This window comes from Podarcis raffonei, chromosome 17, assembly GCF_027172205.1.
Source record: "Podarcis raffonei isolate rPodRaf1 chromosome 17, rPodRaf1.pri, whole genome shotgun sequence".
Taxonomy (NCBI): domain Eukaryota; kingdom Metazoa; phylum Chordata; class Lepidosauria; order Squamata; family Lacertidae; genus Podarcis; species Podarcis raffonei.
In genome coordinates this window covers 30,535,756-30,772,594 of record NC_070618.1, presented here as the reverse complement: position 1 = coordinate 30,772,594, position 236,839 = coordinate 30,535,756, and the positions used below count along the sequence as shown (strand labels likewise).

The window sequence follows — 236,839 nt, the reverse complement described above, 5'->3', positions numbered from 1 at the left end:
TTTGAAGATTTCTGGTAGGACTGATGTCCAAAAGTGTTGAATTTTGAGACATTCCCACCACATGTAGATATATGTGCCTGTACTGGTGCAACCTCTCCAGCATTTAGTTGAGTTTCCTGGGTTTATCATTGCCAGCTTTCAGGGTGTTAGGAACCATCTATAAGTTTCAAAGTGAGTTCCCTTCTTTTGGCAGAGATGGATTCAAAAAGTAGCTTAGACCACAGTTTATAGACACAAAGGTGTAATTTTAAAGAAGAGAGTATAATTCACCTTTCAGACTATTGCAAATAATTAAGCAGCATGGCAGGGATATCTTTGGGGTTGCGGCGCTCATCTCGCTTTATTGGCCGGAGCAGGGACCCAGCAACGGGAGCTTGCAGGGATTCGAACCTCCAAACTTCTGATCAGCAAGCCCTAGGCTCTGTGGTTTACAATAGACAAAATGCTCCAGTACTGGGAAGGGTGCAATAGGCTTCTCTATGAGTGAGTGAAGGCTGCATTATTATTATTATTATTATTATTATTATTATTATTATTATTATTATTGGCATGAAGATAACTAGTTTTCAGCCTCAGGTAACCTTAATCCAAGCTGCTCTGAGCAATATATGAAATCATCGGGAAATGTAAATCAGAGCCTGTTTCAGTTAAAGAAAGTCTATGGGCATCATGGCTAATTGGGGGTCTTAAATGGGTTTCCTGAACCTCAACAAAACTAATATTGGTTGGCTAGCAACATTTCTCCTAGGGCAACAAGGTTATGTACTTATCACAAGGTTCTTGTACGATAACAGCTGCAAATACTTGCCAGTGGCTTATTTAAACAAAACAAAAAAGCTAAACAGAAACACGGTTATCAGGATGCACTTTTACTAACCAATCATAACACCAATGCCTTATGCAGATTAAAAATGAGACAGCAATATAGTAAACACTGTTAACTAGAAAGCAGGTGTGTTCTGTATGCAAACACATGAACCACGAGAATATGAAACACTAAAAACATTTGGCAAGTCCATTAACTCTCCCCTCATTCCAAAAGAAAATCTAATCTAGGCAGTTAGGCAGCTGCTAAGCAGGTAGGTCCACAGTATGGCTGGATAGGAGGCAGAAGTTTCCTCCCTCTTCCAGTAATCACTACATAGTAAGACTTAAAAAGCAAGGCTAGCCAGAGGAAAAATCAACAGTGTCCTGCAGTGTCATATTAAAAAAGCACACAAGCCACCATCTTTTCTGGCCCCTACAGTAGATCCCCTATGACGATAGGTCTTGTCATATTGGCGAATGAAATATTTTATAATAAAATTGGGGTGTGTGTAATACTAAGTTCCAAGTTGGCCATCAGCAACCAAGCCCTACCTAAGAGAGCCTTTGGCTAGAGGGTTACTGTGGGATTGTTTATGCAGTCCTTCCAGGACTGATCAAAGAGAACCTGCAGAGGTCATCCCTTGCTATTGCCTGAAGATTTGTGGTGCAAGGGGAAACAAAGAGCCCCCTACAGTGTTTCCTGCCAAAATAAAGAAAACCTCACTTTTCACCTTGATTATATCTGGCTCTGTCCATTATGTTTTGGAGTGAAGAGTGAAGAGTGTTTCAAGTGAAGAGATGAAGTAGAGGACAGGTTCAATAGCAGCAGGTTGTCATATAGGTCAGAAAGGCAACCCCTTTGCTTCCATGTAGTGGCTGTACCTTAAACCAGAAGTTCTGTCCTCTACCCCCAAGTCATCCTACTCTTAACAGATAGGCAGTTGAAGCAAGAGTAAATGCTCTCTTGTTAGGAAAGAAACAATATCTTTCATGAAAGATCAAAGAGAATGGGGAAAGAAACAAAACGAGTCCATTTTTTTAAAGAGTAGAAGCTGCCTTCAAATTGGGTTGGGGAGGGGCAGCCAAATTTTGAGCTCTTGAGGAAGTGACTCACACAGCAGACAACCAAGGGGAGATGGGAGCACGGTTAATTCTAACATTTGCAGATTCCTCTTCGTGAACATGGTTTTCCATACACATCGAGTGCCTTTTCCTGGAGCCAGCCAGGATGAACTGATGAAAGCCAAGTTCAGAGCTGCACATGCAACACACACACACACACACACACACACACACACACACACACACAGCCCCCTGAGTCAGAAGACAACAATAAAACTGCCCATTTTCTGTTGTTTTTTTCCAAGTGCCAAGATCCCTCACAGATGCCAGTGAAGGAGGTGGGACAATAGGAGCGGGACTCCTATTTGCAGCAAGAGAATCTGAAGAGAAAGCAGTAAAAGAATGAGAGCCCTGGGTGGCAGGGAGAGAACCTAAAGTCTGGGAATTAGAGCTGCTCTGGTGTCCTTGGGTTTGCAAGAGGGTCTGTCTGATAATGTTGCAGGACAGAGGTGCCTGGTGCAGTGGCAGATACACTGGGAAAAGGATATCCACCCTCCATCTTCACAGCAGCATACTCCAGGCTTGCAGAGAAACCGTGACAGAAGTTCATCCTTTGCTGGCCGATGTACCCGATTGCCTGTTGGCCATAACAGGGCCCAGCAGCCTTCCCAAAGAAGCCTCCATCCTCTCCTTCTCCCACTACTGGACACAGACCCTGGGGGCTGCCGTAGATCTGGCTGTGATCGCTGCTATAGTTCTGGTTGTTGACGCCGACGGGATTGCTGGCATAGTTCTCGTGGGCATTGGCCAATGAATGGATATTCCTAGCATCGTTGATGGCGTATCCTTGGTGATAGCTGGGGTTTATGTCCAGGTAACCGTTCTGTAAAGAGAAAAATAGCAATGTTTCAACACACACCCAAATAGCAACACTTAGAATTGAGACATCACCTGTCTACAGAAGCACATTGCATCCCAGTACGTTTCCAAGCATAATTCAAAGTGTTCGTGCTGACCTTTAAAGCCCTAAACAGCCTCGGTCCAGTATACCTGAAGGAGCATCTCCACCCCCATTGTTCAGCCCAGACACAGAGATCCAGCTTTGAGGGCCTTCTGGTGGTTCCCCCCCTGCGAGAAGGGAGGTTACAGGGAACCAGGCAGAGGGCCTTCTTGGTAGTGGCACCTGCCATGTGGAATGCCCTCCCATCAGATGTCAAGGATAATGTTTTTAATTTTCTGTTCGGAGCAGTCCAGAGTGGCTAGGGAAACCCAGCCAGATGGGCGGGCTATAAATAATAATTTATTATTATAAAATTATTATCCGTTATCTCAGTTGTCCTTCAGGCAACTTTAGAAGTTAGGCAAAAATCATTCCCATCTGGAGTTTGAGGGTGGAGACCAGTATTGGTGTGCCCGATGCCACCCTGTGTGTTCATGGCAGAGGATAGTTCAATGTAAGACAGACCCTTTTGACCTAACTGAACTCCCACCTTTTTATATTAAATTGTACAAATTTTCTATTAAAATATTGTCCTGAATTGTAAACGCTCCATAAGACCATTCATCCCGGCTCTGAAGGAATAGGGTGTTTGTTTTCAAACTTACATACACTCCACATTAAAGTAATGATTAAAAATGGTGTGTCTAGACAGATAAGATGTCTTTACTTTGTGTCAGGTCTGTCTGAGGCCACTGTGGGTGTAGTCCCAACAGATAGCCTAAGGTTTAAAATCTCCCAGTTTGTTTAGTTATTTTCATGCCCCCAGAAGTCACCCAGGAATAGATGGGTGTGTGAGACTCACTCTCCTGGACTTTTAGGAACAGGCCTTTTCATGGAATCATACAGTGCCGGATTTACGTACAGTATAAGCTAAACAAGCTCTAGCTTAGGGCCCCACTCTCTTGGCCCCCTCCCCCAAAAAAGTTAAAGGAAAAACACCTGGATGTACATTTCCAAAATATAAGATAAAAAACAAATAAAATAAAACCTACATACAGCAACAGTGTTTTGTGTTGCATAGGCTCCTATGATGTAAGTAATGGGCCCTGCCTACTAGCCTGCTCCCTAAAATATCACTGGTTTGCTCATTTCTTTATACAGTTGTACCTCGGTTTACGAACTTAATCTGTTCCTGAAGTCCGTTCTTAAACCAAATCCATTCTTAAACAGAGGCGCGCTTTCCCTAATGAAGCCTTCCACCATTGGTTTCTGTTTGTAGACTGAGGTAAACCGAATAGTTCGTTAACAAGGCTGTTTGTAAACCGAGCTACCACTGTACAGTGGTATCTTGGTTCTCAAACTTAATCCGTTCTGGATTTCAGTTCAACAATTACTTTGAAAAAATACATTTTTTTGTTATATGCCATTGGCTTTAGATACCTATTAGGTCCATAAATTACCATATAGCATATATTCAACACACAAAAACAGTGACAATTTGTACTTGACAAAGGAAAGCTGGACATATGAAGGGTCCCATTACCTTCAGTAGATTAGGGCCTCATCAAACCTCAGTCTGGCCCTGGAATCATAGAATCTTAAGAGTTGGAAGGGACCACCCCCCAGTCATCTGGTCCAACCCCCTGCAATGCAGGAATCTCATCTAAAGCATCCATGACAGCTGCTGAGGGGGGGGGGTCCTATTTTGATCACATGTCCATGTCAGGATATCTGCCACCGCCCCTCCCTATGTAACAGACGCGCTCCCTCGACCAATATTTCAAAGCTCCATTGTCATACTGAGGCCTGCTTTGTATTTTTTTGTGATATATATATATATTAGGACATTATACTTGTTTGTTAATGCCGACACCCATGTCAGTGAAGAACCCAATATATGAAAGGTGGAGAAGTACCTGTGTCCTCTCTCCCCATGCTTAGAAATGGAGGCTTAGCTCAAGCTGGGATAGTTCAGTCTGTACAGCTTGGGACTCTTAATCTCAATGTTGTGGGTTGAAGCCCCGTGTTTGGCAAAAGGTTCTCGACTTGCAGGGGGTGAGGCTAGATGACTCTTGTGGTCCCTTTCAACTCTACAATTCTATGGTTCTAGGTTGGATTTAGAAAGCCTTGTTTATTTGGGGACAAAACCATAAGGAGCTGCCTTATATAGATAAATGAGCTAAGGCTCTCAATATCAGTCATCGTCTAGACTACCTGGCAGCAGCACTTTCAGGATTTCACAGGGATTTTTCCCAGCCCTACTAGAGATGCCAAGGATTGAATCTACAACCCTTTGCACACGTTGTGGGCCAGGCCCTACTATAAAGGTAACACACTGGAGCATCTTAATGAGTCAGAAGCTGGAGAAGTTCTGCTCCATCAGATGGGCCGCCTTATTACCTGAGGTTGGCATATTCCTCTTCTCATCCACACAGCTTCCTTCTGGGTTCGTTTAAATTTCATCCGCTGATTCTGAAACCAGGTTTTTATCTGAAATACACAGTACAAGATAAGCAACTTCCTTCATTCGTAGTCAATCCATGCAAAGGTGTATTTGCACCACTTACACTCAGATCTTTACGTTGTCAGCCACGAAGGCAAAAAAGCTCACTCAGTGAGCATGTTTATACAACAGGCTTAGAATGAACTTGGTATTCCTTCTTCTCAAGAGATCTCTGGGAGTTCTGTGCAGGTGAGTAGAGTCAGCCATTCCCTCCATTTCAATGTGCAGGTGGAGATTTATTACCAAATTGGCACTACTTGCATGCAATTTCATTTCATTTTTAATTTGTATACCGCTTTTCTATATTACTATACACAAGACGGTATACATGCAGAAGAAACAAAGACTGCACAACTTATAACAATTTGACCCAATACAAAAATGTTGTAATAATAAAAACGTAACTTTAAAATAAACAACTTGAATCAGATGTAATATTCAATAACCCATTAGAATATAATAGTACCCAATAAAATTAAATCAGAAAACAAACAAACTGCAAAGTCACAGTGCATAAAATAGGAAGGACCTCAAAAACAGCCTAATGAGAACTGAAAGTGTGCCATGGAATTTTGACTAGTGTGTTGCGATGGAGAAGCAAAAGATTAAATGATTAATTAAGATAACCCCGCACTGCAGCATTTTGTTGCAGTTCAAACTTGTAGATGTTTTATGGAAATCTCACCACCAGCACCAAACTAGAACTCCCAGGGAAGCTCAGAGAAGCCATGGCAGTTAAAGCACAAGCAAACAAATACAATTCTGCATGCCACCAAGGAAGAATAAAGCAAGCTATGTAAGAAAGGAAGCTGTAGAAGGAGAGAAAGAAGGAAGGCTCAAATAATCGAGGCATACACAGTCAGAAGTGCCTCCTGTGTGGCAGACAAATATTAAAGGTGGATCTCAAGACAGAAAAGGTACTGTTCTGCAGGACAGCTTATGCAAGAGCCGCCACCAGTTAGAACAACTGGAATTCTGACAACTGGAATTCTGACTTGACTGGAAGTCAAGTGCAACAAGAGCAAATCTTTAAAAAATTCTGGCCAAAGGTCTCCCGGCCTGACCCTGCCCTGCTTCAGCAAAACACTTACTTGTTTGTAGGTGAGTCCCAAGGCAGAGGCCAGTTCTCGGATCTGTTGTGGACTGAGATATTTCTGCATCTGGAATCTGTGGTGCAAGACCTGCAGCTGCCTTTGAGAGAAAGCCGTGCGGTTCTTGCTCTTCTTGCCTCCTTTACTTTCCTCCTTGCACCGCTGGGGAGTAGAAGTCAGGTCTGGGGAGGGGGGCGGCTTGTTGGGGCTGGTTGCAGAATCTGGTGTATAATAAGTGAATATCCCAGAGCTGGAAGACCTTGGGGAGAGATCTAGGAATCAAGCAGAGACAGTATGCAAAGGATAAATAGGGCAGAAAGGGGCCTAAAAAGCCAGAATGCAAAAAGTGTTTGATAAATAAGTTTTATAAAACAGTACACAAACTTTCTATACAGAACCCTTGCATCAGGCAAGATCAAACTATCTACTTCTCAGACCTCCTGTGATATTTGAAAGTTTGCACACTCTGAACATAGAAACATAAAAGGAAACCTTCAATAGGCTGCAAATCCTAACTCCACCAATATGGGACTAAACCCAAGTGAATTAAATAGTACTTACACCTGAGTAAACACTGCTAGGATTGCATTGCTCATCTCCAGGACCAACAGACCACGCCCACCAATTAACAGTTATCATTAGCATCACTAGACTGCAGAACACTAATGAACTAGATGTAAGCAATGCTTTAATTCTTGCTTAAGACGATCATACCTTAAATGACTCTGCAAAACACTGTTTGGTATGTAACCGGCTTGCAAAATGTTTCGGCGAAATTCACGTTCATAACAAGAGGGAAGGGCAGGATTAACGAGTTGACACCCAGATCGCGCTCACATTTCGAGTCCGCAAAATGTTGGGAACTGAGCAATTGGTGCCCAGTAATAATCCAGGTTAAGAGATAAGGGTAGCCACTTTCTGGACACCTCCACAACATAGATTTAAAGCACAGGACTTCCCACTAAGAATCTCGGGAACTGTCCTTTACCTTTCAGAGAGCTACAATTCCTAGCACCCTTGGCGAACTACAGTTCCCAGGAGTCTTGGGGCGGGGAGGAGGAAAAAGTGGTGCTGATGTGAGCGCCTTCTTCTCCGTCCAGAAAGCTGTTTCTTTGGCTAGGCAGCAACTCCCAGCACTGACTCTGTTTTGTTCCCTAGTTAAGGGGCAGTTTCAAACCCAGACCATTGTTCCTTGAATATCTCCTCTCCACCGGGTGCTGGGCTTTTGCGCTGGCGTGGAAATCCAGATCCATAACTTTTTTTAGCCCAATTAGGCGCCGCGCACCTAACTTTGCATAGGATCCGGCTGCGCACCTGCAACCTGCTCCTTGCGCAGTCAGCAAAATGGGCTCCCTAGGAAACATTCCTATTTCTTTATCTACTGCGTTTCTATTCTGGCTTTCCTCCAAAGCGTTCTAGGTGGTCACATGGCTCCCCCCACCCCCACCTCCCCATTTTATCCTTCAAAACAACCCTGTGAAGTAGGCAGAGTCCGGGGATGAAACCCAGAGCTTCATGGCTAAGCGAGCCTTTGAACCCCGGTCTCCCGGGTTCAACCCCCTCTACCCACTACGCCCTACTGCCGTGCACACCACTCAAGCCTATCATGGAAAAGGCCACAATCCAAATTCGGTTAAAGGACCCCCATCGAAATTATCGTCATTATTATTACTTACTAAATTTGTTAGTCGCTTTATCTTGCCCAAGGCAACCCCAAGCGACTTCCGAACAAGCAACCCCGCTTAGGTGCATTAAAACCAAGCGAGGGAGGAAATGCCCAACTTTTGCATTTAAAAGGGTTCTGTATATTTTTCTGCTTCACAGTTTGCGAATTCCAAGCTTTGCATTCGCTGCAATAAGCTCCCAATGCTTGCTTAACTGAGAAAGGGATTTTCTGTACAGTAAATGCAGGGGTCCCCAAACTTGAGTCTCCAGCTGTTTTTTTGGACTACAAGTCCCATCCTCCCTAGCTAGCAGGACCAGTGGTCAGGGATGATGGGAACTGTACCCCAAGAACAGCTAGAGACCCATGCTTGGGGTAACCCTGGTGCAATGGAGTCAGCTTTCCTGGGTGAAGGGACTTTAAGAGACTTAAGCAAAGAGGGCTGCAACCTCCTTTGCGCGTTTTCCTAGGAGATCCGCTTACCTGGGTTATTGCTGGGGCCCTTCCCTTCCGGGCCGTTAACAGCCTCGGGGGCAGGGAACCCCCCGGAGCAGCTCCCCGGCTCCATCTCCTCCTTCACCGAGGGCCAGTAGTAACCGTCGTAGCCCATGTCAGCGGGGGCCACCACCCCTGTAGGGTAGACCCGGTAAGAGGCATTGAGGGCCAGTGGGATGCTCATGGATGGAGGAGCCGGCGGGACCCTTCGGAAGCGTGGCTGGATCACCGAAGCGACCGCGATCCCCTGGGGGATCTTTTATGGGCTGCAGGCAGGACTTCCCCAGTCATTATCATGTTAAAAGGGGGTCCAATTTGCTGGGCGGGGCGGGAGGGAGGGGCGGGAGGTCGGAGGATGGAGACCCTCGCTCGCAATTTATTTCCTAACTTCTAAATAATAATTATTATTATTTATAAAATTTGTATGCTGCCCTAGACCCGCAGTAACATAAAAGCACACTGTAAAAACAGGAAATATATGAGATAAATAAAAACAAAAACAACCCAATAAACCCCCTCTCTCCTCACCACATTTAAAAAAGAGCATTGAATATCAATTTATTCAGTATTTTATTTATTAAATTTGTATGTCGATGGGCATCATATAAATATATTATTATTGTTAGTTACAGGTAGGTAGCCGCGTTGGTCTGTCGTAGTGGAAACAAAATTTTAAAATTCCTTCTTCTTATTAATTAGTCCTTCACCTGTAGATTTCAGGGCAGTTCACAACATAAAAATACAAGATAAAAAATACATAATAAAAACAAGAACTAAAACAAACCAGTAACTTGTTTGTTTTTAACCCTCAAAGCAGTTTGTTATTCTTATATTAATTCAGATATACTGGGGGCAGATTAATCCAGGGAAGACCAGTCGATCAACAGCTAGGAACCTAAGCCAAGAGAGCTGAAGGGAGCCTCCATGTATAGGGGCAGTATATCTCTAAGGAGCAGGTGCTGGGAGCAATCAATGGGGAAATGCCATTAGTTTCACACCTTTCCTTTAGTTTTCCAGAGGGATATGGCTGGCAGGCCAGTTCTTATTACTTTGAACGCAAGTCAGCAAAGAAAGTACTATATAAATACTATGCTTTATAAGATAAATACAGTGGTACCTCGGGTTACATACGCTTCAGGTTACATACACTTCAGGTCACAGACTCTGCTAACCCAGAAATAGTACCTCAGGTTAAGAACTTTGCTTCAGGATGAGAACAGAAATCGTGCTCCAGCAGCACGGCAGCAGCAGGAGGCCCCATTAGCTAAAGTGGTGCTTCAGGTTAAGAACAGTTTCAGGTTAAGAACAGGCCTCCATAACAAATTAAGTACTTAACCTGAGGTACCACTGTACTACGCTTTATAGTAACTATTGTCAAAATAAAGCACATTTGAGGGATGCAAAGCCAAGGCCAAGTCATTACCAAACAGCCCTTGTGGTTGTTGCTAAGATTGGGTTGGCACAGAAACCGGGATGGTGGAAAAGTGCTAAAAGGATGTGATGACAGGCTTGGTATCTAGGCTCCTTTATCTTCCATGTGTTTACTCAGAAGTAAGCCCACTGAATTCAGAGGAGGCCTAGCAGAGGATCTGCAGCATGACTGTGAGACCTTCTGATACCAAGAGGTGGAGCTTAGACTGCAGAAGAGCTGATTAAACCCTCAGCTCAGCTGTGACCCTGAGGAAGGACTTCTTGAGGAAGCCCTTGCTTTCCCAGCCACAGCTCCTTGTCTCTAAAATGGGAATTGCCTCTCAGAGGAGCCAATAAGACCAAAAGATGCATAAACCTATAAAGTTATTATATCTGGATGGGTATTTTAATGCGGCAGCTCCTAGTGGTGTGTGGGCCTGGGCAAAGTTCCATGGGGAGAGAGGATTTTTAACACACACATTTTATTGGAATTTTCTCTCTCTCTCCAAACAAGGAATTTCTAAATGCAACATGAAGATTTGAGCCCTCTCCACCTCACTGCCAACACCTGCTTCCAATTAAAAGAGTCAAGGCACAAGGGAGGAACTCCAGGGAGAGGCGAAAATCTGCCTCCCACCACCTTCAGTTGACCCTTGAGCTCTCTGGTGAGTTACCTTATGGGCAATACAAATGCAAGGTTGCCTGTGTGTGTTAGAAACGTAGAATTGTAGAGTTGGGACACCAAGGGTCATCTAGTCCAACCCCCTGCAATGTCCATGTGGAGTGGAATGTAGGGAGCTGAACTGGGTTGTCCTGGAGGGCAGAAGAAGGGTGGATGGAAGAGCAAGTTTGTGAAAGGCTCATCTCAGAGGCGGACTTCAGTCTTCCAGATTTCAGCGGCGCCCTGTGCAAGGCCATATTTTGCCCCCCACCTGGACCTTTTGCTTTGTGGTCTGCACATGCTCTGTGTCACCTGCAGCGCCCCCTTGGTTTCGCACCCAGAGCCAGGCTGCACTGAATCTGGTTGGTTCTGCTCAGTCACTTCCTGCTATGGTCAATGGATGAACACATTAGTAATTCATTCAAGGCTCAGCCACAGCACATTCCCAATGGCAATCTAGGGATCATAATAGTGACCTGTCTTTCATAACAACAACAACAACAACAACAACAATAATAAATTATTATTATTATTATTTATACCCCGCCCATCTGGCTGAGTTTCCCCAGCTGCTCTGGGCGGCTTCCAATCAAGTGTTAAAAACAATACAGCATTAAATATTAAAAACTTCCCTAAACAGGGCTGCCTTCAGATGTCTTTTAAAAAGAAGATAGCTGCTTATTTCCTTCACATCTGAAGGGAGGGCGTTCCACAGGGCGGGCGCCACTACCAAGAAGGCCTTCTGTCTGGTTCCCTGTAACCTCACTTCTCGCAATGAGGGAGCCGCCAGAAGGCCCTTGGCGCTGGATCTCAGTGTCTGGGCTGAACGATGGGGGTGGAGACGCTCCTTCAGGTATAATGGACCGAGGCCGTTTAGGGCTTTAAAGGTCAGCACCAACACTTTGAATTGTGCTCGGAAACGTACTGGGAGCCAATGCAGATCTCTCAGGACCAGTGTTATGTGGTCCCGCCGGCCACTCCCAGTCACCAGTCTAGCTGCCGCATTCTGGATTAATTGCAGTTTCCGGGTCACCTTCAAAGGTAGCCCCACATAGAGCACATTGCAGTAGTCCAAGCAGGAGATAACTAGAGCATGCACCACTCTGGCAAGACAGTCCACAGGCAGGTAGGGTCTCAGCCTGCATACCAGATGGAGCTGGTAGACAGCTGCCCTGGACACAGAATTAACCTGCACCTCCATGGACAGCTGTGAGTCCAAAATGACTCCCAGGCTGCGCACCTGGTCCTTCAGGGGCACAGTTACCACATTCAGGACCAGGGAGTCCTCCACACCCTCCCGTCTCCTGTCCCTCAAAAACAGTACTTCTGTCTTGTCAGGATTCAACCTCAATCTGCAAATAGTTTCCCATGAACTTGCTTATCTGGGCTAGTTGCTCCTTGCATGGAAGAAACAACTCAGGCAAAGCATGTATGGCTTCCAAACCAGGGGTTGTGTTTTGTTTTACTGCAGCAAACTTAAGAGTTTCCATTTGGCATCTAGCTGGTCACTGTAAGAATGGAGAGCCTTTGGTCTGATCTAGTGTTCCACCAAAGCCTGCTCTCCAGTTTCTCCAGTTTTCTACACCTGTGAAAGAGTCTCCCATTTTTCTGACTGTTTCACAGGCTGCTTCACAATTTGAGATTGATCTTGTATTATCCTTGCAAATGGGTTGTGCAGGGCCAGATTTAGGTTTGATGATGCCCTAAGCTATTGAAGGTAATGGGGCCCTTTATATATCCAGCTGTCTTTTGTCAACAACAAATTGTTGCTGGCTTTTTTTGTGTTGAATGTATGCTACATGGTAATTTATGGACCTAATAGGTATCTAAAGCCATTTGCAAATAACAACATTTGTATTTTATCAAAGTAATTGTTGAACTGAAATACAATTAAGAAGTATATTAATAGTGAAATACAATTAAGAAGAAGTATATTAATAGTGAAATACAATTAAGAAGAAGTATATTAATAGTGAAATACAATTAAGAAGAAGTATATTAATAGTGAAATAATTATCAAGCTCTAACTTAAAATGATTTTTTATTCATAACAAACTTAATAATGCAAACACATTGGCATTTGGCAATAACAAAAGTTCCTTTAGAAACACAACTTACAAAGACTCATAATCTAGTCTCTAGAAACTTGTTTCCGCAGTGAGGGAACCACCAGAAAACCCTCAGAGGAGGTCCTTAGTGTCCGGGCTGGATGATGGAGGTGGAGATGCTCTTTCAGGTAATTAATGGACACCAATCAGAACTCAAATTAGGCAAGTTGAATAGAGGCAACATTAGCCAAATCTAATGGAATCAGCTTTTTGTGTATTACTGTTCCAAGCAAACACATGCAACAGCATGATGAAATTAGTGTGTTGTAGCCTACTTAAGTTATACTCAGAGTAGACCTATTGAAATGAATGAACATGGCTAATTTAATGCCAATGGGTCTACTTTGGCTAGAATTTAGTTGAATACCACCCCTTACTTCTGAGTAGACATACGAAGAATTGCACTGTTAGTCATGATGATGATGATAGTATCACCACCACTTACTGATGGGTTTTAATTTAATTATTACATTGTTTCCACTTTCATTGCCATTTAACCCCACCTTTTACTATTATTTCCCCTATGCTCCTCTGTATAGATGGATAGATAGAGAGGCGATTGATAGATAAATACCAAATAAGTAAAGCTGCATATAGAATCATAAAACTGTAGAGTTGGAAGGGAACCCAAAGGTCATCTAGCCCAACCCTCTGCAATGCAGGAATCTCGACTGAAGAATCTCCTGGTTTCAAGTTACAAGAAAGGAGATTCCAACTAATCATTCAAAAAAAACGTTCTGACATTAAGAGCTGTTCAGCAGTGGAACAGACTCCCACGAAAGGTGATGGACTCTTCTTCCTTGGAGGTTTTTAAGCAGAGGTTGGGTGGCCATCTGTTATGGATGCTTTAGCTGAGATTCCTGCATTGCAGGGGGTTGAGCTAGATGACCCTTGGGGTCCCTTCCAACTCTAAGATTCTATGATTTTGAGATCAGGAAGCCCTGGCAGGTGGGGAGGCTGCAGCCTGCTGGAGAAACGTTTAATGCAAAGAAGAAAAACCACCCACAACCCCAGTGCCAGATTTACGTATAAGCTACACAAGCTATAGCTTAGGGCCCCACTCTCTTGGTCCCCCCCCCAAAAAAAAATATTAAAGAAAAGAAAACCTGGATGTACATTTCCAAAATATAAGAGAAAAAACAAATAAAATAAAACCTACTTACAGCAACAGTGTTTTGTGTTGTGTAGGCTCCTGTGATGTAAGTCATTGGCCCTGCCTGCTAGCCTGCTCCCTAAAATATCACTGGTTTGCTATTATTATTTCATGTTATAGGTGAAGTTACAGGGAACCAGGCAGAGGGCCTTCCCTTTCCTGTGGAATGCCCTGCCATCAGATGTCAAGGAGATAAAGAACTATACAACTTTTAGAAGACATCTGAAAGCAGGGAGGTTTTTAATGTTTGACGTTTTGTTATGTTCTTATATGTGCTTGGAGCCACCCAGAGTTGCTGGCGAAACCCAGCCCTATAGGCGGGGTATGACAACAACATGACAAATTCATTTCATGGAGTAATAACAACAACAACAACAACAACAACAACAACAACAACAACAACAACAACAACAACAACATATTTATACCCCACCCATCTGGCTGGGTTTCCCCATACACTCTGGGCGGCTCCCAACAGAATATTAAAAACATGACAAAACATCAAGCATTAAAAACTTCCCTAAACAGGGCTGCCTTCAGATGTCTTCTAAAAGTCAGATAGTTGTTTATTTCCTTGACATCTGAAGGGAGGGAGTTCCACAGGGCGGATGCCACCACCGAGAAGGCCCTCTGCCTGGTTCCCTGTAACCTCACTTCTTGCAGTGAGGGAACCGCCAGAAGGCCCTTGGAGCTGGACCTCAGTGTCCGGGCTGAACAATTGGGGTAGAGATGCTCCTTCAGTGCATTGCTAAAAGTGGAAACATTTAAGTGGAAAAATACAGTGATGGATTTTCCCCCTTCCTCATCTCACATTGCTGTGTAGAACACTTGGAAGTCCCAGGTATCTGTGGTGGAGGGAGTCATGACAGTAGCATGGATACTTCTCACCTGGTCTGATGGACAGCCTTCAAAATAGCTTTATTCATCATTTCTGCAGTGAAGTTCCTTCACCTGCATTTTTAAGGCACCAGATCAAAACAAAAAAGTTGTTGTTTTTCTTAACCCCCCCCCCCTAATTTTTAAGTTTTAAGGAAACCAGGTAATCCTTTCCCTGGATGAATACAACTACCAGGCCAAACCAGTCCTGGCGGTTCTCCCATTGCTCTCCCCTGCAGCAGTTTTCCTGGCAAAGGAATTTTTATGCATATGAACAGTTGCTTTCCATTTGTCCCTGGGGCTGTCAGGTCACTGAGAGGACAAGCTTCCCCTGCCATTAAAGCCTCAGACTCCTGATTATCTGAACATCACAGAACCATTAAGGCTTTTGTTGGCATTGGAGATGCAGGGTCAAAATCTAGCCTGGGGCACAAGACTTTGGCTGGGCAAGTGTGAAAAGAGAGTGAAAGGGGAAAGCACAGGTTGGCAGAGCAGCTAATGGGCAAAGGATGAAGCACCCTGCTCTTCCATGCCCCCTTCCTGCCCTGTGCTTCAGTGCAGAGAGACTTTATGGCATGAAACTCAAAAAATTAGAATATTGTGGAAAAGTTCATTTATTTCAGTAATTCAACTTAAAAGGTGAAACTAATATATGAGATAGACTCATGACATGCAAAGCAAGATATGTCAAGCCTTTATTTGTTATAATTGTGATGATTATAGCGTACAGCTGATTAAAACCCCAAATTAACAATCTCAGAAAATTAGAATATTGTGTAAAGGTGCAGTAGCTATTCAATCCATAGCACCTGCAATGGGTTCCTGAGCCTTTAAATGGTCTCTCAGTCTGGTTCAGTAGGAAGCACAATCATGGGGAAGGCTGCTGACCTGACAGTTGTGCAGAAAGCCATCACTGAGACCCTCCATGAGGAGGGAAAGCCTCAAAAGGTAATTGCAGAAGAAGTTGGATGTTCCCAAAGTGCTGTATCGAAGCACATTAATGGAAAGTTATGCGGAAGGGAGAAGTGTAGAAGAAAAAGGTGCACAAGCAGCAGGGGTGACCGCAGCCTGGAGAGGATTGTCAGGAAAATACCATTCAAACGTGTTGGGGACTTTCACAAGGAGTGGACTGAGGCTGGAGTTAGTGCATCAAGAGCTACCACACACAGACGGATCCTGGAGATGGGCTTCAAATGTCACATTCCTCTTGTCAAGCCGCTCCTGAACAATAAACAACATCAGAAGCGTCTTAGCTGGACTAAAGAAAAAAAGAACTGGTCTGTTGCTCAGTGGTCCCAAGTCCTCTTTTTTGATGAGAGCAACTTTTGCATCTCATTTGGAAACCAAGGACCCAGAGTCTGGAGGAAGAATGGGGAGGCACACAATGCCAGATGTTTGAAGTCCAGTGTGAAGTTTCCACAGTCTGTGTTGATTTGGGGAGCCATGTCATCAACTGGTGTTGGTCCACTGTACTTCATTAAGTCCAGGGTCCACACAGCCGTCTACCAGGAGATTTTGGAGCACTTCATGCTTCCTTCCGCAGACGAGCTTTATGGCGATGCTGACTTCATTTTCCAGCAGGACTTTGGCATCTGCCCACACTGCCAAAAGTACCAAAACCTGGTTCAATGCCCATGCGATTACTATGCTTGATTGGCCAGCAAACTTGCCTGACCTGAACCCCATAGAGAATCTATGGGGCATTGCCAAGAGAAAGATGAGCCGAAGGCTCCTATTGAAACATCCTGGTTTTCCATAACACCTCAGCAGTGCCACAGGCTGATAGCATCTATGCCACACCGCATTGAGGCAGTAATTGATGCAAAAGGGGCCCAAACCAAGCACTGAAGACATATGCATGCTTCTACTTCTCAGAGGTCCAATATTGCTCTATTTGCAAACCTTGTTTTGCTGATTTCATTTAATATTCTAATTTTCTGAGATTGTTAATTTGGGGCTTTCATCAGCTGTACACCATAATCATCACAATTATAACAAAAAAGGGCTTGACATATCTCACTTTGCATGTTATGAGTCATATATTAGTTTACCTTTTAAGCTGAATTACTGAAATAAATAAACTTTTCCACGATATTCTAATTTTTCAAGTTTCACCTGTACAGATGTTGCAAAAGCAACGGGGAAGGTAACGTGTCCTGCAGAACATGTCCCCAATCCACAAGTTGCACAGCTCTCCATGCATGTGTTGTTATGGGAGTCATCTGGTATGCAGGCTGAGACCCTACCTGCCCGTTGACTGTCTCGCCAGAGTGGTGCATTCCCTAGTTATCTCTGGCGTGGACTACTGCCATGCGCTCTACGTGGGGACCCGGAAACTGCAACTAATCCAGAATGTGGCAGCTAGACTGGTGACTGGGAGTGGCTGCCAAGACCATATAACATTGGTCCTGAAAGACCTACATTGGCTCCCAGTATGTTTCTGAGTATAATTCAAAGTGTTGGTACTAACCTTTGAAGCCCTAAATGGCCTCGGCCCAGTATACCTGAAGGAGTGTCTCCGCCCCCATCGTCCAGCCCAGACACTGAGGTCCAGCTCCAAGGACCTTCTGGTGTTTCCTTCACTTCGGGAAGTGAGGTTTCAGGGAACCAGGCAGAGGGTCTTCTCGGTAGTGGCCCCTGCCCTGTGGAACGCCCTCCCTTCAGATGTCAAGGAAATAAACAGCTATCTGACTTTTAGAAGACATCTGAAGGCAGTCCTGTTTAGGGAAGTTTTTAATGTTTGATGTTTTGTCATGTTTCAATATTCTGTTGGGAGCCTCCCAGAGTGTCTGGGGAAACCCAGACATATGGGTGGGGTAATAATAATAATAATAATAATAATAATAATAATAATAATAATAATAATTATTATTATTATTATTATTTCACTGTTAGCTTACCTTTGTAGTGAAAGGTTACATCATACTTTTTGCCAATTTCTGCACTTGTTTGTGGACCTATTATATATGGCCTTGATACTGTTGATTAAGAAGGAACTGGAACTTCTCTGATTACATTTTCATAGGGCACCCAGCACTAGTCATTCTTAGTTGGCCAAAAATATGTTGGTGAACGACTTGGTGGATGCATGAACTGAACTTTAGCATCCCTTTCCTCTACTCAGGTGTTTAGCAGAAGTGTTTTACACAATAAAATGAAGAAGGGTTCTGATACGTATTTTGTTTTTATTAATTAATAAAACTTACTTTTAAAAATATTTTATAACCACAAAGAATGCCTTCTTATTTTAAAACATAGCAAGCACATGGTTAGCCCGTTCTACTAAAAAAGTATGATACATGTGTTAGTTTTGGTTTGCGTGCTATGGCTAATCAAACCAACCAAGGTAGAAAATGACTAAAATTCACTTTTAATAGTTGGTGACCCTTTTCTGTGGCACTTAATACCATTTTTATACCTTATTTTGAAAGAGACAAAAAAATAGCTTTATTTTGATACCAAAATAAGCCCAGTTGGTTGAAAAATAAGCGGAACAGGAGGTTTTTTCTAAACTGACACAGAAATTGCATTTGCCTAAATCGCACGAAAATCAAAATTTTAAAAAAATTCTCCTGCACCCAATTTTGGACCAAAAACTCTTTAAAAAATAATTTGAGGTTATCTCATTGGTATGTACACACACAAAAATTTTGAACAAAATCTGAGATGGGGCTCCCTCAGGGTGAACCCCCCACCTTCCAGCTTTCACCCCCAACCCCAGGGTGTGGGGGGCATCCTTCAAAGCCACCATAGCCTCATACTCCTTCCAGTATTGGAGGCAGCCTAGCTTACCTCAGAGGGTTATTGCCAGGATAAGTTGGACAGGGATAGCACACCATGTATACCGCCTTGAGTTCCTTGCAGGAAAGGTGGGGTGTTCAAGTGAAAGTAAAGCACCAAGGAAGACCCCCTGAGAGTGTGTTTTTGAAAGCACCTAGATGTGGTGAGTTAGCCAGGCGGAGAGAGAAGGTGTAGCCCACACCCTAAAATGAAAAGGCAAGAACTTTCAAACCACAGGAACCAATAATACACAATGACTAAAGGAGGAAGATGTGGCCAGCCAACACCTTGGGCAGGGAGGTGAGTTTTCATGAGGTGGTGGAAACCGGATCACAGTCAGGGCCCACTTTATTCCCTTTGATTCCCACAGCGATGTGAGGCTGGGGGTGCAAAACTGTAAGGGAAGCCCAGATCCAGATGCCCTGGCCCTCCTGGTGAGGGGTAAATTAAGGGGCAGGGCAGGTGCTTGGAAGCTGGATGAGGATACCAAGTGTTGACATGGGACTGAGATGGAGAGAGAGAGAGAGAGCCCACAGTCCATTGGGTGAGGCCTTGGCCAAATCTGACTTCACAATGGGCTGCAGAATGGTTTGTTTCCCAGGAAACCAGGTGAGTTGTTTGAAAGGAGATCAGTTAAAAGCTCATTCAACTGTCTCCTTCAGATCAGTTGACATGGCAGATGTCTGTCTGCTTCGGGGACCTGTCTTTTTTTGGATCAGTTGGCATCAGAAACATGTGTCTCCTTCGGACAACTATCTTTGGCTCAGTTGAAAGCCCAGAGAATGGTCTTCTGCCTCCCCTGCTGCCACAGAAGGTAAGGTAAAAGGCGAAGAGGGGAGACATTCTGAAGCCTTGTTCTTCTCCCCCCACCCCATGGGCAGTTTTTAAAGATGCTCCTTGGTTATTTGACCTTCATAAATCCCATGCTCCCAGGGAGTGTTCTGGTTAATTTTCTGATTCCCTCCCCCATTTGTCTCCATTCAAATGGCAGGAGAATTGCCACCTCCCCCCCAAAAAAATCAGTAAAATCCTCCCCCTGCCCCCAATTTCACCACCCACAAATAGGAATTTCTAGGAGCTCATTTTTCACGCAGTCCTAAAATACACACCCCACCTCTGCAGGGCTCACACCCGCACCCTTAAGTTCTCCCTCCCTCGGCTGCATTTCCAGCATCTTGAATTAGTTTCTCAACCCCCAACTCCTATCTGGGGGATGTAAAGGTGCAGTCAAGTGCAACATACTGACAGAGGACTAACGGCCTCCATGTTCTAACCGGTTGCTGTGACAACCAGTTTGTCGGTTGCTGGTAGTTTTGAAAAATAACTGCTCAGTTGCAGTCACCTCAGGACCAACTTCTCTCTCGTATAGTTTATTTGCTTGCTATGTAGTCTAAGCCTGCCTTCAGGTACAGTTCTGTAAACCTGAATGAATCTGAGAGTAAAATAGTTTTATATTAACATGAATCAGATTTGTGTGTGTGTTCTTTAAGAGGGATTCAAAGGGGTTTTTAACCAGGAAGGCATCTTTATTAGTAGAACTCAGACGACTCAGCAACAAGCTGATCGCTGCATAAACTTATAAAGGGGATTGTTTAACTCTGCTAAAGTAAACCTTCCCACACTATCAGCCCTAGACAGCAGATCCGGGATGTCAGATGTCATGGAGTAGGGGGAGGAGGGCAGTTGGAATCTAGCAGCAACATCTGGAGCGTTAGACACATAAAACAAGGTGATTAGCATCATAACATTGGGTAACTAGTCAGGAATTTGGCCTGACCCTGATTATGAATGGCCAGAACTAGCCACTCACTGTCTAGTGTGGAAAGTGGAGCAAAGGACCTTTTTAGGAGAGAAGACCCTGGGATCAGTTCTGCACACAAAATGAAAAAATTATGTCACTGTGTGGAAAGAGAAGTACAGTGGTACCTCGGGTTACATACGCTTCAGGTTACATACACTTCAGGTCACAGACTCTGCTAACCCAGAAATAGTACCTCAGGTTAAGAACTTTGCTTCAGGATGAGAACAGAAATCGTGCTCCGGCGGCGCGGCAGCAGCAGGAGGCCCCATTAGCTAAAGTGGTGCTTCAGGTTAAGAACAGTTTTAGGTTAAGTACAGACCTCTGGAGCGAATTAAGTACTTAACCCGAGGTACTACTGTAGAAGAACAAGTCTTGCCCAAGGAGAACGAGCATGGCTTCTACAGGTTGCTGGGGAAGGACCCAGGTGAGAAGTCTTAGAAAACGGTCGAAAGGTGGGGATCTTCAGTCCTCGCAACTGCCCTGTTGGGGCAAGACCTACTGGGAAGAGTTGCTGTGACCACTAGGCCTGAGCTGTTTTGGTTCCTTTGAATAAAGAATTAACTTTGCTAACACTGGGTGTTTTCTTGCTGACCTGCTCCTGACTCCCAGCTCCTGAAAGCAGTTTACAAGAGCCTAGTGCTTTGCAGCAATAACAGGCTCCATGATCTTTATGCCAAGCTCACACCTCTCAGGGACCTGCTGCTCTCTTTTGCCAAAGAAGGACAGTTCAGTACAGCTTCTTTAATGGAATCGGAGAACATTTCACAAAGTTCAGATACGGCTTCTACAAGGCTACGTTCTGTCTCACAAATCTTTATTTGAGATTGTCAATAAGTACATAGATAGAGGTGATCCTATGAATATTGTATACTTAGAGTTTCAAAAAGCTTTTGACAAAGTACCTACCCCCTTGAAGGATTTGTTATCAAGCATTGCTACCTCCTTGCTCACTCCTATTTTGAGAATATTTCCTCAAAGATAAGTCCTGCTGATTTCAAAGGGACTTATCAAAGTAAGTGTGTGGAGGATTATAAACTGATCTCTTTCAAATTCACTGTAGCGTATGAAATTAAATCAAAATTAAAGGCAAAAATTAAAGTAACCAAGTACAATATTTTAACTTAAATTGAAAATGTTAAGAGCACCTTAAAGACCAACTAAGTTAGTTCTTGGTATGAGCTTTCATGTGCATGCACACTTCTTCAGATACCTGCACACGAGCATGCACACGAAAGCTCATACCAAGAACTAACTTAGTTGGTCTTTAAGGTGCTACTGGAAGGAAATTTTTTTTTTGAAAATGTTAAGAAATCATTATGAGGAAGAAATAGGAATCTGTTATATGTTTTTACCATGTTTCCAAGCATCTGAAATGGGCAAAGTGATTGAATTGTATGATGTGACTGTAGGGTTAATTTAGCTTCTAACAAAGTAGTTTCTACATCCCAGAATGGTTATTGTATTTGTATTTGTTTAAAAACCAATAAAACTTTGTTTTTGTTTTTTTAAAAAACAGTGTAACGCTGTGGTATGTTTACATCTTACAATGTTCAATGGAACGTACCCATTGGTAAGTATATATAGGGGGCTGCACTGCAAATTGCTTTTATAAATTAGCACCTAACTTCCCAGTGGTGTACAGCAGTAGATTGTATAATACAGACCCTACTGAGATGCTTTTTAAAGAAATTATGAAATATTATGTCACATGATTAATTTTAAGCAAGAGCACTGCTTGGCAATGAATTGGTCTTTTGCTTTGCATCCCTCAGATGTGCTTTATTTTGACAATAGTTACTATAAAGCTTAGTATTTATCTTATAAAGCATAGTATTTATATGGCACTTTCCCTACGTTTAAGTTAAAATATGATTACTTCCTTTATTTTGCCTCTAATTTTGATTTAGAAGACATCTGAAGGCAGTCCTGTTTAGGGAAGTTTTTAATGTGTGACATTTTAATGTATTTTTAAACTTTGTTGGAAGCCGCCCAGAGTGGCTGGGGAAACCCAGCCAGATGGGCGGGGTACAAATAATAAATTATTATTATTATTATTATTATTATTATTATTATTATTATTATTATTTTAATTCAATAAGTTGCAATGTGTTTGAAAGAGATCAGGCTGCATGCCTCTGCACACTTATTTGACAAGTCCCTTTGAAATAAAGAGGACTTACTTTTGAGTAAATGTGCATAAGATAGTGCCTTCATGCTGCATTCTTTTTCTCCACCGAATTCAGTGGCTGAAAAAGGATTCAGACTTCAACCTGCTGTCCCTTTCACCAGGTGCCTTTGGGCTTCTCACTCAAGCATATAATAAAATAAAGATTCCCAATATTATGCAGCCCCCCCCTCGTGTTTGGTGGAACCCCAAATCCCAGCCTGAGTTCTTCTGACCCAAGCATCATTCATAGCCGATTAGCAAGTACTTGAGCCTCAGGCTCCTTGGCCAAATAGCTCCTCTCCATCTGAATGGAGGTTTGGAAAAGTTCTCCCCTGTGGAATGGAAGTGGTGGGGGAATGTCTGGGACTGAAGGAAGAAGGCAGTTTACCTGCTTTTGTTGGAGGAGATAAAAAGATAAAGCGAGGGGAAGCCATGGAGAGAAGGCTGCTCCTTGGCTTTCTGTTGTTGTTGTTGTTGTTTGTTTTTTGTATTGACCTTGCTTACTGTATGTTTCTTTAACAGCTGCAAGGCAGGTAGAAGTTCATCTGGAGAGCAGTTTTCCTCATGCTTATTTTCTGCGTGTTTATGGGCTGCTGCCGCTAATATTGTTCCCTTGTGTTCATAGTGTAGACATTTTTTTTATTGTAACTTGTATGTTTTGCTACACTGTTCCTTAAGGTGTCATCTGTTTTCCTGGCGCTATGTTTTGATTGTAGTAGAAATAATAACAATAGTAATAACACTTTTTAAAAATGAATACATTTTATTAAGTTGCACCATTTTTAACATATACAATCCAATGCACAATTACGTTTTTTCTCTTATTTTTGTGGACTACCCACCCTGTTTCCCATGGAGTTGTAGTTTCTCCCCTTCTTCTGCACCTGATCTCATCACTGTTGCTCATAGCTCAAATCCTGCTCGTGAGTTCATCGTACTATAATATTTCTCCCGCTTGGACTACTGCAATGCGCTCTACGTGGGGCTGCCTTTGAAGGTGACTTGGAAACTACAACTAATACAGAATGCGGCAGCTAGACTGGGGACTGGGAGCGGCCGCCACATAACACCGGTCTTGAAAGACCTACATTGGCTCCCAGTACGTTTCCGAGCACAATTCAAAGTGTTGGTCTGACCTTTAAAGCCCTAAGTGGCCTCGGCCCAGTATACCTGAAGGAGCGTCTCCACCCCCATTGTTCTGCCCAGACGCTGAGGTCCAGCGCCGAGGGCCTTCTGGCGGTTCCCTCATTGTGAGAAGCAAAGCTACAGGGAACCAAGCAGAGGGCCTTCTCGGTAGTGGCGCCCGCCCTGTGGAACGCCCTCCCATCAGATGTCAAAGCGATAAATAACTACCTGACATTCAGAAGACATCTGAAGGCAGCCCTGTTCAGGGAAGTTTTTAATCTGTGATATTTTACTGTATCTTTGGTTTCTATGGAAGCCGCCCAGAGTGGCTGGGGAAACCCAGCCAGATGGGCGGGGTACAAATAATAAATTATTATTATTATTATTATTATTATTATTATTATTATTATTATTATTATTGTCTGGCAGCCATTGTTCCCTAAAGCAATAACACTTGTATAACACTTGCAAGTGTCCAAAGTTAAACTAGTTGAAGGAAAGTAGAAAATTTGAAAATAATCCTCCCATCAGATGTCAAGGAAATTAACCACAATCTGACTTTCAGAAGACACCTGAAGGCAGCCCTGTTTAGGGAAGTTTTTAATGTCTGATGTTTTATTGTATTTTTAATATTTTGTTGGAAGCCACCCAGAGTGGCTGGGGAAACCCAGCCAGATGGGCGGGGTATGAATGAATGAATGATTGATGAATGAATGAATGAATAAATAAATAAATTATTCCCACCAAGCCAATGTACTGCTGCCCTCTGTGGCCAGAAATGAATGGTCAATAAATAATAATATACAAACTTCTCTGGTAGTGGGAATCATAGAACTGTAGAGTTGGAAGGGACCCCAAGTCATCTAGTCCAACCCCCTGCAGTGTAGGAAACTTGGCTAAAACAACCATGACATGGCCCTGTGAGTTGTTTGTGTCTGAAGTTACTTTGCTTAGCCAGAGCTCCAAGCAGTTTCCTTGAAGGAAATAATGGGGGGAAACAAAACCTGTATCAAAAACCTGTATGTGCTTCTGAGGAACCCATAAGTGGGACATGGTTCCATTTCACTTTTGACAACTGCTATCTGCGGATGGCGCTGTGGTGTAAACCACTGAGCCTTGGGTTTGCCGATCGGAGAGTTGGCGGTTCGAATCCCCGTGATGGAATGAGCTCCCGTTGCTCTGTCCCAGCTCCTGCCAACCTAGCAGTTCGAAAGCACATCAAAGTGCAAGTACCTTCCGGTGGGAAGGTAAACAGTGTTTCTGTGCGCTGCTCTGGTTTCGCCAGAAGCGGCTTAGTCATGCTGGCCACGTGACCCGGAAAAACTGTCTGCGGACTAACGCCAGCTCCCTTGGCCAATAAAGTGAGATGAGCGCCGCAACCCCAGAGTCGTTCACGACTGGACTTAATTGTCAGGGGTCCTTTACCTTTACCCTTTTATCTGCAAAAAAAGGAAAAATGTGCAATGCACCCGCATGCCAGTTAGAGGAGCACAATTCACTTCTGTGCGCAGTTGAGCCCTGAATTCGTGGCTGGAAGGGCAATTTAAGCAGATTGACATTTGCTGCCATTTAAGATGGCAAAAAGGCCTTGGTTGGAATTGCGGAAATGCTTACCACAGCCCAAACAGACCCAGAAGCAGACAGCGCCAGCAAAGAGGAGCCCCGCACACCTTGCTGGGCCTTCTCGCGAGGTCTATTCTCCTTCGGCCAGCTCTGACAATAGCAGAGGATCTGCCAGGTTGCGAGGGAGTGGCCAGCATCTGACAGGGGTTTGGATGTGGCAGAACTGCACCCACCCCTTGCCATGGCCTTTCCCTGTCCATGGGATGCCCCTTTTTTGGCCTTTTCCTGGCCCAATAGCTGGAGGATGTCTCAGCTGCCTGCTGGTCTGTCCATGGGCAGGAGGATGAGTTCTTGCTGTTAAGGAGCACCTGCCAGGTCCTCTCTGCCAGAGGGTTCTTTTTTTTAAAAAAAGTTTTTATTTATATTTTTCAAATTTATACGTTTCATTAGTTTTACAATCAATTTAACATTTCAAAGTTTGACTTCCTCCCTCCTCTTTCTGCTGTTCCTTCAATTTATTTTTTAATATTTTCTGCATATCCAAATTCATTTAATTTGCTCATTTAATTATCTAGAAATATATACTCTTATGAAACTGCAGGTTATGACAATTATCCTGCCAATGTTTTTATCTGTTTCCAATTTATCTGTAAATATTCAATAAACCATTTCCATTCTTTTATTACAAAAATTGATTTCTTATTCTTCCAGTAAGTTTCGCCATTTCTGCACATTCCCTAAGTTCTTGTATCCATTCTTCCTTTGCTGGGACTTTTGCTCCTTTCCACTTTGGGGCAAGTTACATTCTTGCTATTTTTCAAAATTTCTGTACAAGTTAGGTAGCTTTGTCCCTATAATTCCCAAAAGAAAAGCTTCTGTATTTTGTTGCTTTTTTACAAAAGTTGTTTTGAACATCCTTTTCAATTCATTATATATCATTTCCCAGTAAGCTTTAACCTTACTACAAGACCACCACATATGATAAAAAAACCTTTCTCTTCACATTTCCAACACTTGTTTGATTTAGATTTATACATTTTTGCTAGTTTACTTGGTGTTAGATACCAATGATATATCATTTTCATATAATTTTCTCTTAAACCACAACACGTTGAAAATTTTACATCTATATTCCACAGTCGTTCCATGCTTCCATATCTATATTATTACCGATATCTATTGCCCAGTGTATCATTGAGGATTTTACTTGCTCATCCTTTGTCTCCCTTTCCAATAATAGTTTATACATTTTAGACACTTTTACATTACATTCCAACAGGTCTCTCTCTAGTTGTGATATTTGTTCCCTAAACCCTCGTGTCCTATCTTTCTTAAATACTTTGTTCAAATGATGATATTGTAAGTATGTTGTTAATTTTCCACATAATTCCTTAAATTCTTTTAATTTATACTCTCCTCCCTCTTGCTTATTAAATTTCTATTAAGTTGTCCACTGCCAGAAGGTTCTTGCCTTATCCATACTTACCCCAGTCCAGAGCATCAGAATGGGGTTTGGATCTCACTCTTAGGACTCAATTTCAAGCACACTTAACTTTGAAATGAGCCCCATTGAATCCAGCAGGATTAACATCCAAGGAAACAGCCATAGGACTGAGTAACCCTGTTCACCATTGCTTTGTGAATTTAAGGAGGCTTCTCACATAATCGGGAACCCAGGGGAGATTTGAGTGGATAATCTTTGCTACAGCTTGAGGGGTGTTTTGTGTGATAGTGCCCTATCCAACAATCCAACATAACCAACAATGGATGCGCTTACTTGCCAGTAAAGCACGGAACTTTTACTATAGTTGGTCTAATGGTATTAAGCGATGTTACGCTATCACGGGAGGATCTAGTTTTTGAGGATACGCAGCTCCAAAACAGATCAGTACGGGAGGGGGGCTTTGGTTTGGCTCTGGGCAACCGGAAAATCAGGCCCATGCCCGGTTAAGGATACCAGGCGTTTCTTATTTCTGAGGACTAATTCAGCAGCGCCACTATTGATCCATGCAGATGGCTTACCCCTGACACGGCACCAGTTCACTCGTGTCATGCGCTTAACAGTGGCAGCATGCGGCTTACCCCCCGCGGAGTTTGCGGCGCACTCTTTTAGGATAGGAGCGGCCACCACAGCAATGCACCTGGGCCTCACTGCTGAGAGGATTAAGGACCTGGGCCGTTGGAAATCGGATGCTTACAAGCGCTATGTTAGAAAAAACTTATGACTGCTTACCTGGGGTTACCTGACCTTGGCCTGTTCTTTCAATTTTCTTGCAGGAGCTATGAGGGCATGCATTTGGATAATCGGGCACTGCATTGGGCCAGGGTCCGTGCCATCAATTCCGGTCTCGGGCTGCACCTTGACTTACCTCCTGGCATCAATATATCCTGGATCTCTCGGAGGGGAATGCCCTGGGCCGAAATGTTGCCCGCAATTAAGGCCAGAGCGGCAGCAGAGGGCCCCCCCGATGCTTATCCAATTAGGACAAAATGACCTAGCTTACCGAAAGGCAGTCGACTTGATGTGGCACATCTTTAGTGACTTTGAGGAGCTTAAGGCCTCTTATCCAAACATCACCATTATTTGGGCCTCGTTGATGGAAAGGCGGAGAGATTGCAGGTGCCCGATAGCCATAAATAGAGCTAGGAAAGCCTTGGATCAGGCGGTGGTGCGTAGAGTGGCAGCCCTGGGTGGAAGGGTCATTGACCACCGGGCATACGTTTCAACTGCGAGGCCCTCTACCGGTTTGATGGCATGCATCTTTTGGATGCGGGAAATGATATTTGGCTGACTGACATAGCAAAGGGAATAAGGGATTGGTTTCAGGCATGAGAGTATTGGCGGCGAGCGATTGCTCGTGTGGCGGTTAGGCATTGGTAAGAAGGGGTTAAGAGGATGTGTGTGTGGGGGGGCCATCACCTCTCCCCAGTGAACAAAGGGTGGTCCGATAAAGGACTCTGGGGGCGTGGCCCTGTCCGAAGCCTATGGAGGTGTGGGCCTAAGGCATGCCCCCCGAGCGGTGACCCGGGTTGACATGCCTCAGCAGGAGACTCCCCCTCTATGGTGTTAACCCTTCCCGGTCTTCAGCAAATGGGCTGGAGCCAGATAGTCGATAGGACCAATGCCTAAGCCAATGCCTCTCATTCCTGAATTCAATAAAGTTGTGGCCTAATTCGCCCATTTAACCTTAAATTATGGTGTCTGGTGTCTTTATTTATCCTTGGTGGGGGGCGGGAACTCGCCACGCAATCGGGAACCCAGGGGAGATTTGAGTGGATAATCTTTGCTGCAGCTTGAGGGGTGTTTTGTGTGATAGTGCCCTATCCAACAATCCATCATAACCAACAATGGATGCGCTTACTTGCCAGTAAAGCACAGAACTTTTACTATAGTTGGTCTAATGGTAGAAAATTATGATCTTAGCTGGTATGCTTGTTATTGCATTAGGATGGAAAGAAAAGGATAAATGGACAATGGAAAAATGGAATGACTGTTTTCGAATATATACAATCTGATATATTTGAACCGGTAACGACGGAAGATTTTGAATAAGTTATAGGAATTGGATAGTGGGGGGGGGGGGGAAGGAGCCAACCCAAGCATCCAAATTTGAATAAATAATCTGCGCACATGGTTAAAGATCTGAAGAGAGAACAAGTTTTGGGGGGAGGGGTTAAAGGGGAGGGAGGAAGGGGGAAAATTAGGATAAATGAGTAGGGACAAAAGTATATACTGTTATGTATAACTAATAGGGATGCGGGTGGCGCTGTGGGTAAAACCTCAGTGCCTAGGACTTGCCGATCGCATGGTCGGCGGTTCGAATCCCTGCGGCAGGGTGCGCTCCCGTCGTTCGGTCCCAGCGCCTGCCAACCTAGCAGTTCGAAAGCACCCCCGGGTGCAAGTAGATAAATAGGGACCGCTTACCAGCGGGAAGGAAAACGGCGTTCCGTGTGCTGCGCTGGCTCGCCAGATGCAGCTTGTCACGCTGGCCACGTGACCTGGAAGTGTCTTCGGACAGCGCTGGCTCCCGGCCTATAGAGTGAGATGAGCGCACAACCCTAGAGTCTGGCAAGACTGGCCCGTACGGGCAGGGGTACCTTTATAACTAATAGGAGGATGATTTTGATGCATGTTATTGTTAGATTTTCGACTGAATGGTTTTTTTTTGTAAGTTATTTGACATCCCTGGATGAAAGTGTGATTATAAAGAATTGGGGGGAGGGGCAATAATGGTACCAACTCAGCAGCCAGGGAAGATCAGTATCTAGTCCAGTTGGTCTTGCAAGGCAAAGCTGTAAGGAAGTTGGGTTTGAGAGCAAGGATGAAGCTTCAGGAGTCTAAAATTCATAGCCAGAGTTCCAAGACTGCTTGGGGCCTGCAAAGCTGTTCCAGCGGGTTTCACCATCTGCCTGCCAAGAGCAGAAGCAGAGGACACTCAGCAGCTCTTGAGAATCCTTGTCTCTGCAGAAATCCCAGCAGGCGGATGCTCCACCTGGGGGCCTGAATCGCCTCTTTTCTTTCTTCCTCTCCTGGGAAACAGCACTGGACCCACACAACTCTCTAAACTTCCCCTCTCTGTCAGAGCAGGTGGTGCTCCTAAGCCCTTCTCACCCTCCACAAGTGGGAAAGGGGCAGCCCCTAGCGGTGGTAAGGTGGGGGCACACTAAGAAGGCTCTGTTGCAGAGTCTTACCTCACCCTTCCCCTTCTGAGCCCTTGCCACTAAGTGCATCCCTCTCCTGGTGCAACAGACTGCTTGGAGGGAACCTTGCCAGGTCTCTGTTTTGCTGCACATGCTGCCCACACTATAATAATAATAATAATAATAATAATAATAATAATAATAATAATAGTAATAATTAATAATAATAATTTATTTATACTCCGCCCATCTGGCTGGGTTTCCCCAGCCACTCTGGGCAGCTTCCAACTGACTATTAAAAACAAGACAGTGTCAGACATTAAAAACATCCCTAAACAGGGCTGCCTTCAGTTGTCTTTTATTTTTTTTTATTAAATATTTATTAGCATTTTCAAGAAACAAACAAGAACAAAAAATAAACAAAACAAAAGAAAAATACAAAAATACATAACAAAATTAAACAACAAAAGAAAAATAGAAAAAACACATAAAGTTACTAATACTTATTGTTCTTAACCTTATTTCTCAGACCTCCTCACACCTCCCCTTCTTGTATTCCAATTGAAATTGTCAGTTCAGCAAGTCCTTAACTTATTTCTTTACCTTAACTTATACATTTATTCTAACATACCATTATTTTACTTTGCTTCTTTTTTCCATTTCCTCCATTTATTTTTAACAATCTTATTTTCAATTAATTTAAAAAAAGAAGAAACCAATTTTACCTTATTAAAAACACACATCAATACTTATACCTCATTAGTTGTTCTTAAACCTTTTTCCTAAAGTCGACCAAAATTTCCCTTCCACGATTTACCCAATTTCCTTACCACTAATTAAAAATAAAAAAAAAACAAATTATCCTTATGTGCCCTTTGGATTCCCAACCTCTACCCACCCTTTTCCCGGTTCCAGTCCCCGACCAATGTCCATCAGTCTTTATGTTATTTATTTAGCCTGGAGACCTCACATCTGAGGCCCTTTTATCTCTCTCAGTTCCTTTCTGCCGGTCTCTTTGATGGTCCTTAATGTTAAACCCCAAGTCTCGGAGGGGCTCCGGCCCAGCAGAATCCTTGTTGCTTCCAGCCAGTCTTCCATACTTAAAAGCAAAGCCTATGGGGGGCTCCAACTCTTGTTTCAAATTTCTTACAGATCCAGATGTCCCCAAGGCTCCAGCTTTCACCTTCCGCAGATTTGTAATCCTCAGGTCTTCAGATCTCCTCCAAGGGAGATCTCTCCATTTTCCAGACTCCCATTCAGACCAGGCTTTCCACATCCAATTTTTATTGTCCTTTTTTATCATCATGTCAGGCCTCATATTGTAACTCTCCTTTAACTCCTGCACATCTCCTGCTTCTCCTTCATTTTCTTCAAAAACAGCACCTTGCTCCATCATTTCTGCACTTTCAGTTTCATTCATTTGTTCAGTTAAGTAGGCTTCCTGTTTCAAGTCCTTATCAGGCTCAAAACTGTTGTTTACTGTCCAGTGTAGTAGTGATACCTTTGTAGACATAACATTGTATTCATCTTTCAAGTTTCCCAAGAGAACGAGTGTTCTGTCCAGTTCTGCTTGGAATTCACGTACTCCAGTCATTTTTGTAATGTAGTATCCCTATTACCCCTCTAGGGGGATTTTAGTTCCTTAATGTTCCTTTCAGCTCAAAACCAAAAGTCCAGTTATTTTGTATCAGCCCTCGTTATTTTCAACAAAGTTATACCAAATAAACCAACAAAAACAGCAGAAACAATGTTCTCTTTTTCCAGCTGGCAACTAGCTGACTAGCAGCTCTCTTGACAGCTGTCAAAATCTTCCATGCAACAGACTTTCTCTTAGGACGTTCCCGGGTCTCGGGGGGGGGTGTGAAATTTCAGTCCCCAAATTCTTTTTATCCTCCAGTAAATCCTTATAGTGTCAAAACCGTGAAATCAAGATCTTTTCACTAAAAAACAGGTTCTCTCGACCTTAGTTGCCCAGTCCTTTGCTTTAAATTGTTTACAAAGAGGGGGGGGTGACTTCCTTTTTAGCCCCTTCCCGCTCGTTCCAGATCCAAAATTAAATTTTTTAACGTTCCAATCTCCGTATTACTCACGGGTTTATATTTTAGAGTCCAATCGGTCTTGGAAGAAGTTGGCGCTCTCTGTCAATGGCTTGCGGCTTCACTCCGTAGGCGAGGGAGTACTCTCAGCACCACGCCTCACCCTGCCTCCGTTCCGAAGCCTTTAAAAAGGCTCCGTCGCGGATTGGGGGGGCGCAAATGGTGCCCGCCGAGTCTCTGTGTTCACAGGCATCCGCGCCTGTGATTTTAAGGGTCCCCGCTTCGCCGCAGCGGCCAGACCCAGACGCTACGGAGCCGATTCCCTCCGGAGCTCGGAGGGAATCCGCCATTAAACAATGGCGCCAACCCGGAAGTCCTGCCTTCAGTTGTCTTTTAAAAGCAAAATAGTTGTATATTGCCTTGACATCTGCTGGTAGGACGTTCCACAGGGCAGGCACCACTACCGAGAAGGCCCTCTGCTTGGTTCCCTGTAACCTCACTTCTCGCAGTGAGGGAACTGCCAGAAGGCCCTCAGAGCTGGACCTCAGTGTCCGGGCTGAACGATGGAGGTGGAGACACTCCTTCAGGTATACTGGACCGAGGCCATTTAGGGCTTTAAAGGTCAGCACCAACACTTTGAATTGTGCTCGGAAACGTACTGATTCTTCCAGACCTTTGTGCTCAGTGCAGAAAAAGCTGGAGTTTGAGCTGATGAGGATGTTGCAGGCCTGGCTGGCATTTCTCCCTCCACAACCTCTGCATGCGTTGGCATAGTATAGAACAGAGATCAGGCCAATCCCAACTTTAGCAGGAATTCAGTTTAGTTTTCTGTTTTTACAAAGTTCACTAGGTGGACAGGGGAGGGAAAGAGGGAGCAATGGTCACCTGTGGGAGGTTATAGAGGAGAGTGGAATAAATTATTTGTCCAAAGGCTTGTGGCAAGAACGGCCTTTGTGCTTTTTGGCAAGTCACGCAGATAAACTGAGAGTAGCTCCTTTGGTCACGTATGAGAAGAGCTATGATTTCTCCTGTGTGGATCCTGTTCAGTTCTGTTCTGGCCTGTGAATAAACAAGAGCTGTTTGAAGAATCGCTGTGTTGTCTGATATGTTCACCCACAACTTAACAGAAGTGCTATTTTTAAAAGTTTAAAAGGCGCAAGGAGATAGGATAATATTATATTAAGGATGGAATAACAAATAAAATGAGTAACGCAACAATAACAAAAATAATAGTAGGCAAAGAAGATCACACACGGGTGAAGTACTGGGTTGTGGGGGAGGGAGGGGGAGGGATTAATTGAAATTGTTAAAGATTGGTATAGGATTTAAGAGATTTAAATTTCCATAAAGATTCTATAAGGAAAGCAGAAAGCAGCAAGAAATATCAAGTAAAGGTATTGGAAAGGAGATCAGCGTAAATGAAAACATGAGACTTATGGTTTTGCTATATATGATTTTATTTTGGAATTGTCTGTTGTAAAGAATGTATATTATGTGAATAAAATAATAAAAAATTAGAAAAAGAAGAAGTGCTTTTGTGCTTGCACACAGTGATCTTTGGAGCCAAGACATCATCTGTACAGGACCTAACAAAGCAGACTCAAAACAATGACCTAAGATGGGAGATCTCCTGCAGCAATTGTGCTGTTCATCTGGGTTTGCTTCACGCCTCGGATGCAAAGCTAGTGGTGGTCTTTCTTTGTGCTCTCTGTTGGAAGAAATACGAAGAATATAAGGCACCATATATTAAGCCTTTGTGGGTCCAGGCCAGCCACCCATCATGATGTGGAGGGAGGCGAGTTCTCCTTGCACAGTGGATTCCTGCATGATTCCACCTAAAGCCCACCAGCGGCCATTATGGGCTGCTGTGACTCTCCTTTCTGACCTGTGCCCAAGCCTCTTTCCATCCTCACCTGTGCTGCAGGGAGCGTTATATTCAACTTCCGCACTGTCTTCTGTGTATGAGAGAGAACAATTCATGAGACAGAGATCAAGCCCCAGAGCAAACCTCTCTGCCACCCCCAGGTTACTGAATGTCCCTGGCAGAGTTCTTTGGAGCGCGTATGCTTAGGGAGAAGGGGATTGGGAGACAGGCAGGGTTGTGGTGATCTATAAATGCACTTTGTGATGAATGGTACCCATTTCCAGCAATGAGATGCTTACCTGGATGGTAATAACCATACACTTTTACTATTGCTGGCTTTAGATCCATCACTTCTGTTTCTTGTTCCACAGACACACTGTAGTTTTGAACTTTGCTATCCAGCTGAAGACAGGAAAGAGGGGTAGGAGATAAACATGGCAGGAAGTCCATCAGAAGGGCTGGGGTGGCAGACAACAGCAGGAGGACTGAGGAGAGAAGCATATTTTGCAGCTGGAGAAGATACCAGAGCAACCATCCAAAATTGTGACCCTCTTCCCCCCCAGGTAATAGGGAAACAAGATCAAAAATTCTTCCCTTTATTATCCACACACAAAAGCCTTCTTTGCTTCCCTCTCTGCCCAGACACACTGTGGTTTGTTCCTCCATCCTTGTCTCTGCCACCCCATTTCCTCCCCACCCCGCTTCGCTTTCCCCTCTTCCTCCCAAGTTGTTCATACAGTCTCTCCCTCTTCTGTTACGCGAATCCTTCCAGTGATCAGAAGGAAGGAATGGTTGGAAGCAGCGGCAAAGACTTACGGGTGGTTCTTGTAGTTCCACTGGCTTCTTCCTGGGAACAAAGACTGGGACCTAAAGAGAAAGAAACTGATTGGTGGACGAAAAAGAAGGGAGAAAAGTAAAATTCACACAGAACTTCACCTGTGCCATAGAATCATAGAATTGTAGAGTTGGCAGAGACACCAAGGGTCACCTAGTCCAGCCCCCTGCAATGCAGGAATCACAACTATTGAACCTTAATCATATTACCGCAATCTAATTCAAAAATGCACCTAAATAAAATTCTAATACAGTGGTACCTCGGGTTACATACGCTTCAGGTTACATATGCTGCAGGTTACAGACTCCACTAACCCAGAAATAGTGCTTCAGGTTAAGAACTTTGCTTCAGGATAAGAACAGAAATCGTGCTCCGGCAGCGCAGCGGCAGCAGGAGGCCCCATTAGCTAAAGTGGTGCTTCAGGTTAAGAACAGTTTCAGGTTAAGTACAGACCTCCGGAACGAATTAAGTACTTAACCCGAGGTACCACTGTACATTACTTGTCAGCGTTGGTTTTATTTTTAAAGGTACTGTACGCACAGCTATTTTTGACCTCAGAACACGTTCAGATTGGTCCACAATAAATACATCCACATGAAACAGGCTTGTAGACAGGAACTTGACTATTTGCCTGGAAGTGGTTCTGAGGATGTGTAACAATTACCATTTACTCTGGCTCCAACATGCTCTCGCCACTAGTGTTTGAAACCGAGTACACATGGCGTGAGCAGCAATCCATCTAAACCCTGTAATTCCTGAGAAATACTGCTGGTTGGTTTCCTTTCCCTCAAACCCGCTTCCGTCCAATTTAAAAAACATAAGCAACAGCTAAGCTGAGGGGTGTAGATTTTCAACATCCATTTTGAATGTAGAAATAGATGATGGCTTCACTACATAGGAATTCACAGGTGGCTAGTCAGAGCTTTTCCCGTCCTTCCTCTTTCGGGCTATGGGTGTTTGCCCCAAACAACTTACACTGATATTTCATTTATTGAATTTATATCCCATCCTTCCTCCTGAAACAGCAAACACGTCCACATTTTTTAAAGCATCCTAAAACAGTTGGAACATTCTAAGACCCGTTGCAGTTAAAGACATGTAAAACATCTGTGTGGGCAGATGAGCTCATAACAATTGTCATGGGTTCAAAGCATTTGCAAACTTACTTGCAATAATAGCATAATATTCATAATATTCCCAGTACGTTTCTGAGCCCAGTTCAAAGTGTTGGTGCCGACCTTTAAAGCCCTAAACAGCCTCGGTCCAGTATACCTGAAGGAGCGTCTTCCCCCCCATTGTTCTGCCCCGACACTGAGGTCCAGCTCTGAGGGCCTTCTGGCGGTTCCCCCGCTGTGAGAAGTGAGGTTACAGGAAACCTTCTCGGTAGTGGCACCCGCCCCGTGGAACGCCCTCCCATCAGATGTCAAGGAAATAAACAACTATCTGACTTTTAGAAGACACCTGAAGACAACCCTGTATCGGGAAAATTTAAATGTCTAATGTTTTACAATTTTTTATGTATTGTAAGCTGCCCAGAGTGGCTGGGGAAACCCAGCTAGATGGACAGGGTATACATTAAAAAATTATGATTATGATTATGATTATTAGATTGCTGGACCCTCGACCCTCGACTGATATGACTATTTCCACAGATAAACTGTTGCCCCTGCAATATTATCTCTCACCTACCCTGCCCCCACTTCTTGCCATAGGTTTACATGGGTTGGACTGGGGCAACTCGCCATACGATCATGGCACCAACTCACGTGGTGTGTTGTACTAAGCCTTAGGAGGGTTCACTGCAGCGATGGCAATCTCTACCACAGCTAGTGTGCTGCCTTCTTCCGTCCTTCACTGTGACCGGCTGCTCTTATCTAGCTAAGAAGCGAGAGCATCTTCTACTGAGTGGCTTGCAATGGATGAAACTTGCCTGGAAGCTGATGCATTCGTGGGTCCCTGGCTTCTCCACAACCTTCTCCAGCAGGGTGTGGTTCTGCAACGTCATCTCTAATGTTACCACCACGTGGGCCGTCTGTGGCAGGGACATCAGTTGCACACAAAACCTTTCTGTATTGGGATGGCGGATGATTGCAGGGAAGGCCACCAGATAGCGGCTGCGAGAGAAAAGAGAGGGGGCCATCCTATGATCTGTAAGGCCTTTCCTGACAGTTTTGGAGAAATTGTACTTTAGCAGTTGTTGCAAAGTTGCTCTGTGGGATCCAGGCAATTTTAATTAAGTTATTTTATTTTTAAAAGAATTATTAGTTTTACATTAATTTATACATATAATTTATACCACAGAGCGTAGGACTTGCCGATCAGAAGGTCGGCAGTTCGAATCCCTGTGACTGGATGAGCTCCCGTTGCTCGGTCCCAGCTCCTGCCAACCTAGCAGTTTGAAAGCACGTCAAAGTGCAAGTAGATAAATAGGTACCGCTCTGGCGGGAAGGTAAACGGCATTTCCTTGTGCTGCTCTGGTTCGCCAGAAACAGCTTAGTCATGCTGGCCACATGACCCGGAAGCTGTACGCCGGCTCCTTCGGCCAATAAAGTGAGATCAGCGCCGCAACCCCAGAGTCGGCCACGACTGGACCTAATGGTCAGGGGTCCCTTTACCTTTATACATAATAACTTTAACAATTTCAAATCATAAAAATAAAAGGTTCTTTCGAACCTTCAGACCTCCTCCCTTCCCTCCATGGGTTCCATTTCCCCCAAAGAATATTTTTTTTTTTTACCGTTATCCATCTGTTATATAATCATGGATACCAAAGTTCATTTCACATTACAAGTGTCATTGTATAACTGGCAAGATTTTAATTAAGTTATAGTCCCTTATCGGGGGGGGGGGGGAGAGAGATTACTCAGCAATTGCTAAGGCCTTTGGCCAAACAAAAAACTGAAGCAAACAAACAAAACAACCTAAAATAAAAAAAACTTTTTTTGTCATTGGGTGAGGGATGCAATTCTCCTGGGCAGCTGCAGGGTTTGGCAGATAAATTAGAATTATAGAATTGGAATTAGAGTTGGAAGAATTAGAGTTGGAAGGGACCCTGATGATCATCTAGACCAGGAGTAGTCAACCTTTTTATACCTACTGCCTACTAATCCATCTTTCCTGATGGTAAAATTTCCTTACTGCCCACCAGCACTCGATGGAAGGAGGATTCAGCTTGTGCCGTAGAGAACCCCCAATCGCCCACCTAGAATCCTGAAACACCCACTAGTGGGCGGTAGGGACCAAGTGGACAACCCCTGATCTAGACTAACTCCCCAAAATGCAGGAATACACAGCTGTCCCGTACAGGGATCAAACCTGCAACCCTGGTGTTATCAGCATCGTGCCCTAACCACCTGAGCTCAGCTTAAAGGTTAGGCATGAGGGAAAGTTACAAAATTGGGGCAGGAGATTAGTTTAGATTATGTATGGTGTGGGTAAAGTTTTCTCCCTCTCTCCTAGAACCCAGCGGAGCTGAATGTTGCAGGAAATAACTCCCCACAGCATACAGTTAAGCTATGGAATTAGCTCCAGCAACAAGCAGACTTCTATGTCATTCAATGGAAATTGTTTCTGAGTAAACGTGCATAAAACAGAGCTGCATGCCTGGGAGCAGAATACCTGGAGGTTCTCCATTCAAAGCAATTCAACAAGTCAATTTAACCCCGGTGCCTGAAAGTGCTCTAAAATCTGCCTCCGTGCAGAAGATAACCTGAGCCAATGCGACCCACATATGAAAGGGAGCTCAGAATTGTCGCTCTCTGCCCCATGCGCCCATCTGCATTCTTTTTAAAAAGTTTTTTTTATACTTTCCAAATTTATACATCTCATTAACTTTACAATCCATTTAACACTTCAAAATTTGACTTCCCTCCCCGCTTTCTGCGGTTCCTTAAATTTATTTTTACATATCTTCTGCATATCCAAATTCATTTAAGTTACTCATGTAATTATCTGCTATAAATATATACTCTCATGAAACTGCAGATTACAATAACCCTGCTAATGTTTTTATCTGTTTACAATTTATCTGTAAATATTCAAGAAACCATTTCCAATTCATTTATAAAGAGTTTGTTATCTTGATTTCTTATTCTTCAGGTGAGTTTCACCATTTCCTCATATTCCGTAGGTTTTTGTGCCCGTCTGCACTCCTATTCCACTATGAAACTGGCTGAGCAAAGAGAAATGGAAAATTAAAATCTTACGGATCCGATATGACTGGAGCTGTGAGTTAGAGTACAGTCAAGGCACAGAGGAGTGGGGCTGCCCCCATGGCTGAGCTGTGATGGGCAGCAGGAGCTGGTTCTCCAGACACCCAGCACTGGAAATGCAGAGATCTAAATAACCTCCTAGTAATCCCTTCGTGGGTCCACCCCTGTATTTACTGTATTTACTTTGCTAAGTTGTCAACGTCCTCTCCAATGTCTCCTGCCCCTGCTATGACTATGTGACAGGGCAGCATAATGCAGCTAATACAGCCGATAATTTCTTGTCAATAGGACATCGTGAAAAATTCGGTGCAGTTTGACTTTGAGATGCATCTGAATTGAGCCATGCAAAGGGCAGCATGCAGAGAGACTCATGGAATATCTGTGACACGGATACGCCATTTACCTTCCTGCTGCAGCAGTACCTATTTATCTACTTGCACTAGCGTGCTTTCGAACTGCTACGTTGGCAGGAGCTGGGACAGAGCAACAGGAGCTCACCCCATCATGGGGATTTGAACCACTGACCTTCCAACTGGCAAGCCCAAGAGGCTCAGTGGTTTAGACCACAGTGCCACCTACTTGCTAGAATACGGCAAAAATAGTGTTGGAGCAGAACAAACAATGTACAGTATTTGACAAGAAGAGAAAATGCAGAGATCTAAATACCCTCCTAGTGATCCCTTTGTGGGTCCACCCCTGTATTTACTGTATTTACTTTGCAAAGTAATCAAAGTCCTCTCCAATGTCTCCTGCCCCCGCTGTGACTATGTGACAGGGCAGCATAATGCAGCTAATACAGCCGATAATTTCTTGTCAATAGGACATTGCGAAAAATTTGCTGCAGTTTGACTTTGAGATGCATCTGAATTGAGCCATGCAAAGGGCAGCATGCAGAGAGACTCATGGAATATCTGTGACACGGATATGCCGTTTACCTTCCTGCCGCAGCTGCACCTATTTAACTACTTGCACTGGCATGCTTTCGAACTGCTACGTTGGCAGGAGCTGGGACAGAGCAACAGGAGCTCACCCCATCACGGGGATTTGAACCACTGACCTTCCAACTGGCAAGCCCAAGAGGCTCAGTGGTTTAGACCACAGCGCCACCCACTTGCTAGTGTTGGAGCAGAACAAACAATGTACAGTATTTGACGAGAAGAGAAGAAAAAGATTTTGGACTTGATATCCCGCTTTATCACTACCCTAAGAAGTCTCAAAGTGGCTCACAATCTCCTTTCCCTTCCTCCCCCACAACAAACACTCTGTGAGGTGAGTGAGGCTGAGAGACTTCAGAGAAGTGTGATCAGCCCAAGGTCACCCAGCAGCTGCATGTGGAGGAACAGAGATGCGATCCCGGTTCACCAGATTAGGAGACTACCACTCTTAACCACCACACCACCCTGGCAAGGAGCAGCCCCTCTCAAGCCCTTATTTAGAACTAAGAGAGAGGGTGTCTGTACAGTTAAACTGGGCTGTTGTAGTTCAAGGGACCTAGAGATTTATTTTTCCCTTTGTTACATGCTTTCCTGAGAACTACCAGTTTCAGAGTTCCTTATGCAAAGGAGGAGGGAGGGGGAAAGAGTCACGAATGCAGATCCCAGGGACAATGGAAGCCAGTGCTGCTGGAAGGACTTACAGGATAGATGATAGATATAGATAGATAGATGATAGATGATAGATAGATAGATGATAGATAGATGATAGATGATAGATAGATAGATAGATGATAGATAGATAGATAGACAGATAGATGATAGATAGATAGATGATAGATAGAGATAGAGATAGATAGATGATAGATAGATAGATGATAGATAGATGATAGATAGATAGATAGATAGATATAGATAGATAGAGATAGATGATAGATAGATGATAGATAGATAGAGATATAGATAGATACGTAGATAGATACGTAGATAGATGATAGATGATAGATAGATAGATAGATAGAGATATAGATAGATTCTATTTTCAGTTATGTGTACATAAGGATGTGCTGTTTTGAGGAACAACAGAAAAGCCACCAGTAGTTATTTCAGATATAGCATATTTACTTGAGTCTAATGTACACCTTTTTTGCCAAATTAGGCTGCGAAAAATCGGGTGAACATTAGATTTGATAGTGCATTAGACTTGAGTAAATATAGGACTTGCACCTGAATAAACATGGCTGGGATTGCGCATTGCTGTCCTTCTGGAAATATGTTATGTCCTTTCAACTCCAGAATGTAAGGGAACCTCTGCCTGAAAACTACCTACCGTACTTTTCCGTGTATAAGACTAGGTTTTTTTCAATAAAGATCACGCTAAAAAGTGGAGGTCGTCTTATACATGGGTAGTGCATAGCGTAGACGTTTGATTGGTTGCTGCCATGGCTGTCAGCGGCTATTGTGTGTGCTATGGGTTGCTGTGTGGGTGGTGCTGATTGGGCGATGGTGTGGCAATTTGCAGCCTCTGCTGGCTTGGGGACAGATGAGAGGCGGATTTAGCGGTGCGTGTGTCCTCCGCAAAAAAGATCAACAAGTTTGCACCATCTCCCCCCATTTTCTAAATTTGAGTCCCCCAACATAGGGGGCATCTTATACATGGGGGCGTGTTATACACGGAAAAGTACGGTACATTTCCGGTTTGGGAATCAAAATCAATGGATAAAAATGTTGGGGTGCAGGAAAATCCAGCACTTGACATAACTTCCTGAGCTGTGCATTTCATCCCACAAAAATCAGCAGTAACATCAGGCTCGTTTACTCTCAGACTGCTGTTTATGGAAGTTTAAATAATGATCCAGGATCTATATGACTGTATGTCTTGGAACAGATTTAGAAATGTGAACTTTATACTGGCTGAGAAGTTCAGTTAAACATAGCTGGAAAGTACAATGGGTCAGTGACTCCCAGTCACTATATCAAGATTGGCATCAAGGTGAAGCCTTCAGGTTCAATCCCCCATAGATGTTTCAAAAAGCTTTGATAAAGTCCCTCACAGCAGGCTCCTATAGAAACATTAGCATTTATAGACTGAGGGCCAGTCTTCTGACAGACAGGAAGCTGGTTGGGGATCCAGAAACAGATGGTCGGAAGAGTTAAAATGGAACAAACGGTTGTGTTCCAAGCAAGGGTACCAACTTGAATAAAATATTCAGTGGAGCCAGGAAAGCCCTGCCCTGCATAATCAATCACAGATGCACACCACTTGAATGGCAATGCCCATCAACTTTTTTGTGGGGGCAGCCCCTTCAACTATTTTATTGGGTGGGAGCAAAGGGACCTTGGCCCCCTAGGAGTCAGCTCCTATGGTTCCAAGGAAATAAAGATAGTCAGAAGGCAGAACAGGGAATAGGGATTGATCCTGGGCTGGATAGGGGGGGGGTCACACTGCAGACACAGGTTTGCAGTTTGGGTGTGCTCCTAAATGCCCAGGTCTCTGTGGTGGCCAGGAGGGCATTTGCACAGTTATAAAGCTAGTGTGGCAACTGCGCCCCTTCCTTGAGATGTCTGATTTGGCCCAGTAAAACACACTTTAATTGCATCCCATTTGGAGTACAGCAGTACCTCGGTTTTCAAACATCTCGGAAGCCGAGAGCTTTGGTATCTGAATGCCGAAACCTGGAAGTAAATGCTTCGGTTTTCAAACATTTTGGAAGTCGAAGAGTCTTTTGGAATGGATTACAGTGGTACCTTGGTTTACAACCATAATCCATTCCGGAGGTCCGGTTGTAAACCAAAACAGGTTGTAACCCAAGGCGCACTTTCGCCAGTGGGGCCTCCCCCCAAAAATTGGTTGTAATCCAAAAAAAGGGACACACACTTCTGGGTTTGACGTGGTTGTAATCCACAACAGTTGTAATCCAAAACGGTTGCAAACCAAGGTACCACTGTGCGAGATTCCAGGTGCATACCCGGGATTCTTGTTTCCTTTTGAAAATGAGGCACAACAGAGACTGTGGTGTCTTTATGGCATATGGTTTATTTACACATATAGACAACCTGAGCCTATGATGGAGGGGCTCCAAGAGGGTCTTGTTTCTCTCATAGTTGCAGCCTTGGATTCAAACAGGAATCAAACATTGTGCTCCGCTTCTCTGGCTTTCCAGCTTGCAGGGTTTGTTGTTGTCGCATCCAGCTGCTAGCTCACATAACCCATAACCCTCTAAGCCCTAGTTCTTCACATTGCTCCCTGACTTACTCTCTCTCTGTAGGTCACATCACTGATTCCCTAAACTCTGGCTTTATCTGTTGATCCCTTGACCCTTTGTTCTCTTAATGGCTCCATCTCCCAGGTGATTACCATAACATAGGAAGGTTGTTGTTTATTGTTGTTTAGTCATGTCCAACTCTTCATGACCCCATGGAGTAGAGCACACCAGGCACTCCTATCTTCCACTGCCTCCCGCAGTTTTGTCAAACTCAGATTAGTAGCTTCAAGAACACTGTCCAACCATCTCGTCCTCTGTCGTCCCCTTCTCCTTGTGCCCTCAATCTTTCCCAACATCAGGGTCTTTTCCAGGGAGTCTTCTCTTCTCATGAGGTAGCCAAAGTATTGGAGCCTCAGCTTCAGGATCTCTCCTTCCAAATAGGAAGGTAGCCTGGCTTACATAGCTTTGTTTAGATTTTAGCACCTGCTGGATCCAGGGATCCACAAACTCATAACATTATGGTAGGGTGAAACAAGCCACAATCTTGAGTTCAGACTAAGGCTGTGTACACATGTCTGTTTACTCCAGCTAGCCCTGGTGTCTGAAGCCGATGTCAGCTACAATCCATTGCTATCCTACAGTTCCTTGAGAACTACCTTGTCTGATGTGTTTCCCTCAAACCAGCTTCCATCTGATTTGAAAACATTAGCCACATGCATTTCAGAAAAGCTGAGGTGTGTTCATTGGAGACTGCCATTGCATATGAGTTGGTGGGTTTGGAAGTATGGGGAAAACAAAAAAGTAAGGTAAATTGGATTAAGACATCTGTACATGCAAATTTGACTTGAAGGTGAGGGAAAACGATCTCACTGTGTTCTAAGCTGGTAATGCGTACAGAGCCTTGGGTTGGCCCTTCATGATTTGTTTACCACAGGTCATCTACCTTTCTGGGTAAATTTGCAAACCAGAGAAACTGTCTTGGGCCCCACACAACACTGCAGCCAACAACACACCACAAACTATTATTCTGGCCACAACAAAATGCTTCTTTCAAGCCTAGTTTCAGTGAGGGGAATTGTGTGAGGGGAAATGCAGCCATGACAAGCTGCACCTGCAGAAATTCCCTCTTCTACACAACTGTCAAAGGTGCAGGGGGAGGGGCCTGTCCTGTTCTGCACCTGACCACCCTACTTTTGATCCCAAAATTGATTAATTTTTATACCCTGCCTTTTCCCCTGACAGGGACTCAAGGCAGCTTACAGATCAAAATAAGAACTGCTTTAAAAACTGTCTAAGCATAATTAAAACTATCTATCGATATGTAAAACCTATGAAAAAACCATACAATAGTTACAATAAAAACAGCTTGGTACCAGCCCTTTCATTAAAAGCAATCAGTTCCACAAAACCTGCTGGAGAAAGGAAGTCTTCATCTGTCAGTGGAAGGACCTCAAGGAAGGAGCCAGTCTAGTTTCTGTAGGGAGGGAGTTTCTCAGCCTGGGAGCAGCCACCGAGGAGGCCCTCTCTCACTTCCCCACCAAGTGTACCTGTGAGGGTGGCAGTACTGAGAGAAAGGCCTCCCCTGAGGATCTCAGGACCCAGGCAGGTTTGTGTGAGGGAATACGGCCTGAGAGCTTGGATGGCTACATAGGTCATAACCTTTGAATTGAGCCTGAAAACAAACCTGTAGCCAGTGGAGCTATTGTAACAAGAGAGCTGTCTGCTCCCTACAACTTGTTCTTCTTGTTGTTGTTTAGTCGTTTAGTCGTGTCCGACTCTTCGTGACCCCATGGACCAGAGAACGCCAGGCACCTCTGTCCTCCACTGCCTCCCACAGTTTGGTCAAACTCATGCTGGTAACCTCGAAAACACTATCCAACCATCTCGTCCTCTGTCGCCCCCTTCTCCTTGTGCCCTCCATCTTTCCCAACATCAGGGTCTTCTCCAGGGAGTCTTCTCTTCTCATGAGGTGGCCAAAGTACTGGAGCCTCAGCTTCACAATCTGTCCTTCCAGTGAGCACTCAGGGCTGATTTCCTTCAGAATGGAGAGGTTTGAGCTTCTTGCAGTCCATGGGACTCTCAAGAGTCTCCTCCAGCACCATAATTCAAAAGCATCAATTCTTCGGCGATCAGCCTTCTTTATGGTCCAGCTCTCACTTCCATACATCACTACTGGGAAAACCATAGCTTTAACTATACAAACCTTTGTTGGCAAGGTGATGTCTCTACTTCTCAAGATGCTGTCTAGGCCTGTCATTGCCCTTCTCCCAAGAAGCAGGCGTCTTTTAATTTCATGACTGCTGTCACCATCTGCAGTGATCATGGAGCCCAAGAAAGTAAAATCTCTCACTGCCTCCATTTCTTCCCCTTCTATTTGCCAGGAGGTGATGGGACCAGTGGCCATGATCTTCGTTTTTTTTGATGTTGAGCTTCAGACCATATTTTGCTCCCTACAACTAGCCCTGGTCAACACTTTGGCTGCAGCTCTTTTCAAACTTTTCAAAATTCAGCCCCACACAGAGTGCAATTCAGTACAGTGGTACTTCGGTTTTCGAACCTACAGTGGTACCTTGGTTTGCAACCGTTTTGGATTACAACTGTTTTGGATTACAACCACGTCAAACCCGGAAGTGCGTGTCCCTTTTTTTGGATTCCAACCCATTTTTTAAAATTGCAACCCATTTTTTTTTTTGGAGGGTTATGGTTGTAAACCAAGTTACCACTGTAATCCATTCCGAAAGACCGTTTGACTTCCAAAAATGTTTGAAAACCGAAGCATTTACTTCCGGAAACATTTACTTCCGGAATACTCAATACGGAAGCCACATGGCACGTTTGACTTCCGAAAAGTGTTTGAAAACCAAAGCAGGTACTGCCACAAACCGAAACTACTTCCACAAACCGAAACTCTCAGCTTCCGAGACGTTTGAAAACCGAGGTACCGCTGTACTCCAAATGGGATGCAATTAAAGTGTGTTTTACTGGGCCAAATCAGACATCTCAAGGAAGGGGCGCAGTTGCCACACTAGCTTTATAACTGTGCAAATGCCCTCCTGGCCACCACAGAGACCTGGGCATCTAGGAGCACACCCAAACTGCAAACCTGTGTCTACAGTGTGACCCCCCCCCATCCAGCCCAGGCTCAATCCCTATTCCCTGTTCTGCCTTCTGACTATCTTTATTTCCTTGGAACCATAGGAGCTGACTCCTAGGGGGCCAAGGTCCCTTTGCTCCCACCCAATAAAATAGTTGAAGGGGCTGCCCCCACAAAAAAGTTGATGGGCATTGCCATTCAAGTGGTGTGCATCTGTGATTGATTATGCAGGGCAGGGCTTTCCTGGCTCCACTGAATATTTTATTCAAGTTGGTACCCTTGCTTGGAACACAACCGTTTGTTCCATTTTAACACTTCCGACCATCTGTTTCTGGATCCCCAACCAGCTTCCTGTCTGTCAGAAGACTGGTCCTCAGTCTATAAATGCTAATGTTTCTATAGGAGCCTGCTGTGAGCGACTTTATCAAAGCTTTTTGAAACATCTATGGGGGATTGAACCTGAAGGCTTCACCTTGATGCCAATCTTGATATAGTGACTGGGAGTCACTGACCCATTGTACTTTCCAGCTATGTTTAACTGAACTTCTCAGCAAGTATAAAGTTCACATTTCTAAATCTGTTCCAAGACATACAGTCATATAGATCCCGGATCCTTATTTAACCTTCCATAAGCAGCAGTCTGAGAGTAAACGAGCCTGATGTTACTGCTGATTTTTGTGGGATGAAATGCACAGCTATGTCAAGTGCTGGATTTTCCTGCACCCCAACATTTTTATCCATTGATTTTGATTCCCAAACCGGAAATGTACCATACTTTTCCGTGTATAACACGCCCCCATGTATAAGATGCCCCCTATGTTGGGGGACTCAAATTTAGAAAATGGGGGGAGATGGTGCAAACTTGTTGATCTTTTTTGCGGAGGACACACGCACCGCTAAATCCGCCTCTCATCTGTCCCCAAGCCAGCAGAGGCTGCAAATTGCCACACCATCGCCCAATCAGCACCACCCACACAGCAACCCATAGCACACACAATAGCCGCTGACAGCCATGGCAGCAACCAATCAAACGTCTACGCTATGCACTACCCATGTATAAGACGACCTCCACTTTTTAGCGTGATCTTTATTGAAAAAAACCTAGTCTTATACACGGAAAAGTACGGTAGGTAGTTTTCAGGCAGAGGTTCCCTTACATTCTGGAGTTGAAAGGACATAACATATTTCCAGAAGGACAGCAATGCGCAATCCCAGCCATGTTTATTCAGGTGCAAGTCCTATATTTACTCAAGTCTAATGCACTATCAAATCTAATGTTCACCCGATTTTTCGCAGCCTAATTTGGCAAAAAAGGTGTACATTAGACTCAAGTAAATATGCTATATCTGAAATAACTACTGGTGGCTTTTCTGTTGTTCCTCAAAACAGCACATCCTTATGTACACATAACTGAAAATAGAATCTATCTATATCTCTATCATCTATCTATCTATCTATCTATCTATCTATCTATCTCTATCTATCTATCTATCTATCTATATCTATCTATCTATCATCTATCATCTATCTACGTATCTATCTACGTATCTATCTATCTATATCTCTATCATCTATCTATCTATCATCTATCTATCTATCTATCTATCTATCTATCTATCTATCATCTATCTATCTCTATCTATCTATCATCTATCTATCATCTATCTATCTATCTATCTATCTATCTATCTATCTATCTATCATCATCTATCTCTATCTATCTATCTATCATCTATCTATCTATGTCTCTCTCTCTCTCTCTCTCTCTCTCTCTCTCTCTATCTATCTCTCTATCTATCTCTCTATCTATCTATCTATCTATCTATCTATCTATCTATCTATCATCTATCTATCTATCATCTATCATCTATCTATCTATATCTATCATCTATCCTGTAAGTCCTTCCAGCAGCCCTGGCTTCCATTGTCCCTGGGATCTGCATTCGTGACTCTTTCCCCCTCCCTCCTCCTTTGCATAAGGAACTCTGAGACTGGTAGTTCTCAGGAAAGCATGTAACACAGGGAAAAATAAATCTCTATGTCCCTTGAACTACAACAGCCCAGTTTAACTGTACAGACACCCTCTCTCTTGGTTCTAAATAAGGGCTTGGGAGGGGCTGCTCCTTGCCAGGGTGGTGTGGTGGTTAAGAGTGGTAGTCTCCTAATCTGGTGAACCGGGATCGCATCTCCACTCCTCCACATGCAGCTGCTGGGTGACCTTGGGCTAGTCACACTTCTTTGAAGTCTCTCAGCCTCACTCACCTCACAGAGTGTTTGTTGTGGGGGAGGAAGGGAAAGGAGATTGTGAGCCACTTTGAGACTTCTTAGGGTAGTGATAAAGCGGGATATCAAGTCCAAAATCTTTTTCTTCTCTTCTCGTCAAATACTGTACATTGTTTGTTCTGCTCCAACACTAGCAAGTGGGTGGCGCTGTGGTCTAAACCACTGAGCCTCTTGGGCTTGCCAGTTGGAAGGTCAGTGGTTCAAATCCCCGTGATGGGGTGAGCTCCTGTTGCTCTGTCCCAGCTCCTGCCAACGTAGCAGTTCGAAAGCATGCCAGTGCAAGTAGTTAAATAGGTGCAGCTGCGGCAGGAAGGTAAATGGCATATCCGTGTCACAGATATTCCATGAGTCTGTCTGCATGCTGCCCTTTGCATGGCTCAATTCAGATGCATCTCAAAGTCAAACTGCAGCAAATTTTTCGCAATGCCCTATTGACAAGAAATTATCGGCTGTATTAGCTGCATTATGCTGCCCTGTCGTCACGTAGTCACAGCGGGGGCAGGAGACATTGGAGAGGACTTTGATTACTTTGCAAAGTAAATACAGTAAATACAGGGGTGGACCCACGAAGGGATCACTAGGAGGGTATTTAGATCTCTGCATTTCCAGTGCTGGGTGTCTGGAGAACCAGCTTCTGCTGCCCATCACAGCTCAGCCATGGGGGCAGCCCCACTCCTCTGTGCCTTGACTATACTCTCACTCACAGCTCCAGCTATATTGGATCCGTAAGATTTTAATTTTCCATTTCTCTTTGCTCAGCCAGTTTCATAGTGGAATAGGAGTGCAGACGGGCACAAAAACCTACGGAATATGAGAAAATGGCGAAAGTTACCTGAAGAATAAGAAATCAAGATAACTAACTCTTTATAAATGAATGGAAATGGTTTATTGAATATTTGCAGATAAATTGTAAAGAGATAAAAACATTAGCAGGGTTATTGTAATAACCTGCAGTTTCATGAGAGTATCTATTTATAGTAGATAATTAAATGAGTAACTTAAATGAATTTGGATATGCAGAAGATATGAAAAAAATAAATTTAAGGAACCGCAGAAAGGGGGGGAGGGAAGTCAAATTTTGAAATGTGAAATGGATTGTAAAGTTAATGAGATGTATAAATTTGGAAAGTATAAAAAAAACTTCTAAAAAAGAATGCAGATGGGCGCATGGGGCAGAGAGTGACAATTCTGAGCTCCCTTTGCATATGTGGGTCGCATTGGCTCAGGTTATCTTCTGCACGGAGGCAGATTTTAGAGCACTTTCACGGACTGGGTTTAAATTGACTTGTTGAATTGCTTTGAATGGAGAACCTTCAGGTATTCTATTCCCAGGCATGCAGCTCTGTTTTATGCACGTTTACTCAGAAACAATTTCCATTGAATGACATAGAAGTCTGCTTTTTGCTGGAGCTAATTCTATAGCTTAACTGTATGCTGTGGGGAGTTATTTCTTGCAACGTTCAGCTCCGCTGGGTTCTAGGAGAGAGGGAAAAAACTTTACCCACACCATACATAATCTAAACTAATCTCCTGCCCCAATTTTGTAACTTTCCCTCATGCCTAACCTTTAAGCTGAGCTCAGGTGGTTAGGGCACGATGCTGATAACACCAGGGTTGCAGGTTTGATCCCTGTACGGGACAGCTGTGTATTCCTGCATTTTGGGGAGTTAGTCTAGATCAGGGGTTGTCCACTTGGTCCCTACCGCCCACTAGTGGGTGTTTCAGGATTCTAGGTGGGCGGTTGGGGGTTCTCTACGGCACAAGCTGAATCCTCCTTCCATTGAGTGCTGGTGGGCAGTAAGGAAATTTTACCATCAGGAAAGATGGATTAGTAGGCAGTAGGTATAAAAAGGTTGACTACTCCTGGTCTAGATGATCATCAGGGTCCCTTCCAACTCTAATTCTTCCAACTCTAATTCCAATTCTATAATTCTAATTTATCTGCCACACCCTGCAGCTGCCCAGGAGAATTGCATCCCTCACCCAATGACAAAAAAAGTTTTTTATTTTAGGTTGTTTTGTTTGTTTGCTTCAGTTTTTTGTTTGGCCAAAGGCCTTAGCAATTGCTGAGTAATCTCCCCCCCCCCCGATAAGGGACTATAACTTAATTAAAATCTTGCCAGTTATACAATGACACTTGTAATGTGAAATGAACTTTGGTATCCATGATTATATAACAGATGGATAATGGTAAAAGAAAAATAATATTTTGGTTGGGGAAATGGAACCCATGGAGGGAAGGGAGGAGGTCTGAAGGTTCAAAAGAACCTTTTCTTTTTATGATTTGAAATTGTTAAAGTTATTATGTATAAAGGTAAAGGGACCCCTGACCATTAGGTCCAGTCGTGGACGACTCTGGGGTTGCGGCGCTGATCTCACTTTATTGGCCGAGGGAGCCGGCGTACAGCTTCCGGGTCATGTGGCCAGCATGACTTAAGCCACTTCTGGCGAACCAGAGCAGCGCACGGAAACGTCATTTACCTTCCCGCCGGAGCGGTACCTATTTATCTACTTGCACTTTGACGTGCTTTCGAACCACTAGGTTGACAGGAGCAGGAACCGAGCAACGGGAGCTCATCCAGTCACAGGGATTTGAACTGCCGACCTTCTGATCGGCAAGTCCTAGGCTCTGTGGTTTTACCTACAGTGCCACCCACGTTATGTATAAATTAATGTAAAACTAATATTTTTTAAAAAAATAAAATAACTTAATTAAAATTGTCTGGATCCCACAGAGCAACTTTGCAACAACTGCTAAAGTACAATTTCTCCAAAACTGTCAGGAAAGGCCTTACAGATCATAGGATGGCCCCCTCTCTTTTCTCTCGCAGCCGCTATCTGGTGGCCTTCCCTGCAATCATCCGCCATCCCAATACAGAAAGGTTTTGTGTGCAACTGATGTCCCTGCCACAGACGGCCCACGTGGTGGTAACATTAGAGATGACGTTGCAGAACCACACCCTGCTGGAGAAGGTTGTGGAGAAGCCAGGGACCCACGAATGCATCAGCTTCCAGGCAAGTTTCATCCAATGCAAGCCACTCAGTAGAAGATGCTCTCGCTTCTTAGCTAGATAAGAGCAGCTGGTCACAGTGAAGGATGGAACAAGACAGCACACTAGCTGTGGTAGAGATTGCCATCGCTGCAGTGAACCCTCCTAAGGCTTAGTACAACACACCATGTGAGTTGGTGCCATGATCGTATGGCGAGTTGCCCCAGCCTAACCCATGTAAACCTATGGCAAGAAGTGGGGGCAGGGTAGGTGAGAGATAATATTGCAGGGGCAACAGTTTATCTGTGGAAATAGTCATATCAGTGTCCGGTCGAGGGTCCAGCAATATAATAATCATAATCATAATCATAATTTTTTTATGTATACCCTGTCCATCTAGCTGGGTTTCCCCAGCCACTCTGGGCGGCTTACAACACATAAAAAATTGTAAAATATTAGACATTAAAATTTTCCCAATACAGGGTTGCTTTCAGGTATCTTCTAAAAGTGAGATAGTTGTTTATTTCTTGACATCTGATGAGAGGGCGTTCCACAGGGCAGGCGCCACTACCGAGAAGGCCCTCTGCCTGGTTCCCTGTAACTTCACTTCTCGCAGTGAGGGAACCGTCAGATGGACCTTGGTGTTGGACCTCAGGGTCCGGGCAGAACAATGGGGGTGGAGAAGCTCCTTCAGGTATACTTTGCCGAGGCTGTTTAGGGCTTTAAAGGTCGGCACCAACACTTTGAATTGGGCTCAGAAACGTACTGGGAATATTATGAATATTATGCTATTATTGCAAGTAAGTTCGCAAATGCTTTGAACCCATGACAATTGTTATGAGCTCATCTGCCCTCACAGATGTTTTACATATCTTTAACTGCAACGGCTGTTAGAATGTTCCAACTGTTTTAGGATGCTTTAAAAAATGTGGACGTGTTTGCTGTTTCAGGAGGAAGGATGGGATATAAATTCAATAAATGAAATATCAGTGTAAGTTGTTTGGGGCAAACACCCATGGCCCGAAAGAGAAAGGACGGGAAAAGCTCTGACTAGCCACCTGTGAATTCCTGTGTAGTGAAACCATCATCTATTTCTGCATTCAGAATGGATGTTGAAAATCTACACCCCTCAGCTTAGCTGTTGCTTATGTTTTTTAAATTGGATGGAAGCGGGTTTGAGGGAAAGGAAACCAACCAGCAGTATTTCTCAGGAATTACAGGGTTCAGATGGATTGCTGCTCACGCCATGTGTACTCGGTTTCAAACACTAGTGGCGAGAGCATGTTGGAGCCAGAGTAAATGGTAATTGTTACACATCCTCAGAACCACTTCCAGGCAAATAGGCAGGTTCCTGTTTACAAGCCTGTTTCATGTGGATGTATTTATTGTGGACCAATCTGAACGTATTCTGAGGTCAAAAATAGCTGTGCGTACCTTTAAAAATAAAACCAACGCTGACAAGTAATGTACAGTGGTACCTCGGGTTAAGTACTTAATTCGTTCCGGAGGTCCGTACTTAACCTGAAACTGTTCTTAACCTGAAGCACCATTTTAGCTAATGGGGCCTCCTGCTGCCGCTGCGCTGCCAGAGCACGATTTCTGTTCTTATCCTGAAGCAAAGTTCTTAACCTGAAGCACTATTTCTGGGTTAGCGGAGTCTGTAACGTGAAGCATATGTAACCCGAGGTACCACTATATTAGAATTTTATTCAGGTGCGTTTTTGAATTAGATTGCGGTAATATGATTAAGGTTCAGTAGTTGTGATTCCTGCATTGCAGGGGGCTGAACTAGATGACCCTTGGTGTTCCAGCCAACTCTACAATTCTTTTTTTTTTTAAAAAATGATATTAATTAAGAAATTTTAAAATTACAAAGAAGTAGAGAGAAAAAGAAGGCAAGAGAAAAAAAAATAAAAACAATAGAAAGACAAACGGCAGTCAAACCATACAAATCAAAAGCAAAAAGCAAAAACAAAACACATAACACATCAAAATCACAAAACACCACAAAAATTTAAAAACAGATCCAATATTCCCAAATCCTTAACTGTCATAACCTTATTTCATCGACCTCCTCACACCTCCCTTTTTTGTATTCTAGTTATTAATTATAACAGCAAATCCCTTCCATTTTTCATAATATCCTGTCATTAAATTACCTTGATCTATTTTAACCTATATTACATGAAAAACCCTTAAATTTAAAATTTAAATCTTATTTATACCAATTTCTCCTAACCTTAACATATTCTTGCAAAGCTCTTTTTAACATTTCTGCTAAAGCCAAATAATTTCATTCCAACATTTTTCTAGTATTCATTAATTTTTCAAAACAGTCCTAAATAATTTTTTCCCCAATCTTCCTCCAACGTCTCTTCCTCCTGGTCCCAAGTTTAGTCAGTCCTTTCTATCCCATCCATCTAGTGATTAACCTGGCAATCTTATGTCCGAGGCCCTTAAGTCTCTTCCATGTCCCTTCCGCAGATCTTCTTCATATTTATACCTGTACCTTACTTTGTCTCCTGCTCCTTTCACTCGTGGAAACTCCAACTTAGCAATATTTTTGTCCCTTCTCGACAGATCAGCCCCTTTTCCATAGTCCACATCGAACTCCATGTAATTTCTAAAAACATGTTTCAAACCCCCTCCAAAGTTGAGGACCCCCACATCCCCAAACTCCTCATGGCCCATTGCCAGACTTGAAAAGTCAAAACATCCCTGCATAGGGGGGTCTATCCAGCCCCCCATCTCCAAGCCGAATACAACTCTATCTCTCCAAATCTGGCTTTTTCCAAGTTCATTTGTCAGATCCAACCACTCATGTTCCTGCTGGGCCACAGCTCCCTCCATCTCTGCCACCCGAGGTCCAACAACAACCTCCTCCCTCATCTGATCTGTCAAAGCACAAGTTGGTTCCTGAGTGGGTTCTATATAGATACCCACTGCCTGTCCAGAATTTCTGGTCGCAACAGTCATCAAATCCATCTTCTCATGTAACTGTTCCAGTAAGGCACTTGTCAAATCCATCTTCTCATGTAACTGTTCCAGTAAAACACTTGTCTTGCAAAAAGCACGCACCAGAGCCTCTGAGTACATTGTTATGCAAGGTCAGAAGTCTGTTCCCACGGTCTTAATCTAATTGCAGCTGCAAGACTCCCCAGTTCAAATTCAATAACAGTTTCACAAGCTCCCTCTAGGGGAAAAACTTCTATTTGTATCCATCTCTTTTCTCCCCCCCCCCCCCAAAGCAGCTCTAACAACAAAGTTTCCTTTTTCAGATATTTTGTCAATATTTGTTCCTTTAAAATGCGAAGGAGAACAATGGAATCACTATGTTTCTCTTCTTTTAACTGTCTGTCAAAGACGTTTGTCCATGGTCAATGAACTTCCCAAAAGCTTCTGTCCTGACACCCCACTCCCAGGTTCAAGATGGTGGAAAATTACTTTTCTTTACACTCTCTTCTGCAGGTTTAAACAATCCAGAAAAAATCCCCTCTCTTCTCCTGCCTCCGAAGGGGGTTCAGTACTTTTAAATGGTGAAAGTTGATCCTTTGCAAACTCTAGTTTACCTTTTTTAACTTTTAAACTCTAGTTTACCATGTCTTTGCTTTAATCTATCTACAAGAAACGGAAGGCTGACTTCCTGTTTAGACCTTCCCGCTTCACTACCAATTTAAGAAGAATTTCTCAATCCAATTTTCCGTTCTACTCACTGGTCGTTGTTTAAAGTCCAATTGTCCAAATTTAATCTACTCACGGGTAGTTGTTTTTGTAGCCAAATTGTCCCAGGAAAAAGGTAGCGCTCTCCGGCAACGGCTGTGCGGCTTCACTCCATGGAAGAAGCAGTTGACTCTCAGCACTGCGCCACTGCCCCTCTTTGCTCCGGAGCCCGTAATTGGGTTCCTTTATGGATTGGGGGGGCGCGAAAGGTGCCCGCCGAGTCCTATGGTCACAGGCTTCATCCGCCTGTGATTTTTAAAGGGTCCCCACTTCGCCGTAGCGGAACAGACCCGCTTTCCGTGGAGCCAGTCCCTCCGGATCAGAGGGAATCTGCCATTATCGATGGCACCACCCCGGAAGTCCCCAGCCAACTCTACAATTCTATGATTCTATGGCACAGGTGAAGTTCTGTGTGAATTTTACTTTTCTCCCTTCTTTTTCATCCACCAATCAGTTTCTTTCTCTTTAGGTCCCAGTCTTTGTTCCCAGGAAGATGCCAGTGGATCTACAAGAACCACCCGTAAGTCTTTGCCGCTGCTTCCAACCATTCCTTCATTCTGATCACTGGAAGGATTTGCGTAACAGAAGAGGGAGAGACTGTATGAACAACTCGGGAGGAAGAAGGGAAAGTGAAGCGGGGTGGGGAGGAAATGGGGTGGCAGAGACAAGGATGGAGGAACAAACCACAGTGTGTCTGGGCAGAGAGGGAAGCAAAGAAGGCTTTTGTGTGTGGATAATAAAGGGAAGAATTTTTGATCTTGTTTCCCTATTTCCTGGGAAAAAGAGGGTCACAATTTTGGATGGATGCTCTGGTATCTTCTCCAGCTGCAAAATATGCTTCTCTTCTCAGTCCTCCTGCTGTTGAAACAGTCCCCCCCCCCTTTATGTTGTTAAGGAAGAATTGGCCAGTGTGCATGTCCTAATACGAGCGGGTGACACCATCTTTATCGAAAGGAAGAAGGTGCTGGTTCAGGACGCTTATGTCAGGCATATTATAGAGCCAGACAAGCCCTATTACAAGCCTGGAGAGACAGGTAGGCATGACCATACCCCCCAACATTTCTCTGATGAAAATAGGGATGTCCTATTCCATAATAAAGGGACGCGGGTGGTGCTGTGGTCTAAACCACTGAGCCTAGGGCTTGCCGATCAAAAGGTCGGTGGTTCGAATCCCCGTGACGGGATGAGCTCCCATTGCTTGGTCCCAGCTCCTGCCAACCTAGCAGTTTGAAAGCATGCCAAAAAGTGCAATGTCGGTGTTCCGTTGCGCCAGAAGCGGCTTAGTCAAGCTGGCCACATGACCCGGAAAAACTGTCTGCGGAGCGGACAAACGCCAGCTCCTTTAGCCTGTAAAGTGAGATGAGCGCCGCAACCCCAGAGTCATTTGCAACTGGACTTACCGTATTTTTTGCCCTATAGGATGCACTTTTTCCCCTCCAAAAATGAAGGGGAAATGTGTGTGTGTCCTATGGGGCGAATGCAGGCTTTCACTGAAGTCAGGAGAGCGAGAGGGGTCGGTGCGCACCGACCCCTCTCGCTCTCCAGGCTTCAGGAGAGCCCCAGCGCCAGCCCCACAAGGTCAGGGGACAGAGGGAGGCGGAACGCCGCCATCCCGCTGTCTCCCAAAGTGGTTTGGAGGCTGACGGCGGGGAGACCCCGCCGCGATCCCCGCAGCGTGTCTTCCTGCTGTCCCCAGACCTGATCTGAAGGCAGGCGGCGGGGAGAAGAGCGCTTCTCTCCGCTGCCTGCCCCGCAAGCTCCGGGGACAGCAGGGAGACGCAGCGCGTCTTCCTGCTGTCCCCGGACCTGATCTGAAGGTGGGCGGCGGGGAGAAGAGCGCTTCTCCCCGCTGCCTGCCCCGCAAGCTCCGAGGACAGCTGGGAGACGCAGCGCGTCTTCCTGCTGTCCCCGGACCTGATCTGAAGGCGGGCGGCGGGGAGAAGAGCGCTTCTCCCCGCTGCCTGCCCCGCAAGCTCCGGGGACAGCTGGGAGCCCCTCTCGCTCTCCTTTTTAAAAAATTCTTTTCAATAGCAAATAACATGCATGCATTTGCTTTTTTTAGTCAGGTTTCGCATTGTGAGGCTTGATGAAGAATTTAAGGCCATTGATGAAACGGTGAGTATTACTCCCGGTATCACAAGGAGCGAAGGCTTTCCATTCAAGGTCTGTGCAGAAACATTCATACCAGAAGGGTCTTGTCATTGCCTCTCTGGTCCAAGGCATTATGGCACCTGAGGCCAAAGTGGCGTCTCCTTCTTTACCAAGGAAGAAAGCGTGAGGGGAGATCTACAACAGGAACAATGGGGGGGGGGAGAAATATCAACATTGGGATCTGCTGTCCTGGTGGATTCTGTCACCCGAGGCAGTCACCTCGCTTCATGGGTAGGCTGGCCTTGCTAGGGATGATGGGAATTGTAGTCCAAAATGTATGGAGGGCAGCAGGTCAGAGACAACTGGTTTACGCAAGGCAGGTTCATTTGATCTAAATTATTTTGCTGGCTTTGCAGAATTTTGCGGGAACTGGGGGCTATTCTTTTCCTCACGAGGCTGATTTTGTGCTCTTTCTGACTCTTGTCTCTCTCCTTCATTCTTTGCAGATCCCTTTGATACAGTTGACTGTAAGTACAGGCAGTTGCCGTTTTAGGCGTGACCGTTTGGTGCACAATCGTGCACACGCGCACAGTGCCAAATCCAGAAGTGACTTGGAAATGTCATAAAAGATGTCACGGAAAGGGTGGGGCGGGGGTGGAATGGGGGTGGAAAGGAGCGTTTCACTTTCACGCACATGCACACTGACCCAGAACGCAACCTCCATGCCTTTTGAGACCTCTTTGCATGTCTAGACAATAAAATGTAAGATGGCGGGGGGGGGGGGGAGAGCAGTTGAATCATAAATTACAAAATTTATATACAGATCCCAATAATTGTAGCTATATGAGAGACTGAGAATTATTTGTTATAGTAACAAACCATGCGGAAGTGCTGTATTTAATCACATCCAAGTCACCACCCGGTAATAGTCGCTCCCTCCTTTTTCTGACCCCAAAAATGGTCCCAGAATAGTCCCCTTATAATAGTTGCAGGGCTACTTTCACCGCGCATGCTCTTACTGGCCGAAGGCAACAGGTGGAGGTGGACAGGCAGAGAGGCAAGCAAGAGGGGAAAGTGAGGCACAAGAGACTCACAAGACTTGCTTCTTCCCACGAGATCTAAACTGTACGGTGGATACATTAACGCATGGACAGTGCTGGATTTACATATAAGCTAAACAAGCCATAGCTAGGGGCTCCACTCTCTTGGGGGCTCCAAAAAAATTTGAAGGAAGAAAACCCCTGGAGGTACTTTGATAAAATACCTATTAGGTCCATAAATTACCATATAGCATATATTCAACCCGCAACAATTTGTTGTTGACAAAGGACAGCTGGACATATAAAGGGCCCCACTACCTTCAATAGCTTAGGGCCTCATCAAACAAAAATCCAGCTCTGGGGATGGATCAACTTGTTTCCTCACCCCATCATGTAGGGTTGCCATATTTCAAAAGGTGAAAATCCAGACACAAAAGTTGGTTTTGGCAAAGCTTTTTGTTGTTAAAGGAAATTTGCCAAAATCTACACTCCTGACATGGGCTGTCATATGTTTCCTGGATATTTCAGCACAGTTTCCTTTTTTAAAAAAATAGTTTTTCTTAAGTTTTTCTAATTTGCATATCAAGATAATCATTTGGACAACCTTAAATTAATGACTTCCCTTCTTCTCTTTCCATGGTTCATTTTGCACACCATACACCCCTGCATATTTTAACATGAACTAAACCATTCAGTAATACATTGTTACACCATCAAAACATATTTACACTGCTGAATTTATCTTAACGCTACCAGTGTTTTTAAATGTACTTAACTTTCACCCAAATAATCAGTAAACACTTTCCAGTCTTCTTTAAACGTATATTCTTCTTCTTCTCTTATTCTGTATGTTAAATCTGCAAGCTGCGCATATTCCATCAATTTAAGTTGATTAAATTCTTCTTTGATTGGGACCTCACTTCTATTCCATCAGCACTGTTTCCAACGGCCAAATCCAGGCTATGTCCAGGAAATTCCAGACATATGGCAACCCAACATGGTCACCAGGTTTTTCCTCATGTAATGGTTGCACAGGAAAAATCAGCACAAAAAATGTGAACATTATGCGGTGAAATACGGTATGCAATACTGTCCCTTCCATGTTGTTGTTTTTTTTGCATTACCATGTACATAGCAGGAAGCTAATGGATTGGGTTCGTGAGAATAACTTGAGTTAAGCAATCCAGTCTGGCTAGTCCGGATTGGATTTGTTCCTGGTAAATCCCCTTTTGTTCCCTCTTAAAACGACGACGATTACTATCTTCTTTTAAAGTAATGATAAGGTTTGCTCACATTCAGTCCACAGTGTGATCCTGAAGGCAGACTTTATAGCTTGTAGTTACAGATACAGAGAAAAGTGTGGGTTCATCCTCTTGTGAGGAATGAGCCTATGTGCTGCTGGCCGAGAGCCAGCACACAGCAAAAAGTATTAAGATAGTACAAGAGGAAGAGCATCAAGGGAAAGAGGGCTGTGTGACCAGCCCTTTTATGGGGTCTCAGAAGGTCACACCCATCTACCTGGTCACATACAGGGAGAGGATGTGACAGGAAGTCCTCCTGGCTGGAGCAACATTCCCCTGTGTGTCCGCTCTGGGCAAACAGGAAATGTTGTATTTGACGGCTTTTGTGATGTTACAAACCACACAAACATCACAGTCTTTTTGGTCTTATCCCTGTGCCCAGGATCCTAATGAAAACCGAATAGGTCAGTGGGTGGATGTGAAGCCTCAAAATGGCTTTGTGGACCTGTCTTTTCCTCTGGCCTCCGAAGCAGTCGAGGGACAGTACATGATAGCAGTTGGAAGTTTACTTTTTGCACGTGAGGATTCAAGAAGAGAGATCTTTGTGGCAGAATATGGTGAGATTTCAAAGGGAGACCACTTTGGTTGCAGTTTGTGTGTGTGTGTGCGCTCACGCATGTGCTAACAAGAAAAGGAATGCAGGCTATTACATTATTGTTATTCCTTCCTTTCACTCTGCTTGGTATAATATGTAGCGATAGGGATACAGTATTTTTGTTTTTGATTGAATTTACAGCATACCTGTCCTGGCTAGGAATCCTAGTTGCCTTAGATGTTTGGATTTTTAAATTTTATTTTATTAAATAAAAAGTGAAAGAAAGGCAAGCTCCTTAATTAGACTCCCATCTTAAAAACTGTTATTCTTATATGTGAGTTGGCACACAAAAGCACAAGAGATGGTGGTGTAAAACTGAAATCACTCAGTGCCATTGCTTGACGTTTCTCCTCTCATTGCCACGTGGGCAGAGAGATGAAGGGAGAAGCTCCCTTCACCAACATCTGTTTATAATCTGAACCCAGATTATAACTCCCGGCGCGAGGGGCGCTCTGCAGGGCAACTCCCGCAGGGCTGCCTAGGCTGCGGATGTCTTCCTGAAGCCTGGAGAGCGAGAGGGGTCAGTGCGCACCGACCCCTCTCGCTCTCCAAGCTTCAGCGAAAGCCTGCATTCGCCCCATAGGACGCACCCAGATTTCCCCTTCATTTTTGGAGGGGAAAAAGTGCGTCCTATAGGGCGAAAAATACGGTATTTTGATGGAATTGGTTTATTGTACATTTTATTTATGTATGATTTTTTAAAAAGATGTTTTGTTACTTTCAAATCACTTAGAAGCCAGTTTATCAGAGAAGTGGTATATAAATAAAATAATAAAAATAATTTAAAGTGCAGAAGGATCATTGTTCAGTTTTGGTGATGCAGCTGCTGCATGTGGAACTTTTTATCCACTCACCTTCTTCTCCGTCTCTCTTCCTGGCTCATTACAGAGCTGCCTAAATTTGAAGTTGAGATTGAGTTTCCGAAACTGGTCACCACAGCGGATGAAGAATTCCAGGTCAAAGTGTATGGCAAGTAAGTAAAATTTCATGGTAAACAATGTTCCTAAAATGGGACCTTTCCAGACCCAGTTTTACTGTGTTGACATGTGTTTCTTCATCCCTTTGGGTCTATTTGTTTTTCTCCTTCTCTGTCTCAATGCACATGTATAATGCAGGGACAAGCTTGTTTAACTGCTATTCCTTCCCTGTAGGGAACCACAAGAAAGAAGCAATCTGCTAGAGAATGCTTAGCACCTGAGCCAAATTATGATTTTCAGGCTTTTTTTTTTGGAAGAGAGGGTAAAACTATGACTGTCAAATCAGAGTAGAACCAATATAAATTTGTAAGGTAGCACCAGTATATTGTTTGCTCTTGTCCCCTCTCACCCCCATTTTTGTACTTCTAAAAATGAAAATAAAATTATGTGCTATGGCGCCCAAACTTCCAAGATTTCCCCCTCTGTATTAAAATGGTTATTTTGGCTCACTTCATTCTGTTTATGGAAGCAGCTGTTCATTTGCATTTGTGCTCCCCCCCTAGCTTTTTACATTCAGAGAACCCTTCCGCACATCAAATTGTCTATCAGGGAATTCTTCCTTGCACATTGACAATGATTTCTGTGGGTAGCATAGCATGGGTTGCTCGTGCCCGGGGCTACGTGAAGGGGATGTGTGGGAGGGAAACGGATGGAGTATGCATGTGCATTCAACTGTCTAACAGCATCCGCATCATCCAGGAGATCACAGTTGCAGAGATACGAAAAGAAGCGTCTTCCATTGTCTGGAAAAGTCACTTCCTGATTTGCATGGAGAAGCTGTTTTCAACGGAGCCCAGCAACGGAAGCGTGTAGCTGTACTGAGGCAGCACCGGGTGTTGATGTTTTGTTCCCCTAACAATTTTGTGCCCCGGGCAACTGCCCCCCCCGCTATGCCACTGGTGATAATCTTATTGAATGACCTCTAGTGAGCTCCTGAAGACAAATTGCTTTAGACTAAAACATATTTTTTTATCGGTATTCTCTCTCTCTCTCTCTCTCTCTCTCTCTCTCTCTCCATCTCCCTCCACTCCCTCTCTCCTGTGCCTTAGGTACACATATGGGAAGCGTGTTCAAGGAACTGTGCAGCTCCGCGTCACTAGAGGATTATCATTTTTTTTTCATATGCGTAATGCAAATGAAACATTATCGGACATTGAACATGAGTACACAGCTCAGGTGAGATAAATGGGAGGGGGCTGTCTTTGGACAGAATGGAGGCTGGGATGAGTTATCTGCCCCTACCCTTTGGTTCAGAGACTGGAGGCCTCATCCTGTTGCGCTCGCCTTCCATTTCTCTATGTCCACGAAGAAGGTGGATGGAGAGGATCAGAAACATCTGCCTTGTGCCAGATTGATCTATAGGGAGAATGCCTCAGTATCTTATTTTGTCCATTTGGTAGTAGCATTCAGTGCTCCTCATACAAAAACAGTCCCTATTTTGCTAGGTGTGGTTCATACCTCTAATCATGTGAATCTGTAACAGATGCAAGATGCCATTTCTAAAGGTGAGGACCATGATTATTGCACCTTGCATATTGTTGTTTAGTCGTTTAGTCATGTCCGACTTTTTATGACCCCATGGACCAGAGCACACCAGGCTCTCCTGCCTTCACTGCCTCCCGTAGTTTGGTCAAACTCATGCTGGTAGCTTTGAGAACACTGTCCAAACATCTCGTCCTCTGTCATCCCCTTTTCCTTGTGCCCTCAATCTTTCCCAACATCAGGGTCTTTTCCAGGGAGTCTTCTCTTCTCATGAGGTGGCCAAAGTATTGGAGCCTCAGCTTCATGATCTGTCCTTCCAGTGAGCACTCGGGGCTGATTTCCTTCAAATGGAGAGGTTTGATCTTCTTGCAGTCCATGGGACTCTCAAGAGTCTCCTCCAGCACCATAATTCAAAAGCATCAATTCTTCGGCAATCAGCCTTCTTTATGGTCCAGCTCTCACTTCCATATATCACTACAGGGAAAACCATAGCTTTCATTATACGGACCTTTGTCGGCAAGGTGATGTCTCTGCTTTAATACATATTGTAAATTGTAAACTGCCCTGTGATCCTCGGATGAAGGGCAGTATAGAAATTTAATTTAATTTAATAGGTAATAATAATAATAGCAATAATAGCTTAGGTGGATGTGGTGATAACACGTTAATGTCATAGCAAGAGAAGGGAGAACAAGATGCACAGCTGCTGCTTTCGGGGCAAATGAGCATTTGCCACAACAGAGCCTGACTCGTGCTTCTTGTTTTGCATGGCTAGTACAAGTCTGAAAAAATAATGTGCAAGGCTAAGGCACTCCAGATCTAGAAACCAGCCAACCAAGTTTTGCCGCATGATGCCTTATGGAATGTTACCCTGGCTGCAGACAACCAGGGAGGGCTATTTTATTTATTTTCTTGTGTTGCGTTTATATCCCACCACCAGACTCAGACCTGCTCAGCTTCAGCCGGGGAATGGCCTCCTGTGCCTTCAGATCACCTTTTATTTGCAATTCCTCTGCTCCATCCCATCCAGATAGTGTATAGGCTGACTTGATTGACAGCGGGTGCAGCAGCTCAGTATCTCAGAATCTACACGTACAGCTTTGCTAACGTACTTTCTTTTTAAACAATATTTATTAAATTTTCCATTTTAGCAATCCAATAAAAACCACATTAAAAATATTCCCAATTATAATGCAATCAAAAAGACCAAGTTTTATGCTGATTTTTGTATCTTTGGGTGGCTTCCCATGCTCTGAAGTTCAGGGAGTGATGATCTCACATTGCGCTGCGTTCGTTAAATAACCCAGGTAGTCCCAATAAAACATTCCCGATGTTGATCCTTCATTTATTTTTAACAGCCTCTGAATTCATTTTGGGAGCGGATTAGTCCTATGTAGTTCTGTGTGAAATTAGTTTTTCTTCTTTATTTTCTTTATCTTCTTGTTGTGATCCAACATTTCTCTTTGGCGACCCTCACTTTGGAGAGTTGCCAATAACGTACGGTACATTGCACCCAGCGCCCCCTGCCCCTTCTTCCTTCCGGATGGGCAGCAGGTGTTGGATGATCAGTGGGTGGAGCTGCCGCCCCAGCCGGGGGGTTGGGGAGGATAATTACTCCCATATTATCCTTGAACTCTGCATGAAATGGACGCAGCTGTTCGCCATGGCAGGCAAACAGGAAGTCTCTAATGTACTTTCTTTTATTTGTATCTCCAGACAGATGAGACCGGCTTTGCTTATTTTACTATCAATGGGTCTGATTTAAATCTTTCTCAAAGTGGCTATAATGAGTATGTCAACTTTGTGACAGAACTGGAGGAGAAAGGAACAGGTACAAAGGAAATAACAAGAAATAACAAGAAATGGGAACATACAATTTTCACCTTTGGCCTTTCTGATTTTTTCCAGTCAACTGTTTTCAAACCCTTAGGCTATTGAAAGTTGCTTTTGTATCAGGCTATTTACAGGGCTTGGGTTCATTCCTCCATTTCATCTGATTTTTCAAGGCACACATGACCTGCCTTGCAGATACCTAGGGATCCTCTGCAGCTCACACAACAAATTTTGTCCTGGTGGTACAGTTTCCTCAAGAGAAATGGCATTTCTCACAAGTCGTTATATCTGACTCAGTGAGCTGTGACACCAGTTTTTTGTTTAAGAGAATGGAAGTGCTGGAAGCCTCCCTGTAGACATGCTCACGAGAGTGACGTCCTTGCAGTTTTGTGTAAGGTCTAGTTGACAATGTGTCTAGGACTTTTGCAGAAATGTCAAACCTACCGCTGTCCTTTTTGTAGCATTCCAGTTGCTGTGCTAAACCAACCCGCCTGTTCTCTATGCAGGAGTGATTCAGACAGGATACGGTGTCTTGCCTATTGCCGCAAAGGAAGTCAAGGTGGAGTTTAGCAAACTCAATCCATTCTACAAACAAGGTTTCCCATACACAGGAGAGGTAACATGCTATCCTTTCTGTTTAATAAAGCAGTCTTTAGGATAGATTTGCTCTTACTTTTGAAGTAGGCACTGAAACGATACCTTTGTGACATAGCCCTCCTATGAAAGTTTACCTTCCCAAAAAATACATTGAAAAGCAGCCTTTCTCTGATGAAGTATCTTAGAATCATAGAGCTGTAGAGTTGGAAGGGACCAGTGCTGTTTTTCTAGAAAAAGAAGTGCCGGAACTCACTATGAATGTTTCCCTTGTTTTCTTGCACAGTCGTACCTTGGTTCTCAAACAGAATCCATTCCGGAAGTCCATTCGACTTCCGAAAATGTTCGAACACCAAGGCGCGGTTTCCGATTGGCTGCGGTACCTTCCTGCACTCAATTGGAAGCTGCGGAAGCCACGCCAGATGTTTGGGTTCCAAAAAAAGTTCACAAACTGGAACACTCGCTTCCGGGTTTGCGGCCTTCGGGAGCCAAAACGTTCGAGTCGCCAGGTGTTTGGGATCCAAGGTACAACTTTAATGGCAAGGGCACCCACTTGAAAGCACTGTCGGAGGAAGAGGAGTGCAGGGGGAGCGCACTGCCCCCGGCAGTGTGATTCCGGCGGGGTGCCATCACGGCTGCCCCCCCCGTGCTGGGTGCCATGCCCTCACAGGCGGCATGCCACGCCCCCAGGGTGCACATCACGCCCCTGTGGGCGGCGCGCCCCGCCCCACCTGCTCCACACACCCCAGGGCTGGAGCATGAAGTTCCACCACTGCTTGAGAGGTGCCAGAACTGAGTTCTGGTGAGTCCTGGCTTGAAAAAAGCCCTGGAAGGGACCCCCTGAGGGTTATCTAAACCAGTCCCCTGCAATGTGGGAATTCGGGGGTGGACTTGAACCAGCAACCTTTTGGTTAACAGCCAGATGCACTGAGCCATTTCACCACTGTAAGCAGTGCCAAATTTACATATAAGCTAAACAAGCTATAGCTTAGGGCACCACTCTCTTGGGGCCCCCAAAAAACTTTAAAGGAAAAAAACTGGATGTACTTTGATAAAATACATATTTTGTTATGTGCAAATGGCTTTAGATACCTGTTAGGTCCATAAATTACCATATAGCTTATATTCAACACAAAAAAAACAGCAACAATTTGTTGTTGACAAAGGACAGCTGGACATATAAAGGGCCCCATTACCTTCAGTAGCTTAGGGTCTCATCAAAGCTAAATTCGGCCCTGACTGTAAGCTTTTAATTCTTCACGGGGAGGAACTATTTGATATAAACAGAGCTCTGCATGAGAACAAGGTAGTAATGTCAGCCTTTACACTCAGGCTTTACAACTTCCAAAATAAATGTGTGAATCAGCCACACATGATGCCTCTTCCTTCATATTGTATGTTGTGGTAGGGAAGCAGAATAGGGAAGAGGGCTAGCAGCAGTGGCAGAATTTGGGCTTTCAGATTTCAGTGGTGCCCTGTGCCACGCTAAAATTCAGCACCCCCTGCCCTATAGCATTAGTGGGGTGCCCCCTGCAGCCACACTGGTTGCACTGCCCTAGAACTGCCTCAGCTAGCAGCAGAAATGCCAGTCAGAAATCTTTCAGTCCATGACAGACAGACAGACAGACAGACAGACAGACAGACAGACAGACTACCAGGAGGAGAGCATTCATATCCTAAGATAGCTCAGCCCCTCTCCTTGTCATTAGACCTTGAGGGGCAATATCTGAATAGTGTTGTTGTGCTCTTGCCCACAGGAGTGAACAAATACCTCAGCATATATATATATTTGTGTGTGTGAGAACAATTGGCTGTAAAGAAGTTAGGCGGTTGGCTTATTTCCCTTTTATTCACGCAGATGATGGTTTCAGTCAATAAAGTGCCTGTCAAGAACAGGACTGTCTATCTCACAGTTGATGTTGATGATGTGGAGACAACCACTTCCTATGTCACAGATGAGAATGGTGAAGTCTCCTTCTCCCTGGACACAACTAAGTGGCACGACATGGTTTCCATAAGGGTGAGTTAAATATTTGGACATGTCTTAAGGAAGAGGTGGGGCGAGGAGATGCTTTTTCCTGTGCATCCCCCCCACCTTTGATTTTCCGATAGGTGGTTATTATTATTATTATTATTATTATTATTATTATTATTATTATTTACTTCTGGAACTTAGGGCTTGTCCACACTTCTGCTTATTCTGTCACGTCAATAGGTGAGTTCCAAAGTGCTACCACACTAAAAGGTTGGTGTTTTGCAAATGCTGCATGAATACTGTGTGGCACATCATCATCATAAACTTTATTGCACTAGCCAAAGGCCATGGCACCATTCGCAAAGGAAACAAAAAGAAAAACAACAATAACCATAAAAACCACCAAAACATCAGGCACTGCAAATACAATAGACCACGGTCACATCTCCTAGAAATTATTTGTTGCATATGATAGAATAGCAGGGGGTTCTCAGATAGAATGTGCCAGCTTAAATGTCCGAATCACCTTTGCAATTGACCACTATTTTATCCAGTTCTTTTGTCCTGGTCTTCTTAGCGTGTGGCACATGGAACTGTGCCAGTTCCACAGATCACATCAGTTGAGTGGGCATATATGAAACAGGACGATCTCACAGGGAAACTGGATCCAAGCTTTTGATGGTTTCATTTACCAAAAGTAGAATCTTGAAGTTGGTGCTGAAATGCCTTGGGGCACCCGTGTTCTAACCACAGTACCTGAACTTTAGTGACAAAGCTGGGTCCAGAAGCCCCACAGTAAATCTGCTCCCTCGGGCAGAGTACAACACCATTGAGGGTAGGCAATTGGCCAATTTCTTGGGCATGGGAGCATTTGTGGTATATATAGTTACAGTGGTCTAAACCACTGAGCCTCTTGGGCTTGCTGAACGGAAGGTCAGCGGTTCGAATCGCCGCAATGGTCAGCGGTTCGAATCCCGTTGCTCTGTCCCAGCTCCTGCCAATCTGGCAGTTCAAAAGCATGCCAGTTCAAGTAGCTAGATAGGTACTGCTGCGGCAGGAAGGTAAACAGCGTTTCTGTGCACTCTGGTTTCCATCACGGTGTCCCGTTGTGCCAGAAGCGGTTTAGTCATGCTGGCACATGACCTGGAAGGCTGTCTGTGGACAAACACCTGCTCCCTCGGCCTGAAAGCGAGATGAGCGCCACAACCCCATAGTCGCCTTTGACCGTACAGGGTTCCTTTACCTTTACCTTTTACATAGTTAAAGGATTTCCGTAGGAAGCTTAGGAGCATGTAGTAGTTGCAAACAAAGCAGCATGTCTGCCCCAAAACACTGGGCAGGTACAGATAATATCGAAAGCAGGATCGTGCAGAACTGCCTCAATGCCATTGCAAGCACAAATCACCACAATGAAAAGGAAGTCCTTGAAGAGATTGTTACTTTCTTCTATGATTCTTAGCTGGGAGCCACGACAGTTACAAAGATGTGAAGACTGGTTTACATGTGTAGTATATACTGTGCCCTAATGTTAGGTTCACATGCCTTGTATTGCCACTCAGTCGTCTCTTGTTGATTGTCACCCCAAACACCCTAAATTAATTATGATCCTTGCTGTTCTCTTTTTGCTCCATAGGGTAGATACACCCTTGAGAATGTGACTGGCTTTGAGAGTCTTATGATGTCGGAATCCGAAAGTTTCATGTGGCTGCAGCCCTTCTACTCTGAGAGCAATAGTTTCCTGGAGATACAGCATGTGGAGGAAGAGCTGCCCTGTGGAAAAGACCAGGAAGTCCTGGTGGATTACATCATAGACCGGAAAGAACTGGGCCCTGATGCTGACCATGTCGATTTCTATTATTTGGTGAGCATCTGGTCTAGGGAAAGTCAAGGACTATATTATTTGGGGGCCAGAGCCAGAATTGAATCATAGAATTGTAGAGCTGGAAGGGACCCCGAGGGTCTAATCCAACCCCCTGGCATGCAGGAATCTCAGCTAAAGCATCCATGACAGATGGCCATCCAACCTCTGCTTAAAAACCTCCAAGGAAGGAGAGTCCACAACCTCCCAAGGGAGTCTGTGAGTGAGGTACAGGGGCATAGTGGAGCACAATTTTGTGAGGGGGTGCAAACAGGCACCTATCCACAGCAGGCTCCTTCATTGGAGTCTGGCTCCAAATAAGAAGACACAGCACTTAGGCTGCGGCACTCATGCTTGGCAGTAGCTCTGTCCCCAGGTCACGCTTGACCCAGGGTGTGCGTGTGGGAATGTTAATGGTGACAGGAGAGGATATATTGTTTATTTATATCCTTCCTAACTTGTGTTAGCAAGTTCCTTTACTTAGCAGAGTGCCTTCCCCTTTACAAAGCACAGCCGATAGCTGGTTGCAGGCTCGTGTGAGCCTCTGACGATTATACAGTTCAGTCTGTCTCAGATTGAATTGTAAGTTCCTGGTAAGTTCCCTTGAATCCCTCTTAAAAGAATAAAGACGCCACAATCTTATTTAAGGTCAATAAAAGAAGTTTACTTACATCGGTTCACAGTTGGATCCCTGAAGGCAGACTTAGTTACAAATATGTACATGTGGATCTACCCCATATGGGGGAATAATCCCAGTGACTGCAAGCTAGAAGTCCGGCAGTTCACACGATGAAAGGAAGATGGAAAAGAGAGAGAGAGGTGCTGCGTGACTCGTCCTTTTGTTACCTGGGCAGGTTAGGTCACACCCACCTGCTGTCACATGCAAAAGGAAGGATGTTCCAGCCAGGAGGAACAGGAAGTTTCGACTGGCTGGACCAAACATTCCCTCGCATGTCTGCTCTAGCATTACAAGGAATGTTATACTTGACTGCTCCCAGTGGATTACATCAGCTCTCCTTGGTCATGGCGATGTGCACCCAGCTGCAGCAGCTCCACCATCGGGTCAGGCCTTGCCTAGCGGTGGAGGGCAGGAGGAGAGTGGGCAGCAGCTTCCCTGCTCTTTTCCTCCCCTGGACTGTGGCACACAGGAGGGTGCCCTCCATGCCTGCATGTCTCAAGCACCGTGGGCATATGCTCTGCCGATGGTGAGGTATACCTTTCCTTCTTTCTCTCTGTTTCTCTCCAGCCCCTCTCCTTGCTGAAATTAGACTGAGGTTATGGATTGGGCTGTATCTGGGCCACCCCCTTCTAATTCTTTGTGGACAGTGGAGAACTGTGTGAGAGAGAAAAGAATGAATGGCGCATATGGAGGAATAATGGGTACATGCAAAAGGAAAGGGGAGTGCAAAAGGAAAAAAGAGAGAGAGAAAAATGGGAATAAAATTAAATGATTAGTGAGGGCAACACAATAGAAATGGTTGAAATGGAGAAATGAAAATGGAACAATATAACAAGAAGACGGAAAAGGGCAGAATTGAGAATAGTATTTGTGTTGCAGTGTGTACCGGTATTTCTGTTTCTCTTGCTCATTGTGAATCTGTTTGGATCCAAACAGCAGGGACCTTCCAGTGGCCTTTGTGGCTCCTGTATGGGTTGTCCAGCCATCAGCAGAGATATGGCAGAAGCTGAGCTGAGATAGATCAGCCTCAGTGGTTCATTCCATCCATGGCTTGTTGCGTGGAAAGCTTTGCTGAGATCTCAAATAAAAGTGAAGGGCTTCACACGCAACAGTTGCTGTTGTGCCCAGTGCGCAGAAGACAGGGAGCTGCAGGCTTTCCTGCTTATTGCCCCCAATTTCATGTTCGGAAGTAGCAAGTGAGGTTTCTATCAAGCTATGAGCCTCCCCTAGCAAAACCCATCTCACAGTCTCTGCAGGCTGCTTCCTGTCCCACATTTCTCTCTCCCTTTCCTGTATTTCTACTGCCAAAGAGGGTGGGGAGGCTTTTCCTTTAGCCCCTGGCCTAACAAACCATCTCCCTGCAGATTGTGTCCAAAGGGAAGATTGTCTCCAGTGGACAGAAGACCGTTCCTGTTGGCCAGGATGAGAGTAAGTGAGAGATCCATCGGAGAAGCACCACACTTGGCCAAGCTGATAATGTTTGGGGGGCCTAATCTGTGTAGTCTGGTGTGTCTTTCAAGAATGAGGAGATGGCCACGAATTTTAGTAGCACCCAGGACATGGTATGAGAGTCTTGAACCAATTGGAGATACCACTGTGCCTGGTGGACCATCACCAAGCAATCCTAGCACAGTCATGTTTGACTTCAAAAGAGGAAACTTTTCAAATGTATTAACCACTCAGCTTACATTACCCAGCTGTCTGTCTCCCCATCTGGTTCAACACCTCAGATCGGGCCCAGTCTGAACTGGGGTCTTCCACAACTCCAAGTTTGATTCAGATGTGAAACCAGAATTAAACATGCAGTTACCACAAGTGGGAGACTCTCACCTGCACCATCTGCGTCCCCTGCCAACCGCGTGGTTCATGAAGGTTGCATGCAACTAATTTTTACCCACTGAAATGAATGGACCTAAGTTAGTCATAACCCTTGATTGCAGTGGGTGCACTCTGAGTAAAAGTGAATTGAATGCAACCCTCAGGGTTTAAAGCCCAGATTAAACAGACGATTGCTTGGCTACCCTCCTCCCCTGTTTTTGACAGCCCCAACATCCAGAATTTGTCAGGAGTCAATGCACATCCAATGTGTGTGTCTCTGTCTCTCATACACACATATCCTGGGCACAACTTTCTGACACTGAACAGATTTAAATCTCATGAATGACTCCTGAGTTTTTTTCACTTGGCAAAGAATCTCATTCTAAAGTGCTTGTTGGCATACGATTCACAGTCAGTGTCTTCCAAGTAAGGTGAATTACCATAGCGGACTGATAGATGGAAATAGGATTTTGTTTTTTTAAAAAAAGAACTTGCTGTGTAGTGCAGAATGGAATTGGTTATTAGCAATAAATCAGTTATTAAGTTCAAGACATGAGGGTTAGAATACTCTGCAACGCACAGGTGGGCTGGCTGCGTTTGGGGTGGGTCTTCTTGATTTTCTTTGCTTTACCACCATCTAGAAGAAGTGAGATGCACAGGGATGTTTTTTTCTCATGTTGTAAGTCATGAATGCTCTCTCTCTTTCTCTCTCTCTCCCCCTCCCTCCCTCCCTCCCTCTCTCCTTCCCCTCCATTCTCCCTTTCCCCTGATCCAGCTCTGAAAGGCACCTTCTCCCTCACCTTGTCTACGAGCTCTGACCTGGCACCCACAGTCAGGATTCTTCTGTACACTGTGTTTCTGGATGGCGAGGTGGCGGCTGACGTGGATCAGTTTGAGATACAGAAGTGCTTCAAACATAAGGTGGGTAAGGAAGCAAGTGGCGCAGGGTGAGGCCTTGCATCCTGCAAATCTTCAGATCCTTTTTGCTGTTCACAATACTCGCTCTTTCTCCACCATCCTCCATGACATTCTTGCCCTGGTGCTGCCTGTTATCCACTCTCATCACCGCAGGTTTCCTAACTGACCATTCCTGTTTTGTTCGCATCCTTCCACAGGTGAATTTGGACTTCTCTGCGGCGGAGGAGCTTCCAGGATCAAAAGTCAGTCTGCAAATCGAGGCTGCTCCTGGTGCTCTGTGCTCTCTCCATGCTGTCGATAAGAGTGTCCTCCTGATGGAAGATGATACGCTGACACCAAAGAAAGTAAGGATGCTCATCCTTCTCAGTTATTATTAGTTTATTAAAGGTAAAGGTAAAGGTACCCCTGCCCGTATGGGCCAGTCGTGTCCGACTCTAGGGTTGTGCACCCATCTCACTTAAGAGGCCGGGGGCAGCACTGTCCGGAGACAGTTCCGGGTCACGTGGCCAGCGTGATTCTGATTCACAGTGGCGTAGCGTGGGTTAGCAGCTGCCGGGGCCGTGCAGAGGTGGGTGGAGGGTGGGAGGGAGGGAAACGGAAATGGACGGAGTACATATGCACATTCAACTGCTTAAAGCATCCGCATCACCCAGGAGATCGCAGCCATAGAGTTGATTTGTTGTCTGGAGATGTAACTTCCTAGTTTGCATGGAGAAGCCGTTTGCAGTGGAGCCCAGTGACGAAAGCACGTGGCTGTATTGATGCAGCTCTGTGTGTTGGAATTTTGCACCCGAAACAAATTTTGCACCCAGGGCAACTGCCTCTGTGGCCTCCCTTTTGTCAGCAGACAAAAAGGGGCTTCAGTCTGGCCTGGGGCTCAACCAGTATGATATGGCTTTATCAACACTGAATACAGTGGTACCTCGGGTTAAGTACTTAATTCGTTCCAGAACCTGAAACTGTTCTTAACCTGAAGCACCACTTTAGCTAATGGGGCCTCCCGCTGCTGCCACGTTGCTGGAGCCCGATTTCTGTTCTCATCCTGAAGCAAAGTTCTTAACCTGAAGCACTATTTCTGGGTTAGCGGAGTCTGTAACCTGAAGCGTATGTAACCTGAGGTACCACTGTATAGTTATGTGTTTCCTCCCTTCCAACTCTCTGCTTTCAGGTGTTCGGTCATTTTAGTTACGATTACGTGTATTTAACTTCTGGAAGAGGATTTCCCTATCGCTTGGAAGACTTTGAGCCATATCCTTGCCTGCCTCCTCTGGCTCCAAGCCAAAAGCAAAAGAGAGCCCTGAAGGGAGCCCATTGGGCTCAGAGTGAGGCCGATGTTTTTAGCCTGTTCAAGGTGAGTAGAATTTGCCCCCGAGTTTAGCTTCTCCCAAAGGTGCCTTGCTCATTTCCATGAGATGCACCCTACAGACCCTCCCAGTGCCCCTATTTTCCAGGGATGGTCCCAGATTTAAAGAAACCACGTCTGATGGGTGGCCCTGACTCCTTTCTCTCATCCTCTCACCCCTCTGCCCATTGAAATCTGCTCTAGGCAAATAGGCAGGACTTCCTTCCCCCACGAGGGAGAATGGGAGAACCCCAGCAGAAGCAGGGGCGGTATCATGACTGGGAGGGAGGTGGAACTGGTGCCAGACTGGACCATCTCCTAATGCTGGGTCTTTCACACCTTACTTTTCCTTTTTTTGTATCATTTTTTATTAGCCTTGCAATGCAAATTTACATTCAAACACAAAATAAAATCATAAATTGTAGAATTTTTCTGAATTCACGGACTTCCATTCTCCCCTCCCAGGAGTCCTCTTATTAACATTTTCACTGCATATCATATCTTCCTCCAGATTTTCATAATACTCTATTTAAATCCATAGTTCTTCTCACATTACAAGTGTTATTTCAACCCTGCTAATGTTTTTAATTGTTTACATTGTGCTCTCAAATATATTACAAACTTTCCCCAGTTTTTATTGAAGTTTTTATTGTCTTGGTTCCTGACTTTTCCAGTGATTTTGGCCATCTATGCATAGTCCATCAGCTTTGTTGTCCAGTCTTCTTCTGTAGATATTTTGACTTCTTTCCATCTTTGGCCTAGGACTATCCAGGCTGCTGTCGTTGCATACATAAAAAGTCTTTTGTGCTCCCTTGGGTTTCTCTGCGCCTGCTGTTCCCAATAAAAAGGCTTCTGTTTTTTTTTAATGAAGGTTATTTTAAACATCTTTTTCAACTTATTATATATTATTTACCAATATGCTTTTATCTCCTTACAAGTCCACCACATATGATAAAAGGTGCCTTCTTTTTCTTTGCACTTCCAACACATATTTGAAGCACGGTGGTACCTCGGGTTAAGAACTTGTTCTGGAGGTCTGTTCTTAACCTGAAACTGTTCTTAACCTGAGGTACCACTTTAGCTAATGGGGCCTCCCACTGTTGCGGTGCTGCCGGAGCACAATTTCTGTTCTCATCCTGAAGCAAAGTTCGTAACCCAAGGTACTATTTCTGGGTTAGTGGAGTCTGTAACCTGAAGCGTATGTAACCTGAAGCGTATGTAACCTGAGGTACCATTGTATAGTTACGTGTTTCCTCCCTTCCAACTCTCTGCTTTCAGGTGTCTGTAACCTGAAGTGGTCTGTATTCTTATACATCTTTGCTAATTTACTGGGAGTCAAATACTCACACCTCACCTTTCCACTCTCCTGGTTTCCCACAGCTTATGCGAATGAAAGTTTTCACCAACATGCAAATTAAAAAGCCTGTTTCCTGTGACCTGCCAGTAACAAGACGTTTAAAAAGTGGCTTTGAAACAGGTGAGAATCACAGTCATTTGCTTGTTTCGCTGCTGGAAAGTCCCCAAGTAGAGAAATCAGTTTTTGTTGTTTCTGCCTTTCAAGGCTTTTATTTCCGCTGATTCCTGCAGGATCTCCCTCTCGACATCCCATCCCTTGAGTCAATGGTTTCGTTGCTGGGTGCAGTGCATCGCTGCATCACTGCCATCATAATCTCCCTCAGAAATTTGGCCACACTGCTGCGGATTCATCTTTACTGATGGACTTGACATCTTTTTCTCCTATCTCCAGGCCTGCTCACAAGTGCTCAGCATGAGAATGTGATTTCCGAGAAGCCTCAGGCTGTTGATTCTACAGAAAGCAAGAAGGAAGAGAAAGTTAAACCCAGGACACACTTCCCAGAGACCTGGGTCTGGGATTTAGTATCAGTGAAGTAAGTGAACCGTGCTAGGGAAGGACGATAACCGCTGAGATGATGCCATCTACCTGGGATATCAGTAGCGCGGGGGGGGGGGAGTGAGGTGTGGGGGGTGAACCCTTTGAGATCCAAGCTCTTCTTCAGTATAAGGATCAGACAGAATTATTTTCCACAGATCCCTGTCTGGACTAGCCTGGGCTTTCTCATAGCCTGGAGTCTGGTTTTCCCTTGGAAATGTAACTTCAGCCTTCAGAAAACCGATCCATAGTTTTGTTGTCACTGAGGGAGTGACCTCTCTTCCTGTTCTTCAGTGAGGAGGGGAAAGCAACTTACCCGGTCACCGCTCCAGACACGATCACGGAGTGGAACGCTGATGCCTTCTGTCTGGCTGACATTGGCTTTGGACTCTCCCAACGAGCCAAGTTCCGGGTCTTCCAGCCGTTTTTTGTGGATATGAGCCTGCCGTATTCTGTGGTCCGTGGGGAGACCTTGCTGCTAAAGTCCACTGTCTTCAATTACATGAAGGAATGTATCCAGGTTAGTGTCCATTGAGAACAAGCAAACAAGCTTCCCTTATATGTGTATCCAGAAAGAAAGGCGTGGAAGGAACCCCACAAGATAGAGATAGAGGCTGGGGGGCTGGACCTCACCAGGGCCTTGCTCTTCCTACACCTGCACTCACCTGTCTCTCCCAAGGGACAGGTCAGTACTTCCCCCACACACACTCTGCATTCAGTGTTGAGGGGACAGCTTGCATTTCTTCCTGTGGGTGAGGAACCAGAAGCTCCACTTTGGATGTGCCACAGAAGTGTGGACAACAGGAAGCGCAAGGCAGCCCCATCCCTTTCATGGCAGAAGAGGTCCATAGAGCACATTCCCTCCTCGCCCCCCCCCGGTCCTGGGAACCTGCAGTTCTCCTCCCACAGCAACCCCTGAGTGTGCTTTAAATGTGTGGTGTGTGCACAGCCCCATATGCAACACAGCCTTATTGCTGCAAGAGGCCAGAAGAGGCCAGAAAGCCACCCAGTCTGATCTGCTGCCAAGGCCTAGGGGTGCCCATCTGCTGCCCCCTTCCTCTTCCCCACAGCCGCAATCCAGGCCACCAGCTGAAGAGCTTCATGAGGGGCTCACAGAACAACAGCCATGAGGGGTTTGTGTGAGGAAGCCAAGCCACCCACTCGAATCCCAAAGGTTTTTGATTAGAGGTCTTCCTGTAAACTTTGTTGAGTGAATAAATCTCGCCAGTCTAATCTGGGGTGGCATTCCTCACAGATGCTAATATGGTGCCCCAAAAGCACGAGGAGACCCCACTTACTGAGGTCTTACTGGGCACAGTCTACGGCCTACTCAACTTCTCAGTGTGGGGCACCCCTAGGCATGTGGTCTGGCTCTTGCTTCTGGCATAGGCCCACCTCCTGTGCCTCTTCTCTGAATGTTTGCCCCTTGCTTTGGACTCACTGCTCTACCTGCTTCACGAGGGTCATTTTGCTGCATCTCCCAGGTGAGAGTGAAGCTGCTGGAGTCGCAGGAGGTGGACGTGAAGCCATGCCCGGCCTGCCAGTTCAGCACCTGCCTCTGTGCTGAGGAGGCCCACACCTTCTCCTGGAACGTGACGGCGACTCAGCTGGGTGAGGTTGAGGCGCCTGAGTGGGTGGGAGGAGACCTGTGTTGTTGAGGCTGCCAAGGGTCCCTCTGTTTCTTCCCCAAAGACCTTGTCATCTGAGGACACTTGGCAGAACCAACGGATTCTTCTGTTTGGAAGCCAACCGGGCATTAAGTGGAATATGGAAAATAATAACAGTGCCCCTGTTGCATGTGCTATGGGTTTGTTTCCTCCCCATCCAAGATGGTGTCCGTCGCCAATTTCTGCTAATGGCAGCTGTGCATCAGGGCAGATTTGGGGACTAGGCTACAAAGGAGAGGTTGGGGGTCCATCTCCATTCAAGAACCCCCTATGCTCCGACCTCTGTCCCTTACATCCTTCTTCAGACTGAAGGCACAGTGGGCATGTTGGCGGATGTGGTGCTGGACTGGGGCTCTGGCCCCCAAGCAGCCTCTTGCCCTCCCTGAGCTCCTGGCACTCATCATGGGTCTGTGCCAATTTTGCCTTTCTCTAGGGCACGTCAATCTCTCGGTCACCGCCGAGGCAGAGGAGACGCATGAGCTGTGTGGCAATAAGATTTCAACCACACCTGCGCGAGGCCGGTCAGACACAGTGATCAAATCCCTGCTGGTCAAGGTCAGTGTCTATGTGGCCTTCAGCCCCTGATGTCCAACTTTGGCTCACAGCTATCAAGTGCCAGCAACTGATTCAGAACTCTGGGTCTCCCCTAAGCAGATGTTTTTTTGAGGGGGGGAATTGTATTCATTGGGTGCTGGGCAGGAGAAGCCTTTGGATTTTTGCACAGCCTCCCTGTTTCCAGGTCTAAGGTAATGTCAGCCAGGGGCTGTGATCAGTTGGAAGGCCTGGCAATTGCGAGAGCTCTTACACAGAGCAGGGGAAAGGCAGAGAAGGTAGAAGGAGATTATTCCCCTGAGAGAGCAGCCCCACTCACCCTCCCATTCTCTTTTCCTCCCACAGCCAGAAGGCGTCCTTGAAGAAGAGACCCACAATGCCTTCCTCTGCTCTTCAGGTGTGCTTAGGCTGCATCCCTTGCTCAGGGCAGCTTGGCTTGTGATGGGGCCCCAGAGAACGCAAGTTGGAGAGAAGATGAAGTGTTGCTCTGGTTGTCATTGGGCTGGAGACGTGTCTCTTCCCTAGGGCAGTAGCGGGATGCAAAAGAAACCCAAGACACACACTCTGTCTCTCTGCTTGCCAAGGGGAGTAGGGATGGGATGGAGAGGGGGTGGAAAGATAACTGAGAGAACAGAGTGGCTAAAAACAGACTCACTGAGCTAGCAAGCTCCTAGTCCCATCTTCGCTGTGTGCAAGTTCTACTGCAGATTATGACCACTTGGTTAGTGTTTTCAACTGCATTAATTCCTGTTCTTCATCTCCTTTCAGGGGACCCAGTTCACGATGAGGTTTCTCTAAAGCTGCCTGAAGCTGTTGTGGAGGGCTCTGGCCGAGCTACCGTCTCCTGCATTGGTGAGGAAATTTGCCCCCACATTTCTTCCCCATCTCTGCCCATATGAGAGATCTGGAGAGGAGGAGACTTTTCTTTCCACTACATCATAATGCAAGTTACCCATGTGCAATTCTGGCTGCCATTGATTCCTTTCCTCATATGGTCCACGGAGCAGGAGAAAATGAGCTTGCTCCATCTTCCATGTGACAGCTCTTTAAGGATTTGAAGATGGCCACCAGACCTCCTCTCAGCCATCTCTTATCCAGGCTAAACATACCCAACTCCTGCAGCATTTCCTCAAAAGACGGTTTCCAGATGATGATGATGGTGGTGGTAATGATAACAATCTTCTCAACATCTAGGGGACATTATGGGCACATCAATACAACATATAGACCTTCTGATTCAGCTACCCCTGGGCTGTGGTGAGCAGAACTTGATGAAGTTTGTTCCTAACATTCACATACTCCGGTACTTGGAGAAGACGAACCAGGCAACCCCCACCTTCAAAGAGGACGTAATAAAGTATATACAGAGTGGTGAGTAAGTCCTCTTTCCTCCTCGGAATGTGGCTTAAGGCAGGTGTTCATTGGCAAGAACTGTGCGAAAAGTAAAAGTCTGGAAGATCACTGGCCAAATGAGAAGGGAAGTTGAGGAGACTGTTGTGAATTTGTTCATGCAAATGGAAGGTGCTCTTGAGAAGACATTGGAAGCCTTGGAGAAAGGAATTTCAGTTTTATCTGTAGGATGTATTTATGATTGTTCTTCATAGATCAAAAAGTGTTTGCTGGGAGTGGAGATTTCATGGTGAATTTGCAATCACAATCCATTGTGTTTTTTGTGGTTCTTTTCACCATTTAATAGATACTGACGTAGTCCTATAATTTCCCCAGCCCACAACCACTTTATCCCTTGGTCCACTTTTTGGGTATTAATATTTTATTGAAGGAATTTCAGTTATAAAGAGGTAAAGTGATACAGAAAAAAGAAAAACAAGGAAAGGGGAAAAGGGGGAAATGATTCAAGTTTTATGAGCAGAAAACAAATAATGATACCTCTAAGTTGTTGAATAGCATTATGTGCATGTCCAGCACGGGATTATCTTCCTACTAAATTAAAATAACTCTAAACAGACCTAAAATCAGAGGTCTCTCACTCCCCACAGCCTGCATTACAGCCTGGAGCTGTTTCCTCTTTATGAGCCCTATGTAGTATAAACAGCCAAATATAACCAGCCAAATCTTTCACTGCAAATGTCTCATAGACACTTAATACAAGGTTTGCCCTAACAAAACCTTGCCTGTGCGGCGCATGATGTCTTTTCGGCACCGGAAGAACACTTCTTTCTATTTTGTTTTCCCAGGCCTTTTAAGATGCTGAGCTGCCTATGTAACTGGTTTATAATCATCTTCCCACTGCTGCAGTCCTAACATTGTTTTCTGTGCTGATTGTTGTTTTGTTTTAACTTCGTCAGCCACTTAGTCAGGTGGTTTTTAAAAAAAACTGTAAATCCCTTAAATATATAAGCGGGTAAAATCAGGGTCCCTCCTAGCCTTGCCAGTGCTACTTTGTTCTTCTCTTCTGCCAGGGTATCAACGCCAACTGCTCTACAAGCGCGATAACGGCTCTTACAGTGCCTTTGGGATGCATGATGCTGAGGGGAATACTTGGTGAGTTAGCAGCAGAGCTAGAACCAGCCAGCCCAAGCTGTCAGGGTGGGCGTTCAGGCTGAGCAATTTGCTGTCACGAGCAATTGGAGAAGGAGGTGATACAGGCAACTCTGCAGCCTGCGATCTGCCAGCCCTTGTTCCCAGTTAGCACCTTTTTTGGCCTCAGGGTGATGTTGCTTGTTAAAGAGGCAGAAGCCTACCATCAATTTGTGGGTGGGTGGGTGGGTGGTGGTCTTGGGTGTCCCCTAAGAGGCAAAATCAAACTACTACTACTTCTGGAATCAGGTGGAATGGGAATTAAAATTGAGGTTTAGTGTAGCATTTTATTGCGCAGCATTGCCTAACCTTATGACCAACATGTTTCTTCTTCTTCTTCTTCTTCTATTATTATTATTATTATTATTATTATTATTATTATTATTATTATTATTAATTCCATCTCTATACCACTTTAAATTTTAAAGAAAAAATCTCCAAACGCTCCATTAACACATGAAACAAAACAATCCAGAATAAAACAATTTAAAGCTTCAAGGAAACTATTTCAGATTCTTCTTTAAGTGACATTTTGCTTTCCCCACATTGATTTACCTATTTAATTTAAGTCAGTGCCACGATGGAAGGAAATCCCCATGGAACATCAGTTAGTAGCTTTCTCCTTACGGCTTCTGTCACTTTTGTTGTTTTCTGTTCAGTGCTGCAGGAGAAAAGCTGAGATGAAAAATAGTGGGGCATGATCCCTTGTAGTTCAGAAGCTGCCCCTCATTTTTAAATTTATTCTTGCTTCAATCCCACAGGCTGACGGCTGCTGTGGTTAAGGGTTTTGGCCATGCCAAGACTTATGTCTATGTTGATGAGAAGCACATTCAGGATGCTGTGCGCTGGTTGGGGCAGCACCAACTTCCCAGTGGCTGCTTTGAAAGTGTGGGAAGAGTCTTCAACAATGCCATAAAGGTACCTTCACTGAGCATTCATTTGCTTGCGGGGAGGTTATACAACATGAGATCAAGCAATTGCTATCCCACACTTCCCAATATATTTTCCTGTTACTTTCCTGATCACAAAAGGTCCAGTTTGGGGAGAGGTGGGGAGAAGCTTTGCTGTCTCGAATCTGATTCAATTGCACAACTTCCATTTTCTGTTATGTCATGGAATCCCACTCAAAACAGAAGAAGAAGAAGAGTTTGGATTGATATCCCGCCTTTCACTCCCTTTAAGGAGTCTCAAAGCGGCTAACATTCTCCTTTCCCTTCCTCCCCCACAACAAACACTCTGTGAGGTGAGTGGGGGTGAGAGACTTCAGAGAAGTGTGACTGGCCCAAGGTCACCCAGCAGCTGCATGTGGAGGAGCGGAGACGCGAACCCGGTTCCCCAGATTCCTCGCTCTTAACCACTACACCACACTGGCTCTGTGGGAGTCTGGAAGCGCCTTGACTTTTCTCTTATGTTTCCCCTGACATCCTTAGGGTGGCGTGGATGATGAGATTTCACTAACAGCTTACGTTGCTGCCTCACTGCTGGAGCTCAACATGAAGGAGAATGTAAGTCCTTCCTTAGGATTTCCACAAGTTTTTGTGATCTCCCCATCAATCCTTGTACAACTCTGATGCTCAGGGCAGAACTACCAGCTCAGTATTTGCACTATTTCTAAGGCTTTGTTAGCATTTGGGTCCATGCCCCATATAGCTACCCCATGAAGCATCTGGGAAACCACTTTACTGGCAAAGATTTTCAACACAGGTTCTAGTAACTGGCCACCCACCCGTCTGGTGTGCCTTCAGCTTGTCTGGATGGAGAGACATGCCTCAAACTGTAGTCATGATGCCTCTTGATGCTTCTGTAGAAACCTGGCTTTTGCATGCCTCAAATGTAGCCTACCATACAAACTCCCTCCATTGCTCTGTCCAGTTTTTGCCTCTGGCTCTGAACACTACTTGCAGGTTGTCCGTGAGGGAATGCAGCCCTCAAGTTGGGGGGGGGGAACGTCTCTGACCCCAGTTTGTAGGATGGTGGTACGGGCAGTTAATGGGCACAAAATTACCATATCTGCACCAGATATGTCATAAAATGCTACTCTTTGCTGAGCCATTTGTATGTTCAGCTTGTGTCCAGATGCTGGAAGGGAATTCCTTGTAGCCTGGAAGTCTCTGCAAAAGAGGGCAGGAGTACATGATCTCCACCTTCTGTCCATCTAAGAAACACCAGGGAGATGTCTGACCTGATAATTATACAGCGGTACCTCAGTTTTTGGACATCTCCGTTGCCGAATGTTTCGGTTTTCGAACACTGAAAACCCAGAAGTAAATGCTTCAATTTTCGAACGCGCCTCGGAGATTGAATGGCTTCCACTGTGTGTATCTGTTGTTTTCCCACAATCTTCTCTATTGAATTGGCAGACTGAATTGGCAGACTGCCCTTTGCGCACAGTGCCCTGTACAGTGGTACCTCAGGTTAAGTACTTAATTCGTTCTGGAGGTCCGTTCTTAACCTGAAACTGTTCTTAACCTGAAGCACCACTTTAGCTAATGGGGCCTCCTGCTGCCGTCGTGCCGCCGGAGCACGATTTCTGTTCTCATCCTGAAGCAAAGTTCTTAACCCGAGGTACTATTTCTGGGTTAGTGGAGTCTGTAACCTGAAGCGTATGTAACCCGAGGTACCACTGTATATCTTTCTACTATAGCTCTCATGGCCTCCCCTGTGGATTCCTGGGGAACTATACTTTGGTGAGAAGACCCCCAGGATCTCCTAAGAGAAGTGCAGTTCTCCCACTCAGCAACCTAACAGAGTCTTTTTTAAAATTGTGTTAAAGCGTACAATGGTAAATGATGCCTTGGGCTGCCTGAAGAGGAACTTGAGTTCTGTGGACGATGCCTACCCCAAGGCCTTGCTGGCTTACGTCTTCACATTGTCTGGGGACACAGAGATACGGCAGAACCTCCTGAAAGACTTGCGTGAAGGGGCTGACAAAACAGGTAGGAGGGGTTCATTCAGAGCAAAGGAAGGCTGTTTGCCCATTAACTGACCTAAAATGCCACAAGGTTGTGCTCTTTCACACCATGGACAGGTGCGATTTTGGTGGGGAACTAGGAGGGGGAGTGCAGTGCATGCAGAGAAGACAGGCGTGTGTACACAGCCCTTGTTCCAGAGACAGCTGTTTTGCCACATCTGGAGTAGCAACTTTTTCTGCTTAGGATATTGGGGTAAATTCTGAGTTCCTCAGTAGTTTCTATTATTTCTAAACAAACATGTCAATTCAGGTAATCCTTTGGTGACCCAGAATTAATTATCCACAATTACTGTGATGATGAAGCATTTCAGAGTGTTTTTATATGTTTCCAACTCTTCGTCTTATAAGGGCAGTCTTCTGAGACCTGCCACTATTATCCCCATTTTACAGATAGCGATGTAAGCCATAACATACCCCTTTCCAGCCTCCTTACAAAGATATCTTTCTGCTGGGGTTTGGGACTAGACTCAAGGTGTGGTGCCCTGCCCAACATGACTCACTGCAGAGAACAAGTCTGAATGACCTCTGGGCCTAACTACACTTGACGCAACAACCCGGCAATCCCACTGCTTAGTTTTTTTGAAAAGGACGGGGAAGTATAAGTCTTCTCTCCATAGCAGCCATCTCAGTAAAAATCACAACTGCATGCATCTGCGGCAATTTGCGCCAGGAAAAGCCTCCATTGGGGTCAACAGGAGCCTTCCCCCCATGATAATTGCTGTACTGTGTATATGGAGAAGAGTCAATATTTACAGAGCTGGTGGCTGGGATGATTAGACTTTAAATCTCTGCTCCCATCCCTGGTGCCTGGAATGAATGAATCCAAGGGGGTAGCCTAGTAATGATAGATGATAGATAGATAGATAGATAGATAGATAGATAGATAGATAGATGATAGATAGATAGATGATAGACGATAGATAGATAGATAGATGATAGATGATAGATAGATGATTGATAGATAGATAGATGATAGATGATAGATAGATAGATAGATAGATAGATAGATAGATAGATAATAGATAAATAAAGGCTTAGTAGCATCAGCAGTTCCCACTCCAATTATTGCTCTGGGTTATTATTACAGGAGTTGAAATGAGCCCATCTTCTTTTCTTTCCCCTCTATAGATGGAATTGTATCCTTGTCAGATGTAGAAACAACAGCCTACTATCTGTTGGCTCTCCTCAGCACACCTGAGGTGTCCACAGATGTCCTCAACCATGCCTCTGAAGTTGTGCCTTCCCTCACCAGCCTACAGGGTCTTTATGGAGGCCTTTCATCCACACAGGTAGCGACAGCTGTTTCTCAAGGGAAGAGGTGCAGCAGGGTACCAAATTTCCGTATTTGGGTGTGCCAAATGCAGGGATGACTCCAGAACAAAAACTGGTTTGGGGGGAGCAAAGAGATGGGAAGGATTAAAGGAGGAAAGATTTAATCCACCTGAATATACTCTGCCAAAAAGTTAGAGGGAGTATTTAGGGGGAGTGCCCACTGTCCTTTGCTATTGCTTGCAGTCATCCCTGGGTATTCACCTTGAAATGCACATTCTAGCACAGGGCTGGTGTTTAAGTGGTGAAAATTATTGGGCTCTCGAAAGCCATCGTTTGAGGCTCACCATGTTCAATGGCTGCAGTGGTGTGGCAGGATGAGGGACAAAAGGAGTTATTGTTTATAAGATCTCAGTAAGTGTTAAAATTTGTCTCCTGGATCTCCACCCCACCAGCCAAGATGACTGTTTGCTTTCCCCAGAACACAGTGATTGCCCTGCAGGCTTTATCCAAGTATGCAGCCTTGACCTATCGTGAGGCAGAAGATGTGAAGGTGCTGGTGAAATCCAGTGGGGGTTTCCAGCACGAGTTCCATGTGGGCAAGAAGAACCGGCTGGTGTTGCAACAGGCCCCTCTTGCAGAGATTCCTGGTCAATACAAGCTGGAGGTGTCAGGGAACGGCTGTGCCTATGTGCAGGTAAGCCATGGAAATCTCAGGGGACAAAGGCACAAACAAGGCTCAGCTTTGATCCACGGGGAGCAGGATAGAAGCAACAGAACGAGGCACTTTTCAGATTGTCACAAAGGAGGGAGAGGGAGAGGCTGGAGGGGGGCATGTCTCAGATCCTGAGCAGTCCTGAGAAAATGAAAAGAGCATTCGTTTTCAACATGCTCCACAGCAGGATAGCTGGGTAACATCCAATGAAACATACTGACTCTTGCAAGTTTGAAAACCAAGGTGCAGCTTCTGATTGGTGCAGGTGCCCCAGAAACAATAGCCAACAACAGCATCAGATGTCCGGCTTCCGAAAAAAGTTCGAAAACCAGAACACTTACTTCCAGGTTTTCGGCGTTTGGGAACCAAGCCGTTTGAGTACCAAGGTACCACTGTATAGCGCACATGATGAAAGATAAGATAAGATAAACTTTATTCACATTAGCCAACGGCCATGGCAACATAAAAGAAGCAATATATACAAATAAAAAGACAGTGATGTGTAAAAAGGGCAATCAAATGAGCAAGGTTCTTGTTCAGATAGTGGCCCTTAATGATGAAAGCATTATAATACACATCACAGAAGATGCCAGAAGTCAGCCCAGAATACAGCAATTTTCTTCCCCACGTAGACTACTCTTCGATACCACAAAGAGCCTCCACCGTCGGAAGCTTTTGCTCTGAGTGTCGAGACATCACCAAAGGAATGCAACCAGACTACCAGGAAATATTTCGATGTTCATGTACAAGTAAGGTACTGTACTTCTGCTAAACTGCTTCTGAAGGGGCTCCAAAAATCACAAAAATCTGGTGAAGCAGCTTGTGAAGCTTTGGGAACATGTGAATAGTTGCATGCAAAAATATGTTCTGCCTATTTACAACATATTTGCAAAATGATAATAAAAAATAAAATAAAAAATTCTGCCTCCCAGCTCATCCCATGCTGGAGTTCCCCTGGAGTCGGGTTCAGAATCATGAGCTCTGTCTAAGGTAATAGGGCTTCCCACTTGTCAAAATCCTGTATACTCGCAATGGAATGGAGACTTATAAGGGTAAGGAGGGAGGGAAAGACCAGCAAAGGCTTTTGCAAGCCTTCTTGTTCATTTTAAAGTCCCTGAGCCTGAGAATTTGGAAGGGAAGAGGGGGAGACTTGCGAAGAACAGGAATGGAGGCGTTAGTATGTATGCCTGAGGCCATACATCTTCTGAGGTCTGTTCTTTCAATTTAGGCCCCAGGCTGAATGGAAGCAAGCAAGGGGAAGGCTCTGGAGTGATGGGCCTCTGCTTGCTGGTCACAGCCACCCAGGCTGAGAGGAGCACTCATCTCTGATGGCTGTAGCCACCATTTTGTCTCAGCAGCAAGCTGGGTAGTGAGTCTCATCAGCAATCACCTCAGGGTGGCCCTGCCTAGAGCGAGACATTGATTAAACCCATCCTCCAGGCTGCTCACTTGTGAGGCAGTGGGGAAGGAAGTTCACTACAGTGGTACCTTGGTTGTCGAACCTAATCCCTTCTGGGAGTCCATTTGACTCCTGGAACCATTCAAAAACCAAGGCCCAGCTTCCAGTTGGCTGCAGGAGCTTCCTGCACTCAATTGGAAGCCACAGAAGCCATGTTCAGCTTCCAAAGAACATTCAAAAACTCGGACACTTCAGGAGCCAAAATGTACAAGAACCAAGGTGTTTGAGAACCAAGGTACGACTGTACTGGATCCCAAATCTCCCCAGATGATTTTTCAGCTGCCTCTCTTATGGAAACTCCTTTCCCTTTCCCCCCTTAGCTACACAGGGGAGCGCAACGAAACCAACATGGTCCTGATAGAGGTGCATATGCTGTCTGGGTATATCCCTGTGAAGAAGTTTGTGAAGCAGGTAAGACCATTTGGTTTGGCTTCTCCCCATCTTTCAGTAATCCTTTTGTTTTAGTTGTTTCGTCCCACGACACTGCTGTGTAGAGTCGTTCAGAATGGCTTCTAGAAGACAAAAGCAAAATTAAGATCCACAAGCAACAGTAAGAACTGAAGAATGAAATTAAGATGTCCAAAAAACAGCTTAAGCTGTTAGCAGAGCATTTCAGGAGGGATCTTGGCTCTTGAGGGTCCATTTTCAGGAAGAGACACAAGCTCCAGGTTGCTTCAGCCATTCATTCATCCATCTCTCTTCATCCCTGCTCCCTTGCCCAGCTCCCAGGACTAATTCTCAGACTCCATCCCCACTTGCCCAGCCTCCTCCTCCTAAACCAGCTGATCTCCAGTTCTCAGGCACATCCTTCTCCCCTGGTCCTTCCACATATTTCATTCTCTTCTCTGCTCTCCTTTTGGAATCAGGCAATGAGGTAGACTGTCTGGATGTGCAGAGGGCAGTGTGTTTGTACCACTTCCCTGCTTTTGCTTGCTTGCTTGGCGTGTGTGTTTGTGTGCATCTGTTATGTACTGAGTTGAATAGGATCCAAACTGCAGCAGTCTGATTGGTCCTAGAACAATAGGATCCAAAAGGCAGCAGTCTGATTGGTCCTAGAACAATGCAGCAGTATGATTGGTTGGCAGGAACCACCCAATCATGCTCCAGATAGAAGTGAATCCACAACCTGATTGGCTTACAGTAGAATTCCGGAATTAGCCAATCATGTGCAGCCCATTGTGTAAATAATGTATATAAAGCAGATACTTTGAGGGGACTTCGATTCATTCCTCCTCACCACTATGAGCTGAATAAAGAGCATGAAATCCTATTGTTCTAGGACCAATCGGACTGCTGCCTTTTGGATCCTATTCAACTCAGTACATAACAGAATTTATCCACCAATAACACCTACCATATGTTCCGGCGAACAAGATGACTTTTTATCCCTGGAAAATCACCCCAAAAGTCGAGGGTCGTCTTATACGCCGGGTATATGCGTTGGGAAGGAGGAGAGGGAGCCGGTGAGCAGAGGCGCCCCTTCTGCCGTCACTCTTCCTCCCTCCCCACAGAAGGGGACGCGGAAAGTCCTTCTGAGCGCAGCGCTCACCCGCTCACCCTCCCGCCAAATGCCTCGCCTCGGGCTGCTGCTGCTGTGATGGCAGAGGCAGCAGAGGGGTGCGCGCTCCACCTCGGGTGGCGCTCAAACTCTATAACTCTAAAACTCTAAAATTGAACAGCAAAAGTTGGGGGTCGTCTTATACGCCCAGTCGCCTAATACTCCGGAATCTACGGTATCTGATCAGTGCAAAGTTTCTTTGCTGGGTTGTTTCCTACAACTCTTGCTGCAAATGAATGGAAGGGCATTGGCCTTGAACTCAGGCCCAAGAAGGCAAGTGTTTGGCCTTGTCCTTCTGAAGTTGGGATGGCGGGAGAAATGCCCAAAGCCCAGATTTCCCATGGGTTCTGTGGCCCACTCCTCTCCCCAAGTAGCCAATCCTGACAAAGATGTGGACAGAATTAAGGTGTCTGGTGGCAATCTGCTGCTATGTGTCCCTGCAATTTAAAGTGACACTGAGCCCCTATTTTTCTAGGTGTGGGAAGTTCCACATTTCAAACAGTGCCCTGTTCCTGTATGAAGCATGTTATAAAGTGTCCCGTTTACTCATATTTATCCTTCTTTTCTCTTTTGTATATCATATATGTATCATATTCTGCAGTAAGGTGTCTCAGAGTGCTGAACCTTCTAGTCATTTTCTGTGCAACAATTGTGAGGATCTATAAAACTGTTGTCCTTGTTTTGTACGAGCCCATGTTTTATGGGATGGCAGCCCACCAGTGGTGGCCTAGGGCTGCTGGCTTGATTTGTTCATTCATAGTGCCCATTTCTTCCATATTCTGACAGCTCCTAATGAAGCCCCTTGTCAAAAAGGTGGAGTTTGAGCCTGACAAGATCCACATCTACCTGGATCAGGTGAGGCCTACTCAGATATCTATCAGATTGACAAAGATCAGGGATATGTGGAAGGGGTTCTGGGGTAATGCTCCACCTTTGAGTCAGGCAAGGAGGGCATGGAAGTAAGGACCAAAGCAAAGCCCGCCCTAGCTGGGAGACCTTTCCTTACTCCCTCTTTTTCCTTAAGCCAGAAGAAGTGTCCTGGGGAACTCAAAAACTTGCCTATCAGAGGGCTCATCCACACTGCTGCTTGCCCCATGCCTAGAAAGTACAGTTCTGGGCAGTTTTCTGCTTGTCTTCTGCTAATATTAATAATAATAATAATAATAATAATAATAATAATAATAATTTATTTATTTATTTATATCCCGCCCAACTGACTGGGTTTCCCCAGCCACTCTGGGAGGCTCATCAAATATTAAAAATGTCCCTAGACAGGGTTGCCTTCAGATGTCTTCTAAAAGTCAGGTAGTTGTTGATTTCCTTGATATCTGATGGGAGGGCATTCCACAGGGCAGGCACCACCATCAAGAAGGCCCTGTGCCTGGTTCCCTGTAACCTCACTTTTCGCAGGGAGGGAACCACCAGAAGGTCCTCAGAGCTGGACCTCAGTGTCCGGGCTGAATGATGGGGGTGGAGATGTGGATTCGAGCAGCTTTCCCCTGGAAAACCTGTTTTTTGCTGCTAAGTCAGAACGAACATCAAGCCATGGAAAACCCGAGTGCCATTTGGTCTGATTCAGCGGTAAACCCCAGATTTCTTTGGGGGCAAAAGCAGTGGGGCAAATGGAGGTGTGGACGAGCCCACATTGTAGTTGATCCTAATTAGATTTGTTTGCCACCCCACCCCTTCTGATGGACGAACACACTTCCTGCCATGTTTATCTCCTACCCCTCTTTCCTCTCTTCAGCTGGATAGCGAAGTTCAAAACTACAGTGTGTCTGTGGAACAAGAAACAGAAGTGATGGATCTAAAGCCAGCAATAGTAAAAGTGTATGATTATTACCATCCAGGTAAGCATCTCATTCTGGAAATGGGTACCATTCATCACAAAGTGCATTTATAGATCACCCCAATCCTGCCTGTCTCCCAATCCCCTTCTCCCTAAGCATACGTGCTCCAAAGAACTCTGCCAGGGACATTCAGTAACCCTTCATTGCAATCCTTCTACGTCTGTTTTCATGCCAAGTGTCTCCATGTGTGAAGTCATGCTAGTTGGACTTCTCCACACTTACCTTTGCCAAGGGTGGTGGTGGTGGGTTCTGCCAGAGCGATTGCCCTGGGTGCATCGGGGTGGGGGAGAGCGCTACTCACGCTGCCATCCCTGAGCCATCCCTGCACTGCGTTGTGATGCTACGATCTGAACGGATCCCAGCCTCGCAACGCGGCTTGGGGGAGGGCGGCGTGAGAAGGATTTCAGCAGCTGTGCACCCTTCAATCCCAGCTGTCAGGCGTGGAGAGTCCTCACCTCCCTTTGATAACTTCACAGATCAGAATTAACAAGCAGCTGATAGATTTGTAGTCCTTTTATTACAGCATCATGTTGCCAGCACAAATACACAGCTCTCCGCAAGGAGAACGGTTGCCTAGTCTAATCATCCTTCAGGCTTCCGTGGCATTTTGGACGCCAATGAGAAGTTCCTCCCTCCCTCTGACTCCTTTGTTCTCTGATACGTTCAGACCTCCAAGTCCATGGGGAGGGGGAGGGGAGCCCTCCACGCTCTCAAGAGATGTCTCAGCTAGCTGCCCCCTCCTTTCTGGTTCTGTAGTCATTATCTCATAACTGGGTAATTCCCCCCTAAGCTGTTCAGCTTCTGTCTCTCTCTCTCTGAACATGCTGTGGGCAAGAGGGCGAGCGCACAATTCTTCCCCCTCCAGCTCTCCATCAGAGAGAAGCTGGTCTGCCATGGAATACATTCCCAGTCCTCATCTTCAGACCATTCCCTGACACCAGCCCCTTGAGGGCGAGGCTGGGGTGGAAGGGCGCATTGTGTCCTTCTCACACCGCCCTCCCTGAGTGGGATTCCGCAACAGGGATGAGGAACCTGTGGACACAGAATCATAGAATTGTAAAGTTGGAAGGGACCCCGAGTGTCATCTAAACCAACCCTCTGCAATGCAGGAATCTCTTGGCCAATGTGAGGCTCAAAGCTATGACCCTGGGATTAGAAGTCTCATGTTCTACCGACTGAGCTATCCTTCAGGTCCTCCAGATGCCATGGGACTCCAACTCCCATGTGCTCTCGCCAGCACGGCCAATTGTCAGGGATGATGGGAGTTGTAGTTCAGAAACTTTTGGAGGACCCTGACTTCCTGCTGATGGGGGTGGGAGAGAGGTTTGCTCTGGGGCTCCATCTCTGTCTCATGAATTGTTCTCTCTCATACACAGATGACAGTGCGGAAGTTGAATATAACGCTCCCTGCAGCACAGGTGAGGATGGAACGAGGCTTGGGCACATGTCAGAAAGGAGAGTCACAGCAGCTCATAATGGCTGCTGGTGGGCTTTAGGTGGAATCATGCAGGAATCCACTGTGCAAGGAGAACTCCCCTCCCTCCACATCATGATGGGTGGCTGGCCTGGACCCACAAAGGCTTAATATATGGTGCCTTATATTCTTCGTATTTCTTCCGACAGAGAGCACAAAGAAAGACCACCACTAGCTCTGCATCCGAGGCGTGAACCAAACCCAGATGAACAGCACAATTGCTGCTGGAGATCTCCCATCTTAGGTCATTGTTTTGAGTCTGCTTTGTTAGGTCATGTACAGATGATGTCTTGGCTCCAAAGATCACTGTGTGCAAGCACAAAAGCACTTCTCTCTTTTTAATTTTTTTTATTATTTTCTTCACATAATATACATTCTTTACAACAGACAACTCCAAAATAAAATCATATATAGTAAAACCATAAGTCTCATGTATTCATTCACACTGATCTCCTTTCCAATACCTTTACTTGATATTTCTTGCTGCGTTCTGCTTTCCTTATAGAATCTTTATGGAAATTTAAATCTCTTAAATCCTATACCAATCTTTAACAATTTCACCTCCCTCCCCCACAACCCAGTACTTCACCCGTGTGCGATCTTCTTTGCCTACTATTATTTTTGTTATTGTTGTGTTACTCATTTTATTTGTTATTCCAACCTTAATATAATATTATCCTATCTCCTTGCGCCTTTTAAACTTTTAAAGAATAGCGCTGCTGTTAAGTTGTGGGTGAACATATCAGACAACACAGCGATTCTTCAAACAGCTCTTGTTTATTCACAGGCCAGAACAGAACTGAACTGAAGGGTTCAGCCAGCCTGCTTATATAGAGCTTATATAGAGCTCCACTACAACGCAACAGTAACAACTTTCTGTAACTATCCAATCTCTGAACGTCACTTTCAATCCCTTATTTGCATATGTGGACCTGAGTGAAGACTATCTACAGTATCCCCCTGCTGGCCCAGGGTGAGAACTTCATTACATAAGAACTTCTTCATGTATGTGGGGAGCCCACTGATTCCCCCCTCCTGCTTGCAGTTCCTCCACCTCCTAAAATGCAGCATCACGTGTTGCTCCAAGGAGGTTCTACCAACCCTCTGAAGCAGCTTTTGTGTGTGTGAGTACAAGCCACTGCAGTTAAGGGAGGAAACCGGCAGCTTTCCACACCTGTGCAGAGGTGCTATTGCCGTAATTGACTACAGTATACAAGTTCTTTTTTCTTTTTTCTTTGGACCCCAGATTGTTCTCTGATCAGACAAGTTTTGCAGGTGTTTACAATAGCACATATAGTGTCTTGAAAGAGTTGCTATATATCCCCAGAAGAGAAACCAGCAAATTTGCAATAGATACGTGTTACAGGTGCCTATTGGATAATGCTCACGACAAGTGAGATTGACTAGACCAGAAGTTACTAACAAACTGGTCCAGTCAATTTCTTTCTTTTTTTTAAAGAATATATTTATTAAGATTTTCGAATTTAATACAATAAAAAAACAGAAAGTCAAAAAGAAAAAAAGAAAAACAAAAAGCAAAAAAAAAAATTAAAAACACATAAAGTTCACAAAATCTATTTTTCAATAACATATTTCCCTGACCTCCTCATACCCCCCTTTCTTGTATTCCAATTCAAATTGTTAATTCAGCAAATCCTTATCCATAATTTTTAACCTATTTCTATGCTTAATTTAACATATTATTATTTTACTTTTTCTCTTTCATCCATTTCCTCAATTTATTTTTGCTAACCTTATTTTCCTTTAATTTAGTCCGTTTTAAAACAAACCAATTTTACCTTATCCAAACTTCAACATCAACACTTGTACCTCAATACATATTCTTAAAACATTCTTTCTAAAGTCGACCCAGATTCCCTTCCACGAATTTCCCAAATTTCATACACATTACCAAAACAAAATGAAAACAAAAACACATTATAATTATGTACCCTTTGGATTCCCAAGCCCTACACCCCCCTTTCCCGGTTTCAGTCCCCCACAAATATCCACCAGTCTTAATCTAGTATTAGCCTGGAGATCTCACATCCGAGGCTCTTAATTCTCTCTCAATTCCTCTCTGCTGGTTTTTCTGATAGTCCTTAAAATTAAACACCAAATCTCGGGGAAGCTCTGGCCCTTCAGGATCCATATTTCTTCCAACCAGTCCTCCATACTTAAAGGTGGGGCCCAAATCTTGTTTCTTACTCCTTTCAAAACCAAATGTCCCCAAGGCTCCAATCTCCACCTTAAGCAAATTTGTAATCCTTAGGTCTTCAGATCTCCACATAAGGAGATCTCTCCTTTTTTCCATCTCCAATTCAGGCCAGATTTTCCACATCAAGTTCTTATTTTCCTTCATTGCCAAACCTCAAGTCCTCTTTCATCATCTGCAGAATTACAGCTCCTCCTTCCTTTTCTTCAGGGACAACATATGTCTCCTTCTTCAAGTTCTCAATGTTGTCAAGTTTCTCTTTCTGTTCAGTTGGATAAACTTCCTGATTCAAATCCTTATCAGGTTCCATGATATTGTTTACAGTTGAGTCCAGAGTTGTAACATTTATAGCCAAAACATCAATTTGGCCTTGTAACTTTCCCAAGAGAACAAAGACTCTGTCCAATTCAGCCTGAACTCTCCCTTCTCCAGCCATTCTTGTAATGTCCCAAAACCCCCTCTAGAGGGATTTTGGTTTCTTAATGTTCATTCCAGTTCAAATCCAAAAATCCAGTTAGTTTGTATTGGTTCTTCCTTGTTTTCAACAAATTGTAACAAAAATTGTAACAGATATAACCAGCAGAAGCAGCAGAAACAAAGTTCTCTTTTTCTGTCTTGACAGCTAATTTGACAGCTGTCAAGCTCTTTAGTACCTCATCAACAGGCTCTCTCGCGGAACACTCCCAGGTCCGGGAGGGTGACACTTCAGCTCCCAAAATTAGCTCTTTTATCCTCCAGCAAGATTTCTTATACTGCCAAACCGTGAAATTAAAGTCTTTTACCAAAGAAGGAAAAAAGAGGTTCTCTCGACCTTAGTTAGCAGGTCTTTGCTTTAACTTGTTTACAAGGCGGGGAGGCAGACTTCCTTTTTACACCTTCCCCGATGGTGCCTAATTCTTAAAAAAAATTTTTTTTCTTTACGATACCAATTTCCGTAGTACTCACGGGTTGTTACTTTTAGAATTGTTCCAAAGAAAAAGTCAGCGCTCTCCGACCATGGCAATGCGGCTTGACTCTGCAGGCAAAGCAGTCGACTCTCAGCACCGCGCCGCTCATCCCGTCCCCCGTTCCGAAGCCTTTAAAAAGGCTCTTCACAGGTCGGGGGGGCGCAAATGGTGCCCGCCGAGTCACCAGGTTCACAGGCTTCACCGCCTGTGATTTTTAAGGGTCCCCACGTAACCGCAGCGGCAAGACCCGATCCTACAGAGCCGATTCCCTCCGGAGCTCAGAGGGAATCCGCCATTAGTCGATGGCGCTAACCCGGAAGTCTCCAGTCAATTTCAAACACATCCCAGGTGCGACTAGGGTTCAGATTTAGGATGGAAAGTTAATGAGCCTTCCCCCTCCTGCCAGTGAGACATCTCCGTAATGTAAGTATGACCAGTTCCCCGTGTTACCGTGGTCCCCACTGTTTGGAAAAAATGTCTGAACACATGTTAGAATCATGTGATGACCTGGAATAAATTAGGTCACCCAGTTCAACCTTTGTCCCTCATCCTTAAGCAATTAATCTATTTCTAAAAGCAGTTGGTAGGGACGCGAGTGGCACTGTGGGTTAAACCACAGAGCCTAGGACTTGCCGATCAGAAGGTCGGTGGTTCGAATCCCCACGACGGGGTGAGCTCCCGTTGCTCGGTCCCTGCTCCTGCCAACCTTGCAGTTTGAAAGCATGTCAAAGTGCAAGTAGATAAATAGGTACCACTCCAGTGGGAAGGTAAACGGCATTTCCGTGCGCTGCTCTGTTTCGCTAGAAACGGCTTAGTCATGCTGGCTACATGACCCGGAAGCTGTATGCCGGCTCCCTCGGCCAATAAAGCAAGATGAGCGCAGCAACCCCAGAGTCAGTCATGACTGGACCTAATGGTCAGGGGTCCCTTTACCTTTACTAAAAGCAGCTGGTAGAAGCAAGTGGCAGGACACATAGAGGTCACAGAGATGTGACGGTTTGGGGGTGGGCTGGACAATTAGGGGACCCCTCCATGCCTCCCTCCCAATCTAGTATAGAAAATGGGGCTTAGGGTGCCAGAGGTTCTCTTATGTCTGAGTCATTAAATACTTAAGGCTTTATAAACCACCGTATTTTTTGCACCATAACACTCACTTTTTTCCTCCTAAAAAGTAAGGGGAAATGTCTGTGCGTGTCATGGAGGGAATGCCTACGGGTGGCATGCCTACAGATTTTCGTCCTCTTAAAACTACGTGCGTGTTATGGTCGGGTGCGTGTAATAGAGCAAAAAATACGGTACTTCTTCTTTCAGAACAGTGAATGCATCACTTTTTAAACCAGTGTTTTAAAGTAGTATTTTGAGAGCCAATTCATACTGCTGTTTGAGATGTAGTACAGTTGTACTTCTGAATTCCTGAAGTCCGTTTGACTTCTGAAATGTTTGGAAACCAAAGTGCGGCTTCTGATTGGCTTCAGGAAGCTCCTGCAGAGAATCGGAAGCCACAGAAACCCCATCAGGCTTCCAAAAGAATGTTAGAAAACCAGAACACTCATTTCTGGGTTTCGATCATTCAGGAGCCTGAACATTCAAATGACAAGGCGTTCGGGAGCCGAGGTATGACTGCAGTAATGATAGCATTGCTGTGCCATTTGACTGGGTTCCTATGCAGGAAAAAGCTTAGGGCTTCATGTTGAGAAAGTGCTTTCAAATGTTGTAGAATGCAGACTACAATTTCCCAGGTACGGTGAACCCTGATGCCAGAGCCTCTGTACAATACAACTTCTGGCACCTCTTCTCACTTGCCTCCAACTCCTCCACCTTCTGAATCGGCTGAAAGAAACTGAGTGCTTGAAAACAGGCAGATGCATTCAGAATATAGGAAAAGAGCTGGAAAGTTTGTTTTGATGCATGCAAGCTTTCCAATTTTTGAAGTCTATTAACTCACAGAGAAGCTCTGGAATTTTCAGACACTGATTCTGATGGGGAGCGGGGTTTGCTATGCTTTCTACTTTCAAAGATGTATTATTTACTTGGATGGGGCAGGTTAAAAAGAGAATAAATATGGGTTCGAAATAGCTTTGCCATACAGTCACTATGAAAATTGCTGTGTATAAAGAAGATACATTATTGAAGAGTTTGTCCAATTATACTGCTTGCAATGATGATTATTGTCTGAAATAAAAAAGAGTGTTTCTGTTCTTTCTGTATGATAAGGTGCTGAGCATTTATGGCAGGAGCCTCACTATGCTGGTGCGATGCCAGATGTACCACTGCCACAAGGTGAACCAGTACAACTGCTCAGATGTGCTGGTGGAAAGCTACACATCTGCTACCGTAGTGCAGATACCCAAACTGGACAGAATTAGAGGTATCTCAGGCGAGTAGAACCACCCCCTATGCAACAACCACCCAATGTAGAGGGGGAAACAATAAATTGCCACCTCCAACCTGCCCACTTTCCCATGACGGCAGTCCAACAGGAAGTGGCATTTTAACAGAGCGGCACACTTTCATTCTTTAAATTGAAGCTGTATTATCACATATTAAAAGGTGGTTTTTGCTTTTGCTTTTGAATGTTAAGGCAAATTAGTATTTTTAAATGGAATAGGTGTCTCCACAAGGATGCTGTTAAGGCAGCTGCCGCGTGGCAGTCATGGGATGGAGAACCAACAGCCAGCTACAGACGTGCAGGCAGCCATGTCCAGCTCTTTTCTGCCATTTGCGGAGTTGGGTTGGTGGAATCTGGATTGGAAGGGTTTGGAATAGGGCAGGTCAGTTTTGGAAGGGTGATCATTTTGATCCTGGCTATTTCATCCGAGGGGACGCTGGTGGCGCTGTGGGTTAAACCACAGAGCCTAGGACTTGCTGATTAGAAGGTTGGCGGTTCGAATCCCCGCAACGGGGTGAGCTCCCGTTGCTCGGGCCTGGCTCCTGCCAACCTAGCAGTTTGAAAGCACGTCAAAGTGCAAGTAGATAAATAGGTACCGCTCTGGCGGGAAGGTAAACGGCGTTTCCGTGCGCTGCTCTGGTTCGCCAGAAGTGGCTTAGTCATGCTGGCCACATGACCCGGAAGCTGTATGCCGTCTCCCTCGGCCAATAAAGCGAGACGAGTGCTGCAACCCCAGAGTCGGTCACGACTGGACCTAATGGTCAGGGGTCCCTTTACCTTTACCTATTTCCTCCGAGAGAGTGAAGTTAGTATTGTTCCATCTCCTCCGGCCATTGTTAATTTGTCGTCACAGGGGGTTGTAGTTGTGGAGGTATAGTTTGTTGAGGTTTCTGGTTATTTGTGCCCCAAAGTATCTGAATTTCGTACGGCAGAGTTTTATCTTTCTGATGTTGGAAAATTCTTTTTGTATATGAGGTGGGGTGTTGAAACACATAGCCTGGGACTTTGCATTTTACTTGTAAGCCTGACACCATTCTGAATGTGTTGTGTGATTGCTGTGTTTGTGAGGTCTGGTGTTGTGACCATCAGGTCATCTGAGAAGAGCCCTGATTTATAGGTTTTGCCTTTCATTACCACTCCCTTGATGTCAGGGGCTGCCGGGATTCGGATTGCTAGGATGAATAGGAAGGGAGACAGTGGACAGTCTTGTTTTGTGCCTCTTTGTATTGCTATGGTATTAGAGTCCATATCATTGATCCTACATTTTGCTGAAGCTTGGGAACCAAGCCTCAGTTCAGCGATGGTGTCTGTCACCGGAGCGTCTTACCCATAGAGGCTAGTGGCGTGGGGCGCCAGGGCGCCAAGTTCTGGAGGGTGCCAGGGAAGAGGTGGAGGCTGGATGCGGCACCTCCCGGCATCAGCTCGCCTCCCTCGCCCGGCTCCGCTCTGCCGCGCCGAAGCAGCACCGCACCTGGAGCCTCCATCTCCCGTGGCCACCACAGCACAAAGCGGCCAGCTGAGCTGGGAGGTGCCGCGTCCAGCCTCCGCCTCTTCCCCACCGGAGGAGCCACCCTCCAGCCACTGCCCACCTCCTCCAGCCCCACCGGTAGCGCCGTCCTCCCTAAAAAACTCTGGGAAACCGGGGGTGGGGGCAGAGGGAGCTTTGCACCACGGTGCCAGATATGCTTAAGACAGCGCTGTCTGTCACACAGTTCATAAGAAAAGTAGTAAAGTTTATTTTTAGAAGTTTGACTGGAGGAACACAGAAAAATCCGGACTTAAGTGCATACATCATAAAAATAATTCCTAACTTATTAAAAAGCATAACAACCATTTGAAGACACAAGTGGACAGACGAGATGCTAAACACATTATTTTAAATCGTATCAATGTCCATTTTAAAATTAATAGCAGGCCTGGGGGCAATTTTAATTGGGACTACTGGAGGCAAAGCAAGTAGGAGAGGTTTTATCCTACTGCCCTGCTGTGATCTGAAGAACCCATTCCACACCCTGCAGTTGCTATTACCCTTGAAAGGGAAGTTAATTGTGCCTAACAGTGATTTTCAGAGGTTACCTTCACGAGCACATTAGAAGAGCTGTGCTGGATCAGGCCAAAGGCCGATCCAGTCCGGCATCCTGTTCTCACAGTGGCCAACCAGATGGGACTCAGGCAAGCAGAACATGAGAGCAACAGGGCACTCCCCACTGGTGATTCCTAGCAACTGCAATTCAGAGGCATATTGCCTCTGACTGAGGAGGTAGAACAAGGACACATTGCCTAGTAGCCAATAAAGCCTTGTCTTCCACAAATTTGAGCTTGACATCGATACCAGAAAATGTCCTAGAAAAGAGAATTCAACAGTCAGTCTGTGAGCACTTAGAAAAGGATTGAGTGATTACTAAGACCCGGCATGGGTTTCTCAAAAACAAGTCATGCCAGACGACGCTCATATCTTTTTTCTGACAGAGTTACAAGCATGGTGGATCAGGAGAATGCTGTGGACATAGTGTATCTTGATTTCAGTAAGGCTTTTGACAAAATCACTCAGGATATTCTTGCGAGGCAGCTTGTAAAACGTGGGTTGAACGAGGTAACTGTTAGGTGGATTTGTAGCTGGTTGGCTGGCCGAACCCAAAGACTGCTCATTAATGCTTCCTTGTCATCCTGGAAAAATGTGACAAGTGGGGTGCTATCCTGGGCCCGTCGTTGGTCAGTGTCTTTATAAATGTGTTTGCTATCGCATCTAGTTTACCCATGAAATAAACAGATATTTAAGGCTTGGCAAAAGAATCATCAGAACTTTCTGCTCTTAAGGAGATCACAGATCCTCTGATGACAGCAGAAGGTGATGGTCCACAGCACCTGGGATAACTCAGAAAGGCCTGTGAAGAGAGATGAAGTTGGAGAGTTTAGGGTGGAGCAGGATTCTTCTATGACAGCTGTTGCGGAGAGAAAAGGAGCAAGGTTCATAGGATACTAGTGGGCAGAAGTTAGAGGCAAAAGGATTGGGGCGGCTCTATCAAAAGCTCAGGCAACCCAGACACCCAGGGAATCTTTTTCCTCCTCCTGAAAGTAGCTACAGGCATTTTGGGAATAGCAGTATGGAAGGGCAAGCAAGTTTCCTCAAGGAAATTTCACACGTTTTGTACTCATCTCTTTCAAAGTAGAACTTACCTGAGGATGGAGTCCAGTTGTTGGGAATAAAACATTATTGAAGGCAAGAAACGCCACAGTAGCGAAAAGTATTCTTCATTCCTTTGGTGAGCCACAAATGTTCTCCAACAATATAAATAATCTGAGGGAATAAATAGGTTGTAAATCTAAGGGCTTGTCCGCCCTTCTGCTTGACCTGTGTCTAGAAAGCATGGGTCCAAGTGGTTAAGCTTTTGTCCCACAATCCCTCCCTGAAAAACACACTATGTATTGCCAGGGGTGTAGCATGTGGGGGGGGGGGAGTGTTGGGATACTGCCAGGGAGACAAAGGCCATCATGCCTCCACGTTGTCTCCCGGTCTTCCGTGGAAACAGTATCAGTCAATTAGCGACACGAGCCTTGGAAATAGCTGTCCACATTCCAGGACTCATGCATGCCCTTTTCACAGAGCTTCCACAACAAAAGATGCACCCAGGAGAGCATATTTACAACTTTATTCAGCGTTGGTCAGAACAAAGGAAAAACATGACTGCCTGCCTTAGTATCGAGGCAACAGAGAGAAACAAAAGCTATATACAAAACAGAAACTTCCTGTGAGCCGGAAGTACGCAGGCTGTGACTCACAACAACCTGTCCCCTTTTTAAGGTGGAACGGAAATATCCTAACAGAAAGAGGGGCCATGGCCCTGGGCACACAATTTTGAGGGGGCATAAACCAGGCACCCCCATGCAGGGATGCCTGTCAGGCCTGCCTGCTGCTGCAGGTCCCTGGGCTCCAGAGTCCAGCCTGGCCTCACCACCATGTCCCTGGCCCCCTTACTGAATGGCTGTCTGCCTAGCACTCGCTCATTCCTCCCTTGGATGGTGAGTGGCCATGGGTGCAGGTGTAGGGAAACAGGCAAGGGGTGACCTCAGCATGGCCCGGCCCAGTGTTCCTCTCCATGGGCATCAGTGGATTCGCTTGCCAAGGGCCACATCAGCTGGCCGGGTTCCCCCTGCAAAGGTGGGCAGGAGGCACAGCACAGCCCTGCTTGGTTCTGGGGTGAGGACTGGGCCGGTGTGGCGGGCTCCATTCATCCTCTGTTCGCCACCTGACGCCTGAACGCCCCGGGCACCAGCAAACGATGCTACGCTGCTGTTTACTGCTGAATCAGAGCAATTGTCAACCCATGGAAAACCCGATCGCCCATAATTTTCTTTCTTGCAAAATGTCAGGCATAGAGAATACCCTTCTCCCCTGGTAGCATCAAAGGCAAGAAGAACAAGCAAGTTCGTATTTATGGTTTTTATTCAGTCATCTGGGTGCAAGACAAAGAATCCATGTCTCCACGCAAAGGAGAGCCTACTCTGAGTCCCTCCTCTTCCGTCCCCAACAACATCCTGAGTACCTATGGAAATTCCCAAGAGTTACACTCCTTTGCATTCTCTGTTCTTCTCCTTGGAGAATGAGGTTCCCCCAGACTCTCCAGGGAGGTCTCTGCTGGCTGCTCTCTCCCTCCCTCCACCTCCTCCTCTACCATCTCCTAACTAGGCTACTCTTTATTCAGCTGTAATTCAACCCTGTCTCCTCCACTTTAAACTGCTGGAGACAAGGAAGGTGAAACTTCCCACTCCCCCTCTTTTCCTGAGAGGAGCCGAGCAGACCAAGAGGACACTTCCCAGCCTTCCTGTTCAGTCCAGTCCCTGACACAAAAGTTATGGGGAAATGGGTTTGCCATACAAGACATATTGTTTATCAACCCCCTGCCTAGTCTTTTGTCCACCATCCATTTGCTAATTATAAATTAGGCTTGCAACCTACCAGCCAGCTGCATGATGTATATCCGGACTCCAAAATTAGCCAAGTCCCTGAGGCCTTTCTGATTGCACCAGTAATTATGATTGAATAATTTTGCAGCACGTATCTCCAGGGTCACATGTGGGTGTTCCTGCAAGAACTGCTTTATACGGCCACTACATTTACCACAAGGACTCCATGTTAGAAACCAAGTGACAGTGCATGGGGTGGTTGTCCGACGGTCTATCTCCTCGCAGGCATTTTCCAAAAAGTTGATTTCAGCATGGTGGGTGCTGTTGCTTGTACACCAGTTTCTCCAGTACCTGTGACTTTGTCCCCAGCGGATTTCATACAAGAGATGAGTACGCTCGGGTCGTCCTATAGGGGTGTAATTCCGCCAAAACACATCTGGTTCGAGTTGCCACCTTTAGGGCAAATGAGACAACAGACAGTTAATGTTTCATCACTCATCAATGTCCGAATCACATGATGCCATGCATTTTCCGAACCAGTGTCTGGATGCAATAATGGACAATTAGCTGAAACTGGATCCTGGGAAGTTTGGTTCCTATGGCTGGGTGGTTCCCAGGTCTAGGAGTAGAGTAATGTGTCCGACCTGCCTGGATTTGAATCCCCCTAAATGGATTAGTATGCACCCTGGGAGTGCTCCTTGATTCATTTCTGCCCTTGGAAGCCCAAGCAGCTATTAGTGACCGGAAGTGTCTTCTTCCACCTTTGGCTGCTATTCCAGCTACAACCGTTCCTGGACCAGGCTTGCCTGGCCACTGTGACTCATGCACTGGTAATCTCTAAATTGTCTTGCTGTAATGTACTTAATCTACATAGGGCTTCCCTTAGGACTGATCCAGAAGCTGTCACTGGTGCAGGATGTTGCAGTGAGGTTACTCAGTGGAGTGATCTATTGCACAGATGATGACGACGATAATTTTATTATTTATACCTGCTATGTAACTCCTGACTAAAGAACCCCAATACCAGTTAGACACGACTCAGAGTCTTGGAATAATGGCGTTCCCCTGAGTGAATCTCCACCCCCTCCGTCTCTCCCACTTCCTCATCTATCACTTCTACGGGTGCTGCTTTGTGGCCTCTGCCTCTAAGCTCTTTGCTCTCCTACTTTCAAGGCTCACCGGGTTCTGGGAGATGGAATGCTTTCTAAAGACACTGTGTCTGTCAGTTGTTGCCCTCCTGGTGCTTCCTCTCCCCCTCCCCATTATTTCCCAGCTTCCCACCTCATCTGCCTCTGAGCTGTGACATCCCTCAAACCCCTGCGGGAATTCTGAACTATCTTCTTCTTCTCTGGAGGGGTCAGGCAGGGGAGGTCTCTACCATTCCTCCTCTGCCCAGTCCCTGACACTAACACGACTCAGAAGCAGAAAGGTAAAGAAATGCAACGAAAAGGCAAAAACAAAAACTGACACAAAAAGGATCAGAACTACTGTACATTTGCAGAAGTGGACATTTGCAAAGAGAAATATCTGATACTTCTGGTTACCGCATAATTTGTTTGAAGCTGGTTCTTAGTGCTTCTGCCTCCTCATTGTAGATTATTATTATTATTTGTACCCCACCCATCTGACTGGGTTGCCCCAGCCACTCTGGGCAGTTTCCAGCATATACAGAAACATAATACAGTGGTACCTCGGGTTACATATGCTTCAGGTTACAGACTCCGCTAACCCAGAAATAGTACCTCGGGTTAAGAACTTTGCTTCAGGATGAGAACAGAAATTGTGCTCCAGCAGCAGCAGCAGGAGGCCCCATTAGCTAAAGTGGTGCTTCAGGTTAAGAATAGTTTCAGGTTAAGCACGGACCTCCGGAATGAATTAAGTACTTAACCTGAGGTACCACTGTAAAACATTAAACATTAAAAACTTCCCTCTGTCTTCTAAAGGTTGTATAGTTATTTATCTCCTTGACATCTGATGGGAGGGTGTTCCATAGGGTGAGCACCACTACCGAGAAGGCCCTCTGCCTGGTTCCCTGTAACCTCACTTCTCGCAGTGAGGGAACTACCAGAAGCCCCTCAGAGCTGGACCTCAGTGTCCGGGCTGAACGACTGAGTTGCTTTCTATGTTTCGAGTGCAATATACAAAACTGCCTTTCTTACCTATGGTTGTTGCCTCTGACTAATGGACCTGTTGGAAGTAAATTACACAATTAAGCAACATGGCTTTTCAAACCTTCTAAAGAATTGTCACTTTAAAAATAGTAGCCACAAGGCAATGCACAGTTATGCACACATATTGAAATCGATGACATTTAAGCGCGTACAACCCCATTATGACAAGTTTTCTGTTTGACTTCCCTTTTCCTGTATGATTTGTACTGAATGTCGGAAGCCAAAGACCACACAGAGGAAATTTTGAAATGGCTATAAATCAGAATGTAGGACAATACAGCTGCAAAACAGAAGACCCACAAAGCATTTCAAGGACTACAGAATGGTGCTGGTGCAGTCATAGGTGACAACCAGCAAAAATACTTCTTATTGCACTATGATCTGCTCATGGATTATATACAGACATACAGACAGACAGACAATATATATTGACAAAGATGCATATAGATGGGCTTGTCAACACTTCTCCTTGTCCCGTGTCCAGAAAGCATGGGTCCAAGTGGTTTGCTGTTTGCCCTGCGATTCAGCAGTAAAGACTGGGTTTCCCCAGGAGAAAGTGGCAGGACAAGTGGAAGTCTGATTGAGCCTTAAGCCAAACAGCTTTATCTGCAAGATCATACACATATATGCAAACACGATGCAATTTCACAGGCAGGATCTGACTGTAAGGCAACCTCTTCTCTTTACAGTATTCTGGTTAATGCAGGCTATATCTTCCTATTACAAATCTGACCGAACTACAGCCTCTAAGTCTCATGTGTGAAAATACCCTATGGACTGCCAGGATGTTATCATATAGCAGGCATGTCCAACCGGTAGATCACCTGTTGATCCTTGTCAATCACGGGATCCTTAGCGATCGCTGGACTAAAAAACTCCTCCCCCCTCCCCAGCAAAAGCTGGGAGTAGATCGCAATCTCTTGGGAGCTGGACGTGCTGTCATATAGTAAGGGTAAAGGACCCCTGGATGGTTAAGTCCCGTCAAAGGTGACTATGGGGTTGTGGTGCTCATCTCGTTTTTAGGCCGAGGGAGCCAGTGTTTGTCCACAGACAGCTTTCCGGGTCACGTGGCCAGCATGACTAAACCGTTTCTGGCATAACGGAACACCATAATGGAAGCCAGAATGCATGGAAACGACATTTACCTTCCCGCCACAGAGGTACAAATTTATCTACTTGTACTGGTGTGCTTTTGAACTGCTAGGTTGGCAGGAGCTGGGACAGAGCAACGGGAGCTCACCCCATTGTAATAATAATAATAATAATAATAATAATAATAATAATAATAATAATTTATTTATACCCCACCCTTCCTGGTTCAAAAACTGGGCTCAGGGTGGCTAACAACAAATCTAAAACACTTATTGCAAAAGCAGCATAAAATACAGTATAAAAACATGAATAACAATAAAATTCAAAGTTCAGAAATCAATTTAGGGGAAATCCATCTAATAAGCATTAGATAATCACCAGGGCTAGCTGGCTGAATTTGTCCTACTTGGGCCAGCGAGGATTGTAGGGATTCGAACCACTGACCTTCGGATCAGCAAGCCTAAGAGGCTTAGTGGTTTAGACCACAGTGCCACCCACATATAGTATGTTCATCACATGCTGTATTTCAACTACTGAGGGACTGCAAAAATGATAATTGTGCAATGGGGGGGGGCGGTAGGTGAGAATTCATTGAGAATTCATGACAATTCATGAGAAAAAAAAGCATGCCCTCATTGAATCCACCCACAGAACTGGAATTTTACCTCTTCCTGTCGGCAGCTGTTGATCCATCTTGCTGAGCTTCCAGCATCTGGACTTGTTGCTTCTTATATACGAAGCATTCTTTGTTTCACTTTCCATTCCCCAGAAAGGGCTCATGGTAACAAACGAAACTCCAGCATTTATTTATTTATTTATTTGCTTATTTATTTGATAGCACATCCTTCAGCAGAAAGTCCCAGGGTGGGTTACAAAAGCACCACGATTAAGGAGAAATACAAATTACATTCACACCATAAACAGTGGCAAACAACAGCAATTCCTAATAAGTCTCACATTTTTTGCAATGCATCCCCCCCCCCAATAAATATTGCATCTGTGTACAATGTTTTCGCAGATATCTGCATTTTTTTTGCAGACATTTATGAAATATTTGTATTCCCCAAATAAACCCATTGTGAGGTTGGATTGCTGCACTTCAAAAATCATATGTTTCAAAGGACAAGCTGTGTTTTGGTCACCCAAGGGAGAACTAGATAGATTCGCATTAAGATAGGAACTGAATTCTCCCTGCCATACAATAATCCCTTTCCAACTCCTCAACCCTTTACTGTCTCTCAGTTTTTCCTTGCTGAACACTCTCCCCTCCACCCCCAAGGAGCACCCACTGATTCCATCCTCTTCCAGCTGACTCTCAACTGTTAACCCTTTCAAAATCTCTTCACAGACCTGGGGCTGGGTCTACCCTCCCTTTCCCCCTAGGCTGGCCACCTGAAAAAGAGGACCCAGCTCTTTAGAAAAGATCTTCTAAATTTGGGCATTTGGTCCTTTGTTCCTTTCTTCCTGCCTAACCAAGTGATCCTTCTGTTCTTTGACCAACTCACAAACCAGCTTCAGGGATAAAGACCTTGGGACGTTGCCACTCACATGTGTGCAAGGCCTGAAGAGATAATATCCGCCCTTCCTTCCCCACAGGTGGCTGGGGTTTGCGGCACCGAGCGGCGCTCACCTGGGCGGGTGCCACCCACCTGCTTGGGCCGGACTTTGACCTGCCCTTGGCCAGGGAGGACAATGGACGGCCGGCTGGGGGTGGACCTAAGGTCAAAAGAAAAGAGGCAGACTCCGTTGTCCAAGCCTCTTTTGCTGTTTTTTCTTCCAGGATCACCCACCCACCCGCCCTCAAATTAATAATTTATTGCCTCCATAATTTCTTCTTAGGTCAGCGGTCTTCAAGTTAATGAGTCTTTCCTTACAGGCTAATATTTTGCGTTCCAGGTCAGCGTATTGTAAACAAAAATTGCCCTTTTCCCTTATGGGGGATCCAAGAGCCCATATAGAGTGCTTACATAGGCTCCCTATTGGTAGGAGAGAATAACAGAGGCCAACCAGAGAATATTGAAAAGCAAAGCAGTTAGTAAGCTTGATCTTTATTGATCTGTTGCAACAGGGTGCTCCCCTCACACGCAGGAGAGGAGGAGGGACCCGGAAAAATGGCGCACAAGGCCTTATAAAGACTTTTGAAATTGCCACCCTGTAGATCAAGACCACCCCCAGAAAGATCATACATACATCACAGAAGGGGTGTAACCCAAGACCACCCCTCAGATACATCACACCTACATCACAAAAAAGGCGGTCTAAACAGAAATTTGAATGTTGTTTTTCTCCTGTCGTTGTTTATCTCCTGTCTGGCAGGTTACTTGATTGGATTTTCTGGGGAGCCTGGCCAGTCTTTTGTTATGATAAATACTTAGTTTCTGGGCCATGTCACAGGCTCACACCCTATTCAAACACGTTGTTGTTGTTCGTGACCCCATGGACCAGAGCACGCCAGGCACTTCTGTCTTCCACTGCCTCCTGCAGTTTGGTCAAATATTCAAACACAGACATACCCTTAAGACAGGATTTGTGAAAGAAAAGACAATGGGGAGGCTTTTCCATTTTCCTTTGACCTTGTAGAGAAAAACATTTGCTCAGTTTGGGACAGTTTGGGAATCAAAATGGTTCCAGGTCGGTCATCCTGTGCTGATCTGTGTATGTGCTTGGTTGGTACACTTATGAACATTTAACATATATCTAAGACCTCAAAATTCCTATCACAAGTGGGTGCTGCTACGGTCGTAAGATGGTTGCTGTATTCAGAACCGGGAAGGAATTTTCCCTGCATTGGCAGGTTTCACCTTCCACGTAGCATTTTGTCACAACTATGGGGGTTTTAGGCCTTGGCATGGTATCCTTTAGTCTAACATCAAGTCGGGGGGAATGCATTCATGCTCCTTCTCCATGTGGTGGTGCTTTCAGGGCCCGTTAAAGGGCAAAAACCGGAAGTCCCTGGCCCTAGAGCAGCGGCATGTAGGTCAAACTCCCGGGACGAGGTCGGTGGAAGGGCATGCTGTGTAAGTTTGCGCTTTGCAGTCCCCTCTCACTGGACCTCATCTGCCTGCATATCCTCAGCCAGGCGGGCTGAGAGGGTTACCTGCCAAGGCCTGTGCCAAGTTTCCCACTTCTGAAGTGCAATAAAGTTGTGGCCAATTTGAACCCATACTCTGGTCTCTTGTCTCATCATTTGGGGTAAAGGTGTAGGCACCACAGACAGGGTTTAGCGTGTGTGCCCGCAATTTCCTCTTGCCCTGTGGAACACCCTCTCATCAGATGTCAAAGAAATAAACAACTATCTGATGTTTAGAAGGCATCTGAAGGCAGCCCTGTTTAGGGAAGTTTTTAATATCTGACATTTTAATGTCTTTTTAATCTTTTGTTGGGAGCCACCTGCAGCTTGAAGAACAAGTCATTGTATGCTGAACATATCTGAGTTTTCAGGGGATGATGCCCCTGCCCTGTCTCCAGTAATGATTCCTCTCAAGACAATCCTGTGTGGAGCTCCCTCCTTCTGCCACTTGGCAAAACCTTGACAAGGGATTATAAAGCCAGGAGTTATTGCAGGGCTGAGTCATCCCTTTAGCTTCCCAGTTCTGACTGAGTGTGAGAGACCCTTTGCCGAACCATACAAGCTCTGCTCTTGATCCTGGGACTGGCCCTGGTCAGCACATTTGCCTTTCATGGGCCCTTGATTCACGATAATAGACTGATCTATGATGAAAAGGTAAGAGATTTTCAAAGGTATGTGTGAAAATACCCGATGGACTGCCAGGATGTTATCATATACAGTGGTACTCCAGGTTAAGTACTTAATTCGTTTTGGAGGTCTGTTCTTAACCTGAAACTGTTCTTAACCTGAAGCACCACTTTAGCTAATGGGGCCTCCTGCTGCCGCTGCACCGCCGGAGCCCGATTTCTGTTCTTATCCTGAAGCAAAGTTATTAACCCGAGGTACTATTTCTGGGTTAGCGGAGTCTGTAACCTGAAGCATATGTAACCTGAAGCATATGTAACCTGAAGCGTATGTAATCCGAAGCGTATGTAACCTGAGGTACCACTGTAAGTATGTTCATCACGTGCTGTATTTCAACTACTGAGGGACTGCAAAAGTGATAATTGTGCAATGTGTGTGTGTGTGTGTGTGTGTGTGTGTAGGCGAGAATTCATTGCATGATGAGAAAAAAGTGTGCCCTCACTGAATCCACCCACAGAACTGGAATTTTACCTCAGAGCAACCTCTCACCACACCCGGATTTGACACAGAACTTCAGCGATGCATGAGTTTGAGGGCAGTTTGCGTGAGGGGATTCCCGTCCATCCTACTCTCACAGTTGCCAAACGGGTGCCTGTGGTTAACCAGGGAGCAGGATTCGAGCACAAGAGCCCTTTCTCCTCCTGTGATTTCCAGCAACTGGTATTCGGAAGCATTTAGTGGCTCCAACTGTGGAGGGCAGAGCATAGCCATCGTGGTTATTGATTGATAGGCCTCCCTTCCCAGTCATTGCTTGATGGATTCCCAGATTGCTTGATGGATCTGTGTGTGTGTGCATGTGCAAACCTCCTGTTCCACTATGTGAGAGAGAGCATGAGGTGGGCACACCAGATTGGGGCATGGCACCTCCTTGGAGTCTTGGCCAATGGTGCCTGTAGCCCTGGGGTCAAGGATTAGGGTAGAATTCAATAAGAGAAGACCCAGTGAAATTAATGTACCTAAGTTAGTCATGTCCATAAGTTTGACTGGGTTTGCTCTGAGGAGGGCTAGCTTTGGAGTAATAGCAATTGCAAAGTGAGGGGGGTGGGTTGGAGGGGCAGAGCAGAGAATTTACCCTTCCTGTAAACTACACAGCCCCTAACTTCCTTCCAGGGGAGTACAAACCCACACAGAGCTATCTACTTCCCCATCTCCTGAATGTGAGAACACGGGACACATAAAAACTCTGTCATTTCAGGACTTAGCTTCATCATCTTCCCTCAGTCTGCACAGGTCTCTTTGGCTCCTACTAGTAAGTTCCCCCCTTCTCTTGGCCCAGAGGGTGAAAAGTTTGAGAGGGCCTTCTTGGTAGTGGCTCCTGCACCCTGGAATGCCCTCCCACCAGATGTCAAGAGAATAAACAACTATCTGACTTTTAGAAGACATCTGAAGGCAGCCCTGTTTAGGGAAGTTTTTAATGTTTGAAGTTTTATTCTATTTTTAGTGCCCTGTTGGGAGCTGCCCTGAGTGGCTGGGGAAACCCAGCCAGATGGGCGGGGTATAAAGAATGTTGTTGTTGTTTAGTCGTTTAGTCGTGTCCGACTCTTCGTGACCCCATGGACCAGAGCACGCCAGGCACCTCTGTCCTCCACTACCTCCCGCAGTTTGGTCAGACTCATGTTTGTGGCTTCGAGAACACTATCCAACCATCTCATCCTCTGTCGCCCCCTTCTCCTTGTGCCCTCCATCTTTCCCAGCATCAGTGTCTTCTCCAGGGAGTCTTCTCTTCTCATGAGGTGGCCAAAGTACTGGAGCCTCAGCTTCACGATTTAGGGAAGTTTAGGGAAGTTTAGGGAAGTTTTTAATGTTTGAAGTTTTATTCTATTTTTAGTGCCCTGTTGGGAGCTGCCCTGAGTAGCTGGGGAAACCCAGCCAGATGGGCGGGGTATAAAGAATAAAATGAATTAATTATCACCATTATTATTATTACCATCATCATCATCATCATCATCAGCATTATCATCATCATCATCTCATGGCAGATCTTCCAAATAATCAGTTTGGTGTGCGCTAAGAGATGGCGGCTGCAAGCTCTTCACTTGAGCCACTTCTGGACACTAAGGGTGAACAAAAGAGCCACCCCATGTTGCCAGAAATGTTGTGAGACAGAAGGTCCAATGCTGTGGTGGCAAGCCCAATAAACCACACCGGGGGGGGGGAATAAGAGGATTTATTTAGTTTGCAGTAAGAAGGCTCAAACAGTATGTGGATCGAGAACTCCCAGAAGTGCAAGCTGGATTTAGAAGAGGCAGAGGAACCAGAGACCAAATTGCAAACATGCGCTGGATTATGGAGAAAGCTAGAGAGTTCCAGAAAGACATCTACTTCTGCTTCATTGACTATGCAAAAGCCTTTGACTGTGTCGACCACAGCAAACTATGGCAAGTTCTTAAAGAAATGGGAGTGCCTGATCACCTCATCTGTCTCCTGAGAAATCTCTATGTGGGACAAGAAGCTACAGTTAGAACTGGATATGGAACAACTGATTGGTTCAAAATTGGGAAAGGAGTACGACAAGGCTGTAATTTATCTCCCTGCTTATTTAATTTATATGCAGAATACATCATGCGAAAGGCTGGGCTGGATGAATCCCAAGCTGGAATTAAGATTGCCGGAAGAAATATCAACAACCTCAGATATGCAGATGACACAACCTTGATGGCAGAAAGTGAGGAGGAATTAAAGAACCTTTTAATGAGGGTGAAAGAGGAGAGCGCAAAATATGGTCTGAGGCTCAACAGCAAAAAAACGAAGATCATGGCCACTGGTCCCATCACCTCCTGGCAAATAGAAGGGGAAGAAATGGAGGCAGTGAGAGATTTTACTTTCTTGGGCTCCATGATCACTGCAGATGGTGACAGCAGCCACGAAATTAAAAGACGCCTGCTTCTTGGGAGAAGGGCAATGACAAACCTAGACAGCATCTTAAAAAGCAGAGACGTCACCTTGCCAACAAAGGTCCGTATAGTTAAAGCCATGGTTTTCCCAGTAGTGATGTATGGAAGTGAGAGCTGGACCATAAAGAAGGCTGATCGCCGAAGAATTGATGCTTTTGAATTATGGTGCTGGAGAAGACTCTTGAGAGTCCCATGGACTGCAAGAAGATCAAACGCATCCATTCTTAATGAAATCAGCCCTGAGTGCTCACTGGAAGGACAGATCGTGAAGCTGAGGCTCCAGTACTTTGGCCACCTCATGAGAAGAGAAGACTCCCTGGAGAAGACACTGATGCTGGGAAAGATGGAGGGCACAAGGAGAAGGGGGCGACAGAGGACGAGATGTTTGGATAGTGTTTTCGAGGTTACCAGCATGAGTTTGACCAAACTGCGGGAGGTAGTGGAGGACAGAGGTGCCTGGCGTGCTCTGGTCCATGGGGTCACGAAGAGTCGGACACGACTAAACGACTAAACAACAACAACAACAACAAGAAGCTACAGGGGAATCAAATTCCAAATCCTGCACAGGTTTTGATGGTGTGTTTACACTCTTTATACAGCTTAGTTCAGGCTTCCTCAACCTTGGCCCTCCAGATGTTTTTGGCCTACAACTCCCATGATCCCTAGCTTGCAGGGCCAGTGGTCAGGGATGATGGGAATTGTAGTCTCAAAACATCTGGAGGGCTGAGGTTGAGGAAGCCTGGCTTAGTTACATTCTATGATTCTGTTGGCTATTAGCATTTAGTGTAAGAGATCCCTTTTTCTGAAGTGGCCGTCTTTCACTCCTTCCGTTTTGGCAGAGAATCCAGACACTTTTGTTGGCAACTCATTCCATTCCAAACTTTCCTCCAGAATGGCAAGGCGAAGCTTGTCCTGCTATTGTCTGTTCCATAAACTGTTTAAACTAGCACTTTCCTGTTTTTCAGATACAGTGATACCTCGGATTAAGAACTTAATTTGTTCCGGAGGTCCATTCTTAACCTGAAACTGTTCTTAACCTGAGGTACCACTTTAGTTAACGGGGCCTCCCGCTGCCACCAAGCGATTTCTGTTCTTATCCTGAAGCAAAGTTCTTAACCCGAGGTACTATTTCTGGGTTAGCGGAGTCTGTAACCTGAAGCATCTGTAACCCGAGGTACCACTGTATCAGCATTCAAATGACAAGTGTTCCTCCAGTTCCCACGACAGTGCCCAGGGTGGATCATTCCTCCCACCCAACACCAGTTTGGTGTGTGTGTCCTCCTGCATTATTGCAATATCTTAACCAGTGTCCAGCGGTTCCTTTCCTCTGCTTGTACCCACTGTTTGAGGGAAGCAAACCTGTGTTGAAGCTTTCTGCAGTGACAGAGTCTAGTCTATTTCATTAGCATAGCCAGGCCATCCAGAATCCAAAACAGGATTCTGAAGGAAAGGTAAAAATATGAAAGGAAAAATCCTCCAGCACCAAGCTTCTTCTGAAATGAGAAAGATGTGCCGTCCTGTCTGCCTTGAGGCAAGTCTCTGTCTCCTGTGATTTGTGGCAGTGCCTCTTCACTTGAGATTTCTGGGTTTCATTTTCTAAACGTCATTCCCACTAAATACCCAGGTGGATCTTATCACTAAAACAATCCTCAGATATTTCTGTCAGTTTGCATTTCTTAGTACAGAAAGTATTGATCTGATGTGTAGAGAGCTTTCCTATTCTAATTAATTCAAGAAGGTTCTGGAAGCTTTTCTGTGTGAAAGAAACAAGCAGGAGGTTCATGATGTTTGGGTTATTCCTTCAGAGAGAAGCAGAGCACAGCTGGCTTAAACTGGTTCTCTGATCTCTTCTGTCAAGGTCATGCTGAATATAAAAATAGGCTAGAGGAGCCTGGGTTTCACTTCCTCTTTCTATCTCTTTTCCTTCTGGTGTGGTGTTCTGTACATAGTATGCTTAGTGTTAAGGTTTAGACTTATTACAAGTTATTGTAAGTTTAAGTTAAGTGTTTAAGTTTTTACTATACTAACTATATGCTGGAATCTGCCCTGGATCAATATTGAGCAGAATTCCATGACAATTTCCAGCTCTACTGCTTTTGTGATAAAAATAAGCAGTCCTGCCCCCGCCCCCCAAAATGACACACAAAGAGAACAGTCTTTTGTAACAATTTCTTTGTTCACTGGGGTGTTTCAGCTACAATGGTCGATTGTCTCAGTGGTTATCTTCCTTTGTGGTTTCTGTGGAAAGAAACACAAGTTTATTTTTAAAGCATGCATACGTACATCAGTCTATAGTACAATACCTCAACTTTATATCAAGCATTTTCGTGGACTGGTGGTGCTTCCAGCTGGAAGCCTTTAACACTACCACTGAAAGCTGTAAGAAAAATTGCAATTGACTTTCTATACTACCAAGGCTTTAGAGCAGGGCTGAGGAACCTGTGTCCTGGACAGGACACAGATCCATTTCTGGACTACAACTCCCATCATCCCTGACCATCTGTCACGCTGTCTGGACTGATGGAAGTTGGAGTCCAACAACATCTGGAGGGTCACAAGTTCCCCACCTCTGCATAGGCTGCAGTGCTCTGTCTACTCTAGGGGACAGAATATGGTGTTACACAAGGGGGTGTCCCCCTAAACATTGGAATTAATAAATGCTAGGATTTGGGGTTATTTGTGATCTGAGGGGAGAATATAAGCGGCAAAGGAATTCCTGGGTAGCCTGGCCAAACTAGGGAGCCATTATGGGTTGTTAACAAGACAATGGTACTTCCTGCTCTTAGGTGAGACACCAGAGACTGGAGATTTGGAAGGCTGCCAGGGTAACTGCTCTGGGGGAGGGCAAGGGGCTTCTGGGAAGAAGAAAAGGTGGGCTCCATCTTGGCAAGAGAGAAGGAAGGACTGCCCGCAATGCTTTGGGCCATGCTGTAAGATCTGGACCCGCTCCATGCAGACCGAGGGTGTAAATAGGTGTGTGTGTGTGGGGGGGGGGAATCTACTACTTAAAGCACAACAGCCACCACTGTGTCTTCTATTCTCAAAAGGGACACAGACCCTTTGTAGGCGCCTGAGATCCTATTATGCGCTCTTGCCACAGCTTGGCAGAGAGAGGGACAGGTGCCAGACTTTTGTAACAATAGTTATATGAGTGAGAAGGAGACATTCGTCCTCACCCTGCTTTCCTTTCCTAAAGCACTTGCAGGTTCTTGACAAGAGTGGCTCTGTTGTTGTTTTTTGTAAAGGAGACAAATGGATTTCTTCCCCTTCCCTTGTGCTTTTAAAAGTTATGATTCCATCATGTATTTGTGCTGTTGTTCTTAATGATACAATGGAATTACAGTCATACCTCGGAATTTGAATGGAATCCGTTCCGGAAGTCCGTTTGACTTCCAAAACCAAAGCGCCGCTTCTGATTGGCTGCAGGAAGCTCCTGCAGCCAATCGGAAGCTGCAGAAGCCCCGTTGGACATTTGAGTTCCAAAAATAGTTTGCAAACTGGAACAGTCACTTCTGGGTTTGCGGTGTTCAGGAGCCAAAACATTCGAGAACTAAGCTGTTCGAAAACCAAGGTACGACTGTAATTAAAAGTTAAAGGTAAAGGTAAAGGTACCCCTGCCCGTACGGGCCAGTCTTGACAGACTCTAGGGTTGTGCGCCCATCTCACTCAAGAGGCCGGGGGCCAGCGCTGTCTGTAGACACTTCCGGGTCATGTGGCCAGCGTGACAAAGCTGCATCTGGCGAGCCAGCGCAGTACACGGAACGCCGTTTACCTTCCCGCTGGTAAGCGGTCCCTATTTATCTACTTGCACCCGGGGGTGCTTTCGAACTGCTAGGTTGGCAGGCGCTGGGACCGAACAACGGGAGCGCACCCCGCCGCGGGGATTCGAACCGCCGACCTTTCGATCGGCAAGCCCTAGGCGCTGAGGCTTTTACCCACAGCGCCACCCGCGTCCCAATAATTAAAAGTTAAGTGCTCTTGAAAGAAGGAATGATGTAGTTCAAAGCAGCTGAGCACGCTAAGGTAAGGGGGACTAAGGGTGGGGGATAAGATAAAAAAATACCCCTCCCCTCCCCTTTATAGATCACAGGACACTTTAAAGCAGCCTTCCCATACCTGATACTCTTCAGGTATTTTGGACTATAAGTTCCATTGAAATGCCTTGTTGCGGATGAAATTTGAAGATAGCAAATTGGGGGGCTGGAGGGGAGGACTCCCATGTTATGGAGAGTTAAGTGCTAATTGAAGAATAAAAAATAAATAAACAGGGTGCTTGAATAGGTCTGGTTCAACTTCACATCCCATGTTCAATCCTCAGCATCTTCAGGTAGGGCTGGGAGAGGATTCTTGTCTGAAACCCTGGAAAGCAGCTGCTAGTCCAGTGTAGACAATACAGAGCAAGATGGATCAATGGTCTGATTTGGTGTAAGGCAGCTTCTAATGTTCCTGAGAAGCGACTCAACCCATACAAACCAGCAAGTCACAAGAGCTGCTTTGTTCCATACCTGCGCTGCAGGGGGCATTATATTCGACAGCTGCATGGTCATCTGAGCGAGAGAGAAGAATTGCCTGTGAGATGTTACGTTCTCCTTTATTTCTATGCCACCTCGCAGCCCCAAATCCCAGTGCAATGAAATAAAACGTGCAGCAACGTTTAAGAGAGCAAAATATCAGTAACATATTGAAAGCAATAAAAAAACAACCCGCCAAAATTAGAACAAAAAATACTGTATTTTTTGCTCTATAAGACTCACTTTTTCCCTCCTAAAAAGTAAGGGGAAATGTGTGTGCGTCTTATGGAGCGAATGCAGGCTGCGCAGCTATCCCAGAAGCCAGAACAGCAAGAGGGATTGCTGCTTTCACTGCGCAGCGATCCCTCTTGCTGTTCTGGCTTCTGAGATTCAGAGTACATTTTTTCTTGTTTTCCTCCTCCAAAAACTAGATGCGTCTTGTGGTCTGGTGCGTCTTATAGAGTGGAAAATGCAGTAGGTCAAGGTCAAGGACCCCTGGACAGTCAAGTCCAGTCAAAGGTGACTACGGGGTTGTGGCGCTCATCTTGCTTTCAGGCCAAGGCAGCCGGCCTTTGTCCACAGACAGATTTCTGGGTCATGTGGCCAGCAGGACCAAACCATTTCTGCCGCAATGGAACACCATGACGGAAACCAAAGCGCACAGAAACATCATTTACCTCCCCGCCGCAGCGGTACCTATTTATCTACTCGCACTGGCATGCTTTCGAACTGCTAGGTTGGCAGGAGCAGGGACTGAGCAACAGGAGCTCACCCCATCGCAGGAATTCAAACCGCCGACCTTCTGATCGGCAAGTCCTAGGCTTTGTGGTTTAAACCACAGCACCTACTAATTACATTTCTTGCAATGTCCTGGAATGACACAACATACGGAGCATGGTGGGAATTTAAAATGGCAGGTTAGAACCCAGTGATCTTGGGCTACTTAGAGCCCAGGGTAAATGTCAGACGCAGTGGACCCTGTCAAGCTGTGGAGAGCCCTGGCAGCTGCCCATGGATGCCAAGTACTGGGGAAGAACAACTTTAAAAAAAACCACCCCAGAATCAGAGCAGCTGAGAGACTGAAGCGTCCTGGCAAAGTTCTGTGGGAGCAAAAAGGCAGGACTTGCGGAGTCATGATGCAGTTGCATATTAACAGGGAGTAACCAGTCGGATGCTTACCTGGATGGTAATAATCATAGACTTTCACTATCGCTGGTTTAAGATCCAGCACGTCAATTTCCTGCTCCACAGAGAAAACATAGGTTTGAACAGTGCTGTCCAACTAAAGAGAAACAGAGTGGGGCAAAATATCAGATCTAGCTCTTGCAACCACTCCTACAGAACACAACCCTATTATACATACCTGCTTTTCCACATTCCTAGACTTCTGAAATGAAGTCTCTTAAGCCACCCCCTCCCAAGTACTCCTGGTCCAAGTTTCATACCATAGTTCTCACCTGATCCAGGTAGATGCTGATCTTGTCAGGGTCAAATTCCACCTTCTTTACGTTGGCTTTCCCTTCCAGCTGTCAGAATATAGAACAGCAGGACACAGTTAAGGAACATCTTGATTGTGATTTTGTTTATACCAGCCTTGTGCTGCAGCCACTCATGAGATCTGTGCATTCATGCAAAAGATGAGGTGTGGGCTGCTCGACCTATAGATTTGCATCTTTGTTTTAATACTAGGGATGGCCAAATTGTGGCCTGTAGGTTGTTTCCACCCCATTACTTCCCTGGCTGGATCTTTTTCCTAGGCAGACCTGAGCCTCCATACATTCCACCTGGCAGAAACCCTTCTCTGTTCAAAGGAGGAGAATGCCCCAAGACCTTTGCGCCTGGGAGGGCTGCTTGCAATCAGAAATTGCACACTGTTTTTTGCCTACACAGGACATAAGAGAGCAATTTCGAGCAAGTGCCTCTCCATCTCATCTTGCACAGGAAAGGACGCCTAATGAATTGTATAAGCAACACTTCAGACATGTGTTCTCCTTTTTCTTTCGCCAGGGGAACATTTCAGATTCTTCAGTGGGTAGATGCTTCCAGCAAGCCGGATATGGTGCCAATCTGAGAGTATTTGAGCTAAATGGCCATAACTGGCTCTTCACAACAAGCCTAAAGCAGCATCTCCCAACAGATCATTAAAGGTAAAGGGACCCCTGACCATTAGGTCCAGTTGTGGCCGACTCTGGGGTTGCAGCGCTCATCTCGCTTTAATGGCCGAGGGAGCCGGCGTACAGCTTCCGGATCATGTAGCCAGCATGACTAAGCCGCTTCTGGCAAACCAGAGCAGCGCATGGAAACGCCGTTTACCTTCCCGCCAGAGTGGTACCTATTTATTTACTTGCACTTTCACGTGCTTTCGAACTGCTAGGTTGGCAGGAGCAGGGACCCAGCAACGGGAGCTCACCCCTTCGTGGGGATTCGAACCGCTGACCTTCTGATCGGCAAGTCCTAGGCTCTGTGGTTTAACCCACAGCGCCACCCGTGTCCCCTAACAGATCATTACAAGTGTACAATTTATATGGCCACTAACAAATGTTAGAAATGCATCTTGCATACACTGAGGAAGGGCAGAAGATGGAGGTTCAGAAGACTTTCTCACCTTCTTCACAGACTTCTTCAGAGGTATGAATCCTGATACCAAGTTCACTTCTATCAGGGCCATGTTGCTTGTCTTCCGTTGACCTGTGTAGCTATTGGAGGAAACGAGTCACGTTTCAGTAAAGAAAGCAACCCAGGGAGAGATGAGGCTCAATGGCTAGCATTTCTTAACAGCTTCCCAGAGGAGCTGGGTGCAATTCTTCATGCCACTAAAACCTTACAGGCTGCTTCTCCCTATGTTTATCTGAGCTGAGGAACCAACCAAGATAAAATTCCATACCTCACTTGTAGATGGATGTCGAAAAATTTCCTGGAAACCTGGTTGCATTCCTTTGGCGACGTCTCCACACTCAAAGCAAAAACATTGGTCTGTTCAGGTGAGTAGTTAAATCGAAGGGTAGTCTAGGTGGAGAAAAAAAGAATGTTTTTATTCCCAGCTCCTTTTACCTTGTAGCAACAATATCAAGCAAGTACTGTACTACATTGTGGAGAAAAAGCTTTTCATCCTTGCAATCTTAAAAAGCACAGTGGACAGATCTATGGGTGGTACATTTGCATAGAGCTGTGGGGCTTGCATGCACATGAAACATATATATCATATATATCATCCTTGCCAGTTTGCATTTCTTAGTACAGAAAGTATTGATCTGATGTGTAGAGAGCTTTCCTATTCTAATTAATTCAAGAGGGTTCTGGAAGCTTCTCTGTGTGAAAGAAACAAGCAGAAGGCTCATGATGTTTGGGTTATTCCTTCAGAGAAGCAGAGTACAGCTGGCTTAAACTGGTTCTCTTATCTTCTTCGGAAAGGTAATGCTGACTATAAAAGGAAGGCCAGAAGGAGCCTGGGTTTCACTTTCTTTTTTGATCTCTCTTCCTTCTGGTGTGGTGTTCTGTATATAGTGTTGAGTTTTGGTCTTATTATAAGCTATTGTAAGTTTAAGTGAAGTCTGCTGCAACTGGATTTCTTATGGACAGTGCCAATCCTGGATGTATTAGATTTGTGACCATTATGCTCATTCCACTTCAGTGGCAGTAAAGCTCTGCTGGATGAAATACAATTGCCTCTGGTCTATTTTTTGGGGGTGGGAATCCCGCAACGTGTTTAATTTTTTACCCTGTTAACTATACATTGGAGTTCTGCTCTGGATCAATATCGAGTAGAATTTTGATGAAACTCCTTTATTTTCATAGCTACTCATCCCCTGTGATTTCCATGAGATTACCTGCACATAAGCACAGCCGTCCCCTGACACCTCCAATTTGTATTGACCAGGAACCTCTGCAAGAGGCGCCTGTTGCAACACCAGCCGGTTCTGCTTGTCCACATGGAATTCGTGCCGGAAACCCCCACTGGATTTCACCAGGACCTTCACATCGCCTGTTTCACGATAGGTCAAGGCTGCGTACTTGGGTAAAGCCTGCAGGGCAACCACTGTGTCCTGGGGAAAGCAAACCGTCATCTTGGGTGTGGTAGGTGCAAGATTCTTCTTTAAAACCATCAGATAAATCACCCATTACTGGGAATGTTGGCAACGTGTAGCAATCATTCTCATGCATATGCAACCGTAGCTGTTTGCAATGAATGAATGAATGTGCAGGGAGATTATAAACAGGCACGGTTATTGATTATTTAGATATGTGACTGCACATCTTCACGTGCATATCTGCATGGAACAGTCCTGTGCTGAATTATGCAACATGCCTCACTTAAATATTACACCTCCCTTTTCCATAGTGTTCCAAATGCTATCCTTCTTCATCATATTTTTATGGGTCTTCATTCCACGCCATGATTTTGTGGCCCAGTTTGACACAAGGCATATAATAGTGTGATTTGCCGAAAGATTAAAATTTAAACAGTTCCCTTATTCATTTATTGCATCCCATGACACTTTACTTTATGTGGTCCACTTAGTATCATGTTCAATAATTTCAACAAATAAACAAACATTTTAAAACAAAAATTGTCACCAATACTGATTGCATTAGCTGAGGCAAATTCAAGTCCTTCAATTTAGTGTGACAAAACGTACTCGACAAAGAGGAGCTCTCCTTGTCTGAGATGCCTCCCCTTTCTATAGAGGAAAGATCTTGCCTCTTACCTGTGTGGAAGAAAAGCCTCCGTATGGATTCTGTGCTTTGGTGAGGGAACGCACAATCTGGGAGGCATATTTGATTTCATCGGTGGACACCTCTGGTTTGGAGAGGTAACTCAAGAGAAAGTAGGCTGTTGTCTCTACATCTGAGAGGGATATGGCCCCATCTACAAAGGAGGAGGAAAGAATGAAGTAGAACATCGTTCAGTAACAGAACATAAAAGTAAGCCAGCCCTACGGCTCCATAATAACCCAAATCCTTCTCCATTATTCCTGAGAATCCAAAGACCCTGATAATTCTGGAGGGTTTATTTTCTTATTTCACAAGAGGGTTTATTTTCTTATTTCACAGATTGAAAAAGACATGAATTGACATATGTATATGTTCAGAGGGGAAGGGCAGCAAGTGAAGTGCTCAGAATACAGGAACTCAAGAACTCAACAGGTGATGTGAAGGTGCTGGTGAAATCCAGTGGGGGTTTCCAGCACGAATTCCATGTGGACAATCAGCTCAAACCTCTTTACAAGCTGAGTTTCTCAGATAGACTGGAGTGAAAAGGCTTGATTACCTATTTCCTCCCAAGGTAAGGGGAAGTGGCCTAACTAAGCCTGGCAGGACAGCTTACTCTATGGTATTAACCCCTTCATGCATTAATTAGACTTAAGCATGTTGTTTTTATGAGGCTGGTTATCCCATAGCACCTTCAGAGGAAAGGGCTAATATTCTGAATGGGGCATCGGAAAAGGAAGCCTGGAAACCAGGCTTGCAAAACAGCAACCTCCAGAACAAAGATTGTACTGAATGAAATAATCTCTCCTACCTGTTTTTTCAGCATGTTCATCTAAGGTTGTTAAGAGCTGATGCCGTATTTCTGTGTCTCCAGCCAAAGTGAAGACATAAGCTAGCAAAGCCTTGGAATAGCTGCTCTCTGCAGAAGTTAAGTTCTTCTTAAGGCAGGCTAAGGCGTTCTCTACCATGGTATCCTTTAAAGCAATTAAAAAAAATAAATGACTCAATTAGCTTTCAGCTTAGATATGATTTCATAATATCCTATATGAGGGGCAGGTTTTATATTACCACATCTTATGTAAATGAATTGCATGAAATATAGGGAAATAAATTGCTGTTAGTCGCCCCAAGACATTATGATGATATGGCAGCAGAAAATTCCACATAATGCTATATTATATTATAGAGCCACAGTTTATAATTAGAAAATTGTTAAACAGGCTGATTGAGTATTGGCAGTGTTGGAGAGGTGAGCTTCAGGACGCTGAGCAAGAAATTGCTTAAACCCAACAAGCTGACAAGTGGTGCACATTTTTCTTTCCTGTTGACCTGAAAATCCCCAGTCATGCATGCTACTGCACCTTTAACATTCATACGAAGCAGAGAAATAAGCTGGGGTGATTGTAGAGCATGAAGGCCAAATGACCTCTTGCTTAAGGTCACCCAACAAACCATCTTCTAATTTTCAAGTTTTCGGCATAGCCTTCTCAAAATGTAATCAAATTCAGTTAATGGAATAAACATGGTTTAGCACAGGGGTCAACAAACTTTTTCAGCATGGGGCTGATCCACTGTCCCTCAGACCTTGTGGGGGGCTGGACTATATTTTGGGGGGGGGAAATGAACAAATTCCTATGCCCCACAAATAACCCAGAGATGCATTTTAAATTTGGCTCATGTAAAACCACACTGATTCCCGGACAGTCCGCAGGCTGGCTTTAGAAGGTGATTGGGCCAGATCCAGCCCCTGGGCCTTAGTTTGCCTACCCATGGTTTAGCACAGGCATCCTCAATCTCAACCCTCCAGATGTTTTTGGCCTACAACTCCCATGATCCCTAGCTAGCAAGACCAGTGGTCAGGGATGATGGGAATTGTAGTCTCAAAACATCCGTGGTTTGAGGGCCGTGGTTGAAGAAGCGTGGTTTAGCATGTTAAGGGCTTTCAATGCGCACTCAACTATCTAAATGCTAGGAAATGGATGAATCAGTTCAGTTGCATTGATAGCTTCAGTTGCAAAGTGTGCAGTGTGCACAATATACTGTTATGAGTTGCGGGGGTGAGGGGTGGGGTGTCAGTCCAGATGATGCCCTGAGTCCCTTCCAATTTTCAGAATCCTGTATCTGTTATGGTAGAATGCATGACAGCAAGCTTGCCAAACCAATTCCTTTGTCTAGGTAATGGCGTTGGCTGACTAGCTAAGCACCATGAGGAGCATAACAAAAGAAGTTGCTCTTTGGTGTAGAACAAATGAGTAGGCCCTTCCCTGCTCCTCACCTAACTGCTAAGTAGGAGGACTGTTATGTACTGAGCTGAATCCTAGAACAACAGGATCTAGAATGCAGCAGTCTGATTGGTCCGCAAGAGCCACCCAATCCAGCTCCAGGTGGAAGTGAATCAGTGACCTGACTGGTCTGCAGGAGCAGCCAATCAGGCTTCTGGAGAAGGTGAATCCACAACCTGATTGGCCTACAGGAGCAGCCCGGTATTAGCCAATCACGCAGGGCCCATTGTGTAAATAATGTATATAAAGCTAGAAAGTTTCATTCATTGCTACTATGAGCTAAATAAAGAGCATGAAATTCACACTCGACTCTGAGTATATTTCAAGGACAAAATAATAATAAGAAGAAGAATTTATTATTTATACGCCGCCCATCTGACTGGGTTTCCCCAGCCACTCTGGGCAGCTTCCAATAAAACACTAACATACAATAACCTATTAAACATTGAAAGCTTCCCTAAACAGAGAGTCTGATTGGTCTGCAGGAGCTACCCAATCCAGCTCCAGGTAGAAGTGAATCAGCGACCTGACTGCAGGAGCAGCCAATCAGCAACCAGAGAGTTCTGTGCGAGTTGCTAGAAACGGACACACAGAGACATGCTTGCTCTGTGCTGCTTCCAAAGCTCACACTAATGTAGAAGCAATATATTTTGGGGTGTTAATGCTCCTCCATCCTATGCTCAGGTTGTATATATAGGTAAAAAGAACTGTATATCCTAAAGACAGTCACTGCTGACCTTCATTCCAAGGAATCTGACCTCTGGGCAAGTGCTTGAACCCCAGGAATCTCTTGCTGCATGGAGATTGGGGTGGCATGTATAAATATCTTTAAAGCACACTCAAAGCGCATTCTTTTCCTTGAAGAAATCTGGGCAATTCTAACTCTATCCCTCAAAGAGTTAGAATTCCCAGCAACCCTTAACAAACTACAGGGCCCAGAATTCTTTGAGGTGGGAAATGTCCTTTGAATGTGCACACAGCCCATGTGTCTATTCCAGTAAACACATCTATTCCTTGTTTATAAAGTTCATCCTTTGGATCCTGGGTTAACAAAGGACTAATGAGGAAGGCCCAGAGGGAAAGCCAGAGGGACTTACATTCTTGCCCAGTTCCAGCAATGAGGCAGCAATGTAAGCTGTTAGTGAGAAGTCATCATCCACACCACCCTAAGAATGGAAGAGAGAAGTCAAGCCAGAGGACTATGAGAGCCATTTCCTCACAGTTTGGAAAGCAATGATCAGGCATTGAGTATATGACTATTTTAAGCATCACTTATAAGCACCAACGTGATTCACTCCTGTCTGTGTGAAACTCCCACCTTAAATGTCAGGAAAGGTAATTTCAAGGTATCGCCCATGCCCCAAGGAAGTTTATACAAGGAGTGGCCAAAACATTCCTTAGTCAGGAGGAATCGGTCATGCAGCACAGGAAGCACGAGAGAGATCTTGCAGAACTACATTCATTATAATTTGTGTTCTTTCTGTTAATCTGACAAAGGCACCAGAAACATATTGGGCCTCGGTTGTTCATCAGCTACTGCTGTTTCGCAGGAAGGAAATAGCAAGCTGCCTTCTTCTGCACCAGAGATTCTGCCTGACGGAGAAACGCAATTGCAGGGTGGGAGTGACCGTCAGCCTCCACTGCTGACCTTGTAAGGATGCTGAGAGAGGACAGGCAGCTCCCTTCTTGCACTTCTCAAGACAAAAGGCAACAGGAGCATTGCTAACGATTGCTCCTCAGGACCCCTTTATTAAGAGAGCACCAGCATGGTCTAACCTGGGGACGGATTTATGGGCTTATATCAGCTTCCTGTTTCAGGTGTACAGAGATTTTTACTCCAAGTAAAAACAACACGGGTTAAACCACAGAGCCTAAGGCTTGCAGATCAGAAGGTCGGTGGTTCGAATCCCTGCGAGGGGGTGAGCTCCCGTTGCTCGGTCCCTGCTCCTGCCAACCTAGCAGTTCAAAAGCACACCAGTGCAAGTAGATAAATAGGTACCACTGTGGCGGGAAGGTAAACAGTGTTTCTGTGTGCTCTGGTTTCCGTCCCAGTGCTCTGTTGCACCAGAGGCAGTTTAGTCATGCTGGCCACACGACCCAGAAAGCTGTCTGTGGACAAACTCTGGCTCCCTTGGCCTGAAAGTGAGATGAGTGCCGCAACCCCCATAGTTGCCTTTGACTGGACTTAACCGTCCTGGGGTCCTTTACCTTGACCTTTTACCTTTTTACCATGAATATCTGTCATGGCTTTAGCAGCATGTTCAAGAAGCTTCATACACCGGGCACCAGAGGAATCCCTGAGCTAGCTTGTGCAATATGACCAGACCAAGGCAGGGCCATTAAGAAACAGATCAGGACCATTGAGAGCCATTGGCAATGCAAGAGAACTGCCCCCCTCTTGCCCTGAGGCGTGAACAGAGACTGGGGGTTTGGAAGGTTGCTAGGGTAACTGGGTGTGAGGTGACAGGAAAAGAGAGTTTTTAGCAGGGTGTTCTGGGAAGAAGAAAAAGTGGGATCCATTTTGGGGAGGCTGGCTTGGGGAGATGTCTTGGACTCCATGGCTGCACTGCTGTGGACAACAAGCCCCTCCTGAAGTGACCATACTGTAAGATCTGGTCTCCTTCCATGCAGACGAAAAGTGGAAGTAGGTGGATAAACCATATTTCTTAAAGCCACGAGAGTCTTTGACATGTCTCAGTTCTCCAAAGGATCACAGGCCCTGGAACCCCCTGTAAGTTTGCTACTGCTCAGCAGACAGGAGGAACCAAACGTTTGTAAAAGTATGATGCTGTTATCATAATTCACAGTGCTCTTACCTTGAGGGCATTGTTGAAGAGCCTCCCCACACTTTCAAAGCAGCCGTTGGGAAGTTGGTGCTTCCCCAGCCAGCCTACAGCCTCCTGAATGTGCTTCTCATCAATAGAGATATAGGCATTTGCATGGCCCAAGGCCTTAACCACAAAAGCAGTCAGCCTGCAGAGCGGGGAAGGGAGCGGAGTGGGAGAGAAAGTGGAGGAGGAGAATCAGCTCCAGTCTCAGACCCACTCAAGGCAACAGCCACACCTTTGCCCAACTGGCACCAGCTCAGCTTACTCACCAGGTATTGCCTTCAGCATCGCTCTTCCCAAAAGCACTGTAGGAGCCATCGTCATGTTTGTAGAGGAGCTCACGTTGGTACCCTACAGAAAACAGGGAAGAATCAGTACTATCAGTTTGGGAATATGCAGTTTAATGAGGCTGGTTTGCTGGATGCAGTGAGTAGTAGTAGTAGTAGTAATAATAATAATAATAATAATAATAATAATAATAATATTTCTACCGCACCCATTTTGCTGGGTTTCCCCAGCCACTCTGGGCAGCTCCCAATAGAATATTAAAAACACAATAAAACATCAGATATTAAAAACTTCCCTAAACAGGGCTGCCTACAGATATCTTCTAAAAGTCAGATACAGTGGTACCTTGGTATTCGAATGGCTTGGCTCCCGAACGAATCGGCTCCTGAACGTTGCAAACCCGGAAGTGAGTGTTCCAGTTTGCAAACGTTTTTCGGAAGCTGAATGTCCGACGCGGCTTCCGATTGAGTGAAAGAAGCTCCTTCAGCCAATCAGAAGCCATGCCTTGGTTTTTGAACCATTTTAGGAGTCAAACAGACTCCCGGAACAGAGTAAGTTTGAGAACCAAGGTACCACTGTAGTTGTTTATTTCCTTGACATCTGATGGGAGGGCGTTCCACAGGGCGGGCGCCACTACCGAGAAGGCCCTCTGTCTGGTTCCCTGTAACCTCATTTCTCACAGTGAGGAAACTGCCAGAAGGCACAGTAAACAAGGACAGGCACATAGACCAGCACTCTAAACGCTACATCACAGTGGCTCTCATTTGTATCCTATCCTTGCAATTAACAGCTGGTATACATGGGGCTTTTTCTAGAAAAATAGCACCGCTATTCCATCCCTTTGCTATCTGTACAGTCCATGCCAGCCCTCTCCTCATTTTTGTGACAGAGAATTGCTCTACTCACCACTCTTCATGTATTCTATTGCCTTCTCTTTGATCTCAGGAGTCACTTGGTTCGTTTTCTCCAGGTAATGGAGGATAAAGATGTTGGGAACAAATTTTACCATGTTCTGCTCACCACAGCCAAAGGGCATTTGAAGTAGCTGGTCTATGTTTTCTAGCGCAGCACCCATAATGTCTCCTGGATGTTGACAAAACGATGGAAGAAAATGTTGTGAGCACTTTCCCCAAACTCCTGAAGAGAATCTAGGAAAATTCTCCTCTCTGCTAGCAACCTGCCACCTAAAATTCAGAGAACTATGTCCAATAAAATCTGCTTGGATAAGCCCAGCATCTGAATGGCCAGACTTGTCAAGAAGTCCCCATGCGTCCAAGGCCTTGTCAGGCATCAACATGGGCATCTGATCTGGAATATCCTTTAAAGCATGTTTTTGCCTTGGAGGTTGTGTGGGGGACATTACTTTTGTTTAATGTGCATGTGGAGACAACAGGCTCTCCTCCAACACAATGCACTTTTATTTAAACATGTGGAGATTATGATCAAGACCCCGGGATTCCTGATTGTGCTGGCTCTCCTCTGACACTTAAAGGAATGTGCACAGGACAGAGCCTGCCCCCAGGCTGCCTCTCTCTCTTATCCATCTTTGTTCTGCGTGGTTTGAATATTGGTAATGGACTCTCATCTCTCATGTGGCCAGAGATGGGGCAGGAATGTGGGGGCAAATCTCCTCACCAATGCAGGAGACGGTAGCTCGGCCAGAGCCCTCCACAACAGCTTCAGGCAGCTTTAGAGAAACCTCATCGTGAACTGGGTCCCCTGAAAGGAGATGAAGAACAGGAATTAATGCAGTTGAATACACTAACCAAGTGGTCATAATCTGCAGTAGAACTTGCACACAGCGAAGATGGGACTAGGAGCTTGCTAGCTCAGTGAGTCTGTTTTTAGCCACTCTGTTCTCTCAGTTATCTTTCCACCCCCTCTCCATCCCATCCCTACTCCCCTTGGCAAGCAGAGAGACAGAGTGTGTGTCTTGGGTCTCTTTTGCATCCCGCTACTGCCCTAGGGAAGAGACACGTCTCCAGCCCAATGACAACCAGAGCAACACTTCTTCTCTCCAACTTGCGTTCTCTGGGGCCCCATCACAAGCCAAGCTGCCCTGAGCAAGGGATGCAGCCTAAGCACACCTGAAGAGCAGAGGAAGGCATTGTGGGTCTCTTCTTCAAGGACGCCTTCTGGCTGTGGGAGGAAAAGAGAATGGGAGGGTGAGTGGGGCTGCTCTCTCAGGGGAATCATCTCCTTCTACCTTCTCTGCCTTTTCCCCGCTCTGTGTAAGAGCTCTCACAATTGCCAGGCCTTCCAACTGATCACAGCCCCTGGCTGACATTACCTTAGACCTGGAAACAGGGAGGCTGTGCAAAAATCCAAAGGCCCTCTCCTGCCCAGCACCCAATGAATACAATTCCCCCCCTCAAAAAAACATCTGTTTAGGGGAGACCCAGAGTTCTGAATCAGTTGCTGGCACTTGATAGCTGTGAGCCAAAGTTGGACATCAGGGGCTAAAGGCCACATAGACACTGACCTTGACCAGCAGGGATTTGACCACTGTGTCTGACCGGCCTCGCGCAGGTGTGGTCGAAATCTTATTGCCACACAGCTCATGTTTCTCCTCTGCCTCGGCGGTGACCGAGAGATTGACGTGCCCTAGAGGAAGGCAAAATTGGCATAGACCCATGATGAGTGCCAGGAGCTCAGGGAGGGCAAGAGGCTGATGTAAGGGACAGAGGTCGGAGTATAGTAATGTAGTACAGTATTTTAATATTTTTATTGGAAGCCGCCCAGAGTGGCTGGGGAAGCCCAGCCAGATGGGCGGGGTATAAAAAATAAATTGTTATTATTATTATAGAGGGTTCTTGAATGGAGATGGACTCCCAACCTCTCATTTGTAGCCTAGTCCCCAAATCTGCCCTGATGCACAGCTGCCATTAGCAGAAATTGGGGAGGGACGCCATCTTGGATGGGGAGGAAACAAACCCATAGCACATTCAGCAGGGGTCATTTTTATTACTTTCCATATTCCACTTAATGCCTGCTTGGCTTCCAAACAGAAGAATCTGTTGGTTCTGCCAAGTGTCCTCAGATGACAAGGTCTTTGGGGAAGAAAGAGAGGGACACTTGGCAGCTGCAAGTCTCCTCCCACCCACTCAGACGCCTCAACCTCACCCAGCTGAGTCGCCGTCACGTTCCAGGAGAAGGTGTGGGCCTCCTCAGCACAGAGGCAGGTGCTGAACTGGCAGGCCGGGCATGGCTTCACGTCCACCTCCTGAGACTCCAGCAGATTCACTCTCACCTGGGAGATGCAGCAAAATGACCCTCGTAAAGCAGGCAGAGCAGCGAATCCAAGGCAAGGGGCAAACATTCAGAGAAGAGGCACGGGCAGCACAGGAGGTGGCCCTATGCTAGGAGTTAGATCCAGACCCCCATGCCTAGGGTGCCCCACATTGGGAAGCTGAGTAGGGCGTAGACTGTTCCCAGTAAGACCTCAGTGAGTGGGGCCTCCTTGAGCTTTGGGGGCACCATATTAACATGTGAGGAATGCCACCCCAGATCAGATTGGCGAGATTTATTCACTCAACAAAGTTTATAGGAAGACCTCTATGCCATTTGCAAAAACCCTCGGGATTACGAGTGGGTGGCTTGGCTTCCTCACACAAACCCCTCATGGCTGTTCCTCTGTGAGCCCCCCAGCTGGTGGCCTGAATTGCGGCTGTGGGGAAGAGGAAGGGGGCAGCATATGGGCGCCCCTAGGCCTTGGCAGCAGATCAGACTGGGTGGCTTTCTGGCCTCTTCTGGCCTCTTGCAGCAATAAGGCTGTGTTGCATATGGGGCTGTGCACACACCACACATTTAAAGCACACTCAGGGGTTGCTGTGGGAGGAGAACTGCAGGTTCCCAGGACCGGGGGGCGAGGAGGGAATGTGCTCTATGGACCTCTTCTGCCATGAAAGGGATGGGGCTGCCTTGCGCTTCCTGTTGTCCACACTTCTGTGGCACATCCAAAGTGGAGCTTCTGTTTCCTCACCCACAGCAAGAAATGCAAGCTGTCCCCTCAACACTGAACGCAGAGTGGGGGGGGAGGAGGGAAAAGTACTGATCTGTCCCTTGGGAGAGACAGGTGAGTGCAGGTGTAGGAAGAGCAAGGCCCTGGTGAGGTCCAGCCCCCATCTCTATCTTGTGGGGTTCCTTCCACGCCTTTCTTTCTGGATACACATATAATGGAAGCTTGTTTGCTTGTTCTCAATGGACACTAACCTGGATACATTCCTTCATGTAATTGAAGACAGTGGACTTTAGCAGCAAGGTCTCCCCACGGACCACAGAATACGGCAGGCTCATATCCACAAAAAACGGCTGGAAGACCCGGAACTTGGCTTGCCGGGCGAGTCCAAAGCCAATGTCGGCCACACAGAAGGCATCAGCATTCCACTCCGTGATCGTGTCTGGAGCGGTGACCGGGTAAGTTGCTTTCCCCTCCTCACTGAAGAACAGGAAGAGAGGTCACTCCCTCAGTGACAAGAAAATTGAGTCGTTCACTGCTAAGGCAAAACCGATATCACCAGAATATAAGTTTGTTTGGTCAGAGGAGCACACCTCTGAGTATGAGTTTAACCAAGCCTCTAGTTCTGTGCTAGGTCTCAGTTAGAATAGAGGAATTTGAAGATGGCAGTATAAGAGTTTATACTCTCTGCCATTGGTGTTTATGAAAATGTTGTGGGCCTCAACAAAAAGGAAACCTTATTCAGGATATATTACAGAGAGGTCTGCGCTCCCGCTGTTGGTAAAGGTAAAGGGACCCCTGACCATTAGGTCCAGTCGTGACCGACTCTGGGGTTGCAGCACTCATCTTGCTTTATTGGCCGAGGGAGCCGGCGTACAGCTTCCAGGTCATGTGGGCAGCATGACTAAGCCACTTCTGGCGAACCAGAGCAGCGCACGGAAACGCCGTTTACCTTCCCGCCGGAGTGGTACCTATTTATCCACTTTGACGTGGTTTCGAACTGCTAGGTTGGCAGGAGCAGGGACCGAGCAACGGGAGCTCACCCCGTCGCGGGGATTCAAACCCCCGACCTTCTGATCAGCAAGTCCGAGGCTCTGTGGTTTAACCCACAGCGCCACCCACGTCCCCCCCGCTGTTGGTACAAACTTGCAATCAGTGGGAACAACAGAACAGTTGCCTATTTTTGTGGAATTTTCCACTTTACTAGAGTTCCCCCCCCCCGCCCCCTGTGCTCCCGTAGAGCAAGTATATACTGCACGATAATGAGCAGTATAATGACACCATCCAAGCCGCACAAAATTACAAATGCACACCTCTGGTTCGTAAGTGATATAAGCATAAACTTCTGGCGCTGGGCAGGCTTTCAGAGAAACATTAGAAAGATGCATTTTTGAAATTATTATATAAAACGCCAATGTACAATACGAAATACAGCCTTAAGATAATGCCAGCTGAGTGGAAGAAGAAGAAGAGCAAAATGTCAAATTGGAGCAAACATCAAGCCTCAGAAAACCCAAATAGATGTTTGTTGCACTTCAACTTTAAAGACCGAGTTTTTGGTGGAAAAAGCTCCAGAGCAACAAAACCAAACAATAGCAAAGGCTTGTACAAGGAGCTTTAGGTTGTGGGTCTGTGCCTGGGAAGCATGGAGCAAAAGGTGAGCGCTAAATGAGTGATGGCCAAGCAAGATACTTCTTGTTCCCACATGGCATTTGGTTCCCTCCCCAGCAGAGTTTTACTTACTTGACAGGGACCAGAGTCCAAACCCAAGTCTCTGGAAAGTACGTCCTGGGTTTGGCTTCCTCTGCTTTCCCGGGGACCGAAGAAAAAGCCTCAGGCACCACTTCACTCCTGGAAGCAACATTAGGCGCACCCGGTGCCATGCCACCTACTCCTATTCCTTTGCAGAAATCAAAGAAGCAGAAATCAAAGATGGTCAAGCAGGAGAGAACTGGGAATGGAAATCCACCCCATCCTGGAATCTGAAGGTAATATAATAGGGCAATCATTTCCCATGATAAATATTTGCAAATTCCTCCCATAATTATTTCTGTTCACAGATTTGGCATGCTTGCGCTTCTGCAGTGCTTCAAAAACCTATACCGCTCTTTAAAAGCATGAGCTGTTTCTAGCCAAGGGTTCAATAAAAGGAAAGGTAGATAAAAAGGATGAGTCTTGTTATATCCCACCCTGCCAAAGGGAGGCTCCAGTTGAGAAACTGTCAAATTATGATTGTGATTCTCACCTAAGCTATAGAGAACAGGTGTCCTTTCTGGCAATCCACAGGACACTGGCTTCTTAATTTTGGTGTTGGTTATAACTTTCATATTTAATTGCTGTAAAAATCAAAGAGAAAAGTGAGGGATGGCATATGAGAGCAACATGAAATGAAAGAAAAATTCTATGAGGCAAGGTCATTTGAATCTCTGGCAGGGAAATCATTGCAAAATGCTCTGCGTTCCAATAATGGATGTGTACAAGGTTTGACCCACAATTCCACAAAAATGATTTGAGACTCACACGCTGCATATTACGTTGTGTTACAACATTGATCTCTGCTCAGGTGTCAATCAAGGGAAATAGAGGAGGAGATGAGGTTTATCTGAAAGCTCATTTGGCTCTCATCAAGATCAGCTAGGCAATATTTTTGGCCCTGTTGGCTTCATATCTTTGCCTCAAGGAAAACGATTTCTCTGAAGACTCTGAAACTGACATTTTTAGGTCACTACTTTATATTCCCACGTTACAAGAATGCACATATGGACCACAAAACAGAAGCCTGCTCCTCTTTTAAGATTAAAAAAATGTAGCTCCAGATTTATAGGCACACACGGGCACACGTTTCACAGAAACACACTGGTGTGTTATGCTTCCCACTTCATGTGCATTGTATCATGTTCCCCCACCCCCTTGTTCTTTGTGGAACACAATTTATTTATTTTTATTTGAATGGCCTATAGACCACTTTTCAGGTAAGCTGCCTCTCAAATTCATAAAATCCAACAGGAAAGGCAGTTGAAAAATTAAAACATCCAATTCTATCCTGCGAACATACAAACCAACAAAATAGCTCATCTAGCTCTAAAACAACCATCACCACAACTGCCACCACTGATAATCCAGATTAGCTTCCCAAATTCATGATAAAAAGGCCCATTAAAAATGAGCAATGGGCCTTAATGCTTGCCTGATCTCACTTAGAAACATATTCCATAATTGTGGGGCCACTTCTGAAAAGGCCCTGTTGTGTGTGTCCATCAGCCTAATTATTTGCACACACTGGCAACTCAAGAAATCTCCAAATAGGATCTTAAGGTATGGGCAGATTGTAACAGGTGCAGGCAGTCCTTAAGAGAACCTGGTCCTCAACCATTAATGGGTTTTAAGGTTATAACCAGGACTTTGAACTTGGCCTGGAAATGCCTTAGTGCAGGGGTCAGCAACCTTTTTCAGCCGTGGGCCGGTCCACCGTCCCTCAGACCATGTGGTGGGCCAGACTATATTTTTTTTGGGGGGGGGGATGAACGAATTCCTATGCCCCACAAATAACCCAGAGATGCATTTTAAATAAAAGCACACATTCTGCTCATGTAAAAACACCAGGCAGGCCTCACAAATAACCCAGAGATACATTTTAATTAAAAGGACACATTCTACTCATGTAAAAACTCATGTAAAAACACGCTGATCCGTGGGCCGGATTGAGAAGGCGATTGGGCCGCATCCGGCTCACAGGCCTTAGGTTGCCTACCCTTGCCTTAGTGGCACAATATTCAGCCACTCAGCCTTAACTAGTAGTCAGGCGGTTGCATTCTGCCATAGTTGAGGTTTCTAAACCATCTTCAAAATAAGAGTGCACTGCACTTGTCTAGCCTGGAAGTCACTAGTGCATGGACAACAATTGTAAATTTGGTGCTCTCCAAATAGGGTTACAGCTGGCATAACAGATGACGCTGGTAATAAGGCATCCCTGGCCAACACCATCATATAAGCTTTCCCAAGTAGCACCAACAGCACCTTAGTCTCGTCAAGATTAAGTTCCAATTGTTTACGCTTTTCCAACCTTGTACAGTCTCCAAACACTGATTCATAATTTCAACAGCCCTCCTGGGACAAGCAGGTGGAAACTAGGTTCCATCTACATATTAATGACACTTCAGCCCAAACCTCCAAATGACTTCTCATGTGGATACTGATAAGCTTGGGCAATAGAACAGAACCCCAAGAAATCCCATTGGAATGGAAATCCCCCAACGCCATTTTCTGAGACCAATTCTCCAAGAAGAACTGGAGCTGCTGTAGACTGGACAAGTGGTCCAGAAGGATACCATGGTTGATAGTACTGAAAGCTGCTGAAAGATCCAAGAGAAGCAGGAAAAGTCCTTTTCAGTTCCAAAACTGAGTCTAAAGCCAGACTGGAAATAAGTCTTCAGGAGAACTTCTGAAGTCCACATCCCTGCCCAGGTCTGGCAGATTTCACTAGCCAAGAAGGGCAAGGATCAGCTGGTAGGCTTCATCCCTTCAAGGAAACTATCTACATTCTCAGCATGCACAAGCAGAAAGCATGGCAAACAACATGCTTTCAAGCAACATGACGAGATGATGCACTAGCCTCAACCATCTCTGTCTCTGTTACAATTATATGGCATCCAGATTATATGACATACCTGCAAAATGCAAGCTTTAGAGAGTTCCTGACTCACTGAGTTCTCTTTGCTCCTCAGTTGCTGCTGCGCTGAGCTTATCTATAGATTGGTTTAGTGTGGCATCTGAATCTGGGCTCGTAGTTTAACAGTCCCAGAAAAACCATGAGCTGTAAATCACAGGACAAACCTTGGAAGCTCCTCCTTATTCAATGATCCCGGGAACCATCAGAATGTATGCCATTGACAACCCAAAACAAAGGAGGTTTCAGAGAAGACTGGATTAGGAACAGATGGTACTCACTTTGAACAGGCTGTAGGCATCAGCCTGGGTTTGGAACCAGGGGGCCATAATGGACCGTTTTGTCTTTGGACCTTCAGAAGGTAGACAAGGATATGGCTCAAAGTCTTCCAGGTCAAAGTAAAACCCTCTGGAGCCAATCAGACTAGACTCAATATGTTGATACACCTGAAAGCAGAGATTTCTGGATTGAGCTGACCAGTTAACAAGTCCCACAGTTGATATGAACATTTTTTATCCCAAAATGCATAACCTTGAATTTCATTTCATCTTACTCCAGGTCACGCCCATTTAATTTCATTCTTGGGATTAAGATGTGGTATCTGCTGTGTTTATATTCATTCTGCTACCCCTATTAACTACAGAGGAACTTATCTCCACAAAATTGTATTTGAGTTGACAAGTGTTCTTCCTGCACTATAATGTAGCCTGTCTCTTTTTTTAGGTCAATGGTAGAGGAGGAATAATACTGGAATTAATAATAGTAGAATTTTTTTTTTTTAATGTAATTTTTATTAAATTTCTGTTTTACCATTTAAAAAACTCATTTAAACAATCTTAAAATATTAATGACTTCCCTTCTTCTCTTTCTATTGATCATTTTGCATATCATAAATCCCTGCATATTTTACAAAAACTAAACCATTTAGTATTCCATTATTGCATCCATCAAAACTTATCAGGCCTTATCAGAGGCACTAATAGTGGAATTGATTGGGCCTATGTGGGAAGGATGAGCTTTCTTACTTCCTCTGGGGTCAGTGTTCCATTTCCCTTCAGCGCGACACTTTTGTCCACAGCACGGAGAGAGCACAGTGCACCAGGGGCAGCTTCGATTTGCAGGTTGACCTTTGCCCCTGGAAGTTCCTCTGTCTCAGAGAAGCCCAGAGTCACCTGTAGATGGAGACAGATTTTCAGATGGAAAACCCGAACTGAAAAGCAATAATTTAGAACACCAAAGAGAGAAAAGATGCAGAGGGGAGACTACTATTTTTCTCCTCTCATTCACTCAGTTTTTATATAGAATCTAGATCAGCCTGGTGCCCTCCTTCCAGATGTTTTTGACTACAGCTCACATCAGCCCCAGGCATTTGGAGGGCAGCAGGTTGCACTGACTGATCTAGATGATGTTTACTGTGAACACTGCATTCCTTTGCATTTATGTTTCCCCACTATTGTCACATCATCTAGGTTTTTTTTACTTTTACTTTTAAAATTTTTTCACCATAATTACAGTGCTATTTATTCAGGTGTGAAACACACTATTATTTCAGAGGGGTGATCTGTAATGTTGCTGGTGATTATGTGTTACCCTACGTCTTCAACTCCAGTGAAACCCAGCCTAGCCATGTGTGACTAGCCCAAGGTCACCCAGCAGCTGCATGTGGAGGAGCGGAGACGCGAACCCCGTTCACCAGATTACGAGTGTACCACTCTTAACCACTACACCACACTGGAGTGGACTGGAGAGAAGGTGGCGGCAGCTGAGTTTGCGGCTTCTGGGACTCTCCTGCCCTTTCCCCCATCTTACGCTGCTCTCTCCAGCCACAGCGATGGACAATGCTCAGGTCACGCTGAGCAGGACTAGCAAAGCACTACAGTATAGCCATACCCCCCATGCTACACCACTGTACGTCACACACTATTTTAATGCTTGCCAATGTGTGTGTTTGTGTGTGTGATTTAAACCATCCTAGTGAGAAAGCAAAATGGGTGCAAATATGGAGAGTGATGGCTCTATCATAGAACTTTCAGCCCATCTGCCTTGAGCCACACATATGCATAATATATATAAAAAATTAAAAAATTATCCAGTAGCACCTTAGAGACCAATTAAGTTTGTCCTTGGCATCTGAAGAAGTGTGCATGCACATGAAAGCTTATACAAAGAACAAACTTAGTTGGTCTCTAAGGTGCTACTGGACAATTTTTTAATTTTTAAAAATATATTTTGACTGCGTCAGACCAACACGGCTACCTACCTGAATCTATATGTATAATATGTGCTCCCTTCTTGCCCTGTGCGCCACTTAGCTGTCCCAGGAACTAGATGTACTAACCTTGTGTTTGAAGCACTTCTCTATTCTGAAATTATCCACGTCAGCCGCCACCTCGCCATCCAGAAACACAGCGTACAGCAGAAGCCTGACTGTGGGTGCCAGGTCAGAGCTCGTAGACAAGGTGAGGGAGAAGGTGCCTTTCAGAGCTAGATCAGGGGAAAGGGAGAATGGTGGGAAAGGAAAGAGAAGGAGAGCAACCATGTCTTACAGCATGAGAAAAAACATCTCTGTGAATCTCACTTCTGCCAGATGGCGGTAAAGCAAAGAAAATCAAGGAGATGCACCCCAAATGCAGCCAGCCCACCAGCGCATTGCAGGAGTATTCAAATCCTCATGTCTTCAACCTAATAACTGGTTTATTGCCAAGAAGAAATTCCGTTCTGCACCACATGGTGAGTTCTAAAATAAACCCGTGTCCATCTGTTTAGGTCTGCCTAGCAGTCCACTTTGGTAATTCACCTTACCTGAAGACACTGACTGTGGATCTGATACCAACTGCTTAAAAACAAAACCTTTAGAATGAGATCTTTGCCAAGTGAAAAACCTCAGGAATCGCTCCTAAGGTTTAATTCTGCTCAGTGTCAGGAAGTTATGTCTAGCACTGCACATGTTCTCCAAGCTGGGGCTGCACCCCTCCTTGTGTCGCTGTTATGTACTGAGTTGAATAGGATCCAAATTGCAGCAGTCTGATTGGTCCTAGAACAATAGGATTCAGAATGCAGCAGTCTGATTGGTCCTAGAACAATGCAGCAGTATGATTGGTTGGCAGGAACCACCCAATCATGCTCCAGATAGAAGTGAATCCACAACCTGATTGGCTTACAGTAGAATTCCGGAATTAGCCAATCATGTGCAGCCCATTGTGTAAATAATGTATATAAAGCAGATACTTTGAGGGGACATTCATTCATTCCTCCTCACCACTATGAGCTGAATAAAGAGCATGAAATCACTTTGCGACTCTGAGTATATTTCAGTCGCTTCACTCACCAACTCTGCACCAAACCCCAACCCTCTCACCAAATCTACTGCCTCTTAAAGGTAAAGGTAAAGGGACCCCTGACCATTAGGTCCAGTTGTGACTGACTCTGGGGTTGCGGCACTCATCTTGCTTGCCGGTGTACAGCTTCCGGGTCATGTGGCCAGCAGGACTAAGCCGCTTCTGGCGAACCAGAGCAGCGCACGGAAACGCCGTTTACCTTCCCGCCGGAGCGGTACCTATTTATCTACTTGCCCTTTGACGTGCTTTCGAACTGCTAGGTTGGCAGGAGCAGGGACCGAGCAACGGGAGCTCACCCCGTTGTGGGGATTCGAACCGCCGACAATCTGATCGGCAAGTCCTAGGCTCTGTGGTTTAACCCACAGCGCCACCCGTGCCTCTTACACCTTGCCAAACATGCTTCCTCTCCTCACACAACCCCCAAAACTACCAACCCCTCCTCTATACCTTGCAAAATCCACCCACCCCCTCTCCTGAGAACTTGCCAAACCACCCCTTCCTACTACCTTTAGAGCTGTTCCAGTGCCCCTGGAATGCCCACTTCTGTCTCCTGCCTCTGTTTCTCTTCTCATACTCCAAAGCTGCTAAGATGGCTCAGCAGCTCTCAGAAGGCTGTGATCACACCGCAGTTTGCAATGCCACCTATTGGAAGCCAAGCAAACTGCTGCGTGATGACAACCTTACCTTTTAATGATATGTAAACACAAATACACACACACACGGAGGGACAATTAAAATAGGGAGATTATTTGGAATTTTTCATATCAGTTCAGATCTTCTGCTGTATAATTGTAATGGGCCAAAGAAGAAAGCAGAACATTAGGACTCAGTTCAGACATAAACTCTTAGGCACCATGTTTTGTGCTATTGTTTACTAGATCTCATGCTGCTGGCAATGTTTGTCTGATATGATACCTTAATTTGAAATTTTATAGTATTTTTAGCACGGTGTTATTATTTTATTCTGCTCTTATCATAGGTTGCCTTGCAGATCTGAAATGGCCTGTTTGAAAGGTGGGTTTGAAATTGAATAATAACTGAAAGAAACACCAAACCAGGCAGATCAGGCGCACCAAGCATGTTCATCTTGATAACGCCTGGTGTTTCCCATGAGGCTTATTTGATGGAACAGCATAGTTCTCCCACTTACTCTCATCCTGGCCAATTGGCACCTGCTTCTTTCCACTGAAGGCAATCTTCCCTTTGGACACAACCTGCAGGGAGACAATATGTTAGGCCAGGGACAAAAGCAAAAGCCAGCCCTCACCTCTTTGGCACTAGAGATACAGAAAAAGGGAGAGGGGAGTGAGACAGGGAAAGACTAGAGTCATGGATTTTGCTGTAGGAAGACCATAGGCTAGCAGTGAGATTTTGAGATATCTTGAGTTTCGAGGGAGAGAAAGATGTGGTCACAGTACAGATACCATGGCAGTTGCGTGTCTGATATAGGTGTCTGAAAAGACATTTGTCTTATTCACACAATGCATTTTTAGAGAGAACACCTGAGGGCCAAATTACTCGTAGCCCAGGAGATATGGGATCAGGATCTCCCAATTTTCTAAGAAGAGGAGGAGAAGGAGGAGGAGAACACCAGATCAGAGAGGCGGGGAATACTGATAACTATATATTTTCACCATTATGGCAAATGCAGCTGTGGAAGAAGAAAAATGCTAATTGGGAGAACGGTGCGCTAATTGGGGAAACTTCTGTCCTGGCACCTTAGTCCTGACACACACCCTTTCCACACCATGAATGGCATTCATTCTATTTTATTGCTTTCAGCGCACACACAATGTTATTTCTGAAACGCCCCTGCAGAGCTTAGATGGAAGTGAGGTGGTCAAGGAAGAAGTAAGAGAGTTGTAGCAAGACCCAGAGGACAGAAGACGAATGCTGACAGGAATCAGCTGGGGCTGGAGGAGAGAACAGAGTTGAGATGGGATGGTCACACGAGCTTTTTCCTCGGCAGCATCTCTGTGTCTGGCCAGCTCCCTGTTTATTGTTACAGTGGTACCTCGGGTTACATACGCTTCAGGATAAGAACAGAAATTGTGCTTCAGCAGCGCAGCGGCAGCAGGAGGCCCCATTAGCTAAAGTGGTGCTTCAGGTTAAGAACAGTTTCAGGTTAAGAACGGACCTCCGGAACGAATTACTGTATTGTGATTTTGAAACCCCTATATACTAGGTGTGCATGCTAAGAGCAAAATGCCTTTGCTTCTGAAAAGCAATGGGCCTGTTCATATTATACTGATAAAAAAGTAACCACAACAAGTACTCTTAGACAGGGGTCGGCAAGGTTTACCTCACCTGCAGAAATCGCTCCGGGGGCTGGATCACATCTGCGCAGACGCGATTTCCAGCGCCGCGGAAGCGAGTCCCCGCTCTGCACTGCACTGGTTTAGCACAGCACGCAGGGACTCGTTGAGTGGGCGGCTCGGTTCAGGGGCAGCTTGTGGGCTGTTTAAATGACCCCCGTGGGCCGCTTGTGACCCATGGGCCACAGGTTGCCGACCCCTGCTTTTAGATCTCTCTTTTACAATTTAATTTAACCTCAGGTTAGTGGCATCAAACCTTGCCCACTTCCCCTAAATCGTACCTGTCTGCCCCTCCCCAACACACACACACACACACACGACACCTATGGCACTTGACACTTTCATATTTTGATGTTCTGGAGAATATATGCAGGTTTGAACTTCACACATGGGGTTGCGGCACTCATCTTGCTTTACTGGCTGAGGGAGCCGGCGTACAGCTTCCGGGTCATGTGGCCAGCATGACTAAGCCACTTCTGGCAAACCAGAGCAGCGCACGGAAATGCATTTACCTTCCCGCCATAGCAGTACCCATTTATCTACTTGCACTTTGACGTGCTTTTGAACTGCTAGGTTGGCGGGAGCTGTGACAGAGCAATGGGAGTTTACCCCGTCGCGGGGATTCAAACTGCTGACCTTCTGATTGGCAATCCCTAGGCTCTGTGGTTTAACCCACAGTGCCACCCACGTCCCTTACACATGATATTAAATCTGCTGCAAATCAAGGGCCACTCCAGCCCAGTAGTATTTTATTGGGGGTATATTCCTCAGTGTGTTCTTGACACAGTAATGGTGTGTTAAGGATGGTGGATTTATTCTGTTTTAGTTTGTTCTGCAATTATTGCTGTCTGGAAAAAACATAAACCCGAACACTGGTGGTATATAAAGTTATGGGGTTTCAGCAGGAAGTTAGAGGATGTGCACTGATTGGAAGTGAAGCAGTGTGCAAACAGTATTGGAAATGGGATTGCTTGTAGCCACCCAAATAGGATCATGAGCATAAATGACCATGAATGTGCAACAAAGAGGATGTCTTATTTCTGCCCCTCCCCAAGTTTTCTACTTCTTTCAGGTCAATATTAGTCAGCGGCAAAGTGCCCCGTCAACATAAGTCTGAGAAAAATCTCTGCTTGAGGAAAAGCTTTTTTTAGCAGTTTTTGTGGGATGTGAAACACAAGAGCAGTCAAGTACAACATCCCTAGAGTGGACATAAAAAGGAGAAGTCTGGACCAGCCAGTCAGAACTTCCTGTTTCCTCCTAGGCTGGGACAGACTTCCTCTACATGTGACCAGAGGTGGGCGTGGCCTCACCTATGCAGGTAACAAAATACCTCAGCGGAGGCCGCCATCTCTCTGACTACATTTGTCGAAGAAGCAACATCTGCTTAGCCTAAGGTGCTCTCTTGGTTTCCAAGAGAGCATCTAAGATGCTCTCTTGACTTCCAGCCAAGAGAGGACAAAGGAGCTGTCTCTTTATGGGATAGATTCCAGGTATATTACTTTTGTAACTTAAGTCTGCCTTCTGGGATCCATCTGTGAACAGAATGAGTGAGTGAGTAAACTCTTTTTATCAAACGCATCCGCTGTGCAAGTTTAAAAATGGGAATGTTACTCTGCTAAATTGTAGAAATTGTTAACACAAGTTGGAAAGGATATAATCAAACAATATATCCTCTCCTGCATCCCTGAACATTCCCACAGTTTTCCTGTTAGTCTTCTGTTTTCTCTCTCTCTGCTGAGATTCTTTCCCACCTTCTTTAATATTGTCTCTTCTTCAAGCTTGCATTTTTCTTCTTCTTCCTTTTTTTCTTTCCCTCCCCCCCCCCGTACAGGATTTGCTTCTCTTTCTCATATTGCTCCAGGCGTTTCCACCAATTGCTAGACACTCACCAAGTAATAGAAATCTACGTGGTCGGCTTCCGGGCCCAGCTCTTTCCGATCAAGGATGTAATCCACCAGCACTTCCTGGTCTTTTCCACAGGGCAGCTCTTCCTCCACATGCTGTATCTCCAGGAAACTGTTGCTTTCTGAGTAGAAGGGCATCAGCCATACGAAAGCTTCATTCCGTATTGTCTCCAGGAAGTCAAAGGAAATGGCCCCAGGCTGCTTTAAAATAGTGTACCTGCCCTAGAAAGCAAAAAGGGACAGGAGGCGTCAGAAACAAACAATAGGTCAAAGGTTTTTGGTTGGTGACTGAAAGAACCAGATGCACGTCAGAGGTTAAAATACAAAAGAAACTGGAAAGTTAATTGTACTGATGAGTTGTCAACGATGACATAGGTTAATGATAAAAGGAAAGTGTATTAAGGCTCATTTGGAAAAGTTCCAGCAGGCACTTGCATAGGATAAATAAACAAAAGTGAAAAGGAACAAAAGAAACCCTTTACCGGGTATTTGTTATTTCAAATTATACGCTGCTAGCAACAACAGCAAAATAATTTTTCATACACACACACACACACACAAAAATAAAAAAAAATACGGTAACAGAGCTTGGATACAAACCAACCATGATAACACCCCAATCCATGCTAAACATCTTAAGAAAACCACAAACTTACAAATTTAGAAGGGGCACAGCTATGAAAGGGTGTGGCTCTGCGCTTCTGAATTTGCCACTACAATGCTACTCCTTTGCTAATATGCTCATGACTCACCCGTAGAGAAACCGGGGTATCTTTCCATTCTGTTGTGTCCAAGGAGAAAGCAACTTCGCCATTCTCATCTGTGCGGTAAGGAATGTTTGTCTCCACGTCATTGATATCGACAGTAAGATAGACCGTCTCATTCTTGAAGGGTGCGTCGTTGATGGTGCATTTCATCTGCAAGAACAAACTGGGAATTAATGCCATGTTAGTCTTCTCTGATGGCAATTAGGTGGGCTATAAGAAGTAACTGGATTTACTGAAACAACTTTCCTCTTTCTTAAATTGGACAAAATATAAATATAATTTGTTAAAAGAGGCTCTTTCAAGTAAAGTTGAATTTAATATATAATTAAGTCTGCAGTCCTGTATGCTGTTGCTGGAAAGTCAGTCCCATTTAACTCAGTGAGGGTGACCTCCAAGCAGACAGATACAGTTTTGCATACTAGGAGGATCTATGAACTAGGTATGCATGCACACCAAAGGCAGAAGTCTCTTCACAGAAACAAAAGAGTGGTCTTGGTTCAGAACATTTTCTATAATTTACATCTGACAAATGCTCCTAAATTACATGGCTTTTGGTCATGTAAGCTTGAATATAGAAATTAGCATTTAAACGTCTCTGGACACCCTCCCAGGTGAAAAATTTGTTTATTTCCTTATCTCTTTGCTGCCCCCACTCTTCAAACCTTGAGCATCACCTTTAAAAACATCCTCTCCCCAACCTTCCAATCAGATATTGAGCTATTTTACGCGACTGAGCTGTCTCATCAGCTGTCTGGCTGAGAGAGAGATTGGGCAAAGCTGTATTTAGGACCTCACCTTTCCAGTGTATGGAAATCCATGCTTATAGAATGGATTGAGATTTAGGAACTGCACGCTTGCTACTCTGGCGACAACAGAGAAGCTACCGGTTCCTGCGACTTTCACTCCTGAAAAAGAGAGGTGACATCCTGACTCAGCGCAGCTGTGGGAAGTGTGTGACACCCACCCACCCACACACACCAGGGAGGAGTAGCAGCATTGTATATAAAGGATGTGTACACTTGTGAAGAAATCTATGGCCTGGAGCATGAAAAGCAGTTTGACAGTATATGGGTAAAAATTGTAGGAGAGAGAAACAACAGTGACCTTACTGTCACTGTTCTTGCAGGAGGAGACTGAGAGGAGATATGATGGCCATCTTCAAATACAGTGGTACCTTGGGTTAAGAACTTAATTCGTTCTGGAGGTCTGTTCTTAACCTGAAACTGTTCTTAACCTGAGGTACCGCTTTAGCTAATGGGGCTTCCCGCTGCATCGCTGCTGCGCAATTTCTGTTCTCATCCTGAAGCAAAGTTCTTAACCCGAGGTACTATTTCTGGGTTAGCGGAGTCTGTAACCTGAAGTGTCTGTAATCTGATGTGTCTGTAATCTGAGGTACCACTGTATCTTAAGGGCCGTCACATGGAGGAGGGAGCATGCTTGTTTTCTCCTGCTCTGGAGGGTAGGACTCGAACCAATGGCTTCAAGTTGCAAGAAAGTAGATACCAACTAAACACTTGGAAAAACTTTGCGTGGACAGGCGGAGTCCCCAGGTCCCGAGCAGCCCCCCCCGTCATGTGGAATAACGACTCAAGACAACGTGCTATGGGATTAAATTGGCCACAACTTTATTAAATTTCAAATGTGGGTAGGCCTTGGCTCAGGCATTGGGCGTTCTCCCTCCCCAGCAGTGGCGTAGCGTGGGTTGTCAGCACCCGGGGCAAGGCAAGTAATTTGCGCCCCCTAACCCGTGGATTTGCGCCCCCTAACCCGTGGATTTGCGCCCCCTAACCCGTGGATTTGCCCTAACCCCAGATGTTGCGCCCGGTGCGGCCGGCCCCCCTTGCACCCCCCACGCTACGCCACTGCTCCCCAGTCCCCAGCCGGGGACCTAGGGAGCATCAGGGTTATCCAGTGTGTGGGGGGGGGGCATGCGCCGCAGGGGAGAGCAATGACAACCTTTCAGCGTACGGTCAAAGCCTCCCTTCAGAAACCCCCTTAACGGGGAACCCTGGTATCGCCACCGCAAAGAGGAAGATGGGCAAAAGGATTCCACCCAAGGCCTGATACTGCCAAAGTTGTGACGTTTTGCTACGGGAAAGGCGAAACCTGCCAATGCAGAGAAATTCCTTTCCGGCCCTTTGACAGAGACCTTAACGTAGCAGCGCCTGCACACCTGTAAGAAAAGTTAACCTGCAAAATAAGGCATTAACTGAGGGTGGGTAGGGTGGGAGAAGCTCTGGAGCCAAGTGAGGATTCCCAGGTAAGATCCTCCCTCTATTGTGTGGGCAGGTAATCCCTCCCCCACCTGGCCTAATCTCCTTGGCAACGCTTCCCCCAGGTGGGATTGGACAACTGACTGGGGTAGGCGGAGACCTCCAGGTATCCCACCTGAGGGAAGGCAAAGCCAAGCCTATGCTGAATGGAGCCGCTCCAGATCCAGGGGCTGCGCGCGTCCACGCAAAGGTCGCCCCCCCCCCGTTTTATGCGGGGAGCGGTCATTCTGACAGTACGAGCTGTTCAGCTGTGGAACAGACTCCCACGAGAGGTGGTGGATTCTCCTTCCTTGAAGGTTTTTAAATAGAGGTTGGATGGCCATCTGTCATGCATGCTTTATCTGAGATTCCTCCATTACAGGGGGTTGGACTAGATGACCGTTGGTGTCCCTTCCAACTTTAAGATTCTATGATTATTATTATATTACTGTTTTTACCTCACCCATCCGACTGGGTTGCCCTAGCCACTCTGGGCAGCTTCCAACATATATAAAAACACAATTAAACATTTTAAAACTTCCCCATTCAGGGCTGCCTTCAGATGGCTCGAGAGTTGGATAGCTCCATACCCTCCAACACTTCTCCAATGAATATAGGGATGTCCTAAGGAAAAGCAGGACATTCTGGGATCAAATCAGAAACTGGGACGACGTCTGTAAATCTGGGACTGTTCCTGGAAAACAGGGACACTTGAAGGATCTGAGGCCCTGAAAATGCACCAAACAGAAGCAATGCCCACCTCCCCCAAATCTACTGTTTAAAAACTGTAAAAATGTCATGAAAGTAGAAAGGGAGAAAGAGAAGATCAAACAAGAGTATGAGGTCTAAAGGAAGGTTAAAGGTAAAGGTAAAGGTACCTCTGACCATTAGGTCCAGTTGTGGCTGACTCTGGGGTTGCGGCACTCATCTTGCTTTATTGGCCGAGGGAGCCAGTGTACAGTTTCCAGGTCATGTGGCCAGCATGACGAAGCCGCTTCTGGCGAACCAGAGCAGCGCACGGAAACACCGTGTACCTTCGCGCCAGAGCGGTACCTATTTATCTATTTGCACTTTGACGTGCTTTCGAACTGCTAGGTTGGCAGGAGCTGGGACCGAGCAACAGGAGCTCACCCCGTCGCGGGGATTCGAACCACCAACCTTCTGATCGGCAAGTCCTAGGCTCTGTGGTTTAACCCACAGCGCCACCCGCATCCCAAAGGAAGGTTACTAAACATCAAAACTTCTATTTCCCCATTTCTGTACCTGTTCCTTCTTCTTCAAATTCCGCAGAAAGCTGAACAAAATCCGTATAGCCTCTCTCAGGCAGCTTTAAATCGGTTGCATTAATTGTGAAAGAAACATAACCATTCTTGTCTGTCTGAGGAAACAGAGATGAAAAATTATATTTGGAGGCAAAGGCAGCTGGTTAAGGACTCTCATTTTAGAGCCAAGGGCAGCAGAATAGCATTTCAGGGCAGGAGTATGGCCAGTCGTCCCAGCCCTTCAGTTAGCTTACCTGGCCTGTGTAGTGCATTTGAATTGCATCGAGTTGTCTCACTGGCGTATCGTAAAAAAAGTAAAATGATACGTCTCGAGTTACATGTAGGTCTACTTTCCCACGAACAAGCTTCCCATATGTGTACCTGCAGCAGAAGGTGGGAGAACAGTATCATAAAGTAAACCCCCTAAAGCAAACAGTCAGCTTTAATTTGTCTGGGTGGTGGTGGAAATGGAGCTGGTAGCACCAAAAAAACAGAGAGACTTCTTGATTGAACAGTTTATGGTAGGAAAATCACTTTAGGGTGTGCTGTTCACATTACTGCCTTTGAGCACAGCAAAGTTGTGGTACTCCAGCACTTTCCTCCCAGCTGTTCACATAAACACACCTCAAACAGTGTGAGATTTGTTTCTGCTTGTGTAACACACTATGGACATTGACAGGGCAGGGATGTCTTTATCCCATGGGTAGGCAAACCAAGGGCCGCAGGCCAGATCAGGCCCAATTGCCCTTTTGGATTCGGCCCGTGGACGGTCCAGGAATCGCCACGTGGATTGCCAGCACGGGCGTTCTCTCCCTCTCCCTCACACAGCGGCAGCAGCGGCGCCTCCTCCCTCCCTCCTCCTGGCTTCGTCTTGCCCTGCCTAGAGGAGGAAGGGGCACAAAACAAATGAAATACCGTGAAAATCCCTGAAATGAGAAGTAATCGACTAGAAATATTGTCTTATGGAAATAAACTAAATAATAAAAATCAAAAACTTTAAGGGAAAAAATAGAAAAACCTAAAATTGAACAAAGCCTTAACGGGATCGATTTCTAGTCGATTACTTCTCGTTTCAGGGATTTTCATGGTATTTCATTTGTTTTGTGCAATTTCTCGGTTCCGTGACTGTCTTTTTTCTACCAGAGGAGAAAGGGGGCTGGGCTTGTTGGTGCCAGCAGCAGCAGCGCTCGAGCAGCCGCCATTTTAAGCAGCCCCTCTCCGGAGCCCTTTCGCACACCGCTCATCCTCCCTCCGCCATCGCCACCCTGGGCACCCTTGTCGCTCACAAGACACAGGTAAGCAGCCACCGGGGCTCGTGGTGCTCTTCCATCATTTTTTGTCCAACATATAGTCTGGCCCCCCACAAGGTCTGAGGGACAGTGGACTGGCCCCCTGCTGAAAAAGTTTGCTGACCCCTGCTTTATCCCTATAAAAAGGTGTTTTCATGTCTTGGCTACAGATGAGCTAGGAAAGGCTTCAGGGTTTCCAAGCTGAGTTGAGAAACAACACATCAGCCATTTTATCACAGCAAAGCTCATGCATTTTGGATACAGTAAATGAAAGAGTGGACCAGCCTTAGGGAGAGATTTCCCCTGTGAATTCACACTGAAGGAAAGAAGACCTGATCCATAGGTGCCAATTCCCTGGGGCCTTGGGTGTCTGAGCACCCACAAAATTCCCCATGAAGGGCCGGGCACCCACAAATTTTGGTGCCAGGGCCATGCACGCTGCATGGCACCCACAGTCGTGGGGCCAAGCTGGAACTCCTGACCTGATCCCACGCTGTCTGAGAAAAGACTGGAGGCAGGCATGCCAGAACAATCCTTTTATACCACCCAGAGACTTTCTGAAGGGAATGAAAATTTCACTAGTCGTTATAGCTTTTCGACTCCACAGTTGCGGCAGAATCATTCCCAATAATGTTTCACATGCAGATGCAAAGATTACTTGATGGCCTGTTGTGGAGAAATGCAGGAAATGTGGAAAGTATGTGTATGAGGGAGCAGGGAGGGAAGAAGTGGTGCTTGACTTTTTCTGCAAAGTGACAGGAAAGGAAACGAAGCTTTCTGGACAGACAGACAAACAAAAAACTAGACCATAATTGATAGGTCACTGGAAGGGAAAGAGAGAAAAAGGTGAAAGGAAAGAAGCCGGACTGGAACAAAACAGATTTGCTTTACCAAATACCTCAGGTGCTTGGAATATCCTTTTTTCGTCTGCAATTTAGTCCTCCAGGAACAGAGCAAGGGAAAAGGACACAGTTCTGATGCCCGCCTATTCTGTCCTCATTATTGGGGATGAAATATTCTCCATCAACCGTTGGCATGGTCTTTGAGGACACACAAGATTTTGCTCACCTGCCAAGCACTTTGACTTGAACTTCTTCATCTGCTCTGGTGACAAGTTGCGGAAGTTCAAACAGCACTTCAAATTTTGGCAGCACTGCAATGGAGAGGAGGAGGAGGAGAAGAAGAAGAAGAAGAAGAAGAAGAAGAAGAAGAAGAAGAAGAAGAAGAAGAGCAGTAAGGGATGCTTTAAAAAGAAGAAGAAGAAGAAGAATTGGAATAGCAGATTGCTAAAAACACCAAGACCAATAGTTCTGGGGTAATTGCATTTGGATTAAAAGATACGAGAGGAGAACGTTAACTCCAGCAAGTGCTGCTGTCTGGTCAGATTTTGCTTCTGCAGTGTATTTTGATTTTAAAAGCAAATTAACAAAACTCCAAACCAGAAGAGATCCTCTGTATGGATCTTGCATATCATATCTTGCTTGACCCTAAACTGAACTTAAAATGCACACACCTATAGATGTAGGTGCTTTAATTTAGCGGGTGGGTGGAAGGAAAAGGAGGCATTGTTTTGCCTTCCTTCAGGGTCATTTTTTAGCATTATATTATCATAGCCAGCTGGCGATGCAATAAGGTTTTGACCTAACTTTGATCTCCTCGTTTTTCCTCTGTTGCATGTGGGATGGTTGCAAAGTGACAGGTGTCAAATTAGTATGCATTTCTTCACCAACTGTGTTCACTGGGACATTGCATGAGATGCATTTGTGAGCCAGTACAGTGCTTAGAATGTTTGATAAGGACCAAGGACACCAGAGTTGAACCTGCCCCAAACTCCGCCATGGGTGGGTGACTTTGGACCAATTGTCGCCTCTCAGCCTAACCTACCTCACAGGACTATACAGCCATACCTCGGGTTGAATATGCTTCATGTTGAGCGCATTTGAGTTGCACTCCACGGCAACCCAGAAGTAACGGAGTGCGTTACTTCCGGGTTTTGCTGCTCGTGCATGCGCAGATGCTAAAAATGATGTCACGTGCATACACAGAAGCGGCGAAAAGCAACGTGCGCGTGTGCAGACATGCCGTCGCTAGTTACATTTGCTTCTGGATGCGAACAGGGCTCCGGAACGGATCCCATTCGTATCCAGAGATACCACTGTATATGCTACCTTGAGCTCATTGAAGGAAAGGTAGGATATAAATGTAGCGCTCTCTCTCTCTCTCTCTCTCTCTCTCTCTCTCTCTCTCTCTCTCTCTCATCAGCACCTCACATTTCTATCTCCTCCCAGATCTTTTCTCTAGAACATCACTGCTGCATTTTGTTTCAGGAAAGACAGCAACATATTGAAGAGCTAGTAACTTTGCCATTTACAACATCTAGACAGAATTAGCATGGGGAATGAGTGTGTGCACAAGGCAACACAAGCAGGAGCCCCCCTGACCCCCCCTCCACAGTTGTATGGTAAGCCCGCAACTTATGGCGGGGGTTATGTTCCAGTGATCAGCCCCAAACCAAAATCGCATCTAGTCAAAATACATTGGGTTCAATGGTGGGTGGGATCGCCAAAGTCTCCCCCCCCGGACACCTGTCCCCTTTCTGCTCCCCCCCCCATTTTATTTTTTTGCCAAGCACATAAAGCTGGATGTGCAAAAGCTAAATGTGTGTAAGTTGCAGGCTTACTGTACAGGCACGAGTCTTTTCTGCATGAGTCTTTTCATGAGTCTTTTATGACCTAATGGCCAATTTGTAGAGATCCCTGCTGTTGTGTTTGCCTTCTGCATTTTGAAAAGCTGAAAACGGCAGCATTGAAAGGGACTTCACCGCAGGCAAATCTCTCTTCCTTTCAAAAGCGCCGAGTTCACGCACATTGGAAGGAAGCCATGAGGCCTGATGTGGCCCTCCACCAGCATGGGGAGGCCAGGCGGGGCCTGCTACCACAGCAGATGGCCCCATGTATATGGGCAATCTATCCGGAAGATATTTGTATTCTGAGGAGATGCTGATATGGATGACGTTATGGGCGCCCTGCCAGCCAGCTGTTGACCTTTCTTCCAAGTAGCTTCTAATTTCTGCCACACATCTCGGAGAGCAGTCAGCAAAACCCATCCAAGCCCTGCTACTGCCTTTTGCCCTGCTTTCTCTCCCATTCCTGCTGCCTCCAAGCATTTAAGCATGGCATTAGGAATTGGCCCTCCAAACTCAGCTATCTCGGCTTCCCAAGACACCGGCGGGGTTAGCTGGTTCAAGACTTGAGCCACTGGCCCCCAAGCATCTGTGCTAGGCCAACCACAGATGTGGCTCTGACTACCCTTTCCTTGCTTAGAGTAATTTCTTCTCCCCCAAAAGGGCATTACTTCTGAATCCTGCCAACATGGGGCCTTCCGCCACAGCAGGGAGGGACGATGGGGCCCTCTGCTGCTATGGGGAGGCCCGACGGGGCTCAGCCACTCAAGATTGGAAGGACTTAGGCCCATTCCCACATACTTTGGGGTAGGGCTGAGCTGTCCTCAGCCCCATAGACTTGGAACCTAACAATAACAATAACAATTTATTATTTATATGCTACCCATCTGACTGGGTTGCCCCAGCCACTCTGGGCGTCTCCCCACAAAGTATTAAAAGCACAACAAAACATCAACCATTAAAAACTTCCCTGAACATATGCTTCCTTTTATTCTTAGAACGATTCTCACAAGCCATGTGGTCTTCCCCAGAAACTTACCATATTCCTCCACAGTGAATACTTTCCTATTTCTGTAGTCTTCTCCCATTTTGAAGGTGTACGATCCCAGGGCCGCTTCCGAGGCCAGAGGGAAAGACAGATCCACAATGCCATGGTGAGGCTTCACGTCTACCCATTGGCCTATTCGGTTCCCATTAGGATCCTGGGATAAGACCAAAAGGACTGTGAGGTTCGTTCGCTTGGCTGCAGCAATAGCAATGTTCACATAACCAGATGAACCACATCCTGAAGGAGGCTGGGTTATCCCAAGAAATGCTCTTGCCTGAGCTCCCGTCCCTGCAAACCGTGAGCAGGAGCTGACTAGACTGGCAGTACAGTCATACCTTTGTTCTCGTACAGAATCCGTTCCAGAAGTCCGTTTGACTTCCGGAAATGTTTGAAAACCAAAGTGCATCTTCTGATTGGCTGCAGGAGCTTCCTGCACTCAACTGGAAGCTGCAGAAGCTGTGGCGGACTTTTGGGTTCCAAAGAATGTTCGCAAACTGGAACACTCACTTCTGGGATTGCAGCATTTGAGAGCCAAAACGTTTGAGTTGCAAGGCATTCGACAACCAAGGTATGACTGTAGAGTCAACAAAGATGACAGGACAGTCCTCTATGGCAGCAGTCTTCAACTTTTTCCAACCTGAGACCCACCTTAGTCCTAAGCTGCATTTGGGGTAGGGATAAAGGAATCCTCTCAGTTTCTAACTTTCCCCGATCTTTAGTTAGTTCTTGACATTTTCACATTAGATGGTGGGGATGATTTTAAAGCCCTTGTGGAAATTTATCAGCATCTTGGTGCAAGTTTCTCCACACATGCACACTTTGGCAAAGCAATTTCTCCTAACGGAATGGATTTGTCTCCATTTGCACCCTTTAGCGTAGCCCAGGGGTGCCAGAGAGAGGCAGCTGCCCCCATCAATAAAAATAAATAAAAATGCATAGCTCAGTTTCTTCCCTCCCCTAACAAAAATCCTGGCTACACCCATGTCTGCACCATATACTTGTTGCACAAAATTGGGGGGGGGTGGCCTTTACGGCCCAACTCCCCAAGGGGCTCAGAGTCCCCTAAGTCCAGAGAAGAAGGCATGGAGGCTATAACCAGTAGAAGAAAAGCAAGGCAGATATTTATTTTTTCTGTTGCAATGGAGTCCCCCTACCCCTGTATAACACATTCAAAACAGTATCATGCCACTATGGCTTCTCCCAAGGAATCCTGGGAACCGTCATTTGTTAAGGGTGCTGAGAGTCCTTATGAGATCCCCTTATTTCCCTCTCAGAGCTACCATTCCCAGAGTCATTTAGCAGGCAATCTCTCTTCCCAGGAGACACTCTCTTCCATCCTCGTCTTGCAGCCAAAAGAGACAGATTTATTTCTCTTCCCTTCTGCCTTGGTCCCTCCCCTTCCTCCTGCTGCCACAGCTGAATTCACGCTAATAATATGCATGTATGATGCAGGTGCGCTGCATTTCAAATGACGCTTCCACGCTTACCAATGGAATCTTCCCTTGAAAACCAAAAAGCGGCTTTGGGGAGGTGTTTTCTTTTATTAGAACTTGGCAGGGTGACAAAGTTAAATCCCCCGCTCCCTGCCTCCATCCTCACAGTCCTGAGGCTGCCATTTATATAGTAAAAATGTACATTTTGATTGCATTCAGGCAATTAACATCACATTTAGTTTGCAATAGTTTGGGGGCCAATTCAGAAAGGCAATTGGCATCTTCTTGTGGCGCTTCTCATATTGCTTTAGCAGTTGCTGGCGGGTGTTGGGGTGAATGCAGGCAACCGTTGACCAAATAGTTATTAACATTTACCACAGTGGGGGCATATAACCTTCTGTTGAGTCTTACGACAGGTTGAGGATAATTCCACTATTGGATTGCATCCCATGAACAGGAGAATGCAGTAGTACAGGTGTATGACTCAGTTCTCATAATTTGGCAGGGAAATATAGACAACTGGCTTATCATGTGGATATCTATGCATGGTGATGTCAGGGACTGGACTGAGGAGGAATGGTGGGGATCGCCTCCCCTTCCTGAACTGTTATGTACTGAAGTTCTCACCCTGGGCCAGCAGGGGTATACTGTAGATAGTTATGCAAATGAAGGATCGAAAGTGACGTTCAGTGATTGGATAGTTTTAGAAAGTTGCTACAGTAACGTTGTACTAGAGCTCTATATAAGCAGGCTGACTGAGCCCTTCAGCTCAGTTCTGTTCTGGCCTCTGAATAAACAAGAGCTGTTTGAAGAATCGCTGTGTCGTCTGATATGTTCACCCACAACGTAACATGAACGTTCCCGAGAAGAGAAGGACAGTACAGATTTGCAACAGTGGTTTGTGGAAGGGCATAGTTCAGAGGCTGCACAGGGGAGAAGCTGGGAAATATTGGGAGAGGAACAGCAGGAAGATGAAGAAGCACAGGGGAGAGACAGCTGACAGACTCAGTGTCTTTGGAAAGCATTCCTGACTCCCCTTCTCCCAGGACCTGGCGTGCATTGAGAGTAGTAGAACAGAAAGCTCAGAGGCAGAAAGCACAGGTCAGCCAGAGCAGGGATGACGTAGGATAAGGGAGACTGAGGGGGTGGGACTTGGAGCAACACCATTATCTAAGAAAGACCGTATTCCTGCATCTCTCTCTCTGTGAATATTGACTAAACTACTTGGTAAGAACTCTTCTTGTTTATCTGCTTCTTGACTGCCACCGTGGGAGGAATAGGATTCCCTGTAGCCTAACAGGTGGTAAGTACTTAATAAATGGCAATATTCATAGAAAGGGGCAGCTTAGACCTACATTTCACACCCACTGCTCTTTGATGGTATGCCTACTTAAGTTCAAGCCCAAAGCAAATCTATTTTAACAAGAGCAACTCACAGAAGGGACCATTGGGGTTGTTTTCCCTGTCCAGCAGCTTCTTCAAGCCAAAACTATAGTTCCTAGGTTTACAATTGCAACCACATTACTTTAAATGTGTAGTGTAGACATGCCCTGATGTTCGAGTGGTCTCAAAGGACAGGATGGGAACAAAAGGAAAACATCACGACCAATCCTAGTTACTTACTCTCAGCTCTAGCAAAGGGATCTGCAGATGACAAGAGAGAGGGACAACGTCAGTGTCAATGAGAAACAGAGCAGCTTCCAAGCCCCCCAGCATTCTGTAAAACCAGCCAAGGAAATGACAGTTCTGTCCTGCCTGCACTCTCGAACTGACATTACTAGCAGCGTGATAAGATAGCAATTGCAACCCATCTGTGGGCTATAGGAAATGAAGCTGGGTCAGCTGTTTGCCTTGCTTGCCAATCTTCTGCCATAGAATCAGAATTCTAGTATTCCAATTCTAGAATTGGAAGGGACCCTAAGGGTCATCTAGGGTCACCTGCAATGGAAGAATCTCAGCTAAAGCATCCATAAGAGATGGCCATCCAAACTCTGCTTAAAAACCTCCAAGGAAGGAGAGTCCACCACCGCCCAAGGGAGACCGTACCTGCCCCTACAGACCTACATATGTGGGAACATCTGTTCTAGCCCCAGCCCCCATCATGCTGATATTGATCATGTGACCACTAGAGGGCATGTAATGAAAGGGTTCTGGTTGGTGGATGCACCATACAAGTCCCACTATCCGAACTCAGGAAATCGTTTTTTAGGCAAGCGTTCATATAACAAGTTGACGATTTGATTCCTATGGGGAAATTTCCAATGCGTGAAATATTGACCCCAAAATGAAAGGGGGAAATAGGAAAACCCTTGGAAACCTTGCAAAAGATAAAGAAGGAGGGGGGGAACCTTTGCCCTTCCTTCCACCATGGTTTATGGTGAAACGGCTGTTGTGAATCAGCAAAACACAAAAATGTAAGGCTTGTTTAAGGCTGCTTACGTTATTTGTTTACAGCACCACACGCAGGTCTGGCTGTTCAGATCTCTCAGGGGTGGCCAACTCTCAAGAGACTGCGATCTACTCACAGATTTTTTAGGGAGGAGGAAAGCCTCATTTTTGGCAGGGTGCAGGGCAAAAATGTTGACCTTGTTTTAGCTTTTTTGGGGGTACCAGTGATCTACCACAGAAATCCAGTGATCACAATCTACCTGTTGGATGTCGATATCTGAGATATCTGAATCTGCAGTTTGTATAGTGAAGTTTGTGTACTAATTCCTCATGTTTCATCACCACTGCAATGCTCCTCAGTGCATTTTAATACAGAGCTAATGTCCCGCAGAGACTCTGGGCCCAATTCACAAGCGAATGGAAGCATGAAAAACTCCTAAAGTTGTTCCACCACTTGAGAAATAACAAAGTATTTGTCTCTGGGTCCAGTAAGGAGACCTTCCTGGGCTTATGACATTTTGAGGAATTGATAGTCTGTGATGATAATAAGAGACCAATACTTACAGATTTATTGCGGGCCTTAAATCGATCATCAAGCTGCACAATTCGAAGTTTTACTGAAGGGGGAAAACAAACAAACAGAGAGATTATTCGTTTCTGGTTTTTGTTATTGCTCCCACATACTTCCTTCATGTTGTTGCATTTTAAAACCAAGGACTAGATTTCCACCCCCTGCTGAATTAGCAAGGCAAATTGTTGATGTCAACTTATTATTGTATGCAAATCTGTAGAGCACCTGGGCTCTTGAAAGGCACTCGGCTTTGGTTTAATAGCTTAGTTCTTGGAACACTGAGTTTGCTTATTTGATTCCTGTTTGCTGGGAACACCGTTCCATCCCCAAAGATGGGACAGAAGCTACAGTCTTCTTCCTGGTTCCATGGCCACTCCGATACCCACCTCTCTCTCCAGGCTTGTAAAAGGGCTTGTCTAGATCCATCAGGTTAATTGTGGGAGAGCTCTTGACCTGCACCTTCTTGGAGCCCTTAAAGCTTACGCTGTCACCCTGTAGGACTAGGATGTGAACACGGGCCATTTCTCCTTCCTTCACAGTGCCAAAGAGAAAAGCAAAACAGGTTCTAGCAGGAGGACCGAGAACAGAATAGTATTTTGCAGTAGAGAGGGTATGTCTCAAAAACTGCCCCTTGCTCTTCTACCTACTTCGCTCTCCCCTAGGGATCAGGGAGTCAACACCACACACACACACACACTTCCATTTATTACTCCCCCTCCCAATAGATACACATCCCCTTCTCTCTCTTTGCATGTCCATCTTGGTTTTCTCTTTCATCCATGTTCTCTCAGTACAGTTCCACCTCCACCCGCTTCTCTATCCCCTTCTCTTCTCTTCCTCTTAAGTCATTCCCCCCTTCCTCTCTAATTTAAATTCTCCTAGTGCCTAGTGCATGAAAGAAAGGGAATGATTGGGAAATGCAAGACTTACCAATGGAATGTAGTAGCTCTCTGTTTTCCGGGCAACAAAGGCTGGTACCTGAAGAGGGCAAGATGGAGGTGTGGGAATGTTAAGGACAGTAGTAAATGATATACTGAATAAATATTATCCTTCCTTCACTCACGCTAGTGAGTGATGTAGCAGAGCAGATAAAATCCCCCACAATACAGCAGGAAGCTAATTTGCAGATTCGTTTGAATCTCTTTAGTTAAGTAATCCAGTCTGGCTTGCCCAGATGGATTATTTCTGGTGTCCCCTTTTATCCCTCTTAAAAGAATAAAGAGACGAGTCTTTCCTTTAAAAGTAACAAGAAGTTTACTCACATTTTAGTTCACCATTTGATCCCTGAAAGGCAGGCTTTACTTAGTAGTTACATAACAAAGTCTGAGTTTGTCTCATAGGGAGATTGAACTCATGTGCTGCTGGCTGGGAGCCAGCAGACAGCAAAATTACATTAAGAGAACAAAATGGCTGCAGGAGAGCAGCATGGCAGCAAGAGATCAGCAAGCAAGAGATCAGCATCAAGAGAGAGAAAATGGCTGCGAGACTCGGCTCTTTTATGGAGTCAGCCAGGGCCACGCCCACCTCCCAGTTCACATGCAGGGGGAGGATGCTCCAGACCAGTGGAACAGGAAGTTGCACTGACTGGAGTAACATCCCCTGGCCTGTGCTCACTCTAGGGAAATAAGGAGTGTTGCACTTGACTTCCAATGGATTATATCCCATAGGAGGGATGGAAGAAAAGGGATTAAGTAAAGGTAAGAGATTAAAGCAGAAAACATATGAGAAGCATCTGTGAAAACTGGGTAGATTTAACCTATAAAGATGATTTAGTAGAGGAACCATTGCTTCTTACCATGTTGAAACATATCTGGGCATGGGATATATTTTTGCCATAGAGGAGTTTGGCCAGCTAGTCCTGGGCTCAGTTGAGGCCATTGTCTTCATCCATAAACCTATCCCTGCTCCCCACCCCACCATCATTCCTAGACCCATTCCCACACCTGCCTCTTCACCAGCTCCGTCTGGGAATTTTGCTCCAGCTCTAGCTGCTCTCTGTAAAGGATGTGTATTGGACCGCCTGTGTATAAAATGGGAATGCGTATTTTTGCCTGTCTGCTGGTGCCCTGAAGTTCATAAAACCAAGGCATGGGTGTCCACCATTGCTGATGTGCCAAAGTGCACATTTCTCTCTTTCCAAAGACAGGAAATCTGAAAACTTCTCTGAGCAGGTGTTCCAAGGGGAGGAGCACATGATTGACAAGGAAGGTCTAGTGGGAAAAGATAGATACCTAGGAGGTGAGTAGATCAAAGTGGCCTCAGGTAACATGCAGAACTTTTTGTTGAGCTTGGGAGGAAAGGCCTACCTATGAACAAGGAATCCTGCTAAGAGCCTAGTGAATTTAGGGACTCTTTTAAACTAGAGCAAGTGGGTTGCTTTTAACCAATTTTAATTTGTTTTTGCTCCAAAGGGAATATTCCAAGTTTCTGTAATTTCTCTGTAACATTTGCATGTTTTATACTTCATCGCTGCCTGCTGCTCCCATTCATCCTATACACTATTTTCCTGTTCCCGTGTGGTCTTTGATTATTCCAAACACTCTCAACACTTGCAGTTTTACTATCACCCTACCTAAGGAGGCTTCAGAGAGACCCCTGGGAAATTTTGCAGGCTGTTTGGTAAGGGGCAGCCTGGCAAATAATTGATCTCTTAATCTCTTATTGGCAGGGAGTACAAGAGAGGGGCATGCACTATTGTGGCTAGGTATCCCTTCTGCTGGTGGTCCAGGATGTAGGGTGGATTAGACACGGCTGTCCCATTCTCTGACTTTATTTATATTGATATTGTGTTTATATATTGATATTATTTATGCATTTTTATTTGAATGCAAATCATTTGACATAGTTTTTTATTGCACTTATTATGCTTGTATATATTTATGCATTTTTACTTATTTATTGCATTTTATCTATTGTAAAGGACGCGGGTGGTGCTGTGGGTTAAACCACAGAGCCTAGGACTTGCTGATAAAAGGTCGGCGGTTCGAATCCCCACAACAGGGTGAGCTTCCGTTGCTCGGTCCCTGCTCCTGCCAAGCTAGCAGTTCGAAAGCACGCCAGTGCAAGTAGATAAATAGGTACCGCTGCGGCGGGAAGGTAAACGGTGTTTCCGTGCACTGCTCTGGTTCACCAGAAGCGGCTTAGTCATGCTGGCCACATGACCCGGAAGCTGTACGCCGGCTCTCTCGGCGAATAAAGCGAGATGAGCGCCGCAACCCCAGAGTTGGTCACGACTGGACCTAATGGTCAGGGGTCCCTTTACCTTTACCGTATCTATTGTAAACCACTTCGAGATCTTTGGCTAGTAAGTGGTCTACAAATGGAAATAATAATAATAATAATAATAATAATAATAATAATAATAATAATAATAAGGTTATTCCCAGCAGCCTTCACATGGTAGCTCATGACTATGATGCGCAAGCAAGATAATGTGAAACAGACTACACACGTGAAATGGATTTTATATTTATAATATGTAACTGTTTGTAAGGAGGAAAAAGCGGTTGACTGTAAGAGTTGCAAGTGAAGGATAACAACTGGACATTAAATAAGAAATGATGCAGCTACGGGAGGAAATGATCGACATATGTTTGCTACAGGAGCAGGAAACTTGATTTTAAGAAATTGTATTAAATTTAAGTAATTAGGTTTGATTTGTAATAATTTGGAAAATTAATAAAAATAATTTGGAAAACAAAGATAATGTGAAAGAGAGCTCCCTTTGTTGCAGGGGTGTGGCCATGCAGATATCACTGGGCTACAACTTCCATCATCCCTCATCATTATCCATACTGGGGCAGACGGGAGCTGGAAGCCATTGAGTTGCTTGCAATATATGAAACTTGCCTGGAAGCTGGTGCATTCATGGGTCCCTGGTTTCTCCACATCCTTCTCGAGCAGGGTGTGGTTCTGCAACGTCATCTCTAATGTTATTTTCAGGTGGACTGTCTCCGGGAGGTTGCTCAGAAGCACACAGAACTCTTCAGTATCCGGATGGTGAATGACTGCCGGGAAGGTCAATAGATAGTGGCTGCAAGAGAAGAAGAAAGGACCATTGAAGAAGTTGCTCTTGGCCTTTAGAGAAGCAGCTAAAAGGACACTCACCTGTTGCTTTCTGGGGCAGGGATAGTCAGCTGGCAGCCTGCAAATCACATTCATATACCCTTCAGATTTTAATTGGCTTACCCCTCTCTTTGCTATACAAAGAAGCAGCTTGTTACCTGGAATACCCTCATCTGTTTGGGAAATGAGAAGCTACTGTTGGGGGACCCCAAGGGCCCCAAAATGTGATAATGTGGACCCCCGAGTGTGACTGTTAAAAGGGAATTTATAGTATTTAGATCCCATCCTTCCTCCCAAAGGAGCCCAGAACAGCAAACTCATCCATAAAATAATATAGTTTTAAAAACCAGTTTTAAAAAAATCTTCTAAAAGCACTTAACATTTTCTTTAACAGTTAAGAACTTAAAGAAAAAAACTACACATATACAACCACTGACTCTCACAGCTAATAATATCACAGTGGGCAAATCTTTCAGCCACCATATGCCTAGGGAATGTTTTTAGATTCTTCCTGAAGGTTAAGAATGAGCAAGACTAGAGAGGGCATTCCACAAAGTGAGAACCACCACCAAGAGGGAACTTATAGTAGCCTATCGCTTTGAGAAACTGCTGAGAATGCCTTTCACTTTGCAAGCGCCCACTGCACCAATGGGGCAGAGAACAGCTAAAATCCTTATCACGCTAGCACACAAATAAATGGTACAGAGCACAAAGCACAATAAGCGTTTGCAACAGATCATCCAAGGACATGCAGACACTGCAAATGTTGAATGTATCTAGAAATGAATAAAGCTATATGCCAGGATACTAAGGCTGAGCACAAGGTGAAATGTATCTAAATGTATTTTGGCCAGCAACAGCTTGCTTGCTTCTTTGAATGAGGTAATGAGAAATGTTTCTATACTCCGAGTAGGCTCAGGGGGACTGCTATTCTCACTTGTACCATTAACTACTCGTGTTTCTATACAGTGGTACGTCGGGTTACAGACGCTTCAGGTTACAGACGCTTCAGGTTACAGACTCTGCTAACCCAGAAATAGTACTTTGCTTCAGGATGAGAACAGAAATCGCGCTCCGACAGCATGGCGGCAGAGGGAGGCCCCATTAGCTAAAGTGGTGCTTCAGGTTAAGAACAGTTTCAGGTTAAGAATGGAGCTCCAGATCGAATTAAGTTCTTAACCCGAGGTACCACTGTACTCGGACTGCAGACCTAGAACATATATAGATCTATTTATACTGAGGCTGTAGATCTATAAAATCTGTACATTTATCTATGGATCTGTCATCCTAGCATGAGGAATGGATGGTGCACAGCAGCCATGTCAATTTTCCTGTCATGGGTGTTGGGAGGTGGGGTGGTCCGGGAGAGGGGTCCTTGCTGCCTTTGCATGTGGTAGCGGGCAAGGGCTCTGCCTTGTCTGTGAGGGTGAGGCACCCATAAGTGGCACCCCCGAGGTCTGGCAGCAGCCTTGCTCCGAAAAGTAATGGAAAAAGCCCAGTGAAACAATTTGATGATGACATTCCCCAGAAAAAAAAAGAAATCAAAGAATAGCAATTTCATAATAACCACCCAAGACGACAATAATTCTGTTTTTATATGTGCTGGAAGTTGCCTGGAGTGGCTGGGGAAACCCAGCCACATTGGCAGGGTATAAATAATAAAATTATTATTATTATTAAGAAGAGCCCTACTGTGGCAAATCAAAAGCCCCTCCAGACCAGCAGCCTGTTCTCACAGGAGCCAACTACATGCCTGGAAGAAGCACCTGAGCACCACAGCATTCTCTCCAATTGTGATCCCCAGCAAGTGGTATTTAGAGGAATACTCACATCCCACTTAAAAATCTGCCCAGGAAATAGAAATGAAAAATAAACATCTTACGGGTCTGAAATGACTGGAGCTGTGAGTGAGAGCAGAGCCAGGGCCCAGAGGAACATAGCTGCCCCCATAGTTGGAGCTGCGATGGGCAGCAGAGATCTCCGTTGGTGCTCAGAACAGCCAGCGCTGGTGTAGAGACCTAAATAGTCGCCCAGTGATTCCTCTGTTCACCCACGAGGCACATGAACTTAATTTCATCTGAGTCAATATTGACTCTCCTCCTCCTCCTCAGAGTAAACACCATATGTCCCTGAGGCTCCTCCCTTCAGCTCCATGCAGGGAGATGGCTGCGACTGTTCAGATGAAAGAGAGACCACTCACTGCTTGCCAGCCTTCAAGGCAAACTGAGAAGGGATTAGAAATGGTGTGAACCAGAATCTGTTGTCTTTGTCCATGGAGACAAGACTACAGATTGTCTTGTCTTTTCCCAGTAGTGATGTATGGAAGTGAGAGCTGGACCATAAAGAAGGCTGATCACTGAAGAATTGATGCTTTTGAATTATGGTGCTGGAGGAAACTCTTGAGAGTCCTATGGACAGCAAGAAGATCAAAGTGATCCATTCTGAAGGAAATCAGCCCTGAGTGCTCACTGGAAGGACAGATCGTGAAGCTGAGGCTCCAATACTTTGGCCACCCCATGAGAAGAGAAGACTCCCTGGAAAAGATCCTGATGTTGGGAAATATTGAGGGCACAAGGAGAAGGGGACGACAGAGGACAAGATGGTGGGACAGTGTTCTCGAAGCTACCAGTATGAGTTTGACCAAACTGCGGGAGGCAGTGGAAGACAGGAGTGCCTGGCGTGCTCTGGTCCAGGGGGTCACGAAGAGTCAGTCACGACTAAACAACAACATCGAACCAGACTCTAAGGAGGGCCAACCAAATGGCAACACATATATACCCGTTTTCCCAGGCCTACAGTGTTTCTGTGATTTCATCACCCGGAGAGGGAAAAGATATTCAGAAACCAAGAATCATCCTATTGAGATATATGATGTGTTCAATGGCTAGATAGGAATTGGATAACTGTGGGAAATCCTTGGAGGCCTGGGAACCAAAAGGGTAGGGCAATATGTTCATAGAATTGTAGAATTGTAGAGGTGGAAGGTATCTCAAGGGCCATCTAGTCTAACCCCCTCCAATGCAGGAATTTCAGCTAAAGCATCCATGACAGATGGCCAAATGTCCTTCAGACTCCAAAAAAGCTATCCATATTTCCTTTTGGGAGCTTTTTTCTTTTTTTTAAAAAAAAAAGAACTAGAAGATACCCCGGCTTGCAGGTGTGCTACCCAGAACTGATAGAACTTACTTGGCTAAGCAGACAACAACACCTGCACAAGCTCTGCTATCTCCTTTTATTTAGAACTCTTGCAAAATGTGTGCTCAAGATATGGTCTGTGTAGTTTGGATGCAAACCCCCCACTATTTCCCCATCCCCTCTGGGTAGAGAAACCAATAAAGAATGAGTTCAGGCTACGTGGTTTGCATACTGCAAGGACTGGATGTGCTGAATAATAGTTTCAGGCCCCCTCAGCTGGCTTGTTTGTACTCTGCCTCCTGCCAGGAAGGAGGCTGCCAGATGGATTGATTGATTATGACACTGCATGTACGTGTGCCTTGAATGATACGGAATAGATTCAAAGTGAACTTTATACATGCTAAGAAGGACAGGTAAACATGGAGGGAGAGCGATCTGTGGGTCAGTGACTGGCCAGACTACCTATAGTACATTGAGATTGGCATCAGCTATTGAACAGTCAGGGCTCAATAGCTGGCAAGGCTACTAGAACTTAAGTGATGAAGCAATTGTAATTTATAAGGTTTTATATAAACCTGTGGAGGGAATAGTCAACCAAAGGTATCTGATAGAAGAAAGCACCACAGAAGCAATTCAAGTTTCTGTTTATTTTCCGAACTAGAGTTCCATTGCATGGTTCATGTTGTAAAAGACAGAGCCACTTTTCCCCCAAACGGTTCCCAGCTCCTTAAGTTTGGCTCCTCTGAATTCCTTTTCCCCCCCATCCTGTGCCTGTTGCACCATAGGAATTTCTCCATCTAAACCAAGAAGAAGAAAAAGAAATGTAAGTTCTCTTCAATACGGAATCCAGAGTGGGAGATGCAGGAATGGATCCTTTTAGGGCACATAGAAATCACATTTCTTCTCCTGGAATAGAGAGGGGAACATAATAAATCCGGATAGGTTTTCCCTTCTGCCTACTAGTCTGAAGGAAAAGGCCTTATATATCTGTGAAATCTGCATCCACTATATGAAATGCAAATTAGCCTAGGATAAATAAAGAAGTTCATTGTTAGCATCACAGAGCATTATAGACATAGGGGTTGTCCATACCTCCATTTGCCCCACCGATTACCCTCAGGGAAACCTGGTCTTTAGAGCCGAGTCAGAACAAACAGCAATGGAATTTTCTGTGGATTGCTGTTTGTTCCAAATTAGCACTAAAGAGTGGGTTTTCCAGGGGGAAATGGCGGAAAGGCAAAACCACTATATGCACAGAGGCCTAAAGCATAGATGTCTGACTTCAGGCCTATGCATGACTCACCTCAGTAGCAGGGGTCTTCATATTCCACTGTGGATTGTTCATCTGAAAGAAATTAAGGCGGATCATTAAACTCAGCACTGGCCACAATCATGATATCCTCACTTCCTGATGCCTCTCTTCATTCTTCCATAGAACCACAGAATTGTAGAGTTGGAAGAGATCCTGGGGGTCATCTAGTCCAACCCTCTGCAATGCAGAAAGGCACCATAAAGCAACTAGTTGGAGAGACCCATGATAATTCTTGATGGGACAGCATCCTTAGCATTTGCCATTTTACAGCCCATTCACTTAGGTCCTTTTGGAGCTCTTCACAATCTGTTTTTGTTTTAATGACCCTCAACAACTTAGTACCACCAGCAAACTTGGCCATCTCACTTCTAACTCTAGATCGTTCGTGAACAAGTTAAGAACCACAGGTCCCAATACCGAACCTTGGAGGACTGCATTTCCCACATACTTCCAGCAGGAGAACTCTCTATTTTTTCCTACACTCTGCTTCCTGCTACTTTAGCCACTTCCTGAAGCATATTTTTGTTTGAAGATCAGCAGTTTCATATTTGAGTTCTTTGAGAACTCTTGGATGGAGACCACCCAGACCGAAGAATTTGCCGGTTGCTATTCCATCTATTAGGCCTAGAACTTTGTTGGCTTCCCATCAACCATATGATTCCAAACTGGAACTTAGACTTCATAACGTGTGGTCTCCCTAAGCTGAAGGCACCTATGATGGCCCACAATTTTTTGCTGATTTACTGAGACTGTAAATACAGGGTGATTACAGAACGCCTGAAGGCCATAGTACATAGATGGTGGGCTTTATTTGGCTGGACAGGTCACAAGCTGCACAGACTTGTGAGAAACACAATGAATTAAAAATGCTACTATTTTTCAAAATGAGGAATAACCTACCTGGCTGATAATAGTCATAGACTTTGACAGCTGCTGGCTTCAGGTCCTTCACTGGAATGTCTTGGCTCATGGCCAAGGTATACGTTTGCCTCTCCTTTCCTAGCTGAGAAAAAGACTTTGGATGTAAAGAGAAGTTGAGGACAAGGTGCGGCTGAGGTCAACACTAAATGGTTAGGCCATCCTGCAATCACCTCCATCGGAGGTGAAACCGCAGAAACAAATATGCTGGCTACTTAGATAGGATACTTTCTGCACGAGAACAGAAAATCCATGGCTCTAGTTTCAGAGGACATCTGTTTGAATTGTTGTTGTTGTATATTTATTTATTTAGAACCTGCCTTTTTCCTCGACGGAGACTCAAGGTGGCTTACAAATAAAAACAAGATTCACTAAAAACATCATAAAAAACAATTAAACATTAATAGAATAAAAACAGATTTTAAATATAATAGACTACTCCTGCAGTCTGTCCACGCCAGAGCGCGGGGCCAAAAGCCACACATTTTTTTGTTTCCGAGCAGTGCTGTGGGTCAGCTGGCTCACACCAGAGACTGGGAGCAAAAAACAGATGGAAAAGTTACCTTGACCTGCATTTCGCTTCTCTTCTTCCTCCTTCCGTTGTGACACTTTAATGAATTATTAATTAGATCAATAATTAAACTGACAATTTAAACAACTCTCCCTATTAACAGGCCTGGATTGTTCTCATAAGAATGCTGCAAGCAGAAGAGGAAATTCGAGAAAATGCTGTTTACTTGGCAAGCTGGACCTGTTGAAATGCCCTTTTCTGTTACCGTTGGTCTTCTTTTTTGCCTGGCGAGGCGACTTGTGAAGGGGGCCACTACAATGCAGCAGTGCCATTGGCCCAGTTGTGGAATGATGTGTGTGCTTGCCTGTTACAAAGCTGTGCTTCTTTCCCCTGTACTGACCTGGTCCAAGTAGATTGTGAGATGCTCCTCCCCAATCTCGACTCTTTTCACAAGGGGCTGTTGCTTAAGCTGAGGATACAGAATGAAAGAATTGAGGCTTCCTTCCCAACATGCCACCAGTTTTGTCACCAAAGGGAGGTTTCGTGGGTCTTTTATTGCTTGCATTGTTTGAGGAACAACTGGCAAATCTTTGAAAGAAGGGGATCAGGAATTATGTCCCTTGCAAAATCATGTATTTTGATATCCCTCTGCAAGCAATCTGTTCAGACCATGGGTAAGAGGGATCTCTCTCTCTCAGCAGCCCACTAAGTAGAGGAACATGTGAGTATGTGTGTGTGTGTGTGAGAGAGAGAGGATGGCAGGTAGCAGAAAGAAAGTGAGAGAAGAGGAGTCAGAAAAAGAGAAAATGGAAAGCCCCACCCATTTTTGACCCTGTACCAGGCCCAGCCTATTGTTGGCTTCAGTCCTATCTGCAATAAATTGCCCCCTCCTCCTCCTGTTCAATACATTATTTGGAACCTGCTATGAAGGTCGGCGGTTCGAATCCCCGCAACGGGGTGAGCTCCCATTGCTCGGTCCCTGCTCCTGCCAACCTAGCAGTTCGAAAGCATGCCAGTGCAACTAGATAAATAGGTACCGCTCCGGCAGGAAGGTAAACGGCGTTTCCGTGTGCTGCTCTGGTTCTCCAGAAGCGGCTTAGTCATGCTGGCCACATGACCTGGAAGCTGTACGCTGGCTCCCTCGGCCAGTGAAGCGAGATGAGCGCCACAACCCCAGAGTCGGCCATGACTGGACCTAATGGTCAGGGGTCCCTTTACCTTTACCTATGTTCATCGAGAGGGACTTTGTCTTTCTAAACTGATTTCTATCACATAGGGGAGGAAAGAGACAGAGGGATGGAAGGATCTCTCAGTTTTGGTTCTCTCTGTTTCTCATTTTTCCAATCTTAAATTCAGTTCTCACATCTTGCAGCAATTTGCAGATTTTAGAAAAAATAATTAAAAAATCCTCACGAAAATTCACCAGCATTTTGGTACGGATTTCTCCTAATAAACACATTTTACACGAATTTTTGACTCATGTACACATTTTTGCAAGCCGCTTTCGCTGATACAATGCATTTTTTGTATGTTATTTTCAGCAACATCTTCATTTTTAGGCACACTTTTCTGTACAATATGCAGTTTGTAAACTTTGGTTGGAGGGAGAACTGCATCGCAAAATTCAGATGTGCAAATTTTGAAGAACAGCTGATAAAGGAGTTCCTAAGAAGGATAGAGTTTGCAGCTGCAACGGTGTCAATAGAAGACATAACTCATGTACTCCTTGAATGACCTTTTTATAATGACCCTAGAAACAATTACATCCACCCATTGTTAAGATCGCAGGATGTCTCTTGCAAAGACCTGCTTTTTGTTGTCTGATTTAGAGAAGAATATATATTTTAGAACATCCAATTTTCTTGCCAAGGCTTTACAAATTCATGTAATAAAATTTAAAGGGGAAATGGGAAATCATTTATCCTGTAAAGGTCAGGGAGTAGAAATGCAAACCACTATTATTAGTAGCATTCTTGTTATTATTATTTTTATATCTGTAATGGCTGCTCACTAAACACAATAAATTGAACTGAACTGAAGAACAGCTGCCTTCTGGTCCACATATTTTTTTGGGAAAGTGGATATTTAATAGGATTTGATTTTGAATGTGTACTGAATCAAATTTCTCCTCCATCCCCAGACAAGAGGTACTTAAAAAGGTAAAGGGACCCCTGACCATTAGGTCCAGTTGTGACCAACTCTGGGGTTGCGGCGCTCATCTCGCTTTATTGGCCGAGGGAGCCAGCGTTTGTCCACAGACAGTTTCCAGGTCATGTGGCCAGCATGACTAAGCTGCTTCTGGAGAACCAGAGCAGCACACGGAAACGCCGTTTACCTTCCCGCCGGAGCGGTACCTATTTATCTACTTGCACTTTGTGCTTTTGAACTGCTAGGTTGGCAGGAGGTGGGACCGAGCAACGGGAGCTCACCCCATCACGGGGATTCGAACCACCGACCTTCTGATTGGCAAGTCCTAGGCTCTGTGATTTAACCCACAGCGCCACTGGCAAAATTGACTTACATCGTGGTTAGTTCCCTGGACAGGATGGAATCCAGACAACATCTTCACCTCTATCATAGCCATGTTGGAGGTGCCACGGCTGCCCACATAACTGTCAAGAGAAGAGGAAGAGCTGCACATAGGCCATTTCAAGTCCCAGCCACCAACTTTCCCATGGCACTGTTGACTACTAGGGCACTTCCAGGCTGTCACTATTTTCAGGTGGGATTCAGTCCCTGGAACATGAGGGAGAACGCTGTTGATGTGTGCACAGCATCTACTCTTGGGTTTTCTTCTTTTAATAGACTTGCAGCAGTTTCCTTTTTTAATTGAGTATCTTTATTATTTACAAAAATCAACACTGGTCGAATACAAATAAAATAACACAATCTTTTCCTCTTCCAGCCATCCGGCCAGAGACCTAATGCTGATTCACGCTCATTTACACACTGACACTTTTACACTGACCCTTATTGATCACATACCCTTAATAAACGCACTTGTTGCTGGGTAGATTTTTGGGTTGCCTAGCAACCTGTTCAAGACCAATTCTTCGAGTCTTTTTAGAATAGTCCAACAAACGCTTCCCTTGACGCAGTGTCATCTATCCTTCCCGCAAGCAAATTAGAATGGGTGCTCATTAAATAGCCTAATCTATCTGCAAACAAATCAGGCTGAATGTTCAATAAGCAGGTCCTTCTAGAAGTGCCCTTACTCAAGAGTCTCTCTCTCTCTCTCTCGCTCACTCTCTCTAGCAATCTGCAGAAAAACCAACTGACATTTCTTACAATTCGGTGGCATTATTAGTATTTTAAAAATTATACCGCTCTTCACCCGTAGATCTCAGGGTGGTTCACAACATAAAATTGCAATATATAAAAAAAGCAAAATGCATGCTAGCACCTCTCAAGACATCCCATACCTCAACAAGGTGAAAAAACCTCTCAGGTCAAACAGGGGGCTGCTCTGCCAACCACCATGGACTGAGACCCTGACTGGCTTTCCCCCTGCCCTCCGCAAGCTCTTCAAAGTGGGTCACAGAGGATAATTCATCCAGCCCCTCTTCCTCTGCAGAGTGGCAAGGAGAGGTCCAAAGGCGTTGGCAAGCAGCCAGCCTCCTCCTCCAGGCTCTTCTGTCCCCTAACCCCACCACCCATTCTCCCTGGGGGGGGACACACGCCCTACCTAAGAGACTCTGGGGGATCAGAAAGGGGATTCCTGCCTACCACCGGTCTTCAAAAGGTGAAGATAAGAATGAAAGATAATGAAAATAACAAAACAAACCAACAATCCCCCTCCCACAATACATTTAAAAGGCCACAGAATGTTAATCAGCCCAAGGCCTGGTTTGATTACAACCCAACCAAGATTTCTAGCTAAACAATACTCAATTTGAAGTGGAACTGATCATTACCAGCTGAACAAGTCTACATTCAGGGATAGTTCTGCCTGGACACTGAGGTCCAGTGCCGAGGGCCTTCTGGCGGTTCCCTCACTGCAAGAAGCCAAGATACAGGGAACCAGGCAGAGGGCCTTCTCGGTAGTGGCACCCGCCCTGTGGAATGCCCTCCCACCAGATGTCAAAGAGAAAAACAACTACCAGACTTTTAGAAGACACCTGAAGGCAGCCCTGTTTAGGGAAGCTTTTAATGTTTAATAGGTTTATGTATTTTGGTGTTCTGTTGAAAGCAGCCCAGAGTGACTGGGGAAGCCCAGCCAGATGGGCAGGGTATAAATAATAAATAATAATTATTATTATTATTATTATTATTATTATTATTATTATTATTATTATTGGCATGCATGAATTTTGGCAAGCTCGCTGCCTCTCACCTTGCACTGATGTGAAGGGTCAGGAAGCGAGGGGCTGCCTCTTGTCCACATCCTTTCCCTACTGCTTTCACATCCAGGGTGAAGGTGTCTTCATTCTTCGAGGGAGGGATATTGTATCGCAAGACTGCCTGATATGGGACAGGCACCAAAAACACAACAGTTGTAGAGTTGTATAATGATAACATGCAGTCTGGCTGGAGCTCTCAAAAGCTCACACCTTTTAGGAACGCTTAAGGGTCCTTGCATCACTCATTTCCACCCCTCAGTCCATTAGGATAAATGCTTTTTGGATACCGTGAAATCCTTTATGATCTCAGGCAAGGGTATATCTCAGTTCCCTTAAATAACAAAACCAGCATCTTTGCAAAGCTTTCTAAACAATGTGTGCCCATGTTTGAAAAGTTATTCTGTTTTTATCTACCTTTACCTACCTCTGTTTTTACTATGTTTGTAGTTTTGAGTATACTGCATTAGGCACACATAGAAATAAGAAAATTCCTTCCACTAGCACCTTAGAGACCAACTAAGTTTGTTATTGGTATGAGCTTTCGTGTGCATGCGCACTTCTTCAGATACACTGAAACAGAAGTCACCAGACCCTTATATATAGTGAGACAGTGGGGAGCGGTATTACTCAGAAGCGTGGTGGGAATGGGTGATTGGCTGATAGGTGTGGTAAACCTGTTGATGACTGTTAATGACTGCAATTGGTCTTACAGGAAAAAGCAAGGGGTGAGATGGCTAAAAATAGCTTTATTGTGTATATTGGATAAGAATCCAATGTCTCTATTCAGACCAGGTCTCTCCATGGTTTTAAGTTTGGTAATAAGTTGCAATTCAGCAACTTCTCTTTCCAGTCTATTTCTGGAGGACCAATTGCTGCCTTGCCTTCCTTGAAGAACCATCACTCACCTGGACATACCCACAGCCTTTGCCAGAAGCTTGCATGGCGTACTCCCCAGGTATGTCTGGGAGGGTAGCCTGCTGCAGAACCAACCGATTGGTGTCGTCCACGTGGAATGACTGCTGGAAGGTCTTGTCAGATTTCACCGTTATCAATAGGTCTTCAGATCTAGTGTATGTGACTGCTCCATATTTCGCGAGGGCTTGGAGTGCAACTACTGTGTCCTGGAAAAGGAGTACAGTTGCAGTGTAGTAATAATAATAATTTATTTATACCCTGCCCAGCTGGCTGGGTTTCCAACAAAATATAAAAAATACATTAAAACATCAGTTATTAAAAACATCAATCATTAAAAACTTCCCTAAACAGGGCTGCCTTCAGATGTCTTCTAAAAGTCAGGTAGTTGTTTATTTCCTTGACATCTGATGGGAGGGCGTTCCACAGGGCGGGTGCCACTACCGAGAAGGCCCTCTGCCTGGTTCCCTGTAACCTCACATCTCGCAGTGACCTCACTTCTCGCAGTGAGGGAACTGCCAGAAGGCCCTCAGTGCTAGACCACAGTGTCCTGGTTGAACTATGAGGGTGGAGACGCTCCTTCAGGTATACTGGGCCAAGGCCGTTTAGGGCTTTAAAGGTCAGCACCAACGCTCTGAATTGTGCTCAGAAATAAAGTGGGAGCCAATGTAGGTATTTCAGGACTGCTGTTATGTGGTCTTGGCAGCCACTCCCAGTCCCCAGTCTATCTGCCGCATTCTGGATTAATTGTAGTTTCCGGGTTACCTTCAAAGGTAGCCCCATGTAAAGCATATTGCAGTAGTTCAAGTGGGAGATAACCAGAGCATGCACCACTCTGGAGAGACAGTCCGCGGGCAGGTAGGGTCTCAGTGGACTACACAGGGTCCTGTGCATTGCCTTGCGAGAGCAAAACACACGGTCTACCCACCCAGCTTTATCACCTTGCAGTAGGGCCAGCCTCTCAGGAACACTGGCGTTTTCTTAAAATGTATCCTGCAGAGGGATCATTTCTGCAGTGTGTCTGGAAACACCTCGCTGGAGAACTCACGGGGGAAAGGGTTCAGGGGGAAAGAGTTTTGCACCTAGTCCTAATGCCACTGCTTTAATCTGTTGCTCTATTGTGAACTGCCCTGGGATCTTCAGACAGTGTACAAATTTTATAAATAACAATAATTATCTTTCAGTCTAACCTACCTACCTAGCAGGGCTGTTGGAAACGGGTTGAACTGCCACCTCCTTGGAGGATAGATGGACTTAAACTGTCATAAGAAAATCCTGAGTCTTTTGGAAGAGGCAATTTTGGCAGGTGCGGCTTGTTGTTAAGATGAGGAAAATGTTTTCATTTCTGTCCAATTTTCTTCTGTTACATTGGGTCACCTACACTGCCTGGATAGCTCGGTTGGTTAGAACATGGTGCTGATCACACCAAGGTTGCAGGTTCAATCCCTGCACGGGGCAGCTTCATATGGGGTTGGACTGGATGATCCTCAGGGTCAATTTCATGATTTTATGATCCACTGTGTCTCCCCACTTCAATCCAAATGGGGTGGGTGGGAAGCAGCAATGTAACTTTAAAAAACCCAGCTGATGCGGGTCTAGAATTTAGTTTATGGGCTTACAGATTCTGAGACAGCCAGATGTGGTGGGGAAAGTGATCTTTCAGAATATACAGGCTCCAGCCATGAGAGAGGAAACATTACCTGAGTTGAGGCAAAGCCTCCGTAGGCATTCTGCTGCTTCGCTAGCCAGGCCACAATGTCTGTGGCCTTCTTGATATCCTCTTTGCTCACATTTTGGGGCGAAAGCCTAGCCAGAAGCACATATGCTGTCAGCTCCACACTCACAGACTCAGGCTGGGACCAAGGATTCTCGGTGGATGCTGGGCCAGTCCTTGGGCTCCAATAGATCTGCCCTCCTACCAAAGAAAAATGAAACTTGTTAGCTTGGAAAAGCCAATCTGAGGTTGGTGAAATGGGTTTTGGGTTAAGGGTGAGCTCAAGGCCTGTAGTTGCTCCTGTGAACATGCACTGACACTGAGAAGCTGCACTCAGGAATGGAATTTAAACCTACTCCTCATGCTAGGATTGAGGCAGGGAAAACAATATTTTATTTTACTGAAATTTATTTTGCTGAAACGTATTGAATATGTTAGTCGCTTTATTTTGCCCAGGGCAATCCAAAGCAGCTTAAAACCAGCCAGCCAAACCAACAAATTCTGTATTGGATTTCAATCTGAAGACAAACTATTAGAACATGATTGTTGACATCATATTCTCCTCAGTACCTGACTTGATGGCTTGCTGGTCTAGCTTGGTAAGCAACATTTGTCTCATGGCTACATCTCCAGCTAATGTGAAGACATATGCCAGCAATCCGTGCACATAAATATCTGTCGTGTCTGAGACAGTCGTTTTGAGATAGTCCAAGCCATTCTTCACCACTGGATCCTGGAAGAGAAAGAAACAAGTAGCAGGACAAAGTGTTAAGAAGACCTGTCCTTGCAGCAGTGACTGAATATGATTGTGGGCCACTGGAAAGGTAAAACACACTAGGCATGTTCACACTAGCTATTTGCTTAGGACAAAGTAGAATCCACTGCACTGCACCAAACCCCAAGGGCAGTCACTAGTTAGAACTCCACTTCCTGGTCTCGTCCATACTTCTGCTTCTCCCGGAACAAAAGTCAATGGGCAGAATTACCAATTGACGCTTGTCATGCAGTAAACAGCATGTTTCCCCAGGGGAAGCAGGAGGACAAACAAAGCGCCACTTGGAACCATGCTTTCTAAGCGCAGAACAAGAAGAAGTATGGACAAGCCCTCAGTTGTGATTGCAGACAGCAAAGTGAGTTCTTCATTTAAAGGGAAGGCTTATCGATGCTTTCCTTTCCGTTGTGCTTTCCAGTCATGGTCCATTCTTTTGCAACTCTCTCTCCCCTTCCCCCCGCTTCAGAGCTTTCCTTGTGAAAATCCGCTCTTTACTGCTGAATGGGAGCAAATGGCAATCAGCCGAAAACCCAAATTGCTGTTTGTTACGCTTCAGCTTTAAAGAGTGGACCTGTGCCCTGGAAAGGTGTGGACAAGCGTGGAGTGGCACTTCCCTGGGGCGATGTCTAATCATTGCCTTAGCTTTTTATGAGAAAGAGCAAGTCCAAATGTCAACTCTGGAAACTCAATATTCCCATTTTGTTATGTGTATCCAGTCAAAGGAGACTTCAGGGAAGTGACTGCGTCCAATGATCTTGAAAGCAGTGTTTTGTTTTGTTTTGTTTTTGTCTCGGCTGACTGTCAATTTGCCATGCATTTGAATAGACTGTTTACTCTATGGCAGGCACGTCCAATTGCCAAGAGACTGCGATCTACTCCCAGTATAAAAAAACTGGAAGTGATCTAGCCATTGTAATTGGAGGGAGGAGGAACATGCGTGGGGTGGGTTGCCCTGAGTTGTTGAGCTTTTTTGGGGGAGGGTTACTCAGAGTACTTAAGCTTCTTTGGGGGGGGGGCAGGCTTCCTTAGCTTTTAATTTTAGGGGAGGATGCAGAAGAGCGATCATTAGCCTGACCAGCACTGCCACTCAGAAGCATCACGCTTACTTGTGCTTCCTGCCAAACACAATCTAGCACCAGGGGCGGGTGGTGAAGGCATTCCTTTGACAATTTATTTAATCCCGCAGCCGACCAGGAACACCCCCGATCAACCAGGAACACCTCAGGGATCTACCTGTCGATCGCGGTTGACCAGTTGAACATGTCTGCTCTATGGCATCCAAGGAAGCGAAACATTCAGCTCTTAGCCACTGCAAGCAAACTAACACCCTGCTGGTCAGCATTAAAACACAGCAAGGTCGCTCTCCCACCCCCTCCCGGACCCACTCTATTTCAAGTTGCATTTGCGCTTCCTGTACACACACCAGAGAGGGGCTGGGGGTGTCTTTTCCTAATGCACACTACCCAGGCTCGTCAACTCCAAAAGAAATGGGGGGGGGGGGGCTGACGTCATGCACAACATCACAATGTCATGTTGGGGCATCGCACACAACGTCACGATGTCATCTGTGGCACCCGGACGTTGGACATGGTCCATGATACAAGGACTCAGTCTGATCCTTATGTTTCCCTCCCCTTATGGTTTTGATCTATGGGCTACTTTTAAAATGAGGCTGCATTTTAAATTGCATGTTAACCTGTATTTTAAATTGTCCCCCCCCCTATTATGTTTCTACTGTAATTTTACTGGTGTTAGCCGCCCTGAGCCCGGCTCTGGCCGGGGAGGGTGGAGTATAAATAAAATTATTTATTATTATTATTATTATTATTATTATTATTATTATTATTAGAAACATCTGGGTGTCGTGCGCCAGCTCAGCTTCCATGGCTGGCGTCTCCTCCTTCTCACCCCATGGGGTGGGGGCTGATTCCCCTCCATGGGGGGAGGAGGAGGAGGAGGAGAAAGAGCCGACACATTCCTGGCTCGCACAAGCATGCCAAATCATGTGTGACAGTGTCACATCAAAGTGTCCCACTCAGACAAACATTGAGGGAGTCCAGCCCCTGCTAACAAATATGAGGGGGGGGAGGAGCAAGCTCAAAGGAGCTCAGCTCCTAGGATTCGGTGCCCCTGACACTGCCCCATTTGTTTCCCTGCCCTTACAAGCCGTGGAACTCATATTCAAGGATGCCGTCAGCTGTGCATGCACAATGGCTGCCTCAAATGCGCCTGTCTCAGCTAAGCCACAACTTGCGTTTTCAAATTGGACGGGAGCTGGTGTGAGGGGGAAAGCATCAGACAGGAGTATTTCTCAAGAATCTACAGGATACATATGGATTGCAGCTAATGTCATATGCACTTGGCTTCAATCACCAGTGGTGGGAGAACACGGGAGACTGAGCAAATGGTCATGTGCCCATAGCCTGAGACTGAACAACACTCACCTCAAGCGGCTTTTTGGCCTCCAAGAGCGCACCAATGATATAAGCAGTAAGAGAGATCACATTGTTTACACCTCCCTGTGAAGCACATGGCAAAAGAGAGAAAGACAGAACGAGACCATGAGATGATTTTTGTATGAAGGGCAAAAATGAAACAGCAATTAATATGGATGCTAAGATCTTTCAGGAGTCAGTAAGGACAGCAGTATTTATAGTGCTCAACCTAGTCTAGTACAATATGCTGTCCTTAGGCAAAGGACTTGAGAGAGAGAGAGAGGCTGTGGCAAGGAGGAGTGACAACCACACCGCAAGGTTAAATGTTTGCTACAGTGGAAGGGCACCTTGGTAAGTGAAATCCTGCCCCTCACAGAGACCCTTGGGGTAACAGGGTCCCTGCTGGAGTGGGGGACAAATTGTTGTACTATACAGTTCTTGACTCACACTTGTATGCATTAATGAATTAACCTGAGCCCAGAGCTCAGGGTGCAAGTGGGTGTGGCTTAGAAGGCGCTCAGTCGGCTTTGCTCCCAACCCCTCTTCTCAATCCTTTTTTCTTCCTGCTTCTTAGAACAAGCAAGAAGCAATGTGGCCTTGGCTTCCTGCATGTGATCTGAATTTCTCTAAAAGGAGATTTCATAGCCTGCATCTTGCTACCTCAGAGATTACATGATCCTTGGCACCTTTTCCATCTTCATTTTACTCCCAATGGATGGAGACTTGTTTGCTGTAACATCTGGAAACTCTGTGAGTAAACTATTCACTTATTTGCAAAGCTAAGTGTCTGTGACACTTCTAGCCTAAGGCTTTTTTTCTAGTTTTTTTTTTAGGGAGGGATGCGGGTGGCGCTGTGGGTTAAACCACAGAGCCTAGGACTTGCCGATCAGAAGGTTGGCGGTTCGAATCCCAGTGACGGGGTGAGCTCCCGTTGTTCGGTCCCTGCTCCTGCCAACCTAGCAGTTCGAAAGCACGTCAAGTGCAAGTAGATAAATAAGTACCGCTCCGGCGGGAAGGTAAACGGCATTTCCGTGCGCTGCTCTGGTTTGCCAGAAGTGGCTTAGTCATGCTGGCCACATGACCCGGAAGCTGTACGCCAGCTCCCTCGGCCAATAAAGCGAGATGAGCGCCGCAACCCCAGAGTTGGCCACGACTGGACCTAATGGTCAGAGGTCCCTTTACCTTTAAGGTTTTTTTGTGTGGGGAACATTAGTTTAAAGGTGGCTGAGGGCAGATACAAATCTAACCAAGTTTCAATGTGCTTGGAGCAATCGTCATTATGCTTAACTCTGCTACGGGAGAGGAATCTCTCTTCTAAACACCTCTCTCTAACGGAGATTGCTCCCTATCTAGCCATTTCTGTGGATCCAGTTTCTTCTTTCCCCCTGTGCAAATTAACAGAGGTATTGCTTCATTAGCTTGCATTAACTGCCTGCAGGGGTGCACATACGTGGGTTTTTTTTTAAAAATAGATGATATGATACACATGACCTACTGCACTTCTTATTGCAATTTGCAGCAGCATGTACCACAATACAAGGGTGATCTGGCATTGTATTCTACACAATATGTGCTGTGAGCAGCAACTGTGATTGTGAAAAAGAATTGTACAGTGGTACCTTGGGTTACATACGCTTCAGGTTACATACACTTCAGATTACAGACTCTGCTAACCCAGAAATAGTGCTTCAGGTTAAGAACTTTGCTTCAGGATGAGAACAGAAATCGTGCTCTGGCGGCACAGCGGCCGCAGGAGGCCCCATTAGCTAAAGTGGTGCTTCAGGTTAAGAACAGTTTCAGGTTAAGAACAGACCTCCGGAACGAATTAAGTACTTAACCCGAGGTACTACTGTACATTGGTGTCTGGCAAATGAAAGCACTTTCATTAAAGACTGCACCCTTCTGAACTCTCACCTTCATTGTTCTGTGGAAGAGTTTCCCCACATTGGCAAAGGAGCCATCGGGCTGCTGGTAACTTGCCAACCACCGCAAAGCAGCCTGGATATCCTCATCATCGATGAATGTATATTCCTCAGCTTTGCTGAAAACCTTGATCACAAAAGCCGTCAGCCTTGAGAAAAGATGGAGAGAGCAAATAACGGCTGGGTTGTTTTCAAAGGCTACTGATTCGGGGTTGTTTATCCCCATTCACAAATGTGACCACCTTCAGCTGCCTCAAGTTTTCCTGCCCTCTTATACAAGTTTAATTTACAACTTCCATCATATCTGACCACTGGACATGCTGGTTAGGGCTGATGGGAGTTGCATGGGGTCCCTTCCAGCTCCACAATTCTATGACTCACCAGGTATTGCCTTGCCCATCACTCTCTCCAAATGCACTATAAGAACCATCCCTGTGTTTGTACTGAAGTTGTCTCTGGTACCCTTGTCGGGGGGAAAGAAAAAGAAAACTGAGGATCAGAGGGTGAAAGACTTTGGACATCTGCGCAACACACAACACACACCCAGCCCCACAATTGTTATATAGGCCCATTGATGCAAAACTCTGAGCCTGCACCATGAGCTTCCTGTGCAGTGTAACTCTTTCCATGGTTCATTTTAGACATCATAAATCAATGCATATTTTACAAAAACTATACCATTCAGTATTCCATTATTGCATCTATCGAAGCTTATTTACACAGGTGAATTTATCTTAATGCTGCTGCCAGAGTTTCCAGCTGTATACAACAACAACAACAACAACAACAACAACAACAACTTATTATTTATACCCCGCTCATCTGGCTGGGTTTCCCCAGACACTCTGGGCAGCTTCCAAGAGAACACTAAAATACAATAACCTATTATACATTAAAAGCTTCTCTAAACAGGGCTGCCTTCAGATGTCTTCTAAAAGTTTCCCATATATTCAATAAATGTTTTCCAGTCTTCTTTAATCGTATGTTATTTTTGTTCTCTTATGTTATATGTTAAATCTGCAAGCTGTGCATATTTTGTCAAGTTGCCACTCTTCTTTGTTTGGGACCTCTCTCATTTTCCATTTTGCGGCTAACAAAAAAACATGGGCTGCAGTAGTGGCAGACACAAATAACCTTTTTTTGACACCTGGGAATTTCAGTCTGAATTATCCCCAACAGTAAGGACTTTAGAGAAGCAAATGACAGACCTGACTGCAGGTAGCCCAGCGCTTTCGTCTTCAGCTCCTCATCCATCTGTCCTGTGTTTTCCAAGTACTGCAGCACGTAGATGATGGGGGCAAACAGCACCATGTTTTGCTCCCCGCAGCCACTAGGCATCTGCACCAGTTTGTCCAAGTTCTGCAGTGCCGTCCCCATGATATCACCTGGCCAGATGTGAATACAAAGTTACCCTCTTTCCGACTGGTTGGACGTTGCTCTGCCCCCCTCGGTCACATGACACAAAAGACGAACCCTATCCCAGAATTTGTTCCAAATGCCCCCTCCCCATCACCAACGGCATGCACCCAACTCAGGGGCCTTTGCTTCCATTGCTACACTATTCATTCACACACCCTGTACTGTAAGTAAAGGTAAAGGGACCCCTGACCATTAGGTCCAGTCGTGGCCGACTCTGGGGTTGCAGCGCTCATCTTGCTTTATTGGCCGAGGGAGCCGGCGTACAGCTTCCGGGTCATGTGGCGAACCAGAGCAGCACACGGAAACGCCGTTTACATTCCCACCGGAGCGGTACCTATTTATCTACTTGCACTTTGACGTGCTTTCGAACTGCTAGGTTGGCAGGAGCTGGGACCGAGCAACCGGAGCTCACCCCGTCCCGGGGATTCGAACCGCCGACCTTCTGATTGGCAAGCCCTAGGCTCTGTGGTTTAACCCACAGCGCCACCCGCATCGCTTACCCTGTACTGTATTCCTGTATAAAAAGAAGGGCATAGGCATTTTCACTGAAGCTTGCACAAACGAAAAGAATCCCCTTGCAAAAGGAAGTGGAAATGCTCATGATGTTCAAGAGCAGGATAGGTGGAACTCTGATCCTGTTGCCCAGGCAACGAGACCAAAGTTTCATGAAACCAAAAGCAAAGGGCCATAGCTCAGTAGTAGAGTATTTGCTCTGCAGGCAGAGGGTTCCAGGTTCCAGGTTCGATCCCTGCCATTCCCAAGTTGTATTGAGAGAGAACCTGGCCTGGAACCCCTGAAAGCAGTGTACACAATGCTGAGCTAGATGGACCATTGGTCTACTTTTCGCTCCATAAGACGCACCTCACCATAAGACACACCTAGTTTTTAGAGGGGGAATGCAAGAAAAAAAATATTCTTTAAAGGGAGTGCTGAGCAGAGCCTGTATGCATCCCATGCTCTGCTCAGCGCTCCCTTTCAAGAGCCGTGTGGATTGTGTGTGCGGCACTTGCAGGCTTTTCCCCGAGGAGGGAGAAGGGTTGCCCTTCTACCTCCTCAGGGAAAAGCCCCCAAGAGCCACACACACGCTCTGCGCAGCTCTTTAAAGGGAGTGCAGCTCTTGCGGGCTTTTCTGGGAGGTGGGGGAAGGGACAGAGCGCAGCTAAGCCAGAAGCTAGAACAGCGAGAGGGAGCGCAGCAATCCCTCCCGCTGTTCTGGCTTCTGGGATAGCTGCACAGCCTGAATTCACTCCATAAGACGCACACACATTTCCCCTTACTTTTTAGGAGGGAAAAAGTGCATCTTATAGAGTGAAAAATATGGTAATTCAGTGTAAGTCAGCATCCTATGTGCCTATTCGGCACATTGTGGCAAAAGAAGGTGCATCAGCCCAGTAGCCGTCAGCATTAAGGATAAATTCCCTCCCTCACATTCAGAGCGAGGGCAAAATAATTGTATACCCTCCAACATTTCTCCAATGAAAACTGGGATGTCCCAAGGAAAAGGGGGAAATTATGGGATCAAATCAGAAACTGGGATGGCTTCTGTAAATCTGGGGTTGTCCCTGGACAATAGGGTCTGCAATTGATTGTGTTTATCTGCAGTGATGGCCCTCACATAACCAGCTCGGTTTGATTGCATTGCAATGTGAGATTTTCTGTTTACAATGTAATCCCTCATTAACTGCAATCACATACCTGGGGAGAAGCTCTATCAAACCTTCTTTCTTTGAACTTTAAAATACTTCAAGCTGCTTAGAGCAGCTCTGTAGTCATGCAGAGGGGATTCCCTTTTAAAATGCTCCCAGGAGGTGACTGAATGGCATAACGCCATGGCTACTAGGCCTGAAAAATGCACAAAAATGGATTCCCAGAGAGCTTTGCAAAGCACATTAGGTGCAGTTCAGATAAACGCTCTCTAGCTAAATAGGCTTTTTCTCTCCCTGGGCTGGCTAACATGCAGCTCACAGAATCCTTGTATGAAATGAAGATGGCTGCCATATGTGCCTGGGGCAGCCATCTTTTTGCCCTACAAGTCTGCAGGAAGAGATAACGACAACGACGACAACAACAACAACAACAACATGCTCCACCATTCACCACCACATTCCTGGGAGTGACGTGGCTGGCCCCGCCCCTGGGCGCAGGACACATGCGCCGCCCCAGGCACCTGATTGGCTTGCTCTGCGGCTGCATGGAAGGCAGCTCCTTGTACAGGAAGAGCAGGGCGCTGCCACCAATGTCGAGTCTTTGTTCTTCAGCAGCCAATTTCCTAACTGAATGAAGCCTGTGAACAAGTTTTTCTTGGGTTTACCATACAACTACACGCAACACTTGGCTGTTGAAGAAAGAAGTTCTGACGCCAGAGCCAGGGCCAACAGTGTGTGCCCCTGATCTAGTCTCTACTCAATTATGCCTTGCACATGAGGAATGCATGCACAGGGGCTACAGACTCATTGCACGTCTTCTCCTTATCTCCTTATGTCTACCACATTTGTTCATGTATGTATACACCTGCTGAAAACTTAGCATGCAGCTCGATTTCTTACCAAGAACAGACACCTGGGCCCTGGCAGAATCTGGCACGACATCCTCAGGAAGCTCCAAGGAGAATGAATCTGAAGCAGAAGCTCCTGACAATAAGATGAATACGTGGTTAGTTTGAGGGTAACAGAAGTGCACACAGAAAGCGCTGCAAGTGAAGCCAAATTTGACCGCTGTGGAATTCCTCACCGCCCCCAGTCCTCATGCCTGCTCTTCCCTTGGCAACAGTGGGGCCTTTCCTCTCATTCTGCTTAGCAGGGATAAAGGTAAAGGTAAAGGGACCCCTGACCATTAGGTCCAGTCGTGACCGACTCTGGGGTTGCGGCGCTCGTCTTGCTTTATTGGCTGAGGGAGCCGGCATACAGCTTCCAGGTCATGTGGCTAGCATGACTGAGCCGCTTCTGGCGAACCAGAGCAGCACACGGAAACGCCGTTTACCTTCCCGCCGGAGCGGTACCTATTTATCTACTTTGACGTGCTTTTGAACTGCTAGGTTGGCAGGAGCAGGGATCGAGCAACGGGAGCTCACCCCGTTGCAGGGATTCGAACTGCCAACCTTCTGATCGGCAAGTCCTTGGCTCTGTGGTTTAACCCACAGCGCCACCCACGTCCCTTTAGCAGGGATAGGCAGGAACAATTCAGAGGTGGGGGTAAGGCTGCAGCAGGGCAAAGCTTCTCCCCCACCCCAGGCCATTGTCCTGTTCCAGCTCAGTCCTCGCCTCTGCACCAGTGATTTGGTGTTTTGTTTTGTTTCCTAATCAGGGAAAACCCACTATTTAGTGACAGATCAGAAAAAGTGGTGATTCAGGGGAAACCTGAATTGCCAATTGAGTGCTAAAGAGCAGTCCCCACCCCCAGCACACACGCACGCACACACACACACACGCCCTAAGTGGTGGTGAATGCAGCTTGCCTTTCATTCCTGAAACCTCTTTTTGGCGCTTAGGTTAAAAGGTGTTAGGTGCTACTGACCTTCAGGGCACAACAGAGAGCTATGAGCTTTCTCAGCCAGGACGCCCTCAGGCTGCCAGGGATGGGGAGAGAGAAAAAAAATCAGTTTTCAAACCATCAACATATTCACATAGCCTTCAGATTTAAACACCAGGTGTGTTTCATGCGGGGTGTGTGTGTGTGTGTGTGTCAAAAAGTCCCTCCCTTCACCCTTGTCATTCAGAAGCAGCAGAGTAGTATGTGCTCCTCTGAAGTGTTAGTCCCAGACACCTTGTGCAAGAAGGTGGAAGAATGTCAGCCAGTGGAAAGTAGCAATAAAAAGATGGTATTCTTTTTGCTAGCAGTTGAGAAGGAAATGGACACAAGCTTCTCTGATGCTTCTGCAGCCATGTTCTGCTTGTGATCTGACCTCTTGGGGACAATAAAGATATTCACTTCTGAGTGTGTACAGTCCTTCTCCAGGGAACCCCATGAAAAGGCTCTTTCCTGAAATTAGGGGCCATTCCAAAAATAATAATCGCTTTCCCCCTTTTACATCTCTTGCTGAATATTCAGAACATGTCCTCCTTCTCACAAGAGCAGGTGAGGCACAGGTAGTCATGAATACTAGTCTATTGTATATATATAAATAGATAGATAGATGATAGATGATAGATAGATGATAGATAGATGATCAAGCAGCCTCGTGTCAGGGGAATCACAGAATCGTAGAATTGGAAAGGACCTGAGGAACATCTAGTCCAACCCCCTACAATGCAGGAATATGCAGCTCTCCCATATGGGGACTGAACCTGCAACCTTGGCGTCATCAGCACCATGCTCTAACCAGATGAGCTATCCATATAGTCACAGGGAGGGGGATTTGCAGAGGTAGGAAGAAATGCTGTATTATAGACTCACCCGGACAAGGAGAGACTTGATCAAGGTGTCACTTCGGCCCTTTTCAGGAACGGCGGTCTGCTCACCACCACAGAGTTGCTCACTTTTGAGTGCCATTGTGGTGATAGTGAAGTTCATCACACCTGATGGCAAATGACAGAAAATGCGTTCATCCCTGCAAAAACACGCTGTTTCAGAAATCAGAAATGGAACAATTTCTATAAGGTCCCTTCCTCCCTCCTGATCTCCTTGATAATTCCTAATGAGCCCAGCTCATAATTGCAGATAGGTCATAGACTGCTTCAAGAGGCTTCCCTCTGTGGAGTAATTTTATTTTATTTCCCCATTCAGTACTTTCATTGTGCCACTGGGCGAGAGGCACAGAACATCAACAAATACAGTCCTACCTTGGATCCCAAACGCCTTGGTACTCAGACATTTTTGTTCCAGAATGCTGCAAACCCAGAAGTGAGTGTTCCGACTGAACCCGAACATCTGATGGGGCTTCCGATCGGCTTCCGATTGGCTGCAGAAGCTTCCTGCAGCTAATCAGAAGCCGCACTTTGGTTTCCGAAAGTTTTGGAAGTCGAATGGACTTCCGGAACGGATTCCATTCGACTTCCAAGTTACGACTGTATCACGCTTAGAATCAAGGAGGAAAGTCCCCAACTGCAACAAAGTATTAACACCCAGAAACTCAGGTGCTATTGCAGCTGAGCTGATTCTTCATTCCCCTCCTCCAGCATCAGATTTTGTAAAGGAGTTCTAGATAAGGGATGCAGGAATTCTGGGTTCCAGAAGGTAGCCTAGTGACAGATGCACAGATGGAATGGCTCAGACTGTGGGAGGGATAATGGTCGCCATACAGAAAGGAGATAGGGATATTGCTTAAGGTGGAACACTGTTATGACCAGGTGGATTCATCTTCTCTCTGCCCATCTCTCCTTAGGCCACCTCACCCAGTTTAGAGGCCTTCACATTCCAGGAGTAAGTCTTCGCTTCACCAGCACATAAGCAACTTGTGTATTCACAGTCCTTGCATGGCTGCACCTGATAATCTTCAGACTTGGACAGGATAACCTGAACCTATGCAACAGTGGGGAAAGGAAAGAGGGAAGGAAGTTTTACTCCAGATTCTGCTCATGGCCAGATTATAATGGTGCAATTGGAGCAGGTTTACCAGGGCGCATGCCTGCAAGAGCCAAGACCCTAAGCAGAATGACTTCAGCTTGTACAATGGGACTTAACACCCTCTTCCCCTCCCCACCCCTGCCCTCCACAAATCAGATCCAGAGGATCAGGAGAACCCCCCCAGAACAGGTTTAAAGGTAAAGGTAAAGGGACCCCTGACCATTAGGTCCAGTCATGACCGACTCTGGGGTTGCGGTGCTCATCTCACTTTATTGGCCGAGGGAGCCGGTGTACAGCTTCCGGGTCATGTGGCCAGCATGACTAAGCTGCTTCTGGAGAACCAGAGCAGCGCATGGAAATGCCGTTTACCTTCCCGTCGGAGCGGTACCTATTTATCTACTTGCACTTTGACGTGCTTTCGAACTGCTAGGTTGGCAGGAGCAGGAACTGAGCTCACCCCGTTGCAGGTATTTGAACCGCCAACCTTCTGATCAGCAAGTCCTAGGCTCTGTGGTTTAACACACAGCACCACCTGCATCCCTTTAGCAGGGATAGGCAGGAACAATTCAGAGGTGGGGTAAGGCTGCAGCAGGGCAAAGCTTCTCCCCCGCTCCAGGCCACTGTCCTGTTCCAGCTCAGTCCTCGCCCCTGCACCAGTGATTTGGTGTTTTGTTTTGTTTCCTAATCAGGGAAAACCCAATACTTAGTGATAGATCAGAAAAAGTGGCGATTCAGGGAAAACCTGAATTGCCAATTGAGTGCTAAAAAGCAGTCATCCCCCCCAATACACACACACACACACACTCACACGTGTGGATAAGCCCTAAGTGGTGGTGAATGCAGCTTGCCTTTCATTCCTGATACCTCTTTTTGGCCCTGCTAGGTTGGCAGGAGCAGGGACCAAGCAACGGGAGCTCACCCCGTTGCGGGGATTCGAAGCTCCAACCTTCTGATCAGCAAGTCCTAGGCTCTGTGGTTTAACCCACAGCGCCACCCGCGTCCCAAGAACAGGTTTAAAGGTAAAGGTACCCCTGCCCGTACGGGCCAGTCTTGACAGACTCTAGGGTTGTGCGCCCATCTCACTCAAGAGGCCAAGGGCCAGCGCTGTCCGGAGACACTTCCGGGTCACGTGGCCAGCGTGACAAAGCTGCATCTGGCGAGCCAGCGCAGCACACGGAAACGCCGTTTACCTTCCCGCCAGTAAGCAGTCCCTATTTATCTACTTGCACCCGGGGGTGCTTTCGAACTGCTAGGTTGGCAGGCGCTGGGACCGAGCAACGGGAGCGCACCCTGCTGCGGGGATTCGAACCGCAGACCTTTCGATCGGCAAGCCCTAGGCGCTGAGGCTTTTACCCACAGCGCCACCCGCAGAACAGGTTTAGGATGCCCTAAAATGATGTTTGTTATCTCAGTGATTTTGATATTGGGACAGAACACTGGAAAGTGAGAGCAGGTTTTACTTTCATTTTAAAACTCAACAATTAGGAGAAATATTGATTCTCTGCTTTTCTTTACTATTTAGCCCGTGAAAGCAAAGGAATCAAAATTTGATGCCATTAACATAAGCACTAACTCCCTCTTTGCAGCAGCCTTATACCTCATATTTTCAGAGTCATGTGAGCTACTGTAGGTGAGGTTGAGAGTTCTGGTAGCTGGCTCAAGGAAGTGAGCAAAATCAATGATAAGTTAAGTCAGTTTAAAATGTGGAATTCCAAATACTCAGAATATTTTTTGAAGTCCACATCAGTTTATGCCATAATATATTTGTGTGTGTGTGTGTGTGTGTGTGTGTGTGTGTGTGTGTGTGTATGCATATACATATGGTATATTTACACTGTATCTATTAGCATTTTTATAATTTGTTCGTTCCTTAGCCTTTCGGTTTAGATGGAAATGATACATGTATCTAGTTTTTCTTTGTTTTTGTTTTTTTAATAAATCCCAAAACAGCTATCAAAATTGGAAAATTATATTCCTGGGCTACTATAAACTCCTGCACATCCCTTGCCCTCCCTCCTTTCACTGAGGCACCTGGTCAACCCTCTGACTTATAAGAGGCGATACACCTGCTCTACTTAACAAGCAATTGAATTCTTAGAGCATGGGGAATTAATGAAGATCTTCCTTACCCACATGCAGTGTTTCAAATAGTTGAAGACGGTGGCGATCATTGGAAACGACTCTCCGCGAATCACGGAATAGGGCAGGGTGACGTCCACAAAGAAAGGCTTAAAGACCGTCAGCCTCGCCGGAGAGGAAATACCCAACCCACTGCTTTGGGAGGTGCAGAACATACTGACTTTCCATTCAGTGATGGTGTCTGGAACTGTGAGTGCCACTGACTTCTCACCTGAAGGACTACAAAGAATGTGGGAAGTGAGGGCAGGAGATGGCAGTTTGCCTTGCAAAAGGGAGGTTTCTCTCTCTCTCTCTCCCCGCCGCTGCCCCAACAGAGGTTGTGCATTTCAAAAGTGCATGCCCACATTTGGTTAATACCATATTGGCACAAATATTAGCTGCACCCGAATATAAGCCGCACCTTTAAAATTGGAGGGGAGGGAGAAGAAAAAGAAAAAACACTCGAATATAAGCTGCTCCATTCCTCGCTGCTCCTGGCTGCATACTTGGGGGGGGGGAGCCACGCTGCATTGCCTGCGGCCTTTCCCCTTCTTCGCTCTCTCTCTCTCCCTTCCCGGCCTTGGGGGAGAGGATGGGGGACTATGCGTGGGGCGCCGCCATTTTGCTGCGCTCCTGGTGCTGTTTGCCTCACGCTCCTGGCTACATACTGTAAGGTCACAAATATAAGCCGCACTCTAACTTTTCAAGGTTGGAATTTGGGGGGAAAGTGAGGCTTATATTCCGGCCAATACGGTATGTATTTATCTATCTGTTTGTTTGCTTGCTTTTTACTGTTGATATGTTTGGGGAATAGTGTAAGACGTGTCAACTTATTTGCATTATTGTTTGCATAATTGAAACAAACAAAAACATGATTGTCCACAGGAAAAACTAAAATGCTTCTTCCATGCTGACCCCTGACCATCAGGTCCAGTTGTGACCAACTCTGGGGTTGCAGCGCTCATCTCGCTTTATTGGCCGAGGGAGCCGGCGTACCGCTTCTGGGTCATGTGGCCAGCATGACTAAGCCGCTTCTGGTGAACCAGAGCGGTGCATGGAAATGCTCATTTACCTTCCCGCTAGAGGGGTACCTATTTATCTACTTGCACTCTGACGTGCTTTCAAACTGCTAGGTTGGCAGGAGCAGGGATTCGAACCGCCAACCTTCTGATCGGCAAGTCCTAGGTTGAGGCCTCCTTATTTCACCACTCTAGGGGTTTGAAGAAAAGCAGCTGGGCACATGGTCAAAGTCCATGTAATTTGGCCCTTAGATGAACACGACCAGAGATCGCATAAGACCTTTTGATGCTTGAGGCAAATAATGGCACCTGTCATTCAGGAAGGTCAAATATAATGATAAATTGAATCAGTGACACTGCACTTCCTTTTTGGGGTATCCCAAAACCTGCCACCTTGTAATGTACCACCTCCCTTTACATGGTAGGGCTGGCCTTGACAAATTATGGGTAACCTCACAGGTGGGAGGTGGACACTGATATGGTGGCAACCCCTGTCCACCCCAGGTATACCTATTTGGAAGTAGCAGCTGTACTGACTTTTTGGTTCCAGGCAAATACGTTTTTCTTTGCACTGAATGTTAAGTTGCCCTTTTATCAGGTTCCGTCTTACTGAAGGGCAGTCTAAAATCGTTGCCAAACTTGATGTGTTTGCATGAATGGCTTTTGTAGCAAGGTCAGGAACCTGGCGTGGGAGGACAGGGTGGGTGGGAGTGGATGATTTAACCCTTTACCCCTCCCTCTCCAGCTATTTGAATGAAGTGTTCCCATTCACAACAACTGAATGGAAATAGCAGGGGCAGAGAGGCTGGTCTGGATCCTGGGCTGCAGCAGAACCCCAATCTGGATCAAGGCCCTTGCAAAAGTTCCCTTAGCTGCATTTGGTAATAGGGGAAGGGTAAAACCTCCCCATGCATTGCAGTCCCAATAAAAACTGAGTCCCTTCATGATTTCTGTTAAATAAACAAGCAAACCAAAAACCTCAAATATGGTTGGCAGTTGCACATTTAGCATCATGTAAGGCCTTAGTATTTTCTGGAGTTAGGACAAGCTTTCATATTTTCTTCTTCCTTCCTGATATGTACCATGAGCAGTGCTTTTTTTTCATGGGGAGACACAGGGGTACGCATACCCCTAAACATTTTGTGCATCTTTGTACTTTTGTCCATTTTCCCCGATTTGAACTAGAAAATGGTGATTTTTCTTGACTCAAAATGAGAGTACCCCTAAACATTTTTTAGGAAAAAAAAGCACTGACCATGAGCATGTACCATGGAATAGAAATGCGAGTAGAAATCCCAGTATTGCGTGATATATTTGGCTGCCATTAGTGTTGCCGTATTTATGTCACTTAAAACTGGGAGAAATGTACCGTATTTTTTGCTCTATAAGACACGCTTTTCTCCTCCTAAAAAGTAAGGGGAAATGTGTGTGCGTCTTATGGAGCGAATGCAGGCTGCACAGCTATCCCAGAAGCCAGAACAGTGAGTGGGATCGGTGCACACTGATCTCTCTTGCTCTTCTGGCTTCAGGGATAGCCACACAAAGCCTCTTGAGCACAGCGGGAGCGCTCCTGCCTCTTCCCTCAAGAGGCTTTGCGTTGCTTTCTTGTTTCTTGTTTTCATCCTCTAAAAAACTAGGTGTGTCTTATGGTCGGGTGCGTCTTATAGAGCAAAAAATACGGTAATTTAAACGCAAGATCTGGGAGAAGCCCATCTCAGGAACATGGGCGTAGCCAGGATTTTTGTTGTGGGGGGCAGGTCTTTGGGAGGGGGCAGAATCTCAGTTTGCTATGTATTTTATTGATTTTAATTGATTGGGGGGGTGGAACTTGTTGGGATACTGCCAGGGAGACGGGGGCATCAGGCAGGCCCCCAGCTGGCTCCAGCCACCAGCCGGCAGACGGTCTCCCTTGGAACAGCATCAATCAGTGACATGAGCCTCAGATACGTTTAGAGACCCGTGCACGCTCTATCAGCAGAGTGTGTAAATCTTCTCACAGCAGAAGAGGCGGACAGAGAAATGTGTAAGCATAATGTACAGTGGTACCTCGGGTTAAGTACCATATTTTTCGCCCTATAGGACGCACTGGCCCATAGGACACACCTAGTTTTTTTGGGGGGGGGGGGAATAAAGAAAAAAAAATTATTTCCCCCCCCCAGCTGCGGGACCTCCCGCAGGGCTCCCTAGGCTGCGGATAGCTTCCCGAAGCGTGGGGCGCTCTGCTTCAGTGCGCCCTGCGCTCCGGGCAAGCAGGCTGCTATCCGCAGCCTAGGGAGCCCTGCGGGAACTCCTGCAGGGCTCCCTAGGTTGCGGATAGCTTCCTGAAGCCTGGAGAGAGAGAGGGGTCGGTGCGCACTGACCCCTCTCGCTCTCCAAGCTTCAGCGAAAGCCTGCATTCGCCTCATAGGATGCACACACATTTCCCCTTCATTTTTGGAGGGGGAAAAGTGCATCCTATAGGGCGAAAAATACGGTACTTAATTTGTTCTGGAGGTCCATTCTTAACCTGAAACTGTTCTTAACCTGAAGCACCACTAACTAATGGGGCCTCCTGCTGCCGCCAGAGCACGATTTCTGTTCTCATCCTGAAGCAAAGTTCTTAACCTGAGGTACTATTTCTAGGTTAGCGGAGTCTGTAACCTGAAACGTATGTAACCTGATGTGTATGTAACCCGAGGTACCACTGTATACATTTACATATGAATAGAAGCGTATGTAACCTGAAGCGTATGTAACCCGAGGTACCACTGTACAGCATTTTATTCAGCAAAGTTCAGGAACAGAGGAAAACATGTCTGCTTCCCTTCGTCTCCAGCAAAACAGCAGTAACACAAAAGCAATATACAAACGGAAATTCCCAGCAAGATCTGTGCTGGAAGTAAACGGGCATGTGACACACAGCAGTCATGCCTGTACCCTTTTAAGGTGGAACAGAACTATATCCTAACAGAGCTGCCCCTCCCTGCCCCCCAGGCTATGCCCATGCTCAGGAATTAATCAAAACTTACTCAACATTATACAGCTTCCAGATCCAGGTCTCAGGGAAGTTCTGACGGACTTGAGCATCTACGTCTGCGTCCGACGACCAAGGACAGGATTCAGATGCGAGGGCCGGTCTACTCCCTGACTGCAAACCTCCTCCAAGCAACCCTGCTCCAACAAAACAGAAATGCTTAGACTTCTGCCTTGAAAGAGTGGGGCAAAAGATGTGTGTGGCTAAGCCCTGTGTCAAACCACCTTCAACATGGTAAGCACAGATACATACACTAATAATCTGGAATTGTAAACCTCCTTACTTGAAGCGACCATGCCATAGGGAGAGTAGTGATGCCTGCATGTTGCTGGCTTCTTAATTTTGTTGTTTGACAAGACTTTCAGCCCCATAACCTGTCAGTGGTGAGAGAGACCAAGGAAAGGAATCGCATTAGTTGCGCAGGTCAATGGTGCCAGCTTTTTTTATACCTTCTTCCATCTATCCACACAGCACGCATGTCTTCCTTTCCTCCCTCCTTCTCCCCTTCTCTAGGGTCAGAGACACACACAATTTCTTAAAGGGATATGAAATGAAAATTGGGTTGTTTCCAAAAGGGAGTTTGCTGGGCAACCTCAACAGCTGGCGTGTGCCATTTTCACACAGGTTCATCATCAAAATGCCAGCCTGGTTTTTATTAACTTTAATCTGGATCTGGGAATCCCTGAATGCAGTTCAGTGCCTCTTCTACACTAACTCCCCTATTCCAGTTGAAGACTGCATAATAAAGGGCACTTACTTTGAGGAAACTGAAGAAGTCTACCCCACCATCATCAAACCAGGGTCTCCAGCTGTAGCGCTTGCTTCGTGCCAGTGGCATAGGGTCACCGATTGGTCCTAGTTCATCGCAGTGATCGTACTCGGTGACTTGATAAGGATACCCTCCTAGGAAGTAGAACCTGTCATACACCTGCAAAGGAACACATGGCGTGTCAAGCAAAAGGATGTGAACTAAGTTGCTGAGGGTAGATATGAAAGGATCTATATCTGACGATTCTAAACCATCAGAGAATAAATCGCAAGTTCTCATATATTTCCCAAAACTTACAACTGAATAACCAAATTCAATTTCCAAAGTTACACCACGTAGACCTGGAGATGAGAAAGGAGAAGGAGTAGATCTCCAAACTCCTAGCAGCGGTAATGATGAAGGGGTCAAAGGACAGCGGGATGGGGAAATGCCAAACTCTGAATGTGATGAGGATACTGAAATAGTTTCAAATCTGGATACCAGGCGCTGTCAGGGACTGGGCAGAGGAGGAATGGTGGAGACCACCTCTCCATCTTGACCCTTCCAGGGAGGAGGAAGAGGAAGACAGTATAGATTTACAATAGTGGTTTGCAGGAGGTCACAACTCAGAGGCAGATGAGGGGGAAAGTTGGGAAATAATGGGAGAGGAGGAGGAGGCAGAATCAGAGGGGCTGCTGGCTGACACGTTGTCACTAGAAAGCATTCTAGACCCTCCATCTCCCAGAACCGGGCAAGCCTTAAAAGTAGGAGAGCAAAGAGCTCAAAGACAGGAGGCATGTAGCAGCACCCGTAGAAGTGACGAATGAGGAAGTGGGAGAGAAGGGGCGGAGATTCACTCGGGACAAGGCCATTATCCAAGAGGCTGGGTTCTATAGCCTCTCTCTGTAAAGATTGAAATAAAAAAGGATGGTAAGAAACTTTTCCTTGTCTTTATACTTTCCTGGGCCAGCCAGCCGGGAGCCGCTGACAGCATCCCGACAAGCGCTAGTAATGGCATTCCACTAGTAAGATTGTCCTACACTGCAAGGACAATGCAGCCTCATGAATCCTCCGATTGCAAAGAAATTCAGCAAATGCTCATTTATGGAGAAAGGCTGCCCAAGAAGAAATTGATGCACTACATCAAAATAATACACAGACACTTATTTTCCAGCCATCTACAGGGGGAAAAGCAAGTGGGTGCAAGCGAGGTTTTTTCAAATTAAGCAAGAGAATGCACTAGCAAGTGATATGTTATTCCCCAGAAAAGGACTTTGGGGAGAAAGACCGCCATGGCTAGGAAAATGCTGTTGGAAAACTTGAGAAAATTTCTCAAGAACGCCTTTCTCTGTGCTCCTCTCAAACGAACCTGATGCACAAATGCCCAGGAACTGGGGTGGAAAATTCAGCAGCTGTTTTCTTAAGATGTTTATTCTCTCATCCTGTGAACAGTTCACCCTTTTATTGTGAATGACAATTGTGTTAGTGTGTGTGTGTGTGTGTGTGTGTGTGTGTGTGTGTGTGTGTAATGGGAGTACATGTACAGTGCACAAGTGCCCAACCCTGCCCATCACATCTCAGTTTCATTCATTCTCTCTCTGCCTTACGGTCGTGTTGGTGAAGTCTCTGTCATTCCTGAGGAGCAAGACACTTTGGTCCACAGCCCGAATGGCACACAGTGACCCAGGTGTTGCCTTCAGTTCAAGGTCGATGCTTGTTCCGGGAAGTTCCTGCTGCTGCGATAACCCCAGGCTGACCTGCAGGTGTGAATGCTGATAATCAGAAGTGCCAAAACAAAGCAGGGGGCATAAAACCATAGACAAGTATTTACCAAGCAGACAATCCTATTTTAGAATGGGCAACCCAGAAAACATCTGTCTGACTCAGTTGTGGCACTGGTGCATGAAACTTTCTCTAACCTTTAACCGTTGTGTTAAATATATGTATTTAATCTGTATATTATTTTCATTGTATGAGAGTTTAATTTCTTTTTCACAATTATCCTGTATATCTTTTTAGCTCTGTGTGTTTTATCTGTGTTGTTTTAATTTGTGTAAGCCACGGAGAGTTCCAGTCTGGAAAAAAGGCATATATAAATAAAGAAGAAGAAGATATAACATTTACTAACAGATTAAGACTGGATAGACTATTTTTACTGTTTACTCACATGAGAAAATGCACCTCAGGGAGAGTGCACCTCACATGAGATCTCCCTGCCCCCAATAAGCTCCCTTTAATAACTCTTAATTTCCTACAGTGCTACTATAGGTTTGCCATATTCCCAAAAGTGAAAACCCGGACAAAATTTTTGAGCTTTTTGGGGGGAACATCTCTCCCCCCCTCATTAAATTTTTAGGCTTTTTTAATTTTTAAAGCTTTTTTATTTTTAATCACCCTACTTGCCATTCGTCCAAGATATCCCAGACATTTTGCCAATTTGGCAAAAATCCACCCGGACGCCATTTTCAGAACCCGATTCCCAGATGTGTCTGAGAAAATCCAGACGTATGGCAGCCCCAGCTACTTCCTTCCTCGCTTGTGTGTGTGTGTGTGTGTGTGTGTGTGTATTAGTCCCAAATCATATTTCTTCCAATCATGATGGTAGCTCCTAACACCATTCATTGCTCTTCCACTGTATGAGACATGGGGAATTGCAACTGACTTTCCACACAGCTGGGGGTACCGCACTTTGTGAGTCTGCACATCCTGCTATGTTCTGTCCACACCAGTGTGTGGGTGGGAGAGGGGAGGATATAAATCATCTGACCTGAGCACCACTTTCTAAAAACCTTACCCTTCCCTGCCTTAAAAAACAATTAAAATCAAGTTTCCATGTGCTTCAAGGCAGTGGTGTACTTGCAAAGGAGTACGTTGGATCTCTCCCCTCCCATTTTCTGGGTACGTGATTGGTGCATGAGAGCCACTTTCCTGTGGCGATCACGCAGGGTCCCCGGACGTTTCACTGTCTATTGATCCCTGTGCCACCACTTGATTTCTCGCTACCACCACCCAGGCCCTACCTGGTACAATACTGAGTCCAGTCAGGGTTAAATTGGAACATAAACTTCTGTTTATTTATTGCAGTTTAACAAGCATGTGGTTTCATAAACGGTATCAGTCAATTACTTTCATGGGGTGCCTATCCAGACCTATAACTTCCGCTACCTGCTCTCACTCACTAAACCACCTCTTAGATATTTACTTGTCTTCCTAGCTCTTAACTGTTCCTGACTCAGCTTATTTCGCTACACTAACTCAACCCACCCACAGACTCTATCCCAATTCACTCCCACTCCAACCAACCACCCAACTCCCAACTAACTCCCCCCTTCGCCCCTTCCAGAGCTGGTTTTATAGTCCATCTGACTCCACCCCCCCGGGTTCTGATTGGTTAAGCTGTTTAACTATTTCACCTCCAGCACTCTCATATGTTAACATCACACCCACATATTCCGGTTATTTCCCCCCAGTCATGTCTGATGACATTCAGTTCTGCTGCTTGCCATCCACACCAGTAAGTGGGTCTTGATGGAATGTACCTGGGCTGTGGCTTTTGTCCCTTCCCACAAAGGAAAGCAGGAAATTGTAATGTCATAGGACACTCAGATCAGCTCTACTATCAAAGAAGGGATTAAAAAACAGAGCTACTCTTTGTTTTTCATTAAAAATAATAATCCAGAGGTCTTGCACAAAAGTTCAAAAGTGATAAAGAGGTCTTGTGCAAGACCTCAATATCAAGGGTGTGTGTGTGTGCCAGATGTATGGGCTGGGATTACTGCCTCTCAGATAATCTCTCATGTTTACGGTTTGCAGATCTTGAGAGAAAATCTCCTCTGAATCAGGTACATGAATACAGGAAGCTGCCTTATAGTAAGTTACACCACTGGGTCTATCTGGTTCAGCACTGACTGGCAGTGGGCCTCCTGAGTTTTAAGGTAGTCGTCTCTCCTGACCTTAACTGGAGATTCCGGGAACTGAACCTGGGACATATTGAGTCCTTTGTGGCCGCCAATGGGAATAGTCCCCCCCTCCTTTTGTACTGGAGGCCACTGGAAGCAAAATAGCTCCTTTGTGCTCAGGTGAGGAGCAACTGGAAATAGGGGTGTGGTTTTAGAGGCTAAGCACCAAAATGTCACCACACGTGTGACAAACTCTCCACCCAAAATAAACACTAGCAAGCTCCCCCATCAGTAGTGACTAACAGATGCATAACAGGCTGTGGTGGAATCTAGACATATATAAAAAATGTTGTGAAAATGCTTTTTTTAAAAAAGTTTTGAAAAGTATATTGAATTTACCATAGCGCACCATCGCCATGTAGTGTCACATTTGTATAATGAACTTTTCAACACACTTAAAACGTTTTATTTGCAGCTCTATAGCCGATTCCTATGTTTACTTATTGGGTTTTCCTAGGACTGGTTCAAGCCATTTTACTGCCCAAGGAAGCAAATTGTGTCCCAAGTCAAGAAGATACATACAGTGGTACCCCGCAAGACGAATGCCTCGCTAAACGAAAAACGCGCAAGACGAAAGGGTTTTCTGATTTTTTAGCCGCTTCGCAAGACAAATTTTCCTATGGGCCTTTCTCGCAAAACAAATTTTTTTTTGAGTTTTCCCCCACAGGCTCCCTCTAAACTTCAGCGGAGCGGGGCGGGCTGGGAGGGAATCCCTTGGACCCCCGCCGGACTTCCCGCAGCTCTTTTGAAGTCCGGTGGGGGGAGAAGGGCTTTTCTTCCCACCGCCAGCCTTCAGAACAGCCTTCTGAAGGCTGGCAGTGGGAAGAAAAGCCCTTCTCCCCCCACCTGCCTACAGAAGAGGTTCAAGGAAAGAGGCGAAGGAGCACTGCCCCTTCACCTCTGTCCCCGGAGCTTGCCGTTCTCCCCCGGCCTGCCTTCAGAAGAGGTCCGGGGACAGACTGTCCCCGGACCTGATCTGAAGGCGGTCTCCATAGGAACGCATTAATTGATTTTCAATGCATTCCTATGGGAAACCGTGCTTCGCAAGACAAAAAACTCGCAAGAAGAAAAAACTCGTGGAACGAATTAATTTCGTCTTGCGGGGCACCACTGTAGTACCTCCCACAAGCACCGCTTCCCCTTCCCTGGCAGTAAAAAGACAGAAACAATATCTTACATAACTAACAGCTTGCTGCCCTTTGCGTCAAGAGCCTCAACTCTGCTTCTGACTGTCCACACATCAGAGATATTGGACTTGGGGGGGGAAGGGGGCGGGGATATTTTCTATGGTCTAAAATACACAAGCAGTCTAGGGGAAACTCTCAAGGTCAACAATCTGATGATGACATTGTGTGGTTGTCCCATAAAAAGTGAGTGATAATTCCAGAGTAGACACCTCATCTGCAGAACATCTGCTGGGCTAGACGGAACGATTTCTGCTGTCTCTCTGATTCTGAATGCACTCAGGCATTTAACTCTAATGCTCTCCTTCTTGCCAGTACTCTGTCGCTAGGAACCATGGCCTTGTAGCTCACCTGGTTTTTGAAGCACATGGACACTTCAAAGCTGATTTTGTCTGCAATGGCGCCTCCATCGTGGAAGAGAGAATAAACGACCAAGGATGGTTGTGGTGCAAAGTCGGAGGTGAAGGTCAATGAAATGGAGAAGGATCCTTGCAGACCTGAAAGAGGGGAGGAAGGTTTCTGAGTGGAAGATTCAGTCATCAGTACGACTCCTTAATCCACACCAAACCCCAGACTTTCCCTCCATCACTCTTTATTCCCTCCCTCCTCCTTCACAAGACACCTCCTTTAACCTGCCCCCCACTCTAGTCTAATATAAAATATAAGTGTCTCCCCACTTACATTCTCAGGTATTGTCCATATAATAGTCTAGTGGGAACACCATCTAAAAAGCCAAACTCAGCCAAAAAGTCACAGAAATCCACCAAACTCCACCACAAACTCTCCCTTCAAACCTCCTCCCTCCCTCTCTCTCTTTAAAATTTTATTTAGTTTAATAAAATAAAATAAATAAAATTTATTTAACATAAAAAGAGAATTCTGAAGAACCTCCTGAACTTCCCTCCGCCCCTTTGTGGGTCCTTATATTAACATTTTCCTCCTGCATCTTGTCTATTTATCCAAATTTTTAAAATCTCCATTATACCTGAAATTCAACATTAAACTACAAGTATTATTGCAATCCTACAAATAATAATTTTAATTGTTTACAATGGTTTTTAAGGTAAATTATATATTTTCTTATTAAAATTTTGGTCTTCCAAACCTCCTTTCTGAAACTCCAGTTTTCCACAGGCTTCAAAGGTTGCTGCAAAGACTAGTGGAATTGCAGTTGCAAAGGTTCCTGGGATTGCTAGCCATTTCCCCCACTCTTTTCACACAATTTTTGAAGTTTTCCCATTATTTTCAGGCCATTCCCCCCCACTTAGCTCCTTTTTGCAGTTTAAATTGATTGATTTAACTATTTCCCAGTGCCACCTGTATACCCAGTTGTGAGCAAGTCAAACATGCAGAAGTGAGGAGGGATTTGACAGATAGACTTACCTCCACCATCGCCACCCACATTCTTTTGTCCATGCATAAGGATTTTCCCCTTTCCTGTCACCTGGGGAAGGAAGAGGCATATACAGAGTGAAAACATCCATAAAGGGACACTCTTAAGAGACATATGTCTCAGGCGGCAGATGTTTTGATGCCATAGACATTGGGGCACTAGTGTGGAAGCAATAGAGGAAAGGACCTAAACAGCCTCAGCCCAGTATACCTGAAGGAGCGTCTCCACCCCCATCGTTCAGCCCGGACACTGAGGTCCAGCTCTGAGGGCCTTCTGGCGGTTCCCTCACTGCCAGAAGCCAAGTTACAGGGAACCAGGTAGAGGGCCTTCATGGTGGTGGCGCCCGCCCTGTGGAACACCCTCCCATCAGATGTCAAGGAAATAAACAGCTCTCTGACTTTTAGAAAACATCTGTAGGCAGCCCTGTTTAGGGGAGCTTTTAATGTTTGATCCTTTATTGTTTTTTAAAATATTCTGTTGGGAGCTGCCCAGAGTGGCTGGGGAAACCCATCAGATGGGCAGGGAATGAATGAATGAATAGAAGAAGAAGAAGAAGAAGAAGAAGAAGAAGAAGAAGAAGAAGAAGAAGAAGAAGAAGAAGAAGAAGAAGAATTATATAACATTTAGGAAACTTCTGAAGGCAGCCCTGTATAGGGAAACTTTTTAAGGTTTAATGTTTTACTATGTTTTTATATATTCTGGAAGCCCCCCAGAGTGGCTGGGGCAACCTAGTCAGATGGGTAGGGTTCAAATAAATCATCATCATCATCATCATCATCATCATCATCATCATCACACTCCTGGAAAACACTCCAAGAATTGAACCAGGAAAGGTGAAAACTGAAGTCCTGTCCTCTCTCTCTGGCCAGCTAGTTTTGGGTTGTGTCTTTTTTGTCTTGCTAACCCTGGCACCTTCTGTCCTCAGTCAGGATGCTCACATAATAAGAGAAGGTGACTCCTTTTGCTTTGCCTTCTTCGCCTAGATCACTGTCCTTAATGCTGTAATCCACTTGAATCTCCTGCTCCTGATTGCAAGGCAGCACTCCTGGCACCCGCCGGACTTTCACAGTGCTCTTTGCCGTGGTGTAGTAAGGCTGTAGATAGAGGAAAGCGTTCTGGTGGTACTGATTGATTTTCCCCGGTTCATACACTGGATCCTCCAGATGGAGTCTTCCCTGGGAAAGAGATAAAGTTGCAGCCTTTAGCAACCAGTTAAAGTGACCGATCAAAAAAACTTTGACTACCGACAAAAAGACTCCCTAAGAAATCAGGAGACATGTGGAATCTTTAATTTTCATCTTAAAAATATTAAAAGTCTTAAAAGAGGCATTATCCTTCACTCTCATAATGAGGGAATGCTTCTTCTCAAACTATACATAACAATGATGGCATTATTTATTATTATTATTATTATTAATAATAATAATAATAATAATAATAATAATTAAATAATAATAATAATAATAAATATTATTATTATTTAATAACAACAACAACAACAACAACAACAAATAAATAAATAAATAAATAAATAAATAAATAAATATATTTTTATTTATACCCCACCCTCCCCAACCAAGACCAGGCTCAGTGCGGCTAACACCAGGTATGAAAACAATTGATTAAAATACAACTTAAAAACAAGATTAAAGTTCAACATTAAAATGCAGCCTCATTTCAGTAGAAACTCAAATCAAAAACATTCACATTTTGTGTGAAAAAATAAATAAATTCTAGGTTTCCCTCCCCTATTATTATCAGGAGCACAGCACATGGGGAGGGGAAGTTTAAGTGCTTCCCTCCCCATCCATGATCTCTGAATCCCCACCCCACACATTGGTGCCAATGGAAGATCCCCAAACGATAAATGTGCTGGGGGGGGGTGAATGGGGAGGGAAGGTTTAAACCTCCCATCTCCATATGCTGCGATTGTGACAACAATCTGGGGTAAGGGGGATGTTGCTAGTCTTTAATTTACCAAATAATAATAATAAAAAAATCGGCAACTTTATTGCTAACCATTTGGCATGTGAAGTTAAGACCTAAGATTAGGAGAGCGTATGTTGCAGCAAGCACCACCTAAAGCCAAATTCAGTATGCATTTCTTTCTTCAAAATTATTTTTCTATTCATATGTAAATGTATACAGTGTTATTTAATTGATTGATTGATTCAGGAGACAGCCGTAATTAGAAGGTTGCACCCACTGCTATTTTTCTAGAGAAAGAGGTGCCGGAACTCACTATGAACACCTCCCTCATTCTCTTTGAATGGGGAGCCCACCTGAGAGGGGCTGGAACGGAATTCTGATGTGTTCTGGCTGCAAAAAGCCCTGCTTGTGTCTATTAAATTAGCAACTGTCTTGACTCAAGAGATGTTTGATGCAACACTACCATCTGGTGGGAAGTGGGGAGAAACAGAACTGATCCTGTATGAAAGAGGATACAGCCACTATCACACTTCAGGCCTAGAACATCTCTGTCCCAAAATGGCTTTGTATTGTATTGACAATGCAAGACCCATGTTGCACAGAGTGCTCCTTCACAGTATGTCTCCCATCTGCTTCCTCTTCCATAAAGCACCACAAGAGCGGCTTACAGGCAATTTAAGCCTAATATATAAAGACGATCAGCTCCTGTTCCTAGCTTCTCCTCTTTTCCCACCCAGTTCTTAGCGATTCCCTTCCTGCATCTGATCCCCTGCTAAGATATCCAGAGTGGACTCTGCTCCACCTGCCATGCTTGTCTAATGTTTGGCTTCTGAGGACTTGTGCCTTATTCTGCTTCCTTAAAGGTAAAGGTAAAGGGACCCCTGGCCATTAGGTCCAGTCGCAGACGACTCTGGGGTTGCGGCGCTCATCTCACTTTATTGGCCGAGGGAGCCAGTGTACAGCTTCCAGGTCATGTGGACAGCATGAGAAAGCCACTTCTGGCGAACCAGAGCAGCGCACACACACACCGTTTACCTTCCCGCCAGAGTGGTACCTATTTATCTACTTGCACTTCGTGCTTTCGAACTGCTAGGTTGGCAGGAGCTGGGACCAAGCAATGGGCGCTCACCCCGTTGTGGGAATTCGAACCACCGACCTTTTGATCAGCAAGCCCTAGGCTTTGTAGTTTAACCCACAGCGCCACCTTACTCCTAGGCAAACTGGTTAGAGTTTTATGGTTTATATGGCCAACAGGTAGATCACGATTGTGGGGTGCCTGTGGTAGATCATGGTAGATCTCGGGACCCCCCCAAAAAACAACTTTGATGATCCCCCCAAAAAAGCTCAACAATTTTGTTCAATCCAGAATCCAGTGGGTAGATCACTGCCAGTTTTTTTTTATAGTGGGAGTAGATTGCAGTCTCTTGGAAGTTGAACAAGCCTGGTTTATAGAATGTTAATGAAAGTTTGATATCATTGCTTATTCTGTATTTTAAACCATACACATTCTGATTTGGGGGAGGGGTGGTCTATAGCAGAAAAGTGGCATAGAAATAATTTTGACTACCCTAACTGCATTACATTAATTATCCTCCAGATGTACTTTGTTCTCTCCTGATTAATAGGCAGTTGGAAGGAGAAGCTAGAAAAAAAGCCATTTGTCCATCAAACTTTACTATGTGTTATAGTCTAGGAGCTGGAGCAAATTCCAAGCATGGCTTTTCCATTCAAGGTTTCTCATGGAAACAAGGAAGTCTGGAGAGAATGTTTTTGGAGTCTTGTTCTGAAGCCATGCCTTTGCTTCTTGCTATGTGGTGTACACAGAATGCAGAGCAGTATCCTCACCTCCAGAGAGACCCCTTTTCCATTCCACGCTTCTGTGTCTAACGAAAACTCAGCTATGCCATTGCTGTCAGTAGTAAGCAGCATGTTGGTCTGGTTGTTATTTAAATTAATTACTAAGAACACATCGTGGTTCTTCATGATGGAGCCGTCTCTTTGCAGGGCTTTGAGCTGTGAGGAGAAAGAGGAAGAGAGCTGAGATTTACTTACATCACTGAAATTATCCACGGTTGCTTCTCAGCTGCCTCATGACATCCGTCATAGTCTTCAAGAAACATTAGAAAACAAGTCCTCTATTAGAGGGTTTAGGTGATAGATCAGATGCAAAAGAAAGAGGACTTTCAGAGCAAAGAGAATCTTCCCAAAATGGGGGAGAAGATGGGTTTTCTCTCCAATATATAAAATTGTAATGATGTTGTTACACTGCAGTTTGCTTGGCCACAGACAGGTGGTTTTGCAAAGTCTAGTGTGGTGAGCTGCTGAGCTGCTAGGAGGGCGGATGGCACAGGTGTGGCAAGAAGAGATGAGAGATGGAGATGCAGACCCAGGTGAGATGAAGAGGAGGGAACTGGAGGATGGATACACAGGCAGGGAAGTGACCCAGGACCACAGACCAGGCAAGATGAAGAAGTATGGCAAGTTCTGAGGCAGGTGAGATGTAAAGGAAGAGGTATGAAGGGTTGGCAAGGTATAAAGGGATGGCTGATTTCACCAGGTGTAAAGGGAGGGCAAGGAGGTTTGGCAGGAGAGTGTTTGTTTGAAATCATGTGGTCAGTTGAGCTCATTTGTAATATTGCACCAAAGAGTACTAGGAAGTTCTTGAAAATTATAGGCATTACCTTTCCCCTGAAGGGATAACCTTGATGGTAGTAATCATCTGTCTCCACAAAGTTCATAGATCCAGCTTGATCAGACATATAGAATTGACGAGCAACATTTGCTTGTACTCCTGTAAAAAACAAACACAGAAAACCCTGCCTAGCAGTGTCGGATATTTTTGCAAAGTATAACACAGCATGCACACATCGTCCTGGGGGGAGAAATAATGAGCTCCAATATTAACCAGAATACTCTGCAATCCTAACTGATACAGACCAGAACTAGTCAATGGTGGTGGATTATTCAACCATAGGTAGTAGAGACCTTAGAGTACTGGCACTCAGTAGATGCCAACGTATGGTTATTTTTTTCTCTTTTTAAAAAGGTTGGTTCCAAGCATTCTGTTGTGCAACCAAGAAACAGAAACTAAGACATGGCTTTGCAGATGACAGGGAGAAAGAACAATACTTGTCAATAGGCCTATTCAGGCATAAGTTCTCTGTGTTGAATCAACACGAGGGTGGGGGAAGGGAGAGAGAAGGGACAAGCTTGATAACTCCACCCCCAGTTGCCATTTCCTGCTCCATGGGTTGGAGGGCAACCATTTGCCCGGCGAGGAGCCTGTTCTACACAAGGAGGCTCACTGTGCAACATAGCAGGACCTTTTCAACGCATAAGACAAATGCCCAAGTTGGGCCAGCAACTCATTGTTGGCACCCTATTGTCTCAATAGTCAGGGGTGAAGTAAACCACGGCGTTAGCAGTACCAAAGTGACATCTCTGGGGCAGTGTGTATGGAGGTCCTGGGCTGCCCAGACAACAAGACTGCCCTCTCGGCCTTGCTGTTGTGGTGCAAAGTGTAATAATAAAGTTTAAGGTCTTCTGTATATAATAAATGTTCATAAATGTACCAACCAAGCGCGTACATAGATCAGCACAGGAAGACCGACCTGAAACCATTTTGACTCCCAAACTGACCAAATGTTTTCTCTGCAAGGAGGGAGGGGGTGAGGGAACCTTCCCATTGTCTCAGGAATTGGGAAATCACCATCTCAAAGGAATGGCCAGACTACCAGGAAAGGCAATCAGATAAGGCATTCTCAGATAACCTGACAGACAGGAAAAACAACAACATTCAAATTTCTGTTGTAGACCACCTTCTCTGTGATGTAGGTATGATGTTTGTGGGGGGTTGGTCTTGGGTTCCCCCCCTTCTGTGATGTATGTATGGAGGGGTGGTCTTGAGCTCCAGGGCTGGGAATTTAAAATGTCTATATAAGGGCAGGCACACCTGGGTTCTGGGTCCTCCTCCTTTCCTGCGTGTGAGGGGAGCACCCTGTTGCAGCTTTAATAAAGATCAGGCTTACTAGCTGCTTTGCTTCTCAATATTCTCTGGTTGGCCTGTTATTTTCTCCTACCAATAGGGAACCCACATAAGGACTCTATACGGGCTCTTGGATACCCCATAAGGGGAAAAGGGCAGATTTTGTTTACAACAAAAGGAAATCAGAGCAATACGTTTGGCGCCAGCTTGGCTGCAGGAGTTGCCAGAAGGTGGTGTACAAGATAGCATCTGACCGCCTTAGGGACTCCACACCAGATTTGTGTGGGGTTTACTCCTTAGCCTTTTCTTCTCCTGAAGTTGAGTGGTGTACATGGCCCTGTGGCCTCTCCTCCACAGATAATCATGCCTTCCTTTAATTGCGTTATCTCTCTCTTTTGGGTGAGGGCGTTCCCCAAATTGCAAGCAGATTTGAAAGGAGACATTTCCTTTGCTCAGTCTCTCACCTGCACTCCAACACACACACCCCTCGCTCCTCATATCCCTGCAAGCACCAGAGCTTACCTGTTCCAGCTTCTTCCAAGGAGGCCTCCACATCTATGCTGTGGCTGTATTCATAGCTCGAAGGTCTGAACTGTGACAATTCCACGGTAGCAGAGAAGCAGCCAGTCCTGTCAGTCTGAAACAAACAGTCAGTGAAGGTAGCTAAGATGCCAATCATTGGCTTCGGGGAAAAACACAAATTCATGGAGCCTTCCTCCTTCTCCTCAGAAGATTGTTACAGATTTGGGGTACTAGAGTCTATTAGTGAATAGTAGAAATTAATGAATGTCAGAATCTAGCTAATAATTGGAGTACTGAAGAGAAAATTTCAGGCCAGTGGAAAAATACAGGCTAAGCTTCCTTTCCAAGCCAGGGCCTCACCTGGGATGGCACATTTAAGATTTTTGGAAGCATCAGGTTATTCCTGAGCCCCCTCATTTCCACTGTCCTCCAGCCCTAGAGCTTTTTCTCTCCCAGTCATACCACCAACCATAGCTGTCAACTTACAGATTTGAAAATAAGGGATCAGTAGCCAAAATAAGGGATTTTAGACAACCAGCAGCCAAATGAATCCTCAAGCAGTGGTTCCCATAGTGCAGCAACCCGGCAAAGGGGATGCAGCAAGGAAAACCACTGTCACCTCTCTGCTGGGAAGCGCTGAGCAAAGGTGAGTCCCCAGGCAACGCGGCCGATTTGATCGGCACAAAGCATGCAAGCTCCACCCCCCAGTCGTTCTTAGACTCCTTATTGGGTGAGCAACGCAGCCAAGCAACACGGTTGGAAGGAGAGGAGCTGCTTCCTTTGAAACCTGGGAAATTTAAGGGACATCATCAATAAGGGACAGCAGCGGGACACGGCGCTGAGATAAGGGACTTTCTCGCCAAATAAGGGACAGTTGACAGCTATGCCACCAACCCCTCCTGATCACCATTACCTGTCCTTTGAAATCCTGGCAGATGTCAGTAGGCGCTGGAGCTGTTGTATCTGGCGACCTCCAGAAATAACGGTAAGCTTTCTGGCACAAGGATATTTGCATCAAACCCCGGACAGGCTTGCCGTATGTGTACCTAGAAAGGGGGAGGCGGAGAGTAGAGATAAATCCAGCCATTACTCTTTATTTTCCTTTTTCTATGTGCTGCACACAAGCTTAGAGCTGCCAGCTTTTCTTTGGCAGGTCTCCTATGTCTTTGATAGCATCAAGATGGAAAATTAAGATGAGAAACTTTTCCTATTGCTTTATATTAATGCAAGGGAAACCTTCCCTGGTTAAATTTTCTACTTGTCATGCAAATGCTAAAGGTACACGAGTACCTTTTCGGAGGAGGTGTGTGCTGATAATCTGATTCCTGCCCCGCTATGCCACTCACACAGACTTCAACTATGCTGTGACACTCCTTGAATTTCCACAGACAGTGTTTTAATTTATACTTCTCCATTTAGCCTGAAAACCACCCACTATTTTGCTTTCAGCTAAAAATAACATTCTTAGTTATTTATAAACCTTATTCCAAAGGAATCAAACTTTCGATTTTTGTAGTTAATTGTATTCACCGCTTAGATCCATCTTAGCTCCTTTGTCTACATCCATGGTATTAATGCATTAATGCATAGGCTCAGATTGTAGATTTGTGTAAATAAAACCATATATCCTAAAAACACCACAGTCTCCGCTGAGCTTCATTCCAGGGAAACTGGACCCTGGAAAGCACTGGAACCCCCTGTTGCTCCTTGCTCAGAGACTGGGGAGCATGTGCAACTATCAGATTTGCACAAAACTGGGAAACTACAAGAGTGTGTGCTGGGAATTTACAATTGCATGACTGTGTGGTTTTGTGCACTTCCTGGGAATTTAAAAAACAAAACAAGGTGCATGTGCAGCTTGCATGCCCTATTGGCAGTTAGACGACATAACAAAATCAACAAACCAAAAGACAGGGGCAAACACAAAAAGGGAATGAACGGGAAAGACCAAAATTGCTCCTCATATATAAGTTCAAATACTTGCAGGTGTGGACTACTCCAGTCTAATTCCAACAGAGAAAAAGTAGATAAACAGCTAAATAATGCTCAAATGAGGTCATGAGCTCTGCCCTGCCCTCCCAAATAAAGTGATGAGTGCTCTGATATGTATACCTGCCACAGACTTTTAGAGGAAAGTTGCTGTCTGCTGAATAGATGATAGCAGGCTGTACCACCACCACTTCAAATTTGCGAATCACTGGAGAAGAAGAAAGAGAAGAGACTGTTACACAGTACACCATGAATCAGCTTGAAGAGAAGGTGTGTTGGCATTTGGCATGTTTTAAAGTGGGTTGATTCAAACTGTTGCCTTTCCTTTTTACTTACGAGAAGAAGAAGAAGAAGAAGAAGAAGAAGAAGAAGAAGAAGAAGAAGAAGAAGAAGAAGAGGAGGAGGAGGAGGAGGAGGAGGAGGAGGAGGAGTTTGGATTTGATATCCTGCTTTATCACTACCCTAAGGAGTCTAAAAGCGGCTAACAATCTCCTTTCCCTTCCTCCCCCACAACAAACACTCTGTGAGGTGAGTGAGGCTGAGAGACTTCAGAGAAGTGTGACCAGCCCAAGGTCACCCAGCAGCTGCATGTGGAGGAGCGGAGACGCGAACCCGGTTCCCCAGATTACGAGACTACCGCTCTTAACCACTACACCACACTGGCTCTACTAAGCACTACGAACTTTGATATAGAAGCAGTTAACAGGTTTACATGCATTCTTTTCCAAACCGACAATTTCTAATAAGAAGAGTCTGGATTACTTCACCTGGGAGGTTTTTATGATGCTGTTATGGAGGTTGCGTTGCAGAGGTGGAAAGGACTCTGCAAAACAGAACTTCTTCATTCTGCACAATGCACCATCTGGCATCAACAGAGTCTGAACTAGAACCATGGCTTAACATGTACCAGGTGTGCCCAATGGAACATTACTACCTTTAAACAGGCTTTGTTCACCAGGTATCAGGCCGGTAGGCTCCCAAATCAGTGGGTAGCGTTTTGAGGCAGATGTTGTCCCCAATATCTTTTGATAGAAACTGAATTCTAACTAGTGATGCATGGAAGAGACAACGCTTCTCCAAAACTCATTTCATACCATATTCAAGCACTTCAAAGTTTAAGAAAGCCTTCCCATGATCCACAATGATTCTGTAGACCCCCAGCATTGGTTCAGCAGCCAACTGGTAGGACAGTTGCACAACCCCGTTGTCTGGTTGCACATTATTCCATTGTGCAATTCGGTTGCCTGCAGGATCCTGCAACCACATTTAAAAAAACAACAACCATGAATTATTGCAGCACATACCCGAGTATCTCCTAAAGGAGGGCTGGGAAACACCTCTGAAAGGGTGGAAGTTCTGCAACCTCCTCAGCCTTCTCCCCTGCCCTCCACCCCACATTGGTGTGTGTGTTTCAAATTACATCTGAAGAAGATCCCTGGGAAACGTGAGGGTACTCACCTGCAACTCCACCAGCTGATGCTAAAGAAGAAAACAAAAGGCAATCCCTTTAGTCTCCAGCAGGAGTAATGCGTCCAACTACAATTCCCATCCTGCAATTCATCAAGTTAGGGGAGGGGGTGGAAAATCTATGGCCCTACAGATGTTGGTGGAATGCATTTCCTACCATTCCTGACCATTGGTTGTGCTGGCCGGAGCTGACAGGAATTGGAGTCCAAGAACATTGGGAGAGCTGCAGCTTGCTCACTCCTGTAACTGCAGATAATGGATTTTTTTTTCTTTTCTTGCAAACGCATTTTGCTAGGCAGGCAGAGAGGAGGAAAGGCATATTCTTGTTCCCCCACTTCTAATATCTGCAGTGAAATGGCACCCCAGCCTCTACACTCTGGGATTTTATGCCCTCTGGGTCAATGAATCCTAGCCATTCAGAAACTTCCCGAACATCCCATACTATTGCCATAGCTACAATGTCATGCCAAGCAACTGAAGATTCCCTATTTAGCTTCCCATAGCTGCCAGGTGTTCAGAAAATTGAGCACAGAAGATCTGTTGAACTTTGTTGGTGCTTTTTAATTTTTTAATTTTTTTGACCTGTTCTGAGTGCAGACAAACCATTTCTCCACGGATTCTACATCTGGTGCGTGGGAAATAATAAATAAAATAAAATAAAAGCCGTTTGGGAGGTTGGTTCAACCTTCCTATCACTTATGAGCACATTGTCAGCTCGTGTTTCTAGCGATTACCAAAAAAACCTACAATCTTGCTGTTTTTGGAACCAGGCCAGAAAGAAAGTTTGCAAGAAAGAACTGGGCTCTCTCTTTCACCAAAATAAAAGCTCTGAAAAATCCCCCCAATCTTGTGGATTGGGAACTTCTAAATGCACCATCGATCACTATATGCAAGCGCAAGCTGCTCTCAGAGCAGACTTCCTTTAACAAAAGCGGCTGTCAAGAGTTTTGTTACGCACAGATTTGTTGAACTCATCACTAAATACTTTTGTACTCAGGTGAGGAGAAATATAAATGGTGGAGAAGAAGTGCCGAGCCCAGGTCATGCCCATCTTGTCTTGCTTATTCCTCCCCGCACCCCCCCCCCTCCGCACCCTGTTCACATTTCTCACCTCAGTAGCCAACGGCATAAATCCTTCATCCAGGGTGATGATTCGAAATTGCACTGCAACAGAACAAATGCACAAAATGACCCTCTTAAAGTGCAGATCTTACGAGAGGGTCTCGTTCCCCACAACAGTGCAGTGCTGGAGCACAATGTGTCTCTCCCAGCCTGCCATCTGCCAGCCGAGATTGTTCTCATCTTTGTGCAGCTCCCCCAAGTCTCCTGTTAAGGCCCCAAACTCTTCCAAGGACATCACGCCCAATTAACCCAACAACCTGCCAAATCACCTGTCTCTGTTCATAACTCAGGACAAGGGCAAGCACAGTTCTCTTGCATTGCCAGTGGCCCTCAATGGTACTATGTTGGCCATTCTTGGCCTTCTTAGTAGTGGCGCCTGCCCTGTGGAACGCCCTCCCATCAGATGTCAAGGAAATAAACAACTATCTGACTTTTAGAAGACATCTGAAGGCAGCCCTGTTTAGGGAAGGTTTTAATGTTTGATGTCTTACTATGTTTTAATGTATTAAATGGGCTGGGGTAACCCAGGAATTCCTCTGCAGCTTGTATTTTCCCTCCATATGCCCAAATAATCAAAATCCTACCATTTATTGATTTCTACAATTCCCTAATAGAGTCTGTTGCCTCATATCTGTAACATGCTCTAATGGAGAGATATATAAACTGTTATGTACTAAGCTTGGATCCTAAAACAATAGGCAAGTAGGATCCTAGAATGCAACAACTGATTGGCTTGCAGGAAAAGACCAATCAGGCTCCAGGAGGAAGTTAATCAGCCTATTAGGCTGGTAGGATCGTAGGATCGTAGAATGCAACAACTGATTGGCCTGTAGGAAACGACCAATCAGGCTCCAGGAGGGAAGCAGAATCAGGCAGGCAGATGGCACTCATTGTGTAAATAATGCATATAAAAGCCTGAGGTTTTGGGGGCAAGTCAATCACTGTTTTACAAGCTGCAGTAAAGAGCATGAAATCACTACAGGGCTCCGAGTATATTTCACACATACATTAGGATTACGCACAGCTCTGCAGTAACCAGTGGTGTCATGGCCCCAAAATGAAGGAGGGCTGGTATGCCCTCTTTTACTATCACATTACTATCAAAAGTGCCTGCCACTAGCCCTGCTTACATATTAAGAGCCAGCCCACCAGCCCTAGGGACTCTTTTCTCCTTACCCAGTTGTCCTGGAGAATAGATGGGCTTGTCCATCTGCAGAAAAGTGCCACTTTCCGCTTTCTGAATAAGAACCTGCTTCTGCTCATCGATCTTCCCCTGGGCATCAGAAAGTCGGATGGCAGCAACTTCCTCGGAGCCATCTGCAGGGGGTGGTACCTGGTTTACACAAGTCACTTAGCGTTAACAGGATACCCCAATCCAGGAAGGATTAAATGCATGCATTTGAAAGGAAAGGGTGAATGAAAGAGCAGGGAAATGGAGAGAATGGGGCGGTGGTGGAGGGCTATGACACACACAAACCCCCTACAGATGTTTCCTATTGTCCTGGACTTCTAACAAAGGACAGCATGACGGAGAGACCACATCGGGAAGAGAATAGGCAGGATCCAGTAATCTGAACACTGGACCTCCATGTGGGAGCATGATTTAACTATTGTATGTTCCATCCCTGAATGGAACTCAAAGCAGCATCTATGGGGTTGTTGCAGTTTAGCCTTGCCAAGTAGGCTGAGAGGGAGGGAGATTGACCCACAACTACCCAATGAATTTCATGGATGAGAAGAGCTGTGAACCAGACACATCTACAGCCAAAAGCAACACCCTTAACACCAAACCACAATGACTTCCCCAATGGACAGGGCTTTGGCCATCACAAAAGGCATTTCCGTTTGTGATTTTTAAAGTACAATTGCAGTGTTTTGTGTGGTAGACAAAGCACTCCATGCTTTAAAGGGCTACTGTGCCTTTAATTTAAAACTTGTTTCATTCATTCTCAGTGTGTGCTGATGTGCACCTTCTGCGCCAACTTCCACATTCCTGCTGAAAACTTTTCTATTCCACCAGGCTTATGCAGGCAATTAAGAATACATTCTTCCACAACGGCTAATTGATGTCTGTTTTTAACCTCTCAATGGTTTTATGCTTTCATTCCTGTAAACCACTTTGATATATATTTTTACGACACAGAGGAATAAAGATATTTTTTAATAAATAAATAAGATTTATATACCACCCAATAACAAAAGTTGTCTGGCTGATCTGCTGGTTCTGCCTCTTTTGTTGTTTTGTGTTGAACCTTGTGTCACTGGATGTGGAAAAGAAAGAGTGAACCCTTTTGAAGGGACGCTCTTTGAGCAGCAAGGACTCATTCACTCTGTGGCAGGAACACCCCACAATAAAATAAAATAAAATAAAGCCTACTCCTAGCATCTCTTCAGGCAAGCGCAGACTGGAGTGATAGGAGACTACAGTCTATAGAATGGGGTACAATTCAAATACAGTGGTACCTCGGGTTACATACGTTTCAGGTTACAGACGCTTCAGGTTACAGACTTCGCTAACCCAGAAATAGTACCTCGGGTTAAGAACTTTGCTTCAGGATGAGAACAGAAATCATGTGGCTGCGGCACGACAGCAGCAGGAGGCCCCATTAGCTAAAGTGGTGCTTCAGGTTAAGAACAGTTTCAGGTTAAAGACGGACCTCCGGAACGAATTAAGTACTTAACCTGAGGTACCACTGTAATTACAGGAGGAAGGTGCCACTTCTTCCTTTCCTCAGGTTAGTGTTTCCACTACTCTCGGTCAAACTGACAACTTTTTTCCTGGCCTCTTAGAAGTTGGACGACAAAAATTCTAAAAACGTTTCTGAGCAGGTGGAATGTTCTTGTGCATTCCATGACACCACACCAGCTCAGCTAATCAGTATCAGAGGTGAAGCAGCATGGTATAGATCAAAGGACACCATTCTGCACAAGCACAGTTGATGCTTCTGATTTATACTCTGTACTTTATTATTATTTTTCATGTATCCAGACCAGATTTACTGCTGGTATACATCACTCACTGTGAAAGTCAGGCACTTCAGCTGTTTCTCATGCCATCTGAATCCATCCAGCAGAACGTGGGTCTTGTTCTTAGTCTCCAAGGTGATGCTGAGCACTACAGATGTTTCCACATCACCCAGGTCCATGCACAACTTATCACTGGATGGGTAGTTCAGACGGGCTGGAAGGACCAGCATGTATTTCCTGAATGCAGAAGATGAGAGGGAGAGAGACGAGAACAAGAACACACCTTTCTTTAGGGAGTGAGATTATTTGCAGGCAATTAGTCCAGTTATTTGCACTCTAAAGGGGATTTCTTCCTGAAATCCAACACTGCCTTGGTGTATGGCAGCTTCCTCTGTTCCTATGATGATTTTGCACATGCTGATTATTGTTTATTGTATTTTAATTTTTAATTTTATTTTAATGTAACTCAATCAATAATCAACCTCTATTGGCATACAGAGAAAACAGGAATATGTGGGTCAAAACATAACCTTGGCATCTGTTCACAGATAAAACTATACAGGCATAGTAAGGTTAAAAAGCAGTGGGTCCAAATGTTTGATCCCCATGCTGAAAGAGAGGTTAAATTCTTCTGACTCCTGCAGGGTTTATTGAATTTCTGTGGGCATGATAGTATGGAGAAAGTAGCAGAATATCTGAGCAACGGTGTGAAACTAGAGCATCACAAGACTTGAGTGGTACTCAGTATAATTTATGAGTCACCCTGGAAGGATTTATATTCCGAAAGGCAGGATAATTAATAATTGTAAGTGTAACCACAACAACAAACAGAACAGCAACAGCATCTGTACTTTCCTAGTTGCAAGACTCTCCAGATGAACAGATTTTGTGCAGCAGAGTTGCGGAAGAACCGGTGCCTGTCCAAGGCTCTAGAGGAGAGCTGCTATGAGAGTAGCCAATGCTTGTCTTGGACCAACAGTCTGATACTATAAAGCAGCTCCATGTGTTCAAATGAAGTGGAAAATGAACAAAGCTGTCCCTTCATTAGAATTCTGCTTAGGAAACTACATTTACTGCTTTTGTCTCAGGGGTACATCTGATTGGGCTCATCCACACTCCTGCTTGTGCTGTGCCTAGTAAGCACAGGTCCAAGTGGTTTTCCCCTTACCCAATTTGTTTCCCAGGGAAAACCAGCTCTTTAGTGATCAATCAGAACAAATGGCAATCCAGGAAAATGTGAATTGCTGTTTGCTCTGATTGAGCGCTAAAGAGCATTTTCCCCCGCGGGACAAGAGGAAGTGTGGAAAAGCCCAATGAGTCTCCGGCATTGTGCCTACTTGCTACATCACTGTTCTCCAGCCTTGGGAGTATTCTTCAATGTTGGGCCTCCGCATGTTGTTGAGCTACAACTCCCTTCATCCCTGACCACTGGCTAAGCTGATTGGGGATAATGGGATTTGTAGTCCAACAACATCTAGGGACCCAAGGTTGAAAAACATGGTGCAGCTACATGATTGGACAACACATAACGGACAACCCACCTCTTTTGATAATCTCCATTACAACTTTTGACTTCCCTCAGAAAGTCTTCTGATGTTTCACTCAAATGGGAACCTCCAAATTTGCCTCCAAATGTTTCAACAGCTGGAAATTGGTAGCAACTCTACTTTTCTTTGTCATAAAATTCCACTTTGAGCTTCCTCTCAGAAGACTATAAGTTGCTCCAGGAAAAGCCGCAACTATTACCTAGCATTCCCTCTTGGGTGAACCTTACTCCTTCACTCTCCCTTGCAGGCAGGTGCCTCCTTCAGCCCTTCTGCTTTTCCTTTCTTAACCACTGATGCAATTTTCCATCTGTTCTTTTCCCTAGTGATGCATTCACCCTAACAGCCCCCTCCCCCTGCTCAATATACTCCTTCATGGCCCTCACAACTCTGAATTCATAAGGACCAGCTTCTCCCTCCCAGTCATGTCCTCTATAATTCTGTTTCCCTGAGATCACAGGTCTTCCAACCACATAACAACTTACGGGATGGAGTCATCTGCACCAGCTAACTCGAGGAAGGGAGCAAGGCCACTGAGAATGAGGAAGAGCCACATTTCTGTGGAGACCTGCCTGCAGAGGGCACCGCAAATGTCCAAGCAGGAATTTGGAAGAGGGAGGACTCGACGTCTCCCTTAACTTGCTTCTCAGCTTATCTGATCCTCATTTTATATCCTCATTCTGCCTGGCGTGTGACTCTTTAAGTGGCCTCTATGCCCAGAGTTTAAGAAATATGATCCGCCACCTGAGGCTCACACAGAGAACAGGGAAGGAAAGTCAAATACAGCAGGTGTGAAAGAAGCTGGCTTTGGGACAGAGGCAGGTGTGTCTTGAGAAGCTGGCCAGACCACTTACTAACATGCCCCTTTCCCTTTTCTCCTTCAGAGCATGCAAACACCTATGCACTGCAGTGGTCTAAATGTGCAATATACATGGAAGAACAAAACCCCTAGATGTTCAATGGTGGGCTTGCTCTTACAGCTCCAGCATGGACCCCCTTTTCACCCTAAGGTCTCAAGGCCCACCTGACACTATGCCTTGCTTCAGGACAGGTATGCCCTTGTTTTCCTTTTCGTGTGAGGGCTACAACAAATGTCACTCTCTCTCTCTCTCTCTCTCTCTCTCTCTCCCCTTAGGCGTTTGATAGAGGTGCTTCTTCTGCTCTTTGAATCAAGTATGAGTTGCTACCTGCTTATATTGTCACTTTGTTGTCCAAAGCAACTTCCATATACAGTCATACTTTGGAAGTTGAACGGAATCTGTTCTGGAAGTCCGTTTGACTTCCAAAACATTCGGAAACCAAAGCACAGCTTCCAATTGGTTGCAGGAAGCTCCTGCAGCCAATCAGAAGCTGCATCAGACGTTCGGGTACCAAAGAACATTTGGAAACCGGAACACTCACTTCTGGGTTTGCAGCGTTCAGGAGCCAAAACGTGCTAGTACCAAGGTGTTCAGGATCCAAGGTACGACTGTATTCTGTCACACTCATTTCATGTAATAAGCCAACCTTTCTTTATTCCACTTGTGAGTGAACTTCTTGTGGGCATAAGGTTAAGGGCAAGCACATATCCAAAACAAACGTATTTTATAACCCTTAGCAAAAGGTCCTAAACATCTTAGTTGTGCATGCAGGAATGCACATGAGTGCAGGACACATTTGTGGGTTCAGACTCATACCTGTTAACTGTCGGGATTCAAGCGAGCAGAGCCTCCAGCTCTTAGGAATTTGGCCACCCTCCAGGTGCCCGGCTTGAATCCTTGACCTCCCCTGCCAGCGTCTGCCGGCAAGATCAAAGGAGGTCTCTTCGGCGATCCTTTTCAAACGTGAAAAGAACACACCACTCCTCCCCCAGGGAGGGGGAAAGAGACAGACAGAAATATATTTACATGTCTTTATTCCTGTCTTTCACCAGTACAGAGAAACATGTCTGCACACTCTGATTCCCACTGCAGAGAGAGAATAAACTCCACCCATGTACTTCCAGTACAGGGTCATGTGCTGCTCTGAGGTAACATCCGGCTCTCAGAGCACTTTACAAACTGTTCCTGGTTCCCACGGTACAATCCAATAACACCCACATCCTGTTTACCATTCCAGCCACCTGGTGCTTGCTTCTGCATTGCTCCTTTTTCGTAACATCCTCCCCCAAAAGAATCAATGCGTGTTGCAGCAAGCAAAGCATGGTCCAGAGAAGAAAACAAACAGTTGTTATACACATAACACTCCCCTGTTGTTTCAGTTCCACCCTTGGAACTCCCCGCCACTGGTTTCCCCAGTGTACCTCTCTGGTTGTCTGGTTTCCAAGGAATGAGTGCATCTGCATTACCTTGGCTAGCAACTCGCTGTTGTGTCTTTGTCTCTGACTTAGACACAGCTCCAACCTGTCCTCGGTTGTTTACAACAGCAACACATGCAACAGCTAAGTTAGCAAACTCTTTTGAGTACCTCTTGGGTGGTTGACCCTTTGTAACTCTCTCAGACCTACGTATGAGGTGCTGATCCTCTCTGCTCACTGGTCCAGTCTCAGGACTCTTTGGAGAACTAGTTCCAATGGTAAACAGCGGTTCATCCTTCAGTTGTGAAGGCCTATCCATTGTGTGAGACTTCCTCTCAATGACTGTGACAACTGAGCTCTCCGAGCTATCAGTGTCATCACTTTCTGTACAGCTGAAATCAGTGAAATCATCATCATCTGAATCGTCCTCAGTGGGAAATGTGTGTATTATCACTCTCTCCTGTTCAGGAACACTCTCTAGAAATTTTGTGAGAATCACCTGACCAGATTCAGACAAAATTACTCTGTAGAGACCCTTTTCATACCCCACAAAAATGCCTCTGGCATTCTTTACTCCCCCTGGAGCTTCTGTTCTCACATGAGACCCAAAAACCTTGAAATGGGCAACAGAAGGTTTTCTGTGGAACAGTTTCTCAAAAGGAGAACTTCCCAACTCTTTTGAAACCTTTCTCATTTTCGTATAACAGAACGACATTAGAGACTCGGCCCAGTACTCATGTGGCAGATGTGAACTAAGCAATTGCGCTTCCATCCCCTTTTGCAATTCTCTGTTCACCCGTACACAGACACCCCTGTTCCACGCTTCCGCTGAAACAGAAATCTTGTGTCTGATCCCCTTCTTCTGCAGGAACCTTTGGAAATCCTGTAAAAGAAAAATCTGCTTCTCATCTGTGAATAGACAATCAATGTCAGCATCATGCATACTCTTAACTTTGTCACAAAACTCCTGAAACCTCTCCAAGGCTTCCTGTGGCTTTCTCAACACATAAACCCAGACATAGTTAGAGAAATGATCCACACACACAAGATAATATCTTGCATTGCCTCTAGATGGTGCTAGAGGACCAATCACATCAGCATACACCCGCTGAAATGCTCTGTTGACTCCGGTCTTCTTCTTGCTCACGCCTGCAAGAGAAACTAGGTTAGACACAGATGAATTACATTCCATGTAATCACTTTGTGCAAAAGTCAACAAATAAAGTCCATCCTTCTCCCTGGCTGAAAGAAATAACTCTCCATCTTTGTAGATCTCGCAGCTCTCAGCATCGTAGGACAGTTTCAGTCCTCTCTTTGCAATCTGCGAAACACTCAGCAGATGGAACTTCAATTCAGGAACCAAGTAAACATTGTTTATTGTCAAGTCCAGACTCTTAAGATAGACAGTCCCCACGCCGGCCGCTTCCAGCTCCTGACTGTTGGCCTGTTTCACAGCGAAGCTTTGCTTCTTAAACGTTGAAAAGAGTTCTCTGTGTGGGGACATATGAACCGTGCAGCCCGTGTCAATTATAAACGCGTTCCCAACATCTGGCGTGGTTCCTTTCGCCATCAAAGCCTTTGCAGGTTTCACCATAGGCTTGGTATGACCTTTGCCTGATGCCTCAGGCTTTGCTGAGCGGCCCTTCGCTCCTTTTGGCTGACGTGGCTTCTTGCAGTTCCGCTGAAGATGCCCAGCCTGTCCGCAACTGTAACACTGGACAACATTCAAAGCTACAGCATCTTTTCCAGTAGCTTCATCGGTGGGGGAAATAGAACTCCGTTCCTCCCTCCCCCTGTCCTTTACTTCCAGTGCAGCATGCCGGCTGTGTTCATCTAGAACCACGGCATTCAGGGGCACTCCCCCCTTCTTGGCATCCATGCTGAATCCAAGGGTCAGCTTTACACTCAATCCCAAGCCAGCTTTCACTTTTCAAGTCAGTAAACTCCAAAAGTCTCTCGGCTTGTTTACTGCTTTACTGGCAGGCAAACCCTTGGGCTGTTTTTTCAAAACCCTTGCACAGCTGCGCAGATACACTTTCGATTTCCCAGGCTCTTTTTAGGCCACTCAGTAACTGGCAGACGTTGCCTAGCAACCTGCTCAGGACGGAACTCCTTATCTCACCACAGGAATTCCTGGTATGCAAGCTTGCCTTCAGAGCTTGTTTTTCAAACGCAGCTCTTGTGAACCAGACATTAATCTTTCTGCGTTCATTCTCTCTCCCCCAAAATGCAGCATACCTTTTTTTGGGGCTCCGTTGCCTTGAAACACACTCCTCTCGGTGTCCAGCTGTCTGTTCTGTTTAGCCTCTGGCTGCAGGCAGACGCATTTCTTTATCTCCTTAGGTGCAGAGGATGGCAACGATTCATCGACCTCTCACCTCTCATGCAGATTCTCATAGATCAGATAACCATCGGTCTGCTACCAGTTGTCGGGATTCAAGCGAGCAGAGCCTCCAGCTCTTAGGAATTTGGCCACCCTCCAGGTGCCCGGCTTGAATCCTTGACCTCCCCTGCCAGCGTCTGCTGGCAAGATCAAAGGAGGTCTCTTCGGCGATCCTTTTCAAACGTGAAAAGAACACACCACTCCTCCCCCAGGGAGGGGGAAAGAGACAGACAGAAATATATTTACATGTCTTTATTCCTGTCTTTCACCAGTACAGAGAAACATGTCTGCACACTCTGATTCCCACTGCAGAGAGAGAATAAACTCCACCCATGTACTTCCAGTACAGGGTCATGTGCTGCTCTGAGGTAACATCCGGCTCTCAGAGCACTTTACAAACTGTTCCTGGTTCCCACGGTACAATCCAATAACACCCACATCCTGTTTACCATTCCAGCCACCTGGTGCTTGCTTCTGCATTGCTCCTTTTTCGTAACATTAACATCCTATTTCTACTGGGTCAAATACATGCTGGAAATGTAAGGAAAAAGAGGGCACCTTTTACCACCTGTAAAGTAGTAAAATAATTTTGGGAGATGATATATAAAGAACTAGGGGACATGGGTGGCGCTGTGGGTTAAACCACAGCGCCTAGGACTTCCCGATCAGAAGGTCAGCGGTTCAAATCCCCGCAATGGGGTGAACTCCCATTGCTCGGTCCCTGCTTCTGCCAACCTAGCAGTTCGAAAGCACGTCAAAGTGCAAGTAGATAAATAGGTACCGCTCCGGCGGGAAGGTAAACGGCATTTCCGTGCACTGCTCTGGTTCGCCAGAAGCATGCTGGCCACATGACCCGGAAGCTGTACGCCGGCTCCCTCGGCCAATAAAGTGAGATTAGCGCCACAACCCCAGAGTCGGCCACAACTGGACCTTATGGTCAGGGGTCCCTTTACCTTATATAAAGAACTGAAAAAAAAAATGTTTAAAATAACCTTTTCTAAAAAAAAAACCCGAAAGCATTTCTTCTAGGAAATACTAAGGGACCAGAAGAGATTTCTTATGTATGTGACCACTGCTGCCTGGATGTTACTGGCCCAGAGATGGAAAGAAGACAGAGTCCCTACCAGAGAAAAATGGCAGATTAAACTGATGGACTATGCAGAAATGGCAAAAATGAACAGAAGAATTAGGAATCAGGGACATCAAAATTTTAATAAGGAATGAGGAAATATATAATTTATCTTAAAACTCATTGTAAACAATTAAAATTATTAGTAGGATTGGAATGACATTTGTGGTTGGATGTTGGGCTATGGTTGTAAGGGAGACTTAAGAGAATTGGATCAACAGAGAAGATGTAGGAGAAAAAAGTTAACATAAGGACCCACAAAGGGGAGGAGGAGAGTCCATTGGAATTTATGGAATTATCTTTTTGTTTTGGTTGCTTGATGATGGTTTGTAAATTCAAAAATTCAATAAATTTATATATAAAAAACCCACACACCTTATTTCTACTGAATACAATGACTTGTACAGTAGTACCTCAGGTTAAGTACTTAATTCATTCCGGAGGTCCGTTCGTAACCTGAAACTGTTCTTAACCTGAAGCACCACTTTAGCTAATGGGGCCTCCTGCTGCCGATGCGCCGCCGGAGCACGATTTCTGTTCTCATCCTGAAGCAAAGTTCTTAACCCGAGGTAATATTTCTGGGTTAGCAGAATCTGTAACCTGAAGCGTATGTAACCTGAGGTACCACTGTACTGTCCAACAGCCTGTGGCTAAGAGGGAAGGGCACTGGGTCTTTTCATGTGTCTGCCAAGTGTCCCACTTTACAGAGGGTGGTCCTCTATTTGAAGGTCTTCTCTATTTGTTCAGTCCAAGTCTGGTCAACAGACTAAGCAGGCACAGGAATCTCCTGGTGCCTTCCCCACCATGGTGAGATGTATATCTATTCAAATTATAGTATTTATTTCTAAATTGGTGCCTATATACTGTATTATGATATGCAGATCGCGGTTCTTTAGTTTGGCAAAGCATAACTCGTTCGCCCTAGCCTTCCTGTTTGGGTCCTGGGCTGGTTTCTCTCCTAAATAGATGTAGTGAGCAGCGCATGTTATGCATGAGGGAATTCAATGAATGAATGACCTTTCTGATTTCACCAATGACACCATAGAAAACAGAAGCCAGTGTTTTCCCTCTCCCTCAAAGAGAAAATGATAGGTTACATTAATAGGTGGAATGTGAAAGAATTTGCATAGGGTTCTTGACCAACAGCATTTTTACTTATCACTGAGGACTTGTTTCTGCAGGCTATTATTTCAGGGGGTTAGCGACTGCGGTTTCTGAGCCATTGTTTGTTTACTTTTAGATAAGGATCAGGTGTTTGTGTGGTCTGTGCTTTGACATTTAGGTCCAATCATTTCTGCTGCATTAAAATTAGCCAAAGTCACCCAGCAGCTGAAGGCTTCCAATTCATATTTCAGTATGCAACTTAAGCTGCTTGCATGTTCAATAGGTCAGGCACAATTCCTCCTTTGTAGATGCTTTTGGTTGCTTCAATGGGCATCATTTGCAGAAATGCCAACCCGATAACGTCTTATGCAATCTGCTGAAACCTTTATGTTCTGTTAACAAATACTTTAGCATTCCGTGGTTGTTTTTGAATGAAAACCCTTCACAGACAATACTCAAGTGCCAATTAATTCTCTCAGCCCAATTACATGTTCCTCTCAGCCCAACTACATGTTCCTGTCGAAGCCAGGTGAGGAGAACCAATGGGTTTCAAACCCTTGGTGACTTAGAGACTTCCCCTGCATGAGAAGACAGGCTTTGGCAGATTGAGTGGGTGAGACCAATAGGAAATAAACAGCTACAGTGGTACCTCGGGTTAAGAACTAAGAACGGAGGTCTGTTCTTAATCTGAAACTGTTCTTAACCTATGGTACCACTTTAGCTAATGGGGCCACCCGCTGCCGCTGCGCCACTGCCGCACGATTTCTGTTCTCATCCTGAGGTAAAGTTCTTAACCCGAGGTACTACTTCCAGGTCAGCAGAATCTGTAACCTGAAGCATTTGTAACCCAAAGTGTTTGTAACCCAAGGTACCACTGTATATGACTTTTAGAAGACATCTGAAGACAGCCCTGTATTGGGATGTTTTTAATGTTTGGTGTTTTATTATGTCTTGATATATGCTGTGATTCACCCAGAAAGCCGCCCATAGTGGCTGGGAAACCCAGCCAGATGGGCGGGGTATCATCATCATCATCATCATCGAGGTGATTTCTGCAGGTGCTGTAGAGGGAAGTGAGGGGCAGATGGGGCTTGTCAACCTAGGAAGGTAGCCCCTCTAGGAGAAGGAATACTCTGATTCTAAACCTCCATTGCCTTACAGCAGGCATAGCCAAACTTGGCCCTCCAGATGTTTTGGGACTACAATTCCATCATCCCTGACCACTGGTCCTGTTAACTAGGGATGATGGTGTTGGTTATTTTGCAGATGAGTTGCGCTGCAGAAAGCATGCTGGGGAGACCACACATTCAAGAAATGCAAAATAACTTTTGCTAGGTTTTAATAACAAAAACAAAAACCTCCTTTTACACTAAATTACAATATATCAATAAGAACAACCCATTCACAGCTACATGCTGCTCTTTATATACCATACCCAACAGCTTAATTAACACAACTTAACAGCACCTGCTATACTGCTTCACAGCTGTAAAACTAGGTCACATTATTTGCTCTGGCCCTTAAAGACATACACATCTTGTGAAACAATCATGAAACCTAAAATTTAAAGAAACCATTCAACAGATGGAAGCTGTAGTCCCAAAACATCTGGAGGGCCAGGTTTGGCCATGCCTGCCTTACAGGATATCTTTGGAAGAAGAAAAGGCTATGGAGTAAAGCCTAATAATAATAACAATAATTTTAATAATAATAATTTTATTATTTATACCCTGCCCATCTGGCTGGGTTGCCCCAGCCACTCTGGGTGACTTTCAACACATATAAAACATAATATAACATCAAACATTAAAAACTTCTATACACAGGGCTGCCTTCAGACGTTTTCTAAAAGTTGTGTAGTTATTTTTCTCAACTGAGTCAGCTCACACATTCTGCTGCCCATCTTTAAGGGTACAGTGATCAAGGATCAAGAAAGCAAGTGATGCATGTAACACAAGTCAACCTGTTTTATATGATTAATAGACAAATAGGTAAACTGACTCCACTGAATCCACTGAAAATCCTTGTGCTTGGGCTTACACAAAAGTCAGATCTATGATGATGATGATGATGATAATTTTTAAATTTATATCCTGCCCATCTGGCTGGGTTTACCCAGCCACTGTGGGAGGCTTCCAACATATATAAAAACACAACAAAACATCAAATATAAAAAAACAAAATATCCTATACAAGCAACAAACAAACCAATAAATCAATAGAAACCAACAACAACAACAACAATGTTGTATTAGATCTGTGGTGGTGCATTTGCACATGCACATTTGATTCTTCATTCATCAAGCGATGAACTTATCCCCTTAAAAACAGAGGGGAAAATAAACAGCTTTTGGCATAATAAGTACATTTGTAAATCCCTTCCTTCTTGTAGAACTATGAAATCGGTACTCTTAGGCCCTTTCTCTTCGCTTGGCTGTCAAGGCGCTGACAGGATGATCAGGTCCTTCACGGGTAAGAGAGGGAAATGCGAGGCTAACAGAAAAAATACAAGGAGCAACCCTTCCAGTGAAGAAGTTGCTCAAACTGGGGTCCAGCCCCTCCTTTGCTCCTTAGCCCTCCGAGCCAGGGCTCATCCTCTGTAATAGTCTTCTATGGTGAACCCCAGGAACCTCTCTATGTACTGGCCTGGCCTGCTGCTCAGCAGCACGTAATATCCTTCATGTTCTGGGAGTCAATGGGCCCAGAGAGGCTGTCCTGTCGGAGCTGTGGGAGAAATGCAGGGTCTGGTTCCCCTCTGTTGTCTCTGTCAGAGTCTGAATCCAAACTGGAAACCTCATCACCCTTCCCTGGGCTGGGCCACCTGCCTACTTCTGCCTCTCTGTGACCCCTCATTCTTCCTGCTGCTACTACCTCCCAGCTTGTCCCCTCCTCTGAGGTGTGGCCAATTTCCCACCACCAGGATCCAGGATTTAAGTCGCCTTCTTCTGTGCCTTCCCTGGGGCGCTCTTGGGTAGGCAGCTCCCACCAATCTTCCTCATCCAGCCAGCCCCTGACATTGGCTGAAGCAGGGCTTCTGCCAGTCCCATTCCTCTTCCCTTGCAATGTCCTTGGGGTGATAATTAACCTTGAAGGGTCCCATCAAAGCTGAAGTTCTGGCATCCTGGACAGGTTACACCAGTTTTAGAAAAAGGTTGCTAGGACATCATCAGAGCTAAACTGGTTATTTCTGTCTCTTTAGATTTACAAAGTGATGCAAGCAATACCTTATGGAGCTTCGGAAAACTTTCTGAGAAGTGTCCAAGGGAGAAGATCTCCTTGCTGCCTTTTAAGAGAGTCTGCAAACCAATCCAGAGGTTGCCTGCGAATTTGTCCGCAAATTAGAGCCTAGGGCTTGCCAATCAGAAGGTCGGCGGTTCAAATCCCCACGACGGGGTGAGCTCCCGTTGTTCGGTCCCTGCTCCTGCCAACCTAGCAGTTTGAATGCACATCAAAGTGCAAGTAGATAAATAGGTACTGCTCCAGCAGGAAGGTAAATGTCATTTCCGTGTGCTGCTCTGGTTTGCCAGAAGCTTAGTCATGCTGGCCACATGACCAAGAAGCTGTCTGCGGACAAACACCGGCTCCCTCGGCCATTAAAGTGAGATGAGTGCCACAACACCAGAGTTGATGGTCAGGGGTCCCTTTACCTTTACCTAGGTCTACCAGAAGCTGAGGTACATCCTTCTAGTTCTCAAGAAAGCTTACATATGGAGGGTTCCTCAGTTGGGACAAGGTGATATTAGCTACCCAAACTGATAACAACTGGTAGCGCCTTGTTGTATAAGTTAAAATGATGGTTTATAATGAGGGACTGTGTGTAAGCTAAAGAAAAAGTGGGGTGGACTTGCCCACTGCAACCCACATTCTAGGTCACTACAAGCTGCCTTATGCAAGAGTAAAAATTGTGCAATTTTTCACATATTCAGCATAATTACTTTTGCTTCTTCTAGCGTTGAGGAAGAGCAAGGAGCTATCAAGCTAGCAAAGTCACTGAAAATCTCAATCTGTAAAATCCTCTCGCTTCTGAGCTTTTACAAGGCTATGATCACATAACTGCAAGCTTGCCTTCACAACCATAAGGCTAGAAGCTTGCTTTTTTAGAAAGAGAAAGCTGGCACAGATCTTAGCCAGATATTCTCCGCTCAAAGCTCCATCTACAAAAGTTCTCCAATGGCTTGTGATGAAGAAAGGCCTATGATCCAAAATGCTGCCTACACTAGTGCCAGTCTTCATTAGTAGAAACAGATTCCTGCCAGAATCTGTTTCGGGTAGGTCCTAGAAGGAATCACGTGGGACATGGGTGGTGCTGTGGGTTAAACCACAGAGCCTAGGACTTGCCGATCAGAAGGTCGGCGGTTCAAATCCCCGCGATGGGGTGAGCTCCCATTGCTCGGTCCCTGCTCCTGCCAACCTAGCAGTTTGAAAGCACGTCAAAGTGCAAGTAGATAAATAGGTACCGCTCTGGTGGGAAGGTAAACGGCATTTCCATGTGCTGCTCTGGTTCGCCAGAAGTGGCTTAGTCATGCTGGCCACATGACGCGGAAGCTGTACGCCGGCTCCCTCGGCCAATAAAGTGAGATGAGCTCCACAACCCCAGAGTCGGCCACAACTGGACCTTATGGTCAGGGGTCCCTTTACGTTTAGAAGGAATCACAGCATGAGGAATTCAAGCAAAGGTGCGTGTGGAGTGTGGATTTGGGAGGGCAGCAAATAGCATAGATAGCACTTTGAAGAATATGTACTATGGAGTGATGATGAGTTTTAATATTACAGTGGTACCTCGCAAGACGAATGCCTCGCAAGACGAAAAACGCACAAGACGAAAGAGTTTTCCGTTTTTTGAGTCATTCAGCAAGACGAATTTCCCTATGGGCTTGCTTTGCAAGACGAAACATCTTGTGAGTTCTTGCGAGTTTGTTTCCTTTTTCTTAAAGCCGCTAAGCCGTTAATAGCCGCTAAGCCGCTAAGCCGCTAATAGCCATGCTTCGCAAGACGAACAAACCGCAAGACGAAGAGACTCGCGGAACGGATTAATTTCGTCTTGACAGGCACCACTGTAGCTGAATTGAATCCTTCCATCAGAGCACTTGAAAGGTCCTGGATAACATGCTTATGGTGCCAAAATGGAATTATAATGGACACTTTGGCTCTGAATGTTGTGTGAGTATGCTTATGAGGACTGAACAGAGCAAATGGTAAAATGCTTGAGGAAATAAAAGAGGACTGGACACAGATCCTAAAAGCAACGACAGCCATGAGTTCCTTTTCCCAGTTGAAAAAGTCCACATTTCCCATACACATAGTCTATTTCCTCCCGTTCCTGTTTATTCTTCTCCAGCAGCACCAGTAAGGTGATTCAAAAGGAGAAAGTAGAGAGATGTGGGACCTTCAAAGATATGGAGTGGGCAAGGGAAAGAGGCACATGTCTTCAGGAATGAGGGCACAGATCGCTAAAAGCAGAAGCGGTTTCACAGCTGACTTATTCATCCTTGTGAAGAAATTGCTTTGCAAGCAGCTTACCTACGGTCCAATGGACCCACCCTGTTTGGAAGACTCTCCACAGACTTGCACTGCAGCACTTTCACTGAAGGCCTCAACCTGTTATTGTGGTTGCATTAGCAGAACTGCACTCTCAGCCTCTCTTGATGCACCGATTCCGAAAGAGCTTTATAATGGGAAACATTAAGCAGCTGTAAAATGCTGATCTGTTGCTTTAAAAGTATGTGTACTCTAAAAGGGGGGAAGGAGGGGGCGGCAAAGCATCTGTTTCCCTCGTGCATGCCAGCTTATTTTTGGTCGAATCAGACCCAATATAGCCACTGTTTCAATATTTAATGTTGTGCTGCTACAGCAACTAGCTTCCACATACTTCGGAAGCATTAATACTCAGCATAAAATTCCCTCTATCGGTTCACTAGGTGACAGAGCTGTCCAATGACACTTTGGTGCCAGAAAAACACTGATTTTTCCCTACTCCCATGTGGGACGTAATCCAACAAGAAGTTCTCCTGTGCAACTCTCATTGAAAGGTGCTTGTGCAGTGACTATTGATTTCACACTGCACACATAAAGGGATGTCAACTTTTCAGTTTTCCAGTAGCGGCTGGGCCAAACTTGGGAGCACTTAACAGCAAGTTGATAGTCCATACAGCTGTGTCCTTAAAAAATCTCACCATCACTAGCATCTTCTGCCTCACTACCTGCAAATACACAATCTGTGCAAATCTCTGAACTGAGACATGAACCAAACTCTTTCTTTTCCTTAACCTGAGCAGTGAGGAATCTAATGATGCTTTTGCAAACAGACAATCTCTCTTACAGCTTCTTGGGGCTGCTTTTCTTTTGGGAAAAGTAGTTGCAGTGGTACCTCAGGTTACATACACTTCAGGTTACAGATTCCGCTAACCCAGAAATAGTACCTCGGGTTAAGAACTTTGCTTCAGGATGAGAACAGAAATCATGCTCCAGCGGTGTGGCAGCAGCAGAGGCCCCATTAGCTAAAGTGGTATCTCAGGTTAAGAATAGTTTCAGGTTAAGAATGGACCTACGGAACGAATAAGTACTTAACCCGAGGTACCTGGAAATATTTATATACAATTTGTTATTTAGGGATATATGAATTTTCTTATCCAAATACATTCACTTTGGATTCAAAAGAATCAGCAACTCTTTTCATTTTGGGAAGGCAAATATTACATCTTAAAACCTGGACAAGCAGGAGGAAATTTGGCTTTTTTTTAGCACAAATGTTCCTGGAAATATTTATTTACAATTTGTTATTTGGGGATATATGAATTTTCTTATCCAAATACATTCACTTTGGATTCAAAAGAATCAGCAACTCTTATCATTTTGGGAAGGCAAATATTACATCTTAAAGCCTGGAGAAGCAGGAAGAAATGTCGATAGAAAGTGCAATGAGAGAGGAAAAAATGGGGGCAGCACAGTTTTAACAATTTATCACCAGGGGGCGAGAGAACCTCAGAAAACACCTGGAACAATATTTACGCTGAAGATATTTGCTCAAAATTGTCTCTGATGGGAGAGCACAGAAATTGGCACCATGCCCAGACTATATTTAGCATGAGTGCAGATGTGGCAGTCAAGCCTGTGTTTTGCTCAGTCCTTTCACAGATGTGAAGACGTGACTTTCGGAATTGTGCTTTTGGATGCAAAACGAAGGAGAGCTCTATGGGGAATTAATATTCACAGCTGGACTGTAATAAGGCATAGGTAGGCAAACTGAGGCCCAATCGCCTTCTAAATCTGGCCCGCGGACGGTCCAGGAATCAATGTGTTTTTACATGAGTAGAATGTGTCTTTTTATTTAAAATGCATCTCTGGGTTATTTGTGGGGCCTGCCTGGTGTTTTTACATGAGTAGAATGTGTGCTTTTATTTAAAATGCATCTCTGGGTTATTTGTGGGGCATAGGAATTCGTTCATTTTTTTCTTCAAAATATAGTCCAGCCCCCACAAGGTCCGAGGGACAGTGGACTGGCCCCCTGCTGAAAAAGTTTGCTGACCCCTGGTAATAAGAGCTTGAGTATAGTTACTTCCACCCTAGAACCCTAAAGCACTGCTAAGATGTTGCTATTTTGCAAGTACAGTACCTGGAAGCAGAATTAAAATGCAACTTCCCTATAAGTTCCAAATATAGTGTTGCATTTTCCCAGCAACCTTCTTCTCCATGACCAAGGTCTCTTCTAGACTGTTGCTATTTTGGAATGGGGTTCCATCACAAGTCGGCACATTCTGATCATGCAATTAAGGCTGATATGGGGATATTGCACAACCCACAACTGGACTTGTTACAATAAGGAACGTGATGGGGAAATGCGCTTGGAAGTTTGAGATAACAAGATGCAATTTGAGATGCAAGATCATGTAACCTCCCCACATACAAATGAGAAGGAATACTAATTAAGTCGCCAGCTCTGTCTACTTTCCCTGTAAACAAATCCAGATAAATGCGCCATGAAGCCATAATCTGGAAGCATCCCAAGAATTTCCTATAGTGTTTATTCACACATTTCCGTTCCTGCAAGGAACTTGAATTATGCATTCCCACTCATACTTTCTTTGTAACAAAATGCTGCCATTAAAATGAAATGAAATAAATGAGAAAAGGAAAGTGATAATAATAATAATAATAATAGTAATAATAATAATAATAGTAATGATGATGATGAAATTAAATCCATAATTAAAGCCAACCCACTCCACCACCATCCAAGGACAGAAACTGGTATCTGGTTGTTCAGTTGAAAAGGAATAGACTAGTATTCATCCATTAAAACTCATCCTTGAATGTGGGTTTTGAATGTCCTTGGATTGAAATGCATTTGATTAGGCTTGTTTATTTCCAGAGCAAAACAGTGGAAAATGGGAGCAGGGTTTTTTTTGGGGGGGGTGTTACAGGGAGTTTGGGGACCTAAAACACACAATAATCAGACCAGATTGAGATTGGTTGATGCCTTGGAACTGTACTTCTCTGAGGCGGGGCAATGAAAACACAAGCCTTTTATAAAACAAAAATGCATCAATCTGCTTAAAGAAACTTGAATTTGATGTCCATTGTACAAGTGCTAAGTTCCCTTTTGCAGCCATCTTATAGCACTTTTCAGCCCTGTAATGGAACAGCCATGTAATGGAGTTCTCCCCCATTAAGCATACCTGCAGCAAGGTTTAATGGAGGGGAGAGGGTTGCAATATTTCAAACAGTGAAAATTCAGACAGAAACGATGTTGAGCTTTTTTTTTTTTTTGCAAGAAAAAAAGTTTTTGAGGTATTTTCTTTGAAAATCACCAAAAACGACACTGCCGACATGGGTTGCCACACATCCAGATTTTCCCAGATGTTATTGCAACTTTCACCCAGACACTGCTTCCAACTGCAATATTTTGGATATATGTGTCCGGGAAATTCAGGATATATTGCAACCCTACTTCACCCACCAGTTTAGCATGTCGCTGAAGTGAAGACCCTGCCTGCTCCTTTTGCAGGAGGGAAGCAGGGACAAACTTATTTTGGGAACCACACCAGGGCCCCCTGCCCAACTTAATCTGACCTTGACTTGAAGGAATGGCTGCTCCCAGCTGGCATTTGAGGAAGAGGATTCCTAGTGGAGTTTGTCCCTCAGCGGAGCTGATGGAATTATTGTGTCACGTATATGGGCTGGGCCTTGGAAAACTCCACTTCCTGGGAATTATCAGCAATTCTAGGTAGACTTACACAAATCTACACTTTAAATGATCATATTGACAGCAGCAAGTACTTCAGGAAGCAAAAGCAAAACTCATCCACGGGGAAACAAAACAAGGACCATTTGCCAGTTTCGGAGAAGCAAAGAAACACATCCACAACCTGTTTTGTTGCCTGAGAGGACCTAGAAAGGTTGCCCACAGAGATGTGCCGAAAGGTAGGAGGAGATGGAAGCAATTTGGCCTGTTTGCTTCTCAAATGGGACAGCAGTCACCCCACCTCACAGTATTTCCAAAACTCCAGGCCTCCCCAAGCCAATAGTTTGATAACCACAGCTGCTGGTTGAACTGGCTAGCATTGCCTCAGTGGAGTGAAACCCGTTCGCTACTTCTCTCCTCGTCTCTCCAACTGGTTTATCTGCTCATCTGGACAACAGCTAAGTTACAGCTACGTGGAAGACTTCCTGTCACATAGGAAAAAGGGAATGTGAAGAATTTCAGAAATGACTCCTATGAGACTAGACACAAACAGAAGAGCAGAAAACCCCAATGTGGTCTCTGTCTGTACAAGGGGCATGAGATAGATTCAGCTTGGAGGGCATTTTAACAAACGGACTGAAATACAGTCATACCTCGGGAAGAATACGCTTCAGGTTAAGCGTTTTCAGGTTGCGCTCCGTGGCTACCCAGAAGTAACGGAACGCGTTACTTTTGGGTTTTGCTGCTCGCACACGTGCAGATGCTCGAAATGACATCACACGCATGCGCAGAAGCGGCGAAACGCGACCCGCACACGTGCAGATGCACAGTCACATGTTATGTTCGCTTCAGGATGCGAGTGGGGCTCCGGAACGGATCCTGTTCGCATCCAGAGGTACCACTGTATCAAACTGTCAGTTATCTAATTTTTTCAGACCAGTTCTTCAACCAAAAAATGTTTACAAAAATACATATACCAGGTGAAAATGTGTATAAAAAGCAAAGTGAGGCCTTTAAAGCCCTCAACGACCTCGACCCAGTATACCTGAGGGAGCATCTCCACCCCCATCATTCTGCCAGGACACAATAAATAAAAAATATTGTTATTGTTATTGTTATTATTAGTAGTAAGTGAAAATAACATATAAAAATGCATTGTGTTAGGAAATATTGCCTGCAAAAAATTAGGAGAAATGCACACTAAAATGCTTGGAGGGAAATCGTAAGAACTGATGCAGAAATATAGCAAACAAAAAAATCTGGGACTGGAAAGCTGAGAAACTGAAACTGACAGATATGTCGATCCCCAATCTGTGTTGTTTAACACTGCAAATTGGGAAAGATTTGACTTGGTTCCCTTATAATATTTTCCCTACATGTTAAAAAAAGAAAAGAAAACCACAATCTAGCATGTCAGGGAGAAGTCTGGGCTAATGCTTTTCTTGCCTTGTTTGTTTGTTGGGAAACGTTTAAAATTCAGTCTCACAGTTACAGCATGAAACGAGAGGCCAGCAACATGGGTCAGTTTTAGCTCTCATAAAGCAACACGGTGTCCAGAAACAATAACAATGTGGAAAACTTTATGGTATAATTCAAACTGGAAAGTGAAAAGGTATGTAATTTCTTCATCAACCAATCTTTTTTTTGAATAGATATAATGAAAAATACTCTGGAACAATGCTCATGCTCCCTTACAAGTGTTGAACTAATTGGCTGGTGAAGAATTCAACGAAACAGTAGTTGTTATCCGGAAACACTGTTCAGCAGAGTTCAGAGTTAGACATCAGAACTGGACATTTGCTGATTATACAAAGCTTCACAGCTTGCTCTCCGCCAGGTAAAGTCTGGCACCATGGTTCATTTAAGGACTTTCAGAGACTTTCAGCGACTTCAGTTTTTTAGTTTTGATGTTCTGAATTATTCCATAATTTTTTTAACATTGTTATTGTTTCTGCCCATCGTGTTGCTTTTGATATTGCTGACTCATATTTTGCAACACAGGGGTTGGTTTGTTTAGCTCTCATAAAGACATAAGGAAAGCTCTGCTGGATGAGACCAATGGCCCATCTAGTCCAGCATCCTGTTTTCACAATGGCCAACTAGATGCCCATGAAAAGTCTGAAAACAGGACCTGAGAGCTTCTCCTGTGGTTTGCAGCAACAGGCATTCAGAGACTGTGGCGGTAGAACCTGGCCACCATTGATAGAATTTGTCTACTCCTCTTTTAAAGCCCCCTCATTGACTTGGGTAGTGGTGAAGCTGCTGTCACCGGATTGCACCTTGTCCTGAGGCTCTGAAGAAGTCTTCTTCAGCCAGTCGCTCTAGGTCTTTGGGGAAGAGAGCTACCTGGCCAAATGGGCAGTTAAAAAGAAGATTTTAGTCAGGTAGAGCTAGAACTGGAGTCCATGTGACACCTCTGTTTCTGAGGTGCCTTCAGTAAAGGTAAAGGGACCCCTGACCTTTAGGTCCAGTCGTAGCCAACTCTGGGGTTGCAGTGCTCATCTCGCTTTATTGGCCAAGGGAGCCGGCGGACAGCTTCTGGGTCATGTGGCCAGCATGACTAAGCCGCTTCCGGTGAACCAGAGCAGCGCACGGAAATGCTGTTTACCTTCCCGCCGGAGCAGTACCTATTTATCTACTTGCACTTGAAGTGCTTTCGAACTGCTAGGTTGCTAGGAGCAGGGACCGAGCAATGGGAGCTCACCCGGTCACGGGGATTCAAACCGCTTACCTTCTGATCGGCAAGTCCTAGGCTCCGTGGTTTAACCCACAGCGCCACCCGCGTCCATGCCTTCAGTAGAGGTGTATAAAACTTCCTGGAATTCCATTAAATTCTGTTTCCTAAGCTGAGCTGTAGCCAAAAGATTTTCACAGAAAACCTCTGGCCATATCAAAATCTGCTGATTTAACCTCCAGATCAATGTACGTCTGTGGGGTGGTGGTGATTACTGACTGCTATTACACACCCAAACATGAAATTCCTAAGCCCAACAGCTGGAAAAATGCATTTGCTTCCTCTCTTTCCTCCCCTTCCACGGGGCCTCTTTTCTCATGTTTCAGGCCTTCCTTGTTTTCAGTATGAAGTCATGCGGTAGGTAGAAGCTGCCGCTTTAAAAGCCATAATTGCTCACAGTTGACCCTTTTTGCAATGTACGTATGTATTTTTGTATAACTTGGTTTTTGTTATTTCTTGGGTACACATGGAACGAATGGGGAGGGGGAAATGGGGGAGGTTTCTTTTGAGTTTGACAGTTTATCCATATTTACTACTGAACATGCACAAACAAAGGCAAAGAAAAATTATTTTATAATATTGTTCTTATTGTTCTTCATGCCAGAGCCATTGCTGCTACCATGGTGGCAGCAGCAGGTGATGCATTCCTTAGAGGCTGGATAATAATAATAATAATAATAATAATAATAATAATAATAATAATAATTTTTTTTATACCCCGCCCATCTGGCTGCATTGCCCCAGCCACTCTGGGCAGCTCACAACACATATACAAGCATAACAAAACATCAAACATTAAAAACTTCCCAATACAGGGCTGCATTCAGATGTCTTCTAAAAGTTGTATAGTCCTTGACATCTGATGGGAGGGCATTCCACAAGGAGGGCGCCACTACTGAGAAGGCCCTCTGCCTGGTTCCCTGTAACTTTGCTTCTCGCACAGACGGAACCAGCAGAAGGCCCTTGGAAGTGGACCTCAGTGTCCAGGCAGAACAATGGGGGTGGAGACACTCCTTTAGGTATACAGGTCCAAGGCTGTTTAGGGCTTTAAAGATCAGTGCCAACAATTTGAATTATGCTCGGAAACATACTGGGAGCCAGTATAGATCCTTTAGGACCAGTGTTATATCTTGGCGACCACTCCCAGTCACCACTCAAGCTGCGGCATTCTGGATTAATTGTCGTTTCCAAGCCACCTTCAAAGGTAACCCCACACAGAGCGCATTGCAATAGTCCAGGGGTGGCCAACTTCCAAGAAACTGCGATCTACCCTAACCTCCATGGGAACTACCAGTAGATCGCGATCGACCTGTTGGACATCCCTGTGAGTAGTCCAAGCGGGAGATAATTAGAGCATGCACCACCCCTGTGAGACAGTCTGCAGGCAGGTAGGGTCTCAGCCTGCGTACCAGATGGAACTGGTAGACAGCTGCCCTGGACACAGGATCTGCCGCCAATCTGGATCCGGCTGCCTGAGGCGCTTGCTTTGCATTGCCTTATGGGTGGGCTGGCTCTTGTTGTGACAGACCTCCATCAAGTTTCCTCTCCCTCAAGTGCCTTGGTGGAAGAGAGAGGAAGCATCAGTTTTGCCAAAAGACCTCCTCCATCATGCACCTCCAACCCATGAACGCACTTATAATGCCAGCTGGACATTATAAGAAAACTGTCACAAAATTGGTGTCAAAGTATTACTACCCTCCCTTTCAATTTAAGATTTCAAATTTTGACTTCCTTCCCCCTCTTTATGCGGTTCATTAAATTCATTTTTTCTGTCTTCTGCATATCCAAATTCATTTAACTTACTCATTTCTTTATCAGCTATAGATATATACTCTTATAAAATGGCAGGTTGTTATATTAATCTTGCTAATGTTTTTATCTGTTTATAATTTATCTGTAAATATTCAATAAACCATTTCCATTCTTTTATAAAAAGTTTGTTATCTTTATTTCTTAATCCTCTGGTAATTTTCGCCATTTGTGCATATTCCATGAGTTTTCGTATCCATTCTTCCTTTATTGGGACTTCTGCCTCTTTCCACTTTTGGGCAAGTAACGTTCTTGCTGCTGTAGTAGCATACATAAATAAATTTCTATACAATTTAAGCAGTTCTCTCTCTATAATTCACATAAGGAAAGCTTCTGGGTTCTTGTTTCTTTTACAGACATTAGTTTAAACATCTTTTCCAATTCATTATACAGTTGTACCTCATGTTACGGACGGGATCCGTTCCGGAGGCCCGTCCGTAACATGAAAAGCCCACAACTTGAAGCGCCGCATCTGCACAGGCGCTTGGCACGATTTGGCGCTTCTGTGCATGCACGAGCGGTGAAACCCAGAAGCAACCCGTTCTGGTACTAACGGGTTGCCGTGGGACGTAACACGAAAAGACACAACATGAAGCGGACGCAACACGAGGTATGACTGTATATCATTTCCCAATACAGTGGTACCTCGGGTTACATACACTTCAGGTTACAGACACTTCAGGTTACAGACTCTGCTAACCCAGAAATAGTACCTCGGGTTAAAAACTTTGCTTTAGGATGAGAACAGAAATCGTGCTCTGGCGGCGCGGCAGCAGCAGGAGGCCCCATTAGCTAAAGTGGTGCTTCAGTTTAAGAACAGTTTCAGGTTAAGAACAGACCTCCGGAATGAATTAAGTTCTTAACCTGAGGTACCACTGTAAGCTTTAACCTTACTACAAGACCACCGCATATGATAAAAAGAATCTTATTTCACTTGACATTTGCAACATGTATTTGATTTAAATTTACAGTGGTGCCTCGCAAGACGAAATTAATCCGTTCCGCAAGTCTCTTCGTCTTGCGGTTTTTTTCATCTTGCGAAGCACGGCTATTAGCGGCTTAACGGCTTAGCGGCTATTAACGGCTTAGCGGCTTTAAGAAAAAGGAAACAAACTCGCAAGAACTCTCAAGATGTTTCGTCTTGCAAAGCAAGCCCATGGGGAAATTCGTCTTGCGGAACGACTCAAAAAATGGAAAACTCTTTCGTCTTGCGCGTTTTTCGTCTTGCGAGGCATTCGTCTTGCGAGGTACCACTGTATACATTTTTGCCAATTTGAGATTAAGAGTCTCATGCTCTACCAACTGGAGAGTTGTTAGGTTCCTCCTTAACTGGCTCTTACCAGTTTGATGGTCTCACTGGTAATGTGTCTAATCTAAATTCCACATCGCTCCCCTTCCCCACATGACTCAGGGTGCACTGTGAGGACCACTGAGCAGGCATCTAGCTGTTTCCTAATTGCCTTGCATGTAAGAGATCAACTCGCTTGACTTTAATAGTAAAATTAGAAAAACACTATCGTTTCAGGTGTTGGTCATTTTTACTCCATGAAGAGGACAAGGAGCAGCAGAGGCGGGGGGCGGGGGGCGGGAGGGGAAGTAAGGCAATAGAAAGGCCAACACAATTTGAATTTTCTTTGTTCCCACAATGCCTCCTCCAGGGATGTTCCAGGTGGGGAATGTGGTCTGGAGGTACAAACCTTATTCTAACATTAGTTACAACTGGCTCTCGGCTCCTTTTGATCACAACCCAGGCCTCCATTGGTGGTGAAGTTCACCATAAACCACCACCCACAACTAACAGGGGAGGCCACAGGCCTTGGAGTCCTTCAGAACAAGCATCGAAGGGCAGAGTGTTCCAGGGTTTTTAGAAAATGTACTCACCACGGATAACAATTAGTTCTGAAAATCACCTGGTTCTCTCTCTCAAACACCCCACGACCTCTTTTAATGGCAGGGCTGTACTGCATTAGATGAAATTTGGGGA

At 45.3% G+C, this 236,839-nt stretch overlaps 6 protein-coding genes across 11 annotated transcripts in view; 2 read left to right on the top strand and 4 right to left on the bottom strand.

The window, feature by feature from the left end:
• Positions 1–2,139: 2,139 nt before the first annotated feature.
• Positions 2,140–8,745, bottom strand: LOC128404786 (homeobox protein NANOG-like). Its single transcript, XM_053370710.1, has 4 exons — positions 8,550–8,745; positions 6,404–6,675; positions 5,210–5,299; positions 2,140–2,752 (listed from the first exon to the last, which is right to left on the bottom strand). The coding sequence occupies exons 1-4, from the start codon at positions 8,743–8,745 to the stop codon at positions 2,315–2,317; spliced, it is 996 nt and encodes a 331-aa protein (XP_053226685.1). The 3' UTR covers positions 2,140–2,314.
• A 24,576-nt stretch (positions 8,746–33,321) lies between these two features.
• Positions 33,322–162,443, bottom strand: LOC128404774 (alpha-2-macroglobulin-like protein 1). 2 transcript variants are annotated; one of them, XM_053370678.1, is made up of 37 exons: positions 162,272–162,443; positions 160,174–160,357; positions 157,255–157,302; positions 156,711–156,855; positions 156,318–156,370; positions 154,989–155,009; positions 151,924–152,086; positions 149,270–149,354; positions 147,167–147,293; positions 146,914–147,028; positions 144,194–144,303; positions 143,384–143,548; positions 142,617–142,853; positions 139,563–139,626; positions 137,413–137,558; positions 136,100–136,246; positions 135,356–135,520; positions 132,654–132,744; positions 132,152–132,308; positions 130,663–130,888; positions 129,574–129,700; positions 128,933–129,054; positions 128,538–128,589; positions 128,086–128,169; positions 127,357–127,533; positions 126,432–126,513; positions 126,151–126,307; positions 124,432–124,500; positions 121,864–122,026; positions 121,049–121,209; positions 120,170–120,385; positions 119,227–119,348; positions 118,948–119,038; positions 117,800–117,868; positions 117,522–117,624; positions 33,796–33,837; positions 33,322–33,590 (listed from the first exon to the last, which is right to left on the bottom strand). In XM_053370678.1, exons 1-37 carry the CDS (start codon positions 162,337–162,339, stop codon positions 33,565–33,567), a joined length of 4,380 nt encoding a protein of 1,459 aa, XP_053226653.1. In that variant the 5' UTR covers positions 162,340–162,443; the 3' UTR covers positions 33,322–33,564. The 2 variants fall into 2 exon arrangements, with proteins under 2 accessions (XP_053226653.1, XP_053226652.1); XM_053370677.1 differs by lacking the exons at positions 33,322–33,590; positions 33,796–33,837 and adding exons at positions 113,992–114,069; positions 116,337–116,378 and having other exon boundaries at positions 162,272–162,442.
• LOC128404785 (alpha-2-macroglobulin-like protein 1) lies at positions 48,908–91,838 on the top strand. Its single transcript, XM_053370709.1, has 37 exons — positions 48,908–49,032; positions 51,139–51,322; positions 55,487–55,537; positions 55,913–56,051; positions 57,080–57,132; positions 57,615–57,635; positions 59,832–60,006; positions 60,933–61,017; positions 62,071–62,197; positions 64,220–64,334; positions 64,843–64,952; positions 66,789–66,950; positions 68,539–68,766; positions 70,807–70,870; positions 72,036–72,181; positions 72,376–72,522; positions 73,347–73,529; positions 74,901–74,997; positions 75,268–75,409; positions 75,706–75,931; positions 76,896–77,022; positions 77,512–77,633; positions 77,976–78,027; positions 78,399–78,482; positions 78,825–79,001; positions 80,051–80,132; positions 80,930–81,086; positions 81,599–81,673; positions 82,942–83,104; positions 84,268–84,428; positions 84,890–85,105; positions 85,756–85,877; positions 86,903–86,993; positions 88,927–88,995; positions 89,888–89,990; positions 91,367–91,408; positions 91,614–91,838. Exons 1-37 carry the CDS (start codon positions 48,965–48,967, stop codon positions 91,637–91,639), a joined length of 4,392 nt encoding a protein of 1,463 aa, XP_053226684.1. The 5' UTR covers positions 48,908–48,964; the 3' UTR covers positions 91,640–91,838.
• On the bottom strand, positions 98,785–106,433 carry APOBEC1 (apolipoprotein B mRNA editing enzyme catalytic subunit 1). The gene is made up of 5 exons (XM_053370703.1): positions 105,849–106,433; positions 104,080–104,107; positions 101,973–102,373; positions 100,193–100,313; positions 98,785–99,900 (listed from the first exon to the last, which is right to left on the bottom strand). The coding sequence occupies exons 1-5, from the start codon at positions 105,961–105,963 to the stop codon at positions 99,891–99,893; spliced, it is 675 nt and encodes a 224-aa protein (XP_053226678.1). The 5' UTR covers positions 105,964–106,433; the 3' UTR covers positions 98,785–99,890.
• A 1,708-nt stretch (positions 162,444–164,151) lies between the features above and the next one.
• Positions 164,152–214,879, bottom strand: A2ML1 (alpha-2-macroglobulin like 1). Of its 2 annotated transcripts, XM_053370675.1 has the most exons (36): positions 214,726–214,879; positions 212,750–212,933; positions 210,906–211,062; positions 209,719–209,771; positions 208,599–208,619; positions 208,235–208,394; positions 207,264–207,348; positions 206,065–206,197; positions 205,152–205,266; positions 203,326–203,435; positions 202,490–202,657; positions 199,654–199,890; positions 198,706–198,766; positions 197,674–197,819; positions 193,787–193,936; positions 192,189–192,359; positions 191,715–191,805; positions 191,427–191,568; positions 187,411–187,639; positions 185,110–185,236; positions 184,172–184,293; positions 183,293–183,344; positions 182,326–182,409; positions 179,569–179,745; positions 178,742–178,823; positions 178,353–178,509; positions 176,448–176,522; positions 173,802–173,964; positions 173,218–173,432; positions 171,511–171,726; positions 170,599–170,726; positions 168,787–168,877; positions 166,666–166,734; positions 165,737–165,839; positions 164,828–164,869; positions 164,152–164,321 (listed from the first exon to the last, which is right to left on the bottom strand). In XM_053370675.1, exons 1-35 carry the CDS (start codon positions 214,794–214,796, stop codon positions 164,829–164,831), a joined length of 4,386 nt encoding a protein of 1,461 aa, XP_053226650.1. In that variant the 5' UTR covers positions 214,797–214,879; the 3' UTR covers positions 164,152–164,321; position 164,828. The 2 variants fall into 2 exon arrangements, with proteins under 2 accessions (XP_053226650.1, XP_053226651.1); XM_053370676.1 differs by lacking the exon at positions 179,569–179,745.
• Positions 214,880–236,799: 21,920 nt separating this feature from the next.
• The window catches only part of LOC128404784 (prostaglandin-H2 D-isomerase-like), a 21,214-nt gene continuing 21,174 nt past the window's right edge, over positions 236,800–236,839 (top strand). The window contains exon 1 of one of the 4 annotated variants that reach the window (XM_053370707.1): positions 236,800–236,839. This exon is cut by the window's right edge and continues 204 nt beyond it. The gene's annotated coding sequence lies outside the window, so the exon portion shown is untranslated. The other 3 variants (XM_053370706.1, XM_053370705.1, XM_053370704.1) reach the window with 3 other exon arrangements.

Bases quoted from the DNA above. Each gene is read 5' to 3' on its own strand.
- A2ML1 (XM_053370675.1), bottom strand. From the start codon at position 214,796: ATGTGGCTCTTCCTCATTCTCAGTGGCCTTGCTCCCTTCCTCGAGTTA. The intron at 207,349-208,234 runs GTATGAAATGAG...CTTCTTCTCCAG, and splicing joins CTTTGAAGTGCTTGAATATG to TGATTCGCAAATTTGAAGTG. The intron at 198,767-199,653 runs GTGAGCATCCTG...TTCCTTCCCCAG, and splicing joins GAGTCACCTTCTCTTATTAT to GTGACAGGAAAGGGGAAAAT.
- APOBEC1 (XM_053370703.1), bottom strand. From the start codon at position 105,963: ATGAGCCCTTTCTGGGGAATGGAAAGTGAAACAAAGAATGCTTCGTAT. The intron at 104,108-105,848 runs GTAAAATTCCAG...TACTTCCAACAG, and splicing joins ACAGCTGCCGACAGGAAGAG to GTCCATTAGTCAGAGGCAAC. The intron at 100,314-101,972 runs GTAGGTTGCAAG...TTATTCCCTCAG, and splicing joins ATACATCATGCAGCTGGCTG to ATTATTTATATTGTTGGAGA.
- LOC128404785 (XM_053370709.1), top strand. From the start codon at position 48,965: ATGGGGGCAGCCCCACTCCTCTGTGCCTTGACTATACTCTCACTCACA. The intron at 70,871-72,035 runs GTAAGTGAGAGA...CCCCTGATCCAG, and splicing joins TCCTGTTGGCCAGGATGAGA to CTCTGAAAGGCACCTTCTCC. The intron at 80,133-80,929 runs GTGAGTTAGCAG...TCAATCCCACAG, and splicing joins GATGCTGAGGGGAATACTTG to GCTGACGGCTGCTGTGGTTA.
- LOC128404786 (XM_053370710.1), bottom strand. From the start codon at position 8,745: ATGAGCATCCCACTGGCCCTCAATGCCTCTTACCGGGTCTACCCTACA. The intron at 5,300-6,403 runs GTAAGTGTTTTG...TGTGTATTTCAG, and splicing joins TGGGACTCACCTACAAACAA to ATAAAAACCTGGTTTCAGAA. The intron at 2,753-5,209 runs GTAATAAGGCGG...TTCTCTTTACAG, and splicing joins GAGGAATATGCCAACCTCAG to AACGGTTACCTGGACATAAA.
- LOC128404774 (XM_053370678.1), bottom strand. From the start codon at position 162,339: ATGGGGGCAGCTATGTTCCTCTGGGCCCTGGCTCTGCTCTCACTCACA. The intron at 160,358-162,271 runs GTAAGATGTTTA...CTTCTCTTGCAG, and splicing joins GCTCCAGTCATTTCAGACCC to CCACTATCTATTGACCTTCC. The intron at 147,294-149,269 runs GTGAGCAAAATC...CTTCTGCTGCAG, and splicing joins CAAGTCAAAGTGCTTGGCAG to GTACACATATGGGAAGCTTG.